Source organism: Periplaneta americana, chromosome 15, assembly GCF_040183065.1.
Source record: "Periplaneta americana isolate PAMFEO1 chromosome 15, P.americana_PAMFEO1_priV1, whole genome shotgun sequence".
Taxonomy (NCBI): domain Eukaryota; kingdom Metazoa; phylum Arthropoda; class Insecta; order Blattodea; family Blattidae; genus Periplaneta; species Periplaneta americana.
Genome location: NC_091131.1, coordinates 72,116,396 through 72,404,753, shown reverse-complemented (window position 1 = coordinate 72,404,753; position 288,358 = coordinate 72,116,396). Strand labels below are relative to the sequence as shown.

General features: G+C 35.0%; 1 protein-coding gene and 2 long non-coding RNA genes across 6 annotated transcripts; 1 reads left to right on the top strand and 2 right to left on the bottom strand.

Annotated features, from left to right (window-relative positions):
- The first annotated feature begins 68,422 nt into the window (after positions 1-68,422).
- LOC138715131 (uncharacterized) lies at positions 68,423-212,542 on the top strand. Of its 2 annotated transcripts, none has more exons than XR_011336161.1 (3): positions 68,423-68,599; positions 180,091-180,251; positions 212,316-212,542. It is a non-coding gene; the product is annotated as an uncharacterized lncRNA (long non-coding RNA). The 2 variants fall into 2 exon arrangements; XR_011336160.1 differs by lacking the exon at positions 68,423-68,599 and adding an exon at positions 170,166-170,517.
- On the bottom strand, positions 206,757-212,673 carry LOC138715130 (uncharacterized). The gene is made up of 3 exons (XR_011336159.1): positions 212,536-212,673; positions 208,880-210,531; positions 206,757-208,559 (listed from the first exon to the last, which is right to left on the bottom strand). It is a non-coding gene; the product is annotated as an uncharacterized lncRNA (long non-coding RNA).
- Positions 212,674-224,574: 11,901 nt separating this feature from the next.
- LOC138715127 (zinc finger protein ZFP2-like) lies at positions 224,575-239,332 on the bottom strand. Of its 3 annotated transcripts, XM_069847668.1 has the most exons (4): positions 238,539-239,332; positions 236,262-237,887; positions 228,671-228,723; positions 228,416-228,553 (listed from the first exon to the last, which is right to left on the bottom strand). In XM_069847668.1, the coding sequence occupies exons 1-3, from the start codon at positions 238,991-238,993 to the stop codon at positions 228,690-228,692; spliced, it is 2,115 nt and encodes a 704-aa protein (XP_069703769.1). In that variant the 5' UTR covers positions 238,994-239,332; the 3' UTR covers positions 228,416-228,553; positions 228,671-228,689. The 3 variants fall into 3 exon arrangements, with proteins under 3 accessions (XP_069703770.1, XP_069703768.1, XP_069703769.1); XM_069847669.1 differs by lacking the exon at positions 228,671-228,723 and having other exon boundaries at positions 224,575-228,553; positions 238,049-239,332; XM_069847667.1 differs by lacking the exon at positions 228,671-228,723 and having other exon boundaries at positions 224,575-228,553.
- Positions 239,333-288,358: the final 49,026 nt, after the last annotated feature.

The window sequence follows — 288,358 nt, the reverse complement described above, 5'->3', positions numbered from 1 at the left end:
TTAATTTGTTTATTTTCTCTTTAGTTGGTGAACCGTAATTCTTAATTTCTATGGCCATATATCCAACTCCGCCGGTTGCGTCCGATGTTAAGTGGTTAAGATTTATACTTATTAAACTGCCTGAACTTTCGATTACTTTATGGATAGAATTTCTAACGTTAGACACAATTTTAACACTTCGTTTTCTTAACTACGCTCCTCTGCAAATAAGATATTCCGTTTTCTTCGACGGTGTTATTTGTTGTTCTTGTCGTGATCTTCAGGTGTATCAGGAGGCCTGGCTGCGGATCATCTGCTCCAACACTCAATCATGGCCGGAATAAATTAGATAAATTGAAGCGCACAACGGTATAAAACAACACGTCGACAAAGACACTGAGAATGGGTGAAAGCCAACAGGTAGAGGCAATGACTGCTAGATTTGGCAATGCTGGGGTCTATTGTATTTCTGCCACGCGGCTAAGGGTTGAGTAGAGGATGGGGGTTTATGAGGGATTACCAATTCCAAGAAGAGAGGCCGTCATGTTTCCGAGCCAAGTATACAGTCACGAAGCTTGAGTTGTGAGGGTGCTAGGAACAATAGACTGTGCACGTACTATTTCGCATTGCCTGTAAATGAGACGATATTAGCGATTCTAGTGGTTAGCAACTATCTATGGATGCATACTGTATTTACTACGTACTGAGCTTCGTGACTGTATATACTAGACTGTGGTAATACTCTGTGCGTTGGAAAATGTAAATTGGGAGGTTTTGACGCAAATATAGAGTTTCAGTACCTATCACTGATATCGAAATATATATATATATATATATATATATATATATATATCCTTACTGGCTTTTAAGGAACCCGGAGCTTCATTGCCCCCTCACATAAGTTCAGCCATTGGTCCCTATCCTGAGCAAGATTAATCCAGTCTCTATCATCATATCCCACCTCCCTCAAATCCAATCCATTTTAATATTATCTTCCCTTCTACGTCTCGGCCTCCCCAAAGGTCTTTTTCCCTCCGCCCTCCCAACAAACACTCTGTATGCATTTCTGGATTCGCCCATACGTGCTACATGCCCTGCCCATCTCAAACGTCTGGATTTAATGTTATATATATATATATATATATATATATATATATATATATATATATATATATGGGACCCACGTCACCAGCGGATAGGAGACAACAAAACAAAGGGAAACCTCTATATGAACATGCGCCCCATTGTATCACGTTTCCGAGTTATCGTTCCAGTTCTGTTGCAGTAATGGTAGAGATGTTTACCTTCACAAGAGATGCTTAAAATGACCACCCGCGGCTTAAATGCAAGCATGCAATCGTCGTCTTGTAGAATCGCGCACTCTTCCAAACGTACCAGGTGTCTGACGGGTTCATTGGCAGCCATCTTGTATCTGCTAGCGAAATATGTTCATGGTGGGAATGGGTTCTAAATAAACAAGTTCTTTCAAATGGCCCAAAAAATATAAATCCATAGGACTTAAATCTGGGGAACGCACAGGTCATTTGTTAAGCAATGTTACATTCGACGAGTCTATATATAAATAGCATATCTGCCATTTTCTGGTATGAGTAATTCATCTTATCACGTCTGATGCTCTGTACCAACTGCTCTTGTTAAGCACAAAATCTGAAACCACTTGCCAACATGCACCAGTACAAGTACCTAACGATAGCGTAGATGTGAATTCAATTGAGAAATAAATCTAATATTTATAGATTTAAAAATATGACAAATTAAATAGAGACTTTTATTTTGTATATTGAAATACGATGAGGGTTTCAAATCAAATCATTACAATCATTTAAAAAATCTACAAAAACATGAAGGAAGCCTATAAAATCAATTGGAGAGTACAGGGGAAAAAAGATCAAGGTCTACCAAAACTGAAAAAAGAGTTACTGGTACAACCAATAGGTAACTAATATGTGAGTGTATCATCATATTAAATGTACTGAGCATAAACGAGCAACGTCCGAGAAACACACAGTTTAAGCTTAAGAACGGATTGAACTTTCAATTTTGTCTCCTGACAAATTTGCTTCATATGGCTCTGATCTTTTTTCCCCTGTACTTTTCAATAAAATTGTAAACTTTCTCAATTCCAACCGATATACTGCGGGATTAGACAGGGATGCCAACTTTCTTCATCATTATTCATTACGTGCATGAACTCCGTGGTAAACAACTGTAGAATTTAGGCAGGAAGATATTACATTCAAATCAACAGAAATACGAAAGTAGAGACCATCCTTTTTGCAGATGACCAAGTTATTTTAGTGAAAACTGATAATAATATTCATAGCAATAATATTAATAATAATAAAGACATTAATAACAATAGTAATTTCTGATTTATATTAGCCTGGACATTGTACACTAAACATAATTTTTATTTTTTTAAGTGTAAGCAAGAATCTGTAGCAGTAATTATTATTATTATTATTATTATTATTATTATTATTATTATTATTATTATTAAGCTCGTATTATTGTTGTTATTGCCTTGAGTCGAGTTGTTTAACAGAAATCCCGACTGATCCCCGTCGGCAAATCCACTGCATTATCTAAATATGATATGATAACATTCAAGGACAAGCTTGCAAGTGTTGTTCTTCCTCATCGTTTGAAGGTCATATGTATTAGGTGGATATAATGAACTTTTTATTGTTCTTCGTCACAAACAAAGCCAAGCAAACAGAATGATTTAGTACTTATTTCCGTCATTTTTAAGAAATGTCACATACAGGAACATTTTTACTTCTCCTTTTATAGAATTTGTGTTTATTCTGTCTGTAACTGGGAACTGAGATTCGTGTTACAGCAATGAATACATTTGACTCGCGGCATGATAGCAAAGTAAAGTTCTAATAAGCAAATAAAACATTACTAGCAGAGGAAAAGATACTATTTCCAATATTAGTTTTCCCTATTGATTTTTTTTTTATGATTTAGGAGAATATGTCGTATGACAACCTTTATTTTATACAAGAACATAAACATACCTTGGGAAATGGGCACGTTTGTTTTCAAAGTAGCTCTTGAGGTAGACAGCTGCATTTCAATCCACTGTAATTTTTTAATGTCCGTTTCGTTGAGGGAATTTAGAAAATGTTGAAGGAGATAGACATCCGAAAGCGGACTTAGGCTAATATCTATGAATTTCAAAGGCATGTTGGGTCCGATAAGTATAATAATAAAATTACATGCGGTTAGGTCAGCATCTCCTCAACCAAATTTGTAAGTATTAAAAACCACGATTCTAAATTCAACATTCACTTTTTAACTTTCAATTTCAAAATTTTTACACTTCCCCATTATATTTTACAGGACTTTGGTTTCATACACCGCTCAAACAGCAGCACGAGCGAGCATATACCATAGCATGTTCTACTATTTTGTGATTTACGACCACCTGCAATTGAAGATTGTCAAATTATTTTATCTCGTTGTACATTTAACCATCAGCACATTGCTTGTTTTTTCTATACTTTGATGGTTTTAAATTTTATGTTACAAGTATGTTCTTAATTGCATATGCTTACACCGCCTATCATATTAACTTTTTCAAACATTTTTAACGATTGTATTTAAACCAGAAATTATAAGTGTTCATTATGTGTCATTGCTACGATGAGACCTGAGGATGCCATATTCATGGCGAAAACGTTCGTCGGTCATTATGTACCATTTCATGTAATAATCTAATGGTTTAATGTTGATTATTGATAAGTAATCTGACGGTAATAAATCCATACATATTTGTAATTTTAATATCTATGACATAAGGCACTTTAAAGATTATAAAGAATAATTTTATACAGAGTGATTCAGTAAAAGCGTGGAAAAATTACACAGGAGATACTGTAGGTGATAGGAACTCTTATTAGTCTACTGAACATTTTGAGGTAGGGATCTTGGGGTCTGTAAAGCCAGATTGAGTAGATATGGGCTTAAAAATATCTAATTCTATCGCTTACTGTTTTCATATTATTTACAGTAGTTATATTTATACCTGTTATTTACATATTTTAAAAATTAATTTCACATCATTTGTCCCTCGCGGTGGCGTTGTGGTTTAAGACATCCTGCCTAGGATTGGCGTTACGGAACAGGCGCTGGTTCGAGTCCTCATGAGGAAAGAAATTTTCTCGTGAAATTTTGGCCAGTGTATGGATCGTTGCCCACCCGGCATCGTGATGCACTTGGGGAGCTAAAATAGGTAGCGAAATTCGTTTACGAAAGCCAGTTACAGTATGACTGGAGGGATCATCGTGCTAACCACACGATACCTCCATTCTGGTTGGATGATCGTCCACCTCTGCTTCGGCATTTGGACGTGAGACCAGTAGCCGCTGGTCGGTCTGGGCCCTTAAAGGGCTGTAGCGCCATGGATTGTTATTATTTTTCTTCATATCATTTACAAACCTGAGTTAAGCACGTACCGTTGTGTACCTCACAGCATTAACTCAAAATGACTTTCATCAACTTCGATCTAAATATGACATCATGACATCACGTGCGGCTATAATCCTGGCAACTAATTACATGTCCGTGTTTACCGAGTTCTTATAAAACAAGTAATTTTTACATCTCACCATAGGAAATGAGAGAGTAGATTGATGTCGGGCGATCTCGCAGGCTATTAGCATAGGGGCTCCCCTTCCAATCCAGCGACCAGGAAATTTATCGTCCAGATGGTTGCCATTTGGAATTCTCTTCCACTCAACCAGTTGTTTTATGATTATACTAAGATGATTTTCATCAAGAAGTGACATACGATTATTTAAACTACACAACCTCCAAACACCTAAACGTTCCACACAATTACACAGAGTCTACAGTACCGGTATTATACGAATCCACTGCCATCTCTTACTTACATATGGTTTTTATAGAACCCGGAGGTTCATTACCGCCCTCACATAAGCCCGCCATCAGTCCCTATTCTGAGCAAGATTAATCCAGTCCCTAGCATCATATCCCACCTCCCTCAAATACATTTTAATATCATCCTCCTATCTACGTCTCAGCCTCCCCAAAGGTCTTTTTCCCTTCGGCCTCCCAACTAACTTCTACATGCATTTCTGGATTCACCTATACATGATACATGCCCTGCCCATCTCAAACGTCTGGATTTAATGTTCCTAATTATGTCAGGTGAAGAATAAAATGCGTCCAGTTCTGTGTTGTGTAACTTTATCCATTCTCGTGTAACTTCATCCCTCTTAGCCCCAAATATTTTCCTAAGCACCTTATTCTCAAACACCCTTAGCCTCTGCTCCTCTCTCAAAGAGTCCAAGCTTCACAACCATACAGGACAACCGATAATATAACGGTTTTATAAATTCTATCTTTCAGCTTTTTTTAGAGTAGATTGGATTACAAAAGCTTCTGAACCGAATAATAGCGAACATTTTCCATATTTAATCTATATTTAATTTCCTCTCGAACGTCATTTATATTTGTTACTTTGTTCCAAGATATTCAATTTTTTTCACTTCTCCAAAAGATAGATTCCCAATTCCTATATTTCCATTTCTTACTATGTTCTGGTCACGAGACATAATCATATACTTTGTTTTCTCGGGATTTACTTCCAAACCTATCTCTTTACTTACTTCAAGTAAAATACTCGTGTTTTCCCTAATAGCTTGTGGATTTTCTCCAAACATGTTCACGTCATGCCATCTTTTTATTGTTATTAATTAATTTATATTGGGAACGAACGATGTTTTTTGTGCTACTGACACAGAAGAGAAGAGAAGAGAAGAGAAGAGAAGAGAAGAGAAGAGAAGAGAAGAGAAGAGAAGAGAAGAGAAGAGAAGAGAAGAGAAGAGAAGAGAAGAGAAGAGAAGAGGTCTCTATTCTAGTATGTGGTTTCTCTGGCTCAGGTGGACTCCAGCAATTAGAACAAGAACTAAATATTATCTCGGAGAGTGATGGCGTTTTTATCCACTTTATTAAAATCGTGTTAATATCAATTTTACCACAAAAAATAAGAAATTGAACTCTTTTTCTATGTCTTAACGTGATAAATATAAAATCCTATACCTTATTTTTAATTTAATGATACATGCAGAGCAACAGTACATCACTCTAAATCGTAAGTACAGTAAAGAGAGAGAACATGGATCGAAATCGGCTCCACAACTTTATTATAAGCCAGCAGTCTAGCTTAGCAATAGCAGAGCGTAATTATTCTTATTGTAGCATATAGTTGAAAACCACAAACGTACACATTCAATTACAAACCTGGACTTATTCGATCACATAAATGACCTTGAAGTGTAATTTCTCTCAAGCATAGGCATCCGAACAAATGCGCATTTCCATTGTTTGTATGTAGACAGTCCCACAGAACACGTCATAATAACGTAGGATAATAGTGAATCAGCTCTTTACATAACTGTCAGTTTGTACTTGGAATACAATGTGTAACGCTTTCGCCTTATTCGAACTTTGACTGCAAGAGTATAAATCAGCCTACTCGAAGAATGTTCACAGTCACGTAGCACGCTGTATTTCAACGTATCTTCACAACGCAGGAAGCAGGTTTATCCGCCAGTGTTGCAATATTTGTCTTCATCACCTGTCTCACAGAAGCTGCCATGAGCCATGTGAGGGATCGTGTCTTACAAAATGACAACGAAGTCGATATGCTTTGTCTGGTCAGTCTATACTAGAGCAGACAATTTTATCCAAGGAGCGTTTCACCAGCAGTGGAATGTAAAAAAAGCTTTGTACCCTCGCGGGTTTTACTACTTTCCCTCTAGGAGGGCTGTTAGGGCAGTTTGTTTAGAGTTCTATATATATATATATATGTATATATATATATATATATAGAGAGAGAGAGAGAGAGAGAGAGAGAGACTGCTCTAAGTTTGTTTTCTTCTGAACAAGAGTGACCACAAGCTCCAACGGATGTCAAATGGGGAAATGTACAAGTTATTACATGCAAAGAATGTCATGTGCTGGGAGGATACGCGACCTCGTTTCAAATTTTAGTTAATAGTAAAGATTAATTTTTGGTCCTACAGAATATATGTTATAGAAACAATGATTTTATTAGAGGAGAAAAACTCTCTCCGGCACCGGGGATCGAACCCGAGTCCTTGGTTCTACGTACCGAGTGCTCTAACCACTGAGCTACCCCGAAGTTCAATCCACAGCACCGGATCGAATCCCCCTTCTCTAGTATTTCTTCCTTTGTGGCCTGACTCCAAGTTCGACATATAAAATTATGTTGACATATATATTAAGTCAACTGCCGTTATACAAGGAGCGCACTCAATTGAGTGACTTAGTGGCCGGGATTTCACAGTAGTATGCAATGTTGGGTGAAGAATCTACGTAAAGATTAATTTTTGGTCCTACAGAATAATATATGTTACAGTAACAATGCGTTTATTAGAGGAGAAAAGAATCTCGCTAAACAATGATTTTATTAGAGGAGAGGGATTCAATCGGGTGCTTTGGGTTGAACGTCTGGGTAGCTCAGTGGTTAGAGCACTTGGTACGTAGAACCAAGGACCTGGGTTCGATCCTCGGCGCCGGAGCGAGTTTTTCTCCAGGAATCCCGGCCACCAAGCCACTCAGTTGAGTGCGCTCCTTGTATAATGGCAGTTGACTTAATATATGTCAACATATATATGTCGAACTTGGAGTCAGGCCACAAAGGAAAGAAACATAGAGGAGAGGGATTCGATCCGGTGCTGTGGATTGAACTTCGGGGTAGCTCAGTGGTTAGAGCACTTGGTACGTAAAACCAATGACCCGGGTTCGATCCCCGGCGCCGGAGCGTGTTTTTCTCTTCTAATAAAATCATTGTTTAGTTAATAGATTTATGGCCAGGTGCATCAACAGTGTTGAAATTGTAACAACCATTAATTTCACAGTTCATTGCACAAAATTTTTCTTTCTAACCTGATCAGACATAGGATACTCAACGAGCGAGTTTTACCGTAACTCGTGAGACAGTGATGTTGACAGTCTGTGTCTCAGTTCTTATCAGTGTTGAGATATCGTCTGTATAAAAAGTATGCAAGAAATTTACGTCAATTCCTATTATGCAAAATATATGATGATTATACTGTACAATTTTCCATAATTCCCACACTCTCTAGAGAATGGTAATATAACTTCGCAGATTTTAACAGTTTATTTCTTGGACAGAATGCAACAAAAAAATTGCAATACCATATTAGTCCTAAATGAATACTTTTCTCTGAAAAAAATTATTATTTTCCCCTAAATGTTAACACTGTTTCACTTGATAAGTAATATCCGTATAATTCTGATTTTTACTCTTATCATTACAGAAACTGATAAGGAATTATTTATTCATTTGCAGTTTTTAAATAAAATCAACGACTTTCTTACAAACAAAACTATTAACATATAATGTTATTTTCTGCCTTTAGAAAGTCTTGCAACCCTTATACATTCACTGTCTTACTAATAAACCGTGTATAGTTTTTATACGAGACTTATGCAGAGTTGAGACAGAAAACTTTACTAATAAACAATGCATAAGCGGTGGATGTATAAACAGCCTGTAACTATACAATGGGAATTGTTTTGCAGTAGTTATATACACGAAACCCCTTGTTTAAGCGTTGTTTAAAGAGAAAAAATGGCCGCCCCTCTAACAGCTGTTCGTATCGACTGTCATTTTTATGATGATGGTTGCCTTGTAACCACAGAACAACAAACCAAAGAACACAGAATAATTAGAATAATATTGCTGTAGCTTGTACTCTTTGACCAAAATATAGTGTGGTAATCGATCAGAGCCAGTTATACCATCGATACTTAACACGCCACACTAGAGCGCTCTACCGGATGCAATAAAGAACATCAGATATTCTATTACCTTTCGTAACGAAGTAATGACGAAACTATGACGTAGCTGTGTAACAGTTGTTCTGTTATACACGACGTATGTAGTGATTATTAGTAAGGAATTTACACACGACTTATAAACGAGCTACTCATTGTATAAGTATAAGCCAGTTAGACATCTGTATATAGAGTTTTTATTAGTAAGACCGTCAGTGTAATTTTCTAATTAACCATGCACTTTATTACAAAATACATAATACATTTTTAATGTATTTTGATGTGTTCTATTGCCCTATTCAATCCGCACAGTTATATCCCTTCCACTAAATACACATCTTTACTACATTCTCATTATGTCATTGTCATTACTAGGGCCAGGAAGTTCATGTCCAAAAACTTAATCTACGAAATAAGCATGCTAATATGCCTTTAATTCATTCATAGTGTCTGCCCAAGGGCAGGTCATTCACTGCAAACCCAGCATTCTCCAGTGTTTCCTATTTTCTGCCTTCCTTTTTGTCTCTGCATATGAACCCTTTATCTTAATGTCGTCTATCATATAGCTTTAAAACCCTTAAAATATGCTAATAAATATGCACTAATAAAATTCTATATTTCTTTATATATCACTAATCAAAATTAATAAATAATAATAATTTATTTTTATTTATTTTATTTATTTACTGTTATTTATTGTGCTATATAACAGCCAGAGGCCAATAACAGTTCATCACAAAGCATAAATACAGTATGAAAAAATTGATAATGACAAAATAATAAAGTGCACAAAAATAATTATTACACATAAATACAATTACAATTAATGACAATAATGACGATGAATGGACAAATAATGGACGACTTTAAAATACATAATTAAGAAAACTATGAGAATAACAGTGATGATACAATGATAATATTGAGTATAATGCCTGAAATAATACATAAATGATAAATCATTGCCAAGAGCAAACCAAGTCTATACATTGAAAGGATCGCAGCCATGCATGTTGGCATTTTTAATGCATCTGGAGACTGGTGAAATAAATTTCGAATTTCTATTATAGAAAAGTTTGTGGGCTCTCATATCTTTCGTTGGAATATGTAAGGTAATATTGTTTAAGAAAGAGTCACAGGATATATCACCTTTGAGGACCTTACAAAAGAACAGATAATCTAGCTCTTGGCGTCTAACATCTATGTTTTGGCAATTAAAATATTCACATTTTTTTCTCACAACTACACCTAGAATTAATGGGCAGAAATTTGAATGAACATAAAGAATAAATTTTCTTTGTATTTTCTCTAATTTAGTTGAATTTGTAGCTGTAATCGAGTTCCAAGCTATAGATGCATAGGCTATTCCAGTTTCGATCGCACCAATGTATAGTAGAGTAATAATAATAATAATAATAATAATAATAATAATAATAATAATAATAATAATAAATGTAATCATTAGACATCAGATGTTTAGGAAAATGCCTGTTTTATTTGAATACTCATATTTAAATGCTTTTAGTAAATGTGCACGAATCATGAGAAATGAAGCATTCTGATGAAGTTTGATCTTGCCTTTTTTGCCGTTAAGGGGAGAGGATGGTATTTTTTAAATCTTTTTTCCTATTCGGTGTAAAATATTAATTTTTTGTATGTAGAGAGCTCATAGCTGTAGCAACTCAACCAAAAATAAATAATTTGAAAAAATTATTTGGGGACCCAGATTTGAAAAAAATATATACCAAATGCAGGATTTTACTTAAACCGATATATCTAAACCATTTTTAAAGGTAGATTGATCCAGTTTTTTGCAATTTACTTGCAAAATCATGTTCTACAAACTGTCTGTAACAGAATTTTGATATTAGTCCCTACGTTTGTAAAATAAACAATTAAAATTTAATAACACTTTTCTGAATTCCTTTCTTGAAAACAAACGGACGTATTTTTAAAATGAAATCAATTAACAAAATTCTGTTACAGAGAAAAGTTTCCTAATAATTTAAAGAATGTGTGTTCTAAATTTCATGGATGTATCTTTAATAGTACAGAAATTATATCCAATTTTGTCTGGCAATGTAGCAAAAAAATGAAGTTACCGTAAACCGATAAATGGGAGCGAGTAATTTAAAAATGCATAGCGCAGGAAGTTTAAAAATGGCGTCTCAACATCCGATAAGGGCACAAATACCTACGAAAAGTTATGCAATGCATTCCACATATATCAAAGAATATTTTAAAGAAAAAACATTTTTTTTTAATTCAATTTGTCGGAAACAACAATAAAAGGGGGCGAGTGATTTAAAAATCCATAATGCAGGAAGTTTAAAAATGGCGTCTCAACATCTGATCAGGGCACAAATACCCACAAAATATTATGCTATGCATTCCACACATATCACAGAGTATTTTAAAGAATTTTTTTTTTATTTACTCATTTTCCACCAAAAAATACCATCCTCTCCCCTTAACGCCTAGTTTGCTTTAATATGTACTTTTTGCCCTTTTTTGCTTTTATATGTACTTTTTTGCCTTTTTCTTTATATGACTACTCACTCAACAATACTGCATTTATTTCTGCGTTCGAAACTAGGGAAATTGCAGTTCTTACAGTAGCCATAGAGATGGGACACACTGTTGCAATGCGGCATTGTTGTTTTGCTTACTCCGGAATCGACCTTGTCTTTCTGACTCCAGCACTGTGTTGAGAACACGAAGTACACAGTCAGTCTAGGATTGCCTGTTGTTTGGTGAAAAATGCCAAAATTGGAAACATCGAAAGCTTCTTTATATTGTCAGTGAGTAGTAGAATTTCCTGCTTTCAGTACTAATGGAACGATTATTATGTAGCCAGGATGGCACGTTTAAGTATGCTCCAGTCGCATCAGTATACGTTGAGAGATCTTTTTCAGCATATAAACTGATTTTGTTCAATAAACGTGACAGAAGTTTGTGTGTTAATCTTGAAAAGTTGCTTGTTGCTTATTGTAACTCAAATTATGGACGTGAAGTTGTGGATTCATAAGTACAAAAGTTACTTATGGTCTTATGGATGTTTACCTTATGAATTATGAGTGATTCAATATAATTTCAATGCCTTTTATTGTCATATTTTTGCTTTTAGAGCCTTTTTAGGAGCCTAAAATACCGTTTTCGTGCCTTAACTTCCGATGTCTAGTAATCATATTATAAGTCAAACTAGATGAGATTAAACTTATATTTGTTGTCGAGAAGTTGAAGGATGTGATTCGCTGTCCAAACCTTCCCCAACCGAGAGATAACGCAATGAACATTCCCACGCTCAACTCAGTGGTTCTCAACCGGTGTGCCGCGGCACACTACTGTGCCGTGAGATTCGGTGTGTGCCGCGAAACTTTCAATACTTTCCCGGTAAAAATAATTATAAGAATTCCATTCAGTACCTGTTTTCAAAAATAGAACATGATGCTTTGATTTTAAAAATTCAAATCTTCAATTTTGATGATTCGTGAAAATAATTAGCGGGCTAGCGGAGTGGTAGAGGGCTAGCCTTGCAGTCGGGAGATCCGGGTTTCGATCCCAGGGACCGGCAATCCTAACTGACGTTTTTCAGGCAAATGCTGGGATTGTACTTCTTAAAAGTCGAGTTTGGATGAGTCTACTTACGAATTATAGGGGAATGGGTTTGTCTTTGCCTTGAACTCGGTAGACACACGCTCGACCTTCTCTTCTATTCCTACCCCCTCTACAGAAACGTTGTCCCGTGGAGTGTCTTGACGAAATGCATGAGCAGTACGGCGATCCTTCCCTTAATCCTTTCATATGAGTGAATGCTGTGTAATGTCTTAAATGTTTATGTTGTATCGGAGATGGCCCTGGCATTGAGCTGATCCCTCATCCGGGGAAGTCCTCCATGTCCTTGTGTGGACAAAAAAGTATGTATGTGATCTAATATACTAATTTCTCTCCGGAAAGCTCGAGGCCCTGTAAGATCCGGATGATGTGGGTCGTATAAATAACCTAAAAGGGAGAGGTTAAACTAAGATAAAGAGGAAGTGAAAATAATTAATCAGCAATTAATTACGGTCAATGGAAAAATATATGCAAATACGTTAACTTCGCGGTCCTAATCATTACAGTCCACATATTAGCATTATGTTCTACAGGGACACCATTTCATTTTTACTTCAATTTTTATTTACCTGAGTTTTTTAATGTACTTCACTCCCACCCCTTCTACTAATGAAGTTCAACCGTCCTCCACACAGATTCAAAACCGCATATAGTCATAGTAGCTTTACGTTCAGAGTAAATAGTACGTTCCAAAAATATGTTCGCGTTTTCCAGTGACGAAAGAGCTTTCAATATTGAATCATTTTCGCACAGGTACAGTCGTCCGTTTGCCTAAGTCGCATCCCGGTTTCCCCCACCTGTTCTATTCGCCTTTCTGTAAAGGCTAGTGGCTGGGCTATCTTAGCTCTTTTCTGAGAACATTAATTTCTGTTAAGAATTGGATGTCTATGTAATGTTTAAAATAACTTAAATAAAAGGGCCTCGTTAAGTAATTAACTTTCACGTGATTTCCTCCCTTTCTACGACCCTGCGATATAACCACTTGGACGGACAGTAGATAGCATGTCTGAGTAATTTTATCTTTTCGGATCGGGCAGAAGTGAAGATTGAATTTACAGTACGTAAGGTAATATTTTATAGAGTAGCTGTCTTACTAATAAAAACTCTGTATACAGACGTTTAACTGTCTTATACTTATACAATGAGTAGCTCACTTATACGCCGTGTATAAATTCCTTACTAATAATCGCTACATACGTCGTGTATAACAGTATAACTGTTACACAGCTACGTCATAGTTTCGTCATTACTTCGTTACGAAAGGTAATAGAATATCTTAGGTTCTCTATTGCATCCGGTAGAGCGCTCTAGTGTGGCGTGTTAAGTATCGATAGTACAACTGGCTCTAATCGATTACCATACTATATTTTGGTCAAAGAGTACAAGCTACAGTAATATTATTCTAATTATTCTGTGTTCTTTGGTTTGTTCTTCTTTGGTTACTAGGCAACCATCATCATAAAATGACAGTCGATACGAACAGCTGTTAGAGGGGCGGCCAATTTTTCTTTATATACAACGCTTAAACAAGGGGTTTCGTGTATATAACTACTGCAAAGCAATTCCCATTGTATAGTTACAGGCTGTTTATACGTCCATCGCTTCTGCATGGTTTATTAGTAAAGTTTTCTATCTCAACTCTGCATAAGTCTAGTATAAAAACTATACACGGTTTATTAGTAAGACTGTAGGTACAGAATTATTTCAACATGAGTTACTAGTACGAAGAACGAAACTGGTAATTGGGATTAGGTACAATAGTCTGCAGTGCGATAATATGCACATAGAACTGAAGCCTGTATCGAAATGAACGGCCACCATTTTCAAAAATGTGTTTAAATATCCATATTATGATTATTTTTCAATTTAACTTCATTCTCTATAGTGTATGCTAATGCGCTGTAGACAGTATAATATACAATGCATAATGAATACGTCCGCATGGACAGCTCAGTTCGTGAGTAAAAACACTCATTGTTAATACTGTACTGTATTATGATTAAACAAAAACCTAATGAAAATTATCAAAGTCAAAAGCGTGATATTTCCTAGTTTACGTAAATGGATTAACTACTTTTCTTCCCTCCTATACCTAGTAAAGTAAAATGTTTGTATTTTACGCCATATCATAGAACTCCAGTCGTGGAAGGAGGTAGCAAACGGTGTTTGCGGTTCTCAATCTTGATCCAAAGGCATAGCCAAGTTGATATTAAAAATGTTAGTAAAAATAAAATGATGTCCCTGTAGGCCTACTACTTCTACATCCCCATTCATTCGACGTTTTTAATTTTACATATTATATTATTGCTGCCGTACGGAATGCGCGCTGGTTCGAGTCCTCATGGGAGGAGAAATATTCTCATGAAATTTCGGCCAGTGTATGGGACCGGTGCCCACCCAGCATCGTGATGCACTTGGGGAGCTACGATAGGTAGCGAAAATCCGGTTTCGCAAACCAGTTTTAACGGCTGGGGGGATCATCGTGCTAACCACACGATACCTCCATTCTGGTTGGTTGATCGTCCATCTCTGCTTCGGCATGTGGACGTGAGGCCAGCAGCCGGCTGGTTGGTCTTGGCCCTTTCTGGGCTGTAGCGCCATGGATTTACTTTACTTCTCTTATTGCTGCCGACCCATTATTTCATATCTGATTAAATTAGTTCAATAAAATGTAGGTTTGGTAGTAAAAGAGGACAACATGCCCATTTTCTGCAGGAAATTTTGTCGATTATAAAGTTAGTTGTTTTACAGTTATCGTCGGGGTCAGAGGCCTATGAACTTGGAGGAGACAGACTGGTCTCAGAATAAGGAACAGTTGCCCATCTCCTTTAGTTTTCTTTAAATCAGTTCTTATAGGTTTTTAAAGGCTTTTCGATAAGACTACCATTGTCGTCCATTAATCTTTTTTTCAAACTATTGCAAAGTACTTGTTTGTTGATGTTTGAATCTGGATAGTGTTTGTAGTTTAATTTGCTGAAATTCACTAACTCATTTTTCTCACTGAAAGTTCATATCTCGCATTTGCACTTATTATTATTTACCTTTTTTTTTTTAAGGCGCGGAACAACGGTATATGAAAGGAAGATAGTTGTTCACTTCTTTACAGATAATATCATCGAATATGCTGAATTTGCAGACCGATATGCTACCACTTGTACTGCAATAGCGTAGAGCATGATTTCACTAAATAAATTGATAAACACTTAATAAAACAGCCGGTAGATAAAATGTGGTTTCCACCCAGATCAAGTGTTGTAATCTGAGCGCTATAATCGAACTAAATTAATGAGAACAGAAGATTTTCTGAAGAGAACAATCACTCCAAACCAGGTAGACATTGTTCCATTGTACGAAGACAATGCTGGGTGGTGTGATATTTACTTTGAAATTGAAAAGATATTACAACATTGTCAGTGATAATGTTTATTTTCTGATATGTTACAATAACATCTCGATGTGTATGTGATAATGCGACGTAAGTATCTTCCCACGGATATCAAGGAGCAGCGTCTATGGCGTCTATGCAGATGGATTGGTTTCGAATCCCGAACTGGTCATGATGGAATATGCAGTGCACAAACAGTTGTTGCAGAGGGTTTTTTCTAGTTGCATGCCCGATTTCCTCCGATTCAACCAAAACTCACCACTGCCCCTTTATTTAATCTGTCATCTCCAATAGCTAAACATAGGATGGGGCGAAGTCTTGGGGTAATGAGGGTCTCCAAAACTCATGCAGGATTTAAGGCAGCCCCTATAACGATTGTTATCCGCGTTAGAAATGAATGTCTGACTCGTGTCCAAGCGACACTGAGCGTGGCGTGAAAAAATCGTGCAAATGGAGAGCTAAAAATTGAAAAGAATAGTCTGGAACGACTGCGAGAATGCAGGGCAAGAAAACAAGGCACCGATTCAGTGAATATCTCAACACCACCAACAATCAACCAGTCCAATGTCTGATCCAACTAAGGTCAGTGATTTAGATTTAAATCCTACTTCGCCATACATAAATATTTTAAATCAAATGCAACTTGCAAAGTTTCTCTTGTTCCGCGCGTAGAGTGTACATAATCATTTTGATGCAGAACAACGCATTTGTCATCACTCATCACTATGTATATGGGGATGGTATACAGGTCTATCGGAAATTGACCATCACAGAAAAATGCAACTCCCTCCTTGTCCCCTTGTTCTCCTTGTCTCCCTTTGTACTCCCTTGATTCTCATGTCTTCTCCTTGTACTCCGTATATTCCCATTGTCCGTATCTTCCTTGTTTTCCTTGTCGTCCCCATGTTCTCTCTGTACTCCTGTTCTCCTTGTACAGAGATATCATTTTATTTTTACTTGCATTTTTATTGTACCTGCATTTCTGAATGTACTTCACCCCCACCCCTTCACTAATGTCCTTGCTCCCGTCAGACACACAAACTTACGGCAGCTGTTGCATTCGAAGTCTTCAAGCAGTGAAGTAAACACTGCAGTGTATAGTATGTTTCATAAATATGGTTGCGTTTTCTATAGAAGAAAGAACCTATATTAATAATATTGTACTAAAAAATTATACTCAAGAAACGATAAATTCAATTTCAGAGAATATGCTTCAAAACGTTTTTAATAATATGCGTAAAGAATTGAAGACTGCATTGTAATGAACGGCAACCATTTTCAGCAACTTGTTTAAAAATTCAGATTAGCTTATTTTGAATTGAGGTGGCTAGAAGCAAAGGAATGCTAGTGACATTTGTAATAACATGAGTTAAGTGCATCCAGTGTAAGCTAAACTATCTAAAATTTTAGTGGCAAAGGGATATTTTAATCGCATCACACATTAAAATTTAAATAAAAATTTCACCGATTTTACGAAAGCTTATATATTTAAACCCCATTTTCTCAAAAGTAACTTAAGTGCACTTACAGCCCTTTACTTATGAGCCCCTCAATTTAAATGCACTCTCTATATTATATGTTAACATCAATAATTAATATGATAAATAAAGTAGACATTACATAACGAACATAGCCGCCTGAAAAATTGAGTTTTTGAAAAAAAAAAAAAAAAAAAAAATTACTACTCTACTGTATTTTGATAAATTCCGTAAAAGTGATCATCAAACTGAAAATCGTAATATCGTATTTCCTTACAACATAAATGGATACACTACTTTTCTCTCCTCCTATACCTAGTAAAATGATTTGTTTACATATTGCACTAGTAACATCAAACTCCTGTAATAGAAGGGGGCAACAGTGTTTCCGAGTATAGCCAGGTTAATGTTAACAATGTTGGTAAAAATAAAGTGATGTCCCCGTATTACCATCTTCTTCTTGTATTCTTCGTTCTACTTATATTCCACCGTTCTCCTTGTATTTCCCACTGCTCTCCTTCATTTCCCCACGTTCTTCTTGTTTACTCCTTTTCTCCTTGTATTCCTCCTGTTCTCCTTGTATTTCACTGTTCTCCTTGCTTTCTCGCTGTTCTCTATGTATTCCCTCAGTTCTCCTTGTATTCCCTTGACCTCCTTGTATTCCCTTGATCTCCTTGTATTCCTCCCTCCTTGCATTCCCCTGTTCTCCTTGTATTCCTCCTGTTCTCCTTGTATTCCCCTGTTCTGCTTGTATTCCTCCTGTTCTCCTTGTATTCCTCCTGTTCTCCTTGTATTTCTCCTGTTCTCCTTGTATTCCCCTGTTCTCCTTGTATTCCCTTGTTCTCCTTGTGTTCCTCCTGTCTCCTTGTATTCCCCTGTTCTCCTTGTATTCCTCCTGTTCTCCTTGCATTACTCCTGTTCTCCTTGTATTCCTCCTGTTCTCCTTGTATTTCTCCTGTTCTGCTTGTATTCCTCCTGTCCTCCATGTATTCCTCCTGTTCTCCTTGCATTCCTCCTGTTCTCCTTGTATTTCTCCTGTTCTCCTTGTATTCCTCCTGTTCTCCTTGTATTTCTCCTGTTCTGCTTGTATTGCCCTCTTCTCCTTGTATTCCTCTTGTTCTATTTGTATTTCTCCTGTTCTCCTTGTATTCCTCCTGTTCTCCTTCTATTCCTCCTGTTCTCCTTGCATTCCTCCTGTTCTCCTTGTATTTCTCCTGTTCTCCTTGTATTCCCCTGTTCTCCTTGTATTCCCTTGTTCTCCTTGTGTTCCTCCTGTCTTCTTGTATTCCTCCTGTTCTCCTTGTATTCCTCCTGTTCTCCTTGTATTTCTCCTGTTCTGCTTGTATTCCTACTGTTCTCCATGTATTCCTCCTGTTCTCCTTGCATTCCTCCTGTTCTCCTTGTATTTCTCCTGTTCTCCCTGTATTCCTCCTGTTCTCCTTGTATTTCTCCTGTTCTGCTTGTATTCCCCTCTTCTCCTTGTATTCCTCCTGTTCTATTTGTATTTCTCCTGTTCTCCTTGTATTCCTCCTGTTCTCCTTGTATTCCTCCTGTTCTACTTGTATTCCCCTGTTCTCCTTGTATTCCTCCTGTTCTCCTTGTATTCCTCCTGTTCTCCTTGCATTCTTCCTGTTCTTGTATTCCTCCTGTTCTTGTATTCCTCTTGTTCTCCTTGTATTCCCCTGTCCTCCCTCTATTCCTCCTGTTCTCTTTGTATTCCTCCTGTTCTCCTTGTATTCCCTTGTTCTCCTTGTATTCCTCGTGTCCATGTATTCCTCCTGTTCTTGTATTCCTCTTGTTCTCCTTGTATTTCCCTGCCCTCCCTCTATTCCTCCCGTTCTCATTGTATTCCCCTGTTCTCCTTGTATTCCTCCTGTTCTCCTTGTATTCCTCCTGTTCTCCTTGCATTCCTCCTGTTCTTGTATTCCTCTTGTTCTCCTTGTATTCCCCTGTCCTCCCTCTATTCCTCCTGTTCTCCTTGTATTCCCTTGTCCTCCTTGTATTCCTCCTGTCCTCCATGTATTCCTCCTGTTCTCCTTGCATTCCTCCTGTTCTCCTTGTATTTCTCCTGTTTTCCCTGTATTCCTCCTGTTCTCCTTGTATTTCTCCTGTTCTCCTTGTATTCCTCCTGTTCTATTTGTATTTCTCCTGTTCTCCTTGCATTCCTCCTGTTCTCCTTGTATTTCTCCTGTTCTATTTGTATTTGTCCTGTTCTCCTTGTATTCCTCCTGTTCTCCTTGTATTCCTCCTGTTCTCCTTGTATTCTCCTGTTCTCCTTGTATTCCCTTGTTCTCCTTGTATTCCTCCTGTTCTCCTTGTATTCCCCTGTTCTCCTTGTATTCCCCTGTTCTCCTTGTATTCCCCTGTTCTCCTTGTATTCCTCCTGTTCTCCTTGCATTCCTCCTGTTCTCCTTGTATTCCTCCTGTTCTCCTTGTATTCCCCTGTTCTCCTTGTATTCCTCCTGTTCTCCTTGTATTCCCCTGTTCTCCTTGCATTCCTCCTGTTCTGCTTGTATTCCTCCTGTTCTCCTTCTATTCCACCTGTTCTCCTTATATTCCCCTGTTCTTCCTCTATCCCTCCTGTTCTCCTTATATTTCCCTGTTCTCCTTGTATTCCTCCTGTTCTTGTATTCCTCTTGTTGTCCTTGTATTCCCCTGTCCTCCCTCTATTCCTCCTGTTCTCCTTATATTCACCTGTTATCCTTGTATTCCTATTTTCTACTGTTCTCCTTATATTCCCCTGTTCTTCCTCTATCCCTCCTGTTCTCCTTATATTTCCCTGTTCTCCTTGTATTCCTCCTGTTCTTGTATTCCTCTTGTTCTCCTTGTATTCCCCTGTCCTCCCTCTATTCCTCCTATTCTCCTTATATTCACCTGTTTTCCTTGTATTCCTATTTTCTACTGTTCTCCTGGTATTCCCTTTTCTCCCTATATTCCCCTTTTCTCCCCATGCTATCCTTATATTCCCTGTTTTCCTAACATTTCTCTGATCTCCTTTTATTTCCCACTGTTCTACAACATTTATGCTTGTTCTCCCTGTTTGCCCCTTTTCTCCTTGTATTTCTCCTGTTTTCTTCCTCTCCCCTCTTTCTCTTTTTATTTCTCCTGTTCTCCTTCTATTTCCCCTGTTCTCTTTGTTTCCTGTTCACCTTGATCGTTATCTTCTTGTTATTTGTGTGATCGCAACCACACGTAGTTCTACGTAAACATATAAAGCTATTACGTGAATTTTTTTTTTTATAGATAATGCATTTTAAGTACGCGTTTTGATTAGATTACAGCAATGTTCTATAGATGAGCACACGCGGTAAAGAAGACGAGTTAAGAAGTGCACACAAGCGACGCGACCAGCAGAAAGTAAACAGCCGCGAGGCGAGGCGCGAGTTGGAATAAGTAGGACAATCTGCAATGATTGGCGAGAATTTAGTTCGAGATCAAGGCACAAGAACCAGAGCTATTCACAGCTAATGACACTTGATCGGGTGATGATTCTGTTTCGCCAGATGACCCAGTAATCACTCGGGTCGTCAGATTCCCCATCCCTTTGCATAACTCCAGTCGAGTCGTCGCACCATCTGCCAATCACTGTCCTTTTTGATCTCTACCTCCTTTGTCGCTTCCTTTACCTTCCTATTTGCAGCGCTTTGACATTTTTAGGACATGTGACCCACAGACGCAAATTACGTTATTCAACGTAGTTTCAATTTGAAGGATGTCCGTATCAAATTGGAAAGGAATTTATTAAAAGTCTCAGAGATTGCAATATTAGTGTCACTAACGAAACTACTGCTCCAACCACGAGAAAGTCTCTGCCGGATGAGACGAAGGAGGGTATACAATGCTGTGAATGAATGTTGATGTCATAAGATGTCATGAAGTCACACACAAGAGATGCTCTTATCTCTATTGGCTATCTCTCACAGCACAAACCATAACATTGATACAGACATATTGATAATACCCTAGTTACAAAATTAGATCACAGTTAATCTCCTGGTCTTTTAATCTCTTCATACAGGAAATAATATATGCAGGAGAGCGCATGGTTTTTAAACTGGCGTTACAACGGTAATTTTATTTATCTACTTCGTTCCAATAGATGAGGCAATTGTAAGCACATTCCTTTCACGGTTGATCTCCTGGTTGGAGAACAGTACTTTCTTTTATACAATACCAAACGACAGAAATTGTTACCTGGAGTATAAACTTTACTCAGGAAATTGTTCTGATTAACGTCAGGCTATGTTATTTATTATGTGAAACATTTGTGAAGTAACTTCATTTTTCTTATACCAAACCATAACGATTTATGTAGGCCTGTATACTTTTTTTTTTTCGTAAAAATAATGTCTAGTCTAGATCGTGATAACTTCTTTAAAGAGCTTCAAACAGTTCGCTGAATTTATCAACTAGTTTCCTACTTGGAGGTCAGACCTCCAGCCTGTCAAGCAGACGGTCCGGTTCGAGTCCCGGTCAGGCCTAGGATTTTTCATTGAAAAATCCATAGTGATACTTGTGGCAGATAAAGTCGTAGTTGGTGTTGTTCTCGGGGTTCCCCCCGTTTCCCCATATTAGGCATCTGCATAATTCTATCAACATATACCCATTTCGTCATCATTCCATAGCATTCTCAGAACGCCGGCTGGTGACGCACGGAGGGGGCTGGCCAAGGAACGAGAGGAGTTGCCTGCTCGAAACCTGGGTACGCAGCGAACCTTAGTGTTGTCAGCCGGTGTGGATTTGGGAATGCGCCTAGCTTGAGGGTTAGCACAATAGATCATAAAAGCTCGCAGTGCTGGATTATAGTATATACAGTGAAACTTGAGTTATGAGGGTGCTAGGAACAATACTATTTCGCTTTGTCTGTAATAAGGCGATATTAGCGATCCTAGTGGTTAGCAACCATCTATGGATGCATATTAACTACTTTTCGATTGCTCGTAAAATTCATGTTCTGGGAATAATAAGTTAATTAAATAATGAAATATCGCTGCAATCGAAAAGTATTGGGAATAAATTTGAATAAGGGACAAAAAAACTTTCGTTCCCAGGCAGGATTCGAACAACGAAAGTCTTAGTTACCAGTCTATCGTGCTCTGGAGTGAACAAGGCTCTGAAATCAGCTACAAGGGTCGGTCCGGTTTTTTTTACCACTATTATACATTCTCGCAGAGGATCCAATAAGTGCGACCCTGAGCGTCGTTTAACATCACTCTTGCTAGCCATACTGTAACTGACTTACAAAAACTCTGTTTATACCGTTTATTGATTCCGCATATTAAGCTCCTAAAGGTCAGGCAATTTTCAAGACAATGCACAGAAATGAAAGTCCTAAATGTATGTGGTGTAAATGAAATAGAAATAATCAACTATACAGAGTGATTCAGTAAACGTGTGCAAAAATTGAACAGCAAATAGACGATACTCTACATAACATTTTGAGACAAGGAATTTGGAGTCTGCAAAGTTAAAGAGCAACATGTCAATCGCTATCGGCTTACTGTTTCTCATATTATATACATTCTTTATTTGAATTTATTTATACTTATAATTTATATTTATTTCATCACTAGCCATACACGTGCGCTTTGCTGCACTTATTAGAAATAAGTATTAATATTAATAATAATAATAATAATAATAATAATAATAATAATGATGATGATGATGATGATGATGATTTATTTTAGCTGGCAGAGTTAAGGCCGTAAGGCCTTCTCTTCCACTCAACCAGCAAAACGTATACTTACATATGTATGAACTTACAAAGAATTCAACAATTTGATTTAGATAAAAGCTACATGTATACAAGAGTTATTTACGAATTAAACAACAAAATACTATGAACTATTAATTAAACACTGAAATAGAAACTATGTAGCAGAATTAAGCTAAAATACATATAATGTTAATATATTTCAAATAATGTTAAATAATAGAAAGAGATTATTATGAGACAATTTTGAAAATACAGCACTATCAGGATGCATGTCTAAAGGAAGGAGTAACAATGTAGACAGTGATAGCCGAAGTCAGTATGATTGGAATGAAATACTAAGAAGGTTATCTTTTAAGCTGTTTTTAAAAGTGTTTATTATCTTGCAGCCCCTAATAGTTTGTGACAGGGAATTCCATTGTCGCGAGGTGGATACTGTAAAAGATGATGAATAACGAGATGATCTATGAAGAGGTATACTTAACGCGCCACAGATATTATTGACTTCAATCTAAATACAGTTTTGTAATTACTTAGTGAATAATAGCTTTTTATATGTTGTAAGACCAGTGCTCCTGAATCATTTTGAAAGTTGTATTTAAAACAATGAATTTAACTGTTATTATCATGCAATACTTTCTGGAGTTGTCAATTCTACTTTTAAGATTGATACTATATTAGATCTAATAGACAATTGGTCAGCGTCTGAAACCAAATATATTTGTATCAACTAAAGGCTCTTATTTTCAGCTGGAAGAAGATTTCGAATTAAATAATAAGCCTATGCTTGAACATGCTTGAACTTTAGCCAAAATGATGTTTATATGGGGTGAATATTGGATAGAGACAATAGTTACAGGGTTACTGAATTGCATATTCTAATTTGTCTATTCACGTATTGAATGACATAGTCGTAGGTAAATATTGATAATTTTCCTGCGTAGCGCAACCTTGAATTTTGCTATTTCTCTAGGGAACATAGCCGTCCCTGTTTTCGAAGGATTTCAAAGCCTTTGTCTCATACCCTGCCCAGATACCTGTCTGAACCCACATCTGTTCCTTTCCACTTCCGAACAAAGAGATTCATGTTTATTTGTCTGTGTAGTTAAGCTTTCAAACTCGAATGAACCGTTTGTTGTAAGGTACACTGTTCCAATGTACCTTACCCTCCGACGAAACACCACGACGCCTACGTACTGTTGTTGTGACTTGTGTCTGTTGCTATGTGGACAATGTAGGCCTACTGTACGCTCTGCTCTTACAAAAAGTGGGAATATACTTGCAGTCACCCACAAAAAAGCGCCACTGATCGCGAAGCCTACTTTACCCTTGTTGTATTGGTTTATTCTCTTCTTCTTCTTCTTCTTCTGCTTCTTCTTCTTCTTCTTCTTCTTCTTCTTCTTATTATTATTATTATTATTATTATTATTATTTTCATATATAACCAAATAGATCACATCTTAATAGATAATACCCTTAACCGAAAATAGAATAAGGTGCTTAGAAAATTATCTGGGGTTAAGAGGGATGAAGTTACAAGAGAATGGAGAAAGTTACACAATGCAGAACTGTGCGCATTGTATTCTTCAATTAACATTTAGAAACATTAAATCCTGACGTTTGTGATGAACAGGACATCTAGCACGTATGGGTGAATCCAGAAATGAGTAAAGAGTGTTAGTTGGGAGAACTAAGGGGAAAAAGACCCTTGGGAACGCCGAGACGTAGATGGGAGGATAAATTAAATTGGATTTGAGGGAAGTGGGATATGATGGTAGGGATTGGATTAATCTTGCTCAGCATAGGGACCGATGGCGGGCTTATGTGAGGGCGGCAATGAACCTCCGGGTTCCTTAAAAGCCATTTGTAAATAAGTATTACCCAGGTATTTTTATTATTATTATTATTATTATTATTATTATTATTATTATCATAATCATTTTTGTATTGTTATAAATAATATTTATCATAAAACACAGAAATTGTTATGATATTTCTTGTAACATGAAAAAGTAAAGTACGTATTTTATATTCGATGCTTTTTTAGACATTAATATATTCAAGTCGTAATAGAACGTGAAGTATTTTCCTTCTTAAAATATAATCATGCAGTTCAGTATAGAATTTATTATTGTAGATGAATAATAATAATAATAATAATAATAATAATAATAATAATAATAATAATGATAATAATAAATTATGTAAGCACGAAAGAAGGGAAAAAAAATATTATACCACTCTCAATTTTTTATCTACAGAATATGTTTAATTTTCTCAAAATCAGGTTTTTTTTTTTTTTTTTTTTTTTTTTTTTTTTTTGCATTATGGATATTTTTATATTGGGCGGAACAATTTACACTACTAAAATGTCAGAACAGTTCCACGAATGGCGTTGCTATACATCAGCCGTTTCTTCGAGTGCAGTAGAATGTTCCTTTCCATTCGCCACACTCATGAGTGAAGAAGGTGAAGTCGCTATCATGAGACATTAAATTTAACATGGATGTTTTTCAATAAGCCACACAACACGGATTGAAATGACATTGGAAAATATAGCCGTGCAAACGAACACAGACTTGCTCCTTTACCAACCAGTATAACAGAAGTGACTTCGATGTTTTTTTTTTATTATTATTTTTTTTTTACCGTTGATGTAAAAGAAATGGTGAAAACGCTGCGTAGTAAATGTATTTTCACTTTGTGGAAATACTTCATGAATGGACGAGAAGAATGAACTCGTGATGTCCGCAATGAGCTCGACTGTCGTAGTGAACCGTCGATTTACTGTGTCACTACAACTGCACAAAATGTAACATATTTCTCTTAAACATTGTTATATTCTGTTCTAGAGCCACGGTTTAGTCGAACGCATCACACCCCCTACAGCACACCGAAGGAGGACATGACCTTGACAATTGCTGTTGCATCAGTTCTGCTACAAGATAAGGTCTTATCTACGGTACTATAGTGTACAAGCAGTATAAAAAATAAGTATTCCGCAATTTATATTATATTATGGTATCCATATACTGCATTTCGCGTTAGCCTATAGGTTATATTGTCCAGAGCAGATCAAAATTAATCAACTTCAGAATATGTCAATACGTGCAACATTTTCCACAATTATATTCTTTGTTACATTGTTATCCTTATAGATACAACAGGTACCTAAAATACTTACTTTAAGCAATAATAATAATAATAATAATAATAATAATAATAATAATAATAATAATAAGCTGGGTAACTTTCGGTGCTGGATCCCGGACTCATTTCACCGGCATTATCATCATCTCATTCAGACGCTAAATAACCTGAGATGTAAAATAACCTACTAAAATAAAATAATAATAATAATAATAATAATAATAATAATAATAATAATAATAAAACCCGCGAAATAACGCAAAATTTGAAGAATTATGGGGAATATGTCAATCACAAAATATATCTCCTCTATCGCAAAAACTAACAAATATTGCACCAAAATGTTATTCAATATTATTTTTAAAAAACATGTTTGGACTTTCAAGTTAATTTGACAGTCGGTTGATAACGCCAATATTTCTGAATTTTCTCTATGGTTAATGTGTACTGTACATTTACTTTTCATATCACTACGGCTATCGAGAAAAGATCGATTTCTTTAGTCGACTGCAGCAACATTCTTCAATATTTGCTGCAGTATTAGCACAGTCTACAATTACTAAGCTCAATACGTAGGGAATATGCATCCATAGATAGCTGCTAACCACCAGGATCGCTACTATCGCCTCATCACAGACAATGCGAAATAGTACCGCCACAGTCTACTGTTCCTAGTACCCTCAACAACTCAAGCTTCGTGATTGTATATACTTAACTAGACTGTGGTATTATGTACCGAAGGCTATATATTTTTATGCGAAGAGATTTTGGGGCGACAAATAGAAGGGCCACAGTGAACCTGGTGTGAATTGTTTGCAGGCAGAGTAGTTTCCTACATATAATGTGTATAGTGAGGGGGACTTTTCTGTGTACACAAAAATACTCACTGACTGTCACACAAATTTTCGTGTGTAGTTTATATTTTCATGATCATAATAACTAATACGTTATGTGATATGTGTAAGGATAAAAGAAGAAAGTAACAAAGAGTTTTATACATATACATAGGCCTAACATAAAAATTTAATTGACAACTTACTTCACGAAATACCCACTGAATTAATAGCCTAACTTATTCACAAAATAGTCACCGAAATAGTGACACTCAAATCACCCATTTTATTTCACCAAAAAATACGGTCCTTAAGCATGATCTGTTACGATCATATAGGCTAATGAATGCATAATTCTAGAAATCTCTTGAGAGTTCGACCTTGACTTCTTCGACAGGATTAAATTTAGTATTCTGCTTCTGTTCATTCGTTGAGAGTGTTTAGTCCAACTTACAATGGTAATTTTGAATTCTGCCCAAAAGTGGATTGACTTTGATATCTAACAATTTCTTGCGTTTCTATGTAGTCTTTCCATGTATATTTTAGAGCTTTTCTTAACATTTTCATCTCTGTTGCCCCTAATCTCCTGGTTATTGCCAACATCTCACATCCATATAAAAATGTAGTAGGTATTATAAAAGTATTGTACACTTTCAATCTGGTATGTTCCTGAATTTGGAATGGTTTTAGAATTTGATTGATGATACCTGTCGTTTGGAGAAACTTTGAAATATTTCTTTTGTATCTTTTTATTATTTTTTTATATGGAACCGTAGGCTATATTCAAAGTATTTAGAACTGTTTATTTGCCAAATTATTAGATAATGTATTCTAATTTTACTTTTAATTGCGTTACATTCTTTGCAAGTTATTGACTTTGACTGAAAAGTAGAGTTTTTTAAAGCCATAGCTAGATATTTTAGTTTCTAATATGTGCGATAGTCTTTACAATATATTCGCTGAGTCTATTATTATAACCTGGTCATCTGCAAACAAAATAGTCGGAAGTTATTTGTTTCTTGAAATATTAATACTCTTCATGTTGATCCCTGTCGCACACCTTCATTAATCTTTATACAATTTGTCATTTTTTTAAATTTTGTTTAAAAAATTAATTCAATCGAAAATTAATTTTCTATTGGTAGAAAAATTAAAGTTTATTTGGACATTTATTTTTTAATTTGTAATATACTGGCACCGAGAATTTTACAGAAATGTTACTATGCATTAAAAAACTCAATATTTAATTTTATTTTTATTCGTGTATTGCATTAGAATATTAATTAATATATCATTTGAATTGCCTTCATTTCTTTCCCTTGACATGACATAATGAAACAAATTCCGTACGTAACGAATAAAAATACTAGGGCACTGCACGATACTGTCCGATTTCTCGCACCTGACATCGTCTGCACACTCGGAACGATACTACTGTAGTAAGGGCATAAAAACGAAGTTTTTTTAGATAGAGCATAGCGCTGCACATTAGTCAAGAGTAAAATGCTTACTCTTTTATAACATAAAACATATTATGTAGATGTTTGTGTTTGGGTATACAATAATGAGAAAAGTTATAAAGTTAAAACAGTATAGGCCTATTACTCAACGTATGGTGTAAGTGCATTAACTAGACTAGAGGTTAGGTGTACATCGAATATAGATTCTTATGGAGAGCTAGTTGCAAGCCAACGGGTCACGCTTCAATGAACCAGGGAGTTGTCCCTCATGCATCGCTGTATGTCTACATCTGTTTATTCCTGTACCTCTGTGTGTAAGTCGGTGAACAACAGGATATCACTTGGATTTAATAACAATAGCAAAGCATATATTTAAAGGCAGCTTATATGCAATAGAAGACAATTTGTACTAAGGATAGACAAAATAAAAAAAAAAAGAATATAAAAAAACCAGGAGCCAGCCCATTTATTTTCAGAAGCCGCCACGTTTCGTCCAGACATACAATGAAGAAACCATTCGAACTAAGATAAAGATACATTTACTGAATGTATATTAAACAATATTGAATATCTATGTAATGCAAACAAACGCTCTGAAGCAATGTAGGACAATGTCTTGAGATGCGTAAAAAAAGCAACGATATTAAAGCGCACATTCGAATTTCTTCCCATAACCGCTTTTTAGTGTAGACCTCTATACATTACTGTAGCAACGTGCGATAAATAAATTGACCTACAAAAAGATTACACACAGAAAGTTCGCAATGAATTCAAATTATACATTTTATATTGTGTTTATTGTAATAATATGCGCTATACTACACAATATTTTTATTATTACTGTATCATATTTCTATATATTGTACCTATATACTATATCTTATTCAGTTTTGTGTGTAAAATTGTAGTGTACTTTGTAAATTTGTAGTGTTTTTGTAACGCAGTTTTACTCCTGATTGAGTGTCAGAGAAGGCCGTATGGCCTTAATTTTGCCAGGTTAAATAATAATAATAATAATAATAATAATAATTATTATTATTATTATTATTATTATTATTATTATTATTATTATTATTATTATTTTTCTCAATCATTTTGACTTTCTTTCTTTCCATGTGTTTTATATGCCTCATTCTTATTTACTTATTCTTTACACTGTCTTACCGGTATCTCTTTCAGTGTTTGTGTACTGTATTTGGTATATTTTGTATTGTTGTTTGGGTCGAAGTTTTACTCCTGGTTGAGAAGGCCTTATGACCTTAACTTTACCAGGTTAAATAAAACCATTATTATTATTATTATTATTATTATTATTATTATTATTATTTTACTTGATTATTTAACGACGTTGTATCAACTATGTTATTTAGCGTCGATAGCGAGATGGTATTTGGCGAGCTGAGGCCGAGTTATCCGACATTCGGCCTTACGGTTGGGGAAAACCTCGGAAAAAAACTCAATCAGGTAATCAGCCCAAGCAGGGATCGAACCCACTTCCGATCGCAACTCCGGATTGGCAGGCAAGCAGTTTAGCCGACTGAGCTACGCCGGTGGCTATTATTATTAATATTATTGCATGCAAATTTAAAGAATTTCTTTTTCCACAAAGAGTATAACAGTGAGTAAAGAAAAAAAACGACTCATAGAAAAGTTACGTCTTTCAATGGAGCCAGAGTCGACGAATGTTACCTACACTCCTCTATCAGGGGGAAGGTTCTTTTACGTCCCTTCAATCTGCAATACGGAACCCTCAAAACTTTGGTATTTTACGTTATTTTTTTCGGAGAAACTGATATTAAGATTTTCTTGCCTTTTAAAATTAATCGCCCCGACAGGATTTGAACACGCGAATCTCGGATTCAACCGCTAACATGGGTTAATATTATAAAGTAATGACGTCATGTGTTTAAATTTGTTATTTCGTGACAGTTTTTGAATTCACTTTCGTAATATATCGCTGAACATTAGCACACAAACTGAACTTAAAACCGCCTGGATTAACGCGCATGTCTGAAGCGAAAATAAATCAACTGTCATTGCATACCAGAAATTTCATAACTTCAATAATACGTACAATTGTGAAATTGCAAGCTCTGTAACTTGATATATTTACCAGCATTTTGTACAACCTATATCTTGGCCGCGGTGAATAAAGGAGTTCACTAAACGTGAATCCGAGATTCTTGACCCTAAGCAGACGTGCTGTTTATCAGAGGCGGAAGCGAGATAGAGCTCTTGTGGGAGAGAGAGGGGGCACGCGAATCTACGCAGCGAACAGCTGAGAGCGAAGGCCGGCCATCAGGAGATAACAGTTAACTTGAAGCACAACAAAACTATATTTGAACACGTTAACAGTTCACACGGTGCTCCGAAAGCGATACAATGCAGCGTTGCAGTCCAAGGGATATGCGAAAAGTGAAGAAACAAGACAGTGCGCATACCTTTCACAGTTTTTCAAACGCTTCATGTAACAGTTTCAAATTCTATATGCGTAAATCAGTTCTACACTCTGTATTATAAAGCAAGTCCAGATTTATAGAGTGCTTTCTGAGTTTAGAAAATACCATTGAGTATACGTATAGGCGGCTTCTTAGCGGACATCCCTCCCTATTTACAAGTTATTTATGTATTTGCCACGGTATATGAAATAACATAAGAAAATCTAAATATTGTAACTAAGTATTGGTTCAAATATAATCGCTTTATATTGCTCATCGAATAAATGGAACAGATTTACTTCTCATATTTTATATATGTACGTTAGAAAATACTAAATAATTTATTTTAGTTATGTACATTAAAAAGAAGGAACTTGGTCACTAAGAAGACGCCTATGCTGTATACCAAATGGTACTGCATTTTCCAAAATTCGAACGCTCTTTAGACACATTACAATCACGATGGCATAAGCACTTAGAAATACAGTAGGTATCATCCAAGGAAATACGTATGAAGTATATAACAAAGGGTAAGTGTGCGAGGTCGGGTAAGATTGCTCTCGTTAATTTTTCATAGTTGGTATGCCTACTGAGAAACTGGCTTGCATTACTGCATTGAGTTGAATTATTGACAAGGTTGAGACATACGTTGGTCGAGTCGCAGAATAATCTGTATTTAGAAAGATGTGTAAACGTTTTGTTTGAAATCACATGTAATTTTTTCAAAAGAAAACTTGAAGTTTCTACAGAGTTATAAGTGAGTCAGAAGAAACATGTTGACATTAAAACGAAGTTCTATTTGTAGCACTGAAGTGGCTTGAACTAATGTCCTATGACCGTATTGTGTTGTTCCTTAGTAACACATTCTTAAACTGACTCTACATCGACTAAAGGTAAGCGTTCACTACATCGTATCGCACTCCTCGTACGAATCGCACGCAACGGATATTTTAAGTGCAGTGCGTTCACTGTAACGCCTCTACCTCATCGTCTCATCGGATTCTTTATCAGCTGTTTAAAACATATGACGTACGATATTGACATTGCTGAAAACAGGAATGTTGAGGTTCGGTCTGTTAATCATGAGTGTTAGCGAATAAGAACTTGTAATTGTTTCATGCTTCTTAATTGAAGAGGAATAGAGGAAAGAGATATTGGTTACATAATAATATATGTAAGAAACGACTTGATTACTGTAATGGGAATGCCTCAATTTATTAATTCTTCGCAGTTTTCTACAAGCGAAATAAGTTTTCCGTCTGCCATTTTGGCGCGACACTGAACATGGCACAACATAATAGTAACAGTTGACCAATTAAAATTGATTTATTAAATAAGGCCATGATCGCAAGCATCGGAAAAGTTGCTCATCCGAGAAACGTGGACGGATTTGCCGAGAGCGATGCCTGCGATACGATGTAGTGAACGCGGTTACATAACAATTACAGCAAAGATTGTCATTTTCCGATCCGTGCGATTCGTCCGATGAGTGCGATACGATATAATGAGCGCTTATATACCATAAGAGTGTGCACAGAATGAGTGGATAAGAGTGCGCTAGTTATGTTCAAGTTACGAAGGATTTGGAGCATTTACTGTGTATGCGACTATTTTTCTTGATCCCTTGAATTTTATTCGCAATTGTATAATACGTATTTTCATATGCACAATAATGTTAATATTTCATATTTGATATTGTTATGTATTGCCTGATGATGCACCAGGAAGGCGAAAACGTTTGCATCTATAAATAAATTTAGAATAAATATTAGGCTATAAATATAACTTTTTATATTTATTGAATGATAAGTCATAAAGACTGATATTTTGAAAATTTGATACAAGTATATATGTATAACGGCTTATCTGAAAATCAACATGAATTGTAAAAAACGTAACTGAGAAAGTTGGTCACTCTAAAAGTACACGCACTCTCTCTACTTTTTCTCAAGACCATACATATTTCTATAAACATCGTTAACAGTGTACCACATTGCAAACGTCTGTGGAACACGCATCAGATATGGCTAACTTCCGCGTCCGAGTACTTGCCATATCTTACTGGGAAATTCAAGGAAAAGAGAATTTCTTGTACCGTACTATGTTGTTTGCATGTTTAATTAGAGATTACTTACTGATATTCATATTAAGGTACTCAGTAAAAGTAGGATTATATCCAGCCAATCGCACGATTTCTTTCCTGTTATCACTGCAGGTCGATCTTGGGGTCAAGTACTTAGCAGCGTTTGTCGTCCAAGGTTCGCTATTTTCAAACCCGGTCAAGGGAAATGCTTTTTAAGAACGATAAAAATTCTTACATCTTTGAAAGGAAAATAAGGTAAGTACTGTAAGTACAGGTTCCTATTCGATAAATTTTGTACATGGAGCACTCTATATGCTCTGTAAGTTTGGGCACAACCTTTTGATTCACTCTGTAGAAACTATCAGGTTATCAAGACCACATTGTTCCATAGTTCTTTCGACGTGCCAGTTCATAGATCGCATTCTGTATCCAAATCCTCTAATCACGCACATGTTTCCAAATAGAAACAACGAAGCTGGGGCGAGAGTCTGTATAGTTTATGAGTAAGCTACTCGAAAAAGTTTCTCTTGCCACAATTTCCATTATTTGTCGCGGCACCATGGGAATAAACAGCTTCAGAGGCAGTTTCGTTTTTTGTTGTCAGTTGTAACGGTTTTTTCCCTCTTGATACGAGCGAACCGCTGTGAAATTTAGCTTCAATATCTTCCCAATTTCTCGCTACTATATTGTGATTGCAATAGAGCAATCATGTCCCGCATGGCCGCACAGGAAAATGACAATTCAGCCTACGTATTCCATCTACGAGACGTAATGTAAACTGAAGCAAATATTGTATTTACTCTGCAGAAGCAGAAATTCTCCCTGTCTTCAGTATGAAATTACTAACCCATGTGATTTCGTTTCATTTTTTGTTTGTTCCATTTTATTGAAATATGCAAAACCTTTTCTGTCCACCAATTTTCTGCTTTTGTCGGTTATAAATTATTACATGTAGGCTTGCCAACAGACCCGTATTTCCCGGGAAAGTCCCGATTTTTACTATTGCGTCCCGCGTCCCGAAATAATTTGCACACACATCAAATGTCCCGATTTCACGGCATATTAAACATTTACAGCTGATTTTGGTTCCTATTATATTGTTGGATTTACTCTGGATCACACAGTCTCATACAGTATATGTGACGAAAAGGAGAAATTACCTATTTACACTATTTTTCAACTTGTTTTGTGGTAATTTTGGTAAGTTTTTGTATTTTTACACGCGAAATGAGGTGTGTATATAATATACAGTAGAGCCCCGATTATCCGTTACCCTATTAACCGATTGTTGGATTATCCGTCTGTCATTCTCTCCTTTTTTGTTGCAGAAAAAATATTAAGTATTGCACAATATATTAGTACGTATTTTTTATAGAGTGATATTATAATACAAGCCTTTGTTCTTACACATTATGACCTACTGTTCGAGTGACCTGTTTAATTTCTCTGCAAAACGTCTTCCAGAAGAGCCAAAAGAATATAATATGTTGTGCTAAATAAGTATCGAAGATAAGTGCATATAATTGAGTGGTTTCGGAAAAGAGGAACTGTGGCTCATCTCACATCGGAATACGAGATTGGAGTTATAACTGTGTGGGATTTAATAAAAAAACAAGGATAAAGTGTATAAATTAACTAATTCTCTAACATGAGACCTATAGTTTTCCTATCTTTCCACAGAAATTCATCATAGGAAGTTCCCTTGACCCTTAGAAACCAGTCATTGACATTAATTCATTCATAGTGTTCTCTCACTGTAAACCCAGCATTCTCCAGTCTTTCATATTTCCTGCCTTCCTCTTAGTTTTCGCATATGATCCATATATCTTAATGCCATCTATTATTTGATATCTTCTTCTGCCCCGAAATCTTCTTCCGTTCATCATTCCTTCAAGTGAATCCTTTAGTAGGCAGTTTCTTCTCAGTCAGTGAACCAGCCAATTCCTTTTTCTCTTCCTTATCAGTTTCAGCATTATTCTTTCTTCACTCACTCTTTCAAACAGAGCTAGTATACTTAAAACTTCTGATCCACTACCTAATGTGTTAAAACACATGGGCACGGAGAAAACTTCGAAACTGCATTATGAAACACTTAATTCTTCTATGGTAGGGATTATCCGATTTTTTCGATTAACCGTTCAGCTCACTCCCTACATTATCACGGATAATAGAGGTTCTACTGTATACTGTTCTAAAAGTACTACTGTTGAATATGTAGATTGATAGGTGGAAATCATTAGTGCAGTAAAATTGTCAGTAATGTTTGTGTCCCTAATTTTTGCTTACGAAAGTTGGCAAGCCTAATTGTATGGTTCTGCAATTTACTAAGTTACTACTTAAGGGAAGAATTATGGTTTATTTAACGACGCTCGCAACTGCAAAGGTTATATCAGCGTCGCCGATGTGCCGGAATTTTGTCCCGCAGGAGTTCTTTTACATGCCAGTAAATCTACTGACATGAGCCTGTCGCATTTAAGCACACTTAAATGCCATCGACCTGGGCCGGGATTGAACCCGCAACCTCGAGCGCAGAATGCCAGCGCTATACTCACTGCGCTACCGAGGTCGACTAAGTTATTTAATAGATACGGTACACGGAGTTTCTATTTACAGTAAATTAGCAATAAAAGAATTTTGTTACAGTCAAAAAACAGAGTACACAGGAGTACAGAAGTGCTTATCGGACAGGACAACAAGAATTCCTAAATTCTTCAGTCCAAGTAGGCTCCTTATGCAACCGTGATTTAATGATTCGTCTATCAATTGTGCTGTCAGACTAAGCTGGCACCCCATCCGCCACACTACACGTTTCTCTCCAGCCATAAAATTCGTATAGCATACATACTTTTTGTGGTGGTCTGTTCTATCTAACAGATATACATGAATCGTCGTGCTCCCCCGTAACGGGTAAGATCATGCGGGGCTCCGATCTACGAGTCGTCTAGAATACATAACTATAGTCGCGTCGCTCTTATTTCCGGCAGCAAATCACATTGCAGGCCGACTACATTTAAACGTGCGCGTCTTGTCATTCGCTGCTGATGACGTTATGCACTTCCTAAGGTTCGATAAATACTGAATATAATCGCCCGCCATTTTGGTTCTTTCGTTGTCGTTCGCAGCAAGTACACGAGGATGCTATTTGCCGCACAGTTGAACATTATGTCATAGCTCCTATGAGAATCAATTGCGCTGTAATTTTTGGGATTCATTGATAAATGTATAAGGAAAGCGTAGAAAAAAATTCGGAATCAAAACCTTTTTTTGAAAGTGAGAAAAAAATTACTAACTTCGAAGTGACCCGTTCAAAATAGACATTGATATCCTCAAAAGTTGATAAGCAACAAACTTTTTTATTTTTCACGTCAGATGGGGGTCAAAGGGAGATGAATATTTAGAAAGAATGGAAATTACTTTTAAAAGTGGCTGCTACTCAAAATGTTTACTGGTTTACGAGTTACGGCGAGTTAAACAAATGCGGGGATTTGCCTGGCGGACTTTCGTATGCAGAGTGACAACTTTTGTTTGTTAGAACTGCGGATTCTCATAGAAATCAATCGCTCTGATTTCAAATTTGTTTTCAAAATGTTTCCATTGCTTAAGGTTTTCGAGTTAAAAATATTTCTGTCTATATTTGTATCTATCTGGTGGCATGGAAGAGAAGGCCTGATGGCCTTAACACCCCCAGAATAAATTTATTTTATTTTAGTAGATTATTTTACGACGCTTTATCAACATCTTAGGTTATTTAGCGTCTGAATGAGATGAAGGTGATAATGGCGGTGAAATGAGTCCGGGGTCCAGCACCAAAAGTTACCGAGCATTTGCTCATATTGGGTTGAGGGAAAACCCCGGAAAAAAATCTCAACCAGGTAACTTGCCCCGACCGGAAATCGAACCCGGACCACCTGGTTTTGTGACCAGACGCGCTAGCCGTTATTCCACATGTGTGTACACCAGAATAAATAAATTTATTATTATTATTATTATTATTATTATTACATAAATAACATCTATGTTGATTAAACATTAGTATGACATACTTTGAAATTGAGAAATATAAAAAGAATGTCACAGCAATGTTTAAATTTATTACTGGTATTACTATCATTATTATTATTATTATTATTATTATTATTATTATTATTATTATTATTATTTCATGGAATAAAGCTCTCTTGTTTCAGTTTCCTGCCCTAGCAGAAGAGCTAATCCACTCAAACTGATCAAGATTTGACGTTCATGCTATCTCCAAATTTCTTTTTTAACTTTACCTCGTTTGTCACCTTATTCTATGCAATAAAAGTAAGGAGTAAGAACTTTAGCTTTAATTTGAACTGTATCATTATTGCACTTGCACTTATGTCTGGTTTTAGTGCATGTTTAAACCAATCGTGTTAACTGTAAAACCTTAGAACTTATAATTATATCTGCAACGTTTGACAATTTATTCTCTACAACATATATGTCCAATTTTATTGTAACTCGTACGAGGTAACTCCTGGAGTAAGCAACCCGCAGCGCATATTCTTTAAGGTCGTTTTTCCTATTTTATATGGAGAGTTATTGAGCTTAGCAGAGCGTACTTGACGTGCAGTATCTCCTCGTTCTATAGGCGTTTGGACACCCATGCTCTACAATAAACAGTTGTAAATCAATTTTCCTTGTTACTTTAATCATCTAATTCTGTTCTGCGACTTTCATATATATGTTTAATTTTAGATTCACTTATACATGATAACTAATTATTCCAGAACTATCATCCTACCATATTCAGGTTAGTAGTTGTTGACATAAAGCCAGCAGAATTTTAGGTTCACTTATACATGAGAACTAATTATTCCAGAACTATCATTATACCGTATTCAGGTTAGTAGTTGTTGACATAAAGCCAGCAGATAACTACTATTTATTTTCACTATCTGACCTTCCAAGGTTTGCCTATAGACACAGAATAACACACAATTTACAATAATGGTTGTACATGATTGGGCACATGAAAAAAAAATATAGATAAAAATTTAAGATAAAATACAGATTCTCAATCACAAATATATAATTAAAGAATTATGTGGAGTGTTTACCATATAGGTGATTTTTTAAGATGGCAACTGAGTATTTAATTATGTTTTGGACAATTTCGTCTTGAATATCTTTGCCTAATTTATATTTCTCTTTCCACGTCACAAAAAATTTAGGGCCGTATTCATAGACATTTTTAGCGCGGGCTTCCGGTGGATGATCAGCGAAACTAACGTTTTTCATATTCATAAACCAATGTTAGCGATATGAATAATTCGTCCCTCCTCTGGCAAAGTCGGGGCTAGTTTAGCACGCTCGTAGCGGGGCTAGCGAAATGTCTATGAATAGCACCCTTAGGGACTGTTCCTCAGGACCCCAATATCAGACATATTAATCCTTAAATTGGCAAAACTTCATTTCTCACACTAGTTTATTAAACCGTAACGGACTGTAAAGAAAACAACTATCGCAATGTCCATATTTTATATGTTGTACAATATTACAGTATTGTGAAATTTTAATTTTCCTACCAATACAGAATACAGTAGGCCATGCATGGTTAGATACAGTATCTTTGTTTTTTGGTGTGTATTTCGCTGTTTTAGCTATGTTGGTGATTCGTTTTCTACCAAACAGTTAGTGCAGTGTGTTTATTAGTAGATTTCTAACATCTACAATTACTAGGCGTGTTTTTAATCCATGCATACTGATTTAATTATAATTTGTCATCCTATACAAAGAAACTGGCTCTGTTTATGTGGTTGTTAAGGACATTTTTTCTCTATTTCGTTTATTAACTTCTTGTGTATCGCTGAATATTATTCTTAACTGTTTTCATAACCCACTACAATTATATACTCTATGTTATGACATCTGTTTCCGCTACATCTACTACGGCTGACACTGTTCCTGAAATTACTTCAACCTTAACAGATAACATTTTTATAGTGGGTTTAGCGTGCGTAGAAACACAAAATTATTAATTAGTGTCGTGTGAAGTTATTTCAAGTACTGTTTTTTGCTTTGCATATATTACGGTATGCCAGGGCGCACATCTGATGTCTGTGCTATGGCTCAGTTCTTCAGTCCTGACATTTCTCTTCTTATGGAAGTCGACAGTAAAGATTCCATCCTATTCGATGAAGAAGATTCTATTAGTGTAATTGAAAATACGATTAATCAAGGAAACACGCAAAATGTACCTTGCCCACACTGTGGAAAATTTTACAAAGGACGCCATGGAGTTAAAATACAAGTCGAGCTCATCCTTCCGAGCAAAGAAACACTATCGTCGCCAGACAGACCAATGGAATTAGGGCTAGAGAAAGCAGGAATAAAGACGACTTATAATCTAACATCTCCAACCCCGTGGAAGAAAACAGCTTTCTTGACTGTTCCAATGAGGATACGGGTTTGGTTAGTTACAAACATGAGTTGTTAATGTGGAAATCCGAATTTACAAATATAAGTGACAATAATATTTTCAGTAATAAGGTCGAAGAATTCGCAGAGTTTTTGGCTAGAGCAATACATCTTCTCCCAGGACCAAAACATCCCCCAGTTAAGCATTATGAAGCAAGGAGGAAAAAGAAGTTGCAACTCAGTCAAAGAGGTCATAAGACATCTAGTAATCCCGAAAGATCATCAAAACGTAATCGACAAAAACGCAAAGAACGTTATGAATATCAAAAGACGCAATTTCTTTTCTACAACCAACGACGGAAAGCTGTGAGAAATGTATTGAATGATAAACACGAGGTATGTGAAATCAACACAAATACAATCTATGGTCATTTCTCTTCTTTGCTGTCTATGCCTAACAACTATATGCGCCACGAATATCCTTGCCCCACAGAAACCGCGCAAGTGTTAAATGAAGAACTAGAGAACACTGTAATAACCAAACAAGAAGTAACTGATGCTATCAGAGGAATAGCTGTTGATACTGCTCCCGGTCCCGATAGAGTACTTGTTCGTACACTTAAAGATGATACTTGTTACGATATTATTGCTCGCATTGCGACATTCATGCTGTCCCAAACTATAGTCCCAAAATGCCTCCGACGTGCAAGAACAGTACTAATTTTTAAAGGTGGTGATAAGTCATATCCAAATAATTGGAGACCAGTAACGATCTTCTCAGTTTTAAGAAGAGCCCTGGAACGAATATTGGATAGACGATTGCGATCTTTTGTTAATTTCTCAGAACATCAGAGAGGATTTACAAATTCTCCTGGCTGTCTTATAAATACTTCTATAATGGAATCCATTCTCTCCTCAGCAAAACGTAAAAAAAAAAGACCTTGTCTTAGTATTTCTTGATATAAGCAAGGCCTTCGATAGCATTGGCCATAGTCATCTGGAGCAGACATTGTCTTCCCTAAACATACCTCCCAAATTATCTAACCTCATCATTGGCTTGCAAAATGGAAATTCCACACAAATCGAGACCAACCATCAGAAGACGAAGCCTGTCATTATCAAAAAAGGAGTTTTACAAGGTTCGCCCCTCTCTCCTTCATTGTATAATTTATCTACAGATCATATATTGACAGATTTGTCATGTAATGAGAATTTAGAAGAGTTTGGATATTCTTTAATGCCTGATCTCCCAAATATAAATATAATGGCATTCGCTGATGACATTGTCATTTTGGGTAAAGATGTAGAATGTGCTAAAAATCTCACCTGCCAGGCTATTTCCAAGTTTGAAGAAATTGGATTACAAATTAACCTAACCAAATCCAAAGTCTTGTCCCTTAAAAATGGATCTCTTGAATATAGTGCTTTAACCTTAACTTCGGGTCACTCAATACCATCCATAACTCCAGATGAAACCATTAAATATCTTGGTGTCAATTACAGTTCTACAACGGTCTTCGATCCTAGAGCAACAATGGACAAACTGAAACAAAAGCTGGAAGGTATAGCAACATCTTCTCTTTTACAGCCATACCAGAAGTTTCTCATCATATTCACCTTTATATGTCCTTCACTTATTTACACCTTTCAAACGACTCCGATGAAGAGAATTCCTTCAAAGTTTCTCTCTGATGCTGACATTCTGATTAGAACTACAGTAAAAGAAATTTTAAATCTTCCATCCGACACTCCAGACAATATGCTTTATTCACCTAAGAAATACAAAGGACTTGGTCTTTATAAAGCAAGCTGGGAAGCTTTTCTACAGTTTATCAACGCCTGCAAATTGCTTGCAAAGACAAACAACATATATGTTTCAAATACACGTGATTTGACCAATGAAATACAAGCAAGTCTGGATAAACTTGGATTGGCAAATATTGACTCCTCTGATAAGATAAACGTATCATCTTTACGAAAATTCCTACGAGACAAAGAATTTGATTCCTGGTGTACGTTGCCTCAGAAAGGAAAGGGAGTCATTCTGTATAAAGAATACACACCTGGTAATAAATGGCTATCTAAACCGAATGGATTGACCAGCAGCGAATGGAAGGACGCTATTAAGATGACTGCCAATGTATGTCCAGTACGTGCTCTACCAAGTAGGTCTCAGAATGGAACCCACTGCCAACATTGTCGGAGTGAGAAAGAAACACTTGCTCACATTCTGGGAGCATGTCCTCGTGGAGAACTACTGAGGAATAGTTGTCACCACAAGATTCGATCCCTCCTAGTATCGGTCCTACGAGGAAAAAACTACCAAGTAGAAGAGGAGGTCCATGGTTTGTCCACAAATGGATCTACAAGGCGCATTGACATCATCGCTATCCCGACAAGATCAACAAGCGGATTCATAATTGATCCAACTGTAAGAATGGAAATGTACGAAAATCAACCTGCTGAGGTACATCAGGAAAAATGCGACATATACGACCCCACTACACCATATTATAAGGAAAAATATCACCTAACGTCGATCGAAGTTATTGGATTACTGTTTGAGGCTAGAGGAACCATCACAAAAAGATTCGCGAATTTTTGTAAGCAGTTTGGTGTAGGACAAACTCTTGTCTCTGAAGTATCTATGTCTGCAGTGAAGGGATCTATAAAAATCCTAAGAAACCATCTCTACAGTTAAATAGGTTGATCTCTTTGCTATAGCGATCTGCTCACTTAAGTTGGGTCTTGCAACCAGTGCTAAATAGACGACTGTGATCATCCAATAGCTAATAGATACTAGGAAATTTTGTGTTTCTTCTGGAATTAATGATGTTTTGTTTAGTCTTTTCCGATTATTTATAATTGTGCTATTTCTTATTCTTTTTCTTCTCCATTGTTTTATTTTTTTTCCATTATAACAATAATTTTATGGTAAGCTTTGTCTTCTAGGCAGCCTTCATTTGGAGGAAGCTGAATAAAAAATTTATTCGAAATAAAATCTATTAAAATTATAGCATATAGCCTATTAACCTGTTGTATCCTGTAGGATACTTTTCGAATTTAAGGGTTAACTACCTGAAAACCCGGTTCTATGTAATTAATAACCTAAATATTAACTGCCTTAAAATTTCAATTGAAACCAAGATGTACAGCAGTGTGGTTCTATTTTCTCATACCTATAATACTACGTGGAAAGCTCCAATAGCAAAAAACCTAAAATAAGGAGACAAAATCAAGTTTGCTTCGTATTCTTGTAGGCCCACATCAATTTCGAGTATTAGGTAAGTAAAATGTCCAAAACTATTGGAAAGATTAAGAATTAAGTTATATCGTCTTATTAGGCATAAAGGTATAATTAATATAAAATATTGTATCTTAATTCCCTCAAAGCAAAGAAAGTGTAATAAAATTGTCAAATCGCCGCCTCTTGCATTTCGATGCAGATTATTATTTAGCATTCTTGATCAATTTTGCGTTGATTCCTTCAAAAATCGAAATATTCGCCTGAAATTATCGTCGTTATACTACTAGGTTCAAAAAGTTCCCGGAATTTTACTACCATTTTTCGTATTAATATATAACAAGGGATATTATACATTTGTTTTGTTGGTAACATTCATGATGTCATTTCCTTAAAGTTTGTTGATAATGGCAATTATTGGTTTTGAGTTGTAGGCATTTGTTTATCATAGTGTTTTGTTTGTTCGTCGCATTTTGTAATTATGTCCACAGAGCAAAGTACAAACATCAAGTTCTGTGTTTTGCTGGGGACATGATCAGTATGGCTGATGAAGATGGTGATTTCTTAAACAAAATGAAACTGGTGCTACTTGTACGACCCAGTCCCTAAACGACAGTCATCTGAGTGGAAATCGAAAACATCTCCTCGGAAGCAAAAATTTCCTAGGGACACTTCCAAAGGCAAAGTTATTTTAAATGTTATGTTTTATTTAACGACGCTCGCAACTGCAGAGGTTATATCAGCATCGCCGGATGTGCCGGAATTTTGTCACGCAGGAGTTCTTTCATATGCCAGTAAATCTACTGACATGAGCCTGTCGCATTTAAGCACACTTAAAGCAAAGTTATTTTGGAAGTTTTCTTCGACTCTCAGGGTCTCATGCACCATGAGTTCATTCCAGAAGGTCGTACTGTAACGAAAGAATTGTACGTAGAAACCCTCCGTCGCCTCTGGGACGCAGTGAGAAGGAAACGTCCAGAAAAGTGGGTAGAAAACAACTGGTTCCTTATGCATGAAAATGCACCTGCTCATCGCGCAATTATTGTAAAGAATTTTCTTGCCAGGCACAACATAACTGCTTTGGATCACTCACCATACTCTCCTGATCGCTCACCACCTGATTACTTTCTGTTTCCCCGTCTGAAAAGTCATCTGAAAGGACGGAGATTCAATGCTGAAGAGGTTATCGCAAACGCGACGAGAGCACTAAGACGGGTTTCACAAAATGGCTTCCAGGCCTGCTTCCAGGAACTCTACACGCGTTGGCAAAAGTGTGTTGTTGCGGAAGGCAACTATTTTGAAGGGAATGCTGTAGAATAGTGTTTAAGGTACGTTGTTTCTATGATGCTAGCAAATTCCGGGAACTTTTTGAACCTAGTATGTATACAACTTATAAAGGATTATTCATCGGCGGAAGATACCTGGAGAAGAATAAAGAAATGTATGTAGTATGTGCGGACTTAGAAAAGTCTTTTGACAGAGTGGATTGGAATAAACTGATGGGAATCATGAAGAAAATTTGTGTGAATTGGAAAGAGAGGAGACTGTTCAGTAATATTTATATGAAACAACGAGTCAAAGTCAGGATAGGAGAAGAAATGTCAGGAAGAAGTGAAATAGGGAGAGGAGTACGTCAAGGATGTCCTTTATCACCTACCCTGTTCAACATATACTTGGAGGATTTAGTAAAGAACTGTTTTCAGAACATGGAAGGAGTGATAGTAGGAGGAAGAAGACTAAAGTACATAAGATTTTCTGATGATATGGCGTTGTTAGCAGAAGAGGAAATTATACTACAGAATATGCTACTGGAGCTAAATGACAGCTGTGAGCAATATAGAATGAAGATAAATGCAAATAAGACGGAGAGCATGGTCATAGGCAGAAAAATACAGAAAATAAACTTGCGAATTTTAAATGAGGCAGTAGAGCAAGGACAGCTTCTAATACTTGGGATGTACTATGATCAGTAACTTGATCTGCTGCCAGGAAGTCAAAAGGAGGATAGCAATGGCAAAGGAAGCTTTTAATAGTAAAAGGAACATCTTCTGCGGACCTCTGGAAAAGAACTAAGGAAGAGACTAGTGAAGTGCTTTGTATGGAGCATGACATTGCATGGGGCAGAAACATGGACATTACGACGAAGTGAAGAGGAGCGAATAGAAGCATTTGAAATGTGGATATGGAAAACAATGGAACGTGTGAAGTGGACAGACAGAATAAGAAATGAAGCTGTGTCAAACTGTCTACTAAAGGATGCATTGGAAGGAATGGTGAACGGAGAAGAGTTCGGGATAGAAGAAGATATCAGATGATAGACGACATTAAGATATATGGATCATATGAGGAGACAAAAAGGAAGGCAGAAAATTGGAAAGACTGAAGAAAGCTCGGTTTGCAGTGAAAGACCAGCTCTTGGGCAAAACATTATATGAATGAAAAATATGGAAGGATTATTCCTGTCTCTCATCACTCTAATCCCAGGATTCAATTCTCGTAGGACACACATTTTCCTTTGATAATAATCATCCAGATGATCTACTAGCTTTATCTTGTATACATGAAGCCTTGGTTTAAAATTTAATCCAGCCGTGGTCTCTGCTTCAGACTATGGTTTCGAGCCACGGCTCAAAAATGAACATGACTCGTTTTATAAATCTAAACGCGGTTTAAAGCCATGGCCGTGGTCTAGACCTCGTTTTAGAAATCGACCCTGTATGTTTGCTCTTATTTCATGCGAGAGAAGAGTTCGACTGCACTGACCTCTACAACGTAATGGGCTCGCCGGCGTAATTACCAGGAGTAATTGTAATAAGCAACTACCAGTCATTAACAGTTGAGGTTGTTATGCGAGTACTGCTATTATTATAAGTACTTATTGTTTCATTTAATGATGCTTTTAACTACAACGGTTATTCGTCTCCGGTTGTAGTGATTCCAATCACTGTAGTGTAGATTGTAACGTAGAAAGAGATCCGCATGCACGCAGCTACAGTGCAGTTACCGTTTGAAGGTACTATTGCTCCGTGGAGCTTAGGAAATGACCGGGACATCACAGCAGCTTCGTAGCAACATCGTATTTTATTTTTGGTCCAGGGAAAATATTCGTCTTTTACAGAAACACTCACCCTGCCACTTCGTAGCAACATATTATTATTATTATTATTATTATTATTATTATTATTATTATTATTATTATTATTATTACTTACTTACTGGCTTTTAAGGAACCCGGAGGTTCATTGCCGCCCTCACATAAGCCCGCCATTGGTCCCTATCCTGAGCAAGATTAATCCATTCTCTATCATCATATCCCACCTCCCTCAAATCCATTTTAATATTACCTTCCCATCTACGTCTCGGTCTCCCTAAAGGTCTTTTTCCCTCCGGCCTCCCAACTAACACTCTATATGCATTTCTGGATTCGCCCATACGTGCTACATGCCCTGCCCATCTCAAACGTCTGGATTTAATGTCCCTAATTATGTTAGGTGAAGAATACAATGTGTGCAGTTTTGTGTTGTGTAACTTTCTACATTCTCCTGTAACTTCATCCCTTTTAGCCCCAAATATTTTCCTAAGCACCTTATTCTCAAAACCCTTAACCTATGTTCCTCTCTCAAAGTGAGAGTCCAAGTTTCACAACTATGAAGAACAACCGGTAATATAACTGTTTTATAAATTCTAACTAAGATTTTTTGACAGCAGACTGGATGATAAAAGCTTTTCAACCGAATAATAACAGGCATTTCCCATATTTATTCTGTGTTTAATTTCCTCCCGAGTATCATTTATATTTGTTACTGTTGCTCCAAGATATTTGCACTTCTCCACCTCTTCAATTTTCCAATTTTTATATTTCCATTTCGTACAATATTCTCGTCACGAGACATAATCATATACTTTGTCTTTTCGGGATTTACTTCCAAACCTATCTCTTTACTTGCTTCCAATAAAATTCCCGTGTTTTCCCTAATCATTTGTGGGTTTTCTCCTAACATATTCACGTCATCTGCATAGACAAGCAGCTGATGTAACCCGTTCAATTCCAAACCCTCTCTGTTATCCTGGACTTTCCTAATGGCATACTCTAGAGCAAAGTTAAAAAGTAGGGGAGAGTCGGGTAGTATCGGACATCGGGTAATATCGGACAGTGAGTTTCTTTCATCTACCACACGATGATAGTACCTGATTGACATGGGTTACGTTTCTGTGATGTCGCATAGAGAAACGTGACCATGTCATTCAGGTACTACCATATGGTGGTAGATGAAAGAAACGCACTGTCCGATATTACCCGATGTCCGATACTACCCGACTCTCCCCCAAAGGTGATAGTGCATCTCCTTGCTTTAGCCCAGAGTGAATTGGAAACGCATCTGACAGAAACTGACCTATACGAACTCTGCTATACGTTTCACTGAGACACATTTTAATTAATCGAACTAGTTTCTTGGGAATACCAAATTCAATAAGAATGTCATATAAAACTTCTCTCTTAACCGAGTCATATGCCTTTTTGAAATCTATGAATAACTGATGCACTGTACCCTTATACTCCCATTTTTTCTCCATTATCTGTCGAATACAAAATATCTGGTCAATAGTTGATCTATTACGCCTAAAACCACACTAATGATCCCCAATAATTTCATCTACATATGGAGTTAATCTTCTCAAAAGAATATTGGACAAAATTTTGTACGACGTCAACAAAAGTGATATTCCTCGAAAGTTACTACAGTTAATCTTGTCTCCCTTCTTAAAGATAGGTACGATTATAGACTCCTTCCATTGTTCTGGTACAATTTCCTTTTCCCAAATAGCACGTACAAGCTTATAAATTTCGTTAGATAATGTCCTTATTATTATTATTATTATTATTATTATTATTATTATTATTATTATTATTATTATTATTATTTTTTTTTTTTTTTTTTTGTCTAGGGCAAAATGTTAATCTTCTCAAAAGAATATTGGACAAAATTTTGTACGACGTCAACAAAAGTGATATTCCTCGAAAGTTACTACAGTTAATCTTGTCTCCCTTCTTAAAGATAGGTACGATTATAGACTCCTTCCATTGTTCTGGTACAATTTCCTTTTCCCAAATAGCACGTACAAGCTTATAAATTTCGTTAGATAATGTCATTATTATTATTATTATTATTATTATTATTATTATTATTATTTATTTTTTTGTCTAGGGCAAAATGTTAATCTTCTCAAAAGAATATTGGACAAAATTTTGTACGACGTCAACAAAAGTGATATTCCTCGAAAGTTACTACAGTTAATCTTGTCCCCCTTCTTAAAGATAGGTACGATTATAGACTCCTTCCATTGTTCTGGTACAATTTCCTTTTCCCAAATAGCACGTACAAGCTTATAAATTTCGTTAGATAATGCCCTTATTATTATTATTATTATTATTATTATTATTATTATTATTATTTTTTTTTTTTTTTGTCTAGGGCAAAGTACTAGTCTTTTATGAAAACACTCGTATTTTTTACGAGTTATTTTGTAAAAGAAGTATATTTTCCCTGGACCAAAAATGCAATATGGCTTTGCTACAAAAGTAGCTGTGATATCCTGTATATTTAATGGTACTTACAGTCTTTTCACAACTTTTACTTGTTAGCCTATTAAATGAAGATACGGTGATACTCCCAAGACGTAGGGTCGCAAGACGCTTGGCCTTCTTTTAAGACAAAACATTGACAGCGGACACTATATGTTCCCAGAGAAATTATAGTTGATTATATTTTGGAGACTAGGTGGCGTTAGAATCGAAGAAGCTACAATTCATAGATGTCCAATTGTAACTCGTACGAGGTAACTCCTGACGTAAGCAAACCCGCAGTGCATATTCTTTAAGGTCGTTTTTCCTATTTTATATGGAAAATAATTATTATTAGCAGAGATGCTTGTCGTTCAGTATCTCCTGGTTCTATAGGCGTTTGGACATCCATGAGTTACATCCATACAGCGCTGAAGTTCCATCCTAGCCATCGGGTACCACCACAGCGACCACCGCCACCACACCATCACTGATTCCACTACCAACACAACAACTACTGCTCGTATTATTTCGTTGTTCTTATAGTTTTTGTTTCTGGATAGGACGCTGTAGTCCACACCTGCAGAGTAACGGTGAGCGGGTCTGGCAGCGAAACCAGGTGGTCCGGGTTCGAATCCCGGTTGGGGCAAGTTACCTGGTTGGGGTTTTTTCCGGGGTTTTCCCTCAACTCAATATGAGTAAATGATGAGTAACTATCGGTGCTGGACCCCGGACTCATTTCACCGGTATTATCACCTTCATCTCATTCAGACGCTAAATAACTTAAGATGTTGATACAGCGTCGTAAAATAATCTACTAAAAAAAGGACCCTGTACTACCCAGTAAGCTCTAAACCAGCCCTGGGCACAACGGGGAAAAAATGGCACTGTGCATCAGTGCTGGATTTCAGGCGACCAGCGAGAGTCTAAAGTTCGTAACAACTACAATGCCTGCCTTATAAAAACCGTCTCTGAGCAATGCTTACCTTCCTGTCTACTCCTATCGGGCCAAAACATAGTCTCACCCGGGGAAGGTGGAGTGGGTAGTCTGCAGTAACTCAATTGAGGTATTAGTGCCCAGGCCTGCAGTCTATACTAAACTGGAGACAACCGCAATGCTTTGCTCTATTTGAAATTGTAACACTATCATCGCAGCTACCCCTTACTGGAGAATGTAGTTGTCTCTCTTTCTAACTATAGTGTTTAATACTGTACTGTGAGGTTCACTGTCTATATGCTCATTAAAAGCAATAAAAACGACGAAAAGCTGCGTGACATGCTTTGGTTATTCAGGAGAAACAAGAACGGAAAGTGGTGTACAGTATAGTTTCATAAGTAGGTTTATTTCGCTTTTCTTAAGAGAAAAATTAGTTATTTACAAAATGCATGATCCTACATTCTTCTCCTGAAATCTTAAAGATATTGATTTTTCTCTATAAAAATCAATATTTCTGAAGATATTAAATTACGAAACTTTCGAAAAATCGCGTATACCACTTCCTTCAATCAAAATATCTCCGGTTATAATCATTCATATTATTTAGTCTTGGGCTTAGATGAAAGATAAAAATATATTTACGTATTGTTATATGCAATAAAAGTATAGGGATATGATATAGGGCTTTGTTCCACAAGCATGTATACTTCCTACATTCAACTATCTGCTCATATTCACAATATGTACCCGTTTATTCAAGTGAAAATAGGTAGAAAACACAAGTTGTGAATATGAATGTTGCAACCTGAATGCAAGTTCTGCACTTGACGTGAAAGAAACCTGTCCAATGGTCTACTGCGCATGCCCGTACACAGCGACGTTTTGAAAATATAGCCGAGAATCAAACACTCCGCGACGCAGCTATGATAGCGAACATCGAGTATGCAGGCAGCCTGTGTGGCTAGTACCACCACAGTCTAGTACAGGGATGTCGAACAGCGCTCTCAAACTGTGAAACGATTAATACTGTTTCCTACCGTAGCTGAGCTGAAACGACAGTCAGTCAGCTCGCTATAGCAGTGTTCTGTACGCAGTGTGTTTATCAACTCTGGCGGCTGGTATGGATATGGAACGACGATTCAATAGTGAGTGGACAGATAAATATTTATTTATCTTAAAGGACGGAAAGACACATTGCTTAATATGTATGTAGAAAAGAACTTGGATACATTAGCCATCGTAATATTAAAAGACATTTTAATTCTACACGTCATGCTGAAGCTTATGGACCAGAAAAGTTATCCGGTTTCACTCGTGAAAAGACTGTAGAAGAATTAAAATCAAGATTGAATTCAGAAAACCTTCCATCATCATCGAGTGTTACTAGAATAAGCTTGATTCGTGCTAGCTACAAAATTTGTGAAATTATTGCAACGGCTTCAAAGCTATTACTAACAGAGAATTTGTGAAAGGCTGTCTCATAGCTGTTGCAAAAGGGATACGTCCGGAATACGTTAATGATTTTAAATCTATATATTAGTCTCACAATATTTTTGCAGAGCGCGTATCATAAATGGGAGATAACTTGGAGGAGAGGAACAACTGATAGCAAGAATGAAAACTAACACTTATTACTCACTACAGCTGTTGATGAAAGTACGACCGGAAAGATACGGCGCAGCTAGCTACAGTATATTCATAAGGAGTGTCGATTCAGATTTCAATGTTCATGGGGATCTTGTAGATGTCATTTCACTAAAGGATCGAACTCGAGGAGATATTTTTGAATCTGTAACACAAACTATTAACAAATTTCAAGTCATGCTAAAAGTAATTAATTTTATACATCAAAACAGTTTACGTTTCTGAATTTGAAGTTGCATTGCTACAACACCACATAAAGTTGATATTTTAAACATGATATTAACAACATTATTATTATTATTATTATTATTATTATTATTATTATTATCATCATCATCATCATCATCATCATAATTCATCCTCAAGTAGGCCACATCCTTTGTTCATCAGTGTTTATCAAGTGCAAATCTAAACTGAGTTCCTAATCAATTAATAAGATGTATAAAAGTTATCAAAGTACCAGCCGCCGCAGTTTCGCTTTTGTTTACTATCATTCGGCCGGACTGCCTGCTACTTATGTTCAACCGTTGCACAGTAGGGGAAGAGTGAAGGCTCTGCAGTTCACAGCTCGAGAGAGCTGTTCGACATCCCTGGTCTAGTATAGGTATACAGTCACGAAGCTCAATACGTAGTAAATATGCATCCATAGATAGTTGCTAACCACTAAGATCGCTAATATCGTCTCATTACAGACAATGCGAAATAGTACCGGCACAGTCTATTGTTACTAGCACCCTCACAACTCAAGCTTCGTGACTGTATATATTAGACTGTGGTACAACTGTGAATAAAGAAAGCTATATATATTTTGCAAACGCAGCGAACATCGAGCTGTGTGGCCTCGGCGTAAGAAGACAACATAAAAATTCTCATTGACAACTGACATACAGTTATGTCCTGGTCAGAATTCACACCCATTGCTAGCTTTCATTCTCGTAAAGTTGCGCCTTATTCGTTGCATACACTATGGACATTTTTTAAAGCATTGAATTATCTCTTGTTTCAGTGATCGAGCACGGACTTGACAAATGTAGGTGCCACGCCGACTTGGCATGGGAAGATCTCAGTGATTGAAACTGGAATGTTTATTCTTTTGTGAGGTGCTTGTGGGAAGATATATTTTTCACAAGTTGATAACAAAGTCGTGAGCAAAACACTTCATGAATCATCTGGCTGCACGCTCAGCTGTGGTCGTGCTGCGGTTTTAAACGCGTAGAAAATCTCTGTAATGTCTCTTATCGCAAAGGATGTACAAACACAACAAACGAGGTCGAACAAACCCTCGGGTGGGGCGTAGAATACAATGACACACAAACGGGGAGAACTAGAAAGGGTGATTCTTTAAGAACCTACGTAAATAACTCTCTTAATTTTAATGGAGAATAGACTTTCTTGTACTCAAAACACGCAGTTTTTAACGCTGAAAGAGAGCCCCAATATTGAGTATGAATCACGTCTAGCGTCTAGGTCATTAGTACACTGCATGCTTCAAATGAAATTTTCTGTGTTGTCTCAGGTGTATAGCAGAAGAAATGCCGTCCCTATCTACTCGGCTACGTTTATAGATCTAGCGTTTTTCAGTGTTGGTTTAGCGGGTACAAATTTAATAAATTTTATTGCTTATGTAGGGATTTAGCGATTTTTGTAACACTCGTAGCGGTAAAATAATCTTATTTTTACATTGAAAATATAACAATTTAGTGGTTTCTGTACTGTAACTTAGCGAGTTTTTAAGAATCGAGTTGGCAACACTGACTGGCAGTCAGCGGTGGATCTCACTATTAAATGTCGCTCTATAAGGAAGGTGGTAGAGCTAAGAACAACAAAAAATGTTTAAGTTTCATGTAGTCCATAAGACGAAAAATGTACAATGAATTTTCATTGATTCATAATTTGAAATATGAAAAGAAAGTAAAACTGGGCACAAAATAAAGTAAATAGAAGGACAAGTCAGAATGAACATAAATATTACTATTATCCGTATTTTACTATTTTATCAGAGACTGTCGAACATTATCTAGTTTCAAAAATAAACTAAAATTGCACTTTTTCAATTCAGATTCCCTTCAACTATAAGCCCTTTTCTCTGCGACAGTTTTGTGTGTGTATATATATATATATATATATATATATATATATATATATATATATATATATATGTTTGTTCTCTTGATCACCAGATGAATTTATTATCATACCCTATTAATTGTGGATGTTATTTAAATTTCGTATATTTTTTTATTACATTCCATTTATTGTATTCTTCCTTATGTTTTCCCCGTTAACTATTTATACTGAGTTGCTTTTATTATATTCCAATCTTTAGAGCTGTATTTTACTTTTTTTTTCTATTGTGGTATTATTTTCAAACTGTTTAGTGTCTATTTTGTTATGCTATTATTTTTTGTAATATGTTAGTATTCTGTTCTTTAACTTCTTGTTAAATTTCAATGCTTGTATACTTTGTGATCTAGTAGAATGCAAGAGAAGGCTTTATGGCCTTAACTCTGCCAGTATAAATAAAAAAATAATTATTATTATTAAAATTATAAATACTTACAACAATAGCACCCAACCGAGAGCATGAAGTTTCACGTAATTACAGGGATCCTATAAATCCTCTGTCACTCTTTTACTGAGACACCCAGAATGCAGAACATAAAATGAATGACAAGTATTTGATCCCACTTTTCATTTTAGCTCAGGTTTAGACGATTATTGGGAAGGATTTTGTGCACTGTCCGTATTTGTTTTTGTTTTAACTTATGTCTGTTACTGGGTTAACTGAATCAGAATGCCACATCACGAGGCAGGGATTATTATAGCTTTATAGTGACTGCCCAACCAATATGTAAATTCACTGTTCGATTTTGTTCTCCTCGAAGTTCACTTTTGTATCAATATTATTGTTCTGATGCAGGATTTTATTTTTCATTTGCTGTTCGTCGATTCCTACGGACTTCCAATTTATTTTTTTTCTCTAGTTTTATTTAAGAATACTCCTATTATCATTTTACCTTGGCCCATTTGTCTTGTTAGCAGCTTATCTGGAATTTGTAATCCGATAAAGCTGTGTGTTCAGTATTTATGGTTACATAAACGACGAACATTGATAATCATATTTATGTGCATAACGCAGTAGATAGAATATTTTTCGCAACCAATTAATAAATATATACATGCAACTAAAAATGCGAGATTACTCAAACAAAGAAATAATGTTGAAAATTTTACAAGCGACAAATTAAGTAATCTAATTATAAATATTCTGGATATTTAAATTGCTGATACAATGCGTATAAACTGCATGGATTGGTGATAAAGTGAGATAATGTTTTGGAGAGATGAGTCCGAGGATCGCCATGAAATTACCTGATACTCATCTTCAAGTTGAGGAAAGCCCCGAAAAAAAAAATGAAAAGATATAATTGGCCTAAGAGAGATTGTAACCCAGACCAAAGCGTACTCTTAGAGCACGAGTCCCATTCACTATAACTCAAAGACACCCCGATTACTTCTGACGTTAAATATTTTAAGAGCTGATACGAAGTCTGAAAATATTTAATTTCACGAGAAAGGGCAACATATATATCTGAAGTAAAATAAATAAATAAGTAAATAAATAAATATAAATAAATGAATAAATAAATAAATAAACGCATGAACGAATAAATAAATAAATGCATGAACGAATAAACAAATAAATTAATGAACGAATAAATAAATAAATAAATAAATAAAAGAATGAACGAATAAACAAATAAATAAACGCATGAACGAATAAACAAACAAATAAATAAACGCATGAACGAATAAACAAATAAATTAACGAACGAATAAATAAATAAACGCATGAACGAATAAACAAATAAATAAACAAATAAATTAATAAACGAGTAAATAAATAAATAAACGCATGAACGAATAAACAAATAAACAAATAAATTAATAAACGAGTAAATAAATAAATAAACGCATGAACGAATAAACAAATAAATTAACGAACGAATAAATAAATAAATAAACGCATGAACGAATAAACAAATAAATAAACAAATAAATTAATAAACGAGTAAATAAATAAATAAAAGCATGAACGAATAAACAAATAAACAAATAAATTAATAAACGAGTAAATAAATAAATAAAAGCATGAACGAATAAACAAATAAATTAACGAACGAATAAATAAATAAATAAACGCATGAACGAATAAACAAATAAATAAACAAATAAATTAATAAACGAGTAAATAAATAAATAAACGCATGAACGAATAAACAAATAAATAAACAAATAAATTAATAAACGAGTCAATAAATAAATAAACGCATGAACGAATAAACAAATAAATTAACGAACGAATAAATAAATAAATAAATAAACGCATGAACGAATAAACAAATAAATAAACAAATAAATTAATAAACGAGTAAATAAATAAATAAACGCATGAACGAATAAACAAATAAATAAACAAATAAATTAATAAACGAGTAAATAAATAAATAAACGCATGAACGAATAAACAAATAAATTAACGAACGAATAAATAAATAAATAAACGCATGAACGAATAAACAAATAAATTAATGAATGAATAAATAAATAAATAAACAAATAAACGCACGAACGAATAAACAAATAAATAAATAAAGGCTTGAACGAATAAACAAATAAATTAATGAATAAATAAATAAATAAATAATCTTCATTAACACATAAATAATTTGTGCATCTTGATTACACAACTTTTAACACTATATCACTTTGGAAAACGTATTATGTGTCTTTCACATGTTAAATTTTATGTTACCTTGTTAACATGTTTCGGCCTGCTATTGGGCATCATCAGAACTGGTTGTTGTTGATCTTGGGGCCTTTTGGTTTATTTCCTGTGGAGGTGTGTTTGTGTAGTGTAATGTGGAGTCAACGAGTGTGTGTGTTCTGAAATTGAGTTGTGTTGAGAATTTAATTTCAGAACAATACGAAATATACAAACACACAAAAACACATCCAAATGAAAGTTTTATTTTCAGTTCCAGCCATTGGGTTGTTATGCGGTCTTGGGGCCTTTTGCTTTATTTTCTGTGGAGGTGTGTTTGTGTAGTGTAATGTGGAGTCAAAGAGTGTGTGTGTTCTGAAATTGAGTTGTGTGTTGAGAATTTCATTTCAGAACAATACGAAATATACAAACACACAAAAACACATCCAAATGAAAGTTTTATTTTCAGTTCCAGCCATTGGGTTGTTATGCGGTTAACTGCAGAGTACATGTATAGATATCTAATATTGCAAAACAAGTATTTTGAAATGATAATGGCCATCATTGAAAGAGTCATGTTTTATATGCAATCTGCCTTACAGATGTGTTTGAGAATAATTGCAAAATCACTAAAAATTTCCACTGACATTAAAATAAACTAGATTTCCCACTGTCCACCGTGTAATGAATTTTAGCCACTGACAGAGGACCAAAAAAACTAGATTTAGTGGGTAAACCACCATGTTGGCACACTGCTCAGTATTGCATAAGCAGCTATTATAGGTCATTCGTTATCTCCCGAAACTAAATGCTTGCATGCTCTGTAGCATAGGATAGTATGAACCTTATGGTGGGGGTAAGTGAGCTCACTTGCTACGAGTAGAAACGTAGCCAGGGAGGGAAGCTTCTCAGTCCACTTTTTTCTTCCCCTGACGTGCAGGTACGTTTCACTAGATACCGAATGACCTATACTCACTTTCATTTATGTAATCTCTATTTACATCTATTCTTATCTATTTATAATGAATTGAGGAAAAGTAACGCATTAATAAGCTGCAAATTCATCTACAAATTCGTCATGTTCACCTTCATTAACGAAATTTTGAAATCGTTAAATAAAATATTCAAGAGATGACCATGCAACTTTTTTTTGTGTATGTGAAATATCTACAACTTCTTCATGCTTAAGAATTAGAAAAATCTTTAGTCTATACATTTTTCTTCTCTTTTCGAAAAAAAAAATAGATTTATATATTTTTTTCAGTGATAATTTTGTTTTTTGTAATCATTTTCCTTTTGGTCGTAATGCCGTAATAGTGGGAAGAAATCTGTAATAATATAGGAAAATTCTTAATGGTTGGCACCTCTGCATTTGTAAAGGCTCCAATAAGCAAAACTCATTCTCCTTCTCCCACTTATCACCTTAGGATAGAGACAGTTCTAATCTTCATGTTTGTAATTTGTTCTATGTTAAACGTGTAATAGATACTGTATAGTGCATCCTAAACCCTTCTTGAAGAATAATGATGTTCAGATACTAATATATTCATCAAATTGAACAATTCTTTAGAAAATTTATATACCGTAAAAATGTCCCACATAAATCACAGGCACTAATTTATGTGAAGTTCACAGTTTACGATGTACGGTTTGCTTCACTATAAATTATGGCTTGACTTGAAGCTTAAGGCATGCGATGCATGACCTCTGTGGGAAAGAGGAGAATCTCTTTCTCTTGTTCAGAAAGGTGACCGTTCAACGGTCAGGGTTGGTGCTGAGAGGGATAAAATGATTGATAAACCTAAGTGAACATTTTGTTTTCTTTCAGATTTTGAAAATATTGTTAAAACGATAGTTTGTTAATAGTTTCAGAAACTACGTGATACTGTTAAGTTATTGAAATTATACCTATTTAACAACGACAATTAAAACACAAAAATGTAATTGGCAGCAACTTAAATACAACACAAAAATATTGCAAAGACTGCAATGAAATAATTGGCACATGAAATAAATGAGAGAGTTTTCACAGGCATTAACCGTACCAAAATTACTGTTATCGAAAGGTAAGTTATATGTTTTCACTTGATTAGATTAGAATATTATATTAATTACTGTTGACCACGTAGCTAAACAAATAAAATTTAACAATAGAAGTATCAAACAATGTGTGAAACCATTAGGAGGATATTAAAGGAATCTCGCTAGGATAAACAGAGTTTGTAAAGTAATGACTAGAGCCCGGATGTTTAGGCATATATCTTGGTTAAAATAGGCAGGCAATAAAAATAGTAAAAATAGGCAGTGAAATAGGCATTTATTATTCATGGAAACAGACAAAAAATAGACAAATACTTAATAAACTATCCCATACGGTACTCACTTTCCTTGGTTACATGTCACAACAAGATGGTTTTTTAAGTTGTCAACTGTCAGAGAAACGTTTTTCATAGTGGAAACGGATCTTTCTACTTCTACTGAAGTGATTGGAACAAACTTAAAACAGCTTATTTCAGAAGGACTGTCTCTACTTTCTTTCAGAGATCAGGAAAAACCGGCTGTGTATTGTTTCAAAAAGAGAGGTCTGAGAAGGGATTAGAGACTTCAAAGTACGCGTGACTTGTGTGTGCAAGCGACAACAGTAACGGGACCTGGAGACTTGCTTTTAATACTTCTCTCAGCCTCTTTCTTTCTCCGATAAACCCCGAAGTGACCTGAGCACTAAGGGTTATACTGTTCAAACATCTTTGTTAAGTGACATAAAAGATGGAATTGGTAGGAGAGAAAAGTTTACGACTTCTTGGAGAAACATATGTATTGCTGGAGAATAAGATTCTCAGCAAATATTTGTGTGAGGTGAATATATATTTTTAATTTGTACAACCGTTCTTTTTTTGTTTCTTTTATATAATTTATGTGCGGTTTATTTTAAATGCATGAAAAATATAGAAAATGTACAATAACGACGTAAAAAGGCTAAAAAAAAAGCATTTAACCTTAAAATAGGTAACGGGAGCTAAAATAGGTAAAAAAGACAAAATAGAAATTGGGCCTATCGTCCCCAAATGTGTGGAAACATGTTCATCTCTAATAGGTCTTTCATACATACACTCAGTTTAAAAAAGGCATTTTGCCTAATATCCGGGCTCTAGTAATGACTATGCCAAAAATTTTATATTACAGTGAAATGTAAACAACGTATAAAGAAGATATGACACAAGCTTCAGAAATGAAATTTTTTCGATCAGTAAAAGGCTACACTAAACTCGAAAAAAGATAGAATGAACATACTAAAATTAACTAAATACAGACTATTCTCTATAAATGATAAAGTTAAAAAGAAAATGAAAGTTGTTAGAAAGAACACTTACAGAGAATGGATTCTTCAGGATAGGTAAAGACCTACTGGAAAACGAGATGCAGGACGTCCGAAGAGATGATGGAATTGAGGCTGGAACAGGCCATGTAGCCTAATCCACAAAACTCAGAAGAAGAAAGCCGAATAAAGACAAAAGTCTATGACCAGACTCGCATTTAATGTGTTCTCAATTCTTAAAAACAGAAGGCACCACAATAACTATTGAACCGACCTCTGATGGAGAAGAATGGAAACAAATCATAAACTTGTTGGCCAACAGCCATCTACTGTATGTACTACGGCAGAATTCGGCAGACATATTAGTCTGTAGTGCAAATTTGAAAATTAATACCAAAGCAATGAAGACCATTTTTGAGTAAAGCCAATGATTTAATTTAATTGTCAAGAGCTCAATATTAGAAACCATTCAACGATATCAGAAAAGAAATAACACGCGAAGAGTTTGATAATCCCTGAATGGAAATAATTGGATCGCTCATTAGTCTCACAGTGAAAACAAAGCTGAAGGACCAAATGTTCCAAAGTAGTCTACCTAGCAATTAAATATACGTAGGCCTACAAACCTAAGGGAAGGTGGGAATGATACTCGAATGCCCTGTTGTAATGCATGAATTCGGAACAAGGCGACTTTGGTCTAATATCTTCTGTAAAAAGAGAATTATGACTAGGGGGCGGACGTTGATGACCTGAAAATCTACTTAAAATGATCAATAAAATTCCCTTAAAATAATGGAAAAAATGACATAAAATTAAAAGAAAATGACATTTAAATATTATCCACCGTACTCGCACCACAAATTCTTAAAAATTAGCCACCTTGTTTCAGTGACCGCCCTGCAAATGTCGGAGAAAGGAGGCAACTTCCTGTAATTTGGATGAGTATGCAACAAAATGAAAGTTTTAAGGGAAAAGTATAGATTTTAATGAGGGTTTACAATGTGTTTCAACCAGGTGTGGTCCATGTCAGTGCCTTGATTCTCTGTCTTCTCCTCCTTCCTCTCTTCACTTTTGTTACCAGACCTTCCAGATAGGGAGTGTAAATGACAAAACAAGGTGGGCGCAAGGTGCATTCTTGCAATCTTTGTGTTAAAAATACTGTACTGTCTACTGTAGTACCCCTTTCGAACCATATTGGAGGCACAACGTCCTACTGTCCAGGAAACGATGAAAGTTTCCCCCCTTCCAAACATAAATTCTAAAGACAACCTCGTACCAATAAAAGAACAGTAGCTGTAAAAGTCCTCACTTAAACTAAGCTATTGTGAAGCATTTTATATTATTTCTTCTGCGTGAGGTGAAGCCTTCAGTTAAATGAGGGATGGACTTTAGAGTTTGTTGCAAACTATAAAACTAAAATTTCATGTTATTCACTTATTCAGTAGGTAATTACTAGAAGGGCCTACTACTGATCTATTTGCTTAGAAAAAGATTTCACAGACCTATATGTAAAGAAGGAAATAAAATGCATTCAAAATGATCTAAAAGTTCTTCAAAACATTAAAAATCACCAAAAAAATGCCGAAAAAATGTAAAAATGACCTATTAGTTCAAAAAATGCAAAAAAAAAAAAGCGATATAAGAAATTAACTTTTTACGTTGATATTAACATAGAAAGAATTTCTATATTAATAGGCATCGTCCTAATGTGAAAAATAAGAAGATGACTTTCATCAATATCCGCTCCATAATTATGACTAACACCTAATTTTGAAGACTAGAGAAATATTTTATCTGTATTCCTATAATAAATTCTAAGGTTATATTTTCCTCCTTTGATAATTGATTCACCTATAGAGAGCTAAATATAAAGCCAGTTTTATTAAAATTTATGTAGAATGTCCCATAAAGAATGCAAGATTTAATTTCGTAATAAAAGTAATTAATTACTGAACAATTACAGACATTTATTTTTTAGTTTAAGCGCAATTACTGCCGTTAATAGTGAAACACTATATCAGATTAATGTCCTTCGCCACTCTGCTGGCACACTCTCACACTTTCGACATTTTCAATGACCTGCCCACATAGATGCGGCTGAATTTCGGCAGTGACACGTCGAATTTTCTACTTGAGCTCAGGAATTGTTATTGTTCACATAAACACCATATTTCACAAACCTCCAAAGAAAGTAGTCACATCACTCAATAGAAGAAAACAAGGAAGATCTATAGACTCATGGAAAATAGACATTGAAGATGCGATGACATCCAGAGGGCTAAAATATGAAGGTTGTTTGGAAAGAAGAGGCTGGAGACTAGGAAATGAAAGAAGGTGCGTGAGCTTGTAAAAAAAGTTTCGAATGAAGAAGAATTATTTTTATTACGATATTAAAGCCTGTGTTTTCTATAGGACACTCTTTATGTTCTTCTAAACACGTTTTATATTTAATTTCTTAGAATTTGGATCGGGTTTAAAGAGCCAGTCCCCTCAGAGTTGCGGGATATTTTTATTCTGTCATATGAGGAAGTGAGCAAATGGAAGGTAAGATATAATTATTGAAAGTTGTTTAAACTGGTTCTCCAACTCGCTTGCAAGGCGTTGTTAGATTGTTATCACCCGATGAGAATGATATTGTTATGTTTATGTCAATAAGTGCAGTGGAGCGAGTCACACGATATTTACAGGAGCCACTGCGGAGAAAAGATGGACTCCACACGCATAAACACTGAATCAACATTTATGAATTAGGGAAACAGGCAGCATAATAAGCAAAAGAAAAAAATATCTGAAGTGAACAGGAATCCTCCTCATGGCGAGTCCTCGGCATCAACCCCTTTGACTTGATTACCTGGTTGGATTTTTCCGAGGTTTTCCCCAACCAAAAGGCAAATGCCGGGTAATCTTTTGGAGAATCCTCGGATCACACCTCATCTCACTACATCTCGCCAAAATATTGTAAAAAATTGCACAAAATTGTAAAAATTGTAGAAAATTATTAAATTTTAAAACTGTAACAATTTGCAAAAATTGTAATTGTAATATTGTAAAATTTTGACTTGTTCCACATCTTAAAGCTTCATCGCTCATGTAAGATCTATGGAATAAAATGAATGAATGAATGAATGAATGAATGAATGAATGAATGAATGAATGAATGAATGAATGAATGAATGAATGAATGAATCACATCCCCCTTACAATGGCTGGGGTATTCACAGTCACCACCTCACCAATTACGGGTTAAATAATTTGTAAAGGTCTCAAAGCAGTTTTCTTATTATGTCCCCAAATAAATGACATATACATTAAATGAGAATGAATAAAAGCATAATATATATTCAAGAGTCAAGATATAGCCTAGTCAAAGATCTTTTAAGCCTTTTAAAAATACCAGACATTGTAGAAATTTTGTTACAGACAGCCAAAATATGCTTATCCCATGTTAAATGTTCATCAACAATCAAACCTAAAAATTTAACTGATGCAGCTTTCTGTATTACAAAATCATTAAACTTTAATTCTAATACAATAAAAAGAAGGTTTAGTGAAAATAGTATAGGCTTACACAGTTTTTTTCAAATTCAGAGAAAGACTTTTTGCGCTTAACCAGTTTTCAAGAGTAATAATATCTGCCTCAAACTTTTGAAACAGTTCTTCAATGGAGTCAGTAATATAAAATACACTAGCGTCATCTGCAAAAAGAGTGGCAGTTCCATGTAAATGAAGAAATTTTATGTCATTGACATAAATAAGATAGAGAAGAGGTCCCAAAATTGTTCCTTGCGGCACACCGCATAATAATAAGAGAGTATCACTTTCCGAGTTATTCTTAAACTCTTGTTCAAATGGGGGGAAAATAAAAGGAGAAACCACTTCAGAAAAGTGTAACAAAAGATTTCAAAACATTGCATGTATTCTCAATATTCCATACCTCAGATCTTTCAGGACGTTGTCAATCTCTGATATCTCCTTCTTCATTTTATTAAAACGTTGAAACTATTATTGTGATACACGCTCACTAACGACAACTTTACCCTCGACTTCACATATTCTTCGAGCCGAGGCAGCATCTTTATGATTTTGTTACTATTAGTGTTATAGAAGGACTCTAATCTCAGACTTTATCACCTTCACTTTATATTCTTTGTGTTAGACGACTGCCACATGTCCACAATTTGCAATAATAATAATAATAATAATAATAATAATAATAGTTTTATTTTCCCTGACAGAGTTAAGGCCTTCTCTTCCACTCAACCAGGATCAAATCACATACAGAAAAATACATACCGGTATACAAATATAAATTTAAAAATAATAATAAATATAATTAAGTAAAAAAGAGAGATAGCGTCCTGTAAATTGAATCGCCAAATTAAAGAAAAGCATTAAAATCGTACAAAATACCAAACTTAAAGAACCGACATTACTTATGAGCCGACCTAACATTTTTATTTAAGCTATACAAATATTCAAGCAAAACTTCATAATTCCTGTACTCTTGAGGGATACACCAACCACAGTTTGGGAACCACTATTTTAAACAGACGAAAACAGTAGTGGGAGTAACCGTCTGCCGATCTAACACCAGGTATTTCGAAATTTAAACAGTACATTACTCCAACAGTAGTCCGTTAGAGAAGTTGCGAAAATTGAACTTTGTTCCGTACTCTTGGTGTTTGATTTGTGACGTCGCTACATGTGGTCTCTGATGGCTCGGCAATGCCAAGAATATTCCCATTTCTCAGGTGAGAAGTCTGCTCTAAGACCGAGCAACACACTTTTTTCTTTTTTCTTTTCTTGGTTATTTAACGACTCTGTATCAACTACTGGGTTATTTAACTTCGATGGAATTGATGATAGCGAGATGAGTTTTGGCGAGAGGAGGCAGAGGATTCGCCATAGATTACCTGACATTCGTCTTGTGGTTGGGGAAAACCTCGAAACAAACCAGGTAATCAGCCCAAGCGGGAATCGAACCCACCCCTAGCACAACTCTGGATCAGTAGGCAAACGCGCTACCGCTTCAGCTACGCTGATGGTTACTGGCTTCTCGAAACAGATATCAGATTCATGATGTTGCTATATAATATGTTCTATTGTAAGGAATTACTTTATAACCGGTTGTGCATGACTCTACTTGAGAATTCCAATCAAGTGCTTTCCTGGCTGTATCATTTGGAGTTTGGCGAAGTGTATGTTCCACCCATTGCCACAGAATCACAAGTTTATACTCTTGTGATAGAAGCGTATGTTTATAACCTTGTGATAGAAACATAAATTTATCATCGTGTAATAAGAATATATATATATATATATATATATATATATATATATATATATATATAATTTGAACTGGTAATGGAAATTACGGGAAAACGGCTGGACGGATTTTAATAAATGACCCCTCATTTTGAAGCTTGGAACTCAAAGTTTTTTCAGAAAAATGGTAGTTTTCAGTGAAATGTCAATTTTTAAACATAATTTTCCTATTTTCCAAAAATCCATCTGTAGTCAGTTTTGAGAACTAGCTAATAGCATTCACGGCCGACTTGATATTACCTTCGCCATTTTGTAAAGGAGAAGCGAAGCGAGCATCAAGTCGGCCGTGTTGCATTTCAGAATAAAACAAAACACATACTACAGTAAACAATATTACACGAAAGCCATGATCTGCAAGAATGCTGACATATTTAGAGATCAAATTAAATTGGTTATTAAAAACTTAACTTACTAAAAATAATTTACAAGTTCGATTCTGTGGTGTGTAATTTTCTGGGTACAGCTGTGTATTGGATATTAAAAACTACAAAACTTGGGGTGGTTTGATGACATTATTACCATTAGAAATGAAATATTATTGTAGTTAATGCTATGATGTGACTATTTTTCATTAATTATACATATTAATGCTATATTGATGATATGAAAGTGAAACGTTTTGGAGTTTTATAAGTAGATGTAGAGAATAACTTAAATTAGATTTTAATTTCTATATTTTACTGAGTAGCGGCTATATAGTATATATAGTATATGTTACTGAAAGCTATAAAACTTACGTAAGATAATAATATTATTAAAAATCAAATATTTTTATAATTATTAATCAGGGGTTGGGTCTTTTTCACATATTTAATGGCGGTGTGGTGTAGATATTTATATGCGTGGTTCTCTTCAGTATTGGCTCGAGAGAGAGTATCTTTCATTGTTATGGAAGCAAATAACTTTCAGAATGTCTGGTATTCTTCATTGAAAATAAATCTGAAAAATGTTTATTTGAACGTCTAATGAACTTAGTTTGCAGCATTTGCTGCACAAGCCACTAGTATCTTTCTAATTTTGTAATAGGATCACACGTCTTTAAATAGAAGCATATCTTTCAATTCTTGTAACAGAAACATAATTGTATTGTATCAGAAGCATATTTTCCCAGTCTTGTATTAGAGACATGTTTCGAGTCTTGTAATAGAAACATATATTTCAAAACTGATAATGTTTCGAATTCGGTAGCGACTTATAAAGGTTCATAAGTCGCTGTGGTGATCCAGTGTTGTTTTCCATTCTCGTATTTAACACGACTATTTCGTTTATATGACGTCATTTCATTTTCGGCCAATGAAGTATAATGAAATGTTGAATTCCAACCAATCACAGTCATACATCGCGATAATTTCTGCAGCTCGATTTATCACTATCAATTTATCGCATGGTCGTTCTTTTGTTTAGTCAGTGTCGCCAACTGTTTCCACGTAAACCGATGAGCATGAATCCTTTGTGCTAAATAAATTGCGAAATTCTACTTCCACATCTACATCTTCATCTTCTAATTCCATGTCCATTGTACTTAAAGAAAATGACACTTCTTTATAACAATTGTTAATTTAATCAATGTATTAATCAGGTTATTTGTAATTATACTATAAAATGTTTAAATTAAATTATATAATGAAAACGTATTTCTGTTATAATAACAAGAGAAAAGCGCAGTACATGTAATTAAGATTTTTAAACCTGTATTTCGCTTTTCTCAATTGACATTACTGCATAACATTCAATTAATTTACTGCAGTAATCGTTTTTCATCTGTTTTGACTTCACAATGTCTGAATAGGTTAGGTATTCATAAATATAAAATTATTAACATTTTGTGAGCGAATTTTAGGGATATATTATTTACATTTTTATTTTATTCACGACATAGTCCTAATAAATGTCACTCGAGGTCTGAGATTTCCCAAATTTATCGGCAAATTTCAGATCTCCGTGACATTAATATAGGTAATCCATTCTTCCTGAGAATACCTATTTATTTTCTCCTGCGTTTCCAATAACAGCGCGATAAGAATTTAATACAATTTTGTAACAACTAAGAATTTGAAAGTGTTAATTTGAGGGCTGCAAGTTTTTTTTCTTCGTTTTTTATGAATGTGTGTTAAATACAATCTCAATCCAACAATGCTGTCTATTGGCTATACCGCACCTTTACCAAACCTTTACATTCATTTCGTATCTTATCGCTCTTACCAGCGGCGGCTCCTGCATATTTCTTAAGAGGAGGAAAGAAGTTAACAGCACGAAATGACACCTTCTTGAATGAAATATGCTACAAATTAGCCTACATGCATACATGTAAGACCAGGTAGTGTTGGGGTTGGCCTTCCCTTCTGTATAGCAATAATCTGTTCTTGTAAACTGAGTTTCCTAAATTGTCCAAAATATATTATGTTTTCACTTCCATTCATTGTTGAATAATTGCGCAAATTAACAATTACAACGAAATTCACAACCTCGTAGTATTTTTCGAGCACACTACAGCATCACACGTGTTGGAAGAGACTAGCTACTAACTCGTAACCGGAACCGTTTTACGGAAATGGAAATGGGAATGGGAAATAATCTGAGGAAAGCGAGAACACTGCACCCACCCACGTGGTCTGTGTTACCACATGTACATTTTACAAGTTCAGTATCACATGCTTTTGAAGAATGTCAGTTCTTGTAAAGTCATACTATCATTATTGTTCAAAGCTGCCGGTGGCCGATTAATTTTTTACGTTAAAAATGATGTCGTTTGGAGTACCTACTTTCAGTTTCAAATATATTTGTACAAAACTGATAACTGTCAACTTGGTTGTTGCCCTGTCTAGTAAACAATGAATAGAAGTAAATTTCAGGGGCCAACTACGTAGAACTACTTCCCCTTTGTTTTACATACACCCGACTTTAACTTTCAAATATCCACGAAAGTTTCAAACCATGAATAGTAGCCTATATAAAGTGCAATGAATAATATTTTTTATTTATATTAAAAAAAAAGTTAAATGGTGTCTTTCATAGCGTTGCGTTAAAACTGTTTTTGTTGTGTCTCCTCCTAGAAGTGTTATAGTCCGGTTGAATGCAACATCGTTAGATGGCAGCAGTAGCGAGCTTGCTGCACGACCAGTCGGTTTCTATTTCCCGCCCATGACCGATTCAGAGGAGGATTTCCTCCCTCGCCGTTTATTTACTTGCTTTAAAACTCTGCTTCTTTCTCTGGCCGCTAGTGTGCTGTTGTCTATGTGTGTTAACTGCAGTAGAGGAGGAATGGAGTGCCTTTCCTCCACACAGACAATCTCGCATCTTTCTCACAGTTTTCTACAGCACATGAGCGCGCGTCGTTTAAAACTCGATCAACCGAGTTTTTCTTATAGCTGTGAACTTAAAAAATATCGAATCTTCCTCGAATTTCAAGGCACATATTTTATTTGGTATTTACTTTCAAAAGAAGAAAATGTGAGGAGGACGTTCCTCCCTTCCCTCCCCCGAGGAACCGCCACTGGCTCTTACGAAAAATCGCCACCGCTATCCTTTGCTTATGAACTGCGGAAATATCTTAGAGTAAAAAGGACTCATGTGGATTCCTAGTGCACATCCCTACTGTACCCGACACAGTAGCGCGGTTCATGGAGGGAGGAAGAGTGTGGAATAAACACAACACAATTGACAATAGTCCAGTGACCTTGTCGAGTTGCCAGGTGCGCTCCACACCCCATTACTTACAATATGCCATTATAAAGAAGGTGTTTGCTTGAGACTATCTGCTGCATGTGCTAAACATGTGACCCACCACGCCAAGAGCACACTGCGCGTCTAGGTTTAAGCATAGATAATAATCGATTTTCTGTTATATTTCGTATGATGGTAAAGTAAATAACCTGTCTCTGAAAATAACTCATTATGAGTAACTTGAAGGTGAGTTCCACGTAGCCTGTTCCGTCTCGGGGACGAACTAAATAAAGAAATAACAAAGAAATAAATAAATTTTCTGAATGTTCTGCTTCCCATCATGTGTTCGTGGACTTGTCTGCAAGGGTGCGGAGATACAGTTTAGGATTATATTACACTCTTCAAACTGGAGAGCAAATTCCTTGCCCGGGTCTAATTTTGGACCAAGTTGAAGACGCTGATTTTGCTGGATGTACATTGGACCGTGACGCCCCAGCTGGTTTTTGCGAGTCGTCCCCAAAATGTTAACAGAATTAGAACAGCTTGTTATTTACGAGTGTGTTGCTTTTGCTACAGCCCGAGGGATAGTGAAGCGTGTAACGAGAGAATTTCTAGATCGTCGTCCGTTTGGCGGAAGATATGTCGGATGCTTCCACAATTCAGAACAAGCCTCTGCTTAGAAACACGTCGGCATATGAAACCACTGTTCAGGCTCACAGAGTCTGTTCTAGTCTGCATCAGGTAAGAGAGAACAATTTTTTCAAGCGTCACATAAATTTGTGCGATAGTGAAGTCCTGGATAATTTTAACAAAAGAAGGTAACATATTTAATTCATTTTCTTATAGAGGGAAGTTCTTCTGCACTGAGACAATATGAAATATCTATTATACGTAGGGTAACCAGACGTCCTCTTTTGTCCGGACATGTCCTCCTTGTTTTAGGCCTTTGTCCGAGACGTCCGGGCGGATTTAAAAAAAATCAAGAAATGTCCTCTTTTTCATAACTTGTATGCCTGATATTTTGAAATTATCTGAGTTGAAGCTTTTTTCAATTAATTTGCCTGCAGGTGGCAGCAGCATCGATGGAATATACTCAACGATCATAACTTTATTTTTTTTTATTATCCAATTTAATAAACCCTATTTCACCCTGAGGTATATTAGGGTTATAGTTGGCATCAAAATACATATTTTATAACCAATAAACAATAGTAAAATTATAATATAAAATTGTGGTCAAGGTTACAATTCACATGAATTATGTAGAAGAATGCACCTTAATGAAAGAATGGATCCTGTTAAAGATTAATGAGATGTTTGAGGAATAATCAATTCAAAGATATACAAGAATCTCTAACCGTTTCAGAGTAAATACACGACCTGAAAAGATAATCAATAATACATTAATATAACAAAGTTTGACTTTCACTTTCAAATTAATACTTAATTCATGAACAATGGAACAGTTAAGAGTAATAAAAGCAATGATTTACGGTTACAAGTTACATACGTGATTCAGGAACAAGTACAATAATTAAAATAATAGCACAAGTAATGACTTATAACGAAATTCTTGAAGGACAATATAGGCCTATAATACTAGGGGCAATACAAAAGATTTAAAAACAAATGTAAACAGTAAAGGAATAGTAGAAAAATTGACTTAAAATTACACATTCTTTTTAAAGCAATAGGTAACAACAAAGAAATATTAATATCAATACACTGACTGTAGTTATAGATTAAATACATTATTTTAAAAACAAACTCGCAAAGGATCAATAGCTATTTTCAGGCATTATATATATGGACCATGTATTTAATTCACATCTTTTTGACGTTACTTCGTATATTATTTTGTGTTTCAATCTATTTCAATTTCTTATTTTTCACTGTAACAACAAAAATATGTTTCATAAAGCCTCAAGGCATTTCTCTATATTTATTGTATCATGATACTCTTTGTCAATGGCAACCTGTAATGGTTATAGGAAGAAATATATATATATATATATACATATATATATATAATAGCTATTAAACATATTATTTTAGAAGCAATAAATAGCTATACTAAGAGATGACTTACAATTTACGAATTAAATACATTATTTAGTAACAACAATTGGCAATGAGGAGGTATTACAAGAAATGGCTCAAAATTAGAAATCAAATGCCTAATTAAAATAAAAATTAAAACCAATAGTAGGCCTACAATATTATAGTATGCGAAATTGAAGACTTACAGTTTCATTATAGTTGATTAGAACTAATACGATTTTTTTCCCGGAATAATTTAACATTTTACAGTTTCACAAATATTCTATTCAAAAAGGACATGAAATAATTGTATGATTTAGAGTTGGTAAATATATTGGTTAACGGTTTGGCAAATGTATAATTTAAAGTGTTCAGTAACAACTCAAGCTCGTATCTTTCACAGCAAAAGACTGGACAATCATATAATACATATTTGACATCTTGAGATTCCTCCCCACAAATGCAAGTTGCATCGTCTTTAATATGGAATCTATCATAACTTTATTTGCTTACAAAGTAATATTAAATTCACATTTTGTGCGGTCTTTTTATGTATTTTGATAATAATTATAGTTCCCTTGACTTTCATGTAGTTAACTGTAAAATCATTTTATTTTATTAAGTTTTATCATAAGTATACTGTAATAAAATAGATATTGACATAATTTTAAGTATAATATAGGCCTAAGCCTAAATCTAAATCTAATTTTCTGCCCTCTTTAATAATTATAGTTCCCTTGAATTTCATTTGTAGCTAACTGTAAAATCATTATTATCAAGTTCTGTCATAATTATTTTGTAATAAAATAGATATTAACATAATTTTAAGTATGGCATAAGCCTAAATCTGTACTGTAAATATTTTGTAATAAAATAGATATTGACGTAATTTAAAGTATAATATAGGTCTAGTCCTAAGTACATAGTCTCTGCCCTCTTTTTTTGAACAATGTCCTCCTTTTTTAAGCTTTGTGTCCTCTTTTCTATCGATGTGAATCTGGTCACCCTAATTATACGTACAATTCATTGGGTGAATATATAGGCCTACATACATATGAGAGAACACGTTCAATAAAAGTACGGCTATTAGAAGAACGATCCTCACGCGTACTAAACTACAACATGTAAACTACATGCCACAAACATAAACCACATCAAACACTTTCCGCAAGATATACAGGGTGATTCAGTGACTATGTTACAAACTCTTAGGGTGCTATTCATAGACATTTTGCAGCACGCGCTACGAGCGTACTAAGCTAGCCCCGGTTATCCACTGGTTACTAGTACAGAATTCAAATCATATCCTATCGCTAACGCTGGTTTATGAATACGAAAAACGCTGATCATCCACTGGAAACCCGTGCTAAAAATGTCTATGAATACGGCCCTTAGAGATGATAGAGGAGACAATTATGAACATCTTTCATATAGGATAACCTATGTCCGGAAACATTCCATTTGGTAGTTAGGCCTACAAGCCTAAATATGTTAGTCATGCAACCAGCTAGAATCGAACTCAAGGCCATCCTTTTGAAGTTTGGTTACAGACGACATGTTCCTGCAAACGTTGGTGATTTCTCATGAACATGGTATAAGCTATAAGTCCCGACGCTGTTATTTCCGGCGTGACTCCGCCTCTTTGCTTACGTCTTAGAAAGTGAAGGCTCTATAAAGTCTAGGTAGGTAGTATCGTTCGCCATTTTTGTTGTTACGTTGCCGAGCTACCATACGAGGAATCTATTTGCTACACCGTTAAACATTATCGTGTCATAGCTCCTACGATAATAAATCAAACGCAATGTAATTCAGCAAATAATTGAGCGTTTTCGTGTGCTTTCTGCGAATGCCAACGGAAGAGCTAAAATGGCGAGCGATTATATTAAGTATTTATCGAGCCTTAAGAAATGAATCAGCGAATCACAAGAACGCACACGTTTAAATGTAGCCGACCTGCAACGCGATTGGCTGCCGGAAATTAGAGCGACGGGACTAGTTGGCATCGTAAATGATATTTTGACTGATTAAACCTTGCAACTTTCCTTTCATTGCCTTTTTCCTCTTCCATAAATGAAATGCATGTCAACAAATTGCGAGGAATAACTTCATTTGCGATTTTATACAACACACAAAATTGACATTCGGTGTTTTATTAAAAAAACTAAGGGGAAAACTTACAAGCAAACATTCTGATGGGGACAGATAAAAAAAGTTAGGCCTAAATCTTTTTCTTTCACCATATTAATAATGCCAAAAGAAGTGCTCATACCAATTTTGGCCACTCGACCGCAATTACGAGGACTTAAAAGAAATAAGTTCGCCAGGGGCCTTTAACAGAAAGAAAACACAATTTCATTGGAAAAATTTATTGGAACGGACACAGCAATTGTTGAGCTGTTTTTCAACAAAATCTTGTCTTAAAGTAGTACTATTGTGGGTTAATATGCAGGAACTGTATACAATTTTACATAAATTAATCAACACCAGGACCATATCTGTTACGTTGTTCACAATATTTATTTTAGGTATGTATCTTAGGTTCCTTTTTTTTTTTTTTTTTTTTTAATAAACACTTTTCATAATTTACATTAAATGAGAAAGATCTCATCCATCGAAATAGAGTTAGGAAACGATCCCAGGATGGAGGCAGCATTCCCTCGCTGAACCGCTATTCCAATGCGTTGACGAAGGAAATTGATACATCTAGGATCGCCAGTACGGGACAGTAGGCGTGTACCAATTTGGATCAGTACGGGCCCTATTCATAGACATTCTTAGCGCGGGCTTTCGGTGGATGATCAGCGAACTAACGATTTCGTATTCATGAATAAGTGTCAGCGATATGATATGATATGAGTCCTGTTTAGCACGCTCGTAGCGCGGGCTAGCGAAATGTCTATGAATAGCACCCTAGATCTCTAGCGTCTCTACACCATGGACCAAAGGTCTCAACTGCAAAAGCGAGGAAGATGTAATTTGATGTTAAATGTTCATATTTATGTCGTTTAGCATGATAAGCGGATTCAGCGGCAGATCCAGCACAATTGACAGAAGATTTTAAATGGGAAAGGGCTAATGTATCTACACATATTCCTCACCGGAATTGAGTCATTTGTCATATCATGGGATCGACAGAGAGGTGCAAACGGCTGACAAACGCTGATTCCGATCCCAGGCGGCTGACTTCTACGACAAAGGACACAAAAATTGATCCCATGGTATGACAAATGTGTCAATTCCAGTGGGGAATATGTTCACAAATAGCGCAACAATTGCTGTATCTGTTTCAATAAATCTTTCCATGCAATTGTGCTTTTTTTGTGCAAACGGCCCCAGGGAAAATCACTTTCTGGACGGCCTCGTAATTGTGGTCGAGTGGCCAAAATTTGTATAAGCACCTTCTTTTGACATTATTAACATGGTGGAAGGAAAAAATTTAGCTTTTTTTATCTGCCCCCACCAGAATGTTTTCCTTGTTAGTGTAAGGCAGGCGTGTTCAACGCGCGGTCCTCGAAGCCATCACATGCGGTCCGAAGTAATATCGTATTTCTAAGTTATACTGTATTACTTTTTTTTTTTTTTTTTTTTTTTTTTTTTTTTTTTTTTTTTTTTTGGAAATAAGTAGATCTGTTTGGAATAAGATGAACTTACAAGAGAAGAATATATATATATATATATACACAATAAATTGTTACCATCATATGGAGGCCTCTGTGCGAACCTTCATCCTACCGTATAAGAAAAGAAAGAAATCCCAACTGTTTTGGGAATGCCAAGACCGTTATTTATGATACCTAATAACCGCGCATAGCTTTGAAGTCTCCGTGTATTGTTGAAAGCGCCGTAATCTTTCTACTTTTCAAAGCGGAGTGGGTGCCAGATGTTTTATGACTGTTAGGTTGGTAAAATTTCTGGAAATCGAAAATAACATATTGTATAGCTCTCCGAGGATGTGCAAATGGAGTGCGTTGATTTTCAATGTGCGTCAGACCTAAGGAGTAAGTTTTACAATATCCCTTACTAGAATTCTATTGCAACTATTTTCCCAGGGAAAAATATCCGGACATTAACGAACATTCACTTCCCTACACGTCACTTTTCAGTAGCATATTAGTACATTATGCAACGAGCCTATAATGAAGGTAATTAAGAAGTGAGTATGGATATTTATGAAACGAGCGTAAGCGAGTTTCATAATTTTCATATGAGCTTCTTAATTACCATTATAGGCGAGTTTCATACGACTTTTTATGCTCGACCATATTTCTAACTTGATATTATTAATTTTATTGTATCTGACCTGGAGCAATGTCCCGTATGTTGTGAGATGTGCGCAGACGCGAAAGTATTGATTTCTTCCGAGGAACAGATGTGCACATTGACCTTGCTAGGCCATAAGAACCTACAGAGATAACATTGAAATTAAATTAGACATTGAAAAACGAGATGACAAATTGAATTTATTTGAATATTATTTACAATTAACGCTAATTATTATAGTAACAGAACATAACCTTCTGCGACAGTATTGGATTTCCAGCCTCCGTGACTTTTCGCTAATTCTCTTTCGATTGCATATCCGAGAATAATCGATACTTGCGGTTTTATAACGGTAGAAAGCTGACCTGTCATTGGCTGAACAGTTGTAACCTGAGTCGTCATTGGCTGAAAGACCTGACCTTTAATGAGTAGGTGTACTTTAATGACATGCATTAAAGGTCTGCTACCAGGTGTATAATTACTACATTTCGGCATGGTCGAGCATAAACATAATTATGTGAACAAGACAAGTGTTCTCCGGGATGAAACATCATGTTAAGTGCACAACGAGAACACGAATCACTGAGAGCCCACTTCGAGTTGCTACAACATCAATTAAACCAGACATTGGAAGCCTCGTTCGTGAGAACCAGTGCCATCGCGCATTGACAGGCGAAATATTAATTTACTTATTATTTTAAATTTAATATAACAGTATAAATTAAACATAAATTTTATATTAATCTTAGGGATCAGTATCTTTATAATGTTCAATTTGGACAATTTGGATATACATGAAAATTATGAAATATTATTTTAAAAATTAATCACATGGCTCGCAAACCAATCCATCTTAACGACATTGGCCCTTTACCAAAACGGTATGGCATAGTTCCGCCCCGCGGTCAATTCGGGAGCCTAAGCATGGCATAGTTGCGCCCCGAAGAAATCAGGTAGCAGAATGGACATGGCATAGTTGCGCCCTGAAGAAATCAGATAACAGAATGGACATGGCATAGTTGCGTCCTGATGGGCATAGTACACATGAAAGTGATTGTCATAAAATAAATAAATTACTTTAAAATATTATAGTGGTAGCTGCATTTTTAAGAATATCTGTCTATTTTACTGCTTCTAAATTCCTCGATCACGTGGTTTAAAAAACGGAGCCTATCGATATCTGTAGGCTATCGATAATCACTGCATAAAAAGTAGAAAAAGAGTTAATAAAGTATTGTCAACTTCATAGTGTTCGTTTTAATGCTAAGCTTACTTACTTACTTACAAATGGCTTTTAAGGAACCCGAAGGTTCATTGCCGCCCTCACATAAGTCCGCCATCGGTCCCTATCCTGTGCAAGATTAATCCAGTCCTTATCATCACATACCACCTTCCTCAAATCCATTTTAATATTATCCTCCCATATACGTCTCGGCCTCCCCAAAGGTCTTTTTCCCTCCGGTCTCCCAACTAACACTCTATATGCATTCCTGGATTCGCCCATACGTGCTACATGCCCTGCCCATCGCAAACGTCTGGATTTAATGTTCCTAATTATGTCAGGTGAAGAATAATGCTAAGCTATCGATAATAACTGCATGAACAGCAGAAAAACAGTTAATATAGTACTGTCAACTTCATGGTGTTCATTTTAATGCTAAGCTATCGATAATCACTACATAAAAAATAGAAAAAGAGTTAATAAAGTACTGCCAACTTCATGGTGTTCATTTTAATGCTACGCTATCGGTAATAACTGCATAAACAGTAGAAAAACTGTCAATAAAGTACTACCAACTTCATGGTGTTTATTTTAACGGTAGGCTGTCGATAATAACTGCATAAACAGCAGAAAAACAGTCAATAAAGTACTACCAACTTCATGGTGTTCATTTTAACGGTAGGCTATCGATAATAACTGCATAAACAGCAGAAAAACAGTCAATAAAGTACTACCAACTTCATGATGTTTATTTTAACGGTAGGCTATCGATAATAACTGCATAAACAGCAGAAAAACAGTCAATAAAGTACTGCAAACTTCATGGTGTTCATTTTAATGGTATCGATAATGAATATTAAATCGAATAAGAAATCAATAAGGTTAGTTGGTTATGAGGCTCGAGTTTCCGTAATGTCTTTTTCTCTACCTGTTTCATCGAGGCACAACTATGCCATGCCCCTTTTTTCTATCTGATGGGAACGGGGCGCAAGTATGCCCACAAAACAGAAACCTTTTTTTATCTGCTGTATTTTACCTGACCGTGGGACACAACCATGCCCTGCCCTACCAAAAAAGGTTGGACACGCCTGGTGTACGATTTTCTGTACAAAAATTTAAGGGTTCCCTGCAAAAACGAGGTAGCCCCACTTTTACAAAGTTGTGGAAAACAATAAAAACATTCTAAAAGATTTAAAATTTTAACTGACGATCTTGAACAGTAAATAATGCCATTAATTTCAGGAGGTTATTCTGCAAAGGAATTTTGCAATGTTATATTTGTTCGGATCAAAGTTCTGCACATTTAAAGGACAAAACTAATTTTTTCTCAATAATTTGCTCTCTTAAAATGATTCAGCATATTGGGAACTAAATCAATGGTTTTTCCAAAATACGCTATGATATTGTTTACTGTTTATTGTAGTAAAATAACATGTACAAAAAAAAAAAGTCTTCATTCTTCCCTGAAGGAGTAAAAACTCATGTTCAGGGAGTTACCTAAACACAGACTTAACACAAATATAATTATTTGACACAAATTGGGTCAAGGGAAAAAAAATTATAGGAATAAATTAACTTTAAAAATACAGTTTCAATTTTAACAATTTAAGTCATACAAATACATATACATGTTAAATCTATACATACTGTTTAAAAATTAAATTCCTAACGCTATTTTTTTAATTTCTGATCCTAAAATTTTCCAAATTTGGGTATTTTTCAATCATTTTATGATATAACCTTGGACCAAAGTAGGTATCATGGCTAAGAGCTGTGCTTGTGAAACGCTTTGGTTCCTCTAGTCTTATAAAATCGGATCTTTTAGTTCCATATTTATGATGATACAATTTGAATTTATTGTGATTTTTATGTATGAAGTTTAATAAGGCAATATAATAAATTTGTTTAATTTTCAAAACATTGAAATCAGTGAACAAAAGCTCGGATAAATAATCAATTGGTTTATTAAGGCATACTTTAATTATTCTTTTCTGAATAAGCATTAGTGGCGTGAGATTAGAATTACAAGCATTTCCCCATCCTAAAATTCCATACTGGAGAATGGATTGAAATAAAGCTAAATAAATGAGACGTAAAATATTAACTGGTAAATATGGCCGAAGTATAACAAAGATATAAATTGTTTTACGTAATCTATTGCATAAATATGTAATATGTTTATTCCATGGTAAGTGTTGGTCGATTGTAATGCCTAAATACTTAACTTCTTAGGATTCGGTTAATATGGGACATTCACAATTTTGAGAAGAACAATCAGAATGATGAATTTTGAGCCTAAAAGAAGATTGAGGAGATTTAAGACCACTGGACCTTGATGAAAACGGAACAACAGTTGATTTGGATGTGTTTAAGGAAAGAGTGTTTGAATCAAACTACTCTTTAATTACATGTAATCCATTATTCACATTAATATAAGTGTCTTTCCAAGATTTTTCACCAAAAATATTACGGTATCATCCGCATATGAATATATATAATCCTATTATATTTGCGTAAATAAGTTAATAACAATTCATTTATATAAATCAAGAATAAAATTGGACCAAGAACAGTGTCCTGAGGGACTCCTACATTTATGTTTTGAGTAAAACTAAATTCATTATCAATTTTATTTACATGATTTCTGTTATTCAAATATGACTTAAATAAACTTAGAACATGACCATTAATGCCTAACAATTAATAAATAAATTTTTATCTCAAAAAAGAAGCAAAAACGAGCAAAATTGTATAAAACTTTCTTGTTTGAAATATCTCAAAGAATAACTCCCTGAGAATAATGACATTACTTACGGTTCGTTCTATATATAGCTCTAGGATCTGCCTCCTTTTTGCAACGAAACGACTGGGAGCTCAGCTCCAATCCTACTGTAACTTGCTACCAAATGCCCTGAATCACACCGTTCTTGCACTAAAAGATCGGGCATATTTTATCGTATGAAACAAGCAAAACATTAATTAGACCAAAAAGTGGAGCCACCCCTTTTTTGAAGGTAGCCCTTCAATTTCTCTTAAAAAAAGAGATTTGTGTATTTCTACTCAGCTTTGTATATGTTTGTCGAATGAATATTATCACGCTTATGAAAAAACACATTTCAGTGCCAACAATTTATTTTATGTGCACAAGGTGGGTGTAGAGGGGAAAGAAGGAAATCGTAAATTGAAGTTTATCCAAAAATACTAACTAATAATTTATTATTATTGCTTTCTGCTAATATTTAACATGTGTGCAGTATGAAATCAAAACTAATCATGTCAATTTTAATTACATTACATTCAAAAGAAAAAAACAGAAATATAATATATACGGCATACGACCTCAAAACCGCCATGCCAATTTAAAAATGTCTTTTTATCTACTTAAATTGAGCTTTGCGTTTTCTACAATCCTTTTAAACCAATTTTTATGGAACAACAGAAGCAGATCTCGGAGTAATAATAATAACCATAAAAACAGTTTTCATATTTTCTCGAAAAATGTCAGAAAGGTCATGGACTGTTTTGAATGTAGACTACGTAACGAAACTGTTACTCGAAAGGTGGATGTATCGGATTTCTAAGCCGGAAGCCTGGGTTCAGACCAGGCGCGTGCAGGGTGAAAACATTTTCTGCACAAAATCAGTATCGTTGCAGGTATGTCAGGACACTCCCGTCTCCCACTTCACATTATTCCACCGATTTTCATAATTCACTATATCTCATGTTAATGCTAGTCACTGTGTCGCATGATATGTCCTGAGCACTAACACGTCACTGAATAACAAAAAAAAAAACATTTTCGGTGGATATCTTGGTACCCAACAAGTGTTCTAAGACAACTGAAACATGCCGATTCCAAATATTCAAACCATTTGTCTCTATTGCCGACCGTTCTTGAGATATGCGACATCAACAATATTATGATTAACAACTCACAGACACGAGTTTCAGTAGAGCATTTATTGCTACATAGGCTACTAATGAACATGGCTCTAGTTAAGAAAATGGTGCAAATGCGCCACATGACACATAGTTATAGTAGTAATATTTCAATACCACCTTGTAAGTCTTGGAAGTGGCTGTATGCAATGATCTTCCTATTTGTTGACCTATGAACAAACCTTCTTTCACTTTCGCGTAACTCAACTCTAGAAACTTGTTACACAGGTATCGAAAAGCATCTGAGTCGGTGTCTAGTGCCTTCACGAAATTCTTTATGAGCCCCAGCTGTATATGAAGCGGTGACATGATAACTTTGTCATGCTCAACCCACGACACACGAAGGACATTTTTACTTCCTGGCTGCATTCTATTTCTGAACGGCCAATTGTTCTTTATGTAATGGTTATTTCTATTTCTGATATCCTACTCGCAGATGAAGCATCAGTACTTGGTGTACCCTTTCTGCATTTCCATGAGAATAGTGACAACGTTTAAATCACCACAGATACGCCAATTGTACTCGCGATAGAGTATTTTTTTCAAGAAGTAGTGATATGGTTTCGTACGTCTCTTTCAGGTGCGTAGAATATGCAACCGGTACTGACGCATATCAGTTTCCGTTGTGTAATAATATCATTATTTACTACCTTCAAACTTGTCTTAGATGAGTCTATTAACAGTCGCCATGCTTCAATGCTGTGTTCCACCCCGAGGCTTGACATAAGATCTTGAATGTCCATGCAGTAGCAAATAGTGTTACTCATTGCAAAGAACTTTAACAGTTCTTTATGTCTATGCCGAAACTGTGAAGTAGTTATACCCGGTGCAAGGAAATTAAATTCTTTAAGACGTGAACCGAGCAGTTCAGCTTGGCCTTTTGTTAGTGCCAGGTCCCATACAAGATCGCAAAGCTCAGCATTATTCATTAAATTAATATATTCTCCAGTAGTCAGAGTCTGAGTCGTTGGTAGGAGATGAAAGAGGGCTTTCTTCTTGCGTTTCTTCATTAACTGTGTATTCTCCAGATGCTGTTGGTATTGGACAAGTGACGGGATCATGTGGAATTGGTTTAAAGACTGAAGGAACGTCTGAATGCTTTAAAGATGGACGAGTTTTGTAGGAGAATCCTGTGACGTTTGCCTAAAAGGAGTAACAGTCTGTGGTGTAGTAGCTTGACTCACGCCATATCATAGGAACTCCAAATCCCAGATGGCTGTTCTTCGCCTTCCTTATCCAACCTCGTAAGTTGCATGCATAGGTCAAACAGATGAACTGTGGTGCCCATGACTTACCACTACTGTATCCACTTTCGAATCAAAGTATAGTTCATATTAAGTTTTTTTAAGAAACGGCGTAAAAGTCTTCTGATGGAATTTGTCTGTTACATAGCCACACACGTATCAAAACACATCTGGTGAAGTTCTACACCATCTGGAAAAAGGATAAAAAAATTCGACGAACAGTGTTCCATGTGAAAATAAAATTTCGTCGATAATTTCAAAATATGACGTGATAGCGCAAAACGGGTTTCAGATTTGAAATCAGCATGAAAAACTACATTACAAATAGTAAACATCATGTCAGATATCTACCACTCGTTTATCAGTGATTTCTGAATGATCGCAAAAGGTTCGTTGGTTTGACACACGAATTTCATTCATGTTCCGCGATTTTGCCACATATTTTACTGCAAATATCAGTTGGTAATAAACCTAATTTATATGTTCTTTTAAGTTAATTTGATAGAGCATACTGTATGTAGAAACTAACCTCGAGTAATTTACTAAAGTTTAGTTTAAAATAGCCTATAGATGATGACTTTTATACAATTGGGCCTTAGGCAGACACATACCAGCGTTTATTTATCATTTTAAGAAATCCATGACTGCGATATTCCGCCACACGAGAAGAAGCACTTCATGTGGTCGTTCTATTTCTATTACCTGTTAACACCACTTTACAACGGCAAATAAGGAAGGTCATAAAACCTTCTCCGAAACTAGGCAGAATAATATTAGCTATAATTCTTAAGTATCGTACAGTCCTTCACTTGTTTCATGTGGAAACTGGTTTGGTAAGGACAGAGAAACGATAGGATAAAAAAAAAAAATCCCTATTTGCCTGAATCTGGAAAATCTATATGAACAACGATATTTCGTGGAAATGACGAGGAAAACTGCACATGTAATGCTTGTTTATAAACATAAAAATATTAAATTTTTCGCATCTATTACATAAGCAGTAACAATTCACGTAAATAGTTGAAATTCGTGGTAAAAAGTGCAATTACGCATAACTCAGATCAATACAAACGCGTACAGTTCGGAGCGTGGTGCCTGCCACTATGCCACACATGACTTCATGGTGTGTAAACGAGATACCTCTACCTTTAACACCTTTCCTAATCCCAATGTAATTTTTTTTAACAAAATAATGATATGAATAGGCCTAATACCGAAGGTCTACTATTAATAATATTATTAATAGCTTATGAAAATATTAATGTTATTAATAGCATAATAATAATAATAATAATAATAATAATAATAATAATAATAATAATAATAATAATAATAGACCTAATACATCCACTTTTGCACTTTCTTAATCCGTATATAACTTTTCGGAATTATCGATAAAAAATACTTTTGCACCTTCTTTCCTGACCCGTATAAAACTTTTCTGGATTATCATTATTAAAAAAAAAGATACCGGTATCTCCATCTCCTGGCACCTTTAATAATAAGTATATAACTTTTGGGAATTATCGAAAGAAGAAGAAGAAGAAGAAGAAGAAGAAGAAGGTGTTTGTATCTTCACCACTTTTTACTCCGTATACCGTTAGCTTGTTTTAAAACCTCGTAACTGTATTTGAGGAAATTGCACAAAAGAGCAAAATAACTTCTTAATCCTTTTATGCCCCAGTTAACAATTGTTATGCATTTCTTATTTATAAAATAAAGAAACATTTGCATAGTTATGAGGTGTTATCAGCAGACGCATTTTGAAAATATACACAGATCTCGACATTCCGAAAAAATTTAAAAGTAAGCTGACGATATAACTTTTCGGAATTATCATTAAGAAAAGAGAGAGAGAGAGAGAGAGAAACAGACAGACAGAGAGAGATAGAGAGAGAGACATCTCCATCTTTTGCACCTTTCTCAATCCGTGTATAACTTTCCGAGATTATCGTTAGAGAGAGAGAGAGAGAGAGAGAGAGAGAGAGAGAGAGAGAGAGAGAGAGAAAGAGAGATATCTCAACCTTTTGCACCTTTTCCGATCCATATATAACTTTCCGGATTACCTATTATTTATTAACCAAAAAAAAAAAAAAAAGAAAATGTTACATCTTTCCTAATCCGTATATAATTTTCTGAGATTATCAACAGTAATCTCACTAGACGTTTTGATTTATCTAGAGAAAATCAAAACTCGAGTGGTATTTAATTGACTATTACACGATTAGAAGAAAGTATATAAAGATTAGAAGTAACGAAGTACTCCAATACAATAAAATATTAATTGACTTACGAAAATAGGCCTACAATTGTCTTCAAATGTATTATTGTACCATCTCAACATTACAAATATTACGCTAGATGCATGCTAGATGGCAGTAGTGAGCAATGCCTTCCAAGAGGCCTATATATATATAAGTCCTCTTGATGCCTTCTCGTCGAGAAAGTTCTCTATATCTATTATACACAATGGCAATGTTACTAGTCAAGAAGCTTTGTTGATTCAGTTTCATTTTTATTAAAATGCAACATTCCACTTCAATTATCCGAATCCCAGTAATCAACGTCACTTGACAGATGATTTTCAATAAATCTTAATATTAAACAATCTCTGATACGTGACTATCCATAATATCATATAGCAGAAGCTATAACATAACCTAACTAATATACACAAGTGTTAGAAAAGTTTTAACTAACGACGATGACATAAAAAATAAACATGAATAATTTTAAAAGGAATAATTATTGAATGTACAATTTTCAAATTTGAATGTGGTTGGTGGTTCAATTGATGTTATATTGGATGTGTGGGTAATAGAAGTGGATCTCGTTGATTTAGGCCTACATGGTGTATTCAACTTATTCAGAATTTCCGAATGAATAATTTTAAAAGGAATAATTATTTAAATGTACAATTTTCAAATTTGAATGTGATTGGTGGTTCATTTGATGTTATATTGGACGTGTGCGTAATAGAAGTGGAACTCGTTGATTTAGGCCTACATGGTGTATTCAACTTATTCAGGATTTCCGAATGGTGCTCTTCATTTATTTGTAAATCGGATTTCAGAAGATGCATAGGTATGATCAGTGATTTTGATTAATTCTTGTTCTTGAATGCCAATGCGAGTCATATTTGAAACTGCTGTGCATCGACTGGAGTGGTTTGTAATTTTATATATATTTTTGACGTCCAGACCAGCGCAGTTTCAAATGTTGGCAAACAAAGAAACAAATGCTAGGGACGCGATAAAATTGAACAAATGCTAGGGACGCGATAAAATTGTGCGATAAGCAGCCATGATTGGTTGAAATACGTCCTTTCGTACCGTTTTATTGGTCAAAAGTAGTATGACGTATTAAGAGTGTAATAGTCGTTAAAAAAGAAGACAGAGAGATTTAGCGCCATCTTTTGTACCTTTCATAATCCGTGTATAGCTTCCCACGATTATCATTAACAAAAAATAACGAGAGATACCTCTACTTCTTGCACCTTTCCCAATCCACATATAACTTTCCGAAATTATCGTAAAAAAAAAGAGTGATAGCTCTACCTCTTGCAGCTTTCCTAATCCGTATATAACTTTCCGGGATTAAAGTTAACAAAAATAAAAGAGAGGGAGATACCTCTATCTCTTGCACCTTTTCTAATCCGTATATAATTATAACTTTCCGGGATTATCGTTTAAAAAAAAAAGAAAAAAGAAATAAAAGGTGATATATATATATATATATATATATATATATATATATATATATATATGCCTATAACTCCACTTTCTGCAACTTTTCTAATCCGTATATAATTTTTCCGAATTATAGTTAACAAAATAATAATAATAATAATAATAATAATAATAATAATAATAATAATAATAATAATAATGAATATACCTTTTGCACGTTTTCCAATCCGTATAGCGCAAAACTTTTGGGGATAATCATTAACGAAAAAGTCATCTATACTTCTTGCACCTCTTCTAATTCATATATAATTTCTTTAGATCATTATTAAAAAAATATAATTTTTGCAACTTTTATAATCCTTATGTAACTATTCGGGATTATTGTTAACAAAAAGAGAATGATACTGGTATTAGGCCTACTCTTTCCCATTGCCCCATACCAAGAGATTTCATGTCTGAAAAGTCCGCTGAATAAATGGCATGGAGATAAACTCATGAAAAGATAATATTTTTTTTTTGCACCGGTGACTAAGATACTATTAAATTATTTTTAAATAATTAATTGTGGCAGGGAAAACAAAATGACTCGAAGAAACATAATATGACAACACAGTCCTAGGTCTGGAATTTCTAGGACTTAAAAACTCTGGAAATATGCATGCACTTATGCCCTACAATACCAAAATATGGCACAAAAGCTTGGAAATATGACGCAAAATAAATTAAACATTGTCCACAAATTAGTACTTGGAAAACTTTTATATTCACCATGCCACAATTTTTCTACATTAACTCCTTGTATTTGCCGCATCAGATTGTTCACTTTATAAAAAATAGAGTTGAACTCGGAACACATCAAAGATGCACAACATTGCTACAAGTAGATGATAACGTGCAGAAAATATTGCATTGCGAGAAGGAAAATGACTTCATTGTCACGCGGCTTGGCATTGGGCGAACAACAACATAAAAAACAGAAGGGGGAAAAGAGCGGTGAAAAATGTCTAACGTTTGTCCTCTGCGTGACTAATTATTTTATAAGTATGTTAACAGGATTACTGACTGCTTATGAAATACTACCTGTTAACGAGGGGGTTGAAACCTCTTAAGTACACGTGCTTGGGAGGGGTGAAGGGAGTGGAGATGAGACCGACCAGCAACAATCTGGCCATATTCCTAAACATTATTTTGACCTTTATGTTTTGACAACTCAGTACTGGCGAATCCAGTTATCTTAAAACTTGTGTAAACTACAAAATATTTCTAAGAAGGTAATCCAAAATAAATAACCAAACCAAAACAAATTCTCTTGGTAATATTGGCACAAAACGTGTGAATAATACTTGGAGAACTGTTAAAATAATTGTAATATGAACAAAGCAGTGCTGTAGTTGGGCCGGTACGGGCCGGTACGCCGTACCGCCTAAAATAAAAACTCGCTGTTACTGTACCGGAAAAAAAAAATAGATTCGAAAATATATTAATTATGTTGAAAACGTCCTTAATATACTTTGAAATGGAGAATGTTAGCTATTTGAAAAACATTTTGATCTTGATATCTGGCATGAAACTAGCGGCTGACATCTCACACATTAGTTGCTTAAACGCTTGTTCATTCGTTGTTTTATCGAAAACCATGATCTGGCACTTCAGGAATAGTTGTGATTTGTTAGTTTCAAGCTTGCATAAAGGCCCATTCACAATGAAAATTAAACATAGCCTAACCGTAACATAAACACAGAAGTTTGCGCCCAGATTATCAAATGGGATCATTCACAATGATTCACATAAGCAATGACATTAACATTGCCGTTAGACGTTAACATGAAACTTTGCAAACTCCAAACTTTCATGCTTATGCTTACGTAATTTGCAAACAGTACACAATCGTGGAGCGCTGAAGTATACGACAGAATATGAGAAAATGACGTCGTTGTTATGTTTCCATGGTTACCTAGTATCTTTGCGGTTATGTTTATGTTCCCATCGTGAATGTTCTTGATTTTACCGTAACGTTTACATTCTTAAGTTAACGCTTACGTTATGTTTAATTTTCATTGTGAATTAACCTTAACGCCTCAAGAAATATGCTACACTGATTCGCTAATTTCAAAACTTCCCTAGATGCCTTCGCATAAAGGTGCGTACACACTTAGCGAACGAACAACGAACGAATGATGAAGCAAAACTTCGTTGTTCGTTCGCTGTTTGAAGCGATGTACAAATCAATAGCAAATTGTCAGAAAACTTCACATTCGCTGATTGTCCGCTATAAAGGTAGACGAAAATATAATTCTACCAAGTGCAGTCCTGTTTCATAAACACAGTAATAATATTAAGTAATAGTATTACAGTCATAAAAACAATTTTATTAACCGACTAAATTCTGTTTCATAAACGTTTTGCACGAGTCATAAAATACGTACAGTAACCAGATGATTTGAGGTTAAGGCTGGCAAACATATCCAAGTTGGTCTGCACTCTAGAGCTATTTATATTATTCTCTCTGTTAACAGTTGTTGAGTGAAATACGTTTTGAAGTACTATCTTTAATAACAACAGAGTAAGTCGTAATATATGTGAAGGTTTGGGAGACAATTTATTTCAGATAAGATTGTAAATCACTGCAACTCGAAGTTATTGTTTCTGTTATTTGAGTCAGTTGATTTACGAGTAAAAGAAACAATATGATAAATCTAAAATATTGTGAACAGATTTTATCATTCCTAATTGTTCACGTCTCTGCTGTTGTAACGTTTGCAATTACAAAAACAGTGTATCAGTGACAGAAGGGTGTGTGTGCGCGCGAGTGTATAAAACTTGCACTTCTTTATCTAAAGAAGTACCATATGAAAATGTTAAGCAGTGAAAACTTTTGATGATAATATTGCACCAGCCTTAAGGACAGTGTTAACGACAGGGTTAGTGGACCCTGCAAAGCGTCTTATGTAAGATATTTTCAAGTTCCGTTATAATTCGGAATACTGCGCAAGTACTTATATAAAAAGGCTTAAAAATTATTGGTACAAGCGTAAATAAATACACATAAAAATTACTCTTTTACCAAAAATAAATAAGTAATGCAATAACGGCATAAGTACTTACGCGGTGAAGTCGTTCCTAGAAAATATCGTGTTAGAGTTTGTAGGTGTGGATGTTGTAGAAGATTAATGTTATGACGAAATTAATAAAAATACTGAAATTGTCTTAATGGGTTTTTATTGCTGATTATGTTGTAAGCAGTATGTTCAAGAAGTTACCTGACTATACAAAATTAATTAGAGATTGTGATGTGGAATTGTAGATACGGTACCTATAAATCTCTTAAGTTAATTTTAGTTTATGCCCTCTATAGGGATGGTTTAAAGTAGTCCATATATTTTGTAATAGATCTACTTGTTGATATATGTCTGCAAAAGATTTTGGCTCACCAAGATCTTCACAATATTAATTAGTGAAGAGTATATAGATTCAGGTTGTCACAAGTATACATTGAAAAAACATTTCAATAGGTACAGAAAATATTAATATTACTGTATTTTGTGATGTAAATGTCCCATAAGCATATATTTCTGAACAATTATAATTTTAAAAATGACGAGAAAGGAGGGAAAAAAACGTTAAGTTCAATCATTCAAATAAGATAAAATAATGTAACATATACAGTAATTACTTTCTAACAGTTCTATACTGTAATTGAATTTAATTTAGGTTTCACCCTTTCCAATTGTTCCTCTTTTACAATTAGATAAGATAGTTTTCATTTTCAGCCTGGTCCATCTACATTGGCGCCTATGACAGTTTGTAAGTATTTGTAAGTATGGAGAGGGACTTTGTTAGTCATTCATTTTGTCTCTAATGCTTTTTAAAATGGGGAAAAGACGTGAAAATAACTTGAAGAAACAGAGTTTTTTGCTAAAAGTTCTCGAATTGAAAGGTCAACTATTTCATTATATTCGTAACTTTCTTGCATATGGTTGTAGGATATTCGTTGTCTAAAATTTCTTGGACGTCGGACAAACACTCCCTCTTCATCACTATTTGAGTCAGAATTATCCATTTCAAATGTTTTCACGGTTTTATCTTCAAAATCTAACCCTACATTGGCATTTACTTTTTACAAATTATTAAACTATTACTTAAAATACAGTCATGGAACTAACGTTAATATTATTAATAAATTTAATTATCTTTGCTGGTTTATGAAACACTTTAGTAATATTGTTATTTATTTTAGTAATAATATGAGCGTTTACAGTAATAAATAATATTAACTATTACTTTTATGAAACAGAACAGTAATAATATTACAGTACTTAATGTTATTACCTTTTCAGTAATGGTATTAAATTATTACTTTTATGAAATAGGCCCCAGGGGAAAGTTTCAGTATACGGATACCTCACTGACAATAATTATCTTAAAATACTAAAAAAGAGAGATTTGTCTGTGTTTGTCGTATGCGCATCATGCTTACGAAACGACACTTTTCAGTGCCAATAATTTATTTTGTGTGCACAAGGTTGGAACTTTGCTTTTTCTGGGCGTGAATTTGTCCAAAAGGAACGACATATGTTTATACGAGAACCAAGTTGACTCGTACACTTCATCACTCCCCATTCCAGATCTTTTTGTGGACTTCTGTCTTTCCCTCCGGAATGATGTCAGTAGGGATTCAATTTTCAATTTTCTTTTTGACTTCTGCTCCCTACAATAAACAAAATCATGTATCCACTGAAAATAAATAAATAAAAATAATTTTCAAATTTTGCACGTGTTTGACTCGCCTATCTTGCAGCTGAATATCTTTCCAATAGGTTCCCAAACATCATGTTTTCTTACTTTATTGTGGTATGTAGGATACTTGGGATTCCATGAAGTTTCCTGCTCCCTATATGCATTAATATTTATAACAGCGTCTTTCGTCCACTCCAGTTTCGACATCCTGTTAGTGAAATTGAACTAAGCGCTGCGTTCTGCTACGAACTACAAGCTAGTGGCAAATCTCGTCCACAACGAATACCAACTTCCTTTGATGTACCGACAAGCGACGGATCACTTCCGAAGGCAAACCAAACGATCGGTTTGCCTTTGCTGCGACGTACACACGTACCGATTTCAATCAACGAATGCAATCGTTTGTCGTTCGTTCGTTGTTCGTTCGCTAAGTGTGTACGCACCTTAACACTAAGAATTCTGCTGCACATTCGCTAATTATAACTCGCTCAGGCGTAATGCTAGTAATTTGTTGCAGGAGAGAAATATTGTTACTTTTCGTGCGTTCATGAATCTTGAGTTCAGTTACATGTTATTGATTCTATTCAAATTTCAACTAAAGAATGTGAATGAACATTACTGTAATTAACGATATCTCCACTAAGAAAAGAAATACTCTTCCAGTAAAAGAGTTCCTAGGATTTGTTCCTAAAAGTGTTGGGTCACCAGTGTCAGCGTTTAGTTTCTTGCCTTATATGAAATTGTGGCTGCGATCTGGAAGGAGATCTGCAGAGGCGGATGCATACCGAAGAAGTAACTTTGGAAAAGAAGTGCAGTAAGAGTCCATACAGAATCTAGTCTGCCAAGGAGATTGCAACAGTACCCCCTAAAATTTGTTTCCAACTACAGCACTGGAACAAAAAATATGCTTTTATACCATTTTTTGGTCAAATAAGACTTAATGCAAGATACGGTAAAATAATCACTTATATGACCAATAAAAACCGTGTCATGGTGTTCAGAAAAACTATAAATGTGTTTAATTTAACTTAAAAGGAGATCATAATAAAATGTGACATGTCACATAAATCCGAATCCTATATAACAGTTCCATTTGGACATGTCGAGTTTTGAGCACTGTACTCTTGAGTGTAAAGCCGACGCTCTAGCCGTCAGCTAACGGTGGGCCAAAATCATATTTTTAAATTCTTTATTTGTCCAGCCTTCTGTGCTTCATACAGTGGACATTTGTTTATTATTGCTGTCGAGCGTCACTGTGTATTTCAGAGAGAACATCCAAAGAGCACGTGAGAATTTCTCGAACGCTGTCACTTGACCCCGTTGTTGGTGATTTTGTGGAGATGTGAAGTAATCGATCGTGAAAATCACAGCACGTGTGGCAGCAAAGCTAACCTCGGACAGAGCGGGAATAGCCCTGACAGCACAACACGACACAACTTAAACTACAGTGTAATTCAGACTCGATGGGCTTTGTTTACGTTTTTGTGCTTCTGTCAAACATTAAGGAGAAAGATCTAGATAGGACTACATACAAAAACTTGAGAAAGAAGCTTGTTTTATCTTTATCATCATACAATTAACGTAATTTAAGTAAGCTGAGTTTAAATTACGTCATGACCAAATTTTTTTGACAATGTATCAAAATTTGATGTTAAGTTTGGAATTGAACCGTATAGAAGATAATTTCTTAACCCTACTGAACTGGTCTTTCCTTAACGATTACTCCCCGTATTAAAAGTAATGTGATTTTGGACATAACTTGGTGTACGGATGACGTTGGTTTCATTTGAGTAGATAGCTGACCTTTCAAAACACAGAAGAAATTATGAATTGCGCGCAAAGAGGGTCTTTGTATTCGGAGAAACACGATGTTTTGGTTTAGAGGATGTTCTGTCTTTCTTTTAAAGGACAGAGTTCTACCTTCAAACATTCAGTGCACTTATAAATCAATTTATGCTCGACCGAAATGTAGTAATTATACACCTGGTAGCAGTTCTTTAATGCATGTCATTAAAGTACACCTATTCATTAAAGTTCAGGTTTTCGATTATTCTCGGATATGCAATCGAAAGACGAGGGAAACGTCACAGAGGCTGGAAGTCCAATACTGTCGCAGAAGGTTATGTTCTGTTACTATAATAATTGGCGTTAATTGTAAATAATGTTCAAAGAAATTCAATTTGTCATCTCGTCTTTCAATTCTAAATCAATCTCCAGGTTATACATTCTCTGCATTACATCAAGGTCAATGACATTATTGTTCCTCGGAAAAAAGCAATACTTTAGCGTCTGCGCACATCTCACAATTTCGAGCTATGAACAAGGTCACTTCCGATCTTCTGTCAGATACAGATAAAATGAATATTTCTGAATAATTTAAAGTTAGAAATATGGTCGAGCATAAAAAGTCGTATGAAACTTGCCTATATTGGTAATTGAGACGCTCGTTGAAAATTATGAAACGAGCGCAAGCGAGTTTCATAAACAAACATACTTGCGTCTTAATTACTATCATTATAGGCTCGTTGCATAATGTACTATAATGGATGATGAAAAACTCATAGTTAACCTATATGCCAAAAGATTGTGCAACGTGTCATATCTTCAATTATAGCATGATACACATTTTAAGTTTATTTCGGAAATAGAGTAGTCTCAAATATTTTTGAGTGCGTATATTCCCAGATTTATCGTTGCCAGACTTCTTCTTATGGGTCCTTCTCTAGGAAAAAGCTACACAGAAAGAAGCCTTGCAATTATTACCAAAGGAGCTATACGACAAGAGGTGCAACCATTAGTGGCGTGACTTCATAAATTGCTTATTCTTTGAATGAATGAGTGGAATATTTCCAGCTTGGTATGTGAGACAGATATTCAATGTTGTCCAGGGTTCAATATATGCACACACACATTTTAATTTTAAATTTAAAAAATAATGAATTTTCTTCGAAAAGTTTGTGACGTTTACCGAGCGAATGTTTAACTTCCATGAAAAAACACTAAATATTTCAAACACGGCAACATAGAAAACAGTTACATAATTCTTGTGTGCCAATTATTACAACTGAGTGTTTACGTTTAAACAAGAAGAAGCAAATAAAATGCATTTCATATTCTCTGCGACCGCAGGCGCGACAAATATAAGCCACGCCATTACAGGGGCAACAGCTGGAATGCAACTCTACCAGTCATCGGTAACACGCGGGGAACTTCTGCAAATGTATGTCATTTATAAAGACTTTGTGTTCAAAAGAAAGATGGAACACACTCATTTAGGCCTACCTGTAGTAGGTAAACGTAAAGAGCAAACTGTTACACATCCACTCACAACACTAGTTGTCCGAGAAGAATTATTTCATGCCCAACGCCGGGAAAGCCTCAAATCCTATTAATTAAATTATATACTGATAGCAGTTGCATACTGCAATCTTACCCGTGTGCGATTTTTTAAAGGGAATGTTTGAAAAATACATATAACGTAGTTTATTAAAATTTAAAATATTATGTACTGTGTTACATAGAATAACACAATACAGTAATAATTTAATGAGTTGCGTTTTTTATACTTCCCAAGTAGGTTGTTAACGCTACATATGTCTTAACGACCACGCAATCAGACGAGGAGAGTCGTGGTATAATGACTTTCTCACATTGGAGTTCTCAATTTCTTCTCGTTATTACGACTGAACATCTCATATTCTATGTTTAAAGTTCTTCATAATTATTTAATTAATAAGTAGATGATTTCATGTTAAAGTCCGTAGCGTTCTTTCCTCAACTACCGGAAATATCACAGTAGGCGAACCTCAAGGATCAGCTCTTGGACCAATGTTATGGAATCTGTATATATGAGATATTCCCAAATTTTCTTTGTGTTCTATTGCCTTATTTGTAGCTGGTACTGTGGTCTACAATAAAAACAGAAATCCACATCGTGCTACCTACACAATTAAAAAATATTGTGTTACTGTAATAGAAAAAATCATATTTAGACAATGTGAAATTCCTAGGCATAATTTTCGATCGCGAACTAATATGTGGACAACACATTAAATAAATCACTGACATAGCAGCTATAGTCCTACTACCAGGTGTATTTGCTATTAAAATCACTTTTTCTTAGTATGAAACAAAAAGTAACTCTCTAAAATGATTATGCTACCACAATTGCTATATGCAATCCCGGCATGGGAAATAAGGTGATCAGAAATGCTGGTCCAAAAATGACTAGAGCTCCCTATAATAGTGCGTGATCAAGTAAAACTGCACTTATACATGACAATGTTCTTCCGCCAATTATAAATATAATTCCTAGCCTGAAGAGACAGTGCGATCTAATATAACACCATGCTTCATATTGAAGACTTTCAATATTTATTCACTCTTTGGTAGGTCTAAGTTCATCTACAAATTTTTATATGATTCAATAAAAGCGTGCAAACATTGCACAGGAAATAAGAGATCCTATACTGAACATTTTAAGATAGGGGACTTATTGGCTGTGGAGACAGATTAAGGAGATATGGTCTTAAACATATCTATCGCTATTGACCAGTGTAGCTATATTATTTAAATTTAAACTTATCATTTACATTTTCAAATTATTTTCATATCAGATACAAATCTAAGTTAAGTACGTAACATTTGCACAAAAGTTGTTCAAAACCACGGTCACCAACCTCAATAAAAGCACAATACCAGCGTACAACATTTCTGCCACACCGCCTCAATTATTCTTGGCGTGTTTTTAATCACATTACAGTTAGCTACAATCTTGAAAACTAATTCCATGCCCGTGTTTACTGAGCGATTATAAACGAGTGGTTTTAGATATCACCATAGGAAATTATTGAGTGTATTCATGTCGGGTGATCTCGCAGGGTTAGAACATGTCCTCTCCTTCCAATCCGGCGATCAGGAAATATATCATCCACATGGTTTTGGACATCTATACTGAAGTGAGACGGTGCTCCGTCGTGCCGCAGCCACATGAAAACTCCTTGCACGAACCGCAAGTACATGAGTAGATGTCGTTTAGATATTGTAGTTAGATAATGCGGTTTTAAAAGAGCGCGTCAGCAACTATGGATATTTGTGTCCTTGTTTAGATTATAGTTTAGACGGGCAAGTAGGAGATATGGCCCAATAAGATGGGTCTTATAGCCTATAATGACGACCCAGATGTTTACGACGAAGCTGACCTGATAGCCTTAATCTGACTTCGCAGACCCCAAGCTCCCTACCTCAAAATGTTCAGTAGAGAACCTCTATGTCCTTTCTCTGAACCACTCGGTATACATATAAGTAACTCCTTTCTTCTGGTTTTACGAAAGTAAGGCGAATCTTATAAACCACTGTAATATTATTCAAATTCTACATAAGCGAAAAATCAAGAGATTAAAATCTCGATGGGAGGTCATACAAAGAATTGAAGAAAGAAGATTTCTTCTCTGTTCATAAAATGAAGTGAAATGGATAGATTTGACTGAAAGTTTTTCGTGTGTCAAAACTTGAGAGTCATATCTTCTCCTTGATATTTGCTTCTTTTCCTCCTTTAGCTTTTCTCCTTCTGCTGGCTTTTTTCTTTCTATTCTTATTTTCTCCTTCATGCATCGAGGATTACATCACTGCGTCTTCCGTTTTCCAAAGTTTCTATCTGCTGTCAAGTGATAGTTTGGTCGATACAATAATATAAACATTGGTATCTTTTCATCTGACATACTTTCTTTGAACAGAATTTCCAGTTATTTCTAATTATTTTCCTTCCTTTTAACTCATACACTCTTTATTTATTTATGATTTTTTAAAATTATTCTTTCTTTTGCATCACTCAACTCCCTTCAGCAGAATGTCTGCTTCCCTTGTACTTTGTTTTCATTAATAGCAGTCTAAATTTCACTTTCAAGCAGTAACAAAACAAAGATTATCATCGTAATTTATTTACAATAATTTTACGTTATATTTAGCAAGTTTTCTTAAATTGTTGTAGAGGAAACGTTACAAATGTGGAATACAATTTTGTTTTTTTCGTTTTAGAACCTACATGTTTTGGATACTGAACGTAAAGTATCGTCCTGTTTATTGCTGAATGTCCCTGTGAATTGTACACCGGACTTAGAAGTTCGTAAGATGTTATAAAATGCTTGAAAAAAATATTTCCTCAAAATCTAACATATTTCCTTCATAAAAATGAAGGTACAAATATGGAATACTTTTAACAAGTTACAAGATTAACAAAACTGCAAAGTCAAAATGCCCTCTACTCAGAAGGGCACAGAACATTCAGCATCTTCGTTAGAAGGTGAATATTGAATCCTGATGAATCGTCTCTCACGTCTTTTCTCGAACTTGTGTTATGGCTTCTTGCATTGCCTTTTCATTCCACTGTTTTCTAAGTTTGTTGGAAGGTGAGGTTTTTCCTCCTCCTACAGGCGCTAACACTAGCCTAGATCATAGGCCTATATATATTACCCAGATTGCTCTGCGTTATAGACTTTGACGGTAACAACTTTTGTCAGGTTTACTATGCTGCCATTTAGTTGTTATATAAGGAATTACGTCATAACTTCCATTTGAATTGCATTAGCGACTGTACTGCCATCTCGTGTTCGTTTACGGCGGACGGTGGCGATCCTGGCGGTTGTTCTCTTCAAAGTGATTTTAACATGGGAATGAGCAATCTATATGTGATCTGGCCCACTAGTAACAAAACAGAAAACCAGTGTATAAAGATGGAATAATAATAATAATAGTAATAATAATAATAATAATAATAATAATAATAATAATAATAATACCAGTACATCGTATTTGTGACACACTGATGTTGTAAGCCATAACCTCAAAAATATCGTAATTTAAAAACGAAATGAAATAAACTTATATGCTATGAATGTAGATTATTTCTCATTAATATTTCTAACATTGAGGAATAACAATGTATATTCAAGAAAAGAAATTACCGCCAAAATTTTCACTTTCCTCGAAAACGCAATAATGTTACCACGTTTCAACAGTTCATCTTCTATAGTCCCGTCGCTCTAATTTCCGGCAGCCAATCACGTTGCAGGTCGGCTACATTTAAAAGTGTGCGTCTTGTGATTCGCTGATGAAGATGTAAAGCATTCCCTAAGGCTGGATAAATACTTAAAATATAATCGCCCGCCATTTTGGCTCTTTCGTTGGCGTTCGCAGAAAGCACACGAGGATGTTATTTGCCGCTCAATTATTTGCTGAATTACAGTGCGTTTGATTTATTATCATAGGAGCTACGACATGATAATGTTTAACGGTGTGGCAAATAGATCCCTCGTCTGGTAGCTCGGCAACGAAAGAACAAAAATCGCGAACGATACTACCTACCTAGACTTTATAGAGCCTTGACTTCCTAAGACGTAAACACATTCCCACGAAAGAAAGTATCAGTGCGTAGTAATCTGGAAAGCTTTCGTTAGAATACAACGCGTTATTTCATTTCTGTACTCCATTTATATTTGTAACACTTCCTCTATGGTTAAGTCTGTTTAGAGAGAAGTATTGGCGACGGTCATTTCTAGTCACAGGACTAGTATAGATATTAAGAACAAGGTCTTTCACAACGTAGTAAGGAATTAACATCGCAATGGAATTATTGCTTGTGTTTATCTTTAAGCCTGAATCATTGTTATTTACACTACATTTAGTTGGCGAAATTCATGACATTTATTCCTGCGTTGGCACAATAAATTCAATTCAGCTATAGATAATGGGAACAACGCCAGAGAACACCAGCCTCGCCGTGTAAGCCTGCAAGAGCACTTTTTGTTACTTCCCACATACTGGGAAAGTATAGCAATAATATAAATTTATTCTCGGATTTAAAACTTCAGACCCACTAAATAATGTTATCGTGGCTTCAACTGAGTGACCGAAGAAACTTCCATCCTTGTTCCTCCTGTTTAATACAATACTTCCTCGCGAAGACATTTATCGACTCGTTTTAGTTGGTTTTCAGATTTTCACAACTTTCATTCACGCACTCAACAATCCTCTGTCCTAACAATTTTCTTCACACAACACTACACCAGTGGTTCCCAACCTTTTTTGACTAACGACACACTTTACTGAACGTCCACGATATCGCGACATACTTATTTGATTTTATTAATAGTAGTAGTAGTAGTAGTAGTAGTAGTAGTAGTAGTAGTAGTAGTAGTAGTAGTAGTAATAATAATAATAATAATAATAATAATAATAATAATAATAATACTCCACAGGTGTGGACCCATTTTCTTTAGGATTCCCATCAGTTTATTCCAATCTACTCTGTCAAAAGCCATATATCTTAATGTTGTCTATCATGTGATACTGTCTTTTGCACAGAACTTTTCTCCCGTTCACCATTCCTTCTAGTGCATCCTTCAATAGGCAGTCTCTTCTTCGCCAGTGACCCAGACAATTCCTTTTTCTCTTCCTGATCAGTTTTAGCAACTCTTTTTAGCACAGCTTCATTTCTTATGCTGTCTGTCCATTTCACATACACCATTCTCCTCCATATCCACAGTGGAAGTTAGTGGACTGCCAGTGTGAACATAGATAAATATCGCTACAAGAATGTGGAATGTATTCTTTTGCTCTATCTACATCATGATACATTTGGTACATGTAGTTTTGTTATAAATAACGTTATTTTTAAATTGTCTGTTTTTATTTTCCTTGTTTCCTGTTACTCCTCAATGGAACATAGGGCCCAACGAATTTCCTCCATCTCACCCGACTCACGGTCAACGCTTTCAACTTTTCCCACATTTTACTGTTTTTAATTTATGTTAAGTGAATATATATGGCCCCATGGCCCGCTCATGGAATTCGCTGCCGCTTGAAATCAGGGGTAGTCTTAGTCCTCAGTTGTTTAAAATTAGGTTGTTTAGAAATATTTTAAATGCACAGAATTAGTTTTTTTAGGTATAATTTTTATTTATTATTATTATTATTACTACTATTGTTATTATTATTATTATTATTATTATTAAGTTAATACTGATTGTGTATATGTATTCAATCTCTCTTTTTTATTTTATTTTATTATTATTATTATTATTATTATTATTATTATTATTATTATTATTATTTTAAGTTAATATTTGTATACTGGTATGTATTTTTCTGTATGTGATTTGATCCTGGTTGAGTGGAAGAGAAGGCCTGATGGCCTTAACTCTGCCAGTGAAAATAAAATTATTATTATTATTATTATTATTAAATAAAACTATTATTATTATTATTATTATTATTATTATTATTATATATTGATGCAAATTAGAACCCATCAGAATTGTCGGCAAACTGTGCAATAGCTAGAAAACTCACTCTTTACTTCCACGATACCAAAAGTCCACTAGAACTACCGATTTGAAGCAAAAAATGGTAACCTTGGCCATTGCAATATAGATAATGATATGCTTCGAGGCATAACTCAAAATATTCTGATATAGCTACCGGCAATTACAGTAGGTAAGATAAGGAAACCACTTTGTTAAATGATGTTGATTCATTAATTAACCTTCGGACAGAAACAACGCACAAAGGCACATGGAATTGAACGTGAAAACTCTAGTGCATAACAGGTTGCAAGCTTATCAGAATACTGTAAACATGATAAATAAATAAACAAACATGATAAATAAAAAACTAGATTTCCTTTATGATCACAGACATTTACAAACATTATAAAATGTAATCACAGTAACAAAAGGTGTACTTAATACATAATATTTCACCTACTATCAGTGATGCATCACGCAATAACAATTACAATTCACTGCGACGTGACTTTATGAATAGTATTTCACCTCCGATTATTTGTCACGTCGGTATAATGGTACAACGATTAAAATGTGTTAAGTCTAAGGAAGAGACTAGTGAAGTGCTTTGTTTGGCGTGTATGGGGGCAGAAACATGGACATTAAGATGAAGTGAAGAGAAGCGGCTAGAAGCACTTGAAATGTGGATATGGAGAAGAATGGAGCTCGTGAAATGGACAGACAGAATAAGAAACGAAGCTGTCTTGGAAAGAGTGGGTGAAGAAAGAATGGTGTTGAAACTGATCAGGAAGAGGAAAAGGAATTGGCTGAGTCACTGACTGAGAAGAAACTGCCTTTTGAAGGATGAACTGGAAGGAATGGTGAACGAGAGTACAGTTCGGGTCAGAAGATGATGTCAAATAATAGACGACATTAAGATATATGAATGGATATGGGGCTTATTCTTTGAGATATTTCAAACAAAAAAGTTTAATACAATTGTGCTCGTTTTTGCTTGCTTTTCGAAATAAAAATTGTTTTATATGAAACATATCATAGCGTGTTTTGTGAAAGCCATTGATTTAATTCCCGTATGCGCAGTAAATTTAAGATAGTAGTGTATTATGATAATAAATTATTGAAATAATTTTAGTTTTGTCTTTTAAATGTGCAAAAATTTGTTCCGAACAAAAGTAACTTTTTGTTCTGCAAAAGAATTTTGCAATATTACATTTGTTCGGATCACATGTCTGCATTTTATTAGGATATAAACTCACTAAACTGGCCATCCTATCCTATTATCTCCTAACTTAGTTGCTTCATGAATGTCTTATTGGTGTCACTTACGAGGTTCAAACCTGTCTTAGGACAGTTGACTGAACAACAATAACAGCAAACTCATTAAACAGCAATAGGCCTACACTAATACCTGAAAGTCTGTTATACAGAAGCCAAGTTATTAACTTTATCAAAATGCACCCCCCATAATGGGATAATACCTCTTACACAAACGTAATAAGAGTTTGTATACGGAACAAATATCCTACTTGTAACTACCGTACGAAGTTTCATGAAAATCTGTTAGAAAGGAGAAAAGGTACCGATTTTGTCTAAATTCACCTCCTATTACGGTGTAGTTTATCTTACACAAATGAGAGTTTGTATGTAAAACAAATGTTACCTTGTATGTAAAACAAATGTTACCTTGTATGTAAAACAAATGCTACCTTGTATGTAAAACAAATGTTACCTTGTATGTAAAACAAATGTTACCTTGTATGTAAAACAAATGTTACCTTGTATGTAAAACAAATGTTACCTGTAACTATTGTATAAAGTTTGATGTAAATATGTTGGATAAAACGCAATGAGGGTTTGTATACAAAACAAATAACTTATGTTATCTGTAACTATTGTACGAGTGAAAACAAATCCGAAAAAATAAAACTCAGAATATGAAATTCGCTATAAAACGACGCAATACTAATAATTCGCGAATGTTCTCATATTTCGCTATTAGAACTCTCAATTCGCGATTGTTTAATCCGCATATTATTAATCAGAATCACTTAATTCGTAAAGATTAATAAAAATCTATTGTATATCTATTATGCTGTGATTTTCGCGATCTCCATAAATACCCGGCCCTGCCTATAACACATCAACATTAATTTGTAACCGCAAACAAGACATTCAAGTCTTCAGCGAAGCAAATCAGAGAGCTTGGTGTTAACGTCAGTTCACAAGATAACGTCTGTTTGTAATGCTCTCTAATCATGAAAGGTGCAGCACTCATTGCGTGTATCATAATTAATCAATGTAGTGCACTTTATACAGACTGATTTGTATTTTAGTACTAAGAAAAAAGATAAACTGTACAAATTAAACGTGTAACTTGTCACTCAGCGAAATAGGTTGTCGACTGTTTGGGAAACTCGGGTGGAATTGTTTATTGTACTTATTATTAATAATAATAATGGTTTATTTTAACTGGCAGAGTTAAGGCCATTCGGCCTTCTCTTCCACTCACCCAGTATGATAAAAAATTACTACAGTGCTATGAATATAACATAATTAATACAATACAATACAATACAATACAATTCAAAGCAATACAATACTACAAGTACAAGACAATATAATACATAATTAATATAATACAATGACAATTCTTTTCGTCTTCACAACACCAATAAAATAATTATGTAATAATAATAATAATAATAATAATAATAATAATAATAATAATAATAATAATAATAATAATAATGATAGTCATATCTAAATTAAATTAAATTATTAAGCTCGATCACAAGTATAATTTCAATTTGACTGCGCCCGTAAGAAATCGTTTAGCCTTTTCTTGAAAGTGGTTATTGTCTGGCAGCCCCTAATCTTCTGAGGTAGAGAATTCCATTCACGGGGAACTGAGACAGTAAAAGAGGATGAATAGTGGGATGTTCTATGGGCAGGAATTGCTAGGATTTGGCTCTCCTGTGACCTGGTGTTTAGATTGTGACTGGAGGATAAGTAGTTAAACCGGGAACGAAGATAAATTGGAGCAGAAGTGTGGAGAACTCGAAACAGAAGAGAGAGCGAACGAAGTGTTCTACGGTTACTAAGTTGCAGCCAGGATAAAGATTTGAACGAGGGTGTAATGTGGTCAAATTTGTGAGCATTACTGATGAATCTGACACACATATTGTGCACACGCTGCAGCTTGTTCGAAAGGTCAGTTGTCAAGTCTGTAAATATTACGTCGCAATAGTCAAACAGTGGTAGTACGAGGGTTTGCACTAAAGTCTGTTTTAATTCTGGCGGGAGGAAGTTTCTGAATGGGTTAAGAGAATGCATGGTATAGCACACTCTCTTGGATATTTCCTTTATTTGGCATTCCCAATTTAAATTTTCGTCCAAGAAAATGCCGAGATTTCTGACGACGGAATGGTACGGAATAGTGGCATTATTTACTGTAATAATTGGGATATGTCTGTCGTTCATTGTGTTCAGTAGTCTCTCATGTCCAATTATTATAGCTTGCGACTTACTAGCATTTAACCTAAGTCTGAACTTTTTCGCCCATGAAGAAACTTGATTCAAGTCATGATTAATTTTGCCAATAGTTGCGTCAATTTCGTTTGCACTCATCTTCAAAATACACGAATTTAAATTCGCTCGATTCGCGTAGTTAAAGGTAGATGATTGCTCACAATATTACCAAGAGATGTTTGAGTAATTTTCTTACCTATATTAAAGAGCTGTGGACCGTAAGTAGGCCTAATGTCATTAATTTCAGGGGGTTATTTTTTTTAGATATTTCAAACAAAAAAATTAATACAATTTTGCTTGATATAATGTAATATAATATTGTTTATGCTCGACCATGCCGAAATGCACTAATTATACATCTGGTAGCAGTCCTTTAATGCATGTCATTAAAGTACACCTACTCATTAAAGTACAGGTCTTCAGCCAATGATAACTCAGCTTACATGTGCTCAGCCAATGACAAGTCAGCTTTGTACCGTTATAAAACCGCAAGTATCGATTATTCTCGGATATGCAATCGAAAGAGAATTAGCGAAAAGTCACGGAGGCTGGAAATCCAATACTGTCGCAGAAGGTTATGTTCTGTTACAATAATAATTAGCGTTAATTGTAAATAATATTCAAATAAATTCAATTTGTTATCTCGTTTTTCAATGTCGAATTCAATAATCAAGCTTATAATATTATAATATTATCAAGTTTAACGGGACTACGTCAAGGTCAATGACATTATTGTTCCTCGGAAAAATCAATACTTTCGCGTCTGCACACATCTCACAATTCACGACCTAGAACAAGGTCACTTCCGATCTTGTCAGTTACAAATAAAATGTATACATCTGAATATCGGTAATTTCAAGTTAGAAATATGGTCGAGCATAAAAAGTCGTATGAAACTCGCCTATAATGGTAATTAAGAAGCTCGTATGAAAATTATGAAACGAGCGCAAGCGAGTTTCATAAATATCCATACTCGATTCTTAATTACTATCATTATAGGCTCGTTGCATAATGTACTATTAATTAATTCAGTCTAATTGACATATCACAAATATAAAAAGTCAATGACACTTACCCATGTAATTGATTATTGTGTACTAATACAAAAGGCTATACTCTCAGGTTTGAGTCTCACAGAAGCCAACTTGATGAAGTGGATGCGGAAAAAAAAAATCCATTTATGAGCCGACCATTCCGTACTATAAAAATTCCTACCATCTTAGCGATATAGAAGTTATTGGTCTGTTTATTGGTGCAGGAGGAACTATCACTACTTGTCTCCTTTCTCCAAACGCTTTCAAAATATCATACAAAGTAACATCATTAAAGATGTAGCTATTGAATCATTGAAGCTATCAGCTATCAATTTACATCCTACGATATCATCTTTATTCCATGTCCTGAGCTACCTTTCTAGTACGGTACCATTTTCTTTATTCTTTTACTACATTAAATTTTATATTGATCACTATATTGCAAAATTCCTGATTTCTTATCATGTTCTATTTGATTGTAATCTTATTTCAATTATTCTTTGTCGTATTGGCAACTTCGCAATTTGGGGAAGACATCAATTTTAGAAACTATTATTATTATTATTATTATTATTATTATTATTATTATTATTATTATTATTATTGTTGCAGAATTGACATTTTCATAGCTTATTTTCGTCAATTCATTAGACATTCTTAAATGTTACACTAATGAAAATGCATTTTATTGACCCTTACGAAGATAAATGCAAACAAGACGGAGACTAATGGTTATCGGAAGAAAAAGAAGAAACGTTCGAAATCTTAATGAGGCAGTAGAGCAAGTGGACAGCTTCAAATACTTGGGATGTACTATAAGCAGTAACATGAGCTGCTGTCAGGAAGTCAAGAGGATAGCAATGGCCAAGGAAGCTTTTAATAGAAAAAGGAGCATCTTCTGCGGATCTGGAAAAAGAACTAAGGAAGAGACTATTGTAGTGCTTTGTGTGGAGAGTGGCATTGTATTTACTAGTAGAATGTAGTATTTATTTATTTAACCTGGTAGAGATAATAATTAAACCTAGAATAACAAAATTGTATAGTGATGAAATTATCGGATATTGAAATATTTTGTTATAGATTAAGAGAACTACAGTATTTACAAGAAACCATGTCTGAACGAGTCTCACTTACCGACCAAGTGCCTAGTAAGTTTGCGTTTGAATTCAATTTTATGCGTTTGAATTCAATTATTAGTCTATATTATTGTATGAGACAGAAACATGTACATTACAGCGAAGTGAAGAGAAGCTACTAGTACCATTTGAAATGTGGATATGGAGAAGAACGGAACGTGTGAAATGGACAGACAGAATAAAAAATGAAGCTGTGTTGGAATAAGTGAGTGAAGAAAGAATGATGCTGAAATTGATCAGGAAGAGGAAAAAGAATTGGTTGGGTCACTGGCTGAGAAGAAACTGCCTACTGAAGGATGCACTGGAAGGAATGGTGAAAGGGGGAAGAGTTCGGGGCAGAAGAAGCTATCAGATTATAGACGACATTAAGGTGTATGGATCATATGCGGAGACTAAACAAAATACAGAGAATAGGAAATATTGGAGAATGCTGAATTTGCAGTGAAAGACCTGCCACTGGGGAGAAAACTATGAAAACTATTAAATTCTCATATTATTTGTGCAGGAATTTGAAACTTAAAATAAAAGTGAAATTTCTATATTGACAATTTGTACAATAAAAGGAGAGGTTTAAATAAGCTAAGGCCTAAGAATAAAGAAGATCTCTCTGTGGAAGCTAACAGATCAACACAAGCAAACGTCATGCACATGTTGATTTCATCGGTCTGTCCCTTGGAGGCGGTCTGGTGAAACATCGGTATAGTTCGGGTCAGCTTACTTAATACCCTAAAGGTGAAACCTAACCATTTTTCCCCCCATTACTACATAAGCTAGTGCATTATGGTGATTTTCTAGTTTGCAGGTTGAATTTTCTTTTGTCAACTTCGTTTCGAATTTCGGTACTGAGAAATATTACAACTGGTAGTGATTTTATAACTGTTATGTTGACTGCAGTGACACAAGTTGTCAGTAGTTTAAATTCTGAAAATTCAAATTGTTCTAGATTTCTGAGCCCATTACTGGAAGCTAGTGAAATTTGAATATACTAATAATTAATTAATAGCAGTAGAGCATTAATATTAATACATAATAGTTATTGTATGTGTTGCTTTGTGTTGTGGTTACAATTTCAAGATTAGAGTCAGGTAGGTTAAGTGTAAATAAATATATAACATATTTCGTGTGATACATGCCCTTGAGTAATCGATAGAAATACCATTTCACATTTTAATTAATTTCTTTCGTGTTTAGACTTCTATTACAATAATGGAGTAAATATTCTAAAGCATACATTTCAAAGTGGCATTCGTTTTCGGAATTCGTACTAATCATTTCACGTGATCAAACAATAGTAATATACGTTACAAGAGCGGTATGTTGACGTTTTCATGGTCGAAGGAAAGATTGAAAAAGCGAAACGTAGTTGAGCTTTTTTAATTTCCGAGAACATGAAAACGAACATACCGCTCGTGTATCGTACATTATTTTGTGCGAAGATCGTTTATTACATACCTGAAAGACGAATTTCTAATTAGTTGCAATGAAATCTCCATGTTGGTTTCTATTTAATGACGGCAACTTCGGAACACCAAAATATATTTCTTCATTTCTATGTTTAGGCTACTATTCTCCAGCAGGCCGTGATATACGTCTGTCTTTTTTTTCCCCCCAGTCTATAAATGCGAACTTAAAACAAACGGTATGATTATATGATTTATTTTTCATTTTCATATTTTAACAATATTATTTATATAACATATTGCAGTAATAACATCGGCATCTGAAATCTTGTTGATTTTTTCACGGCTTTCTTAATGTTACTTGTATCAGGAATGCAATAAGTTTCGTGGAGTAGTAGACTTTACTTAATTTTTGCAAATATTTAAAAACAATAATTAACATTGCAATTTAGGTGAAATTGCAGTGGTAAGTTTCCAATTTATAATTATTACTATGTTAAACGTCTCTAAAAATAATATGTTAAAAGCCTAAAGCAGTAAAATGAATGTCGCGCTTAAGCGGTAAGAAGAGGGAAATTGTTATGTGTGTTACGTTGGGAATACTGAATGTGGTATTTCACACTTACCGCGTATTGGTTCTGTGCGGAAAACAAGCAAATACGCACGATCTCGCACAAAATACATTTTTAGGTTAGGTCTCGTGATTCGTAAACTGTTTAATCAAAGCAATAGATTTCAAGTTGTCAGACAAAATACATTTTAATATTAGATCATACACTAATCTACTAACTACTAACATAATGTGCGAGAGGTCCAGAAGAAAAGTATACTCTTTCACAAATTATTGAACCTTTTAGCAACCACCTCCCCAACATAAAGATGAGCTGTGGTAAATAAGCAAGACATCGTTAGTTAATACTATATTATTATTATTATTATTATTATTATTATTATTATTATTATTATTATTATACCATATGGCATTAGCCAATGTTTTGGTGATATCTAGTATTAGTTGGCAACACTGAAGAGACGGCCAAATTAGTCTTTTAGGAATTACTCTTACGTGATCCCTTTATACAAGCGGAGGATTCTTTCTTTGTGTCGTCGTACAGGGTAACACTGAAGCACTTGTGATGAAACAGAATCTATTTACTGGCTCACTACGGCGCCCCGCCAAGATTTGAGTGACACTGACAGATTGGTTTCCTGACAGTGCAGAGAGCGGTGTGAACACAACTCCTATGTCACGCCGAGGTTTCTGCTCTTCATGCAAATTACAGCATAAAAACGAAGCGATTTACATTCATTTGGTTCTTAAAACATATTCAGTTCAAACACATTTGATGACTTCACTATGTGACAGAACTGTTCAGTGCGCTGTTTGATACGGAATCTGCAGGTTCATATCTCAACAGCTGGCGGCGTCAGAATGTCACATGCATACTGTGGTGTCATTCAGCCGGTGAACCGATTGTTAAATTTGTTGCAGTTCGTAGAATCGGTTTTTAAATACCGTGTGACACAGAATTCACTTGACAAATGGAAATGCTTCGCTCTTATTTCCGGCAGCCAATCACGTTACAGGTCGGCTACATTAAAGGTGTCCGTCTTGTCATTCGCTGCTGATGATGTTATGCACTTCCTAAGGCTCGATAAACACTGGATATAACCGTCCGCCGTTTTGGTTCTTTCGTTGCTGTTCGCAGCAAGCAAACGAGGACGCTATTTGCCGCACCATCGTAGCTTCTATGATAGTCAATCGCACTGTAATTTTTAGGATTCATATATAAATTTCTAAGGAAAACATAGAAAAAAAATCGGCATAAAAATCTTTTTTGTAATGTGAGAAAAAAATTACTAACTTCGAAGTGACCTGTTCAAAATAGACACTGACACCCTCAAACGTTTTTAAGCGGCAAACTTTTTTATTTTTCAAGTTAGATGGGGGTCAAAGCGAGAGAAGTGTTCAGAAAGAATGGAAATTACTTCTAAAAGTGGCTGCTACTTAAAATCTTTACTGGTTTCCGAGTACCTGCGAGGTAACCAAATGCGCGTTTTTTCCTGGCGGATTTCTGTATGCAGAGTGACAAATTTTGTCTGTTACAATTCTCATAGAAATCATAGCGCTAATTTTAAAGTTGTTTTCAAAATGTTACCATTGCTTAAGGCTTTTGAGTTAATCGTGAGTTTTGAAATTTAATTGAAATATTTCTATTAGGCCTACATAAATAACACCTATGCTGATTAAACACCAGTATGACGTACTTTTGAAATTCAGAAAAATGAAAATAATTTATACTGTGATTGTTGTAATAAAGACTTAAGTACTTGTTTTTTTTGGGGGGGTGCGCTGTAGCGTCGGTGCTAAGGCATAAAGCTACAAAATCAAAAGGTCACGGGTTCGATTCCCGAAGAGGTCAAGGTCATGAGAAAATGGAAAAAAAAAACAACTTACAATTTGACTTTGCTTTGTCTCATATTTCTTCGTTTAACTACGCGTCTGCCACTTTTTGTGACGCAGAAAGATCATTTTTGTGTTCAAGAACGCGTGAGCTTAATTTATTAGAGCAACTTTGGAGAGATTAGTTGTAGTATATTGTTTCAAAAGAAAATAAAAATGTAATATGATTTAGAACTCAGTTTTAATAGTGTATAATTATTTAGGCTGTTTTTTTTTTTTGTTTCATTGTGTACGTTTTGTCATATGATAGTTCATGAATGCATGCATGTTTTAAGATTTTGATAGTGCATGGAAATCCGGGCTCTACTAATCAATCACCCTTGAACCTCACCCTAACTAAACGGTATATAAAAGTGCTCACCACAAAACACGCAGCACTCACAATTTTTCGCAACTAGGCCTATATTTCGTATCTGCCATAGGAAAGTAACACTTATCTTGAAGTTACTTGCTTGTAAAAAGGACAGAGATACTTTTCCTGACTTCAGTTCCTCATAAATTCATAATCCTATCTAATCGTTACCTCGTACTAGCGATTCATTACAACACACAATAATATACTGTATGTATTCTCGTGGGACAGTCCCAGTCCTGTCTGACATGCTGAGTCATATCGTTCTGCCTGTTGCAGCAAAGCTGAAGCACGTGGTAAAACAGAGTTGCGTATGGGCGAAGCACGTTGCCCGTCTCCTGCAGCACACAATCATGTGATGTGTCAGTAAGCTGCTACTTTATGTACCTACTCAGCTTTTTACTGGTGTTGTAATTTCAAGAAACGCTTCACAGCTCCAGGACTTTTCAACAAATAGCAGCTGTCAGGCTCTGCCAGTGACCAGCGTTGCCAACGCCAGTTTGCAGAAATACGCTAAACGCTTAAAAAAACCGTTAAATATACTGCAGCATAAAACTCACTAGATTTTTATATGTATCTTACATATTTAAAAAATAGTAATAATAGGCTACAAATATTTTTAAACACTTACTAAAACTACAAAAGAAGAGATTTTACATAATAATTATCATGGTCTACTTCTTCTTCTTCTTCTTCTTCTTCTTCTTCTTCTTCAATTTCAGTCGTAATTGTGGAAGTTGAAGCATTTGCAGTTTCTGGTTTGTATGTTTCCATTGTTCCGATTTTTTTTAACAATGTGTTCAGGCAAATCAAAATCATGGCAACATTTACCACACCAATTATAATTTTGGTTTTAATTATATTCATCTGGCTAAACAGCCTTTCTACTTCTGCATTTGACCAGGGAAGACAGAGCCTAGAAAGTGCGAACTCGGCTCGTTCTTTGAATGGGTTCATATCTGAAGCATCTTTGTATTGAAAAACTTCACACCAAAAACCACTGTTAAAACATGGTGTAGTGCCTCCACGTGTTATGTATGATTCGGGGCTTCCCCTTCACTACAGACGAGAGAAATGCTAACACAGGACAAAGTCGAGTTTAGTTGTTTGAAGAAAAAAACAAATTCCCACTGATCTGAGCACGAAAAAAACTAGATTTCCCACTGCCCTCCGTTCAATAATTTTTCCCCACCGACAGAAAGAGAAAAATCTAGATGTAGTGGGAAAACCACCGTGTTGGCAACACTGCCAGTGACTCATATAAAACCTCCTCTTGGGTAGGGTTGAAATTGAATGGAATTTATGGGAGGGGGACGCTATGGTCCAGCACTGCGACCTATTAAGATCTAGGTTATTAAAATATTTTTGTATTTGGCGTTGTATGATGTCACACGGACACGAATAAATCCGAAGCATATTCGTGGAAGTTCGGCAATGATCAACTTGCATTGAAAACAAAGTGAATGTATAGAAAGCTCGTGGATTTGTATTGCATTTAATTTAAATGAATGTAAAGGAAGATCGTGGGTATGTTATTCATTCACAGTTTTCTGTTCAAGGGCAGGTCTTTCACTGTGTATTGCACTTAATTCATAATTTTAAACATTCTAGTTTATTTCCCTAGAATTTATCGCTGAATGAACAGCACTCCTAGTATTACCTATAATAATAATAATAATAATAATAATAATAATAATAATAATAATAATAATAATAATAATAATAATAATAACAATAATAATAATTAATTAAAATGTGTCTCAGTGAAACGTAAAGCAGAGTCCGTATAGGTCAGTTTCTGTCAGATGTGTTTCCAATTCACTGTGGGCTAAAGCAAGGAGATGCACTATCACCTTTACTTTTTAATTTTGCTCTAGAGTATGCCATTAGGAAAGTTCAGGAAAACAGAGAGGGCTTGGAATTGAACGGGTTACATCAGCTGCTTGTCTATGTGGATGACGTGAATATGTTAGGAGAAAATCCACAAACGATTAGGGAAAACACGGGAATTTTACTGGAAGCAAGTAAAGAGATAGGTTTGGAAGTAAATCCCGAAAAGACAAAGTATATGATTATGACTCGTGACGGGAATATTGTACGAAATGGAAATATAAAAATTGGAAATTTATCTTTTGAAGAGGTGGAGAAGTTCAAATATCTTGGAGCAACAGTAACAAATATAAATGATACTCGGGAGGAAATCAAACACAGAATAAATATGGGAAATGCGTGTTATTATTCGGTTGAGAAGCTTTTATCATCCAGTCTGGTGTCAAAAAATCTGAAAGTTAGAATTTATAAAACAGTTACCGGTTGTTCTTTATGGTTGTGAAACTTGGACTCTCACTTTGAGAGGGGAACATAGGTTAAGGGTGTTTGAGAATAAGGTGCTTAGGAAAATATTTGGGGCTAAGAGGGATGAAGTTACAGGAGAATGGAGAAAGTTACACAACACAGAACTGCACGCATTGTATTCTTCACCTGACATAATTAGGAACATTAAATCCAGACGTTTGAGATGGGCAGGGCATGTAGTACGTATGGGAGAATCCAGAAATGCATATAGAATGTTAGTTGGGAGGTCGGAGGGTAAAAGACCTTTAGGGAGGCCGAGACATAGATGGGAAGATAATATTAAAATGGATTTGAGGGAGATGAGATATGCTGATAGAGACTGGATTAATCTTGCTCAGGATAGGGACCAATGGCGGGCTTATGTGAGGGCGGCAATGAACCTCCGGGTTCCTTAACAGCCAGTAAGTAAGTAAGTAATAATAGAGAAGATTTAGGCCTACATAGATTGAACAAGTGGTGCAAGCACCATAAAAAACTCATGCTATTCATGAAAGAAAAATCTACAGGGACAAGCCAACATAAAATATGACAAGTCATAGGGCTATGCAAGGTGTTTGGTGGGTTCGTCGCATATTGGGGAGGTGACAGCAGGCGTCAATAGGAACAAGGTTCGCTAATGAACCCATACCGGCGCTCCAGTATTTCGCTACATGTCCTTAGAAGTGCCGTTTCATGCTTGGGCATTAATCAACTCATTTGTCTGAGTGGTGAGATGCGTGGAACTGGGTTGTAATTTCTACCGAGATCACAGTCTTAGTTTTTTATTTGTATATGTTAGTGATGTATTACACGTTCCTACATAGCTATTAATTATGTCATAAATTATTTGGTTTGCAGGAGGTTCTGAAAATGATGTCAAATTCAATCCGCTGCACACTTAGCAACGCCGTCGTACTTCAAAAACAATTTTTTTTTTGCATGTAACATTTCTGATGGAGGATATAGGTCAGAATGTGAAACAAGTATGACAGATGATTTTCATGTTTTCAAACTATTGTGTTGCATACGGCATTGTATGGTTTGAAATATAACAAAATACAAACAGAATGTACTTCTATTAATGAAAGCGTTAGTGAGGATTTTAAAATAATACGTAATACCTTTGTTTATATTTATGCTACAATATCAAAACATCATAAAATCATGCATTTTATTAATATGTACTAAAAGGTTAATTTTTAGCAAATGTAAACACTTCGTTTCTAAAACTTTTAAATTTTATATCTCATTTTTCTCAAAAGCGGATTTTTACATGTCGTATTTCTGATGGAGAATATGGGTTTGAATGTGAAACTTAAGTGTGAAAGATGATTGAGTTCATATTTTCAAACGATTTTGTTTCATACTGCTTGTTTGAAATATAACAAAATACAAACAGAACTTCAATGGATTTTACTTCTATCAATAAAAGCATTAGTGAGAATTTCAAAATACGAGTAATATGTATATTTTTGTTTATATTAGTGTCACAATCTCAAAACATCATAAAATCATGAATTTTATTAATATATAGTACAAGATTAATTTTTAGCAAATGTAAAAATTTTCGTCCTAACACTTTTATTAAATTTTATAACCTCACTTTCCTCAATAGTGGTGTTTTACATGCCATATTTCTGATGGAGAATATGGGTTTGAATGTGAAACTTAAGTGTGACAGGCGACTGAGTTCATATTTTCAAATGATTTCGTTTCATACTGCCTTGTACAAACAGAACTTTGGTGGATTGTACTTGTATGCAAGAACAGCGTTAGTGAGAATTTTAAAATTCGTAATACCTTTGTTTATATCAGTATTACAATATGAAAACATCATACAATTATTAATTTTATTAATATATAGTATACGATTGTTTATTACCAAATGTAAACACTTCGTTTCTAACACTTTTTAATTTTCTATATCACTTTCCTCAAAAACGGTTTATTTTGCATTAACGCTGTTATTGCACCCAGCTGCTCAGTTTAACTGAATCCATAGAATGAGGAATGAACGTTCCCGTAGAGTTACATAAAGCTTTGCATCTTGCTATTTAGTTTTCTGTGTAGGTATCTTGTTAGGGAAACATTCTTGGAGAATAAATTCATAGGAGCTCGAGTGGCTAAAGATAGCTTCATTGACTGCACCCATGCCAACCCCTCGTCGTAATGTCAGTGGCATCTCTCAAGCAGCGAACAAAGAAAGCTGGCAGGAATACATGCGTCAGCAAGCTATGCATGCAGGCTGTAGACATCGTCGTGCTCCGCGTTCAAAGAGCGAGCAAAAATTGCTTACGCCAACGACGCCGGGCTGGCTACGTTGTGCTGCAGAGGTTAAGAATTCACGTCACACGGCGAACACCGTCAATTCTTCGTACCGGAGACCCTGCTTCGAATTTCAGAGATATTAAGTTTGTACTTATGTTCTGTAAATACCACAAACCATGCCATTGAAAGTAACCGGGGAAATATGGGCACTTAGTGAACTTACAGGCCTATTAAAAGGATTAGTTTTTATTTTCTTTAAAACTCCGATTTACGCATTTCATTCAAAATTTTACTTTGAATTTGGGCTGAATAGCGTAGTCGGTATAGCGCTGGCCTTCTGTGCTCGAGGTTGCGAGTTCAATCCCGGCCAAGTCGATGGTATTTAAGTGTGCTTAAATGCGACAGGCTCATGTCAGTAGATTTACAAGCATGTAAAAGAACTCGTACGGGACAAAATTCCGGCACACTGGTGACGCTGATATAACCTCGGCAGTTTTTTTCTTAGTTGGTTATTTAACGACGCTGTATCAACTACTAGGTTAATTGTATTGTATACTTATTAATTTCAATTCAGGAATCCGCCGCTGAGCACGAGTTCTCCTCTTTCAGGGGCGAGCTAAAGTTTTTTCTATATATAATATATGTTATGTTATAATTATTAGCAAAATAATAAATAAATAAATAAATAAATTTAGTGTTGATGAGATTGGTGTTGGCGAGATGAGGCCGAGGATTCGCCATACATTACCTGGAATTCACCTTACGATTGGGGAAAACCTCGGAAAAACCCAACCAGATAATCAGCTCAAGCTCCCGAGCGCAACTACAGACCGGCAGGCAAACGCCTTAACCAACTGAGCCACGCCGGTGGCTCCTCGGCAGTTGCGAGCGTCGTTAAATAAACCATCATTTAAAAAAATTCTATCATGGGTTCACCTGAAGGAACGAAGAATCATGTATGCACTGACACTGCTATTTAAGCTCTTGGATATCTCTACTCCTAGTTACCTAGCAGCACATTTCCAGTTTCTCACAACAGTACGGAATCAGAATCAAGCACTTTTTTCCATCCCCATCACAGAACGTCATTATATTCATCCTCCTATAAAGTATCATTACATCGTCTTTGGAATTCTCTACCCAGTGACAGCAGGGATTGCCGGAAGCTATAGAAATTTAAAATTAAGTTAGAAACGCACATTTTGTCTAACGAAATTTATTATTAATAAGTTACTAGATGTGTCCATTACAACTTTTGTACAATCAAATAAAAAATTTTGAATGTTTTTGCAGTATCTTTTTTTTTTTTTTTGTGTTACAATCACTGTAAACGATCTTGTTTCGTTTGAATGAATGTTATTAATTTGTTTTTTCACTATATGTATACATATTTCTGATGGGCTTAACACCACCAGAATAAATAAATTTATTATTATTATTATTATTATTATTATTATTATTAAGTTTTTCCGTAATTATTTTCTAATACAATAGATATTAGCATATTTTAAGTATGATATAAGCCTAAATGTGTACTGTAAATATTTTGTAATAAAATATAATATATTGACGTAATTTAAAGTGTGATATAGGCTTAAATCTAAATCTAAGTACATATTTTCTATCATATTTTTTTCGAACAATGTCCTCCTTTTTGAAGCTTTGCGTCGTCTTTTTTATCGATGTGAATCTGGTCACCCTACTAACGACTGTTATTTTAAATCTGAACCAAATTAATAATATTAATGTTAATAAACAGGGAACGGATTTATATGGACTAAAAATATATGAAATATGTAAATATATATGTAGTTATTTTTACCAAAATATGGAATTAAATATGGATTTTTACCAAAATATGGAATTAAATATGGACTTAAAATTATAAAAAAAAATGACTATGTACGTTAAATATTGGTACATTTTAATCAAACTAAACAAAAAATATAATGGACGTACCTTATCTTCCAATGTAGTTTCAACAAAACACAATTTTTATTGTCTGTTACCATAACAATAGGTTACAAACATTTCTTTCAAGTGCTGAAAAGTGAATCTTCTTCTATTGTCTCTGAGGATAGATTTATACTGACTAAAAGAGCGTTCGACGTCACAAGAAGTAACTGGTACATAATTCAATTTCACAATGTCTGCTGGGGATAAGTCCAAGTTAATCTTCACTGTTGATTCACCACTCATCACAGCAACAACCTTTTGTAGTTCTTCATATCCAGGGTTTTTTGAAAGTACAGTGTCCACCTTAGCTCTTACTGCATCTGCAACTTTACCTCTACCACGATTCAGTTGTTCCACAGTACTGTTTATAATTTCAAAACTTTCAGATAGTGAAAGGTGCCTATTTTGGAGACTTTTGAGCGTTTTTATGATGCATGAAAATGTATGCTGAATGTGAGCTAAGTCATTCTTCACACTTATGTCACAGGTAACTGTTTTCGCAGTATCAATTGAGACTGCATCTTCAGAGTCCAATGCAAGGAGAACATTGTTAATAGAGTCTATATGTTCGGCATAATATTCAACTGCTTCTAGCCATGTACCCCATCTAGTTAAAATTGGCTTTGGTGGCAATGGAATTTCAGGGTACATTTCTTTCAACACGTTAACTCTACTGGGAGCTTTGAGAAATACTTTTTTCACTGATGAAATCAACAAATCTACTTTAGGGAAATTGTCTCTGACCACTTCTGCCACACGATGAAATGCATGCGCCACACAAGTAAAATGAGTCAATTTAGGATATACAACAGATAATGCTTGTCCAGCTTTGACCATATAAGGGGCAGCATCGCTAATAAAGAATAACACATTATCGTACATAATACCCTTTGGCCACAGGATACCCATAGCTTCGTTGAACAGTTTAACTATAGTTTTGTTATTGCACTTTTCTAGAACATCACAATGTAAAAGAATTCGTTCAGAATATTGTTCACTTAACAAACCGATAACTACATTACCAACAAGTCTACCTTCTTTGTCGGGAGTCTCATCAATGGAAACCCAAATTGAACTATCTTTAATTTCATCTCTTATCTTCTGTATTGTCTCATCGTAGATGGATGGAGCATACGTCTTCCTAAGTGTTGACTCATCCGGGATTGTATGTTGAGTATATTTTTCAAGGAATTCCCTGAAGACCTTATTCTTTAGTTTGTAGAGAGGAATATCAGCAGAGATGAGAGAACGGCACAGGTCGATGTTAAACTCAGATCTTACATTCGATGTTGTTGGTTGTGTTAAAAACAATTGTCTCTGCTTGGAATTTAGTTGTTTGTTGGCCTGATGTTTACTAGTTGTAATGTGTTGTTGCACCAGGAACTTTTGTGTAGATGATACTGCACACTGACACAAATTACAAAATAATATTTTATTGTCAGTTGATAAACCATCTTCTTTAAATTCTGAAATGTAACTTGTTAGTTTTGATTTTAAATTGACTGAATGACGTACTTTTGGCATATTTACCGTCTTTATAGTATGATTTACAAAACTGAACCTATGTGTACTCTGACTGGCATTTAACTGTTGAGCTGCACAACTGAAGTCTGTTAAAAATTTTAAATTAAATTAATACAGTTTTGTAACTTACTTTCCCATTGTTGATAGGACTGCTAATTTTCAAATAACTCTGATGTTAAAGGGATTACTGAACATGTGTTTAAATCTCTATTGTTGAAATGTATTTTTAAAAGTTAATGGAATTTTGTTTTGTTTTATTGTTAAACCTAATATAATATGGACTGTTTTATATGAAATATGGAAAATATATGGAAATTAACGAAAATATGTACTAAACTCTAAAATATGGAAAAATATGGAAAATAAAAGTAGGATTTTTCAACCCTACACATTGTGAAACATAAAGATAATGCAAAATATAAATTATATTAGCTTTATAAGTAAATATGTATTTACATATAAATCCTTTCCCTGTTAATAAATAATGATAAATAAACAGCATAGCTACTGTACATGTCAAAGTGGTATTCGGTTTTCTTACAAATCATTTCATGTGGTGAAACAAAATAAATTTTTAGATTAGGTCTCATGAATAGTAAACTATTTAGTCACACCAATTAATTTCGTGTTTCAGACAAAATATATTTGAATATCAGATCAATCAAGTAATCGTAAATACAAAATAATTAATATTATTGGTTGAGTACATAGCATTATAATTTTACCCACTTGCGTAAATAAGTAAATAATAAAAAAGCAAAGAAGTAATCAAAGAAATAAACAAACAAATAAAAGAAACAAATAAATAAATATGTGACAACAGCAAACAGTAACTTGATTTTATTAAAAAACATAGCTACTAAAAAGCATTATCACATAGGCCTCACTTTACGTACAGTCACCTGGAAATATTTTTCCGTGCATTTTCCGAGAATGAGATTTCTGTCTCTGTCCGATATTGCCTCGCCTTGGAGAACAATCGCATCGCTAGCACGGACGTCGCCATAATGGTCAGGTATTTCTGTATCCTGAATATCTTTCACGCCCCCATAAAATTGCAAGTTCCGCACGTGAGATCTCACATTAACAGTTTATAGTTGGCTTCGGCAATTTAACTTTCAGTTATGGTTATCTTATGTTTCTTGGAACGGATGCCAGTATTGAACAATGGATAACAGTATTACCAACTTCGTAGATGGTTTTCACATTCCTTCTTCAAAGAATTGGAAGTAAGAAATCAATGTCTTGGAGACGACACGCATTTACTCCTACTTTTTATGCATTTTGTAACCACCACCACCACCACCACCACCACCACCACCACCATCATCATCATCATCATCATCATAATCATCATCATCATCTAGGTTATTTAGCGTCATCATCATGTTCCGCAAAAAGTTTTGTAAAATGTTACTAGTCTTTCCACAGTTTCCATGGTCTTTCCAAGTCTCTCTTGCCCATAGGTTTATACTGTAGAACTAATTTTTGGGATGCGGTGTGGGTACATTTTTGTATGTGTTTAAACCATTATTGATGACATTTAACATATCATAATATTGCCTTATTTCAGTCCATAACCCAATATGGAATAGTCCACACCTGTGGAGTAACGGTCAGCGCGTCTGGCCGCGAAACCAGGTGGCCCGGGTTCGAATCCCGGTCGGGACAAGTTATCCGGTTGAGGTTTTTTCCGGGGTTTTCCCTCAACCCAATACGAGCAAATGCTGGGTAACTTTCGGTGTTGGACCCCGGACTCATTTCACCAGCATTATCACCTTCATATCATTCAGAAGCTAAATAGCCTAGATGTTGATACAGCGTCGTAAAATAACCCAATAAATAAATATGGAATATTAGGATGGGGTAGTACTTATAAAACTAAGCTTAATCCACTAGATTTATTACAGAGAAGAATAATTAAAATATGTCTAAAAACTTGTTAATTATCTTACCGAAAAATTATTTTTAGAATTAAAGTCCTGAAAATATATCAAATTTACATTAATACATTATTAAATTTACACATAAAATTCATACTTATTTCCGATCATATACTCACAAACACAAAATCAAAGGCATGGATACAATGCGTTTTGTTTGAACCTAAGGGTGCTATTCATAGACATTTCACTAGCCTGCGCTACGAGCGTGCTAAATTAGTCCCGGCTATCGAATGGTTACTTGTACAGGATTCATATCATATCATATCGCTAACACTGGTTTATGAATACGAAAAACGTTAGTTCGCTGATCATCCACCGGAAGCCCGCGCTAAGAATGTCTATGAATACGCCCGTAATTGCTTAACGAGCACTGCTCAACCATAATAGGCCTACTAATATCGGCCCTAGAATTTATAACAAATTAAAAAAGAAATGCCCACATCTATTTACTTCCAACAGTTTGAAATATAAGAATGTATGTAAGCAACTTGTTATGACTTTATGAGTAATTATTAATTTTTAGATGTCATTATATTGTAATTTATTCATTTAAATTTATGCAATCCTCCCCTGAATACGAGAACACTCTCTTTCAGGGGAGTGCTAGAATTGTGTTAATTTACAATTTTTTTGTATTGCATTTTTCTGCCAATAAACAATATTATATCAGTTATACTGTCTACTTTTAATTTTTTGCGGATTTCTAATTTTTTGGTGATCCATTCTCGTGAGGCTTGACAATGATCTTAAAAATCGAATTTGTGTTCCTTCCAATTTCTCTGTATATCTATTATTCAGCACCCAAGTTTCACTACCATGTAATAAAGTTGGTTTTGACATAATTTTATGTAACCGTAATTTAGTCTCGTTAATATTTTTTTACAATTAAGTTCTCTTATTATGTTAAATAATGATAATGACGTGTATAGTTTATTTTCTTTCAACACTAATAAAAATAAAGGCACATTAACTCATTTATTATGCAAAATAACAAAAACGTTCCATTTTGGTTCACACAGAAAAGTCATTCTTCATAAACCGTAAATAATGTATGTTTCACTTGGTTAGTTGATAAATTGCATGGCTTACGTATGTGGAGTAATTAATTTTTCAGTATTCACGTATATTACAATCATTATTAAAATGTTTATACGTATTTACTGAAACCAGTAATTAAAGAGTAACATGAATTTATTTATTTATTTATTTATTTATTTATTTATTTATTTATTTATTTATTTATTTCATCAATCATTGTTCACGTCATGGCGGATTAGATGTATTCCAGTTCTTAATCCACCGTCACTCTCAATACAAATATAACACAAACTAATACATAATGAACCTATAAGCAACCTCTGTTTACAATAATAATAATAATAATAATAATAATAATAATAATAATAATAATAATAATAATAATACACAACTAATAATAAGCATAGCTCTTATATTTAAAACTCCTACCTTAGCTTTTTCATTTTATGCTCAATCTCTTAAGAATTATTCTGTTAACTTCATTGACTACTCTTCGTAGTTTCTTATCGTGTGACTACTCAACAATTATAATTCCATCTCCGTTAGAGCTTTGACTTTCTCTCCCCATCTAATTTTAACTCTAAAAAGAAATTTTCCTAATTTATACAAATTGCTGGCGTTTAGGTGACCATTCATTTTTTATAAGCTACTATAGCGTTTATTTGTAGAAATTTTTTATCTACCCAACTGTGTCTCAAATCATTCGTTGCCTGACACTTTAGCGCAATATGCATTGCGTCTTCAGCTAGTTCACACAAATCGGTGTAAGTAACAACGATTTAAAGTCATTACATTTCGTAAACAAGGAAAAAGAGAAACGAACGACTATCACTACGTTTCTTAACAAACTAAAATTAGCTTAAATATGCATTTTCGTTAAATTCAAGCACCATGACCTGGGACAGTTTCCTTGTTAGTATTGCCACAGTCTAGTATATACAGTCACGAAGCTCAGTACGTAGTAAATATGCATACATAGATAGAGTCTGTGTGATGTATCTTGTCTCACTGTGAAAAGAGAGAGAAAGGAGATATGTCTTACTTCGTCTGTATTGTTATGGCAATGGGGTAGTGGAGCGATGCCGTCCATCCATCCAGTGGCGGAAGGGACCAATTGATACATTCTGTAGCGCAAACTAAAATTACAAAATATCTCTCTTCGTACTGTGTAGTTCCGTCACTGAGCTTGTCTTTCAAGAAATTGAGTTCCGGTAGCCTGTACAATGACAAGGTTTTGAAAGGAATCCTGAAAATTTACAACCCTCCTATAATCTCCACCCTCATTTGAAGGGACTTGGTTCTATAGCTACTGAGACAAGATAAACCTTACCAGGTATAGTTCCTAACCACTAGGATTGCTAATATCGCCTCATTACAGACAATACGAAATAGTACCGGCACAGTCTATTGTTCCTAGCACCCTCACAACTCAAGCTTCGTGACTGTATATACTAGACTGTGGTATTACAATCTTTAGAAATAATGAGCCCCCTTTACCGATGTACGTTCCTCTAGGTACTACAAATTCTTTTTCTAATTTCTTTCAGTTAAGTTAGCTGTACGTCTCCTGTCTACAATAGAAAAAACGCAGTAAAGAACAGGCAGACGGCACTTGGTGCAAGTGACCTGTAGGATATGAGTAACTACGTATTGTGAAATATTTTTCAAAATAATTGAAACATGGTTACTATGGAATTGTTATATACTTCACGTATGTTTGCCCTAAAAAGTGCTGCAAAATCCTTGGGGAAATCAAACAGAAATTGCTCAACAAAAACAAACAGAAGTATGAATTCTTTGTTTTCTTTCCTTTCGCGTTTGATAAACGTTATACGCAAGATAAGGTTGTTTCTAGGAAAAGGGGAGGGTAAAGTATGACCTAAATAAATTCTGTACAGAATTCTTACTGACAAGTGAACTGTAGACCTATGCGGTTTCACGAACATAAAGTTGAATTTGTGATTTTTCAAATTAATTTTTTACAGTAATATTATTACTTGTAATTCTTTATAGTATATTGTTATTGTTATATGAATTATAAAGAGGAATTATTTCAGCGCTGCAGAAAAAAAAATTGAATTTTTGACTGAAATGCATAATGTCTGGAATCAGAAGAAGAACGATATTTATTTTCGCTTGTTCAAGAAATTATAGGTCTATCGGAAAAAAATATAGGAAAATTATCAAAATGTATGTATGTATGTATGTATTTATTTACACTGCAAGTGGGCAGTGGTATATACAATATTAACAATACACAATAAAATGATAAGCAATACACAATAAAATTTACAATACATAATACAATTTACAACACATATACAATTTTATACACAATACAATAAAAATACACAATACAATTTAACACAATAATAATAAAACATAAAATAAAACACCTAATTTTACAACACAACTTACATAATTATGTATAGGTCCTACATAAGTTTCAATAGTCTTTCACTTTACTATCATCTCATTCCCTGTAGTGGCATTATGACGCATTTCACTGACACTTTAGCACACATTTCATTGACACTCTGTAACACATTTCACTGACACTATAGAACACATTTCATTGACGCTATAAATTATCACTGATCGGAACTGTTCACTGCACTGTAAAACCATAACTTCACTGACTCACCTCGCTTCACTGATACAACAGTTCAAATAAGTCAAATAATTGCATCCTTATGCATACTTATAAACAGAACTACATTTAAACTAAACATTTCTAGTCTAAGGCCCTCTTACACGCTATTTTTAAATAATTTACAGTCTGCGATATTCTGTCAAAAAAAAGGACCAAAATAAGAGATGTTTAAAAAAAGGGGGAAAAAAGGGAATATGTACCGGTACTAAAAAAAAGGGGAAGTTAAAACCACATAATTTGGTCGGTGGAAGATAGTTTTGAACATCGTAATTAATTATTTCATGTTCGTGTTGAAATAAAAAAGGGATTCCCTTTAAAATCCGGTCTCTAATTATTATTATTATTATTATTATTATTATTATTATTATTACTATTATTATTATTATTATTATTATTATTATTATTATTATTATTATTAACAAAAGTTTATAATTTGTTGATCAGTGAATATTATAGAACTGCATCAGTAGGATATTCTCCCGATGTGGCAGAACACAGAGAATGTAATGATTAGACACACAGGGGATCCGAGCATGGTGTGGATGTTACAAGTATCCAATACTCCGGAACACGAACCTGCAGGTCACATTTCACCCGTACTTCCAGTCATACGAGAAAGGGAATTTCACGTGTTGGAATAAACTATCTCACTTCGTATTAAATGGTCTCCGTCAGGACTCAATTGACCCATTTCTGAGCCATTATGTGGTGGAGAAAGGGTCACAAGGTCGCGCTCCCTGACTGAGCAGGAGGGTTGAAGTGGAACACATCCCACGCATTTTCTTCATTACCGCTACCATTGCAATTTTCCTCAAAGTAAACGACTGAGTCTAGTTTCTTTCTTTCTTAGAGAAACAACGGTAATGGAGGAAAACAACGGGCACGATTGTGCAGCACAAGAGATAAAACAATTACTGGTATCGCGGAGCAAGAACACAACAGTAAATATAACAGTACGTGCGTCGTCTTCAGTAGCGTAAAGGTTAACATACATGCTTCTAGAAAACATAAATAAATAAATAAATAAGTGAAATATTGTATTAATGGTCAGTAGCACTGACTATCGACCGGAAGGTCTCGGGTTCAATTTACAATTCTATCAAGGGAATTTTTTTAATGAAGAACTAAAACTTACTCCACTCCAGGTACAGTATAGGGAATGAACTCGGGAATCGCCGTAACATAAAAGTACAGTCCCTATTCTCGGTTCTCATTCTCTTCCCCTTGTTTTCATTGTCTTCCCGTTGCTCTCTCGTCTTCCTCATGTTCTCTTTGTCTTCCCCTCGTTTTCCTCGCCTTTTCCTTGTTCTCCTCGCATTCCCTTGTCTTTTCTTTGTTCTCCATGTCTTCCCCTTGTTCCTCTCGTCTTTCCCTTGTTCCACTTGTCTCGTCCTTGTAATTGTTTTTCTCTTATTTTCTTTGCCTCTCTTTTGTTCTCCTTGCCTTCCCTTGTTCTCCTTGTCTTTCCTTTGTTCTCCATGTCTTCCCCTTGTTCCTCTCTTCTTTGCCTTGTTCCCCTTGTCTCCTCCTTGTAATTGTTTTTTTCTTGGTTTCTTTGCCTCTCTTTTGTTCTCCTTGCTTCCCCTTGTTCTCCTTGTCTTTCCTTTGTTCTCCATGTCTTCCCCTTGTTCCTCTCGTCTTCCCCTTGTTCTCCTTGTCTTTCCTTTGTTCTCCATGTCTTCCCCTTGTTCCTCTCTTCTTTGCCTTGTTCCCCTTGTCTCCTCCTTGTAATTGTTTTTTTCTTGGTTTCTTTGCCTCTCTTTTGTTCTCCTTGCTTCCCCTTGTTCTCCTTGTCTTTCCTTTGTTCTCCATGTCTTCCCCTTGTTCCTCTCGTCTTCCCCTTGTTCTCCTTGTCTTTCCTTTGTTCTCCATGTCTTCCCCTTGTTCCTCTAGTCTTCCCCTTGTTCTCCTTGTCTTTCCTTTGTTCTCCATGTCTTCCCCTTGTTCCTCTCTTCTTTGCCTTGTTCCCCTTGTCTCCTCCTTGTAATTGTTTTTTCTTGTTTCCTTTGCCTCTCTTTTGTTCTCCTTGCTTCCCCTTGTTCTCCTTGTCTTTCCTTTGTTCTCCATGTCTTCCCCTTGTTCCTCTCGTCTTCCCCTTGTTCTCCTTGTCTTTCCTTTGTTCTCCATGTCTTCCCCTTGTTCCTCTCTTCTTTCCCTTGTTCTCCTCGTCTTTTCTTTGTTCTCCATGTCTTCCCCTTGTTCCTCTCGCCTTTCGTTTGTTCTCCTTGTCTTTCATTTGTTCTCCATGTCTTCCCCTTGTTTCTCTCGTCTTTCCCTTGTTCTCCTTGTCTTTCCTTTGTTCTCCATGTTTTCCCCTTGTTCCTCTCGTCTTTCCCTTGTTCCCCTTGTCTCCTTCTTGTCACTGTTTTTCTCTTATTTTCTTTGCCTCTCCTTTGTTCTCCTTGTCTTCCCCTTGTTCCCCTAACAGCCATTCCTCTTGTCGTTCCTCTTCTAGGCGTTTCTCTTGTTCCTCTTATAGAGTATTTCCCTTGTTCTCCTTTTCTTCCCTCCGTTCTACTTGTCTTTCCTTTGTTCTCCTTGTCTTTCCCTCGTTCACCAAGTTTTTCCCTTTCCCTTTTATGAAACTTTTTAAAAAATGTACGAAATACATACCAATTGAACTGGAAATTTGCATGTGTACTATTTATATGTCAAATAATGGTGCAAAAAAATCAAAATTATAGATCCAATATTTCAACAATTTCAAATTTCACTTCAATGTAAGGGAGACTGTTGTACCTTCAGCATAGTGTACCTTTGAATTTTTTTTTTTTTTTTTTTTTTGTGCTACCTAGGGACTCAAATTGAAGTAGACTGTATAGAAAGCAGCTAGGTAGCTCTGGTCGTAGTTTCAGTTTGATTTACTGCTAAGTGTGAGTTCTGTGGACAAAAGAATTTTTTCAATACCAAAAGTAAACATTTCGTTCATTGATATATGTTTTCGAACACAAAACCGGATTGTATTTGTTAATATCTTTCAATCATCTGGTGAGTAATAACATAGTTTAATTTCCATGATTTATTCGAATCTCTAGTTTTGGGAGCCCTATTTGCTTAAAAGTGCACCCTCTTGTACCTTTGAACACAAAACATCTTGTACCATGGAATATATTCCAAGGTAGACGATACTATCGATTTTTGTTTTTCTTTTATTTTAAGATCATGTCACGAAGTAAGTCTGGAGTTAAGAGACCCACAATTGATACGAATGCTTGAAGAAAGCTGTTGAAGTAGTTATTGCTCCTCCAGGAAATAAAATCTCAATCAGAGAGGCCTGCTTTGATTTATGATTGCAAATATATTTTAAATATGATTGTCAGTTTTTACAGCTTATATTCCCACCTATATATCATGTGTTCCAACTTACAAGAGAGTATGTTCCAAGGTAAATGAACCTGTTGTACCTTTGAATACATGACATATCCCTTTCTCACGGACAGAAGAACACGAATTCGACTATGCGCAATGTACAAAACATACAGAGGTGAGCTTGCCTGGAGAGAAATAAAGAATAGGTTGCAGCCGCCAAATTACTCTTCAAGGAACGGCCATTCACATAAATTGAGGGAAAAAAGACAGAGGACGGACACTGGAAAGTTTTCTTTTCTCAATCGTACTATCAAGGACTGGAATGCTCTACCTGCAGACTTACTAAAGGCTTTACCAATAATCAAAAATGTATTTAAAAATAGGCTTAAGGAATTTACTAATAGACGGTAATATATTATGCAGACTATTTCGTGGTTTTACAAGTATAGTGAGTAAGAAGAGAAACATAGTGAATCTCCAGTGATTTATATTGGGTGTACAGTGTGTTGTAGTGAAAGCGCAGTGAGCTTAAAAGCAAATTCTGAGAGTTACAGTGGCAGAGAAATGAGATAGATTTATAGTGAATGGGTGTGAGTTATAGTGAACACCCTAAATTGCTTGTAATGGGGTCTTGGATAGCGATTTGAAGTTAATATAGTAAGTACAATTCTACGGAATAATAAGGGTGTAAATGATGTTTTGTTATTTGAAATGTTGTATCAACAGAAGTGTGTTGTGTCTGTGAAGTGTGTTGTGTCAGTGAAGTTCTATAGTTTACAGTGATAGTGCAAAGTATTTGAACATTGAAATGTTGTTGAGGTGTTAGTGAAATCAGGATAGTATCAGTGAAATGTTTCATAGTTCCAGTGCAGTGAGTGAATTGATAAGGAAATGAGTGTAGTGCTGAAAGGTAGGCCTACTTGTGCATGTATAAACATATCATATATATACTCGTGGTTTTAAGCTCGAACTTAGGGTTAAGATATAAATTAGATTTACTTTAATTAATTATGTTATACTAGCCGTACCCGTGCGCTCCGCTGCACCTGTTAGAAATAAATATAAAGTAATTACATAATTAAAATAGGACGTTTGATCCAGGGAACATTCGTGTTTGATAGAAGGATGAATCGTTTAATATGTTACTTAATTTAAATTGTATTTAAATAATTAAAATGCCGTCATTTTGGTCCTGAGAGCAATCATTTGGTGCAATGACAATTCCTTTAACATGTTTCTTAATTGTTATTACATGCAACCATAGTTTAATGAAGATTGACATATCATTTAATTTTAATGTGTATACTTTATATTACTTGCTATATGTTTCAGAAGTTACTGTAATAACATTGTAGAATTATGTCCATCTAGAGAAACTACACTTTCCAATGGTGAAATAATAATTAAACAATTAATTAGCTTCCGATATTACTTCATACAAACACAGAAACATTCTCTTAGAGACGAAGTCATTTGTTTTTATTTCAGTACAGCGCCTTAGATGGCTTTGTTATTGTAATTTTAAAACTCATTTATCTCATTAAATATCGGTCCTATCAAAATTTTGTGTAGAATAAACCTTATCGGAAATTATTTTTAAAGAAACGTTTGTTATGTAATATTTTTAATGAAAATCAATAATAAGCGAGATATTTCGATTTATTTAATTATAACCCCCCCTTTAAATAAATTATTTTGAATTACATATAGCCTAAAATCTAAGTTACAACGAACTTAATTTATATTCCAATTTTCATATAAATCGGTTCAGCCATTATCGCGTGAAAAGGTAACAAACAGACAGACAGACAGACAGACAGGCAGACAGACATACAAACAAAAATTAAAAAAAAGCGATTTTCGGTTTCAGGATGGTTAATTATACATGTTAACACCAATTATTTTTGGAAAATCGAAAATTACCAGAAAAATTTTGGCTACAGATTTATTATTAATATAGATAAGTGATTCATTTAATTTACGATGCTCCTTGTTAATATTATTATATATTGCTACTATTATTTTATTATTAATATTATGAATTGTAATTTATTATTAATTGTAATTATTGAGTGTAATTAGTTACCACTGCCACCGGGTATTTACCCATTTGCAGAGTGAATAAATACATACATATATTTTATTTTTTCCGTCCTTAATACATCTGTAAAACAGGAAAATACATACAGGAAGTTGTAAAGGAATCTTCAATAATTATTTCAAGCATTTCATTTAAAAATTTCATTTCCAAAAATTAAAAAAAAAAAATAAATAAAATGTCAAAAGTGTTTAAAGGTACAACAGTCTCCACTACCCTCAATATGTTAATGCAACATAATGAGTTTTCATGGAGAAAACTTGTTGAATTTTAAATCACTGATTGTCATGACTCATGAAAGACAAAATGTTCGCAGAATGTTGAGGCACTCATTAAACGACTCGTTTTAAATATACAGCCTTCTAAAAACGATGAGGTAGCGGTGTTGTAATAGTGAAGCAATGGTGGGAAAAGAGTGGTAGATCTAATTAAAGTACCCTAAGAAAATATGCCTCATAGTCTCTTCAGAAAATTGAATCTTCTCGGTATCGAACCGCAGGAAAAGAGCTGAATAGGCCAAGGGTGTTTTTTTTTATTATTGTTCTGAATGCACGTGATCGTAAGTGCACACTCCGCCTTAGATTGTCCTGACGCGGCCTGTGGAATGGAAACTCAGCGTCTTAGTCGCTTCGGGAGTCCAACTCGGAAGCTGAGGATCTAATTACAGCAGACTACACTTCCTAGCAACCCGCCAACTCGCTGGAAATGTTGCCAAGTCGAAAGAAATACGCCTGAGGAAGATATTTATGAAATCTATTTTCGTTACAACATTGCTCGCAATATACTGAAAAGGGGAAAAAAACTATAAAATATACAGGGTGTTTCCGAGGTGGTGTTACAAACTTTCAGGGATGATGGCGAAGGGCACATGTATCAATTTGAGATAAGGAACCCTGGTCCGGAAATGACCAAGTCGAAAGTTACAAGCAAAAATAGTTCTGTGGAAATGAAATAATTTTATTCCTCTGTACACATTATTTATGTGTGTTTATCTGTACATCTTACACATACTGTATTCATCTTACGTTGTTTACGTTGTCTACTTACAGTATTTCATTCAGTGCGCTGTCTGAGGGGTGGGGACAGGAAACTACACTAAAGCAATGCACATAGCGTAATGTGTAACGGACATGGTCGGTCCTGATATGCACGTCTGTAGACAGCAGTGTATGTGTACAAGTTGCAGTGTCCAGTCGATCAGTCCTAGTGAAATGGAGGAGTACACGAGAGCGGAATATGCAGACCTGATTTTCGAATACGGATGAGCCAATGGGAACAGTAGAAAAGCTCACAGATTGTATCGGGTCAAGTATCCACGTAGGAGACATCCATACCATCTTTCCACGATTGTTCCAAAGGTTAAGGGAAGGAGGGCACGTGGTGCCAAATTAAAATTCCATTTCCACACAACTATTTTTGCTTATAACTTTCGACTCAATCATTTCCGGGCCATGGTTCCTTATCTCAAATTGATACATGTGTCCTTCGCCATAATCCCTGAAAGTTTGTAACACCACCTCGGAAACACCCTGTATATGCCGGAAGAAGCTGATGTTGGACAGGTTTTCTTCAGGTACGTCCATTTCTTTGACATAATTTCATTGTTTCTCAATAATACATACTCATCCTTGCCGCCTAAGAAGAAAATAACAGAAAACAAACACATGGTGTCATATTCTACTTCAATTTCACACAATTCCTAGGAAGAGTATTTGATTTAGTAGCAGCAGTAGCAGCAGCAACGGAAGTAGCAATTGTAATAGCAGGTAGTAGAAACTGTACCGGTATCAATAATAGTAGCAACAGCAGTAGCAATGTTAGCAGTAGGAACAGCAATAGCAACAGCAGTAGCAATAGTAAAAGTAGCAAGAACAATAGCAGTAACTAAGGGCACCCACAGGAGGTAGCCAGTGGTAGCAATTACTACCATTGAGATTTTTATTTTTACTGTTTTTTTATTCTTCTCTAGTATCCAATACATGTTTTCTCAAAGCCTCGGTAAAGAATTCAACAAAAGCGAGTACTTTGAACTATCAGTACGTGCGCAGGGTAATTTAGATTTCAGAACTGGTTATTTTTCATCTTCAATTTTCTCTCTCTTCCATCCGTTTCCTCTAATTTTCTAACCATCTTGCTACCACTGAGATTGGATCCTACGGGCGCCCTTGGCAGTAGCAACAGCAGTAACAACGGTAGCAGCATAGCCAAAGTAGCAGTAGTAGCAGCAACAACGGTAGCAAGAGTACCCTACAATAGTAGCATTAGTAGCAACAGCAATAGTAAGTAGTAATAATAGTAGTATTAGTAGTAACAACAGGAGTAGTATTATTAGTAAAACATTATCTACTGTAAATTTCGTTTTATTGTAAACAAATTTCTTGTAAGACATTTTTAATATCACCCTTAAATGTTACTGTTTAAAATTCTTTGTCTTTGACAGCCTTATCAAGTTGAGGAAGATTAGATATTATTATAGTAGTACTAACAACAGTAATATTAGTAGTAGCAACGGCAGTAGTATTAGTAAGTAGCAACATCAGTAATATTATTAGTAGCAGTAGTAGCAACAAAAGTAGTATTAGTAATAGCAGTAGTAGCAACAGCGTTAGTAGTAGCAACAGCAGTAGCATTAGTATATCGCACAACACTTTCAACTGCAGAGTTACTCAAATCGAAATTTATTCTATGTGGGCGAGAATGGTTGATAAAGTTTCCCTAGGGACGGTTTATATGTGACAGGGCTTTTTATCTCCGTAAGTCTACGAACGACAGAGGTCTCACAGGTTTACTTTCTTCCGTGAGGAAGGAAAGCATTTTGTCGCCATTAATATGCATAGTCTTGAGTCTGGTTCGAACTTGCGAACTTCGAATCCAGCACTTGGCATGTAACCACTGGACCATCCAGGACGACAATATTATTTATTATAACAATCCTGGTATTGGCACCGACGCCAGGCAGGCACTGTAGTTGAGCAAGCCAATGACCACGCAAAATAAACAGCGGCTGACATACAGAAACAATTTATGATTGTGCAAGTGTTTCTTTAGAGTGTTCGCCAGCAAGTAAGTCTCGCTCAGAAAAGTACTGTCAGTCCTTTACTGTTATATAGATCGAAGTCAATTTCGAGGAGTAGTGCTTTCGGAGAAATGCTCTCAGTTCCCTTATACCGAGCCATGGTCGGTCTTCCAGTCAGAATGTTTTGCGCAATTTATCTGTAGTAATGTCACGAGAGGTCTGAGATCTGCCGATAAATCCACGAGCGAAGCGAGTGGATTTATCTGGGAAATCTCAGACCTCGAGTGACATTTATTAGGACTATTTCGTGAATAAAATAAAAATTTTAATAATATATCCTTAAAATTCGATCACAAAAAGTTAATAATTGTATATTAACGAATACTTAACCTATTCAGACATTGTGAAGTTGAAATACTCGTAGATGAATATCGATTATTGCAATAAAGAAATTCGATGTTATTATTCAGTAATGCCAATTGCGAAAAGCGAAATACAGGTTTAACAATGTTAATTACATGTACTGCACTTTTCTCTTATTATTATAACAAATACATTTTCATTATCTGCTGAAATCATAATTTAATTTAACAGTAACAATGGGGACAGCTATATACCAATGCTTATGTATTCACAGCGAGACATGTTGCTACACAGTGAAGCCATCTCTGTATAGATAGGCCTAGTTAAAACACGAATTTTATTACGCCATACGAAAGGCAGTTTGATCAAAGACATTATTACTATGGAAGATCTTTGAGTTTGATATGCGATGATGTTACATAAATTTGAACGTCTATTAATTGTTTAATTTCAATACAAATGTTATAGGCTACAATTTTATAGGTTACATTACCTGTGTAAGCAGAAGCAATGTCAGCTGTGCCTTATTTCGACCGTTACAATCAGTGCTACACGAAAGCATTTTTTTATAGCTCGACAAACGCATTCTTGCTGTAGTGTGTAACGGAACTAAAGCTGCATCTACACAGTTCAATATTCCAATCGCGTATGCGTGCAATCTGGGAAGAATATTGAAAGAATCAAGTTTAAAAGGTACGTTCAATTATGCATAAAGATTTTGTGTCTACATAGTGCGCCGTTTTGAACGTCGTCTTCACTGCGTAAATATATTAATTAATATTAAATATCAATCTTGCATTCATTGCTTTAAAGTTGAAAGAAAAGTTTAACCGTGTAGTTGCATCTTAATGTATTCATGATCATCAATTTACGGGGAAACAGTTGGCGACAACGACTAAACAAAAGAACGAACATGCGATAAATTGATAGCGATAAATCTAGCTGCAGAAATTATCGCAAAGTCTGATTGTGATTGGTTGGAATTCAAAATTTCATTACACTTCATTGGTCGAAAATGGAATGACGTCATATAAACGAAATAGTCATTATTATATTTCGTGTGTTTTAAGTTCATAAAATAACATTTTCTTTCTAAACTTCTTACTACAGGCAAACGAAACATTACCAATACAGTCGAACTCGTCTAATTCGAACGTTTTTAATATGAAATCGTGAATAATCCGAACTTTTTGTGCGGTTCTTTGATATTCCTATACAACGCAATGTTAAAAAATATACTTTTTTTTTTATAATTCGAAGTGAAATCCAACGAAATTAAATCCAAAATTACAAAAATCAGCCCGCAATATAGAGCTAACAGACTATCGCATTATCTTCAGATGAAGGAGGACAAGAACATCCTGAGAAACTATTCATTACATGGACCGCATCCAGGAGTTAAAGTGCTATGTTGCAGGGCAACAAAATGTGGGTGAAACAATATTTTTTATATTATTTTTTATTTTAGTAGGTTATTTTACGACGCTTTATCAACAGCTTAGGTTATTTAGCGTCTGAATGAGATGAAGGTGATAATGCCGGTGAAATGTGTTCGGGGTCCAACACCGAAAGTTACCCAGCATTTGCTCATATTGGATTGAGGGAAAACCCTGGGAAAAACCTCAACCAGGTAACTTCCCCCAACCGAGAATCGAACCCGGGCCACCTGGTTTAGGGCTAAACACGCTAACCGTTACTCCACATGTGTGGACTTGAAACAATATTCCAGTCACTTAGTAAACTCGAAGAATTTTACATTTATCGAAGATTATGTATAAAATACAAACTAAAGTAGGCATTCATTCATTCATTCATTCATTCAGTGTTCTGCTCAAGAGCAGGTTTTTCACTGCAAACCCAGCATTCTCCAATCTTCCCTATTTTCTGCCTTCCTCTTTGTCTCCTCATATGATCTATATAACTTAATATCTATCATCTGATAATCTTCTTCTGCCCCGAATCCTTCTCCTATTCACAATTCCTTCAACTGCATCCTAAAGTAGGCAGATACTGAATACGGAATTTAGTATCGATACCAAGTGTCGCTTGAATTGGAGTATCGGCACAGTCTAGTATATACAGTCACGAAGCTCAATAGGTGGGGAATATGCATCCATAGATACTGTACTTGTTGACCACTAGGATCGCTACTATCGACTCATCACAGACAATGCGAAATAGTACCGGCACAGTCTATTGTTCCTAGTACCCTCACAACTCAAGCTTCGTGACTGTATATACTATACCTCTTTTGGTTTATCTTGTATCAGGAGCAATAAGACTAAGTTCCTTCAAATGAGGGTGGAGATTATAGAAGGGTTGTAAATTTTCAGGATTCCTTTCAGAACATTATTCTACAGGCTACCGGAACTCAGTTTACTGAAAGGCAAGCTCAGTGACGGAACTACACAGTACGAAGAGATATATTTTGTTATTTTATTTTATGCTACAGAATGTATCAACTAGTCCCTTCCGCCACTGGATGGATGGATGGCATCGCTCCACTCCCCCCCTCCTCGCCATGACAACACAGACGAAGTAGACATATCTCCTTTCTCTTTTCACAGTGAGACAAGATTCATCACACAGACTTTAGACTGTGCTATTGCAACATCCCTAACCAGGGTTACCATACGTACGACTATAGTCGTACGCATACGACTATTTTGACTCAATGTACGAGGTACGACCGCACTCTATGTGTACGCAATTTTGTACGACTATTTCACTGAAGGGAAAAAAATAATTGGGAACTTATAATGTTGGTCTATAATTAAAATGAAACTTATGGTTAATTCGTCCCTTTTAGATAAGTTTTCTTCATTTAATATGTCCTGGACTAATATGAAAGAAACATGCTTTTAAGGGGGGGGGGGGAATGCTTTGAAAATCGATCTGTAACTATGCTTGCCATGCAAGTCATAATTTGTCATCTTGAGCTCCAGGTTTCATAGACGGCACAGTTAATAAAATTAAACTCGTATTATTTTGATAATACGAGTTTAATTTTATTAACTTCCTTGTTTGTTCGATAAAGGAAATCTTTTATCAATTAAATAATACCGCAGTAGCATTAAGAAATCTAAACGCTTCGACATTATAGAGGTGTCGGGTTTGAGTCGACTGTAGATGAATTAATTTGATATAATTTTCAGCCGCCGCATTTATTGGCCTATCTGCCGCCGCGCCGGCCAAAGATCAAATTCTGCTGACTTTAAATATAAGAAAGTTGTTTCTAACCAAGCGTCATCGTGCACGCCTTACTGCGATGACAGTGTTGATGATGAAGAAATGGCTGGTGATTTGTTTCAATGCTGAATGTCATTGTGGATGTGAACTATAATTAGTAGTATTTTTATTTGGAACTAAAATTTGCTGGTAGATATATTTATTTTGCGATTCTTTATCAACTGCTTAATGACATGAAGGTGATAATGTCAGTGAAATGATTCCAACGCCGAAAGTTAACCAGCATTTGCTCTTAATGGGTAGAGGGAAAACCTGAACACAACGTCAACCAGATAACTCGTCTCATCCGGGATTTCAACTCTGGCCCGCTCGTTTCACAGTCAGACGTGCTAACCATTAGGCTACTACATAGCGGTGGACTAGAAGTATATTAGGAAGTTGAGGAATGTACGACAATTTTATGCTGAAGTACGGCAATTTTTATAAGTTAGTATGACGGTTTCGATTCCTTTATCTGGCAACCCTGTCCCTAACTGTACTGTATTAGGTATGAAGTTTAATGGTCCCTATCGCAAAGTTATTCTATTTGCAGCTCTGTGCAATGTGCATGCTTCCCAGATTTTGATTGCACCTTTGGAATCAACCTATACGTAATCGATATTTTGATGTGAAGTTCATTGGCTCTGTATAAAATAATATACACAGCATATACGGACTTGTCACGCTTGCATTTACGTGCAAAAGGAAGCTCGCTCCTAACTGTACTGTTTAATACGTTGTGCGATTCTTCGACACGCGACTCGGCCGTTTCAATTTGGCGGACTTTGAACTTCGTAGGCGGATTTGACCTCCGTGCTATTCAGTGCAACTTCATGCGGATTATAAGGATGGGTTTCTCAAGTGTGTGCAGGTTGTTTCTTTTTAGTTATTTATGTGATGAAACGTTAAAGAACTAGGTTAGATTGCCGGTGAGGTGAAGGTTATTGTGCGCTAGCAATCAAACAGCGCCTGACATATCTCACAATACTCGCTAGTAAGAATTATTTTAAATTATAAAATATAAGTATAGGCCTAATGTCAGATGACGAAAAGTTTCTACAGATTCAGACAATGAACTACAGTCCACCGTCCAAGATATAAATCAAGTGTACTAATAGAAGGATTATGAACAAATTCAAGAGATTGAAGCACACCCAAAGTCCTAATCGAACCTAGTGTGGTGGTGGTGGTGGTGGTGGTGGTGGTGGTGGTGGTGACAATAATTATGATCATTCAAAGATTATAAACTCAAGAGCTCCATTAAAATACCCATTGTAAACTCTTAAATCAAGTCACGTAATTTAAATACAGTATTTCTGTTTCGATTTATTAAATAAACATTCAGAAAAAGTATTTTAAAATTATCTTAGAGCACTAGACTAGACGGCATTTCGGAAGGCGGACGGCTGCTATATGCTCCGTAGCATTTCTGGCATGTGACGTCAGTAGAACCAATCAGAATCAGTCTATAACAAGTACTTCCCGAGTTCGTTTGTTCACGTGTGAGTGTTTCAATACATTGAATAAGTAAAACTAACATTTACTATGTGTGTGTAAGATAAACAAATGGAAGGGGAGACTGTAAAAAGACAAGTATTGCACAGGAAGGCGCGGAAAATAGTGTTTAAAGTGTATAATTATTTTAAAAACGTTGATGAGCAGAACGCTGCCGGCCATCTTGATGCTGGCTGCAACGTTGCCAACACGCAAGAAATGACTGCAGAAGTATGTGATGTGGGACTGAGAACCGTGCAAAGAATATTGTTAGTGAAGGAAAGCGGATTTGTTTGGTGTCATGTTTACAGTAATCAACGGCTAAGGTCATTATTGTCTTTTGATAATTTAAATTCTCTCTTGCACTATTTGTATTGCAGTACGATGTGGCAATGTTGTACGCTGTCTTGCTCTCACTATCTGTCTCTCTCGACGCAAACGCTAGCAGAATACCTCCTTCCGAATTGCCGTAGACGCTAAGTACGGATAATAAAAAAATTTCACTCACCAGAACAAAAACCATGAAGATCACGGGAAGAGCAGTATTCACGGCAGCAAAAAAGTGGACCATAGGAAACAAAATGAACGGCAACCAACTTCAGCTGTAATTGAGTAGATACCTGAGGAGTCATACAACGAAATAGGTAAAAGTGACTGCAGAATATTAATAGGCTGCAAGTGAAAGAACTAGCATGACAATAGAGATTCTTCTGATATACAACGTGAATTGTAAGTAATGCCATTAATTTCAGAGGGTTATTCTTTGACATATTTCAAGCAAAAAAGTTCAATATAAATTTGTTCGATTTTTCTTCCTTATCGAGATAAAAATTGTTTTATATCAAATATTTCATACCGTGTTTTGAGAAAAAGTTGATTTAATTTCCATTTGAGAGAGCACTGTATTCTGAAAATAAATGAAACAAAAATAGTTTCGTCATTTAAATTTGATCCGAACAAATGTAACTTTTCGTTCTGCAAAGGAATTTTAAAATATTATATTTGGTCGAATCAAATTTCTGCACTTTTAAAGGTCAAAAATAAAATTCTTTCAATCATTTATTATCATAATACACGCCTCCCTTAACGGTCAAAAATAAAATTCTTTCAATCATTTATTATCATAATACACGCCTCCCTTAAACTAACTGAGAATATTGGGAATTAAATCAATGACTTTACCAAAACACGCACTCACATAAAACATTTTTTTTTCTCGAAAAGGAAGCAAAAACGAGAAAACTTGTATTAAACTTTTTTGTTTGAAATATTTCAAAGAATAACCCCTTGAAATTAATGACATTACTTACGATTTATCCCTGTATATATTTCTAGAGAAAAAATTCCGATCGATAAAACATCCTAAAGTTGGGGAGAGATCGCAACAGACCACTTTGCCTACACCTTGAAAGAAAGATAATACTGTAATTTAGTGATGATGATAGACGTGATGATTGTGAAGGTGGTAATAATGTAAGTGAAGGTAGTGGTTGTAGTTGTGGTTGTGGTTGTGATGGTAGTGTCTGCGGTTATGATGGTACTGGTAATGAAAATGGTTGTGATGGTGGTTGTGGTTACAATGGTCGTGGTAATGGTAATGTTTGTGATGGTGATGGCAGTGGTTGTGGTTGTGATGATGTGGTAATACTAATGGTTGTGATTATGTTGGTGGTGATTGTGTTTGTGATGGTTGTGGTAATGGTGGTGGTTGTAGTTGTGATGGTGGTGATTCAATTTAATTCAATTCAATTCAGTTTATTAAGTCATTAAACATACACATAATACAGAAGGGAAAAAACATACATTTGAAAATACACATATAATTGAAAACAATAAAGTTTAATTATAATGAAAACACAAAATATTTTGAAATTCTAAAAATTGTTGAAAACACTTCATTCTTAATGTAATATTTGTAACTAAATGTAAATAACTTTATTTATTAAAGAACAATTTCGTATGAATTTATGTTAAGAAACTCATCTACAGAGTAGAAAGGATTAATTAAAAGCCAATTATAAAATCTAGTTTTGAAACTATTGATTGGTAACATATAATATTGACTGAGAAGCTTATTATATAATTTCATCCCCATGACAGAAAAATTCGTACTAGTTTTATGTAATCTACAGTATGGAATATTAATTTGTTCACTATTTATAATTTCATGATCATGTATATTGGCTGCTAATGAGTAATTGTCTATATTTTGTGGTTGTGATGGTGGTAATGATAGTGGTTGTGGTTCTGATGGTAGTGGTAATGGATGTGGTTTTTATGGTTATGGTAATGGTAGTAATTTTGATTGTGATGGTGGTAGTAGTAGTTGTGATGGTGCTGGTAGATTTGTGATGGTAGTAATGGTAATGGTAGTGATTGTGGTAATAATAGTGGTTGTGTAGTTTTGGTGTGGATGGTAGTGGAGATGGTGTAAATACAGGAGATGGTGAAGCTGGTATAGATTGAAAAGGTAAAGATGGATGTTCTTCTATATGCATAATTAATTTAAAAATAAAATATATGGCTTATATTTCCCACTTTGGGTGCAAGACAAGAGTATCCTGAAGATCAGGTTGCAGACGTACAGACCGATTATTTAGTCCTGACAACTCAGCGACGCGAAAGAGGGGAAGTAATAGGAGGAGTGGGGAGAGTTCCGGAGTAGGGATAAGGGCAAGCGGTCGGTAAAGGAATGCAGTACAGCTTAATTGTACTGGAAACATACCGCTCTACCGCACGCATGACAACCGATCGCTCCGAAGGCAAGCGAGTGACTAACCCAAACACCCCTTGGCGTAACTTAATGGACTCGCCTGACCAAGGCGCAGATCGCCGGCGACTGTCAGGACTAAATAATCGTACTGTACAGCAAAGATTTCCCCTCCCTTTTTTGTGGCGACAATTAACTAACATTATTTTTATTAAACAGGAAAAAAAAAAAAAACGCTATCATGGCCTGAAAAAAGGCCCGTAAATATATTTCGTTCTAGTTCTAATTGGCCGAATCCGTTCCGAGCCCGAGAAGCCCTTAGGCTAAAGATTTCAGCCCGAACCCGTGCCCGCGCATACTTCTAACTGGAATGTATTAGCGCTTGGAGAACGTCCGCTGTTTGCATATCAGAAGAGGATTATCAAGTTCACATACACATTCACAGAGAAAGAGTTATTGATTGCTGTTACGGTGCCACAAAACATGCACAGCCCAAATACATTGCAAATCCAATCGAGATATTTAACAACAGTTTTAGGTGATGGTAATAGTAGTATTTTATTCAACGACGATTTCAATTGCAGAGTCATTCAGCATTGAAATTCAACGAGGGTGAGAAATGACCAACATAGTTTGCTTGGTGCCCTCTATCAGGGACAGGTTTTTTTTTTTTTACATACCGTAGATCTACGATACTGGCGTTCCAGAAGAAACTATACTAAGGGTCGGATTCACCAATATGTCAAAAATGTACTAGCATGTAGTTTGTTAACACAGGCCAATGTATGTATATTTAGTCAACACTCAGAAGGCTGGTTGGAACCTCATAATTAGGGACTATACTTTGTCCCACGAAGCTACACGACTAAGTATTACTGGAATGTTTAAGTGGACAATGCCCGTGCATCTGGCAAGCGAAGTACTTTACTGATTGCTCACGCGACTCTTGTTTCGTCAAGTGGAGCAAAACAAAACATGGACTACTTTAATTGCACTAATGTTTAAAATTTGAACTATTTACACTACATACACTATAATAAGTTATCTTTACTATTTTACACTATCATAAGAATTGCAACATTGATCAAACATTATTGAGACTATTTTGTACAGTGTTGCGTATTGTACAACAGTAACAAATATGAATGACACTCGGGAGGAAATTAAACGCAGAATAAATATGGGATATTCCTGTTATTATTCGATTGAGAAGCTTTTGTCATCTAGTCTGCTGTCAAAAAATCTGATAGTTAGATTTTATAAAACAGTTATATTACCGGTTGTTCTGTATGGTTGTGAAACTCGGACTCTTACTTTGAGAGAGGAACAGAGATTAAGGGTCTTTGAGAATAAGGTGCTTGGGAAAATATTTGGAGCTAAAAGGGATGAAGTTACAGGAGAATGAAGAAAGGTACTCAACGCAGAACTGCACGCATTGTATTCTTCACCTGACATAATTAGGAACATTAAATCCAGGCCTATGAGATGGGCAGAGCATGTAGCACGTATAGGATATTCCAGAAATGCATATAGTGTTAGTTGGAAGGCCGGAGGGAAAAAGACCTTTCGGGAGGCCGAGACGTAGATGGGAGGATAATATTAAAATGGATTTGAGGAAAATGGGATATGATGATAGAGAATGGATTTAATATTGCACAGGATAGGGATCGATGGCGGGCTTATGTGAGGGCGGCAATGAACCTCCGGGTTCCTTAAAAGCCATTTATAAGTAAGTAAGTTGCTTAATGTAATGAAAGGTATTTTATTTAATAATACTATAGCCTACTTATTTTATAAGTAGTGTATAATAGTGTAAATATGTTTGATCAATGATACATTCTTCACATTCTTTATGATAATGTATCGGCGATGGAGGGGGAAAGGAACTGGCTACCTCATTATCTCCTGGCCTAGTTGTCTCATAAGTGGTGTCTTGTTGGTATCACTTGTGAGATTCAGACCTGTCTTCGGACAATTGACTAAACAACAACAATTCATTAGTGTTTTAGTTTTTCAATTATTTTATGTGGTAACTATTATTATCTTTTTGTATGTTTGTTCAAATGTTACAGTTTCTGTCATTGTAATACTGAATTCATTAATTCTTTAGTTTTTTAATCTTAGTTCATATTTATTTTATATATAATTGGAGCATAGCTTATAAGTAGGCCTACATGCTTAAGGTCACATTTCACTCTGCAAGAAAGAATACAAATTTGAAAATAGACGTGGAAGTATGCATTCAAACTGCAAACAGATTTATCTTGATCTACGCATCTGAAACAAGAAAATACAAAACCTGGCCAAGACAATTACTCTAAACAGCAGAAGAATATCAGGAAAAATAAGATGAGACAGGATAAGAAACCAAGAAATCAAACATAAAATACACAGCCAATAAAAATATGGATACCTAGGAGAGGGAGAGAGAAAGAAATGGAGTTATCATGTTTCAAGGATGAAAGCTGAAAGATTGGGAAGACTTCCAAGAGAAGGAACACCCACGGGGAGCAAAAGAGTTGGCATATCGAGAAAGATATGGAGTGATCCCCTTTCTGGTGAAATCAGGCCGATGCCTAAACGGAGAAGTAAAAGAACAGAGAGAGGAAGCGTCATCTGACAACCATATTTCTTCTGCATTAAAATGTCTTCAGTGTTCGTCCTAAAAATATCAAGTTTGTTATTCTCGATGGTCTACTAGTTAGATATACCATTATATCCGTAGTTTCTAACGTTCCCGACGGAGATAGAAATTCTTAATACAGTATATTTGCTATCGCAAGAACGTAAAGCCTAGTACAGGCTGTCTTTAATTTACGATAACTAGAGACCGGCATAGAATGAAGAAAATTTTGCCAAATTAATTTATTATAATATGAAATAAATATTTCAATGCTGAAGTATCTTCGTTCCTAAACAATTTGGAGAAAGTTTACATCATTATTTACAAAATAAGTCTTTAAAGATAAATACTTTTGCTTACATTTAATATGCTACCAAATAAAATACAATAAATATGCATAATTAAACAGTTTACCACATCATCAAATGTTTACCTGAATGCAAGAACTAGATAATTCAAGTTTTAACACTGAAGAGAACAAGAAAAAAGGCCTTACATTGATTACAATACAACACAAGAACTGGAATTTGGAAAATTCAGGTGAGCAAAATTTTGTTTCTAGGTCTGTACGATAAAAAATCCAGGATTGTAAAAAGAGCCGACAATATGTAGACAGCAAAATTGATGGTTGAAACATTAATTTACACGTATATAAAAGTAAGCATGGCAACACTGAAAAAAATGTCAGTGAATTCGAAAGTATGAGGGAAGGTGGAATAGGAACCGCTTTCTTTGTTTTGCCTTCTCGAATTCACTGGCTTTATAATCTCTTCAGTCCCAATTCGTATTTTTTTTTAATAAAAAAAATCGGTCACAATCATTCTGGGGTTCCAAAAATCTCAAATGAAGTCTTCACAGAAAATCAAATTTTGGGACAATTTTGACTCTTGGTGCCCCCAAATTTTAAATTCTAATTTATAATTCTGGTATAGAAATGTTGCAGAAGTGATACTCTTCATTCCTATCAGAGTTTTCAAAAGTATCCAAGACACTGCAAAAAAATTAAAAGAAAGATTGAAGAGGATAAGTTCAGTGACTTTAAAAGGAAATTTAAAGATTTCACTTGCCCTTTGGCATCCTAGAATGTTGATGGAATGGGTGGCTTCAGTTTTTCAAGTGTTTCCTGGAAAATACCTTCAGTGTCTTCCTATAACGTCTGGAAAGCTCGCTTCACATGCAATTACAGTGATATTAACAGAGAGGAAAAATCGTTCAAAATAGTTTAAGAAATGAGGATTTAATTTACTAATGTGAAATAACTCAATAAAGGATCTCAACCCTGGAATTAATTTTTGCTATAAAATTATCATTGTTTCTTTAAACACATGCTGCGAATTTGATTTTTCATTATTTCGGCGCCCCTCCCCTCAAGTCGGCGTCCCGGGCCACGGCCCGCTTGGCCTTCCCCTTGCACTGGGTTCAATATAGAACCATCTCTTCGCGGTAGATCCGGGAAAGACCTTGACGACAAAGAGGTCAACGAGTTTGACAAACAATCACAAACAAACATACAGTAAATTGTTCTTCTCAGGACAAACAAGGCCTACAAATTTTACAATGGAATTTTGGGGCATTGACTCAAACAAAGAAGATAGAATTATTGCAACATTGTATTCTTATACGCTGAAGCCTATTGACTTGTCTTGCTCGACCTTGTATTTTCACTTGTCCTCTACTTTATTCGTCAGAGGTCCCTACATATCACGAGATGTTGCCCTACAGAGACAATATGTTTACTAGGGCGTATCGAAAAAAGTCGAAAAAAATTCCCGAAATTAAAAATTTAAGGGTTCGCAAAAGTTACATTATAGTGACAACGTTTCGCACAAAAAATTTGGATCTCCTAGAAGCACTTTTAACCGAGCCGCAGGAGGTCTAAAGATTATCGTATAAAGTTATTTTTTTGTCATAATTGTTGAGTGCATGGTCAATGGGGCTTAAGTCTCTTCTTTTTTACAATTCTTAGTTTCTGAAAAGCTATTAAAAAAAGCTTAAGTTTTCATTTGCTATTACGGACTTATGTCTGAGTGGAATAGAAGTTACAATACAGTAAAATCACAGTCTAGTATATACAGTCACGAAACTCAATACGTAGTAAATATGCATCCATAGATAGTTGCTAACCACTAGGATCGTTAATATCGCCTTATTACAGACAATGCGAAATAGTATCGGCACAGTCTATTGTTCCTAGCACCCTTACAACTCAAGCTTCGTGACTGTTAGACTGTGGTAAAATGATCAATTTCCCTTAAGTCTTATTTTTTAACATTTTGTCGGTATTAACGGTTTATGTTGACATATGCCCTTTGTATCATCACTATTTGATGTACTGGAGAAATGTTATGTTGAAAACTTTAGATTTTATGCCTCTGTACTTAAACGAACAGGTGCCAACACGAAATGACGAAACTTATAAGATTTATATTTCCACTGTTGTTACATTCTACAATATGAAAGATAGCATTAACGAGTTACTGAAAGTATTGTAGGAATTCAGTGTATTCACTATCCTTCATGTATGTATTGTTATTATTATTTCTGTGAGAAGTGAAATTCGAAGACAATTATTTTATTGTAGTAGACAAAAAATAACCCATATGGAACCAGCTGTATGTAGTAAATAAATATCAGTCACTAAAATCATAATTTTAATTTGATTCTAATTTATAGAGCGAGTCAATTTGCTTAACTCATATTAAAAATAGAAATACTTATGAAAATACTTCTATAAAACATTTACCTACCTTTAACAATGTGAGCTTGCTTTTATACAAGAAGAACCATTTTCTTTCTACTGTAGAACATCCTAACAACACTCTTAGTAACTCGTTAATGCTATTATTTTACATTCTAGAATGTAATAACAGTGGAAAAAAATCTTACAAGCTTTCTCATTAATACAGTGTTGTCACCACTTAGTTTAAGCACAGAGGCATAAAAATCTTAAGTGGTCGACATACAGTATTACCGTACATCATACACGTATAGCGATGCTACTAAAGATTCATGTCTATAAACACCGTTAATACTGGCAAAATGTTAGAAAATAAGACTTAAGGCAAATTGGTCATTTTACCGTATTATGACTTGTAATCCACCTAGACATAAGTCCGTAATACCAAATGAAAACTTAAATTTTTCTTTTTAATAGCTTTTCGAAAACTAGACAATTGTAAAAGAAGTGACTTAAGTCCCATTGACCATGCACCGAAGAATTATGAAAATAAAAAAAAATAAAATAAAAAATAAACTTTATACGATAATCTTTAGACCTCCTGCAGCTTGGTGAAGAATGTAATCAGAGCCCTCGTTATTTTACTGTTTACAGTTGAGACCCGAGACAATTTCTGTACACTCTTGCGTTTTGAATTTTGGATTTTTTTTTTTCGATACGCCCTAATGTTATACGCCTATACATCCGTAAAGCGAGACGTCTCGTAGAGGTGGGTACTGACCAGGTGTTCCCGTGGTCAGATTTCACAGGCAAATTCTCTCCCTGTCGAATAAAGTCCGAAGATAACAACCAAAATTTTTCCTGATCACATTTTAATTTAGGCATATAAACATGTCTCTCCCATTCTAAATCCCTGTTCCCTTCAGGCCAATTCCAATAAACATGTGAGCTCGCATTAACATTCGGAAATATTGATAGTATTGTACTGTGTGTAGCAATTTTAAAACCCACAACAATTTCAGCTGGATTAAAGTTCGTAAACAGAACGTAAGTCTAACAGTTTAATTCATAAATCTGAAAGTTTCGTAATGTTTATTTCAAATTTCAAATGCATCAGAAGATGCTATAACATGGTCAAGTACAAATGTCACCAGAGTATGTTGGTATGACTGAGGAGAGAGCTCTAAACATTTGAAAGTGTATAAGCAGAGTAAGTCAGTACGAAGGGAACTATAGTCCGGATCAGCTTACTTACAGCTCATGCATTTTGTCAAGACACTCGCGATGTGCAGTACGGGAACAACGCTTCTGTGGGTGGGGGGTAGGAGTAGAAGGGAAGGTCGTGTGTCTGCCGAGTTCAGGTCGGGCGTGTGTCTACCGAGTTCAAGGCAAAAACTAACCCATTCCCCTATAATTCGTAAGTAGACTCATCCGATCTCGTGCGCAGCTCTGCAGGAAGAGTGGGGGAGCGTCTGGACGTAATGCATGCGCTGTAATACCATAAGGATGAAACCTAACCATTTTTCCACTATTACTAAATATGCTAGTGGATTATAGTGATTTTCTAGCTCTCAGATTGAATTTTCTTTTACCAACTTCGTTTCGAATTTCGGATACTGGCAAATACTACAACTGGCAGTTATTTTCTAATTGTCATGTTGGCAGCAATGATTTCGGTATACAGTAAAGCAAACTGATGAAAATGCAAGTAAATACATTTTTAGGTTAGGTCTCATGAATCGTAAAGTCTTTAGTGAAAGCAATAAATTTCATGTTGCCTGACAAAATAAATTGTAATATTAGATCATATTAATCCTAATTGCCAACATAATATGCGAGAAGTCCAGGAGGAAAATATACTATTTCATAAATAAATGATTGAATCATTTAAGAAACACCTCGCAACATAAAGATGAGATGTGGTAAATAAGCAAGATATTGCTATTGTCCTAGATCATATATGTAACCAGATAGGTCGGCCTTATAGGCTTTGACGTTAACAACTTTTGCCAGGTTTACTACGCTGCCATTTAGTTGTTACATAAGGAGTCACGTCATAATTCCCATTTGAATTGCATTAGCGACTGTACTGCCATCTCGTGTTCGTTTACGGCGGACGGGTGGCGATCCTGGCGGCTTTTCTCTTCAAAGTGCTGCCGATTGTAACATAGCGATGGGTTATCTGTTACATATATGATCTAGGCTATCGTTAACACTATATTATTATTATTATTATTATTATTATTATTATTATTATTATTATTATTATTTCAGTATACAGTATTGTGATTTTACCCTCTTTGGTGATATCTGGTATTAGTTGACAACACTGAAGAGACGGCCAAATTAGACTTCTGGGAACTACTCTTACGTGATCCCCCACTATAACTCAGCGCTAGCTTACCCAAACTGTTTAGCTTTAGGGCCTGAGTGGTCTGTTTCAAGCCTAGGCGAAGGTTGGAGACTTCCCTCCCCACAAGCCTTTATAGAAGTCGCTAAAAGAGATTCTTTATTCTAATTTTCAAGAAGACAGAGAAATAAAGTTATTACTAATATTACATTATTGGTACTTTAAATTCAATGGGAAAAGATATGAAAAAAGTATTTCCGACATTACTACTTACCTCACTCTTTCTTTTTGTTTCTCGTTTATAAATAAAAAGAATGGATATAATACGAAAATTACTGCATATGTGCTTCACACGCTTACTTCTCCACTGTACACTCCACACAACTACTAATGAAACTTGTCTCTATCGTAAATTTTCTTTCAGTTCAATTGTCCGCGACTAATTCCTCCTAAATCCCTTTGTTTTCGTAAATTAACATCCCGCTGTACTCAACAGAAGTTGATCGATATAAGGTTCTCCTCCTACTTGCTCTATTTCCCTCTTTGACCCATCTGAGTGGAGACTGTCCGAATCGGTACCGTCTCGAGTCTCGACCGAAGTACTAGCATGTGTTTCGTTGGCGCAGTGATTTTTACTATCTCCGCATTGAATGTCAAATGGAAGGAGACCGAAACACAGTAATCATGTTACTCGTAAAGTAATCCAAATCTTGAGTAGTACATATTGATATATTTGTTTGCCGGCAATAATAGGAAACAGAATTGACCATGACGTCATTGAAACTTAGTCGCGCAGTTTCCTTACGAAGTTGTGTTGCTGCAAATTCTACATGTAGAGTATAGGCCTACATCTCATTATTTCTTTTAGTTTCGTATTTAAGCCGTACGTTTTATTTGTGTTTTAAATGGAATGAAAAAATGTGTAGATATACGGCTGCAACATAAAAAGTGACCCTGAGAGGTATAAAAATAAGAACATATATTTTCATAGGTTTCCGAATATACAGTATGTAAATGGGAAATGGATAGAATGATGTAAAAAGTGTGTAACTTCTATACAGGAATAAAGTGTAATGGAATTAGGATAAATAAATTGTCGTTGTTCCTGCAATAACTCCTATGTGCAAAATATACAATTTTTCAGTAGGAGGAAAAAAAAAACATATTTTATATTATCCTATGGCAGCCGTACATAAGGAACTGTGAATTCTTACTTTTTCAAAAGAAAGAAATATAATTATATATAGGTGATGTTATTATTTGTTGTACCACTATTTAAGGTATTCAATAGAGCAAAAATCTGAAAATCGATAAATTTGTCACATTGGAGTTATTGCAGGAACAACGACGAAATACAATTTGTTGTCAGATTTAATCGTGTCTAATGAACGGAATGAAATACGCTATGAATAATACTTAATCCTCCAATAACAAAACATTAAAACAGAATATACTATTAGGAGCACAGATAAATAACTATTTTTGAGTCACGGACAATTAAAAAATTTACTGGTTACTCTATGTGTACACTGTATAAGCCCATGAAAATATCCTATAAATATTGGTAATGTTTTTCACCCATCTGTATGCAAGAAATATCAATCTTGTATTCATTTTATAGTTACACATTTATTGTGCATGCGTTTTTTTTTTCGAGAGTATATCAAAGCACAAGTGAATAATATTTAATTTATTCAGTTATGGATTAGGTTCTGAAAAAGTAATAGATTTGTAGAGGAAGATTTGCCGGTGAAAATTTATTTATTTTTTAATTTTAGTAGGTTATTTTACAACGCTTTATCAACATCTTAGGTTATTTAGCGTCTGAATGAGTTGAAGGTGATAATGCCGGTGAAATGAGTCCGGAGTCCAGCACCGAAAGTTACCCAGCTTTTGCTCATATTGGGTTGAGGGAAAACCCAGGAAAAAACCTCAACCAGGTAACTTTCCCCGACCGGGAATCGAACCCGGGCCACCTGATTTCGCGGCCAGACGCACTAACCGTTACTCCAAAGGTGTGGACTGTGAAAATTTAATGCATCGACTAACAAAACAGAAGAAAATGTAATAGGCCCTATCATCGTCTTTCTTTTTGACAGATACAAAGGTGTACGGCATTTATTAAAAACAAAGTAGGCTACCCCAATATTGAACAATAATTTGATGTTTAGCATGTCCCTAAAGGTCCAATGAAAAGGTAAAAAGTAAGTGAAAAGAAATATTTGAAAATATTTATTTCGAAGAGCAGCTAAATAATCATTTTTGCCGAGCTGCACAAACTTACAACACTTAAATAGGAAAATTAACTTCCATTTTTCCATCACATGAAGAATGAACATAGATGGCTGAAAAAGGGAGTATGAAGTGCCATAGGCGCCGACTTTGGGGGGAGGGGAAAGGTACTTTCTGCTTCACAATTTATAAAGCCAGGAGTGCTCCTCCCCAATCAAATAAATAGAGGGGCCTTGCCCCTCCAAATAATTAGAAGAGAGGTTCCAAATGTTAAAGAAGTACAGTAAATGATTTGTTTGAAAGCGGAACTCGGTCTTAAGCAACTAGACATAAGCCAAAAAAGGTTATTTCAAATCCATATAGAGGGTCAACTTCCGCAATGACCATGTTAGTGACGCAACTCACAACGCCTCCTCCCTTTCTTTCCTCCTGTATTTGAGATTGGTGAATCCCCACACATGATGCAACGGTGACTCCACTTCTGTGTCTATGAACCACATTTTCTTTTAATTCAGTTGAAATTTGTAAACTATTGCAAAATAATAATACGGAATTAATAGTGTATTTGATTGAATTTTTACCTAATATTAGTTAACAAATTATTATTATTTATGTTCAATGTTTTAATAAACAATTCAATTTATTATAGGTCATTCGTTATCTCGTGAAACCAAAATAATGCTTGCGTGTTCCGTAGCATATACAGGGACATCATTTTATTTTTACAAACATTTCTAATATTAACCTGGCTATACCTTTAGATTAACGATTGAGAACCGGAAACACAGTTTGCTACCCCGTTCCACGACTGGAGTTCGATGATACTGGCGTTAAATACAAACAGATCACTTTACTAGGTATAGGAGGGAAGAAAAGTAGTTTATCCATTTACGTAAACTAGGAAATATCGCGATTTTGAGTTTGATAATTTTCATTAGGTTTTTGTTTAATCAAAATACAGTACTGTATTAACAGTAAATGTTTTTACTCACGATCTGAGTTATCCATTCGGACGTATTCATTATGAAGTGTACTGTATATTATACTGTCTACAGCACATTAGCGTACAACAGCGGTGGCGAAAATGTGATCGTGTGCCGAGCCACTGTGTACGAGTAACCTGCAACGTGCATAGCATCTATGGAGGGAGGCGGACACCCGAAGGGGAAGTGAAGGAACTATCTGACTTATTAATTGATTTTCATTTTCCTTACCTCAAGCACTTAAATATAATTTTATACAGTACAAGGCTACAAACTAATGTTTAGTACGTGTAACGAAGAAAGAAATGAACAATAAATGAACAATATCACAACCTAAAATTAACTGTCTTCAGAATGTCTCTGCGACAAAGTTTCAAAATCAGGAATTATGTCACTTACTGCCAGTCGTAGTTGATCACGAAGGTATTTGTCTGTCAGTCGTGATCTAAATTTGGTTTTTACTATTTTAATTGTTGAAAATAACTTTTCACGACCGTAAGTTGTAGCGAACATGGCTTCAACAGAGCAAGCGAAAGAACGAAGCTTCGGATATTTATTTTTGGCAAAGATTTGAAAGTTCAACATTTGTCAAGTCCTTACATCTAGCTTTCATTTGACATCACATAGTAAATCAGTGAGTTCAAATTGAAGAGCTAACCGCATTATTCGTACATCTGCTGAAAAAGAATCGACGTACAGCGATGATGATGATGATGATGATGATGATGATGATGATGACGATGACGATGACGATGACGATAACAACAACAATAACACTTAACCTTTTAATGTTTCATCAGTAACATGTAGTATAATGCCGTTTTATGTTATACAACCGTTTTCCTCATAATACTTGTGAACAAATCATACATTTAATATTCTCATCATATTGACAACTTGGAACTTTAGTACAGGGTTTCGAGAGAGACATATGCCACTCGCAGGTCAGAGACAAATACAAATGGAACGGAGTTTGACTCCAGTGAGTGAGAGGGTGGGGGTTGGCGGAGGTTAGAAGCAGCTATCACTGCGAGCCACAATGTCTCGCGAGTCACGTTCTCGCCACGGCTGGCGTACAATATAGAGAATGAAGTTAAATTGAAAAATAATCATAATATGAATATTTAAATACATTTTTGAAAATGCTAGCCGTTCATTTCGATACAGGCTTCAGTTATTTTGTGCATATTATTGCACTATAGACTAATGCACCTAATTCCAATTACCAGTTTCGTCCTTCGTACTAGTAACTCATGTTGAAATAATTCTGTACCAGCTCTATAAAAGAGTACCTTACGTACTGTAAATTCAATCTCCACTTCTGCCCGATCCGAAAAGATAAAATTACTCAAAAATGCTATCTACTGTCTGTCCAAGTGGTTTTGTCGCAGGGTCGTAGAAAGGGAGGAAATCTCGTGACAGTTAATTACTTAATGAGGTCCTTTTATTTAAGTTATTTTAAACACTTGTATAATATTACATAGACGTCCAATTCCTAACAGAAATTGATTTCAGAAAAGAGCTAAGACAGCCCAGCCACTAGTCTTTACAGAGGGGCGAGCGACGTGGGTGCAGGAAACCGGGATGCGACGTAGGCAAACGGACGACAGTACCTGTGCGAAGATAGGCTATGATTCAATATTGAAATCTCTTTCTTCACTGGAAAACGCGAACATATTTCTGGAACGTACTATACTCACTAACTTCGACTGCATACGCGGCCTTGGTTCTGTGTGGAGGACGGTTGGAGTTTACTAGTAGTAGGGTGGGAGTGAATGTACATTCAATAACTCAGGTACAATAAAAATTGGAGTAAAAATTAAATGATGTCCCTGTACTATATGCCATATAGTAAGAACCTTATAGTTGGTGGCGCGCTGGCTACCGGTAGAAGGATAGCGAGGGAAGGAAAGATCTCAGGCCACTTTCTTCTTTCCCTGACGCGGAGGTAGGTTTTACGAGATAGCGAATGGCCTATACGAAATGTAAAAGTTAGCATTTTCATCATTTAGCTTTAGTGATCGTTTTCTATGTTGATTGTCGTCACGGGTGTACTTGTTAAATGATCACTTGATCAGTGATTGCGATGTAACTATTGACAATGAATAAATTATTAATAAATAAACTGTCTAAAACAAATCTGTAAAAAAACGGGAACAGAATGATAAATTGGGTAGTAGTAGTAGTGGCAGTGAAACTGACTCGGTTATGCGATTTCCATGAGTTGTTGTTTAGTCAACTGCCTGAAGACAGGTCTGAACCTCACAAGTGATACCAACAAGGCACCACCTATGAGGCAACAGGGATTCTATGAAGTCGGTGACTATTACCTGATGTCACACTGGAAGAAATGTGTTACAAAAATAACCGTGACGCGTATTAAACCGTAAATTTTATTTCTTTATTCTTTTTTTTTCTATTAGGGATGACCAGGTTTCATTTCATTGCCTAAATCCCATAAATTTAATTTCAATGTCTTCTCATTTTATACCACGTTATAATATGGTACTCAATCAACGATAATATAGTCGGAATCCATACACTGAGAATGATTTAACCTTTGGACAGATCCAGCCAGGTGTGCGAAACGAGCGTTTTAAAAATATATAAAAAATATGACAGAGTTGTAACGTGTAAACAAGAATTACGAACATCGAACGCTTCTACGAACACCTCTTCGTTTCACATTGCTGCATAATTATTTATTACCATGTATATCGTACACAACAAAAGTTGCTTTTAATTAAGCTGTCTGTTATGCTCTGTAATTGAATCTCGGCATAAGGCTCGGGTCAAGGGAGAAATAACATATCACCATCACGCCATTTTGTTTTCATTTTTAGCGTCGGGGACCCTGTCACAAATAACCATGACCTTAGCAACAGTATCCTTGCCATATACGTCATTTTATTGGAATATGAGTCCGAAATAAATAAACACGGAGTGATATTTTATCTGAAGCAAGTAAATTTATCACAGTCAGATAGTCAAAGCGACCAGCCAATGAGTTTAAGTAATTGGATCATGTATGACGGAGTATTTTCTGCGTTTAATTATACAAACATGCTAAACATTTTTGCAGATGCAAGAACAAGATGATAGTGTAGTTACGTTAATAGGAAATACAGTTCGATTTCCGATTTCTTGAACTGGAGGTCGACATAAAGATAATGTGATATATGTTGAGAAGTTCACAGATTAGGGCAGTTCTATGTTGTGGTACGTCATCAAATTCGTTTATTGATATTTAGTAGTTTCTTTCATTTGCAATATTTCATACTACTAGTAAACAAAGTCCAAAGGTCTTTTGGTATCAAATATTAAAATGCTAACATCAACATAATGTGTATTGACGTCGCAAATAAAATTACTTTCTTAAAATATATATATATATTTCGTCACAGCACTTCTTTACATGTAATGGTGTACCTCACATTTCTGTATCCGGTGCCACCATTAACATATTATTACAATAACACATTATTTGCAGCACACGTGTACACAGATACTCCCAATTACACTATGCACCTTTTTTGTTACTTGGTCAATCTCCATTTCGGTATTTCTCCTACATTTCATTTGCTATCCTCTGTTTGTTCATTAATCCTAATATATCTAATATTATATACTTCTTTCACACCCACCTTTTCCTCTAACTACTATTCACTAAAATCTCAATTTCAATTTTTCTCTATAAATTATTATATTGGATTATTTGACCTATTTGTTTGTTTTTTTTTTTTTTTACCTTTTATTCATTTACTGTTCCAACGTTCAAATGTTAGTACTAATTTTATGCTGTCACTAGTTCACTTCTCTTAACCCTTACTCACTATTTTCACTCATTCTTATTTGCGCTCACTTTCACTTTCTCACTATTCTGCTTCCACCTAATCCATTGTCACTATTCTCACTTCCTATAAATACTTATATTTTATTCCATACATCTGCTTATACACTTTCTCTCTATCCTATACTTCTCGATCTTTTCCAGTTTCACTTTATGTATTTGCACTTTTTGATCACATCCACATTTTTTTTAACGTATCGAATATCTCTGCTATATCCTCAAGTGTCGCAGGTTTTGACCTTTCTTTACTGTTCTTCTCTGCCTTATTTCTGTATTTGTCTTTCTTTCTATTTATTTCTTCTTATATTCCTCTTTTATTTCCCCCCCCCCCAAACTTTCACTTTCACATAATAGATTTCCACTTACACTTGCACCCTTATTCTTTACACTACTTTCTTCCCTATCACTTCCTGACTCTTGGTTTCTCTTTTTATCACCCCTCGACTTTGTTCTAGCGCCCGTGTTGTTTGTTCCATTATTGTCAGCATTCCTTCTGGAGTGCGCTAACCTTACCGCCATCGTATGGAGATTAGGAATCCGCTTACGCTGCATGATCTCGTTACTGTTGTCTTCTCTTTGCTGTGCCATCGTCTTTACACTTCCTCGTACGATATATATATATATATATATATATATATATATATATATATATATATATATATTTTGGGTGGAAGTGAAGTAAGCTTTTAGATTGAAAGGGACGATAGGGTGCACGTAAATAAACAAAAAACTTATATTACGTTTTGTAATTAATGCACAGTTAATTTATTTATTTCATCAATCTGTGTTCACGTCATGGCGGATTAGATGAGTTCCAGTTCTTAATTCGTCATCACTCTCTATATAATTATTACAAAAAATAATACATATGGGACCTATTCACAATAATAGCACGGTTAATTATAAAATTAAGTTTGAAGTTTCAGCAGTCCGGCAACATCGCCGCTAACACACACTACTCGTGATACAGATGTAGAGGTGAACGAATTCGGTGAGTGTAAGTGAGCTGCTCTCTGCCAGGACGTTGCCACTTGCTTTGTGCAATGGCTTGAATTTATAGGCTTTTAAAATTAAATTTACACGAAAACCGTGCACGCTATTGAAATACGCCAGAGGGATAAATTATAAATTATTCTTTATTAGATTTTCTATCGATATGGACAAAAATCACGATCCTACTCGCAAGTAAGGTTCGTGGACGGTCGGTTGCTATCGCTCTCACCAAATTTAATATAGGGTGTCATTTAAAAAAATAAAGTTTACTGTCACATTCTGTATTCCTGAATAACTACCTTTTTTGGACCAATGGTATGATGTTATATGATTAATCTCAGACAGCTTTTGTATAAAACTTTTTTTGTAAAATTAAAATGTAAGAAGTTATTAGCAATATTTCATACTTACTGTTCATCTTGTATATATTTTATAAAATATCTTTGTCTAAGAACTTCGATAGTGTAATACCAGCATTAACAACTTACTGCTGGTGAATCTAGTTACCTTGAAACTTCAATTAACCACAAACTATTGTTAAGGAAAGGAAATCTAAAATAACCAAATGCAAACAAAATTTCTTCCTATTATTGACACAAAACGTGTGAATAGTATCAGGGAACCAGAGCCGGATTTAGATATGAGCCGTTCAGAGCAGAAGTGGTGTAAGTCAAAAATGGGTAATGAGGGTTAAAGTAAACTTTCTGTAAAATACAGCGCAAAATAGCAATTAATATTCAATTTATTTAAACTATTAGTAGTCAGTGGATAGCACGAAGGACATATTAATTGCTATTGAACGGCTCATATAGTGCCGCACCTAGGCAATGCTAAAATTTGCCCCCCCCCCCCAACTTCACAAACAATTCATAAGGAGGTATTATACAGGTCATGCTTAATTTAAATTAGTTTTCAATTAAATATTACAATTCAGAAAACAATAAATTACTGGAATCAAAATACATGCATAATGAATTAGCTATAAAGATTTCCTTCGCACTTTCTTCACAGAGAATGCATTGATAATGTCATCAAGTTGATCTGAAGAAGCACATCAGACTCGATGCAAAGAAACATAAATTCAACCTTATTCATTGTGGAAACAAAATTGATTTGTGAAAGCCAGACTGTGGTTTATTTTTAAGCATTGATTTTGATGGTGGTATAATTATTACAAGTATTTCTTACTTCGATAGGAAGTATAAAGTAAATTGAAAAATAAACTCCAACTCTTTGCGGAATAAGCTTTTCATGTCGAATTGGTGCACATGTTGGAAAGTGGTTAAATAGTATTGTTTACGATATATTATATTGGAAATGTAACTAAGAGTTGTGGTTTACTATTTATAGCGATAAATAATATAAATAATTGATTAAATGACGATCTTACTCGTGTTAATTATGTAAGCATGTGCGGCTTACAGCTGTTTCGGTGTTACTTGACACCATCCTCAGAGCCTACTAGATCTCGGCGCTATCTCAACTTCGCTGCCTGTTGTGTGGATGCGTTCGTGTGATGAAGAGTTGTGTCAAATAGTGTATGTGTTCTGAAATTGATCTGTGTGTTGAGAATTTGACTGGGGTGTGTTTTAGTGTGTCTGTATATTTCATATTGTTCTAGTGTGTTGAGTTTTTGGTTTTTGGGTTGTATGTGTAGGATTTCCATGTCTGTATTTATGTTATCGTATGTGTGGTTAGCATTAGTTATGTGTTCGGCATATGTAGATGTATTGTGTCCTCTGGTCATTGCTTCAACATGGATAAATAAAACACACATCCAATTTGTTTTTCAATAATACATTCGTGTTTATACAAGCAGTTAAAAATTTAAGCAGTTTCATAGTATAATAAAATAATGTGATACCGACATTACAATATAACTACACACACTTTCCTTTTACTCTCGCCACGACCACAATAATGCGGTAACAAAACAATATCCGACTTGCACAAAGTGTTTAAGAACAAACTGCAGAAAAGAATTACCAACAAGTGTTTTAAAAACAAATTTCACTGTAAAATGAAAAGAAAAGGAAAGAAAAAAAGGAAGAGAAAGAAAGAGAGAATGCCGCCCCCCCCTGGAAATTTTCGCCCTAGGCAACTTCCTAGGTTGCCTAGGCCTAAATGGACACTGCGGGAATTGTTAAAACAATATTATAATATGACCAGAAATATTCTTTTATATTGTTTTTGGGTCAAATATAACTTAGAACTAAAATATGACAAAATGCATTTATGGGCAATAAAAACCGTGTCATCATGTTCAGAAAAGCTAGAAATGTGTTTAATATAACTTAAGTTTGTAAAAAGAGACCAGGATGAAAATATGACGTCATAGAAATCAGAGCCCTATTGTATGCAAGGTGTAAGAGTCCATTTCTTCATCTTGGACATCTCTGGGTAATTCCAGCTGATGAATACATACACCTACTTGGAGCACGAGGAGAAGAGAGAGAGGTGGAGGGGGAAAAGGCCCGTTCTCCGTTCTCTTCTGTGTACTCATTCGAAGACTTCTGTTACGTCAACACAAAAGTGCAGTTCCGACTGTAACGGTATACCAGAACGGAGTTCAGAGACTTTACAAGACTGTAAGCTTAACAGGAACTTTCAACAAAAGAATTAAGCCCAAACACCAGCCTAAAATATTTACGATCACGTACTTCCGTGTATAGTGCGTACTGTACCTGACAACACACACGCACACCGACGAGCCAAGTGCGCGGTGGGGTACACTCTCTCTTTCCCTCTGCGGTTCTCTCTTTTCCTGGTTGTCGCTGTGGACAGATTAGGCTGGGCTCCGCTCTGCATTTAATTGCGTATAAATCAGTTTTCAATGTTCTCCATCGAATTAATATGACCGTTATTTGAACAGAACGAATTTTGCACCATACAGCAGGGCAATGATTCCCGAAGTTTGGTTGCGAGCCTCTGGGGGGGAGGGGGTCGCGTAAAGAGCTAAAAGAGATCACGAGATGATTTAGAAAATGGAGAAAAGCACTATTAACACACATTTATTTTGTATTTAGAAACAAACAATGTTGAACATAAAAATAAACAAAAAAACTTCAATATTATTTATAAAGTAAAAAATAATTAATGGGATAAATGCGCCTGTTTTTCAGAAAGTAGCTTCTCAAATCTGGACTCTGTATTTGATACAGACAGAGTGGTGAAATTTTCAAGTTCAAGAGGATTTCTCGCCTTTGCTTTCATGACAAGCATAGACTAGAAACTTATTTTGTATATATAGTGGCTTCAAATATTATAAAATAATTCAAGAGCTTTTACAAACACGAGGCACTCTTGCATTTTTTATTCAAATCTGGTCTACGCTCTGCGAAAGAAAAGTCTAGTATCAACTTACCATCAGTAGATACATATTTCAATGAGTCTTTTCTTCATATACAGTAAAATCTCGTTAATCCGGACCTCGATAAGCCGAACTTCGCTTAATCCGGACAGGAAGAAAAACGATGTTTTGAAAAATTAAAGAACCTTGTTTTAAGACTTTTATACATTAGAACTATGGAACAATACAATATTACACGTATAGTATTAAAAATAAAGAAAATCCATCAAGTGTGCATTAATGTAATTAAACTATACAAACAAATATTATTGTCGATTACACATTTTACTGTACCTTACTATATAGTGTATTTAGACCTATACCCTTTAAATACACGATAATAAACGTGTTTAGTTTGCTACAAACGGAGTTTTAATGCACTTTCTACTCTTAAGTTATTTCAGTTAATCCGGACTTTAGTTAAACCGGTCAACTCATCCCCCAAATTTAGTCCGGATTAACGAGATTTTACTGTATATTATATTTCAGCCAATTGAACGTTACCGTCTAAATGGATTCAGTAATCATTTGTGACTGTTGTAATTGCTTTGAGTTTATTGCTGAAAAAGCTGTTTTATTTAAATGGTGAAAACTTAATTGCATGTCCGAAAAAACAAACTCAGCATCTATCACATAGTCTAATACGTAGCCGAAGTTTCCATGAGTTCTTTAATACACTGGAAGGACTCGAATAATTTCTTTTTGTCAAGCGATGTCGATCAGAAAACAAGTTTCATTATGATATTCTTATTGAATTTGGTATTCCCAAGAAACTAGTTCAATTAAAATGTGTCTCAATGAAATGTACAGCAGAAAGCAAAGGCGAGAAATCCTCTTGAATTTGAAAATTTCACCACTCTCTCTGTATCGAATACAGAGTTCAGATTTGAGAAGCTACTTTCTGAAAAATAGGCGCAGTTTTATTACAAGAAAAGTGTGCATTAAAGTAATTAAACTATACAAATAAATGTTATTGTCAATTACACATTTTACTGTACCTTACTGTATAGCATATTTAGACCTATGCCCTCTAAATACATCATAATAAACGTGTTTAGTTGCTATAAACGGAGTTTTAATGCACTTTCTATTGTTGTTTTAAGTTATTTCAGTTAATCCGGACTAATTGGGGGATAAGTTGACCGCTTTAACGAAAGGCAAGAGTGCAGCAGAGTCCGTATAGGCCAGTTTCCGTCAGATGCTTTTCCAATTCACTGCGTGCTAAAGCAAGGAGATGCAATATCGGAATAAGAAATACTTGCTTTCATGACAAGCATAGATGAGAAACTTATTTCGTATAAATACGTGGTTTCAAATATTATAAGATAATTTAAGACTTCTTTTACAAACTCGAGGCACTCTTGCATTGTTTTGTTGGGTTAAATAATACTTAAAAATAAATCACAGCCTGCTTTTCACAAATCAATTTTGTTTCAACAATGAATAAGTTTGAATATGTTTCTTTGCATCGAGTCTGATGTGCTTCATCAGATCGATTTTGGGGGCGGAAAATTTTAGCACTGCCTAGGAGCAGCACTATACCTAAATCCGGCCCTGGCTACAGCATAGGGATCAACCCTTGTATTATAATCGCGACATAAAATATACCCATAATTTGGCATCTGAATAAGATTGGTGAATTTTTATTGAAGTAGCTTGCTTCGCTTGATTAGTATCTCAAATTGTGCCAACCTAACAGTTATAAAATGTCTAACTATTATGATATCTGTTGAATGCTTGTATTCGAGGAAGTGTTGCCAGTAGTGAAGTGAACCCAACGGCTAGAAAAATCACTATTTAAGCAATGATCAATTAATGGGGGGAAAATGTTCATGTTGCAACTTTGTATCTCATATTACATTGTGCAGACTACAAAATCGCCTACTTCTCAAGTACTTCTATAAATACAACGTTTCAGTTAGGATATACTACCACAGCCTAGTATATACAGTCACGAAGCTTGAGTTGTGAGGGTGCTAGGAACAATAGACTGTGCCGGTACTATTTTGCATAGTCTGTAATGAGGTGATATTAGCGATCCTAGTGGTTAGCAACTTTCTATGGATGCATATTTATTACGTATTGAGCTTCGTGACTGTATATACAGCTCACTATTCTTCCTCTTTCACAGTATCAGCAATTCGTTTCTGGAACTCCCTATCCAGCTCCCTCAGGAACTGTCGAACGATATTGCAATTTAAAAGTAAATTGTTTAAACACGTGACCAGTATTCATGATAATTAATTCTCCTTTGTGTGTATGTGTGTATATATATATGTAATTTTTCTCAGTGTTGTATAATTATAATTTACATTTGAATTTGTTGTTCTTGTAATTTGTAATATTGGTTCACTTACCGCTTGCATATTCATTGAATGTAACTTCTAGCCTTATATTATTTTGTAATTATTATTTATTATGTTTGCATTAATTTGCTCAACTTGTGCTTGTGTGACTGTATACATTTTTATTAGCGTTCTTTAAATATTAGTAAAATTGTATCAGCTTCTTTTGTTTCTGGCTAAGTGGAAGAGAAGGCCTGATGACCTTAACTTCGCCAGAATAAATAATAATAATAATAATAATAATAATAATAATAATAATAATAATAATTATTATTATTATTATTATTATTATTATTATTATTATTATTATATACTAGACTGTGATACTACTGTACAACAATTAATTCGGCTATACTACAGTGACTTTGTTATATCTGCATTTAAATTTTTCCTTAAATATATTTTTTACTATTTTCATTACAGCGACCAGCTTCATGTTCTAATGGTCAAAGCTTCTGGATACAGTTCACGAGGTTCCGGGTTCGATTCCCGGTTAGAGTACAGGAATTATTCCTTAAAGGAGATTATTCCCGTGTTCGTTTATGGTCTGGAATTTAAGTTAAGTTTAGATTTAAGACCGCTCCTGGCGCCACATAATCATGATCATCCTTTATATCGGGGTAATTTAGAACTCCGACTCCGTCTTTCAGGCGCCTCATCCTCAGAAGTGGGTTACACCTAAGCCACTGTCAGAAGAGGAATGTCGGAAAATAATCTGCTGGCATTAGAAAAAGAAATTCACTAAAGTATGCCTGCATTTATTTTTAAAATTAAATTTGTTTAATGATTGTAAGACTAATTATTAAACATTTATAAAATGAGGGTTCTTTATTTCTCTTTCCCAAGTAATATTTCAATTTCAGTAACAAACAAGGTTGCCAGACATCGTAATAAAATTTCCTTAGCTTGTTGTCTTAGTACTGCATTTAAATTATTATAGAATTTCAACATTCGACGAGAGCGAAGAGTCCTGAAAAATGTTTTTTTTTTTTTTGGGTGGGGGGAGGGTCACAATTCCTATGATTCCTATGGGTGACCCTGATGTCAAATCTTTCTGACTAGTGACCTCACTCATTTACCATGGGGACTCTTGCTAGCTATGAAATGATGGACTTGCAAAAATTTGCCATGAGAAAGGCAATTCTAACTTACAGCGTAACCTAATAGCACACTTCTGGTTATAAGAGTGCATACGACGAGAAGTTAGGCAGGCAGGCAGGCAGGCAGGCAGGCAGGTCTAACGCCGCCGGCAATCAAGTCGCTGGGCTGTCTGGTTGCCGCCTTCCTGGGAGAGAGAGAGCAAGGCCAAGGCACTATAGACATAGACAAGTAGCCCCACGAGTTGGAAATGCCTCAGTCAACTACAGCGCAGAGTAGACGGTAAGGTTCGTGTCGGCACATGCAACTGCGTAGCTGCCTTCGTCTATACGTGGAGAACCCAACACGAAGTGAAAGCAACTCATTAATTAAAATCAATAAATTTTTCTCCTAAGATTCGAGGAATATAGAGGACGAGATTGTATAAAATTGAAGATGTAAGAGATTAATTAAAATTTATGTCCTAAATGATACAGCCCAAGAATAATAATTCGATTCAGATTAGTCAAGAGTACAAGAGATAAGAATACTAATGTCGTCATTGAATACTGCATCAGCCATAAACCATCAAGACGGCAAGTCCACGAATAGATAGAAACAGCAATACTGTAAGGACGAAAAAAGCAAAGCATTTTCTCTAAAATAGAGAATCAGAAGAAGAAGATGAAGAAGAAGAAGAAGAGGAGGAGGAGGAGGAGGAAGAAGAAGGTCAATGACAGAACATCACATCATTACGTGAGAGCAGCCATAAGAGTTTAGGAATACAGTTTGCTAAGAAAGGACAAAAAAAAAAAATCAGTGTCGCTGAGGTGACACAGTTTCTCGTACGCGTAAGTTCTCTAATCATTTTCTGAATGGTAGATGTTCCCACTTGCAGTAAATTTTCTTGACTTATAATAAAATTCCAAAGACATATACTTACCTACAGTGAGTCTAACTCTAATTGAGGGGTTGGGTGCAAGAAAGGCACTTCTTTCAAATGTAAGTTTTGAGAAAATTGATGTTGAAAATTCATCATCATAATAATATTCCAGGCACGAAATTAGGCCATTGTTGGCCTGTTTTGGTTCCAGTTATACAGGATCCAATAGACGTTTCTGTGGATGTCCAGGTCGTCGTCGTCCTTGAGGGTGGTATTTTAGCATTTCTTGGGTTGTCCGGCCAGCTTCATTACGAGAAATGTGTTCAAGCCATCTATTTCTGTATTCTGTAATTTTTTCTTCTAATGGTTGCATGTTGAGTTCCTGCAGTATATCCTCGTTCCTCTTGTGGTCCAGAAGTGTGTATCCTGCAGTTCGTTGCAGATATTTCATTTCAGATGCTCTTAATCTGCTGATATCTCTTTGTTTCAGAACCAAAATTTCGCTTCCATAGAGGAGAGTTGGTAGCGCAAGGGTTTTATATAGCTTTATTCTGGAATGTTTCTGTACTAAACTTGGTTTTAGGGTATGGTTTAGCAGTCCTATAAAAATATTAATATTTGTAAAAATTTGTTAATTTTTCTGCTTACATCATTCTCTCCTTCGTATGATATATTACATCTTAAGTATGAAAAGGAATTTATCTGTTCTAAAATCACATTTTCAACAACAATTTTGCTTCGGATTGAGTTTGTACCTTCAAATGCCACTATTTTGGTTTTTTCTGATGAAATCTTCATGCCATGTTCTTCTATGATTTTATTTAGTTTAAATATACCCATCTGTAAATTGTCTTCGGAGTTTGCAACTAATACTTGGTCGTCCGCGAAAAGAACTATGTTTAGTCTTATGGAACTTGAAATTTGAATTCCTAATGTGTACTCCTCACACCAAAGGCGTTGAAAATTCAAACCGTAATAATGTTACATTTTGGATATTCCTGATCTCTACGATCACAGTATTGAACTACAACTTGGTGATCATATGCATAACAGATTTTTATTGGGTTATTTTACGACGCTGTATCAACTTCTATGTTATTTAGCGTCTGAATGAAATGAAGGTGATAATGCCGGTGAAATGAGTCCGAGGTCCAGCACCGAAAGTTACCAGCATTTGCTCGTATTGGATTGAGGGAAAACCTCGGAAAAAACCTCAACCAGGTAACTTGCCCCGAGCGGGATTCGAACCCGGGCCACCTGGTTTCGCGGCCAGACTCGCTGATGCATAACAGATCAGAGAACACAATAAAGTGTTTTACTCAAAAAGGGCACATCCTCTAAAATGCCCTTCTTGCACCCAGCCCCTCAATTGAGGTTCTAGTACAGCATTTGCTGAAATGGGTATCGGGTAAGAAGTGTATCGGAAAATGCACCGTCGTACAGAAGAGAGAGGGAAAAAGCAGCTGTAATTGTGCGGGCGATCAGCAGCTGACGAGGACGCTGTTTGCCGCACCGTTAAACATTATCATGTCGTAGCTTCTATGATAGTCAATCGCGCTGTAATTTTTAGGATTCATAGATAAATGTCTAAGGAAAGCAAAGAATACATTTCGAAATCAAAATCTTTTTTGGAAAGTGAGAAAAAAATACAAACTTCGAAGTAACCTGTTCAAAATAAACATTGATACCCTCAAAATTTGGTAAGCGGCAAACTTGTTCATTTTTCACTTTAGATGGGGGTCAAAGCGAGAGAAATGTTTAGAAAGAATGAAAATTATTTAAAAAAATGGTTGCTAGTTAAACAATTACAGCGCAGAGCAGACGGTAAGGTTCATGCCGGCACATGCAACTGCTTTGCTGCTAGAGACCGGCAAATCAGACAAGACTCACGCCCATACCTGCTTGCCGTCAGGCTTGGGTTCCGGTGACGCTACAAAGCAAGTTAACTTCTAAGACTGAATCCATTGAGCCCGGGTTTCATAGGTTCAGTCCAGGCGGGACCCAAGAAAGCCTGCCTGTTTGCTCGTATTATAACGTAGAATGACTTGCATTCACGGAAGCCAGTCTGCGCTGGTTAAGATGAAACAGTACTAGTTTGAAATCTAAGTTCGTTGGCTATTTAATCACTTCAAAAAATCTTTATCTTATGGTCCAACACGGCAGATAATTCTTGATTAAAGAAACACAGTTTTACGATTTATTACGCTACAGAATTCATAAAATAATAAGACAATATTATACATTTCATATTCCTGCAAAGTGTCTCTGACTCAACAAAATAGTAACATTTCGTAACTTGTGACTAGTTGAGAATATAGAAAAATATTTCATTTTAACTTTTTCCTTATCAACAATTAAAAGCCTCATGAATACCTGTAAAATGTATAAAAGTTTTTCGTTCTTCAGAATATTGATTTGTTATTTAACTTCTGAGGGACAGATTTCTTTTTATTTATGAAGCTGAAAATTTGAATAGTTTGCATTAAATTTATATTACTACGATGAAAAGGAAAGTGCAAGTAATTTATAATAACTGTTGGCATTTAATGGATATTATGTTGACGAGAAAGAGAAGAGAAGAGAAGAGAAGAGAAGAGAAGAGAAGAGAAGAGAAGAGAAGAGAAGAGAAGAGAAGAGAAGAGAAGAGAAGAGAAGAGAAGAGATATTGGTAACAATTATTATGAATATCAACAACTATTATAGAAAAATATTTCATTTTAACTTTTTCCTTATCAACAATTAAAAGCCTCATGAATACCTGTAAAATGTATAAAAGTTTTTGGCCAGAATATTGATTTGCTATTTAACTTCTGAGGGACGGACTTCTTTTTATTTATGAAGCTGAAAGTTTTAATGGTTAGCATTAAATTTATATTACTACGATGAAAAGGAAAGTGCAAGTAATTTATAATAATTGTTGGCATTTAATAGATATTATGTTGACGAGAAATAGTTTTCTTTGTCTTTATTAACGGTACGTTTCAGAAGACAACAAATTAAGTTTTCAGTAGTTTGTCTATATCTGTAGGCTTCATGTCAGGTTTGAATGACTTGGTTCATATTTATCATGCATCTGAAAGCAGCACAGTCTGGCGCAGGTCGGCGGAACCAAACAGTCCTTTCGGGCCACTCTTAGGATTGTTTGGGAGTCACGTGCAACCACACTGCTTGCCTGCTTGTGAGGGAAGGTTGGAGGCGGGCGAACGAGACGAAGCGTAAACCCGCTCACGGACGTAAACAATCATTGGCAAGCCTGATACTGTCCGTTACTCAGGAGAAGACGAGCGGAAAAAATGTGAAAAATGTTATGTTTTATTTAACGACGCTCGCAACTGCAGAGGTTATATCAGCGTCGCCGGGTGTGCCGGAATTTTGTCCCGCAGGAGTTCTTATACATGCCAGTAAATCTACTGACATGAGCCTGTCGCATTTAAGCACACTTAAATGCCATCGACCTGGCCCGGGATCGAACCCGCAACCTTGGGAATAGAAGACCAGCGCTATACCAACTTGCCAACCAGGTCGACAAAAAAAAATGTGACGTTCTTGACTATCGCTGTTGATTATTATAAACATCGCTCAGATAAGACATTTTGCCTGTCTCTGGTTGCTGCCTTCGTCTACACGTGGAGAACCCAAAACGAGGTGAAAGCAACTCATTAATTAAAATCAATAAATTTTTCTCATAAGATTCAAAGAATATAGAAGACACAACTGCAGGAAGTTCACTCATAACAGAAATGAAATCTCATTTCGCTATTTATTTATTTATTTATTTATTTATTTATACATACCGGGTGGTTGTTCAACACGATCGACATATTCCTTCCTCGCCTCCTATAATAACTTTTGTACTTAGATTTTCTTCATAAAATTAGAAATAGGAAAGCGAAAAGCAGTGATGCATATTTTTTTACTCATATGATATAGGCTACGTAAACCATATATATCCAATATTTTCAAGACTATTGCCTGCACAGTTACATTTAAACTTTATTTATAAATCATTGTTGATTTTATACTTGTTTAATGCCTGTAAGAATTGGTCGTGATATCTGAAGTAGCTAACATAGTTCACACAAGTAAAATAATCAACAACTCTAGCAAATAAGCTCTCATATCAATATGGGAATAAATTACTCCTTGTAATGCTAATTTTACTGTAATATAATAGGCCATGGATTATGTAAGAAAGTGACAACCTTCTGTTTTCATTGCATAACGAGTGACGTCATAGTTTACAGAAAACAAACCTTTCATGTCAAAGCGTTACAACTTTTCCTTCGTTGTAGGTCGAGTTTAGAGTTTTCAAGTCGAAATGATAGCGGCATGATGACATAATATACAACACGCAGAACGACTTCTGAGTATGTGAAACAAATATTACAAATTTAATGTATTGATTGTTCCTACTTCTTCACTGTGTTATTACTGTAAGTACCTAGACTATACTGTACATTAATTAGTCTTAATTGAATTCAATTTGGTTTTGTACGAAACACGCTTAACACTAAAGAATTATATTTTAATTACTGAAATATGTATTACCATTATTCACTTTATTCATAAATGTCCGTCAAATGATTACTACGCTGTGTGCACAAGCAGACATCACACTTTGTGCAAATACACCTCGCTTTTGTACCTTTTGTTTCAGGGCAGCATGAACAGCACTTCAACATCCTGGTTTAATTTACCGATATGTGATGCATGTGTATTAGATCGGGGGCGTATCTTTCCAAACAACATGTCAATTACCCTGAAAGAGATTTATGCGTTGTTGCCCCTGCTGAATGTGGCATTTCAGCAGATCTAATTGAAAAGTATTTCAAGAGCTTTCAATGAACAGTGGAAAACATTCCAGAGGTGTTCTTGCTTCTGTGGAAATTTCTATTACTTCCAGTACGCGTATAAAAATGTTGTGACTACTGCGTGTCTTTACATTAATATGAGAAGACCTCTCTTTTTTCTTGTGATGTCTAAATAACATTTCTATATATTATCAAAATAATTATAAAAATAATAATTATACCATAGGCCTACGCTGTAAGTACATTTTATTTCCTTTGACATCTTCAACTTTAGGTTCCGTGTTTGGTCACTTATAGCATTGGTAGTCAACAGTGGACTCGAATATGTAGACCTAGAGGTACATGTATGTACGAGATGCGTTTGAAAAGTTCGTGGCCTGACACATAAATGGCATTGAAAACGTGTCAACAATGCCGCCATTGTTAGCGGCCATTTTATATTAGTTCAAGCGCAAAAAAAAAAAAGGAAATTTTTGTTGACTACATTGCGTAGTTTAATTTTGAAGTTAGTGCGCCAAACAGATTGGCAAAATGGAAAATATCGAACATTGTGCTGGTATGTAATATTTCGTAAAAAAAAAAAAAAAAAAAAAAAAAAAAAAAAAAAAAAAAAAAAAAAGGGTTGAGTTTAACAGAAATTAAAGTAGACACGGATGCTATACGGGAAGATTTCGCTCCAGCGTTGTTTTTTTTTTTTGTCAAAAAATCCTAGTTTAAAAATAATCTGATCGTCTGTGTAAAACAAAGTGCTTAAAACTGTATCTGCATTTAATCTAATTCCATCATTAAAATCCTTTCTTCTTATCCTTACCAAGTCATCTGTATACAAATTAAAGAGAGTAGTGGACAAACTGCAACCTTGTCGGACACCTTGGTTTATATTAATTTCACTTTAAATAATTAATTATTCCATTTCGAGGGTATCAGAACTTTATCTGCTTCTAAGTTCCATGACACATTGCGGGCCTCGTTGGTTGTGTGGTCACCACAGTGCAGGTTTACCGCAACAGGACAACATATGACAAGTTAAATTAATATCTTCCAATGTCCACTCCGGGAATCGAACTACGGGCCGCTTGGATGGAAAGCGCAAACATCATCCACAGAGCAAGGCGGCGAATAATAATAATAATAATAATCCGTGGCGCTACAGCCTATGAAGGGCCCAGACCGACCAGCCGGTCGCTGGCCCCACATGATGAAGCAGAGGTGGACGATCATTCAACCAGAATGGAGGTATCGTGTGGATTAGCACGATGATCCTCCCCTGGCCGTTATAGCTGGCTTTCGTAACCGGATTGTGCTACCTATCGTAGCTCTCCAAGTGCATCGTTATGCTGGGTGGGCACCGGTCCCATACACTGACCGAAATTTCATGAGAAAATTTCTTCCCCCATGGGACTCGAACCAGCGCGCATTCCGTAACGCGAGTTCTAGGCAGGATGCCTTAGACCACGACGCCACGGCGCGGGACGACAGCGCTCCATTACAGTATTATAATTAGCATTTTTTCGTACAATGCATTCTGAGAACACAATGCCCGTCTGGGTCAGTGCATTACGCGGAATAGCGCCTGGGTAGCATAGTGTGAGGAATTGGTTACGGACGGATTGCACCGACTGTAGAGGAAACTGTGGTTACCCTCGGCGAGCAATCCTTTATACGAGTTCAGGATGTGGTTCTTCGAATAATGACTCATGGCAGATGAACCAAGATGTGCTGCGTACAACGACACCGACACACGCACTTCTCGTTCGGATCCCGAGATCCATTATATCCACTGAAGGCCTTTCATTTATTGTGCACAAAAATAGCGGTGGAGGAGGAAGGAGAAAGAAAACTGCCATGTGTTACTTAAGGGGAAACGTTATGCATCACCAGCTACGGATTATATTTGGATGTAAAGAGTGCAGTATAATATATTGTACAACGTACATTATCTCCTATTCATCTATAGCCGTATACGATTTGTAACATCATCAGCATCGAAGATTACAGTACGATTATTTAGTCCTGATAGTCGCCGGAGATCTGCGCATGGGACAGGCGAGTCCATTTAGTTACGCCAAGGGGTGTTTGGGTTTTTCACTCGCTTGCCTTTACCGACCGTTCGCCCTATCTCTACTCCGGAACTTTCCCCACTCCTCCTATTACTTCCCCTCTTTTGCGTCCCTGAGCTGTCAGGACTAAATAATCGGTCAGTACATACTGCTCCGCTTCCAATTATTGAATTTGTCACTGAAAATCTTTTAGGACCTCCAAATTATTTATATTTTCTTATTATATCAAGTATAAAAGAAAGTGTTGTGACGACACAAAAAAAAAAAAATCGATCACGAAAATTTCGCGGTAATACAAGTTTTTAGAGCCGAATTTTTGGTGTCTGGCATTTCGCCTGTGTACAGCAATTTCTACTAATATACCGAACGGATTTTGTTCATATTCATTACTTACAAATCCATGTATCCGGGAATTATGGACGTGAAAAGATAATTTTAGTGAATTAAAAAAATATCAGGTCTTTATTTGAAATGAAATACTGTTCACATAATATCGATTTAACGTCGACTCTTACGACTGATTATCTTTTTCATTTTGCTTCTCACAGGAGATGAACTGGTAAATTAAATTATTTAGGCGGTATATCCCCAAAAATTGTTCATGTCAAAGGAATTATTATTATGTAAGAAATAATTATTTCAAATTTAAATACTCTTCATGTAAACCTAAAATGTTTGTACTTAAAAATATCCATAGGAATTGTTTTGTAAAGTTAACTTAGCTCTATTCAATTCGAAAAAAGAGCAAAATATAGACCTACTTACATTTTCAGTGAAAGTAATTAGCACCTATAGACACAATTATACTCCCCCCAGAAAAAAAAGCCTTTAGGCCTATATTAATATACATTTACTAAGACTTATTGACGATAAGTTATATAGCCTTAGACCTCCTTTATAAACCAAAAGCATAAGCGATTACCATGGGAAAAAAATATGCTGTCTGAGAAATAACAATTACTCCACGTTTGGTCATAAAATAAATTAGGTCCGAAAAAAAAAAATATATATAGTATTAGTCGGTGAGAAAGTACCTATTTTTTATTGAAAAGACTGTCCGGCAGACAGACAGACAGACAGACAGACAGACAGACAGACAGACAGACTAGTTCTTTCGTTCCTTCTGATTGGATATTGGTCGCGAGGCTCTCTAGGACAAACTGCTTGTCATTTGAAAAGCGCACTAGATAGACTACAAGAACAAGATGAACTAGATAGACTAGACAAACAGACAAGATAGGCTAGAATTCAGCGGTACACAACCCGCGGCCCGATAGTAAAGTTGTAAACTTAAAATTAAAAAAAAAAAAGTTGAACTAATTTCTATTATTAATTACTATAAATTACAGTAATCACGAATTAGTAAGACATTTATGAAAATTATTTATTATTGGAGTATGCCTGCGGCCCTCCAAAACAACATTTTTTTTTAAATATTGGCCCGCAGTATTCATAGGGTTGAGTACCCCTGCGCTAGATACACTAGACTGGACGGGACGGGACGGGACAGACAGACAGGGCTATTATATGGTGCACAAATAATTAAATTATGGAGAATTAAGAGAATGCTGACTGATCAACTGGAAAGACCCAGGGAAATCCAGATTGCAGCAGTGATTCTGTGTTTTCCAAGGTCACGAACTCTAAAGACTTTTTTTTCTGAACCAACGAGTGCGAGGCCCTACTTGCACAAATCCGGACTACACAAAAGATAGTGAGTGCTTTCTATAGTTGCGAGGTGTGCTATATAAACCACTCACTATCTCTGGTGTAGTCCGGATTGTGCGAGACGGGCCACGCACCTCGCATGCGTCGGTTCAGAAAAACCAAGGCTTTAACTCGGCCACGCGAACAGAAAAGCCTACTCGATAACCCTGCGCTATGGTCATTCAGGGATAAATTTATACTTTGGAAGGTTTTACAAGTTCTTTCAGCAACAAAGCTTTAATATCTAGCTGCCTGCGACCTGGTATTACAAAGAAATAACTCATGGAGCATATATTTCTTGAAGCTCTACATCCCGGAAATTCCACACCTCGACAGTATTCACTGAATACCACTACTGAGAAAGTGGAAAAGCCGTGTTTGCAGAGCAGGGAAATAGTTCGACATCTTTCTTAAAATTATGGAACTTAGAAGCAGGTAAAGTTTCAATGGCCTCGAAATAAAATACCACTAATTATTTAAAATTAAAATTAGACAAGGTTGCAGCACAGTCTAGTATATACAGTCACGAAGCTCAATACGTAGTAAATATGCATCCATAGATAGTTGCTAACCACTAGGATCGCTACTATCGTCTCATCACAGTCAATGGTCAATGCGAAATAATACCTACACAGTCTATTGTTCGTAATACCCTCATAAACTCAAGCTTCGTGACTGTATATACGAGACTGTGGTTGCAGTTTGTGCGCTACTCTCTTTAATTTGTATGCAGATGACTTGGCAAGGATATGAAGAAAAGATCTTAATGATGAAATTAGATTAAACGCAGATACAGTTTAAGCACTTTGTTTCACACAGATGCCCAGATTATTAAACCAGGATTTTTTTTGACAAAGTAGCTCACGGCTTCATTAGAGCTTCTTTTACTGTTTCCCCAGAGACATTATTATCGAGCTGAAAGCAAGAAATGGTAAGTTTGTTTCAATATACTGTACACTGTAAATAATATTAAATTCTCTTCGTAGAAGTTTTTATGAACCCGACAATGCGACTGCATTTTTTATTTCTTTCAAGTACTTGTTTTATCGTCCATCCGGTAGCAACAGCATCAACCAAGGATCATAATTGGTAAAAATGGTTGTAGTAGAAAGGCAATCCAGTGGCGAATTATTTGAAAACAGTGTACTGTATTTTCTTCACTGTAGTAAATATTTCGCTTAACTTGGAAAAATAGACCGAAAATTTTCGGAAACACGAAGGTTATCTTGTACCGAACAAGTTAAATGATTTTTTTTTTCTGTACAATTGCTACATAACTACTTGCAAACTTTAATTTAGGTGCAACTGTTGTGTTAATGAAATAATCTTCATCGTATTGAGCACACTAGTCCACCAACAGTAGATTATACGCTATTACGCTACGTGTGAGGAAAGTGTATTACAATAGAATCGAGAAACATTGGGGGGGGGGGGGTAAACGAGACGCAGTCCAGTTTTTTTCTATTTCCGAGATTCTGTTGTGCACTAACATACAAGTAGCGCATGCTATATTTAGCACAATGATTGTAGTTTAAATTTAAATACATATATATATTGTACATAGTGTTCTGCCTAATGGCAGGTCTTTCACTGCAAACCAGCATTCTCCAATCTTTATTTTCTGCCTTTCTCTTAAATTTAAATAAATTAATTTTATAATACTACACGAAAATATAAAATGTATCATTTCAATGCATTAAAAACTGACTGTGTGTAATATTCTGTAGGCCAATCTATGTATCCTACGTTGATATAGTAATGTGTAAATTAAATGAAATTTAAATAAGGCATTTAGATGTAAAACATTCGTTAACAATGTTATTAATAAATAATCACGGCAATACAAATGGTGCTATAGGACCTTTGGTTTGTACTGACTCATCTGAACGTTGATTTCGTTCTATCAGCTACTAACAGCTGACCTTGAGACCTAAGTTACGTATAACTGACATACCTTACAGAGAGACAAATCAATAGGTACTTTATTTCCTTGCGTAACTCTAATACGTTCAAATAATAAACTTAATATAAAGAAGCAATTGAAACAAAACTGCAGGGAGGTAATGAATAAATATAAAACAAAATCATTAATTTTTGTTAAAAGATTTAATAATTGTTTAAACAAATTCCATCATGGTCAATACACAAGTGTTAATGAATATTCTTCAATACCCGAAAATAAAAAAGTAAATGTGGCGTTGAAGTTTGGTTGCGATTCATTAGTGCCTCAAAAATCGAAAATAAGATATGACAAGGTATACAGTACTTTCACACAGCTAATTCAGAAAAAGGATAATTAATCAGAAACTATTAGTACCGGTAGCTTATTTTGTGCAAAGGGAAAGGAACAGTACCTACCATACGTTTCAATCTTCTGGAAGTGTGTAGGCCGTGTATTCAGAACTTCGGAACCATGTCTGAACAACGATATTAATACTGCCCAATTTCATAAATAAATTTAAAGAATAAAAGTGTTGGACATAAATAATTGAAGTTCCTTACGATTATGGTTAAAGCAACTGTGATTGTAGGAATTGCTAGGTCTTGTAGGCGGAATTAACTTACAAATATGAACATAGATGAAATTGAAGACAAGGGTTCAATTTTTGGTTGTTAATGTAGCAATATGAAAGCAAACATTCATAGAAATTTTACAATTACTGGTAAGCTTAATGAGGAAGTACAGTACATTTTCTTGAAATTTTAGAAATTTTTAGAAATTCAAGCTGAGACTTAAAGATAGAAAAATCCGTCAATCATTTCACAGAGTTCGTAATGACAAGTGTGTAGATCAAAATGCTGATATAAATATTATGAGACGATTGCTTGAAATCATTGGCAAATTTTTTAACCTAGAAGTCCCTACTTCATACACGGGACATGTCTTTCAAATAACGTCGGTATCAGATACTGGAGTTGAAATTCTACAGTTAGAACAATTATTGGGACATAAGCAGCTTACTGTACGAATTGTGAGTTGGACCGAGAGAGCTTCACATCTTGCATAATACCTTGAGACTTAAGTTACGTATAACTGACCTACCTTACAGAGAGACAAATCAATAGGTACTTTATTTCGTTGCGTAACTCTAATACGTTCAAATAATAAACTTAATATAAATAAGCAATTGAAACAAAACTGCAGGGAGGTAATGAATAAATATGAAACTAAATTAATAATTTTTGTTAAAAGATTTAATAATTGTTTAAACTAATTCCACCATGGTCAATACACAAGTGTTAATGAATATTCTTCAATACCCGAAAATAAAAAAGTAAATGTGGCGTTGAAGTTTGGTTGCGATTCATTAGTGCCTCAAAAATCGAAAATAAGATATGACAAAGTATACAGTACTTTGATACAATGGCTAATTCAGAAAAAAGGATAATTAATCAGAAACTATTAGTACCGGTAGCTTATTTTGAGCAAAGGGAAAGGAATAGTACCTACCATACGTTTCAATCTTCTGGAAGTATGTAGGCCGAGTATTCAGAACTTCGGAACAATGTCTGAACAACGATATTAATACTGCCTAATTTCATAAATAAATTTAAAGAATAAAAGTGTTTGACATAAATCTTTAAGCCCTAAGTTTTCACGAAAGAAGATATGAAGTAATGTTTAATTGAAGTTCCTTACGATTATGATTAAAGCAACTATGATTGTAGGAATTGCTAGGTCTTGTAGGCGGGATTAACTTACGAACATGAACATAGATGAAATTGAAGACAGGGGTTCAATTTTTGACTGTTAATGTAGCAAATTCGAAAGCAAACATTCATAGGAATTTTACAATTACTGATAAGCTAAATGAGGAAGTACAGTACATTTTCTTGAAATTTTAGAAATTTTAGCTGAGATCTAAAGATAGAAAAATCCGTCAATCATTTCACAGAGTTCGTAATGACAAATGTGTAGATCAAAATGTTGATATAAATATTATGAGACGATTGCCTGAAATCAATGGAAAATTTTTTTTAACCTACAAATTTTTATTTTATTTTTTTTTTTAATTTTTCAACCTTCACACACGGGACACGCCTTTCAAATATCGTCGGTGCCAGATACTGGAGTTGAAATTCTACAGGTAAAACAATTATTGGGACATTTAGCAGCTTACTGTATGAATTGTGAGTTTGAGCGAGAGAGTTTCACATCTTGTATAATCATGCATTGAAAACATTGAACGGGCTTATTTAGATATTAACATTTAGCATGTTTTAAAGAATCAATATTTTGTCACTTGTGAAGGCAAGTTTGCACTTTCATTCGTATCACAAACAGTGCAAAATAACACAGTTACATCACTTTAACACACATCTCTATTCCCGCTCACGTCAGATTCAAGTTAAACTAGAGAATCTACCTAACGCATCTTTCCATTTATAATCGGTTATTGAACGACCTGTATGAATTGCGGGGTTCTCTAGCGTCGGTGGAATTGCTAGTAGCAAAATAATTTATTAGCGAGATGGGGGCGAGAATTCGTCATGGATTACCTGATATTCGCATTACAGTTGGGAAAACACTGACAAATACAGGGCTATATCTTCGGATTAAAGGTCTAGAACCGGACACACCGCTTGCTCCCCCTTCCAAGACTGGAGTTCGATGGTACTGGCGTAAAAGACAAATCACTTTACTAGGTATAGGAGGGAAGAAAAGTAGTTCATCCATTTATGTAAACTAGGAAATATCGCAATTTTGAGTTTGATAATTTTCATTAGGTTTTTGTTTAATCAAAATACAGTACTGTATTAACACTTAGTGATTTTACTCACGAATTGAACTATCCATTCAGACCTATTAATTATGCAGTGTATATTGTACTGTTACAGCACATTAGCGTACAATATAGAGAATGAAGTTAAATTGAAAAATAATCATAATAGCCTATGGATATTTAAACCAGGGGCGTATTTTGCGGGCTACCGGGGCTACCGGCGGTAGCCCAAGGAAATTACAAAAGAAAAAGTTTATAATATAACATAATGTAATAATTTTGTATTATTAGTTTTACCATAGTAATTAAAATTAAAGTAATTGTTAGATATATTTTGTGTAATAATAGGGTCAGCGGTAGCCCAAATTCTTTAACCAGTATACGCCTCTGATTTAAACACATTTTTGAAAATGGTGGCCATTCATTTCGATATAGGCTTCAGTTCTTTTGTGCATATTATCGCACTATAGACTACTGTACCTAATCCCAATTACCAGTTTCGTCCTTCGTACGAATAACTCATGTTGAAATAATTCTATACCTGCTCTATAAAAGAGTACCTTACGTACTGTAAATTTAATCTTCACTTCTGCCCGATCCGAAAAGATAAAATTACTCAGAAATGCTACCTACTGTCTGTTCAAGTGGTTTTGTCGCAGGGTCGTAGAAAGGGGAGGGGGAAGTCACGTGACAGTTAATTACTTAACGAGGCCCTTTTATTTATTTTAAACAGTTGTATAATATTACGTAGACGTCCAATTCCTAACAGAAATTAATGTTTCCAGAAAAGAGGTAAGACAGCCCAGCTACTAGACTTTACAGAGGGGCGAACAGAAGCAGGTGGGGGAAACCGGGATGCGACGTAGGCAAACGGACGACAGTATCTGTGCGAAAATATGATTCAATGTTGAAAGCGCATTCGTCACTGGAAAATGCGAACATATTTCTGGAACGTACTATACTCACTAACTCAGTACTGCATACGCGGCCTCGGTTCTGTGTGGAGGACGGTTGGAGTTTACTAGTAGAGGGGGTGGGAGTGAAGTACATTCATAAACTCAGGTACAATAAAAATTGAAGTAAAAATAAAATGATGTCCCTGTATAATCAGATAACAATCTCCAAGCAAGATTCAAATCCACGACCAGGCGTAGCTTTAGATCAGGAGACCAGCTCCTTAACGGTGGCCTGACACACCAAACTTATCATTAATATTTACTGCAGAAGACTGAAAAGTGAGAATAAAAAATTCTGTTTACAGAAAGTTTCATCATTAAAAACTGAGGGAGAAAATAAAAATCGCATTCTCATATATGCAAATTGTTAATAACATATTATAAGAAATGAATTTATTTATCAGAAAATAGGTAAAACATATATTTAAGTATAAATAACAGGTGCAAGGAAAATTATACATTGGCTCTACTTCCTTATTACGGCGAACAGAGGTAAGTATAAATTTGGGACAAGTGTAACCCAATGCCATCAAACGCAAAAAATACGAGTTTGTAAACTGGCGCCAATTGTCGAATGTTCATGCCACTAGAAGCTACTTCACATATTATATTCGTCAGTGGAAATATTTTCGTGCCCAAAATACAAACTTCTGATTCTATATGTCCTTCGATTCTTTCAATTTGTCTTAAGCAATAGTTATTAGGAACATAAAGAATGCTTTTTATTTAGTATGTGATCATTTGTCATTTAAATATCTGCAATGTACTAAATGCCCAAAATATAAAATTCTCGTTCTAATTATAGGCTTATGTCTTTTGATTCTTTCAATTTGATTTTGAGAACATGTTGAACCGACTAGTCACGTATGTAACTAATGTATTAAACTATGTAAAATCCTTCATTGACTGTCACAAACTTTGTTAAATCACTTTTTGTATGTGAATAACAAAATAAATTAAATATTAACAAGGAATACTTTCGCTCTTTCAGTCATCATCAGATTGTATTAGAAAAAATAACTCTTCATAAATGTTAATAAGTATATGATATTGAACAATTACCTTGAAAGTCTAGTAAAAGAGCGTAGTTGAGACAATTGAACATCTAAAATTATAATGTAATAAAAAACTGATGATTTATAATAATTGTGGAAGGCAATATACGTACGATGTGACTGAAATGTGGTTATGAATACAACACCAATATGTAGTGGGTTCCAATGTGGCCAGTAAAATGGTACAGTCACTGATGTGCGGTTTGGAAACGTGTTCTGTGAACGTAAGTAAGTAAAGTTATTGGAATATTAAAATGAAAAGGACTCCAGGCAAACTTTATCGGCTACTTCTAGCTCGCATTGAATTTCGACGCTGAATAAAGTCTGCTGTTGAAAGCGTCGCTAAATAAAATGCCACCACCACCACCAGTACTATTACTATATATCAGTAACATAACAGTCCATTTCTTATACTTTTACACCATATTTAGAGCTTAGCTTCTGTCTTCCTTTCTTACGTTACTTAATAGCTTTTTTCTTTATTATAAATTACAATTTTTCAGTAAAACAGTAAACTTCGGATTGAGACAAGTGGCCAACAAGCTTGGAGCTCACGTAACTATTTACTGTCTCGAGAATTCTTACAAAGACGCGATGTTCTATACTTTTTAATATTTATCTTCCAAACATCCCCTTGATTAAACATCGCTATCAGCGGCTGGTTGTTAGTTGAATGGCTTACATTATGAAAATTATTAGATTATGTTACTGTTATGACTAGAGACGAGAATTTCATGCACTACAAAATCCCAAAATATGCATGCATTCATGCACTATCAAACATGCACGATCAAGCGAAAAATACATTAAAAAATGCACTTTCATTTTTGTTCAAAATTTTTTATTTCTATTTCTATTTTTTTTTTTGCACAGTTAACAATTAACAACATTTCTAAATTAGTTTCTGTGAGGTTCCTGAGCTTGTCAGTCAATATGTTTTTGTAAGCAGACAATAACTTCTCTACATCGTAAGAAGGTATGCGTGCAAACTTGAATGAGCATTTTTCTGTCATTGAGTTTTTTTTTTCTTTTCCTTCTTCTATCCTGATTCCTGAAGCTAAAATAAGGGACGTAAAAATTGAGGAACTGAGGTGTCCACTCAAAACCATTAAAACATGCATTTAAACTGAATATAATGTATTATTATATGCATGACTGAGCTAAAAATTGCTTAAATATGCATTATGTATGTTTTTATCCCCAAAAAGGCCAAAACATGCAAATATGCACGGAAAAAGTACACATATTTGGAACCGGAAAGTAATGAAATGGATAAATATTAAGTTTGAGCTATGTCCTATGTTCCTATAAAAACATGCATTTGCATGAAATTCTTTTTCTTGTTAATATATTAATGTGACCTAACCCGATCGCCCCAGGACTATAGCATAGCTCTTTCACCGCTCATAAAAAGACAATCCTGTTGCATTGTTCTACACACTTCTGCAAGCTCCAAAGTGGCTGAAGATAGGACTTATATCAGAAAAGGAGGATTTTCCACAAAACAAGAAGACATGACAACGTGAGATGACGCTTATTTTTAATACCTTTATGGAAAAAGGAGAATTCTTAGTAGTAGTATACAATGAAACTTGTGTAGAACTGCTAATGATCATTAATTAAGTTAACCACTTAATCGTACAGATTATAAATAAATGTATACCTTTTTAATTTCCTGACTGTTGGTAGACTACTTCTCTAATGATCCAATTTGTTTGAGGAAGGAAAATAATGTTGTTTCTCATTCAGTAGTAAATACTGGTGAAATTCACACAAGATAGATGTCGAAATTTCTTTCCGTTGCTTCTAAAGAAGAATTTAGTGCAGTCGCTCTTGATGCCTCATTTTGATTACTGTGACACTCTACACTGACCTTAACATGAGACTGACAGACAGACTACGGCGTGTTCATAATGCATGCGTTCGATTTATTTGCAACGTCCGTAAATCTGACCGTATCACACCTTCACTAAATATGCTGTCCTGGGTCCGTCTCAAAGAGCGAAGAACTATTCACTCTCTCACTTTACTTTTCAATATTCTTCAAACCTCTAACCCTAGCTATCTAGCTTCTCGTTTTCAACATTTGTCCTCATATCACGAAATAGATACTCGATCACAACACCATATCACACTCTCCATTCCTAAACACAGAACATTCTTCTACTCTTCATCTTTCACCGTCTCTGCAGCTCATCTCTGGATCTCTATACCACAACATGTCAGAGACTATCGGACATTGTCTAGTTTCAAAAATAAATTAAAATTGCACTTTTTGAATTAGATTCCTTTCAGTTATAAGGACTTTTCTCTGTCATAGTTTTGTAAAAATATGGGCTATATATTTCTTTTTCCTTCCTTTCCCCTATTTGTTCTCTTTATCAGCCGATGAATTTATTATCATAGCCTTTTTATCGTGAATTTTATTTAATTTTCGTATTTCTTTCCTTTTCTATTATTATTTTATTACATTCCATTTTGATATATTCTTCCTTACGTTTTTCCATATTAACCATTTGTACTAAATGAGTTGCTTTCACTATATTTCCAATGTATTTTACTTTCTTTTTTTTCTATTATGGTATTACCTCGTCTCTGGAATTCGCTACCTAATGATGTCAGGGACTGCCGGACTTTATCACAATTCAAAATTAAATTGGAAAATTTTGTCTTGTTTAATGCTTTTTAGATATTGCTAGAAGTGTCGATTTGTGTTTTTTTTTACTCCAGATTAAAATCGCAAGTTTCTTGTTTATGTTAGTTAATTAGGATACAATTAATTATACTTAATCACTCATTTAAAGTTTGTGTGACTGCAACCTGTGTATATTTTTGTGTGACTTTACTTCGTTTATAGTGTTTTTTTTTTCCTTTTTATTTCTGTTATTGTATTTGTATTCCTGGTGTTGTGGAAGAGAAGGCCTGATGGCCTTAACTACACCAGAATAAATAAATAAATAAATAAATAAATAAATAAATAAATAAATAAATAAATATTTTCATGTAGTTTAGTGTCCATTTTATTATGCTATTATTATTATTATTATTATTATTATTATTATTATTATTATTTTATTGTGATATGTTAGTATTCTGTTCTTTAACTTTTTGTTAAATTTTAACTGCTTGTATACTTTGTGACCTGGTAGAGTGTAAGAGAAGTCCCTATGGCCTTAACTCTGCCAGTATAAATAAAGGAATTACTATTATTATTATTATTATTATTATTATTATTATTATTATTAAATTTTAAACATATAATTCCTCTCATAGGATCCAGTCATGACGCTTTCTCTCTTTGGTCCACGAGAGTTGACGACAGAGAAAATCTGGACAATTTATGATTTTCTACAATGCGTGGCCGGACACCTAAGAGGCAGGGCACGTCCGGCGAAAACCGGACGTCTGGAAATCCTAGTTGAAGATTATAGAAGGTAAGAAACTACGTGTTACGTTAATTGTTTCCGTGTTCAGGTTACGTACGAAAAGACAAGAAGCTGACAGACGTAAGACTTACTCCTTCGTTCCAAATACAACTTAAATCTAAATCCAGAATAAATGCATTGCTACCTACGAAAATTAAAACAAGCCCCACGAGACCTGCAAGAAATCGAATCTTGGTTTGAATCTGTCGTCTAACAGAGGCCGGGCTCCGAATGCTTCCTGCCGCTCACGGCCTTGGCAATATAAATAGATTACGTATATCCAGGATATATTTATTCGCTACGATGTGTACACATTCATTCATAGGCTTAGAAATGAAAATACAACTAAACGAGACGGTTGGCTCCAGCATCCTGATAAAAAACATTCGTTTTATCTTCTGCTACGAGTTCTGAGAAAACAAGTACGATTTATTTTTCTTCGTAAACACGAATGCAGGAAAACTGCGTTCACAATAAATGTTTACAGGAAATTGGTGTTGGGCAATTTCGCTTCTGCAGTGTGTGTCGCAACTTCGGTTAAAGGCCTCGCGACAAAATTTTGGTTCAAATCGTTCCAGAGTCGTCACAAAGAGCAGATTAACGTATTGCTGTAAGGCCGCTTTCAACTCCATACGAATTTTCTGCATCGGTTGGTTTGCGCGGTAATTAATAAGAGAGGGTTTTTTTAGAAGTAAGAAAACCGCACTGTTTACTTCTGTACATAATCCTCAACATTTCTGAAGGGATTTCCAGTTGGTTTTACCAACCGTAATCAAGAGAATTTGAATTTCTCATTTCCAACGAATGTCAAAGAGTTTAATTTACTTTTTTTTTTAACTTTAGTAAAAGCTGACATTCACCAAATCGATATGATTATATTGGCTGAAAGAGAAAAAAAATTGATAGGAAAATAATCTAGATTCTAGAAGATCCATGCGTTCTCGTATTCTTGCAAGAGATCTCGGAAATCATGTCACATTTAAGTGCGCTCTAAGCCTATTGACCACTTGTCCCCATTTCAGAATACCCAGCCTTTTTCAAAGGTATTAGGCTATATTTTGAAGCGGAAAGACATAACGTAAAAAACTTAACTTTGATACGTACGCAGAACGCTCAAATCGATGGTCTTAAATGAAGATATAGACCTATCAAATGAATTGACTAACGTCAAATAGGTGACGATGCGTAGTTTGTATTTGATCATCGTTAATATATTTAACTAAAAGAAAGAGTGTTGTTTTAGTTCATATTTGTAGTAAAATGGGAGACAACAAAATTACGAACCCGTGGTATTATATCTGGAATGTGTATAAATAACGCTCAAAGGAAATACCGTATTTGCTCGCGTAATTTGCGCACTTTTTAATCTATTTTGGCTGTTTGAAAAATTGGGGTGCGTAAAATATGCGAATTTTTAAAATTAGACTTCTTAATCTGGGTTTTATTCAAGTATACAGTAATTAAGAATACAGTACTTTTGTCACCTACGACTACTGGTAATCTTGAATTATAAATAATAATTAAATTGGGTATATGACGATCATAATGAATGCAAAGTACATAGCAGACGTAGTATTCTCAATAGGTAGTCTTGGGAACGATGCATTCTTCATGTTGCGGTGACAACTGAACGGACACCTGTTAAACAGTAAAACTAACATTACAAGGATTATCGGTATTGGAACCTCAAATGATATTTACTGTTCTCGGACTTGCCACAATCACTGCCCTTAGGCGTAATTTACGAGGACAAGCATCTGTGTTGAATTAACGTTATTTAGGGTTTCTTTGTGAAGCAGGCAGTTGAGTTGGGTACTGGTCAATGAACAATGCGTGGAATACAAGTATTGCAATGGAATTTAGGGAGGGAAAATTCATACTACACTGAAAAAAAAAAATTGTACATAAAATGAGTGCGGAAAATACACGGAGCAAAATTAAAGTTCAAAAACAAAACTATTATTTCCTAAATGTAAAATATAGGTCACATATCTTTACACAATAGTTGTTTTTTAATTCTTGGGTGTTAAGGTGATTTTAAGGTGACTAAGGTATTATTATTAATAAGGTAAGCACCTGGTTTACAATTCTTCGGAATTCAAAGTGTGCTTGATGTTTCAAATGTGTAAACCGCGGGCCACAGACTTCGTTACCTACGAATAGTGAATTAAACTCTTTGTTTTACATTCATTGCAAAGCATTGACTAACAAGTTTCAATGTTTATCAGACAGTAAGAAAGTACCAGTGACAATGAGAATACTACCTGAGCTAGAGGAAATGTTTAATGATCTTGAACCATACTATGTTGCAATACTAACATTTAGGGCATAAAAATACGAATTTTGGCGGTAGCTGTTAAGTTACGTCCATTTTCGTCTTTCCCCTTTCAAAATTCTCTAATGATCAAAATAATGATCCTTCAAATATGTGTCTGTGTGTGTGTGTATATGTAAGTCTCTCAAATAAAATATATTACAGTACAATGTTATAGAAAGGATACAGTATTATATTTTCTTACTTCAATTGGAATATAGACATTTCACGCAATCACTGGAATTTCCTTTTAAGAACCCGTCACTTCTCATGTGCCTTTGGACAATGTTAATCACGTGCCCAGAGAATATCGCTGCTTGTGAATATCAGATCTTAATCCTAACAAGAGTGAGGACTAACGCCGGCAAATTACACGAAGATTGAAGCAAATGCTTATGGCGATGCTATTCATTAATACCTTACTGTTAATCAGACTACGCTTACAGGAAAATTAGTATCCTTCACATTCATCTGCTAAATGTTGCTAGTCTAAACCGCTAAATTTAACCGTCTTAGCCGTAGCAAGCTCTGGAAGGCAGGTTGTGAAGTGCACGTACACTTGGGATTTTATGAAGTGCCCAAAACTACATAACTAGTCTACTGGGCTATTTAGGATCAGTGAAATTGGTGATAGCAGATTGTAATTGGCGAGATGAGGCCGAGGGCTCGTCATAGATTACCTGACGTTCGCCGTACGGTTCAGGAATACCTTGGAAAAACCCAACCAGGTAATCAATCCAAGCGAGAATCGAACCCACGCCTAAGTGAAACTCCGGTTCAGCAGGCAAACGCACTACCGTCTGAGCTACGCCGGTGGCTAATTGTTTTAGTAGACCATTGGAATGCAGTATTGTCCAGAATTTTTTCCTATCAATGTAAATTCGTCCGAAACTGACAAACACATCGCATTTCGAAGGGGTGACATTTTAATCGAACATGTAAACTCGTCCCCCCTAGCGTTAATTTTTTCACATTGATAACATGTAAACTCTCCGCCAAGCGTTTATTGTTAACATTGGCAACATAGGAGCCATTTCAGAAATTACAGTCATTTAGGTGAAAATGAATCAATAGTTCTTATTTAATTTTCTAACGCATGTGAATTTTTTCATGCAAATTTCAACAAGAATTTTAATACAGCTCATCCAAACATTTACGATTTTATCAGTGTTTTAAAAGAATTTCAGAGAGAAACGTACATTAAGCTACAGAGTATATACACAGAGAATAATTAATAAGCAACTGCGTATATGTACAGCCCTAGAAAATTGTAAAGCAGGGAATTTGTCCGTGGTAAATTTTATTAAAATTACTTCTTATCATTTTAATCCAAGATAAGTTTGTCCAGTCGGCCTGGGTGACGCAGATGGTTAAGGCATCTGGCCTTTGTGCCAGAGTTTTTTTTTTTATATTTTTGTCAATGGTAGATTATATTAAAAGTAATTCTTTTCATGAGAAATATTTTTAGCCATGCCACTTGCCAGTCCTAAGCTTGTATAAAATGGGAAGGAAAATGTTCTCTTTAGCATTCGGATGAGTTTACATTTCCATGATACTGACATTAAGTAGGTATGCGGGCTAGTTTACACTTCCATGATACCGATATTTAGTAGGAATGCGGACGAGTCTACATGTTAGATTATAAATAGGCCCTAATTATTTCCATCGGACAAATTTACAGTTTCCCATATCAAATACTTCTTCGTAGTCTATGAAAGCAATGTATGTTATATTCGCGATGTTTTTCAATTAATTGGGTAATAATAATAATAATAATAATAATAATAATAATTTCTAATAAAACACTAATAACAGTTTTAATCTAAGTAGTCGTAATAGCAATAGCAGCAGCATTAGAAGCAATTGTAGTAGCAACAGTCTTACAAAATTGCATTGTTTAGATTTGACAGAGACTGTTCTATTAATTGGAAACGTCTTGCATTGTCACCTACTAACCTTGATTACACCTGTCTGAGTTGCAACTTTCGAAACTGAAGTGCAATCAGACGAGGGATTCAGGAATTATTCTTAAGCGACTTCAGAAGTGTGCGTGCGTATATACATGTGTGTGTGTGTGTGTGTGTGTGTCACGAGGAATTATGTACAAACACTTCACGCTACCATCACCTGACGCTCAGGATTTACTGTATGTGGCGTTATTTCTCCCACGACAGCAAGAAGTCAGCTTTAGTAACGAAATCCAGTTTCAGAGTGGAAAAGAGAAAGAGAGATGATGTGTTTGTGAGAGAGAACTGCCATATTCCATGAGTCCGGGTATTACGAAACGGTACAAGAATCAATGTACTTTAGATTTACTACATTGCAGAGTTACGTCGGATTCTTGTGAACAGCGCTTTTTTAGTCCAGGGTAGAGGGAATGGATATTTTTACTTGTAGTTTATGAATGGTTCGCACCATCCGTAGTTTCATGACTCTATGCCACAGCAGCCACGAGACCATTTTATATTGGAAAAATAAATGTGATACTGTATATGCCCTACGACTGATCATGTTACAGAATGAACCGTAAGTAGTATCATTAATTTCAGGGTGTTATTCTTTGATATATTTCGAATAAAAAAGTTTAATACAATTCTGTTCGTTTTTTGCTTCCTTTTCGAGATAAAAATTGTTTTATATGAAACATTTAATAGCGTGCTTTGACAAAGAGCTTTGCAACTCTACCGAATTAATTCCCAATATGCTCAGAAAATTTAAGAGATCAGTGTATTATGATAATAAATGATTGAAAGAATTTTAGTTTTGTCCTTTAAATATACAGAAATTTGATCCGAACAAATCTAACATTTTAAAATTCCTTTGCAGAACGAAAAGGTGCATTTGTTCGGATCAAATTTCTGCATATTTAAACGACGAAACTAAAATTATTTCAATCATTTATTATCATAATACACTGCTCTCTTAAGTTGACTGAGTATATTGGGAATTAAATGAATAGCTTTCCCAGAACACGCTATAAAATGTTTCACGTAAAACAATTTTTGTCTCGAAAACGAAGCAAAAACAAGCAACACTGTATTATATATTTTTGTTTGAAATATCTAAAAGAAAAAAAAAACAGCTTCCTGAAATTAATGACATTACTTACGGTTGACCCTGTATAGGGTGGGAGGAGACTCATAAGTCTAATATCTTTGTGATTGTGTGCGTTTTGAGAAAAGTAACATTTTAGGTGAATTTTCGAATGCGTATTCCAGGAAAACGGGAGGGATGTTGTTGGGCGATTTTGTAGAGCAAATGCTAACAAATGTGTCCTTATTGGTTTGTTACGTAACATTGAGGTTTGGCCGTAATTTCATTGATCAGTAATAAAGTGTGTAACAGGAAGACGTGATTCAATGACGGCAGAAGAAAGTCGTAAGCAAGACTAGAGCGGGATGGAGGAAATGCACCGCCACCAATGTCCCTCTGTGACGCGTTGTTACTGAACCTTTCGTGCAGTTACATAATTATGATGTGTGTATTTTTTTTTTTTTTTTTTTTGTAATTCAACTGCTACTGTTACGTTGCAATGTATCTGTATGAATATTTAAAAAATCGTTCACAAACGATCACAATGACATTAAGAATTTTATGTTTAACTCCCATCCCTGATTCATCTCTCAAAAGGATCCTATTAAGTTCCCTTACACACGGTTATAGCTGTGATTATTTAAAACAAATTAATACGTTGTACAATACAGTAACACGGATATTTAATTTACATATCACCAATTAGTACCACTGAGAATTAACAAGCAGTCATCTGCATCTGAAAATGTGTAGTAAAGAGATTAATATAAAGTTCGTCGAGAATTTCTCGTTACGACAATAACGTTGTGACATTCTTTTACATGAACGAATCTTTGTAGTTTCACATTAAATTCTTTCCCCATGTAATACGTTCTTCAAATTTTTTCGTCTGAAAAAAGAAAATAGTTTTCTGTTCGAAGATTAATTTATTCCTACATGTGCCCGGTTACTAATAAGTAATAACATTTGGTATTAATGAAGTATAGCACACTGATTATTTTGTTCAATAAGGCAACGTTTTTTTCACTGAAACTGCGCGACTTTACTCCCTTTATTAGTTGCTGAAAATAATATTTACTGTTGTGACTACTACAGACGCAGCCTTTACCGATGCATGGTAAAATGAATTGGCGCCAGTGAAGCGGTCACGATAAACCTATTGTGTGCCTACGTGAGGTGTGAGTGGCAACAGCATTGTCGGCCAACATTGTACAGGCTACTAAAATATTAGCACAATATTAGTTTAGCCATTCAAGTTGTAAGACTTTATTTGCGTTTGGGTCGTAATTGTTCCGTACAAACATGAATTCCATGGACTTTTACTGAAAAAGTCTTCCGCTTCTAGGGGTTTAGGAAAAAACCTGGAAATGAAATCGCTTAGACAAACATACTGCAGTCATAAGCTAACACAAAAGACAAAATGGAGATATAAACTTCCTATTGCAACAACATTTATATAAACATGTGTAATAATAGGTAGGTAAATTTGGGAATGATGTCTTTTTCTACGCGTTTTCTTGTAATTTTGTGATTCACGAGATACTATAATGAAAGTCACATATCTTAAACATCTTAAGGTGCATCTACACGGTTCAACTTTCTGCGCGTGCAATACTGAAAGTCGCAAATTGAACACGCACGTTCAGTCAAGACGAATGTAGATTTTGTGTCTACATGGTGCACCATGTTGAACATCATCTTCACTATATATATATATCAGTCCACGATAATCTTCAATAAAGCTAATCGTACTTGCCGCCATTTTCAGCTTACGAAGTCCAACATCATCAAACAAAACAATTTTCAGTTTACTCACGGCCATCTAATGTAGATAATCTAGAACAATCAGCTACTCACTACATGCTACTGTTTAACGAAATAACGCACAATATACCCACCGGCGATGGGTAGCTTTCAATTGCTGCATGAGTTATCATTTTTAATGGAAAAAGGCATGTACAATTCAATTCGTTTCGTGCACTATTGCATGCATTGCTTGAATGTGCAAAATTGAATGAAACATTGAACCGTGTAGATGCACCTTTAATAATATGTTAAATAAAATGGAAAAGTTAAAACATTATTAATAAGAAAACGTTGGTCCTACTTTGTATAGTAACATTTTGAATTCTGTTGCTGATATTCGACGGAAATTATGAAACTGTTGTAATTCATTTCGACGTACATAAATCTTTGAGCAAGTCATTACCTCTATACCGACCGCGACTTTCGAACAATGACGTCTGCCATCGTCGTCTTTAATTTCTCAACTTCCTTTTTCTTAAATTGCCTCAAATAACAACGGCGTCATTTGCAATAATTACAACCTCGTTCAACATTACTGCGGATATAATCAGAGAACGCGAATGTTCTCTGTTCATTGAATCGTTCCAGAGAACGATATCGAATAGGAAATCTTGGCACACGTTTATTCGCTGGTGTGTACCGGCCTTACCATGGCGAGATGCAAGTGTGTCGAATACATGTGCGAATATACTGCAGTAATACTAGTGACAGACTACAGTCGCTAATCGCGATTACCATTATCGCGATTATCTTTGATTGCGATTACCGAAAATGCGTGGACACATTAGATCACGTTTGGTCTCGTCTGGTCAACAGATAAATTACCATAAAGGAAAAAACTTCCTCCATGTTCATTATTTCGATGCTGGTTTCCCTCCTGGACAACATTTGAAGCATGGGTGAATATAATAATAATCCGTGGCGCTACAGCCCGTGAAGGGCCTAGACCGACCAGCTGGCTGCTGGCCTCTCGCCCACATGCCGAAGCAGAGGTAGACGATCATCCAACCAGAATGGAGGTATCGTGTGGTTAGCAAGATGATCCCCCCAGCCGTTATAGCTGGCATTCGCAACCGGATTTCGCTACCTATCGTAGCTCCCCAAGTGCATCACGATGCTGGGTGGGCACCGGTCCCACACACTGGCCGAAATTTCATGAGAAAATTTCTTTCCCCATGAGGACCCGAACCAGCGCGCATTCCGTAACGCGAGTCCTAGGCAGGATGCCTTAGACCGCGACGCCACGGCGCGGGACATGGGTGAATATACTCGTAATTATAATTATATTCATCCATGATCGGAAGTTCATACTTTCTTTCGATGTTTGTTCATTGTTTTTCTTTTTTATCGTTGTTTCTTGCAGCTTGGTATAGCAATTTCTTTAATTACATTTTTAGGTATTTTATAACGTGAACTGATTTGATTTACATAATTACTATTTATATTGTTTAGTACAGAAATTTTCGTAACCTATATAATTAATACCATTACGCCTACTATTTATATTATTTTGTAATAAGTCATATTTTTAAATGAACCCTAACCTCAACGATATCGTCGTAATAGAGGCGGAAATTAAAAATCTACAAATAAAATCAGTTAATCGAAGTTTTATTTAAATAAAATATCTTTCAGCGACCATTTGTTCATAGATTTCTTTTTGCTTTTCTTATATCTGCATTAAATTTTTCCCACACTTATAAAACTAACCAAATGTTTTTATAGTCATTCACTTCGTTTTCTTTCCTCTTCCACAATATAATTAATAATACAATGGAAGGGGTAACAATATTTCACAGCAGCAGCCTTCACGACCTCCTAAATAATAGAAAACTTCAAAATATCGAGGTGATTCGAAACCACGGATTACTAAAATCATATTTTCGTCCACTGGGCTGTGCCTCAGCGCGATTAACTACGTAGTTCTGGAAACAGGATTAAGGTCCTGATCGGAATCGGGACGTGGACATACTACAACCATGATCGATTAGGTCGATAATCGCGATTGCCGATTAGTGACTGTAGGGTCTAATATGTATTAGACTGTGGTATAACAGTATATAATACAATTCAAAACATACATACTGTATAAAAATACACTTATATGTATAACATTATTCAACAGTAACTTCGGAACCGAGATTCTCCTCTATAATCTTTACGCGTTACTTCGTATTGGCAGGTAGAAAGTTTCGACTTGTTATTTTGTGAACGTCCTTTGTAAAGCTGTTTACCTGCAAAGACCGGCCAATACCAAAATGCTCTTTCACATCACAAATTTAACATCTGTGGGACAAAGAAGTAATTTCTCTTCCAGAGAAAACCGTCCGTGCTTTTGTGTTTTCTGACCGAAAAATTCATACCTGGCCTTCATTCTATGGAAGGTTGTAAAGAGAAGTTGGGAATAATTGGCCACCTGATGTTAGGACTGGACACAGGGTTTACAGGTACCGTGCCACCCAAAGAACACAAAGGACAGCAAGCTACTCCAGACAAAACAGTATACTTCAGACTGGAATAGCTGAACACCATCGCCAGGTCCAGTAGCAGACCATCTCCCTCCCTCCTTCTCCTCTTTCTCGCTTTCGTCTCTCCCTCGACCCCCCCCCTCTCTCTATCAATAGCACGTGGCATTGTACACACTGCAAGTGTTTATGTAGAAACTAGATCCTCGACTACACTTTTAACTCGCACCCACAGCAATTTCGAAGTCCGTTCTTTAGCCCAAGGGAATCAGGGTTGTTGCCCTACCAAGTTAAAGCTTGCTCCTGCATGTACATCGTTATGATCTATAGCTTTACATCTTTTGTGATATTCCAGCAACAGTAAGGACGACTTGGACAATAACGATGACGACGCAGTAAACACATCGTGCTGGTAATACAGTAAAACCAATCGTCCAGTCTCCATTGTTCCAACCTTTTTCAAAAGCATTAAAACAACTATGAAATTCCAGTTAACTGATTATTTGGAAAATGATTCTGTATTTAAGATGCCGAATATACTGTAGGTTTAAGAACTTGTCTACTGTCGACGCAGTTGAGGCAATAGCTTCTCATGAAATTTCCGGATATGAGGTTCATAGTAACGCTTCAACAACACGGTTTTTCCTGTCTAAACACTTTGATATTATTTCTCATGAGTCTTTAGTGTGTAAACACAATTACTATGGCGTCACAGACAAAGAAACTTATCTATCTGGTGGTTCCCAGTGTGCTTATTTAAATGGTAAATATTCTAATACAGTGGCATTCAACCTTTTCTCTCCCCGCACCCCTAGACATACTTTTCCACTCTTGAAAGTTTGTACGCCCAAAGTTGTTAATTCAAATTACATGTATCTGTATCTAAATTTCATTAAACTCATATCAATATAATTAATTTGATTTATGGTTTTCATTCATATGGCTTATCTAACTAATTAAAAAACAATTTTTTACAACATATAATAATTTGTTTTTGATTTTATTTCTATTGCGGACGTTTTCGCCTCAATGGTATCTTCAGGCATTTTCATACAATATCTAAACATCTGTGCATGTCAATTGAAATAATTATTTAAATTACATATATAAATAACAATAAAAAGGAACATGTTAAATATTGATAAAATACAGTAGGCTAATAAACAGTATATTGCGATACAAGCGTGATAAGTGCATTATAACAATATTTGGAATTCGCAGGGGAAACCCGAAATGTGGAAAACTGGAAATAATACATATTCATTCACGCGTAATTGTAACCAGTGGGATAATTTCGCGAACTGCAATCCGCAACTTTGTGTTCCTGTGAATTTGACTAGATCTCCGTATCGGTCATTGCAAGAGCCGTATTTTTTAAGCGATAAACGAGAAAAATGATTTTTAGTTGTGGTCAGAGATATGTACAGTACACGTTTAGTGTTAAATATGGTTGATATATGACAATATTTTTCACGCGAATTTCACATTTTCTTACGAAAGCCTCCATTTGCACTCTAAACACGAAACGTGTGTTTTTTGTTAGGCCTAATTTTCTTTAGCGTATTTTATAAAACAATGATTTGTGGAAATACTTGGTACATACTTCAACCTTTAGTGGGGGTCGGGGTAATTTGGGTATAGTGAGGTAATACAATTTATTGAATAAAATAAGTTTCGTCCGAACAAATGTAACATTTTAAAAGTTCTTTTCAGAACGAAAAGTTACATTTGTTCAGAGCAAATCTCTGCACATTTAAAAGACAAAACTAAAATAATTTCAATAATTTACTATAATAATTTACTTGGTCTCTTAAATTGACTGAACATATTGAGAATTCAGTAGATTTCCCAAAATACGTTATGAAAATGTTTCGTATAGGCTATATATTCGAAAAGGAAGCAAAAACGAGCAAAATTCTATTAAAGACTTTGTTTGAAATACCTAAAAAAATAACCCCTTGAAATTAATGACATTACTTACGGTTCATTCTGTATAATATAAGTAATAGTAAGTTTTATTCTTATGTAGTTTGTTTAAATTCATTTTCTCTCCAAGTAAATTTATTAGAGGAGAAGTGGTGCATTATTACATAACAGACATTTACTGCGACATTATCGCGAAAATTTTATAATTGATTCATCGCCAAAAACCGAAATTTTAAAAATGACACGCGAAATTTTAAGAAAATTATCAACAGTAATCTCACTAGAGGTTTTGATTTATCTAGAGAAAATCAAAACTCGAGTGGGATTTAATTGACTATTACACGATTAGAATAAAGTATATAAAGATCAGAAGAAATAAAGTACTCTAATACAATAAAATATTGACTTACTGAAATTCTATTTCACTAATGTTAGCTTCACCAAAACGTTTGAACAGGGTCGCCATTTTCAGTCGACTATCTATGCGGGAAAAAAATTACGATCACAAAGCATGTTTTATAGTACTATAAATTTGCAGTTTGAAATGTTGGCAAACAAAGAAACAAATGCTAGGGTAGTGATAAAAACAAACAAATGCTAGGGAAGCGATAAAATTAAATAAATGCTAGGAAAGCGATAAAATTGTGCGATAAGCAGCTATGGTTTGTTGAAAGACGTCCTTTCGAAGCGTTTTATTAGTCAAAAGTAGTATGACGTAGTAAAAGTGTAACAGTCACCATAAAAACACGGCTATGATCATTGCACGGCGCTTTCAACTGCAGTGACTATTCTATGTCGAAATTCAACGTGGAACAGAAATGCCCAACAAATTTTGTCTGAAGCCCTCTATTTTTATTTTTACGTGCCGTAAATCTGAGGTAACAGTGAAACCTCGAAGACGATGATAAACATATTAGCGATAGGCATAATCTCTCATACCTTCACAACACCTATAAAAAGCTGGATTTCTCGGTAACAATAAACGTGCACACTGTGCGGTATTCCTACCACGGAATAATGAAGGCCTATACGTCTCACAAAAAAACATTCTGGTAAGGATAGATAAAAAAAAAGTTAATTACGAGGGCCGTAAAAAAATAAGTTCGCCAAGACCGTTACCAGAAAGAAAACACAATTTCATTAGAAAAATTTATTTCAACAAAGCAATTGTTGAGCTATTTTTAAACATATTCCCCACATGAATTGAGACTTTTTCATATCATGGGATCGACAGCGAGATACAGACGGCTGTCAAACGCTGGTTCCGATCCCAGGCGGAAGATTTCTAGACACAAGGATACAAAAATTGATCCCAAGGTATGAAAAATATCTCAATTCAATGACAAATAGCTCAACATTTGCTATATCTGTTTCAACAAATATTTCCATGGAATTGTGTTTTTTTTTCTAAACGGCCCCAGGAAAATCACTTTCTGGAGACCTCGTAATTGCGGTCGAGGGCTAAAAATTGTGAAAGCACTTCTTTTGACATTAACATGGTGGAAGAAAAAAATTTAACTTTTTTATCTGCCCCCATCAGAATGTTTGCTTGTCAGCAGTGATTCTTCTGTGCATATACGTAGTTACAGTTGGATGATGATGATAATAATAATAATAATAATAATAATAATAATAATAATAATAATAGCGTTAAATTATGTAAATAACCAAACCGTTTAGCGCTCTATCTCCAGCACTCAAAGCAAGTGAAAATATTATAGCCCTAAGCTACTCCAGTAGCAGTCGTAAAAGCGAGCATCTGGAAATAGATTAACATTACGTGAAACAATAAAACAGCGATCGATCTGATGATCATTTCAGATACTAACAAGCCACCTGTACTTTCACTGAGGACACACCTAACGTTAACATAGACTGGCCATTGTTTCCCAATATGCAGCTGCGTAAGACATTTCGTAACATAATGTGGATAAAGTGAACAAGACTTGAAGTAGAATAGACCTTTCCCTTTCACAACATTTCATACCATTATCGGAGTTTACCTTACGATCATTATTTTATCTTTCATTCGGCCTAGCAACAGATAGGCACATACATTCTCCATGAGGGGAGTCGGAACAATGTCAGTTACCCGGAATTACGAAGACCAATAAAACATCGCATACAATAATTATCTACTGTCGTAGTCACTTATTTCCGTGCCCAGAGGCGGTGAGAGATGTACTCCGAAATCTATAGAGAATGAGACCAAAATGACTTACATATCTAGTAGCTAGGGCGCACTAATTGTGCGTACTTGTAAACTCTGGAGAATGAGACTGACATGACACATATAGGAACTAGAGCGCACTAATTGTAATCTCTACTTGAAAACTCTAGAGAATGAGAATTAGGGCGCACTAATTATCTATTGTACTTGTAAACTCTAGAGAATAAGACCAACGTGACATATACTGGAATTAGGGCGCACTAATTACCTATTGTACTTATAAACTCTAGAGAATGAGACCAACGTGACTTATATACTGGAATTAGGGGGCACTAATTACCTATTGTACAAGTAAACTCTAGAGAATGAGACCAACGTGACTTATATACTGGAATTAGGGCGCACTAACTACCTATTGTACAAGTAAACTCTAGAGAATGAGACCAACGTGACTTATATACAGGAATTAGGGCGCACTAATTACCTATTCTACTTGTAAACTCTAGGGAATGAGACCAACGTGACATATACTGGAATTAGGACGCACTAATTACCTATTGTACTTATAAACTCTAGAGAATGAGACCAACGTGACTTATATACTGGAATTAGGGGGCACTAATTACCTATTGTACAAGTAAACTCTAGAGAATGAGACCAACGTGACTTATATACTGGAATTAGGGCGCACTAACTACCTATTGCACAAGTAAACTCTAGAGAATGAGACCAACGTGACTTATATACTGGAATTAGGGCGCACTAACTACCTATTGCACAAGTAAACTCTAGAGAATGAGACCAACGTGACTTATATACAGGAATTAGGGCGCACTAATTACCTATTCTACTTGTAAACTCTAGGGAATGAGACCAACGTGACATATACAGGAATTAGGGCGCACTAATTATCTATTGTACTTGTAAACTCTAGAGAATAAGACCAACGTGACATATACTGGAATTAGGGCGCACTAATTACCTATTCTACTTATAAACTCTAGAGAATGAGACCAACGTGACTTATATACTGGAATTAGGACGCACTAATTACCTATTGTACAAGTAAACTCTAGAGAATGAGACCAACGTGACTTATATACAGGAATTAGGGCGCACTAATTACCTATTCTACTTGTAAACTCTAGGGAATGAGACCAACGTGACATATACAGGAATTAGGGCGCACTAATTATCTATTGTACTTGTAAACTCTAGAGAATGAGACGAACGTGACTTACATATCTAGTACCTAGGGCGCACTAATTACTTATTGAACTTGTAAACTCTAGAGAATGAGACCAACGTGACTTATATACTGGAATTAGGGCGCACTAATTACCTATTGTACAAGTAAACTCTAGAGAATGAGACCAACGTGACTTATATACTGGAATTAGGGCGCACTAACTACCTATTGTACAAGTAAACTCTAGAGAATGAGACCAACGTGACTTATATACAGGAATTAGGGCGCACTAATTACCTATTCTACTTGTAAACTCTAGGGAATGAGACCAACGTGACATATACAGGAATTAGGGCGCACTAATTATCTATTGTACTTGTAAACTCTAGAGAATAAGACCAACGTGACATATACTGGAATTAGGGCGCACTAATTACCTATTGTACTTATAAACTCTAGAGAATGAGACCAACGTGACTTATATACTGGAATTAGGGCGCACTAATTACCTATTGTACAAGTAAACTCTAGAGAATGAGACCAACGTGACTTATATACTGGAATTAGGGCGCACTAATTACCTATTGTACTTGTAAACTCCAGAGAATGAGACCAACGTGACTTATATACAGGAATTAGGGCGCACTAATTACCTATTGTACTTGTAAACTCCAGAGAATGAGACCAACGTGACTTATATACAGGAATTAGGGCGCACTAATTACCTATTGTACTTGTAAACTCCAGAGAATGAGACCAACGTGACTTACATATCTAGGAACTAGAATACACTAATGTACGGCACGCGTATAATCCAGAGAGAATGAGACCAACGCGACTAGCAAGTAGGGTACAATGTACACAATATGTAAAAATGATAATTGGGCATACGTATCGTACAGTTCCTTCCTAATGAATTTTAACGCGAAACATTTAAGTGGGCATCTATTCGGAAAACATGTCCATTATTTTCTGTAATACTTTACACGAATCTTGCTCCTTAGCGGGAGCAAGATGCAACCCGCAACATATCACTATTGAAAAAATAAATGGAATTTGAATACTTATCATTAAATTCATAATATAATGTGTTATATACTACATTCAAGATATTACCAGTGGAAAAATATCCACACCAACTATAGGCCTACACTTTTAATTTAAAAAAAATGTCAGTTTATACCAAAGACTTGGCAAAAGTTTCATAAAACTAATAACTCGCTCCATAATGGCTCCAGCGATCCTTTTAATTTTAATTGGACTACATGATAAATAATATGGAAAAAACTACCATAAACAACGCATTTCGATTAATAGTAATAATTTTATTATATGACTCATATTGAAAATATCTTCGGGTATATATCTATTGGGATCTGATGAACGTGCATAGCATAAGGGGAACAACTTGATGTAAAATTAGTTGTTTAAAAGATGGAGCAGAAAGTGGCATGCGTACCATAGGTACCACGTACTTATTCGTAGGTGAGGTATTTATATTTGTGATTGTAGATCACAGACCACTTCTGTTATTGTCCTTTACAATTTTACACAATTCTTTTTATGCCAGTAACGGATTTCGGTAGGATATGATCGTTGTTATTTGAATATATTACGAGGTTGAAAACGCCGCAGTGAACTCTCAGGATAGCTTGCTTCGGCGAACAAATTTAAATAATTCCGAATATTCCTACTAATCTGACACGCTATTGTACGTCTGTTTTCTTTTTAGTCTGCGTGAGAGAACGCATTCGTATCAGGTAGTATGAAAGTATCAGAATATCAAATGACGTACCAACAAGCATAATAATCATATTAATGTATTCATTTTGTACTAGGATTCACACTTGGACAATATTCTACTGTATAATCGTGGTTGCGGAACATTAGGCTACTGTAAACTTTTCCATCTTGAAAAGTGAAGTTTTATTTATGAGTTTTCAGTCTTGCGAGGCTGTTAGACTGTAGTGAAGGTCTTGTTTTTAAGGATATTTGGTAGTTCAAGAAATAATAAGAGCGCTTGTAGATTTAAATAAAAAATTTTGTAAGTTATTTTTAATACTACAAGATAATCAAATGAAACTTAACCACAATATAAAGCATTATGATAAACAATTTTTTCCCAGGTTTATTTACAAAATTTCTTTTCGGCTTTTATTTGCGCACATTGAAGTGTAAGTCTCTCAGATACTATTTTATCTATGGCCGTAAAAGGTTATATTTTATGGTAAACAATATTTCTAACAATTTAAACCTAAAGTTTTATCAAATTGAAGGTCAGTTGAAGGAAAAAATAATTATAATATCTTGTTCAGAAATTAACTTTTTGTAATACAAATAATAATTTTTAAATGAAAACTAAATCATACTGATTTATAATTTTAGCTACAAATTGTAGAATTTATCCTTAAAAATGTAGAACAGAAGTTTCGTTGAAAGATATCCAGTTCATCAGAAAAGTACACATAATTATGTGCAAAAAAAAAAAAAAATAAATAAATAAAAAAAAAATAAATAAAAAAAAATAATAATAATTCACCCTCTGAAAAAAATCATAAAAAAAGTAGCCTATATTGCTTAATATGCGCCTTAAATCAGGCCTGCACAAGGTTTGCACTCTCCGAGTCAGGTTAGAGCTCGCGAGCGGAATACGGGTATTGGTTGCGCTCCATTTGAGAATGGACTGGCGTACAAAATGTATAGTCTTAGACAAAAGAAATGGACGGTTGCCATACGTTAAGTCCCCTTCGGAAGACTTCAGTTGATTCCTTGACAGCTTATCTTTACACGTGAAGGAATTTCTTATGCACAACCCCGCTCTGTTTTTGTTTGTTTGTTGCTCTTTCTGTATGCTTATATGCCAAGTGTTACGATTCGGTTAGGATCGTTTATGAATAATCTATAATAATGGAATATTTTGTTAATATAATTATTTATCTTGCTTATTTATTCAAACTTTTTGATTGGAAGTCAAATATACTAATTATATTAGATAAATTATGTTATCTTCCTCATCAGCAAATAGAAATATATAAGAATAATCATACAACATCTACGAAATGTCAATATCAAGCTGCTACTTCAAAACGAAGATATATTCAAGGAGTAAATTAGCTGCAAAATAAACATTCTTTGCCTAGTCATTTAAACAAGTCGCTGCCCGAAGTGGACTTAGATAAATTCACGCTACAGGACAGCAGTCATTTTTTGTGTCTAAGGTTGTACTTAAGGAATATGAATTCAGGTTCAATGTTTACAAAGCAATTTACAAATTAATTAATATAGAAAATAGTATATTACGATACAAGGTTATGAAGTACTTTTTACAAAATTACGAAAAAGTTTGAAAAACGAGAAGAGAGGAGTGTGCATCAAGGGGTGGTAAAAATGCACACAAAAGGAAGTACGAGTATTCACGAAATAAATTACCGTTCAGTGTTCACAAAACAATCTTGGACTAATTAACATAGAGATAATAGAATATCTATAGCTACTTAAATATACAATAGCATTATGTTTTACTTTTATTTATCATTCCGACGCACCTTCCTCCTCCTTCCCCCGCGAGCTTCACAGCTCTCCCACTCAGCTCCAAGGAGTGGTCGCGCTCGCTGAACGCTGTTTATGCAGGGCTGACTTAAATGATTCTTAAATTGCTTTATGGTGTGGTAAAGTTTCATTTAATTAACTTTGGTAATATTAAAAATGCAAAGGTTTAAAGCACTCAAATTTACGAGAGCTTGAATTAGCCCTCTAACTGTCCAGTGTTTTTAATACACAGAAGCCTTTTGTATAAGCTTAATTCATCCTCACAGAGATAAGACGACTCAAAGAGTGCAATCGCCGCTTCAGGAAGAGTAACCACCTCAGGTGGGCCCGGTGCCAAGGTTACCTTGACATAACGGACCTAACCGACTATATAGGTTAACTATAGCCAGGTGACTGAAATGACGATTGCAACGTGATTCAAGAAGGTCTCAAAGAAAAGTGAGCGAAAGAAATTAAGGAAAAGGAAGCAAGGATATAAAGAAACAAATACAACGAAGAAAATAAAGAGAAGAATAACGTGCAAATAAGAGAAAGCAAAAAAAGGAGGTTACGTATTATGTAATGACGGATCTAGATGAGATATTATATTTCGTTTGGCACCAAAATCATAGCGCTAGTACATCGGAGTCGCGCTATATGTAGGCCCATTGCCCGGAAATTTTCGCGCACGCCCAAATTTGCCGCCAGTCGCCGAGGGCCCCCAGTAAGTTCATGCTCGTGTTGTATTCATATACTCGATCGAACGACACCACATTTATTTCAGTCGTGTTATTAGTCACGAAGTTATGGTGTCGGAATGGATAACTCTGCAAATGTGGCATCGTTAATCGAAGTTTCCATCGTGGCATCCCACATATCGGCCTGATTTAAAAGATGTAGTCTATACAAATCTAATCTTTCAGGTGAAGCTCCCTGTAAAGCAGATTTGAATAATTTCAAGGGAAAAATTGAATACCCGGCCCCGGAACAATTTTTCCCTTGAAAAAAGTAGTCTATACACGTCAAAAGAAAGAAAAGGGAAAACGAAAGAAAAGAAAAATGGTAGTAGCAGTAGCACCAGTAACGCGCTTTCAACTGAATTAATTATTTTCAGGGTCGAAATTTAACGCGGGATCGAAATTACTAACAAATGATGAAATTGATGAGTCATATGGACTACACCGTGTTTGTGAAAGTATCAGGAAGATTTACAGCAAGGTAAATGACTTCATTGCTGCTCTGAAGAAAATTATTGCAAAAGCCCCCATTCATCAAGTAGTTTCTTTCACTGATATAATTTGAGTCTTCAGTTAAGTAGCACCAGTTCTTTGTACTTAAATTCCATCCAAAATGGAATATTTACTAAAATTAAAATTATTAATTGTTAATTTTCTATAAACTTCTAAATTGGATTTTAGAAAGTCCTAAATCTTTCTTTTTAGCACCTAGAAATCCGTTCCCTACTCATAACTCAGCACTCAACGGACTATGCATTGGCAGCTGTGCTGTGCACTGTTGCTTCCACTCTACTTCCGCTAGTGTGGAAATAGTAATATGCGTTACAAGAGCGGTATGTTGAAGTTTTCATGTTCGAGGAAAAGTTTGAAAAAGCGAAACGTAGTTGAGCTTTTTTAATTTCCGAGAACACGAAAACAAACATACCGCTCGTGTATCGTACATTATTTTGTGCGAAGATCGTTTATTACATACCTGAAAGAGGAATTTCTAATTAGTTGCAATGAAATCTCCATCTTGGTTTCTGTTCAATGACGGCAACTTTGGAAAACAAATATATCTATCTTCAACATTGTTCCTATAAAATGTTTTCTGTGTTTACTATACTGCAGCAGGCCGTGATATACGTCTGTCTTTTTTTCTCCCAGTCTATGATGAGTCTGGAATCTTGTTGATTTTTTCACGGCTTCCTTAATGTTACTTGCATTACAAATGCAGTAACTTTTGTGGTGTTGTAGAATTTACTTAATTTTTGCAAATATTTAAAAACAATAATTAACAGTGCAATTTAGGTGAAATTGCAGTGGTAAGTTTCCAATTTATAATTATTACTATATTGAACGTCTCTAAAAATAATATGTTAAAAGCCTAAAGCAGTAAAATGAATATGTCACTTAAGCAGTAAGAAGAGGGAAATTGTTATGTGTGTTCGGTTGGGAATACTGAATGTGGAATTTTAGACTACCGCGGGTTGGTTTTGTGCGGAAACCAAGTAAATACGCACGATCTCGAACAAAATAAAATGTATGCACTGTAGAATTCCTAATAGATATAAATTTAAGATAACTTTCAATAAAACAGTACAAATGGTACTGACTGAAAAGATGAAATAACTTCTTTTCGTATCTAATGGTAATGACTTCTTTGCTTTCTAATATATTCGATATTACATATTCCAACACAGAGATTAAGGGTGTTTGAGAATAAGGTTCTTAGGAAAATATTTGGGGCTAAGAGGGATGAAGTTACAGGAGAATGGAGAAAGTTACACAATGCAGAGCTGCACGCATTGTATTCTTCACCTGACATAATTAGGAATATAAAATCCAGACGTTTGAGATGGGCAGGACATGTAGCAGAAATGCATATAGAGTGTTAGTTGGGAGGCCGGAGGGAAAAAGACCTTTGGGGAGGCCGAAACGTAGGTGGGAAGATAATATTAAAATGGATTTCAGGGAGGTGGGATATAATGGTAGAGACTGGATTAATCTTGCTCAGGATAGGGACCAATGGCGGGCTTATGTGAGGGCGGCAATGAACCTCCGGGTTCCTTAAAAGCCAGTAAGTAAGTAAGTAAGTAAGTAAGTAAGTAATGTAAAATTTAATAATTCAAGAGTTTTCACTTTCAGACACTATTCTATTAAAATAAGTGCATATACAATTTAATTTCTAATAATGCTTCAGAGGGAAGTAACTCTGCAAAATGTGAAAATGAAATTTCTGAAAACAGTAAAGGGACGTGAAAAACTGATATAATAAAGGACAATGATATTAGAGCAGAATTATGTATAACAGCTGGTGTAAGAATAAAAAAAATTAATGATTCAACACAGACGTTTTTGACGTGAACTTGGAGAGAAAATGCATAAAGAATAGTTGCTATTCAAAGGTCGACAATGCAAATTATCACATTAAGAGACTTATATGGAAGTCGAGAAAAATGCAGGTAAAACAGGTATCGTTATGAGTGATTATTAACAGACTGGGAAATTCAATACATTATTATACCAAATGAAATAGCATCACAGTAAAATGAACAACTCAGGTCACTCTAATAAAATGAATGACAGGAAAAAACATAAAAAAGCAATAACTGAACAAATCACATACAAAACGATGATGTAATGTGAATATTTTCAAATCAAGGCTCCATAAATGGTCAGTTTTAATCCCTTTTATTTTTTAGATGAATGTTTAATGCTAAAAGAGATAAATTTTGCTTTCTGTTTGTACAAGTTAATCTAATCTTATATACTACTGTTATGTCTACTCTAAATGTATAACTTGTGTTGGGCAAGCCTGTGATCCAGGTAACACAGGAGTTCTCTCCAGGAGCTCCGGTTTCTCTGTGGCATCTCACCAAATCTTCATAATCATCTCATCTCATCATGGGTGTAACGTAGACCAGCCTCCTATGGCACACCCTGGACAATGACTCTGTTGATAAGTTGGTCTACATAACTGGCTTCATATATACTGTATATATGACCACCGTTAAATATATAATATTTTAGGGTGGTCTCATTTTATAAACCTATGGATCAACAATTGGCTCTCTTCTGACAAAGGAAAAATTTTACAGTCTGTACAAAAGAAACTAAATAACATGGAAATGTACAAAAACTTGCCCAGACATGTTCAAACATTTTTAACAAGAGCCGGAACAGGTCACATTGTCACACAATTTTATTGTACCTACACCGATTTCACCTTTCTGATAATCCTACTTGTCTGTGGTGTAATAATCATGATGAAGATCTGGAACACATTCTTCTATACTGTCCATCCATAAACCACAAAAGAAGTAAATTAAAATCATCAGTACCAGTTGCAGAAGACACAGCCCTGCAGTATATATTGACTACACCCCACCTCTGGCTACTAGCAACAGGCATCTATAATGAACACCGATCAAAATACCCCTCATTTCTCGTGAAAAACAACAACTGAATAGACTACAGTGGACTTTATGTTGTCAGCAAACAGCTGGATACATTAAGAAGATTGATTGATTATATGACCTGAAAAAAAAATTCGTAAAGTCCCACCTCTCACCCTCTTATCTAGTAGTACACCATTAAAAACAACATGTGCCAAAAATTGGAGCGATCAGAGCATATTTAGGGTATGCTCAATGATGTTTAATTTCATGCAGCATGTGCTCTACTGACATATGAATAACTGGATAATATATTCAAGTCATACAACCATACTCAACTATCAGAAGTTCTATATCTGGCGTGCAGACATCACATCCATGAGCTCCTTTTGGAGGAAGCATTAAGTGTTTGCATCACAAAGGGACTATCTACTGGTCTGGAGATCCTATTGTTTAAGGAGTTTAAGAATGTCTGGCCCAACATCATGCACAGTTTGTTCACCAATTACAAGCCTGGGGTAGAAGTACCATATATTGCAGCTGAGCTAAAGGATGTTTCCACACATATGAAAGATTTTGTGGTTAGTAAACTTGAAATAACCCATCCACGTAATGATTACCAAGAAGTATTGGAATTGATCCTCTTTTTCTTGGAAGAAGTCCCTCCGCAAGGTGTAGGCCTATCATAAGCCAGGTACAATCTATTGAGCACAGTTCATGGCAAGATTGATCTATGTACTGAAAATATTCTTGTTTAGAGATACAGGTTTCAAGCTATCAAACCCAGAGAAACGAGGTCTTGGGAACTTCTGTGTCTTTGACATTGAACTGTACGTCAAAACCTGGTTGCTCTCCCAGCTGTCAACTACAGTTCCCACCAGTGCTTTGGGACTGTTGCAACTTCTTGTGGCACAAATATTACCAGAAGCCAAGGATGTCCTGAAGAAACTGTGTGGACATCTGTGGTATCTAAGTGACGAGCTCGTAGCACTCGTATTCTTTGACATTGACTCATTAGAGAAGAGGGCGATGGTGAAAAGACTGTCAATGACACTGTGGAATGAGGGGTCACCCTCATGCGGGAATACAATGCTTTGCTGACGAAAGACAAGGAATAGACTCAGGTCATGTTGCAAGTCGTCCAACACACGCAAGTGCTATCCCGATTCAAAGAAGTCTACACTCCTCCAGGGTCTTTCTTCATCCTCTGTCATCAAATAGACGTCAGATGTATTGTGCTGGAATGTGGACTGAGTAGTTTCATTTATAAAACATAACATTACAGTTTCTTCTGTTATTAATAAACTGGCTGGACAGCTCGTACTGTTCTTGTATACTTTCAATATCAACCTTCAGCTTTTTATGTGAAAATGTTGCTGTTTGTTCCATATTGTTACCTACAATAATAAAAGAATGATGCATCAATTGACTGATTGGTTTTAACAGATCCCTGTAATATGCAGAATAACTGCTTAGTAAGGGGACATTTCACTTGGATTAAGCATACCTTAAATATTAACCTATTGGACCAGAATTTCACCCACATTAGGATGGGAGGGAGGTATTTTAAAACTCGAAAAATAAGGACCACCCTTATATATATATATCTATATATATATTATCGTTATACAGTCTAAATAGTTTTCATTAATTTACTTGTTAGTCGACTTTATTTTCATACCGAATATATTATCTTATATTCAAAATGTACCTTCATCTCAAACAGCAGAAATAACTAAAATGTTCTCTCAATTAATAACACTCAATAAAAGAATTTATTGTATTCCAATGAAAACCATCCCATTGTGGAATCCTGGGAAACGAGAATGCGGATGCTTGAGCAAAGAAGGGCAGCACTGCTACTTACAGACCTGTAACTAAATCTACGTATTACCACAGTCTAGTATATACAGTCACGAAGTTCAATACGTAGTAAATATGCATCCATAGATAGTTGCTAACCAGTAGGATCGCTACTATCGCCTCATTACAGACAATGCGAAATAGTACCTGCACAGTCTATTGTTCCTAGCACCCTCACAACTCATGCTTCGTGACTGTATATACTAGACTATGGTATTACTTTGTGAAAAGATTTACTAAATCTACATACTTAGGCTTCAACAAACAAAATTTGATAACACAATCTCAAGGGAAAAAATGGAACTCTCTGCATCATAATCCAGAGTTAATTTCCGATTTACTACGCAAATCGTCTGTAGCTGCATTTAGATTGGTAACAGCCATGACTGTTTGGCCAAACATCTGCACAGAATTGGAATATATCAGTCCCCTAACTGCCCATTGTGCAACTCAAACTAAGAAATGGATTCGGAACACCTCAAAATTTGTGCTTCAATGGCTGACCATGACAATATCTTTGAAAAATATTGGAGTGCAAGAGGTCAAATGACTTTATTGTCAAACGCCTGGCATTAGAAAACAACAACATATTCAAAATGCAAAAAGCCAGCCTATGTATTTTAAATGAGGAACCTCAAGACTCTTATTTATAGGGTTTAACCACTTTAGACGAGAAGACTTTTACATATTTCGAAAGAGTTTGGCTTCTAGATGCTGGAAAACCCCAAAAATGTAAAAATCATTCACATTTAATGCAATTATTTAAAATTATAAATAGCTTCTCATGAACAACACCATCTGGTAACACTGATCAACTGAATATCCGTTTGTATTCTTAATACATATTATGTCAGTGGCAATAATGTAATGGTCAGGGAAATCAATTATTTAGTATTTATTTTGTGCAAATATAAATATGTTATAAGTTATTAGTGAATATAATGGCCAACATAGCAGTGTGTCAGTTGGTAATGGTAACTGTCTTTTAGGTGTTTTGTCTTATTATATACATAATAATGACAACAAGCATAATGATATAAAGCTCAAAGTTGTTGAAAAAATAACTAACCATTAGAATGAATACTCTGATTTCATTTATGGTGTTAGTTTCTAAGCAGTGTTATTAATGTGACTGATTTAAAAAATTTATGTCAGTCTTCAGAATTTACACTTAACATGTTGAAATTATAGCTAATCACCAATTTAAGGGGCACTCAATTTTTTTTTTTTATCCAATGCCACCAGGTTGTCTTTTCGACATTTCTGGTCTTCTCTCCTTGCCGTGGCTTAATTGTAACCCACTTCTGAGGTTGAGGCGCCTGGAAGGTGGAGTTACATTACCCCGATGATGTGATAGGATGATTATGATAATGTGGTGCCAGGAGAGGTCGTAAATCTAAACTTAACCTAAATTCCAGACCATGGACACATTTTCACCTATGGATTTAGCCAACAAATCTGTAATTTACGATTTTTTCGTGAAAGGTATAAAAGACATTATCCGTCACAGGGAAAGGGAACGTACATGCAGAAAGTTAGTATATATATCTAGATTACAGGAAACAGACTCAACTGAACAAATTACTTATAAATGTGCAATAGACTGCAGGAAAGGTGTTTTGCCATATCACATTGGAGATATGAACTTCAAATTATACCCACTCCCCTGCGTGTCAGTAAAGTGAAAGAGTAGGCTACATACTATTACTTATGTTCAGCAGTGTTACTACATGTTGCATTTCATTTTTTAGAAAACTTAAAATTCTCAGTAGATTATTACTAGTCACGTTAATAACACTATTTGACAAAACTGGCTCATAACAATCTCGTCTTTAACTTGTATGAATTAACATATGAAGACTTCGCGGGAAAAACGATGAATGTCACAGTTTTCTTAAGGTTGATGTCATTATCTAATTCAATGGATCTCTGCGAAATTTAATGTTGTTCTTATGAAAAATGGTAAAAAGGAGAATTATCACCACGAATACAGTAATCCTTTCCTTTATTTTCTATAGAAACAGCAATACATCTTGCAGTTATAGACTCAATTAGATCATTAACTAATCCTTAACAGAAATGTGACATTCATCGTTTTTCCCGCGAACTCTTCATATGTTTCCTTCCATTCTGTGCAAGTCAACTATAATGTTTATGTATTATTATAATCAGTGCTGTCATGGAGGCCATATGGGACCATACAGTGTATGGGAACCTACAATTTTTTAATGAATCATATGGGGAAGAGAAAATTCTGCCTATACGGGGGGGGGGGGGGGGCATACGACATATGAGTGCCTAAGTTTTGTAGGCCTACATGGAGATTTATATTTTTACACAGAGATTTGTACTGATCTTAGATTCTCACTTGCTGTTCCTAGTATAATTATCTTATTTGATATTTATGATTAGGGGGAGGATGTTGATGAAAATACATCTTCTTATTTTTCACATTAGGATGATGCCTATTAATATAGAAATCCTTTCTATGTTAATATCAAGGTAAAAAAATTAATTTCTTATATTGCATTTTTCGACATTTTTGAACTAATAGGTCATTTTATATATATTTTTTTGGGAATTTTTTGGTCAGTTTCAATACTTTGAAGAACTTTTAGACTATTTGGAATGCATTTTACTTTCTTCTTTACCGATTGGTCTGTTAAATTTTTTTCTAACCAAGTAGGTCAGTAGTAATTACCTACTGAATAAGTGAATAACAGTGAAGTTTGAGTTTTATAGTTTGAAACAAACTGAAGGCTTCACCTCACACAACGGAAATAATATAAAATGCTTGACAACAGCTTAGTTTAAGTGAGGGCTTTGACCGCTACTGCAGAAGGAGAAAGAGACGGAGAATAAAGGCACCGACATGGATCACCCTTGATTGAAACATATTGTAAACCCTCATTAAAATCTATAGTTTTTCCTTAAAACCTTAATTTTTTTCCATGCCCTTTTCTTTTATCTTCGCCAAATTCCAGGAAGTTGCCGCCTCTCTCCAAGATTTGCAGGACAGTCATTGAAACAAGGTGACTAATATTTAAGAAGTTGTGGTGCGAGTATTTGAATAATATTTAAATGTCATTTTCTTTTAATTTTATGTCAGTTTTCCATTAGTTTAAGGGCATTTTAATGATCATTTTAAGTAGAGTTTTAGATCATCAACATCTGCCTCCTATTTATGATCATAAATGATCCATTGCTACAGAACCATAATTGTATAATTTAAAAATACCAAAGTGCTGCAGCTACACGCTCCAAGATTCATCAAGACACGTGTACATCTACTGTGAGGACTTCATAGGATATTCCTTAAATCAAGCTTATTTCGTAATTATGAAAATGTACATCAAAACACTAATTCTTTACTTCTTTTTATATTAAAAGATTCTATGCAATGATTAGCAAGTCTGACTGTGAAACAAGCGGGACCGGGTTCAATTCCTAGTTGGGATAAGTTACCTGGTTGAGGTTTCTTCTGGGGTTTTTCCACAAACCCATTAACAACAAATGCAATCATCGCAGCTGATGAAACGTCGTAAGATATATATTAAAAGAACCATTAAATGACAGAGAGGTAGAGAGAGAGGAAAGTAAAATATATTTCAAGAGAGGAAAATAAAGAGTGTCGTGTATGATCAAGAAAAAAATTACCATGACAGCACTGATTATAATACTAGTCTATGTACCGTTTTATGCTCGGTGCGAGACAGAAATATTTTTAAACTTTTTTTTTTGTCTTCATAATTTTTGTCAAAATTTGATTTGTTAGTTCAGAAGCTGAAGTGTAGGGATTATTAAGTAAGAGGGAACTTCAATTGTTCACATTTTCTTCATTTTCAATACAATCTTAAAAATTCTGGCACTGACATATTACACAAGAAATGGGATTTTTTGCATCACTACCTACTGTCATGGCGGCAGGGTAGCTCAGTTGGTAGAGCAGCTGGCTACGGACTGGAAGGTCCGGGGTTCGATCCCAGGTGGTGACAGGATTTTTTTCTCGTTGCCAAACTTTCAGAACGGCCCCGAGGGTTACTCAGCCTCGTATAAAATTGAGTACCGGGTCTTTCCCGGGGGTAAAAGGCGGTCAGAGCGTGGTGCCGACCACACCACCTCATTCTAGTGCCGAGGTCATGGAAAGCATGGGGCTCTACCTCCATGCCCCCCAAATGCCTTCATGGCATGTTACGGGGATACCTTTACCTTTTACCTTTTTTACCTACCTATTGTCATAACTAGGGACCGGATTTTTATGTAATTACATATTACATTCCTTTGAACCTAACTGTATATAAATAACAAATCTTTGCGAATCTTGTAATTACCATTAATATATTAAAATTTGATACTACATATTTTTACATATTTACCCCACATTACATATTATGGCTTGGTATTACATAAATCATTTTTACTTCTTTAAAAGGAAAAATAAAACTGCTGCTGGAGAAGTTTACAATTTGAAATAAGCCTTTTTACCTACTCGAGAAAGGATATATTTTGGGACGAAACATAACATCTAAGTTCCAAGAAGTAAAAGAGGCACTCACCCCTTACCGCCCACTGTAAATATGAGTGAACAAAAGGCAACCTTTCTCATACATCTACTCTGTATTGTAAAAATCAAGGAGGGAATAAGTTAATCTCATAGAAATAAGCGGACGACATAGTAGTAGGGTCTAAAGACCTCACAAAGTTACAAGAAACAATAAGCATCATGGTAAAATAGTGCAATAAAAACAAATTTGATATAAATGTGGACAAGACAGAAATGATGATACTCAGAAATGGCGGAAGAGCACCAGAAACAATAGCATTATGAAGAAAAGAAAATTAAAAATTGTACCGGACTACAAATATCTAGGCTTAACAATACAAACCAGCGCAGATATTGATATTAAATATTTTGATGATTTTACATATTTTGGTACATATTCAGCTTATTTTTCTTACATAAATATGTACATATTTCACACCTTGATATTACATAAAAATCCGGTCCCTAGTCATAACTTCATTGTATAATATCGTTGTTAAAGGTGCAAATACTTGTAAGCCTCAAAATTTTCGAAATTGAGTTCTTGGTACTTTTAAATTAATCTAAGCGACGCGCATGTACCTGCAAAATCTCGTAAATCACATTTTAATATTAATAGAGGAAAAGTAAAAATTTCAGAACCACATAACCCCGCAATTAATGGCGAGAAAAAAACAGTTTTTTCATTCTCACGTAAAATTTTTTTAAGACTGCCCCCGGGGTTTGTTTGTCAGAATGCTGGTTTCCAGATCTGGAGGTTCCGGGTTCGATTCCCCGGCTCGGCTCTCGGTGAATTTTTCTTGAAAAAGAAAAATTCCCTAGGTGTCTAGAGTCTAGAAATTTGTTTGAATGTGAGTGTGATTGTGAGTGTGCCGGGTTAATATTAATTAGCCAATTATCAAAAACATAAAATACATCAGGACTGTCACTGGGCAGCAACCTGAACACACGTTTCAGCTTCACATTGTTGACAAGTAACTCCACCTGCCAGCACCACCATGAAGCATTAATAGATGCTATAGAGTTATCAACAAAGGAAAAAAAAAATGTAAAATTTTGATTTTGTGGGATACAAGCATTTGAAACTTAAGTGATGACATGTTATATGTGCCCATCAGTTTGTTCTTGTACAAGTAAGAGCCCCTCTTCAGTGCTCTGTATACAACAGCTCTGAATTCGTATTCTGGAATATCTGCCACAGTGTGTGCAATGGAGTCCTTCAACTCATCAATTGTCGTAGGTTTGCTCAAGAACACTCCTTCCTTCAGGCAGCCCCACAACCAGTAATCTGCTGGGTTAATAGCTGGCGACCTTGCAGGCCAAGCTACAGGAAAGCACCTATTGATAACACAATCACCAGAACAATCAGAAACAAACAAACTCATTATCATGGTGGTGCAAAAAATCCCATTTCTTGTGTAATTAGCCAGTGAAACAAAATTTTTAAGATTGTGCAGAAAATGAAAAAAATATGAGCAATTAAAGTTTCTATTACTTTTCAAAAACCATAGGAGTGACAGTATGAGGAAGAAGAATAAAGTGCATAAGATTTGCTGATGATATGCCATTATTAGCAGAAGAAGAGATGATACTAAGAGATATGCTACAGAAGCTAAATTACACCTGTGAGCAGTATGGAGTGAAGTTAAATGCCAACAAGACGAAGACCATGGTCATAGGAAGAAAAGTAAAGATAAACTTGAAAATTCTAAATGAGGCAGTAGAACAAGTGAAGAGCTTCAAATACTTGGGATGTACTACAAGCAGTAACATGAGCTGCTGCCAAGAAATCAAAAGGAGAATAGCAATGACAAAGGATGCTTCTAATAGAACAAGGAACATCTTCTGCAGACTTTGGAGAAAGAACTAAGAAAGAGACTAGTGAAGTGCTTTGTGTGTGGAGTGTAGCATTGTACGGGGCAGAAATATGGACATTACGAAGAAGTAAAGAGAAGTGAGTAGAAGCATTTGAAATGTAGCTATGAAAAAGGATAGACAGAATAAGAAACGAAGTTGTGTTGGAAAGAGTGGATGAAGAAAGAATAATGCTGAAACTAATCAGGAAGAAGAAAAGGCATTGGCTGGATCAATGGTTGAGATGAAACTGCCTTCCGAAGGATACACTGGAAGGAATGGTGAACGGAAGAAGAGTTCGGGGTAGGAGACGATATCAGATGATAGACGACATTAAGCTATATATGGATCATATGCGGAAACTGAGAGGAAGGCAGAAAATAGGAAAGACTGGAGAATGCTGGGTTTGTAGTGAAAGACCTGCCCTTGAGCAGAACACTATGAATGAATGAATACCTAATATGGAGCTACATAATAAGTATTCAGTTATAATTAAACTGATCAGATTTTTCACTGGTCAATGGTGGAGACACTTAATTGCATACTTATTGCGGCATTAAAAGTGCAATGATTATTGTACCAATGCAAATAAGATTTTATTAATGATTGATTACAGATATATGCCTGCACTTATCAGAGAACAGAATGGTGTTATTTTTTTATCCTTCATTTTTATATTTATATTCATCAGATGACAAAATTTTCTTCAATAATTTTGGGAAACACTAAAAAAAATTTAAAATGCATTGCAAGAGAGTTGGAAATTGTCCTTTGTAGTCATAATGACTTTTATTGTTTTTACTTGTAATTAACATTTTCCGAATGTTTTAAGTTTGTATATTTTGGAATATACGATCTACTGTTTTTACAGATGCATTTTTATCTAGAAGGGAAATGAATTAAATGATGGACGAAGATGATAATGCCTGACATAGTGGTTCCTGAAATGAACAAATATTTCTCTCCAACATTTGTCTACAGAATCTTCTCACCTATTCCACAAATCTACTTATTCTGAAATTATATTTGTCAGGCAGGAAAACTAGTCAAACAAATTCTGTATCACTTTCAATCTTTTAAAAAGTCCTTGCTTAGCTATTAACTCGGCACTCTTTTCCACACCAGACCACAGAGGAACATGCTTCAGTGAAGCCCAGTAGAAAATATCTAAGCCCTTGAAGTGTTCCTAGCATAGCATGTCCAAATATTTTACACAGTTTTCATAAAAAGTTAATACAGTTTCTTCCACATTTTCTTTCTTAACTAAGCCTTCATTTTGCGGAGCAGCGGGACATTCTACACATTCTACAAAGGACATTCAAGCATTCTGCCAAACTCATGGAAGATGGAAGGATAAACATCTCCAAAGCAGGACTCCAAAGGAGGACGTCTGGTCAGTTTAGTTATAATGTATATTGTTGTTTTCAATTTAGAAGAATAGAAAAATTCAATTGTTTACAATATAATGTTAAATTGCAATTTAATTACCTTGGACGTTTACACACTGTTTTCTTGTGACGGCAATCACGAAGCTCAAGTAGCATAACTTACAGAAGACTGGATAAGGTGAAAGGTCTGAAGGGTGTCTAATTATTGTAACAGAATCTGCAAGAAATAAAGATTAAAATGTTGTTAATACTTGGATGTAAATACATTTTCTTTCACTTACATTGAACATAATTTAACAATAATAATCAATATTGATTTCTGACGAGGCCTATGGTCAATCCTTTGTTATAACTGCCATGTGTAAAAAAAATATCACAACAAGTTCTAAAAAATATCATACTGGTTTAAAACAATATACAAAACAGTTAGAAGACTTATTGCAGTAATAATGACTTTTTGTAGCAATGATACTCAATTCATGATCATTATCAGCCTTTGATAAATTGTATTTATGATTAAAACAGTAGTACCAAACAACAAACTTCGTACATATTTTACTAACAAGGAATATTTTATTACATACATGAGATTTCCTTATGGCGATAGCTCTATTAGCACTGTCCCTTTCTTTACTTTCTATTTTTGGAGTTATATTATGATAAAGTCTGGTACTTTACTACAATAATTTGTGAAAACTTAAAGTGAACTGTAAAATATGTCCCACTTTAGTCCTGTGATTCAACTTCTTGAAATGTAAAATCTCTGCTGCAAACACTTCGTACCTTGACATGTAACTACAAAATAACTAAATTTCACATTCACTTGAATTTTAAGTATACACATCACACACTAATGACACTGTTGCTATTATAAATGTTTTTTTTTCTGACATATCACACCTACCAAACTATAGCAACTATGCCAAAGAGATCTTCAATAAGCACCTAATCTCTCAATTCTGTTACAAGCCACACTCAATCTTAGTTTCTACTATCATATTTGAAACAAATGCATCATAATGACCAAAAATTTTGCTATTGTTTAAGAAATCAAACCAAAAGCATGTCAAAATGGCTAAGTAGCAGAAATAATGCCCACAGAACAACATAATATTCCACAAAAAAGTGCAATAAATCGTTATAGTGAGAGTTCAATGGTCCAAAACATGAAAACATATCAGATATTTACCTCGAAATATTTCTATTACCAAAATATTTCTATTATCTAGTTCTGCAAGATTTGAGCAGAACTGAATGTCAAAAGAATGGGTAACAGGCGATTATTGTCACTGAATTCAAGGAAACAATTGAAATTTTAATTTTTTATATATGTTATTTATTTGTTTAATCAGACATTTTTACTTATCTGCGGGGGTATTTGGCACTGTTTTACGAAATGAACTGGGATGTGATATGAATATCTATGATCTTGTCACTGGTTCCGACTGTGATGACATTTCGAAAATCACAGCTTCAACAAATCGCCATCTCCACCCAATACATGATTCATAGTGATGGCCATATGCAGTGGCGAAGCGTCAGGGTAGGCAGGGTAAGCTGAGCTTTCCCAAACATTTTCGAAGAAGGGACAAGATCAATTTAGAATTTAGTTAATTAAAAACAGGAACGTTTCCGCATTTCGTTTACCTTTTAGTGACATAAAGCACGGTCTAGATCACCATCCCTTCAGCCCAGCTTACCCAAAAATTTTCACACTTCGCTACTGGCCATATGTATATGTGACCATATTACATGACAACTCCAACAACTGCAAATCAGAAGATTCATACTAAATTGAAGGACAAGATAATGAGATCTATTATCATCCCACTCAAAAAGTTAATGTCAGCAACTCTTTAATCTCAAGCTATGCCCATACATTGTCAAATGCAGTCACTATATTCGCCCATGAATGATTAATTCAATAATTCATAAACATTATTGGGCGAATATATGCGCCCACATACAGCAATAACACCGCTCATTGCGTGTTTACTTGCCACACTAATCAATAGATTTGTTCCCACAAGCAATTCAGAATGTATTACGAACTAAAACCAACACATCTTTCGACACATGCTCCACTTGAGTATGTTCTCAGAACTAGCTCGGGATTTCACGTTGTTGGAACATTTCTTGGACTATTTTTAAAGGTCTTCTGAGTTTTTTTCTCACATTAAAATTATATTCATCTTCCGAACTTAATTCGTCAATAAAATATACCACTATCACCTTGCAAATCACTCACGATCGACAATTTTTTTTAATTTTAATTTTCCCAGTCTCAAAGCGATTTAATGTCAACCTCAGATTGAACTGCATGCGCAGTTCAGAATTCCCACTTCCTGCTCTTAATCGAGAATCAATTTATTCCAAATGAGTTCCAAAGTATGATGGAACAGGAAGCTAATACTTGTTTCAGTGCATACTTCAGTAGACAGAGGAAGAGTAGTATCAGATAAAATCATAGATGGCAGAACAGCGAGTAAAATAGGACTTGAGGCTTTCCCAGCATTGAATATGGAATAACTCTTCTCGGGTTCTCAGCCAGGTGAGTTGAATAGTTGCTTTCAAGCTTTTGATGACTAGCTTTGCCATCTTCTTCAGGGATTGAAGTGCCGTGGGACAATATCTAGCCAGATGTAAGCAGTCAGTGGGGCTTTCTGTTGCGGGCCAATCAGGAACTAGTTCCTAGTCCCAAACACCTGCCATGTTCTGGTTAGTCCAAGCTTGTTGATTGCAGGTTTCTACACTGTACTCATCTTTAGGCTCCCGTCTCTGTTGAAATTATTTCCATCTAGTTGTATTTCGATGGTTTCCTTGATGACCAGGTTCCAATATCCTGATGCCTTCTCCAAGATGGTGGTGGCATCGAAATCTATCTTGTGGTCTGTTTCCAGGCTGTGTTATGCTACTGCCGACTTATCGAGGTAATATATGTAGTCTTATGCTGTACTGATGCTCCTTGTAGCATTCCATAATGGTGCGTCCTGTCTGGTCAACGTAGGATTTCCACACTCACAAGGTATTTTATAGGCACCAGGTATCCTAAGACCAAGGTCGTCCTTAACTGGTCTCGGTAAGTTCTGGACAGTCTTAATCCCGTGTTTTTTTTAGTAGCCTATCAATCTTGCCTGAAATGGGGCCATAAAACGGGATGTCAGCCATGCGAATAATAGTTCTTTTCATACGGACTTTTTTTTATATCTGCTAACATGAGATACCCAAAGAAAACATGGGGATAGAGGGTGGGAAACCTGTTGAGGAGGAATGCACGAGAGTGGGGAAAAAACTATAGTGAGAGACTGGCCAACAATAAATCCTGATGGAAATGTTTCACAGATGCCTATGCTCCACTAGGAGTAACAGGAAATAAGTAACACGAGGCAGTTCAATGCCACATCAATATGATGGCTTGTAGAAAGCACTATTTGCTTACTTCTCAGAATATTAATAATGATGAAAATGAGAATTCAAATGAAGATTTCGATTTCAGTGAATCATGTTATATTCCAAATGATATTTCATAACTGGAAAGTGATTCTGCAAATTGAATGATTTGTGTTACTTTGGCATAGGACTATAACATTCTTTCAGATTTAATAATTATTCGAGAGATTTCTAGACAAATGAGGCTTAGGTCTATATAATTCTACAATTCCTTTGTAATTGTGTTCTTTATCTTGACTTTGTCTAAAGATTTATTGTTCTTAGACATTATAAACTATTAATCTAATATACACACTGTCTATATTACCTTCATACGATGTTGCTCTAATTCAGAGATCATCCAAAAAATCGCCAAACAAAATTTATAACCGAAGGAAAAAAGTGAAGTAATATTAATGAATGGAAAAGGATGAAATGTAAATAATACAGAAATTCTGGAAGCAAGTACAAATCTGACAGGACCGGAAAATAGTTTCAGCTAAAGAGTTCAGCAGAAGATATATTCCAGTCAATTTGGAATCTGTCCGATTTTAACAGTCGAAAGAGCTACCTAATGAGTAACATTAAAATGGAAGTAGAAGAAAGAAGGATAAATTAATTAAATAGAGCATTATAGGAATCAAGCAACAGTTTTAAATTTGTATAAATTATGCGAAGAAAACATTTTATGATGTCAGTATCTTTCAGTCTTGGTGAAATGAATTTTTTATTTTTATTATTTTCAAAGAACTGTTTCGAATTAATAGTAATTAATTTTCAAACTGCTGCATGAAACTTGTGCAATCAACATCATTTCCTGATATTTCCTATAAAATCTAGGAATATTTAAACGATTCTTACTTCAAAATATTTGTAATAACTACATGAACAAAATAAACTAAAATCCTTTACTTATCTCCTAAAAACAGCTTCTTCTTAAATTTTTATACAATGCATTATATTTTGACATTTTCATGATCTGTATTATTACAGCACTGCCCATTTTACACATACACGACACTGTTTACACAGTTAAATGACGAAGATTATGAGAGCTTTCACATGCACTGGGTGCCATCTATACAGTAAGTGGTCGCCGAGTATTTCCACTACAAATCTGGCAACTGTCACAGTGCAACACATTGTAGTGGAGTGAACAGATCCTTCACACTTGCCGTGTCTGTTGTCCAGTTCCTTAATTTATGTACAAATATTATGCATTAATATTCAGTGAATGTTAATAATATTATGCATACAATCAGCATTGCTATAACGCGACTATGATCTATGTTGGCAACAATACACTAGAATAACCTGCTCCGGATTTGATCGGTTGTGTGTGAAGTGTCACTGTTCCATGTAAATGGACAGTCATTGTGTATGTGTGACATGGGCCCAAAGATTTTAGTCTACGTTGATAAGGTGTCAAAAATTTCAACTTTCTGAAAACGAGCAACAAAGAATAAATTTACAGGGACGGTGAAATGACATTTTTATTTTAGTAGGTTATTTTACGACGCTTTATCAACAGCTTAGGTTATTTAGCATCTGAATGAGATGAAGGTGATAATGCCGGTGAAATGAGTCCGGGGTCCAGCCCGAAAGTTACCCAGCATTGTGAAATGACATGAGTACATACCATAAATGATACCTAAAAATTATTTTCTTCATAAGAAAGAGAGAAATGTATTCTATAAAGCAAAGTGTTAACTGAAAAATGTCATTTTTTTCATTCCTAAAGGTATTCTTCCCCCTCATAAGTCAGGTCTTGGTTCTCAAATAAGGAATTTAATCTGTCTCATAGCTGGTGTAGATCTCTAGGTTCTCAGTAAATTCCTCATCAGGTTGTCCTTTAGAGCTTGTATGATTATATACTTAGGGATTCTGATACAAGGTCATGAGCGATAGCATCGGATGACAGTTTCATGCTTGGCCAGTAAATTGGCTTGCTTATCACTGTGTTCAGAAACCCAAATTAGCTGTACTTTATTATTTCTGAATGGAGTTTCCAGAGTAATTCTGCATTCTTTGACCAGCCTGCAGTCTACTGTGCGCTTAGTGTATCCCGCGCAAACGAGCTATCAGGACAAATGTAGATATTCATGTCTCTGCACAATCTATTTAGGTTTTCCTGAGTGCAAGCTGATACAGCAAACACTTGAGCTTGGAAAACAGCAGTATAATGACCAAGAGAGATAGAAATTCTAGCCCATCTTTTACACAACAGTTTCCTCTGCAGCAGGAACTAGAGAAACATGTTCTCTTTTTTCATTTTACCATTCTGTGGCAGAATATACAACACATTTTAAAGTAGAAATTATTGCTATTTATATATCTTTGCAAAACCTCTTATATAGATTAAATAAGTTCCAAAATTCTGTCATATCAAATTTAATGGAAGCCATACAAGCTATAAATTCACAACAGTCCACAAAAGGGACTAAAATTCAGGATTGTAAGAAAATGATCTATTACCTAACTAAACAACAGAAAAAATTAGTTTACAGTGAATTCCTTCCCATTGTGATGTAAAGGGAAATGAAACAGCCTCAGACTTTAGGCTAAAAAGGGCACTGAAATTTTACAACCATCTAATAAATGGTCTTCCATATTATTCTGCAAAAAAATATCAAAGGTAAATTCAGATCTGTCCAAAAAAATAGAATTCGGATGGAGTACGAGATAAAACCTGAGACATTTTATTGACAACCAGGAGATAATCTTTCAAGCACCACACAAATCTGCTGTTGTGATGTTCAGGTTGACAATATGTCATGATTGTTTGGCAAGCTACCTGGGTGGGACAGGAATTTCCCATACATCCACCTGTGTGTTGTGTGATGCAAATGAAGAGATGATCATGGAACATATCAAAAGGTGCACAGCATTGCTACAAGAAGATGACGTCATAAAAATACTGGAATAACTTCATTGTCATGTGCCTAGCCATTGGACCAACAACAACAATACAATAAGTAGAATCATACTGTTTTGTCTCATTTCAACAACAGGACTGATAAATAATTGATTAAATGGCGATCTTACTCGTGTTAATTGTGTAAGCATGTGCGGCTTACAGGTGTTTCGGTGCTTCTTCACACCATCCTCAGAGCCTACTAGATCTCGGCGTCATCTCGAACTTCGCTGCCTGTTATGTGGGTGCGTTCGATTGTTGAAAAGTGTTGAAATGTGGTGTCAAATAGTGTGTGTGTTCTGAAATTGATCTGTGTGTTGAGAATTTGATCCGGACAGAAGTTCGAGATGACGCCGAGATCTAGTAGGCTCTGAGAATGGTGTGAAGAAGCACCGAAACAGCTGTAAGCCGCACATGCTTACACAATTAACACGAGTAAGATCGCCATTTAATCAATTATTTATATTCAAGTGTTAAAAGTAGTGTACGAAAGATTCAACATGAACAGGACTGATGTCTGTTGGTCATTTTCCAAATACGTGTATAACTAAGTGCCCACTCCCTCCCTAACCAAGTCAGCTAACATGGCTGTGTTTTGGATTGTAAGATACAGAGGATGCAAACACATTAGACTTTCGAGGGCCTTGGTCATTGTTATTCTCAAGGCTACATATAAGAGGCAATCTTATAATTATCAGCAGTTGTCATTATCTCGCTACTATTCATTTTGTATTGGTAAGCTGTTCAGCTGTATGTATAATGAGTTTAGTTCTTGAACTTTCATTATTATTTCTGAGTTGACTCAGTTGCATATCAATAAATCTGTCAGTATGGCAACATACACTGTAGCAATGACATTTCATTGATTAATTTTGAGACGAGTATTTTCTGAATGCATAGTGGCCTTACCAGAGGCGTATACTGGTTAAAGGGTTTGGGCTACCGCTGACCCTATTATTACACAAAATATATCTAACAATTACTTTAATTTTAATTACTATGGTAAAACTAATAATACAAAATTATTACATTATGTTATATTATAAACTTTTTCTTTTGTAATTTCCTTGGGCTACCGCCGGTAGCCCGCAAAATACGCCCCTGGGCCTTACTATTATTTATAAAGTGGTCACGTGCTTTATTCTGCTTAACTGCATTCTCCAGGACATAGACAAATAACATAGAAAGATCTCCAATTCAATGTACAGTATACTTAGGAATATAATTTATGGAGATCACTTTCACGCGTCAATTGTGAACTAAATTTATAAATACCTAGTTGACTAGTTTCAGTTTAGTAGGAGCCATCTTCAGAACTAGTGAGATCTTTGCATCTCCGGTTTCTTCAGTTGTTTTGCTGGGGGAGGGGGGGGCGTTTGTGTTATGTAGTGTGGAATCAAATAGTATGTGTGTTCTGAAATTCAATTGTGTACTGAGAACTTGTTTTGGGTGTGTTTTTGTGTTCTGTATATTTCGTACTGTTCTAGTGTGTTCAGTTTCTGGTTTTTTCGATTGGATATGTAGAGTTTCCATGTCTGTGTCTATGTTGATGTAGTAGTGGTTGACATTTGTGATGTGTTCTGCATATGTGGAAGTGTTGTGTTCTTTGTAACATGTCTTAAATGATCTCCCTGTCTGTCCGATGTAGAAGTATTTGCAGCTATTGCATGTGAGTTTGTACAGACCTGTTAGGTTGTATTTGTTTGTTTATGTTGTTTGTATGTTGAGATGCTGTCGTAGAATGTTTTGTGTTCTGTATGCGATACTGTAGTTTAATTTCCTGAATGAAGATGCGATCTTGTGTGTGTTTTTGTTGTTGTATGTTGGTGTGATGTATTGTTTGTGTTCTTGTATTTGTGTTGTGTTTCTATGTTTCTTGTATTCATGTTTTGTCTTTTTTATTATGTTGTCTATTATGTTGCGGTTTTACCCATTTTCTTGTGATATGTATTTCATGGTATGTATTTCTTCTTTGTAATCTTGCTGACTCATTGGTATGTTGAGTAGTCTGTGTACCATGGCTCGAAATGCAGCATGTTTGTGTTGGGTGATTGGATATGTTGTTATGCGTGTGGTTGTTGTTGTGGGTTTCTTTTGTAGATTTTGAAAGTGTGTTTGTTATCTACTTTTGTTACTGTGATGTCTAGGAAGTTTATAGCTTTGCTGTTTTCGATTTCTAATGTGTAGTGTAGCTTTGGGGTACTTTGTTTATGTGTTGGTGTAGGTTTTGAATATGTCCTTTATTTTCTTCATATAGTGTTAGTATGTCGTCTATGTATCTGTGGCAATATATGATGTTGCCTGTGTATTTATTGTTGTCTTCGTTTAGTATGTATCAATGTATACATTAGACAATTCAAATTTATAAGCGAATATTAAGGCCAATGGTGACAAAATCGGAACTACATCGTGTTACACAGCCCAATTGGTATTATATAGGTATGCACTATGCCAACAATATTATTATTAAAGAAGAATCACAAGATTTCTACCAACATCTACAGAAGATTTTTGAAGGTGTAAATAAGAATGATTACATCCTACTTACTGGAGATTTTAATGCTCGTGTAGGAAGTGTACCAATAGATGGAATAATGGGTCCACATGGAGAGCTGACCATTAACTTCAATGGAAGAATATTAAGAGATTTTGCAAATTTCAATAAACTTCGGATCGAGAACACCTTCTTTAAACATAAAGACATCCACCGCTATACCTGGACAGCCAGAGGTCAGAAGTCCATCATTGACTACTTCATGGCAAACGAGAAACTAGGTAAACTATTTCAAAACGTGAGAGTTTATAGAGGTAGTGACATAGGATCAGATCACTATTTGCTGAGAGGAGATGTGGCACTTAAAACTAAGTGGTATAAAGTTAAATCATCAACTACCAAAGGAAATAGTGAGAAAAGATAGAAAACGAATCTTTTGTCAGATTATTCAATAAGGAACCTCTACGTCAATAGGATGAAACACCATTTACAAGATGACGAAGTAACTACTGATATTGAAGTAGAATGGTCCAAGATCAAAAGAATAATAGAAAATACAGCTTTAGAGGTATTGGGACTTCGAAATATCAGGAAGAAGAAAAAAGGTCTCTATATATGGAATGAAGAACTAGGAAGAGAGATAGAGGAGAAACGACACCTTTATCTAAAATGGATGTCCCGACAAAGACCAGAGGATAAAGAACAATATCAAACACAAGCAAGAGTTGTAAAAAAATTAGTTAGACAAGCTCACAGAGAGTCGTGGGATAAATATGTATCAAATATAGAACACGATATACATGGAAGACAAACATCAGCATACAAGATAATGAAACATCTTAATAAGGAAGAAAAAGATGCTGCAAGTCTTGCGTGTTTTGACCAAAGAGCTTGGCTTCAATTCTGCAAAATGCATTGGTACACTGATAACGAAACAATCTCTCCAGACGAAATCTTAATAACTGAGTCAAACAATATAGATAGTATTGAATATAAAGAACTGCAGACTGCACTTAATGCACTCCATAACCGAAAAGCCCCAGGAACTGATAACCTTAATATAGAGCTATTTCGATATGCATCAGAAGAAACCAAGCTCAGAATATTAGAATTTCTCAACCATTGCTGGAGACAACAGGAGATTCCAAACCAATGGAAAGAAGCTATTGTTGTTCCCATATTTAAGAAAGGAGATAGATCTAACCTCAACAACTATAGAGGAATCAGCATTTTGAATTCTGGGTACAAGCTCTATACCAGGATACTTGCTTCCTGTCTCCGACCAATTGTTGAAAGTATTTTACTGGAAGAACAGGCTGGGTTTCGTAAGAGTAGATCTTGCGCTGACAACATATTCATCATAAAACAAATTATTGAGAAGAGGAGAGAATGGAATCAGAACACCTACATTGTATTCATAGATTATGTCAAGGCTTTTGACCGAGTGCTGAGGAGTAAGCTTTGGGAAATTATGAATAGAAGGGGAATACCTAAGCACCTCATAAAAATATAACAGAACCTCTATAAAGGGACCCAAATAAGCATTAAGATAAACTCTGGAGACATTAAATCCGAATATATCAACATGGGTGTCCGACAGGGCTGTTGTATGTCACCTATATTGTTTAGTTTGTATATTGATGACGCCATTAGAGCATGGAAGAGAAAATTATTACAGTTGGGTTTTGACAATGACATAAACAGTGATAACTTTGTCTTCACACTTATGTTTGCTGATGATCAAGTAATTGTTTCAAATTCTGAAAATGCACTCCGAGCTCTGTTTGAATTGCAGAAAATAATAGAGGTGTATAACTTCGAAATTTCAACTGATAAAACAGAATCTATGGCATTCCAGGGTCCAATGCAAATTCGTTGCAAGTTTGTTATTAATAATAAATTGATTAAACAAGTCAACCAGTTCAAATTCCTTGGTTACACACTATCGCCTTTTGAAGAAGCGGACGTCAAACAAAAAACGGAAATATTCAACCAAATGTGTGGTACAATAACTAGAACTTTAAAAAACAAGGCAAGGAAGGAAACAATGTTGAAGTTTTATAAGACGATGGCAGTACCAGTGGGTTTATATGGAGCAGAATCGTGGATCCTCACTAGTAGAGATAAAAGTAGAATTCAAGCTTCAGAAATGCGGTTCCTTCGCTCAGTGATGGGTGTAACAAGGAGGGACAGAATACGAAACGAAGAAATTAGGCAATCACTGAATATCTACAACTTAAACAACAAAATTGTGGAATATAGACAGAACTGGAGATCCCATGTGGAAAGAATGAGTGATGAAAGACTGCCTAAATTAATCTTCGGGTATCAACCTAAGGGCTTCCGTAGTATTGGTAGACCAAGAAAACGATGGCAAGACCAAGAATAAGGAATATGTATGAAGTTCGCAACAGGTTGAGAGGCCTAAAGCGTGATGGTGATGATGATGAAGATTTGATAAATTTGCTATATAAAAACTTCCCAATTGAAACTTACTTACTTACTTACTTACAAATGGCTTTTAAGGAACCCGAAGGTTCATTGCCGCCCTCACATAAGCCCGCCAGCGGTCCCTATCCTGTGCAAGATTAATCCAGTCTCTATCATCATACCCCACCTCCCTCAAATCCATTTTAATATTATCCTCCCATCTACGTCTCGGCCTCCCTAAAGGTCTTTTTCCCTCCGGTCTCCCAACTAACACTCTATATGCATTTCTGGATTCGCCCATACGTGCTACATGCCCTGCCCATCTCAAACGTCTGGATTTCAAGTTCCTAATTATGTCAGGTGAAGAATACAATGCGTGCAGTTCTGTGTTGTGTAACTTTCTCCATTCTCCTGTAACTTCATCCCGCTTAGCCCCAAATATTTTCCTAAGCACCTTATTCTCAAATACCCTTAACCTATGTTCCTCTCTCAGAGTGAGAGTCCAAGTTTCACAGCCATATAGAACAACCGGTAATATAACTGTTTTATAAATTCTAACTTTCAGATTTTTGGACAGCAGACTGGATGATAAGAGCTTCTCAACCGAATAATAACAGGCATTTCCCATATTTATTCTGCGTTTAATTTCCTCCCGAGTGTCATTTACATTTGTTACTGTTGCTCCAAGATATTTGAATTTTTCCACCTCTTCGAAGGATAAATCTCCAATATTTATATTTCCATTTCGTACAATATTCCCGTCACGAGACATAATCATATACTTTGTCTTTTCGGGATTTACTTCCAAACCGATCGCTTTACTTGCTTCAAGTAAAATTTCCGTGTTTTCCCTAACCGTTTGTGTATCCCAATTGAAACTATTACGCTAATTTACATTAGTTAATAACTAGTTTCGGCTTCATGTCGGCCATCTTCAGATTTCTAGTAAGGTCTTGCTTGTTTCTAATTTCTTCTTTTGGTGCCTTGGTGGTGGGTCAAATAGGGCATATGTTCTGAAATTTAATTGTGTATTGAGGATACTGTATGATGTGGATGTGCCACCAAGGCACCAAAAGAAGAAACCAGAAACAAGCAAGGACCTCTCTAGAAATCTGAAGATGGCCGACATAAAGCCGAAATTAGTCACAGTCAATTAATACAGGAAGGTTGTTTATATATCTAATTTACCAAATCTCTAGTGATAAAAGTGTGTAATCAAGCTGAATATCATCATCATCATCATCATCATCATCTTTTAATTTTATTTCAGGAGGTTATTTTACGACGCTTTATCAACATCTTAGGTTATTTAGCATTTGAATGAGATGAAGATGATAATTCCAGTGAAATGAGTCCAGGGTCCAGCACAGAAAGTTACCCAGCATTTGCTCATATTGGGTTGAGGGAAAACCCCGGAAAAATCCTCAACCAGGTAACTTGCCCCAACCAGGAATCGAACACAGGCCACTTGGTTTCGCGGCCAGACGTGCTAACCGTTACTCCACAGGTGTGGACTTCATCATCATCATCATCATCATCATAATCATTTTTCATATTATTCTCTAAAGAACCAAGTAATGATATATCAGTTTAAATGAAAACTTTAATCACAATATGAATAACACATAGGGTTTTTGGTTTAATCCCAGATCACATATAGATTGCTCATTCCTATGTAAAACTGGTTGCACTTTGAAGAGAACAACCTCCAGAATCGTCACCAGTCCGCCGTAAACAAACACGAGATGGAAGTACAGTTTTTAATGCAATTCAAATGGGAGTTATGACGTGACTCCTTTTGTAACAAGTAGATGGCAGCATAGTAAACCTGACAAAAGTTGTTACTGTCAAAGCCTATAACACCGAGCAATCGGGGTATATATGATCTAGGGTTTAACTTATGCATATGAATACGTATAATGGTTGAACATTAAACTGAAAACCATTGACAACAGTCCCTCTGCTACCCGATCTGTTCACAACAGTAACTTGTGTTTACTAGATTCAAACATAACAGGTTCACCAACATCTAATCACTGGCCAACTGAACAAAAGTGGCTAATATTATAACTTTGTATCCCATTGAAATTCTAAATCAGCTATACAAAAGGACGATTTTGTACTTCAATAATAATATCAATGTCATAAAACTGACAAATCCTGTAAATAATGGGTATTCTTAATATGTTTAAAGTTGTCAGATCAGCAACACTTATAACCAGTTTTTTCCTCATCATTCCCATTGGAACACAGCCAACAACTCTTCAACCCCAAAGCAGCAAATTAAGGAACTTCTATGAGGATGTACCTTGTGTTATAAGAGTTAAACCCCCCTCCTCCAGAATTGTAATCTCCTGAGCTTAACAGTAGATACTGAATATGAAGAGGGGGCATTCAATAGTTACTGGCAAAGAAAGAAAACTGCACAAGAACAAACTACTTGTAGAAGAAAAAAGCATGTTAAGAACCAGTTTTCTGTATTAGAAAGATATGTTTTTACGTAAAGTTATAAGATTCTATAAGAAACGTAAAAAATATATATTACAGTTATATGAACACTAATAAATATAATATAATTATTAAAAAATTAGTAAAAGTCAGACATGTTTCGGAGATGCTTCTCCATCCTCAGTGACTTTACCATGACGGTTCAGGTGATCGAACCGCGTTGTTGCTTGGCTTAAAGGAGACTGACCTTAACATATTTGGGTTTCAAAGCCTCCTTTAAGCAGGATTTATTAAACCAAATTCTTTTATTTAAAAGTTCTATTTTAAGACGCACGTCGTAGTAAAAGTTGACCAATTTTTCTTCACTAGCTTTTTTCATATTCAAAGATAAACCACACATGTTGGGCCAATTATAGTGTTCATAGATTTGATAAGAAACGTAAAAGATATATATTACAGTTATATGAACACTAATAAATATAATATAATTATTAAAAAATTAGTAAAAGTCAGACATGTTTCGGAGATGCTTCTCCATCCTCAGTGACTTTACCACGACGGCTGGTTCAGGTGATCGAACCGCGTTGTTGCTTGGCTTACTACGACGTGCATCTTAAAATAGAACTTTTAAATAAAAAAATTTGGTTTAATAAATCCTGCTTAAAGGAGGCCTTGAAACCCAAATACGTTAAAGGTCAGTCTCCATTAAGCCAAGCAATAACGCGGTTCGATCACCTGAACCAGCCGTCGTGGTAAAGTCACTGAGGATGGAGGAGCATCTCCGAAACATGTCTGGCTTCTACTAATTATATTATATTTATTAGTGTTCATATAACTGTAATATATATTTTTTACGTTTCTTATCAAATCTATGAACACTGTATAATTGGCCCAACATGTGTGGTTTATCTTTGAATATTATAAGATTCTATTTGCAATCACAATAATTTCTTTATGCTCGACCATGCCGAAATGTAGTAATTATACACCTGGTAGCAGTCCTTTAATGCATGTCATTAAAGTACACCTACTCATTAAAGTACAGGTGTTCAGCCAGTGACAAGTCAGCTTACAGGTGTTCAGCCAATGACAAGTCAGCTTTGTACCGTTATAAAACCGCAAGTATCGATTATTCTCGGATATGCAATCGAAAGAGAATTAGCGAAAAGTCACGGAGGCTGGAAATCCAATACTGTCGCAGAAGGTTATGTTCTATTACTATAATAATTAGTGTTAATTGTAAATAATATTCAAATAAATTCAATTTGTCATCTCGTTTTTCAATGTCTAATTTAATTTCAATGTTATATCAAAGTTAATTTTTAGTTTACTCTGTAGTTCTTACAGGCTATTAAGGTCAATGTGGACATCTGTTCCTCGGAAAAAATCAATACTTTCGCGTCTGCGTACATCTCACAATTTACGAGGTATTGCTCAAGGTCAGTTAGATACAAATAAAATGAATAATTTCAAGTTAGAAATATGGTCGAGCATAAAAAGTCGTATGAAACTCGCCTATAATGGTAATTAAGAAGCTCGTATGAAAATTATGAAACTCGCGCTCATTTCATAAACATCCATACTCGCTTCTTAATTACTATCATTATAGGCTCGTTGCATAATGTACTATTATAATTTATGCAAGAAAAGAAGAGAAAAATAAATAATCTATTAATGTTTCTACTTTTTTAATAGACTGTAGGCCTACATAAAATTATCATTGTCTTGGACCAGCCTACTGAACTTAGTTGTGAAATATTTTGTATATCTTTGTACAGAACTAAAAATTTGTACCTTGCTATTGCCGCTTGTTTCATAAACTAGCTATAAGTTAAATTAAAATAGACGGTTGCGATTAAATCAGTTAAAAACGATCTGGCATTCAAGAGCATAGAATTTATTTTAATCCTCTATTATTCTCCTGACACTGGAATGTTGACTTCAAATGTCTTAGTGTCCGTGGGTGAAACTGGAGTTGGCTGCTCCAAGTGCTGCCTTTGATGCAAAGCCAAATGATTCTTTTGAAAGAAAGCTTTACCACACTTGTCACAAGCATGCTGCCTAACATCACAGCTACCACCACTGTGCCGCCTATTGTGCTGTGTCAGACCGTGCTTCTGAGTAAAACATTTGCCGCAATCAGGACAAATGTGAGGCTTCGGCTTTGGTTGTGGTGGGGCTGGCATTGCTACACTGCTGGAAGACGTGGATGTTCCAGCAGTGCTCTGGTTCAGCTTGCCCATGGCAGTGGGGTGGAGTGGAGTTGGACACAGGAAGTGAGCTGCGGGCTGCTGGAATGCTGCTGCAAGACCGCACAAGTCAGCAACGAAGTTACGATCGCCAGCGTGGAGACGGTAGTGGAGAGCTAGAGCCTCTCGATTCGGAAAACAATCTCCACATTCCCTACAAACAGTAGAAAAACAATGCGATCCTTTAGACTACCATGTATATGTCTGAAACCTTACAGAGGCTAGTGTTGTCAATAGCATGGAAGTTTAATCTGAATAATGAAATATTTACTTGATTTCTTGCAGTGTTTTCATTCTGAAGTGGGGCCAGCAAGAAGTTGATCCCTGATGGTAGAAATCAACATTACCAAATCTTATAGTAGAATAGTGGGGATTGTTTATAATGAACATTAAAATTATCTTCTTTAACAGTAATTTAAAGTTTCGTTTCAACTTCAACAGTTTTGTGTAAATATTTGATCATCATACATCATTTTAATCCACAGAGACCATCCAGCAAGAATTTTTATAATTTATTGAAAGTAATATTGATTAAGATTTTTCATTAATATTATACTAATTATTTGATCACCATACATCCTCATTTGAACTTACAGAGAAACCATCCAGCAAGAATTTTGATAATTTACACATTTATTTGGAAATTTATCCTAAGTATTATTAAGGCTTTTTCATTAATATAATACTAATATAAATTACCACAGATCCTAATTTTAACCTACAGAGAAACAATCCAAAAAGAATTTTGATAATTTACTAAATTTGTTTGGAAATTATCATACGTAATATTGTTTAAGGCTTTTACAAAAGAGAGAAGTAATATTGTATAGATAGAATTTGCACAAAATACAATAAACTCAGACAACATCTAACATCTGGATGTTCCATTTTAACTCAGGATGATTATATACAATAACATGTTAATCTTAGTATGTTCACAGATTCAGTAACATATTTGTCAAGCTGTTGGAATAAAAGAGGAAACAGATAAATAGTAACTCCAGTATCAATAAGTCAAGGTGGACAGGCAACAGAAATTTGGAATCAACCTATAAATACAGATACAGATTGATAAAGAAATAAACAGAGGTGAGGTGTACTTAATTAAGGATGTAAGTCTATTCAATATCAATGTTGTAAGAAAGGAAATTGAAAAAAAAAACAATGAAACATAAAAATCTAATAATTTAAGTGTAATAACACTACAGAAAATCTTACTGCTAATTATTGTAATCACACTGGTCTACAAGATGAAATATTTTTAATCACCAAAATTAAAAATATACTTTTACATATTAATTTTTCATGCTGATTATGAAAATGTTTTTAGATACTTTCTGTCACAAGCAGAGTTTACTGTAATGCTTGTAATAGTTATAATCAATTCTTATAGGCCTACAGTCATATGTAGGCCTATTAATTATTGTAAAACACAATATGATGTGATTTGATAAAAGTAAACATACCTTCTTTTTAGTAAGTATTACAAATATGATGACTTTCCCCTATCATATACCTTCTCTTGAACATTCTGATACAACATCCAACAAAAATCTGCCATCACAGCCATTCCAGAAATCCTGATAATGCTATTCTACTGCCTTTATTTCGGTGAAAATGTTCACCTTGCTCATCACTGACTTCACCAAGGTTTTTGGAAAGAGATTTAAATAGGAATGCATAGAGTGAACTTCAAGAGACTGTAATATTGCATTTCCTTGTAAATGTTAAATGTTATGTTTTATTTAACGATGCTCGCAACTGCAGAGGTTATATCAGCGTCGCATTTCCTTGCATGATTATAGAAGTTTCCAGATACGTTCTCCAATCTCAGAAGCTTTCTTTCTACTTAAGAAGTTTATAAACTTGAAGTTTTGCCATGTTTTTTGTCTTATATTGGTTGAGATTCAACAAAATCTTTATCTGTCAAAATTTCTCGAGTTTGAGATCCAACAAAGATGCATTCTTTAAATGTTGCATCATTTATATGAAGAAAATTTGGTCTCAGATACTCAAATCCCTTTGAATTTGTTTTTTCCATGGTCTTTCTCAATTCCACTTTTATTAATTGCAGACGAAGAAGGAATATTTTGTTGAAACCAGAAGTATTCTCGTATTCTCCTTGCTCGAAAGTTTTCTCTAATTCCCAATCATGTCTCAAGTAATGCTCCTCTGAACAGCGATTATCTCAAATGCACAAGAAAGAGCAAAACTTTGTAATGCCGCTTGCATATCCATCAATAATCAATACCTTAAAAAGCTATACATATGTATATTCCACTTATGATTATTACAATTAATTGCTTCTAGTAGCTTTTCCATTTTATCATTCATTTCTTTTACATGTACAGAATAAATAATTTGAGTAGAAGCCTTGGAAACTTCATTATGGAAAAGCAGTTTTTAGACCCTGTTGCAAAAAATCAATCTGATGGTTTTTGTTTTTGATGCAGTTCTTGGAAGAGCCTATGCATATTACAGCAATAAATCCTTGGATCATCTATAAAAAAGGACAATATTCTATAGTCAGAAATAGAAAACTCGGACATCATTCTCTATAAGACTTCTTTCCTTCAATCCAGAGGTGAGAACTTCTGCTTTGTTTTGTGGAAGGAAAAAAAAAGTGTCTAATCAGATCATTTAATTCCTGATGAATAAAAAGTTTCGGTTCTGAAAAACTTTCTTCTCGGAGATAATCATCATTCTAATGATCGTGACTTGAGGACCCATCCTCACATTATACTTATTCCGGACTCCTACATTTTTTCAGGGAGTTTCAGAGCTCGTGAATTGTCATCATGAGATAATGACCATAATGTAATTTTATGTTTATTCTTTGTCGAAAGCAACCTTCAACATTGACAAAACAGAAATAACAATCATCAATAATTATGATTCTGTGGTTCCAATCATACAAGAAGAATAACAAAAGCATTGCACTTTTCGTGTTGTTCATTCAATCATGCAATACTCGTACATTAACTGACGATATTGCACACATAGCATGAGGGACCCAATCTTTATCTTGGTCCTAGTAAGACTTTAAAGTATTTTTTCACCAATGGCAAATGTTAACTTCAATTTCACCCAAGTGTACTCCTCTAGGAGGAATATAATGGACTTGCCGCAGTGTGTTGCCCTTTTACACCATGGGAGGTGACCTACAGCAGGGAAAACTGAAGTACCCCATTAAAACCTACCACCTACCACTGTGTTTGTTTACTTCAAATTCCACATGGAGCCACCAGAGTTCGAACCTGGCTTACCAGTGTTGAAAGCTCATGCTCTAGCCATTCGACTAACAATGTGTTGGATTTCACAGAATAACTGATACAACTGCTTAAGAGCTGATGTAATTGTATATGCTGTCAAGAAAAGAAACACATTTGAAATCAGCAGCTCAGAATTTAATTTGAATTTTGTTTGTAGACCAGCGTTGTTGGCTGAACTGAGAAAATACAATATTCTCTACAAAATTGTTGGAAAAATGTCTCCAGAAACAAAACATCATAGATAAGTAAATCAGAGCTCTACTGGGAACTGCGTAGGTTACATATTACGAAAATGTTCCATATGCAAACCTTAATTTATTTATGTCAGATAATTAATTGTGTTTTTACATATACAGAGTAGTCTACCACATTCTGTGCTGGTGTCCAGTGGCATGATACTAACAATGCACTCGCAACATCTGGTTGACGTATTTATTTTTAAATGTTATATAGAACAATATGTAATTTTTATTATACAGAGCACTTCCTCACATTCTGTGCATGTGTCCAGAGGCAACCAATACTGCAACAGCAGGTTCATGTGTTGCAATAAACAGTCTAACTGAGATGATTTAAAGTGCATGCTCCTGGTCTCCAAGGAGAACCATCTTGTAGGTGACTTCACTGTATAGATAGTGTATATGCAGTAAATGTCCTGCGCCATGGCATTGTGGTCTAAGGCAGCCTGCCTAGGACTCACGTTACGGATTGCGCGCTGATTCGAGTCCTCATGGGGGAAGAAATTTTCTCATGAAATTTCGGCCAGTGTAGGCTATAGGACCGGTGCCCATCCAGCATTGTGAGGCACTTGGGAAGCTGGGATAGGTAGTGAAATGCAGTTGCGAAAGCCAGCTATAACGGCTGGGGGGATCATCATGCTAACCACACAATACCTCCATTCTGGTTAGATGATCGTCCACTTCTGCTTCAGCATGTGAACGTGAGGTCAGCAGCTGGCTGTTCGGGCTGAGCTCTTCAAGGGCCATGGATTATTATTATTATTATTATTATTATTATTATTATTATTATATTATATGCAGTAAATGAGTTTTCTGTGAGGTCGAAGCAGCAGTCGTGTTTTTAATTCACATTTGTACAGCTGTGTTACTTTAGTTTAAGAGCGATGGTAGAGCATGAATTGCTACCAAAAGATAATCTTGAATCGAGTGAATTTTTGTAGGCTAACTGGGCTTTCAAAGTGTTACTGATGGTTTGGTGGATCCAGAATTAGTATCTTTCATTGAGGAAGCATGGTTCCATTATATAACCTAAAGCAATAGGTACTGGAGTACAGAAAATCCCATATCATGCATGAAACCCTTCTACATGATGAGAAAGCTAGCATGTTTATATTTTTGATGACACAGTCAATGCACACAAATACAGACGAAAAATACTCTAATAGACGTGAAGGACTCATGACAGCAAAAGGGCATAATTTTCAACATCTCTTATGATCAAGGTACTGGTAAGTTCAATTATTGGATACTTTAATAGTTACTAGGGCTATTGCTATTTTGTGGAATTAAGTAACTTCAACTCCTGAGTACATTGGGGTAAAATCTGTTCAGTTCCCTTGTGTGCAGTTCACTAACTTCTTTTAATGTCCACTTAACAGATTTACAACTTCGTACACTAACAGCTCTGGCCACCCCCATTCACTTGCTGCACAGTTGCTACATTCCTAGCGACCCTCGACTGCTACTTCAGTTTTATTCATAGATTTGGCAACTCTTTCTTGTGTAGAGATGATGAGAAGCCTCAGTTTTCTAAACAAGAGTTGTGGGTAGTTATTAACAGGAAAAGACAAGATTCTGCCGCAGTAATGGAGATTTTTGTTTATGACAACCAATTAGAGGGGGCAGTAGAGGGTCAGTCAGCAAAGTCTTTTCTGTGAAACTACACTCGAGGAACTTGAACAAACTATACACTAGCTGCGTGATGGCGAATGTTTGAGTCGCTTGCCACTTAAACCCACACAGAATGATGTAGACTGCTCTGTATTAGGTCTATACACAATCTATGAGAGCTTGCTCACACTGAAAAGGAGGAAAGTAAAAATATTGGAAAAATTTAGCAATGGGATAGAGTTGAAATAGAAATGCTAACAAAAACAATAGTGAAGAGAGGTTCTGCATAACTTGCATGTATTACAATCACGATATAAAAAACACCAGAGATCAACTCTAGCTGGCTCTACTTTAACTGTCTTGACAATCTTATAAAAGTTACAAAAGGCAATAAAAATCCTTTTTAATTACTCAGGCACTCATGGAACATCTTTAGAATTGATTGGGAGGTCATGATGTACTTCTTGCATGGAAATATTTCTGCGCACTTTTGTGCATACAGTGAGTGTAAAGAATTTCGTTAAAAATTGAGCGAAATGGGTTGTGTAGTGAATACAAGTATCAAGAACAAACTGAGGGAAAACTCGATTAAATAGGCAAAAGATTAGAATACATTCCACAGAAATTTCTCCATACGCTTGCACAAGGAACAGGTGTTCTTAAACCATATTAGCATTCAGAGCCATTAAATTTTTTAAGTACAGTAGAACCCTGATTATCAGTCACTCTATTAACCGATTGGCGGATTATCCGACTGTCTATTTCTCGTTCTTTTTTTTTTTTCTTCATAAATAAATAACTTATATGAAGTACTGTTTTATACATCATATTAGTAGGTTCTACATATGTTTTGCTAGAGAATGTTATTACAAGCCTTTAGCATTGTCTACTGTTCGAATTGCTGTTCTATAATATAACTTGTATATAAAATGTCTTCCACGGGTGTTAACAGAAAACGTGTTGTGCTAAGAATCGAAAAAGGAATGGAAATAACTGAATGGTTTGAAAAAGAGTAACTGTGGCTCATCTCACATCAGAGTACGAGATTGGAGTTACAACTACGCGATTTAATAAAAAAAAAAACAAGGATAAAGTGTAAAAAAAGTATGTAAATCTACAACATGAGACCTCCTTTATTCTTATCTTTCCAATGACAGTCATTAAAACGGGCTTCCTTATCCCTTAAAAACACACAGTTGACAATCAGACTTAAATTAGTGAACTTCTGATCCACTACCTAGCGAGTTAAATACAAGACCATGGATAAAATTACAAAATATTTCATGGTACAGATTATCCAATTTTTTCGGTCAACCATTCAGTCCATCCCCTTCATTACCACAGATAATAGAGGTTCTACTGTAGTAAGCTATATGAACCACTACCAAGAGATTATGCGAGTTCAGTGAATTTTTGTAATTGAATTCTGCAAAATGTTGCCAATGGTTTAGTGCAGTGGTTCCCAAACTTTCTGAAGGCAAGATGGGCGACACATTTGTTTGCGACCCCCACTACCATACCAGTACTTGATCACATTCGAAAAATACAAATCCCTGTAAAATCGAAAACAAATTATTTTTTACTCAAAACTAGTGAGTAGCACCCAACTTCTAATGTATCGGTACCTGCAAGATGAGAAATGGGATTATGCAAATCTATTTTACAATTCTCAGTGGCTTCTTAGACTGGCCTACCTATCTTGTTGATGAATTCTTTGTACACTTATACGCTTTGAACAGTAGTTTGCAGGGCCAAGTTGTTAACGTAATAACAGCCAGAGATAAAATCAACGGATTTATAAAGAAACTTGATTCCTGATCGACATCACTTGACAAAATGAAATCTGATTCATTTCAGTGCATTAAAAATTTACAGAAAATTTAGCTATTTACTGTATGATATGATAATGTGAAGCAAAATGTAAAACTTCGATATCTCCTTACAATACACACGGAAGAGAAAATGTAATTAAATATTTGAAACCTTTTCATATTCCTCAGTCTCATCTCACTTAAATATCCCCTCAATTATCCCATCTAACCCACAATGAAACGTCAGTCCCGTGTATGATGTGGGGAGATATAGAAGATTGGACGAAGAAAATTAATTGTGCCTTCTTCAATTAGCTTTCCTGGAGAATTACCCAAATTGTCACCATACTTTTTTATTACTGGTTATTTGACGACGCTTTATCAACTGCTGTGGTTACCTAGCATCTGAATGAAATGAAGGTAATAACACCACCGAAATGAATCTAGGGTCCAGCACCGAAAGTTACCCGGCATTTGCTCTTAATGGGTTGAGGGAAAATCCCAGAAAAAACCTCAACCAGGATTTTAACCCGAACCCGCTTGTTTCACGATCAGGCAACATAACTGTTAAGGCCGGTTCACAATAAACTAGGAACGGAAACGACAACGAGAACAAGAACGGAAATACTGTTAAAATAAATGTATTTAAATGTGAGCATTCACAATATTGTGAATGTCCACATTTAAATACATTTATTTTAACAATATTTCCGTTCTCGGTCTCGTTTCCATTCCCGGTTTATTGTGAACCAGCCTTTATTCCACAGCAGTGGACTTTCATATAATGGATGATGTGAGCAAGGAAGGTCTAAAATTGTTTGATTTTGTAGTAGGCCTATAGATGGCACGCTTTGTTTGTGACAGTGTGGATTATTAATGGAAGAATGGCATAAGATACACTCCCGACCAATTCTAATGACTAACCCTACCTGCACACGAAGGACTTGTCATCTGCATGGACGTGGGAGTGCTCAACAAGCTCATTTTTGCGTTGAAAAGTTTCTCCACAATGCTGACAGACAAACGGACGTTCTCCTTCCACGTGTAGTCGAGCATGAGCCAGAAGTGTTCTCTTTTGTAGGAACTCCTTGCCACACACATCACAGGAATGCGGAATGCGGCCATGGAGACGCCCATGGTTCACCAGTTCGAACTTGCGAGCGAAAGTGCTACCACAATCTGGACACACATACGGATGTAGACCACCGTGGAAGCGTGAATGGATCACCAGATGATCTTCGCGTGAAAACGATTCACCACACTCCTCGCACACGTGAGGACGTTCACCCGAATGGAATTTTGCGTGAGTTGCCAAATGTCTTTTCTGAGGAAAGGTTCGCCCACATTCGCGACAAACAAAAGGTCGATCTCGGCTGTGAACTCTAGCATGTGTGACGAGGTGATGTTTTAAAGTGAAAGATTTCTTGCATTCGGGACACTGATATGGGCGCTGACTACTGTGGAGGAGGAGATGTGTACTAAGACAATGCTTGTGTGCAAAACTCTTACCACATTCCGGGCAAACATGCGGTCGTTCGCCAGTGTGCACCCGAGCATGTGTCACTAGATGATGTTTTAGCAAAAACGATTTTCCGCACTCCTGACAAGAGAAAGGTCGCTCCTTCGCCACACGATACTTCTGTCCGGTATTAGTTCCTGTATTTGACAACTTTTCACTTGTACTACTATTTGTCTGTTGTGTATTATCCAAATTTGTCCCTGCCTGCCTATTCTTTTGTTGCGTATTGTTTGTATTAATATTGTTGTGTGCGCCTACATGAGAACCATCAGATCCAATTAGACTGTTTGAAACTGCAACTTTTTTCAATAAAAACTCACTATTATTTTGTGTTCCTACATGAGAGCCATCAGATCCAATTAGGCTATTTGAAACTGCAACCTTTTTCAACAAAAATTCACTACATTCTTGCGCAGTTAACTGTAACGGTCCACAGGGAGCCATGAAGTGTTTTCCAGCGGCAGGATGTTTATCTGTACCAAACATTTGTCCACTTCCCGTACGAAATAAAGGATTTGTAGCTTCACAATTGCAACCTTTTTCACAAGCGATGTTAAATATGTCATGATGTTTCTTAGAATTATTATGAGATGTGTGCGCACTATTTTGTTGTAAACTGTCATTCATTAAGAACATGGTTGTACACATAAAATTATTATTCATGTTTCTATTAAAATTATTTGTAGCTTGTATAAATGATGTATTCTGTTCCTTACTTCCTACCGTAAAAGTTTTGGATTTATCTGGGCTATCATTGTTAGCTCCCTGGAAAACAGTTGTATTATTAACATAGGAACTATAATTGTTCAAATTACACTGTGGGGTAATTCCCCATGGATTGCTGTAAGATGATGTAGTGGGTGTTGAAGCGGCACACATTGGGAAACTGGCACCACTCTGAAATACATCTCTAAAAACGGAGTCTTCCAGCTTGATTCTCTCTACAAGGTGTTCTGACACAACTTTCAGAGAATCAAAGTGCATGGATGATGGATGGTTTCCCCATCCTACAGACGACAACCCTGGATTCCGGCACCTGGAACGTCATAAGGAACTTACTTAACTAAATTAATCACGCTTCGTTACGTTACAGACTTCGCATTTTTTAATGAATCAATAACTTCGTATATTTAGGCTTAAGATTTAATAAAATATATTCTTATTAGACCAATTATAATATTCTCAAAGAACACTAGCCATTGTAATGAATATTATGTCACTTATGAAAATCAGTTCTTGCTATATTTCACTGTAATCAGGAAACACAAATAAAGGTAATTCTACTTATTTTAAAGATATCAACAAATCTTTGACAGTCAGCCATTTTATTTTACAACACCTGTACGTAGTCAACATTTGAATAATAAAATAACGCTAGATTGTGACGAAACTTAATTAGCCTCATATTTGCCCTATTATTCTTGTTTACTACTAAAAATTACATTATATTTTACATATGTAGAATTTTATGTCGAAAAGGATTAATCTCTTTCAGTAGTCTAAAATAATCTAAAAAAACTGGCGGATATATGTTTTGTGGGAACCAATGCTAGATTGGTGCCAGTGGAATATTCAGAATAGCCAATATTGACACTTAAAATTTCCCTAGCATGAATTTAATTTCTCATTGTCACAAGAAAATTAATTTTATTTATAACAATCACTATAATAACATAAACTTCCTTACTGTAGGTCATCCACAATAGTAACAGGCTCCTCTTTTATAACACATTCCGCAAGACTAGTTGTAAACGACACTTCTTGTGAACGCTGAATTTCATTTTCACTTGACTTTTCGTTAGAAATTTCGGCTGATTCTTGAGCTTTTTGAGATGGTAATGTGATATTGTCCACAGGTGGGGTCACCGCTACTTCTGCTTCGAAACCTGTTTTTTCTTTAGATGGAGGAGCGACATCACAATGAAGAGGATCTGGGGTTATCTTGTCATTGAAAGACTGTTTGGAACCAATATCGTCAGATTTCATCGGATACATACTGTCGAAATAAGATTCTAGCATCGTGTACTCCATTCCCACACTTTCTTTACCGTCATAAACTTTTATTTGACTCCAAGGAGGGACCCATTGCTCTGCCGGTGTTTGCCCCATGTTGTTCATTGTTTTATGAACATAATGACACATTCAAACAAAATCACACGGTTAAGCGCACAGCACCATATTCAGTCACAGATTCATAGAAGTGATGGTGATGATCAACATTTTTTGCAAATCATATTAAATAAATTAGAGCTGCCTCTTTTACATTTCTTCATAACTGGGAAATTCATTTCACTCTTAATGTTTGAAACTACCACACTGAAACCATTGACAAAATTCATATTTTCGATACAATTTTGCAAGAATTAATATTAGAACTACATTTTAATATCTTAGATTCCATTCATGTATGAGAAATGCCAATTGACGGTCAATTTCTTCTATTCATCGAACAACTCATTTGATATTTGGTTATTAAGGATAGCCAACGTCACATTTGAAATACCCTAGATTATGTGAGCAATTTGGTGACAAATATGATTATTATTTTTAATGAAAAATTGCATCGTTATGCATGTTAGTACAATCAGTAACTTGAAGTATGGTTTTGCGTGAAACATTATACAAATGGACAGCTAGAATGGAAAGTAGCAATGTCATTCGTGTTAGGCATAATCGTTATTGAAATATATGGGCAATGTGCCTAAATTGAAAGTTCAAACTGCACTCCCATCTTGTATAGGTTACGAGAACTCGTCTCTAGTGTGTACCAACTTGAAAACTACCGGACAGATGGCAGCACATATTTTAAGAGTATATTCTGAGTCGTGATTACGGCGCTTTTGATACATGCATGCAAAAGATGAATTTCATATATTATACAGCAATTACGTTTAATATAAATTAATTTCGTTAAATGATAGTTATTTTAACTGTTAACTGTAAAATGCATTAATCAGTATCGGATTCATATCTGAATACTAATCGTTTTCGGTGTATGAAAACAACCAAGAGCTCAGGCATACGATGACTCTATATGCACTGCATGGTTTTCACATTTATTTGTATATGGTTTTCATCACAAGCTGTGTTTAATTATCGTAAGCGGCTGTAAATGGTTGTGTGAACTGTGCGAGAAACAGTATAACAGACATTAAGCCAAAGAGTTGTGAAAAGAGACAGTGGTCACTCACAAAATTCTGTGGGGCAGGATAATTTAAGTTGTACATTGTGATCATTTCTTTATTATTACTTTTTAAAGAACAAATTTCATCTGTCATATCTCGGCCGGCATCGATGCTTCAGCCGGCAACGGCAGTATCACTGTCAGTTTATTTCGAACCATAAAACTTCTGATAGATATGTGTTAAAACATAATGAACATTTCTGAAGATATTATTATTATTATTATTATTATTATTATTATTATTATTATTATTATTATTATTATTACAGTGGTCAATAGATTTGATAAGAGCGCATTTATAGAGCAATGTAAAATCGTTGTTGTAAGCTTATGAAAAGTACGAGCTTTTCATTTTTCTATTTGCAAAGAAAGTAATGTCAAACTGCTCAGAACTACGAAACGTTTGACTCATACATGTATGAAACTCCTGATGATGACTTCTTCTATAGTCGCTAGAGGGCAACATAGTGAAACTGATAAAAATAAAATTGTTGCCATCAAAGCTCTAATTGCCATTGTTGCCATAAAAGCTCTAATCTGATTAATCTGCTACTTGTGATCTGGGGTAAAACATGAATTAAAAATTTTGTGAAGACATTACGGTACATGTAATGTTTAATGCCTATTTTCACAAATATGAGTAATTTTAGTTATTTGAAAATTACATTTGTTAGTGTAAAATTTTATCTAAAAGAAAATTGTTTTAAGATTTGCAATATTCACACTTGAATATAATTCGTAGTATTCGCAGTTAATTTTTAATTTGTAGTATTCACATTCGGGTGTAATCCTTAATATTCGCAGTTAATTTTTAATTTGTAGTATTCACATTGAAGTATAATTCTTAATATTCGCAGTTAAATTTTAATTTGCAATATTCACACTTTAGTATAATTCGTAGTATTCGTAGTTAATTTTTAATTTGTAGTATTCACATTTGAGTGTAATTCTTAGTATTCGCAGTTAAATTTAATTTGTAGTATTCACATTTGAGTGTAATTCGTAGTATTCGCAGTTAATTTTTAATTTGTAGTATTCACATTGAAGTATAATTCTTAATATTCGCAGTTAAATTTTAATTAGCAATATTCACACTTTAGTATAATTCGCAGTATTCGCAGTTAAATTTTTATTCGCAGTAGTCGTAGTTAATTTTTGATCGTATTGTTCGCAGTTAAATTTTCATTCGTGGTAGTCACATTTAATTTTTTATTTGTAGTATTCGCAGTTAAATTTTCATTCGTAGTAGTCAGAATTAATTTTTAATTCGTAATATTCGCAGTTAAATTTTCATTCGTAGTAGTCGCAGTTAATTTTAAATTCATAGTATTCGCAGTTAAATTTTCTTTCGTATTTGTCGCAACTAATTTTTGATTCGTATGTTCGCAGTTAAATTTTCATTCGTGGTAGTCACATTTAATTTTTGATTTGTAGTATTCGCAGTTAAATTTTCATTCGTAGTAGTCGCAGTTAATTTTTAATTCATAGTATTCGCAGTTAAATTTTTATTCGTAGTAGTCGTAATTAATTTTCAATTTACAGTATTTGCAGTTAAATTTTCATTCGTAGTAGTCGCAGTTAATTTTTAAATTCATATATTGGCAATTAAATTTTCATTCGTAGTCGTCGCAATTAATTTTTAATTCTTAGTATTCGCAGTTAAATTTTCATTCGTAGTAGTCGCAATTAATTTTCAATTTATAGTATTTGCAGTTAAATTTTCATTCGTAGTAGTCGCAATTAATTTTTAAATTCATAGTATTCGCAGATAAATTTTCATTCGTAGTAGTCGCAATTAATTTTCAATTTATAGTATTTGCAGTTAAATTTTCATTCGTAGTAGTCGCAGTTAATTTTTAATTCATAGTATTCGCAGTTAAATTTTCATTCGTAGTAGTCGGAATTAATTTTCAATTTATAATATTTGCAGTTAAATTTTCATTCGTAGCAGTCGCAATTAATTTTCAATTTATAGTATTCGCAGTTAAATTTTCATTCGTAGTAGTCGCAATTAATTTTTAATTCATAGTATTCACAGTTAAATTTTCATTCGTAGTAGTCGCAATAAATTTTTAAATTCATAGTATTCGGAGTTAAATTTTCATTCGTAGTAGTCGCAATTAATTTTTAATTCACAGTATTCGCAGTTAAATTTTCATTCGTAGTAGTCGCAATTGATTTTCGATTTATAGTATTTGCAGTTAAATTTTCATTCGTAGTAGTCGCAATTAATTTTTAATTCATAGTATTCGCAGTTAATAGTATTCACAGTTAAATTTTCATTCGTAGTAGTCACAGTTAATTTTTAAATTCATAGTATTGGCAGTTAAATTTTCATTCGTAGTAGTCGCAATTAATTTTTAATTCATAGTATTCGCAGTTAAATTTTCATTCGTAGTAGTTAATGTAGTTAATTTTTAATTTGCAGTATTCGCAATTAAATTAGCATTCGTAGTTGTCGCAACTAATTTTTAATTCGTAGTAGTCACACTTAATTTTCAATTAGTAGTAGTCAAAATTAACTTTTAATTTTAATAGTGATATGTGCAGTCGTTGAGTAGTATTCGGAGTTTTCCCACTAGTATTATTTCATGTAATAGTAATTATGGTATTCAGTTTAGTAACAATTGTGTTATTCAGTGTAATGGTACCTAAAGTATTCGATGTATTCCCAATTATATTACTCAATAATTGAAGTTATATTGTTCGGTGTAGTCGTATTCATAGTAAATACTTATAGCCTATGATAGGTTTAGTAACATCGCATTTAAAGCAATGTAGAGTGCTTTAAGCTTCTGAAGAGAAGAATATTGTAATTTCCATATTTTACAGGTACGTACAAAGTAATGCCAGAATACTAAGAATTACGAAACGTATGGAAAATACGTGTATAAAACATAAATACTTGTATAATACTGTGAAATAATTACGTTAATATGTTGATTTCGATAAATAAAAGTAAGTTTAGTTATTTTTAAATATATTAATTAGTATTGGACTCATATTACAAAGAGCATTATTTGAAAACGATTGTTATATTCCGGCCTGTATCGACGCCTCAGCCGCTAAGGGCAGTACCACCCTCAGTTCAATTATCCGAACATGAAACTTTGGATAGATAAGAATATAAAGACAATTTCTGGAGAGATAATAAGTCAAATTTAATAACAGTGCAATTACAGATGGACGCAAAACCCTTTCTTAAGCTTCTAAAAAGGGCGAGCTTGTCAGTTCCCTATTTACGAACAAAGTAATATCAAAGTAACATGAATTAAAATGTTAAGATATTACATGTGAATTGTATTCTTCACCTGTCATAATTAGGAACATTAAATCCAGACGTTTGAGATGGGCAGGGCATGTAGCACGTATGGGCGAATCCAGAAATGCATATAGAGTGTTAGTTAGGAGGCCGGAGGGAAAAAGACCTTTAGGGAGGCCAAGTCGTAGATGGGGAGATAATATTAAAATGGATTTGAGGGAGGTGGGATATGATGATAGAGAATGGATTAATCTTGCTCAGGATAGGGACCAATGGCGGGCTTATGTGAGAGCGGCAATGAACCTCTGGGTTTCTTAAAAGCCAGTAAGTAAGTAAGTAAGTAAGATATTACATGTGATAATTACTGTATATTTTTATTTTTAGAAATGTGAGTAATGTTAGTTCTTAGTTGTACAATCCATTTTTTGGTATAGGATTCATATCTGAATGCAAATATTGTGCAATTCGCTTTGCTGCGGAGACTTCTTTACTAACAATCTCATATTGTCTTTGCAGGTTGTACATCAGTAGTTGGATTTGCAGATGGCTTAGATTACAAGATTATATTGATCACCTCTGTACACCAACCGCCCTCGCCGGATGGACGTGTATTTGCGTACTGTATATGCAATTTGAATTTGGCCTGTCAATGCGGCAACTTCTTCGACTCAGCTATTGTGCCGGTTGCAGTCTCATCAGGCATTGCAGATTCATCGCAATGTAATAGCCTATTGTTGTTTTTTTTTCTATTGTAATTTCGTACTCAGCAACGGAGCATATTTTGAAACATTATGAAGTTATTGCATGTCACAATTATTAAAATGGATGCGAGAGCTGAACCTTCCCTTCACATCAACAAAGACGAATTGAATAATCACAAATGTGATTTTTCCGTTTTATAGGACGATTTATAGGACAATTTTTATACCAAAAAATTTGCACTTTCGACAATTCGTCTCAAAATAAAATTTTTCCGTAATGGTCAGTCACTCTAAATTAGTCTCCCCTGGGACAATATTATTTTTGTGAAATATAAAAGTAATGTATTTCTTTTCGTAAGAGACGGTTGCTTATTATTGTAAAATATTAAAGTAATGCACTTCTGTTACTAAAAGACGGTTGCTCATTATTATAAAATATTAAAGTAGCGCACTTTCGATGCTAAGAAACGGTTGCTTATTATTGTAGAATATTGAAGTAATGCACTTCTGATGCTAGAAAACGGTTCTCATTACTGTAAAATACTAAAATAATGCACTTCTTTTGCTAAAAGACGGTTACTCAGTATTGTAAAATATTGAAGTAATGCACTTTTGATACTAAGAAACGGTTGCTTACTATTGTAAAATATTAAAGTAATGCACTTCTGTTGCTAAGAAACGGTTGCTTACTATTGTAAAATATTAAAGTAATGCACTTCTGTTGCTAAGAAACAGTTGCTTACTGTTGTAAAATATTAAAGTAATGCACTTCTTTTGCTAAAAGACGGTTGCTCATTATTGTAAAATAATAAAGCAATGCACTTCAGTTGCTAAGAAACGGTTGCTTACTATTGTAAAATATTAAAGTAATGCACTTCTGTTGCTAAGAAATGGTTGCTAACTATTGTAAAATATTGAAGTAATGCACTTCTGATGCTAAGAAACGATTGCTCATTATTGTAAAATAATAAAGTAATGCACTTCTGTTGCTAAGAAACAGTTGCTTACTATTGTAAAATATTAAAGTAATGCACTTCTATTGCTAAGAAACGGTTGCTTACTATTGTAAAATATTAAAGTAATGCACTTCTGTTGCTAAGAAACGGTTGCTTACTATTGTAAAATATTAAAGTAATGCACTTCTTTTGCTAAAAGACGGTTGCTCATTATTGTAAAATATTAAAGTAATGCACTTCTTTTGCTAAAAGACGGTTGCTCATTATTGTAAAATAATAAAGCAATGCACTTCAGTTGCTAAGAAACGATGGCTTACTATTGTAAAATATTAAAGTAATGCACTTCTGTTGCTAAGAAACAGTTGCTTACTATTGTAAAATATTAAAGTAATGCACTTCTTTTGCTAAAAGACGGTTGCTCATTATTGTAAAATAATAAAGCAATGCACTTCAGTTGCTAAGAAACGGTTGCTTACTATTGTAAAATATTAAAGTAATGCACTTCTGTTGCTAAGAAATGGTTGCTAACTATTGTAAAATATTGAAGTAATGCACTTCTGATGCTAAGAAACGATTGCTCATTATTGTAAAATAATAAAGTAATGCACTTCTGTTGCTAAGAAACAGTTGCTTACTATTGTAAAATATTAAAGTAATGCACTTCTATTGCTAAGAAACGGTTGCTTACTATTGTAAAATATTAAAGTAATGCACTTCTGTTGCTAAGAAACGGTTGCTTACTATTGTAAAATATTAAAGTAATGCACTTCTGTTGCTAAGAAACAGTTGCTTACTGTTGTAAAATATTAAAGTAATGCACTTCTTTTGCTAAAAGACGGTTGCTCATTATTGTAAAATATTAAAGTAATGCACTTCTTTTGCTAAAAGACGGTTGCTCATTATTGTAAAATAATAAAGCAATGCACTTCAGTTGCTAAGAAACGATGGCTTACTATTGTAAAATATTAAAGTAATGCACTTCTGTTGCTAAGAAACAGTTGCTTACTATTGTAAAATATTAAAATAATGCACTTCTTTTGCTAAAAGACGGTTGCTCATTATTGTAAAATAATAAAGCAATGCACTTCAGTTGCTAAGAAACGGTTGCTTACTATTGTAAAATATTAAAGTAATGCACTTCTGTTGCTAAGAAATGGTTGCTAACTATTGTAAAATATTGAAGTAATGCACTTCTGATGCTAAGAAACGATTGCTCATTATTGTAAAATAATAAAGTAATGCACTTCTGTTGCTAAGAAACAGTTGCTTACTATTGTAAAATATTAAAGTAATGCACTTCTATTGCTAAGAAACGGTTGCTTACTATTGTAAAATATTAAAGTAATGCACTTCTGTTGCTAAGAAACGGTTGCTTACTATTGTAAAATATTAAAGTAATGCACTTCTTTTGCTAAAAGACGGTTGCTCATTATTGTAAAATATTAAAGTAATGCACTTCTTTTGCTAAAAGACGGTTGCTCATTATTGCAAAATAATAAAGCAATGCACTTCAGTTGCTAAGAAACGGTGGCTTACTATTGTAAAATATTAAAGTAATGCACTTCTGTTGCTAAGAAACAGTTGCTTACTATTGTAAAATATTAAAGTAATGCACTTCTTTTGCTAAAAGACGGTTGCTCATTATTGTAAAATAATAAAGCAATGCACTTCAGTTGCTAAGAAACGGTTGCTTACTATTGTAAAATATTAAAGTAATGCACTTCTGTTGCTAAGAAATGGTTGCTAACTATTGTAAAATATTGAAGTAATGCACTTCTGATGCTAAGAAACGATTGCTCATTATTGTAAAATAATAAAGTAATGCACTTCTGTTGCTAAGAAACAGTTGCTTACTATTGTAAAATATTAAAGTAATGCACTTCTATTGCTAAGAAACGGTTGCTTACTATTGTAAAATATTAAAGTAATGCACTTCTGTTGCTAAGAAACGGTTGCTTACTATTGTAAAATATTAAAGTAATGCACTTCTGATGCTAAGAAACGGTTGCTCATTATTGTAAAATAATAAAGTAATGCACTTCAGTTGCTAAGAAACGGTTGCTTACTATTGTAAAATATTAAAGTAATGCACTTCTGTTGCTAAGAAACGGTTGCTTCCTATTGTAAAATATTAAAGTAATGCACTTCTGATGCTAAAAAACGGTTGCTTACTATTGTAAAATATTAAAGTAATACATTTCTGTTGCTAAGAGACGGTTGCTTATTATTATTATAAAACTAGCCGTACCCGTGCGCTCCGCTGCACCCGTTAGAAATAAATATAAAATAATTACATAATTAAAATAGGACGTTTGAACCAGGGAACATTCGTGTTTGATAGAAGGATAAATCGTTTAATATGTTACTTAATTTAAATTGTATTTAAAATATTAAAATGCGATCATTTTGATCCAGAGACCACTCATTTGGTGCAATGACAATTCCTTTAACATGTTATTAATTGTTATTACCAATTATTTTTGGAAAAGCGAAAATTAACAGAAAAAATTTGGCTACAGATTTATTATTATGTTTATATTATATTATATTATATTATATTATATTATATTATATTATATTATATTATGTAAAAAGTGTGTTGATAATGGATGTACTCGAATTAGAAAGTTTTTAATTTGTTGTGGGAGGTCTTGAATCTCAGGAGGAACAGCTTCTACAACAGCGCATCATAATCTGCTTGGCTCATTACCCAATTTTTTTGCATTGCATTTATTGCATATATATTTTATGTATTTTAACACGATTCAATTGAGCATAGTTAAAATTTGAATTATAAAATAATGGAATCTAAGCTAACATACTATTACTGCATACTAAATCAATACACTCTCGTTGTTCGTTAATTCTCTGAGATAAAAATTCATAAACATTATTTTAAGATATACAGGAAATGAATATACAGAATAACCTATCAAGTTTTCTGTGCATAAGAAGCTATTTTAATCTTACCTGTCCTCAATTCACTCACAAGTTACTGTAATAACATTATAGCATTATGTCCATCTAGAGAAACTACACTTTCCAATGATGAAATAATAATTAATTATACAAATCGGTTAATTTAGCTTCCTATATCACTTCATACAAACACAGAAACATTGTCTGTAGGCTATGTTTCATAGCTTTCGATTGTTGTGTCTAAGGCCCCTTATAGACGAAGTCATTTGTTTATTTGAATACACCGCCTTAGATGGCAGTTATTTTAATTTTAAAACTCATTTATCTCATTAAATATCAGTCCTATCAAAATTTTTCAAAGAATAAAACTTATCAGAAATCATTTTTAAAGAAACTTTTGATATGTAACATTTTTCACAAAAATCAATAATAAGCGAGATACTTCGATTTATTTAATTCAGGCCCCCTTATAACCCCCCTTTTAAATAATGTATTTTGAATGCCATATAGCCTAAAATCTAAGTTACAACGAACTTAATTTAATTTATATTCCAATTTTCATCGAAATCCGTTCAGCCATTATCGTGTGAAAAGGTAACAAACATACAGACAGACAGACAGACAGACAGACAGACAGACATACAAACAAAAATTTAAAAAAAGCGATTTTCGGTTTCAGGATGGTTAATTATACATGTTAACACCAATTATTTTTAGAAAATCGAAAATTACCAGAAAAATTTTGGCTACAGATTTATTATTAGTATAGATATTAAAGTAATACCGCTTCTGATGCTAAAAAAAAACGGTTGCTATAGCTGACGCCAGGGTTTTTGGCGCGTGTCCTTGAGTACAATGCACAGTCTGCGAGCATCTATTGATGTGTAACTGAAAATGGTACCACCACCTATACACCTCACTTCAGCAATCTGCCAATCACAGCTGTCAGTTTTGCTGCCCAGACTGCGGCAAAAAAGATACTCGCACTTAACTTTCCTGCGGTGTGTCCTTGAGTCCAGTGTCCAGTCAGTGAGTTTCTGTTGCCACTGCAGCTGAGAACGGCACCTCCTCCTAAATACACGTCACACCAACAATCTACCAATCACAAGTGCCAGCTTTATCGCCTATAAATTGCTATAAAAGTTAGACACTCGCACTTAAGTTTCCCATTACTTATTTCACATGCCAAAATCGGTGGTGCGCCGTATAATTATTGTAAAATATTAAAGTAATACACTTTTGTTGTTAAACTAATAAAGTAATGTCCCTCTGTTGCTAAGAGACGGTTACTCATTTCTGATTTAATAAAAAAAATTAATAATTCGTTTTGTTCAAAGACAGGTCTGGACCCCACATGTGACACCAGGAAGGCATAACTCATGAAGCAACTGGACCAGGATATAATGAGGTAGAGTGGCCATAGCAATTCGTCTAACTCTAATATTTCCAAAAAAAAAAAAAAAAAAAAACTGCCAAATAATGGATCGTCTAGCATTATTTCACAAGAAAAATGTTGACGGTGAAAAAATTTTACCAGATAATTAATTATAAAAAGCTGTTGGACATCCTGAGGATAAAGAAAAATAAATAAAGTATAAGGAAATTCTAAAATTAAGTCCAGGAAGCAATCACAAGCTAAGACAGGCTGTTGTTAAGTAGAATTATGAAAGTTTCAAGAAATAAAACTAAAGTAATGGCATTCAAAGGACTAAATCCATGAGAGATAAAATTATAATGAACGAAGAAATAATCGAACAAATATCTGGGGTACCGTTTCGGATATAGAAAATCAGAAGATATTGAAATAAAACAATGCATTTAGACAGTTTTATGGGTAAATTCAGCGAACACTGAAGTATAATTTACGGAAATACACATTGCTAAATTTATATAAAATCATTGAATTGCCACCATTATTATTGGTGCATAAGTTCGTAGCGTTTTTCCGTACTTACATTCACTTAATAGTACTACAGTGACACAGTTACCATAGCAACGAAAAACGCTACGAAATTGCACCAATCCTCTTAAGAGGAATAATCATCACAACGAGGTTTCTCAGTTTTGCATACTTAGGATAAAGGAGTATGTTATTAGTCCAGAAGACAAGAAACGATGAATGTACAATCAATTGCATCTATAATCGAAATATATAAAAAAAATTGGAGATGATATCCAGCATGTGTCAGACACGTAGATTACCTGTTAATATTGTTCTAATGGGGGGGGGGGCAAATTTCGACTCTTGAAAAAATAGTGTGAACAGTTTTGAGATGGAACTGGCCTGAAAGCATAATCTTTTAACTGGTTTATTTTACGACGATTTATCAACTGCGATGGTTAACTACCTCCTAAGTGAAATGAAGGTGATAATGCAAAAGAAATGAGTCCAGAGTCCAGCGCCGAAAGTTACCCAGCATTTGTTCTTAATGCGTTGAGAGAAAAACCCTAAAAAATCTCAACTAGGTACCTTGTCTCAAACAGAATTTGAACCCGGGCCCGTTCGTTTTACAGTCAGACATGCTAACTGTTATTTCACAGCGGTGGACCTGAACGTATAATCCTTGATGTCGATTTGATGATAATGATGACAATGACGATAATGATGGATTAACTTAAATGTGACTGTAAGAGAGTAGCAAATATCATTGATTAATATTAAGAAAACTACCAATATTTTTATTTTTTTTATTTATTTTTTATTTATTTTAGTATTTATTTATTTAACCTGATAGAGATAAGGCCGTCAGGCCTTCTCTGCCCCTCTACCAGGGGATTACAACTATAATATGAAAAATAAAATTACAATTAATATTAAATTTACAATTTTAATTACAATAAAAATTAAAGTACGACAAGATTACCTGATTAATGAAAGCTAGACATTTTAACATAGAAGTTAAGAACAAAGAATATTTTTGTATTTACTGAATTACAAATTAAACCTAGAATAAAAAAATTCTATACTGATAAATTACCGGATATTGAAATATTTTTTGATAGATTAAGAGAACTATTTACAAGAAACCATGTCTGAACGAGTCTCAATTACTGATCAAGTGCCTAGTAAGTTTGCGTTTGAATTCAATTTTATTTTTAGAGCCAGAAAATTATTTGATAGCTATGGGAAGGAGAAATTACATTATTATAAGCCATTCGTTATCTTGTGAAACCTACCTGCGCGTGAGAAACTTCCCTCCCTCACTACGCTTCGACTTTCTAGCAAGCTAGCTCGCTTACCCCCACCATAAAGTTCTCACTGTGAGCTAGAGCGTACGAATAATTTTTTTTTTCACGAGATAATGAATGACCTATAATGATCCATAAACTACAGTGACCCTGAATATGAGCCATTATGAGGGCTAAGAAAGTATACGGACTACAGGGGAAAGAAAACTACTGAGGTTATAAAAATGAGAAATCATATCAATTTAGGCCATGAACATTGTGGGAGTGAAAGGGCTACCGTTAGTATCATCAAGAAGCTATGTTAATCCTTGTTCTTTGAATCTATTTTCTTCGTTTCTTCGTATTCAATAACGTTGTCCACAAAAACATAAAGAAAAAAAAAGTGAACAATAATTCTGACCATAAATTAAAATCATTTTACAATTTAACGGCTCAAAAACAAGGTTCTGTGGCAAGTGTAACCATAAAAACGTCAATAAATAATGAAACAAATAAACAAGAAAGGAGGAGTCTCTACATATTGAAGGCAGCACACACACAAATAATGAGGTGAACTCGTTTAATTGATAGGTGTTAAGGGAGGGGTTCGAGCCATTGTCCGTTGTAACAATGGGGAAGAATGGAAAGCCACAGACATGCAGTAGGCGTTATCTGTTCTTAAGTTCCGGGTAAATATACAAAATAAGAGGTGCAAAACATCGCACTAGCCATCCTCAAGACACACACAGTCCTCATTGGTCGGTAAGTAGCTCTCAAGTTTCTTAGTAGGCCCGAAGTTCGAATTCTGCCAAGCTTAATGAAAATCCTTAGCATAACTTTATTTGGAAGAGAAATGAAATCAAGACTTATAGAAAACATAAAAACTCTCAGAGAGTTACATATAAACTTTGCAGACTATTTCATTTCAAAATTTCATCTGTGTCAGACACTGTCTTTTCCTACCTTCTTATGACTGAAGATTCCTAATTAACCGACCTGGTGTTCTATATGGTCAATGTTCTGAAAGTTGTGGAGCAAATGCAATTTAGGTGTCACTATCTCTTAAATCTCTATCTCTACACTGCCAAACTAATAGAATTCATGAAGTTATAATCAGGGTTGACCGAGTAAGTTACATGATACATATTTTGCTTAAATTACGCGTAATTTATGTCGCGTAAAAATAATTTTTACACGTTTTCCTACTCAACGTAATAAATTTATGATTTTCATGGAAGTAAATTAATAAGTTTCATACTGTACTGTGTGCTTGAAGACGCCATGTATATAATTAGGCCTATTGAGCCAAAAAATGTAAATTTTACGCAGTTTTTATGTTAAAGTTTCATGGGAATAAAATCAAGTTCGTCATACTTGCTATGCGAAGATCTTCCTGCGTATCTGTCGTTTTCAAATTTTATTTTTAATACAGAATCTTACTAACTTCAAAATTATTGATCATAAACTCTAATTGAACGTTTCGAAACTTTTCTGTGAACTGGATTTGATTATGTCATTCCATTCTATTAAAATTTCTAGATTATCACATCATAATATGACTATGAACAATCTATAGATATGTGTGCAGTAAAAATCAAAGGTGCCCCCTCTGGGAAAGTGTCCACAGAGAGTTCTCAAAAGGACAACAAATTTTGTGTTTTCCCTTTCAATATTGACGTTCTTTTTTTTGGTCATCAGATAAATTAAAATAAACGAAGTCGGCATCACAAACAAAGACACTATCCATTTCTACGATGATATGAGGCGTTCGGAAAAAAGAAATATAAAGACGAATGATGCCAGTAGGAACCATGGAAAATACAACTCTTCGATAGCATGATAAAACCCTTTGGCAGCCTTTGATGACTAGTAAATACTGGAATCTGTATGGGCGTGGCGAGTAGCTAACCAACACGCGGAAACACTGTGTGGTGTCGGCGTATTGTTTCAAAGGAGAGAAGAAATGAAGACAATATGAAGAACTAGAATAAATTACCGCAAGCAAAGCATGCTGATAGCTTGGGAAACACTTTGTTTACTTAATATAGCCTATTGCAGCAAGTTTTGAATTTATTACATTCCTTCACATTTATGACATAAATTTTGCATTTTACGCGTTATTTAGGGATTTATTTTTTACGCATAACTTCCCAACCCTCATTATTATAATTCACCACATCTAAGAGGTGGCACCCACTGATCGGCCAATCAATGCATGAACGCAAACATCAGTCTACAATAGTACGAGTATGCGTGGAGTGAACAAAGAACTCGTTTGTTTGTAGCTATGTTTCTAACGTAGGTGAGTTAATCGAGAGAGAACTGCTATGCAGTGGTATAGCGAAGTTTTGTTCATCCTGTGGTTTAATATTTGAGCGGTATATACATTTGCGTCAATTTCTGTCTACTGGTTTTAGAATATTTCTTCCACTTGCTTTCAGGTTTGAGTTTGATTCCCGGGTCCGATGTCGTTCTGCTTAACCGAAACGAAATGAGGCAGATATTGTTTATTTCTGTTTTTATGTTGATAGTCATTTAGTAGTATTGGTGATAGCAGAGTAAGGCCAATAGAAGTAGAGAAAATGTAACAGAAGTAGCAGAAGAAGTATGTAGTGTAATTGCTTGACTGTTAATAAAAAAATAACTAAAAAATTCTTATCAAGTAACAATTTACCACCACATCCAGATTTTATTAAGAACTCAATATTTATTACACACGAATATCGCACTTTGTTGTATTGAAGCCACTTTTATAGGCTTTCGTCCTTGAGTCTTATACGAGAAAGACTATGGAAACGTTCATAGCTAGTGGCTTGTGTGACAAGCCGCAAACTGGCATATATCTTCATTGGAAGCTATTATTAAATTGGCACAACTGAGTTCTTGTCATTGTCTGAAAGGATGTGAGGGAACCTTCATAAACGGGGTTATCATCTAAATTCTTAATGGAAAGCGTCACTGCAGTTCGTTAGCACAATAACAAGTTTTCAGACTCAAATATTACCCGGAGTGTAGAAGGCATTTCCTATATAATGGGAATCTATATCTAAATGTTTTATAGATCTGTTATTTACGAGTAGTTTATTGGGTTTTAATGCTTCTAGAATTCGTTGACTAAGACCTTTCTGAGCTATACTGACAATGATGGATTCCATTTCTAAAGTGGGAGCTTCAGAAGTCATGCCTGATGACAAGATCACAGAAGAATAATCATTAGGATTTTTACATGGGTGAGAAATGTTCGAAAAATTTTACCTTTAATCCTCTCACTTAGGGCCAGAGTTCTTCATGTGTCAAACCGTATCTATTCGAATATAATGCGCACTTTTTCAGATGAATTTAGTCTCCAAAATTGGGACGCGCATTAAATTTGATAGCGCACAAGATTCGTATGCAAACTCGAAAATTCTGCTTATAGTTTTGCTTCATAAAGCGATCCACCCATCCACAAACTCTTGTCCTGATATACCACCTCATTAGTTTTACTTCTAATTGTATCATTAGTCACAGGGAGCCCATTTTTTCTTCTTTACTGCATGAATTTCAAAACAATATACACGGTAGCATTATTTTTTTGAGCCAGAAGGACACTGAGAGTTTCTTGAACTGAAAGAAAGCCCAACAGTAAAATCCTTCTAAGAATGAATAAAGAAATGCAAGTTCTTAATATAGTTAAATGTAGGAAACTTCAGTACTCGTATATCGGGCACATAATGGGAAATGGCAAAGATACCAGCTAATACAAAATGTTCTTCAGGGTAAAGTTGAAGGAATAAGAGGCAGAAGACGAATATCGTGGTTGGAGAATCTTACACCATGGTTCACGAAATCCTCTATAGAACTCTTCAGAGCAGTAGTTAATAAAATCATGATCGCAACATCTGGAACGGATCTAGTCATCTCAAAAAGAAGAAGAAATATTGCAATACTGGTAATAAAATAAATTTCATAACTTTAGCCCATTGTTATATACGGTAGAATTAAATTTTGCACTGCTTTATAGCTGCGATTTACATTCGCCATTGCCAGTAAACTTTTTTTTTTTATTTAAAGACTTTAACAATTATTGAGGTGCGCATTGTATTCGAGAAAATACGGTATATCTACTACCCTGGTCTCCCAACTTTACTTCTCTTTATCTGTGTATTCAGAAAATGTCAGTTTTCGTGTATGATGAAGTGCGCCTTGTGTTCTTTCTATCGTGCAAAACATTAGGAGTCACCGTCTCAAGATCGAACATTCGGTCGGATGCTCGACCTTGACGGATGTTCTTTGACCGGTCGAATATAAACCGGTTCCAAGCTCTGTTCTGCAGCTCTCCAACTCTCCAATTGACATTTCTTTATTTAAGGCTATGGCTCGGTGAAAAAAAAAAAAAAAAACAAAACAAAAAAACAAAAACAAAAAAACAAAAAAAAAAAAACAAAAAAAAAAAAAAAGGATTTTGCTTTTAACTCTAAAGAATAAAATTATGTTTCAGTTTTGTAAATTTGTAATTATTTTCTTATTTTGACCCTATGAAAATTTAAAGCCTCTCAGGACGAATTTAAGGGGTTAGGTAAAGCTTACAACAGTAAAATTTTGGACATATTGAACATTTTTTTCGCCATTTTCTGTATCTTGTACAGTAATGAAAATTAGTATGTGTAAAACACTGTCCTGCTATATGACGAAAATATTTTTACAATTTAAAAAAGTTATTTGCATTTTTTTTTTTCAATATTCAGTTCACTGTGCAGTGATGAAATGTTTCCCACATAACTCAAAAACTATACAACATTCTGTGGTCAAATTTTTTGTGTGTATTTATGCATGTCATATCTAGAATATGATGCAAGATCACTTCTCTACCTTTGATAGATTGTCTGATAAAAAATAAATTCATTTCAAAAATGGTCAAATATCAGTATTTTCTTCTAACACAAAATAAAAAATATATTATTTATTAAGGAATGTAGTTGAAAAGCATGATATTGTAAACACGAGTTTCAGCAATAAAATGAAGGAGAGAGAACATGAAAAAGTTAACAAATTTATGAGTTATGAGGGAAAAGCTTCATCGTTGCACAGTAAACGGGCATCATTTTGAATTTTGAAAAAAATAAATAGTTTTTTAAATCGTATAAAAATTTTTTTCATATAGCAGAAGGACAGTATTTTACACATACCAATTTTCATTATTGTACAAGATACAGTAATGGAAAAAAACATGTTGAATATTTCCAAAAAAATTACTGCTGTAAGCTGTACCTAACCCCTTAAAGGGACATGGAGCTGTAGATCTTTAAACTGACACTCAGCTGTCATTTTGACAGACATTGCTCTTAATTCTAACTAATTTTACTTTTCTTTGGGTTCATATTTCGCGCTGTTATGTAGGAGAAAAATGTGTGTGATAGACCTGTATAGGAAGGAAGGATATCGATAGTATATATATATATATATATATATATATATATATATATATATATATATATATATAGGGCTTTCATTTCAAAACTTCCCAACTAAAAGGGTAAATATTTTTTCTCAAAAAGTAATTGGGAAAATATGAAAAGCATTATCGGGAATAAATTAAATATAAATTTAAAGAAAAATTATGTAAACTTTGAAAATTGGGACAATTATAATTCTGTATTAAAAAAAAAAACAAAATTAAATTGTAAGTAAACAAATTTGGGATATCAGAGTGAAAATTTCTGTATTCTATGTCCACATTGTAAGAAATATATGGTAAAAGTTTCGGATTAATTGGTGTAAAAATGTAGAAGTTAGAAATTTCAGGGATCCACAGCCTTAACGTCTTTTTTTTTTTCAAATTTATTCTACTCAGAGACGATGGCACAACCATATTATCGCGATACTGCAGCAATGTTATGATGTAGACCAGTGGTCGTCAGCAGTCGCTGAAATGGGTAACGGATAAGCAGTGTATCGCAATATGCACCGTCGTACGGGAGGAAGCATACCCTCCAGCAGCCACGGATGCATGCTGGTGCTGTAAGAAATCTGCGGGTAAGAGACGATAGCCCGAGAGTGCACTGTTCTGATAACCGCTGATGTAGACAGACTAGTAGACGACACAGGAAAGTGTACAAAACCTGCATTAAAACAGTTTTGTCACCCATAAATCTTGCCATAGATTGAACACCGAACCTTTGGTGAGAAGGCTTCAACTAACCGAGCAGCTACATTGAGGCTGATTATATATTGAATGCAGTTTCACGACGATTTATGTCATCACTAATGCTGAATGCTCGATGCTCGCATGAATGGAGTGCAGGTATTGCTGAAGCTAGACACACACGCTGGACCTTGGGGAGTTGTAGACGAGTTAAGTCCAGACACGTGTACGGTACCGGCGCGATGTGACTCGTGATTTTCTGGTTTGGCGCAGTTTCAAGGTTGATTAAACTCTGATTTGTTGTGTGTGATATTAGCAACTTAAGTTATTAAAATGGCAGGTATGCGAACTAGCTTACGGTGGTGAAAGGAACACTTAATACACGGCTGCAATTTTGCGTAAAGTCTGTCGTGGTTTAAATTCCTCCTCATGCACGGAGGTGATTCGTTGCCAATGTCACTATGTCCTGCATCATGTTTGTTGGAAGCCAGATGTGGTGATGACCTCATGCTACGAGGGAACCACTGCGTAATTTTATAGTGCGAAAAGAATAGTAAATATTGGAGAAAATGAAACAATAGAAGTAAAGAAAGTAAGATGAAGGAGAAATGTACAGAATAAAGAAGGAAATAAAAATAAAGAAAACTGAACAAGAAAGAATGAAGAAAAGTACATGAAAGAAAAATGGTAGAAAAGAAGAAACAAAACGGGATAAGATGAGAAAGGTAGAAGGATAATTAAAGAAAGAAAATGGTAAAAAGTATAAACACAAATGTATAAAAAATTAATGAAAGTGCGGAAAAAAGGGAAAATATAAAAGGATAATTAAAGAAGAAATGGGGAAAGGAGAAAAATAAAATTACAATTGAAGAAAGAAACGGAGAAAAACGAGAAAGATAAAATGATAAACAAATGTAGTAATTGGCATAAAGGACACAGATAAACGGATAATTAAAGAATGAAAATGGAAAAAGGAAGAATATGAACAAAGAAAATGAGAAGGAAGTAGAAAGATGTAAAGAAAATGGAAAAAGGAGAAACATGAAAGCTGAAATAAAGACAAAATGGAAAAAAAGAGATAAGATAAAATGATAATAAAAGAAAGGAAATGGAAAAAAGGGAAAGATAAAATGAAAAATAAAGAAAAATTAAAAAAGAACACGGAAGAAAGGAATGAGTTAAAAGGATAATCTGTACTAATAATAAATCTGTAGCCGAAATTTTTCTGGTAATTTTCGATTTTCCAAAAATAATTCGTCCTAACATATATAATTAACCACCCTGAAACCGAAAATCGCTTTTTTGAAATTTTTGTTTGTATGTATGTCTGTCTGTCTGTCTATCTGTATGTTTGTTACCTTTTCACGCGATAATGGCTGAACGGATTTCGATGAAAATTGGAATATAAATTAAGTTCGTTGTAACTTAGATTTTAGGCTATATGGCATTCAAAATACATTATTTAAAAGGGGGTTATAAGGGGACCTGAATTAAATAAATCGAAATATCTCGCGTATTATTGATTTTTGCGAAAAATGTTACATAACAAAAGTTTCTTTAAAAATCATTTGCGATAAGTTTTATTCTTTGAAAAAGTTTGATAGGACTGATATTTAATGAGATAAATGAGTTTTAAAATTAAAATAACTGCCATCTAAGACCGTGTAACGAAATAAAAAATAAATTACTTGGTATATAAGGGGCCTTGGACAACAAAAATCGAAAGCTATGAAAGATAGCCTACAGGAATGTTTCTGTGTTTGTATGAAGTAATATCGGAAGCTAAATTAACCGATTTGTATAATTAATTATTATTTCACCATTCCAAGCGCCATTTATTGAATACGTAGAAAACAACAAGGGTTAAAATTAAGTTATTACCATAATTCAATGGAAACATATAGCAAGTAAAATAAAGTATACACATTAAATCTAAATGATATCATTGTTCATTAAACTATGGTTGCATGTAATAACAATTAAGAAACATGTTGAAGGAATTGTTATTGCACCAAATGAGTGCTTTCTGGACCAAAATGATCGCATTTTAATTATTTAAATACAATTTAAATTAAGTAACATATTAAACGATTTATCCTTCTGTCAAACACGAATGTTCCCTGGATCAAACGTCCTATTTTAATTATGTAGGGGAGACCTGTCTATAGTGGTCCCCCGGGGTAAAGTGGTACCCTCTACTTATCTCTCCAGTTAGTGCTGTCATCTCCGTTTAGAGTTTCGTAGTACTTCCTTCTCTATCCAGCCATTACGTACATGTCTGCTGAAGTGTTTGGACGTGTTAAATGATAAGATACAGAGAAAATTCCATTTTTTGAAGATCTGATGTAAGGTAAGCTTCCTGTTTCATACCACTGTACGTTCTGTCATTAGGAGAGTTACTATATAAAGTTATTGCTCAAGTAAGACCCAGTTCTATACTACATATTTCAATGTTTATCGAAACTATACAAGATGGTATCCGTCCGTAGCCATGACTTTGTTTAAAATAGAGCGGTCGGGGTAACGTGGTCCCCATTTTTTTCTAGGGGACCATTTTGCCCCAGAAATTGTTAAATTCGTGACTATTTCTTTGTTGTTGCAGAATACAGATAAAATGTCTAGAAATCGAACCCCCAAAACTTCCCAATAGAGCTGGAGTCCAACAAAAATGCACGAGGCTATCAGGTGTGTTAGGAAGGGTGAAATGGGCTGCAAAAAAAGCCAGCAAATTATTCGGAATTCCAAGAATGACTCTTAAGAGAAGAGTAATGAACTCAAACCAAGACACAGTTTTAGGTCAGTAAACTTTTGGAGAGGCTTATCTACGAGCAGCAACACCTACAAATGCCATAAATGGCTTAAAAAATGTGGATTATATCCTCTTGATCAAGATGTTTTTGATGATACGGATTTCGCTCCATCGTTGCCTACTGACTGGCCTCTCAATAATGTAGAATCTTCTAACGATTCAGAAACTTTGCCTGTTGACCCAGTTCCATCCACATCCTCAGATACGCCTAATGATGGTTCCATTATCATTCTTCCTGCAGCAATTTCTCCCCAGCCTAGATCATCCTTCACAGTAAATCTGGAAGATATCAGTTCTCCACCCAAATGCACTATTGCCCGTTCCCAAAAGAGAAAAACAGGTTCAGCTGAAATCCTGACCAGTAGTCCGTATAAAAATCAATTGGCTCAAGAGAGGGAGGACAAAGGAGCCAAAGATAAAACTAGGAACAACAAACAATCCACAATAAAAGGAGTGCGGAGAAATATTATGAAAAATAATCACATAGAAACTAAGAAACAGCAACAGAAAACGACGAAGGTCGCTCTTCGTGAAGAAACAAGCAGCGAGGAAGGAAGTGATAATGATGATGCGAAGTGCATTTTCTGTAAGTACACATAGGCTATCTCAGGTCAACCGGAGGTGGAGGATGGATACGTTGTTCATAATGCTTAGAATGGGCTCACGAGGAATGTGCTGTGTTTGAAGATGATGGCAGCGACGATTTCAAATGTGATTTCTGTGTAAATAAACTTAAAAAATAAAAAATAAAAATATCTCGCACAAAGACTAACTTGTGTTTAGAAATGTTTACAATAACTTCTTTATTATCCTAATTCTACTTTCAATGCTATGTTATTTTTTTTTAACTAACACAGGTTTTGTGTATGAATGTTGACAGCGTTTCTTTTCCATTGTGCTATGTTCTACTGTCACTACTGTATTTTGTTTTTGTCTTTTTGCAATGTGAATTAATGGTGCACTATTCGATAAAAACGCTCAATATACATTTTTTGTCGAAAAAATTCATAATATAACTGTAATCATTAATTTAGAGGTATCTTTATTTTTGGGGGACCACATTACCCAGGGCCTGGGATAAAGTGGTCAATCTGCAGACAAACAAAAAATTCTTGATTGTATAAAAAATTGAATTAGTAAACAATTCGTAATGATTGCATTAAAAAGGGGAAGGAAACGTCTTTTTAGTAGCAAAGATTGTGAGAGGAAAACAAAGCTAATTTACGTTCTGTAGCTTATTTTCTCTTAAGGTGACCACTTTGCCCCAGTCTCCCCTAATTACTTTATATTTATTTCTAACAGGTGCAGCGGAGCGCACGGGTACGGCTAGTTAAAGAAATAAAATAGTAAAAAGTGGGAACTAAAAGTATCAATAAAGAAAATGTAAAAGAGAAAAATGGGAGAAAGGCAGGAAAAATGGAAGAACGAAAATAGAAGAAAGAAGTGGAAATAAATGAAATGGAAGGAAACATAAAATAAAGCTAAATAAAAGAACGAAGAAAATGAAAGGAAAGAACAAAGAAAATGGAAGAAAATAAACTAAATGGGGAAAAAGAAGAAAGGAAATGAAAGAAATAAAATAGAAGAAAATAACAAAGTAAATGGAAAGAATTAACAAAGTAAATGGAAGAAAAGAACAAAGGACATGAAAAAGAACAAAGGAGATGAAAAAATTAATGAAGTTGATGTATGAAAAGAACAAAGGAAATGTAAGAAAACAATAAGGAAACGGAAGGAAAGAAAGAAGAAAATGAAAAAGCAAATGGAGGAAAATAAAGTGGAAGAAAAGGAATTAGAAAATGGAAGGAAAGTTACAAAACATGGAATAAAAGAACGAAGGAAATGAAATAAAATGACAATGTAAATGGTAGAAAAGGCTAAAGGAAATGAATGAAAAGATAAAAGAAAATGGAAAATAGAGAAAGAAAATAGAAGAAAAGAAGAAAGGAAATTGAAGAAAATTTCTAGGTAAATTGAAAAATAGAAGAAAGAAAATGGAAGAATAGGATGATGAAGACAATTGAAAAAAATAGCAAAAGAAATGGGAGAAAATAACAAAGTAAATAGATAAATAGAAACAAGAATGTCAAAACAGAAGAACAAATTGGAGAAAAAACAAAGAAAATAGACGGAATTAAGAAAATAAATGTAAAAATACAACAAAGAAAATAGAAAAATGGAAGAAAATGTAAAAATACTTACAACAAAAAAATGGAACGAAATAAATTAAAAGGAAAAACAGAAGAAACAAAATAGAAAAATATAACGGAGAAAATAGGAAGATGGAACAAAGAAAATAATAAAGGAGTTGGAGAAAACAAATAAAGAAAATGAAATAAAAGAACAAAGAAAATGGCACAAAACAACAAAGAAAATTAAAGAAGAGGACAAATAAAATTGTTTTGTACATACATTCTTGAAGTTTCTCATAACAACTTACAAACGTTTGATATTTACGGATACGAAATTAAAATTTGGAGCGCTTCTTGATGGGAGTCCACGTGTATATACGCAACAATTTCGCACGACTGTCCACAAGTAGCATATATACAGGGGCAGTTGTTTATTACACATGTGCAGTTTGTTGTAAGCGAAAATTACACAATGAGGGAGGCTCCAAATTTTATTTCCGTATCTGTATACCCTGCGACACAATGCATATGTAAACACGGTTGTCGAATTCTTCCCAATTGCGTTGTAATATATTATAATATCTTCATCCACATTAAATATGAAATTCTTAGATCCACTGCCTACTCGGCGATAATATTATTCTGAAACGTGTTCTAAAATGGCGCTGTACAGCAGTAACAGAATCCGTTTTGGTTAATTAAAGCACATAAAATACCTTTTCAATGGCAGCGGTGGCCATCTTACTGAAACTGTGATGTCACATAATCGATAAATATCATCATCATCATCATCATCATATTCCAGGCACGAAATTAGGCCATTGTTGGCCTGTTTCGGTTCCAGCTATACAGGATTCAATAGACGTTTCTGTGGACGTCCAGGTCGTCGTCGTCCTTGAGGGTGGTATTTTAGCATTTCTTGGGGTGTCCGGCCAGCTTCCATACGAGAAATGTGTTCAAGTCATCTATTTCTGTATTCTGTAATTTTTGCTTGTAATGGTTGCATGTTGAGTTCCTGCAGTATATCCTCGTTCCTCTTGTGGTCCAGAAGTGTGTATCCTGCACTTCGTCGCAGATATTTCATTTCAGCTGCTCTTAATCTGCTGATACCTCTTTGTTTCAGAACTAAAATTTCGCTTCCATAGAGGAGAGTTGGTAGTGCAAGGCTTTTATATAGCTTTATTCTGGAATGTTTCTGTACTAAACTTGGTTTCAGGGTATGGTTTAGCACTCCTAATACTTGTAAAAATCTGTTAATATTTCTGCTTACATCATTCTCTCCTTCGTATGATATATATCGATAAATATACGAATACAAACTTCCAGAATTTCTAAATCCTTAATAGTAACGATTTTGTAACATGTTGAAGTAGGCTAGTCACGGTGTATTTTACTAAAATTATGTTACACGTACATCATTCCGAGGTAAATTTACCCGTAAATACTGGAATATAAACTAAATTCGACCAACTGGTTAGAATAAATCGCTGTACACAGACTTACTATGAGACAGATGTCATGGTTGAAAAAAAAAAACTTTTTTTCTGTATCAATAATATTGTGAAAGTGCGAATTTACGTAAAAAATGTGGACATGATTTTTTTACGAACCATAGGTAATAATTTTTCTTTATACTACGTATAATAAAAAAGTGAAAGGAGATACCTTCAGTTCCTTTGCAAGCGAGGCAAATTTTCATTCGTTGTCGAGAATCGAACGCGAATAGTTTTGATTTATAATAGAGTTCAGTTACTTCAACCACAGCGGAATATAAGGTTTTGTAAAATAAAATCTTATTTCCTGGTAAACAAGACGTGTAGATTTTGGTTACTGTTTTTATCAAGTCAGTTATCGCAGTGTTCATCTCCAAAGGTTGGTGGAGTCAAGAGGCAAATGTGCCCATATGGGCTCCAGACAGATGGTTGTCACTTTTCTACGAACTCTGTTCTACAAGGAAAAGCAGACAATTTTATTCTCCACGCCCTTTGCTTTGTGGAAGCAGGAATGTGCCCAACACCTCATTTTTCGGCCCACACTTAATTTATGCCCGTGTGTGTACTAAAATATCACGAAAGATAAATCCTCAATATGCATTTCCATGCTTCAAGAATGTTACACATAATTCACGCTGGAAACAATTTACGCATTAAGCGAACGCACCATGTCCCAACATATTAGAATAAATATACCTTGTGAAAGAACCAAGTATCTAGTTGACGTAATAGTATACAGGGCGATTAAAAAGAGGTTTCCATCCTTCCGAAGTATTAATTTCAACAGGTTATATTGGAATTTCTACATGCTGATGAATATTTAAGAAATTAGACTCAGGAGAATCATTAGATGACAAGGATGAAACTTCTATCAAATTTTCAATGCTTATATACGATCAAAATTGACCTATGGATGTGAAATATGGGGAGGAGCATCAGCAACTCATCTACAAAAACTTTCTGTTTTTCAAAACTCAGCCTTAAGATTATGCCTAGGAGTACCAAAATCCACGTCAACTGTTGCCCTAGAAATTGAATGTAATATTCAACCACTCAGACACTATATATTACAAAAGGATCTAAAAATACATTTAAAATTGCAAGCCTCATCTAGATCTCAGATGTTCTTCAAACTGTCAGATGATATCTTGTGTAATTTCTATAAAATAAAAAAAGAAGAAATACCAATCTATATCACAGACACACTCATTGCTAAAACTCCAGTTGTGAACGAAATTCCTCCATAGAAATTGGTGATTCCAAAACATAGCATACAAATTCCAAGAAATCATTCCAAAAATAATCCTCCATACATTATTAAGTTAGATTCCATGGAACTACTCTGCAGTACATATAAGGTTCACCTTCAAATTTATACAGATGGATCTCTAAATCCTAATAATGGGACATCAGGAGCAGGGTATTATATTCCAAAATATCAAGAAAGTTATTTCATACCATGTTCATCCTCCTCCAGTCTTGACACTGAATTGCTAGCTATTGATGCTGCTCTTCAGTGTGTTACTAAAATTTATGTGAACTGTAGACTAAAACAGATGCGCAAAACATTAGAGAGCCAATTTCCTTATTGAAATATTCCGAATGAGAGTTATTATCGCGTCACTATCATCAGCGACAGGTGGCGAGCTTTGTGTTTAGCTCAAAGAAGGCCAACAGACGTTACGTTTTCCAGCGCCAATCACATTGCTTTCCAATGGTCAAAGCATAAATGTTGTATTGTCAAAGTTTAAGTACTGTATGTTAGTGCAAAGAAACCACTCATTGTTTTCCAATGTGCAGCCAGCGCAATGGGTATTTGGAGAAGATAAACAAGCCGCAACCTGTTCCCAACCCCTACGGGCCAACCAGACGCGGAGGTAAAGAGCATGTGACCTTGCATGGCTGTTCACATTCTCCAACTATCTATTGCGCTGACTGTAGGCCTACATATGTTGCCGGCAGATTATTTTCATCTCAACTGTCGCCCATGATATCGATCCAGTAATACATGGATTTTTTACAAAACCTGAAAAATCGAGGAATTTGGAATCTGACAAATATGATAATGGAGAATAATAAATGAAGGGTACAGAATCATAGTGGGCCAAGCGCCAATTACTAAAACCGTAGAAAACAAGGGTTAAAATGAAGTTATTACCATAATTCAATGGAAACATATAGCAAGTAATCTAAAGTATAGACATTAAAACTAAATGATGTGTCAATCTTCATTATACTATGGTATTCACTTAACTTTAACCCTTGCTTTCTCCATTTTTTAATAAATGGCACTTAACCCACTATGGCTCTGAACCCTTCAAATTGTTTTGTCTTTACACAGGGAGCTTACAGTATGTGTAATTGTGAAAAGAAATGGCTGAAGGAAATCATCTTTAGTATTTACACGAAGAAAATCAGATACAACGAAACATTATTTCTTTATTAGTTATTTAACGGTGCTGTATCAACTACTAAGTTACCTAGAGTCAATGGAATTGGTCATAGCGAGATGATGTTGGGCGAGATGAGATCGACGGTTCGCCACGGGTTTATAGTACCGACGGTTTCATCGTAGTACCCGACCTGCATGGCTTTGAAATATATATCTCGTTGCATATACAACGTGCTGGAAAGAGAGGAGGTTGTTCGGTAATCTTTATATGAAACAACGAATCAAAGTCAGGATAGGAGAAGAAATGTCAGAGAGAAGTGGAATAGGACGAGGGATACGAAAAGGATGCCTTTTATCACCTACCTGTTCATCATCTATTTGAAGGATTTAGTGAAGAACTGTTTTCAGAACATGGGAGGGGTGTTAGTAGGAGGAAGAAGACTAAAAATGTGCATAATATTTGCTGATGAAGAGCTGAAGAAGAGATGATACTAAGAGATATGCTACTGGAGCTAAATGACAGCTGTGAGCAGTATGGAATAAGATAAATGCAAAGAAGACGAAGAGCATGGTTGTCGGAAGAAAAATAAAGAAGGTAAACGTGCGAATACTAAATGAGGCAGTAGAGCAAGTGGACAGCTTCAAATACTTGGGGTGTACTATAAGCAGTAACATGAGCTGCTGCCATTAGTCAAAAGGAGGATAGCAATGGCCAAGGAAGCTCTTAATAGGAAAAAAGAGATCTTCTGTGGACTTCTGGAAAAAGAACTAAGGAAGAGAATAGCGAAGTGCTTCGTGTGGAGTGTAGCATTAGTCTATATGGAGCAGGAACATGAACATTACGACGAAGTGAAGAGAAGCGACTAGAACCAGTTGAAATGTGAATATGGAGAAAAATGGAATGTGTGAAATGGACAGACAGAATAGGAAATGAAGCTGTGTTGGAAAGAGTGGGTGAATAAAGAATGATGCTGAAACAGATCGGGAAGAGGACAAGAAATTGGTTTCTAACATAGCGGTAGTATTGTATAAAAATATTTAGACTGATTAAGTGAAATTTGTACGAGGAGAATAATATGGAAATTTGCCCCTTTTAAAAATGAAATAACTTAGAAAAAGCAAGCGTATAATGAAAGTCAAATTTTGGCAACTCTATTAGTTTGCTAAGATACATATCTCTATCCAAATCAAAGCTGTATCTAAAAAAAAAGATAGAAAACTTCATTTTCTGTATATTCTTCCCTTAATCTCTGTACCCTATCAATATCCACCACTCCTACTAAAACCTGAATCAGAATGACCTGCGTCAAGGTTCGAAATCCTTACCCACCAGTATGAACCTGGCAACGTCTGAGACCGGATGTTACACCTCCACATATTGTGAGTCGCTTCGAACATTGAAAAATGTGGGAAGAGAGTTGAATCGTCTACGTCTAATCTGCACGTCAATTCCGGCGAGCCTCACGTGTGGATAAACGGAAGGCGTCCCCGGCCGGCGCCAACTCTCATTGCCTCGCTGTCTCTGTGGGCAGGCGCATCTCGGCAACTGCGTATATGGACCATGTAACTCTGTAATTAGCTGCAGTGTCGTGCGATTGTGTTATTACTGCGTTTTATCCTTGGATTCCTCCTCTTCCAAATACATTCGCACTTGCAACACACCTGCAATGTAATGGCTTCATAACTTGCATCATACGATGTAATTAACGAGATCAGGAAGTCTGTTCTGAAGTCCGACGCCTTCTGTACATCATCCCGTAAAATGGATAAATGGATATTTTCAACCAAATTACAAGGACTATTACACTTTTACTACGTCATACTACTTTTGACCAATAAAACGGTACGAAAGGACGTCTTTCAACCAATCGTGGCTGCTTATCACACAATTTTATCACTTCCCTAGCATTTGTTTGTTTTCATCACTTCCCTAGCATTTGTTTCTTTGTTTGCCAACATTCCAAACTGCAAATTCTTTACGGTATTATGAAACGTGCTTTGCGATTGTCATTTATTTCCCTCATAGATAGTAGACTGAAAATAGCGGCTCCGTTCAAAAATTTTGGTGAAGTTTACATTAGTGAAATAGAATTTTAATGTCAATTAATATATATTTTATTGTATTAGAGTACTTCATTTCTTCTAATCATTATATAGCCTACTTTCTTTTGTTTTTATCACCTCACTACCATTTGTTTCTTTGTTTGCCAACATTTCAAACTGCAAATTCTTTACGGTACTATAAAACATGCTTTGCAATCGTCATTTGGTTACAGCATAGACAGTCAATTGAAAATAGTGGTTCCATTCAAACGTTTTGATGAAGCTAACATTAGTGACATATTAGTACATCAATATTTTATTATATTGAGTACTTTATTTCTTCTAATAGTAAAGGTATCCCCGTAACATGCCATGAAGACACTGGGGGGCATGGAGGTAGAGCCCCATGCTTTCCATGACCTCGGCACTAGAATGAGGTGGTGTGGTCGGCACCACGCTCTGACCGCCTTTTACCCCCGGGAAGGACCCGGTACTCAATTTTATAGAAGGCTGAGTGAACCTTGGGGCCGTTCTGAAAGTTTGGCAACGAGAAAAAATCCTGTCACCACCTGGGATCGAACCCCGGACCTTTCAGTCCGTAGCCAGCTGCTCTACCAACTGAGCTACCCGGATTCTAATAGTATAATGGTCAATTATATCCCACTCAAGTTTTGGTAAATAAAAAACTCTAGTGAGATTACTTACTTACTTACAAATGGCTTTTACGAAGGTTCATTGCCGCCCTCACATAAGCCCGCCATCGGTCCCTATCCTGTGCAAGATTAATCCAGTCTCTATCATCATATATCACCTTCCTCAAATACATTTTAATATTATCCTCCCATCTACGTCTCGGCCTCCCCAAAGGTCTTCTTCCCTCCGGCCTCCCAACTAACACTCTATATGCATTTCTGGATTCGCCCATACGTGTAACATGTTCTGCACATCTCAAAAGTCTCGATTTAATGTTCCTAATTATGTCAGGTGAAGAATACAATGCGTGCAGTTCTGCGTTGTGTAACTTTCTCCTTTCTCCTGTAACTTCATCCCTGTTAGCCCCAAATATTTTCCTAAGCACCTTATTCTCAAACACCCTTAATCTCTGTTCCTCTCTCAAAGTGAGAGTCCAACCGGTAATATAACTGTTTTATAAATTCTAAATTTCAGATTTTTTAACAGCAGACTTGATGACAAAAGCTTCTCAACCGAATAATAACAGACATTTCCCATATTTATTCTGCGTTTAATTTCCTCCGGAGTGTCATTTATATTTGTTACTGTTGCTCAAGATATTTGAATTTTTCTACCTCTTCAAAGGATCAATCTCCAATTTTTATATTTCCATTTCTTACAATATTCTGGCCACGAGACATAATCATATACTTTGTCTTTTCGTAATTTACTTCCAAACCTGAGATTACTGTTGAAAAAAATATGGGTAGATGGAATTATATTATATATTGTAGATTATTATTATTATTATTATTATTATTATTATTATTATTATTATTATTATTATTATTAAAGTTAACTATGAAACTTCTATCAGAGAGAAAGGACTGAACAAGTTTGTAATATGAATCTGAAAGTGCCTTTTCCATCTTGAAAAGCAATACTTGGTGCCATGCCTTATCAAAGGCCTTTTCAATGTCTCTATGGGTGGCATTCATAGACATTTCGCAGCACGCGCTACGAGCGTACTAAGCTAGCCCCGGCTTCTAGTAGAGAATTCAAATCATATCCTATCGCTAACACTGGTTTATGAATACGAAAAACGCTGATAATCCACCGAAAGCCCGCGCTAAAAATGTCTATGAATACGGCCCTAAGTGTTTATCGTAGTATTAATTATACGATGAAGTTGTTGTGGACAAGAATATAGTTGCTACTTTCGGTATAATTTCATCATTTGTCTTGTAATGATTGAAATTATAACTACCGACAAACCTACCATATTATACATAGATCGAGGAAGGTCGAGAAAGAATAAAATTATTTCTACTTGAGTCAGATTTTCAAGTAGAATGTTTCTCTTCATTGTTGTATTTCCCATGCAAAGAATTATACACTTTATCCCCTGGTTTGCCGCTGTATTTCTATTTCACAGCTAATTCTGTCCCTGAGCTAATATTCGTTTTGTACATTATATTTTCACATTACATAATTTCCAATAAAATTCTTCTTCATTTGTTGATATATGATTACCAGAAAATCTTGACTGTATTGAACTTCGTGTGATTTGAAGATTTAAATTCTGCCATGTTAAAAGCCACTTACTAAACTACACACCTCCACTGCATACGTTAACACATATTAAAACTGCTTCCCTATTGTTCATATTGCTGTAATGTAGTTACGAAAGTCATCTATCCACATTTGCGGATATACTGTGAGTTGTTTATGTGAAAAGAGTATAGTATACACAAAAGACAGTTAGTGCAATTGAGCCGGTGTGATTTGTATGCATAGCTGCACTCAACCTGAAAAACTTTGTTTTGGTACGAATTTCTAGTCCTACTTATAACTTAAGCCCGTACCCACAGTGCTTGTTTCTGTGATGGATTGTATGTTGGGAACTCTGATGATTGCTCTGCGTGCTTGCCTGTAGAGCTCTATATTATGTAGAGCTCTACTTGCTTGTTGGAAATCCTGCCCCCTGGTGGCTGTTTTGTTAGCTATCATGCTGGATGTCCAGTTTATACTTGTTTTTTTGAAAGATGGGACATGACAGTTAAGCGGCCGAGCTTGGAACTACAGTGCTATGTTGCCAATATGGACTACCATCCTGTCAGCTGGTGGAAGCTAGCAATTGACGTTAAGATGGCTGACGTTGAAACATTCATTGACAATTGACGCGAAGGTAAGAAAACAATACAAAAATCGACAGAGAATCAAAGACTAAACATATCAATGATAATATTGTGTGCACAATAAATGTCGCCAAGAGAGCTATTAAGCATTCGCCACGTGGGAATGGTAAGTTTGGCAACTCAACCGTTGTTACCATAGCAACAGGCCTACCACGCTATGTGACATTCAGTTGTTTTTCCGATCGCAACGCTCCTGTCATGTCCCATCTTAAAAAAAAAAAGCAAGTTTAGGTTGCTTGCTATTTTTCGTATTGGCTTGCAGACTGAAACCAAATATGATGATATGGTATCACCGATGAAAGCATATTGCCATGTTCGTTGTTTTCCAACTAAACCTGTTTTTTCTGTATTCCTTAGTTTTTAAGAGATAGCAATTAAATATCGGACTACACTTCTAGTTTAATTATTTTTAATAACATTTACTATTTTCAATGTAGGTAGTCATTTTCCACTCACGGTTTAGTTTCTTTTTAATCATGAGTGTTGGCAACAGATGGAGCAGCAGATGATTTTCAAATTTGAACTGTGAAAAGAGCTAGCTGCGTATGAACAGTAACCAACGTAGTACCAAACAGGGAGCCAGCAGCGTATCCCTCAGGGCACCAAACTTGCTGGCCAGCAAGGAAACAAGTACCATGGGAACTGGGTTTTACAGATAACACATATCAGGCACCACTCCATCTCATATTACCAGTTTACATTCGTCACCGCTAGGGGAGCTGAATGTTAACAGTGTTGCCAATAATTATCGAATGATCTATGGTATTTTGAAGCTCAGGAAATACAGTTTCTTATGTACACGAATGAGATGAAAAAACCAGCAAGAAGTGGGAAAGTTTAGGTGAAGACTTCAGTTCTGCAACGAAGCTTTGTTTCGCACGTCTAATATTTGTATGCAACAAATAGTGGCCAGAGTCGACAGATTGTTTGACCTTGTGCATTATGCATACTTGTTCAATCATGAATATATATTGCTCACGTATCATTTCTCATCACTTTACTGAAGTCACTTCCTGTCAACGTTCCTTGAATATGTCTTATGTTTATATGTTTTTTATGTTATATTTATAATACATATCACTATGATTTTATCTCTATGCGGATGACGTGAATATTTATTTATTTATTTAAATTTAAATATACAGAATAAAGAATATAATTACAAACAAACAAGAGAAATAGAAATACAATAATACAATCAATATAAAAAAGGAGATACAGTAGTATTAACAAAATTTGAGACCGAATGAGCAGCGCTCGTGTTCGGTCGCAATTCAGATATAATATTAATAGGCCTATAAGAGAATATAAAATAAAATAAAATAGGAAATGAAATTAAAATTACAGTTACAGAAATTATATAATACAATATTAATATAAGAGAAATGTAGAAAAAAATAATAAAAATAAATAAGTAAAATAAAATAGGAACTAAAATTTAAATTACAGCGGCAATGGAATTATATAATATAATATTAACACTAGAGAAGAATAATATCGCACGTGAAAAGTAGGACTATATATATATATATATATATATATATATATATATATATATATATATATACATATTTCAAAATTATAGAATACAAATATAATATAGGTTGATTAACTCATACACATAGGCTATAAATTTATTTAATCAAATTGAAGATATTAACACGTTTCTAATTTTCTTGTTATATGTTAGTGGGTTACATGTTAGAAGTTATGGGTGTAATTTAGTTAAAGCATTGTACAACCGAGGGCCAAAATTTATGCTATGCTTTAGACCAGCAGATGTGAGACATTTAGGTTCTACTAATGTTGAATTAATGTTTCGTCTTGTGTCATAATTATGTGTCTGTAATACAAACTTATTACGATTTTTATGATAAAATTTTAACAGCGTATACTTATAAATTTGTTCAATATTAAATACATTAAATTCAGAATAAATTAATTTTGTTGGATAATCGAAACGTTTCTTCAAACAAATTTTAATTATTCGTTTTTGTAGTAAATTTAACGGACTAAGATTAATTTTTGTACTTCCACCCCAAACAATTATACCATATTGAATGATAGACTGAATAATGGCCAAATAAACATTTCGTAGAACTCTAATGGGTAAGTAGCATCGAAGATTAACGAATTTATAAATTGTTTTACGAAGCCTCTTACAAAGATAAGTAATGTGATGAGGCCATTTTAAATTCTGATCAATAATGATATCCAGATATTTGACATACGTGGCTTCTTTCAATGGTGGACATTTGCAACTTTTGGGATCTAAACAATTTTCACTGTGTATTATTAGTCTATATTCGTCGCTAAATTTTAAATTTTGAACACTGGCAGCTGTTAACGAAAAAGGAACTAAAGTTGATTTAGATATATTTGAAGAAAGGAAGTTGGAATTAGGGCATTTTTTAACAATATTAGCACCTATATTAGCATTTCTATATGCTTCGTGCCAAGAAAAACCACTGGAAATAACTACTGTATCAGCAGCATATGAATATATAGATCCATTAAATTTTTCTAAATTTATATTTAGTAGATCATTAACATATATTAGAAATAAAATAGGTCCCAAAATTGTCCCTTGCGGTACACCTATATCAATATATTTGTATTCACTAAATTGATCTTCAATTTTGGTCATTTGCCTTCTGTTACCAAAATATGATTGGAATAATTATGTTAGGAGAAATCCAGAAACGATAAGGGAAAACACGGAAATTTTACTTGAAGCAAGTAAAGCGATAGGATTGGAAGTAAATCCCGAAAAGACGAAGTATAAGATTACGTCTCGTGATCAGAATATTCTACGAAATGGAAATATAAAAATTGGAGATTTATCTTTCGAAGAGGTGGAAAAATTCAAATATTTTGGGGCAACAGTAACAAATATAAATGACACTCGGGAGGAAATTAAACGCAGAATAAATATGGGAAATGCGTTAGAAAGTTAGAATTGAAAAAAACAGTTATATTACCGGTTGTTCTGTATGGTTGTGGAACTTGGACTCTCATTTTGAGAGAGGAACAGAGATTAAGGGTATTTGAGAATAAGGTTCTTAAGAAAATATTTGGGGCTAAAAGGGATGAAGTTACAGGAGAATGGAGAAAGTTACACAACGCAGAACTGCATGCATTGTATTCTTCACCTGACATAATTAGGAACATTAAATCCAGACGTTTGAGATGGGCAGGGCATGTAGCACGTATGGGCGAATCCAGAAATGCATTTAGTGTGTTAGTTGGGAGGCCGGAAGGAAAAATACCTTTGGAGAAGCCGAGACGTAGATGGGAGGATAATATTAAAATGGATTTGAGGGGGGTGGGATATGATTATAGAGACTAGATTAATCTTGCACAGGATTGGGACCGATGGCGGACTTATGTGAGGGCGGTAATGAACCTACGGGTTCCTTAAAAGCCATTTGTAAGTAAGTAAGTTGTAAATATGATTTTATCATTTCGTAAAATAAAACTAAGTAATAATAATAATAATTATTATTATTATTATTTTATTTATTCTGGCGATGTTAAGGCCATCAGGCCTTCTCTTTCACGCCACCAGAAATATGTATACATACAGCGAAAAAACAAATTAATAACGATCACTCAAACAAAACAAGAACGTTTACTCTGACAGTAACACAAAACAAAAAAAAAATAATGCAAAAACATAAACAAATTTTAAATTTATATAGACCTACTATTAAACAAAGTTTAAGTTCTATATTAATATTATTAATCTAAATAACTAAACGAGAAATGACAATTAATAATGTAAACAAGAAATACAATAATAAATGATTACACAAAGGCTGTAATCGGCACATCTAGTAACTTATTAAAAATGCATTTCGTTAGACTAAAACTGCGTTTCTAACTTAATTTTGAATTTCGGTAGCGTCCGGCAATACCTGCTGTCACTGTTTCAAAGACGAGGTAATGATACTGTAGAGGAGGATGAATATAATGACGTTCTGTGATGACTGATGGGGGATAGAAAGAAATGCTTGATTCTGATTCCGTACTGTTGTGAGAAACTGAAAACGTGCTCCTAGGTAATAGCCTTCTCTCAGAAAATGCAAATAAGATAGAAAATATTAATCAATTAACAACCTTTGGAACAAGTCTCAAATGTTAACTATTTAGGCTGTGAAATAAATATCTATTTCGGAAATTCAAAATACGTCGAGGTTTCAGATGATTTGTGACACTGTCCATAAGACATTAAGAAATAAAACAAGAAAAGAAATGAGAATGAAGTTTTATAAAACAATACGACATTATGATGAAAGTGAGAGTTGGATAACATAAAATAAAACAAAAAGGAAAATTCAAAGTATAGACATTCGAACGCGATTTATAAAGAAAACTAGGGGTTGAACACTTATTGACAAAATTAGAAATGAAAAAATAAGAACACAGTTGCAGATATTTTCCATTAATAAAAAAGGAATATAGAAAATCATTATGATAAATGGTTGAATCATTCACATAGATCGGGTGGACAAAACAAGACTTCCAAAAGCTCTATATAACTAACGACCACATGAAAGAAAGACACGCAGGGCGACCAGAAAATGCTGTGTGACGGACGGAACAAGTGACTTGCCTATAACGTGAAGTATGGAGGAAGAAGAAGAAGAAGAAGAAGAAGAAGAAGAATTTTTCAATATAGAACTGTAGAAGTCTTTCGGTCAAGTCAATGAAATTAAAATTTAAAAACCTCTTAATCCTTTTATTTATTCTTTGCTCTTCTTCCAATATAGCCTACATAATGCCACAAATCAGTAGCGTCCAGTATTTTTTTAAACGCTAAATTATATGGGGAAAAGGAGTTAAGAGATTAAATTTAAGATGGCTCTAAAATGTTCGGTTAGATATACACGAACTGTCATGCGAAGGCAGACCCGAAAAGTTGCGAAAAAAAAATATAAATTTGAAATTCTATGAACAATAAACATCGACATTTACAAACTACCAGATAAAATAATTTTGAAATTCTATAAGGAATGAAAGTTTTCACTTACAAGAGGCCAGACAAGAAAATAATTTTGATATTTTCTGAATAACGATTATTGTCATTTATGAAAAAAGGTACTAAACAAATAATTTTGAAATTCTATTAAAAATGAAAATTGCAATTTTTAAGAAGCTACGAAAGGAAATAAATGTAAAATTATCTAAAAAATGAATATTGCGAATTGACAGACATAACACAGTCCGCTCAATAATTGCTAACAGATTAAGGGAAAATGGTCAATACGAAGTATATGAGGAAGTTCAATGTCTTTCTACGGAAGGAAGGATCTACACAGTGGCGGCTCGTGCCGGATAAATTAGGTGAAGGTCAATAGAATTCTAGGTAATTTCCTGGAATCGTTATATAGCCGTGACGTCGCGAATGCTTTTGTAACCTATACGATGGTCATATTGAATTAATGAAATATATTCACCATTTTCTTAAGTTTTATGAAAAGCACAGCATATAAAATAAACAAATTTTCAACATTTTCGGAAGCTACGTCCCCTTAATCCCGAAGAATTCACTGTCCCAGCAAAACTTCCGCACAATACATACCACAACATAATAAAACAACCACAAGTCCCCATGACATAAAAAAGACAAAATCTAACACATTTTATACAACACATCAAATTAAAAGAGTACACAAGAAATAGGACCCATAACAAAATTCAAAATCACAATCATAATCGTAAACTGTATTCATATTTTAAATCAACTTCGGAACATGCAACTTCCGATATAAGCTTACCTATCCAGTAAAATCAGTAGCTACAATTAAATCAAAGCAGTATTCTGTTGAACAGAAAACTTACACTTGAACGGAAAAGAAAGGGGCACTAGTAATTTCATCTCTTACAAGTTCATTGATGCATTCAGAAATACAATCAATTATTTCATTTTGAATCGTTTTAGATTTCCCAGAAAGAACAGGTCTATTTTTTTCATAGTGATTTCTAATTTTCATAGGGCTAATGAAATGAGAGCCAATAATTCTTTGAAATTCCCCCTGTTCTGTGACGAAATACTCTCATCATGACCGCGAAAAGCCAAACTCCTGCTTGCTTAGAAACAATACCGTATCGATTGCGGTGTGCATTACCAGTCTATTTAAACATACGTTTTCATTAAATTGACTTACGTATAACCTATAACTTTCCTTTAGTGCATCCGCAATGGTGTTCATGTTCTTCTGCAGGGCCTTTAATTGCAAAATACATTTAATGTGTTCAGCTGAATCTGCATGGCTGTAAAGACCGCGATTGACATTTCTGAAATCGCAAAATCCAGTTGAATTCCAAGCGGGTTTCTTGTTCCCCAGAAGAAGACAAGGCCAACAATATAACTTCTCGTTTTAGTGACTCCCACATAACCAGTTGCAATCGGCATACCACGAATCTTGAAACTGAATATTGTATGACCGACCACCACTTTTCAATTTTTTCATAGTTATATTAATGTGACTTGTTCTGCGGTATTTTAAAATATCTTGCTTATCTTCTGCACACCAACGAGAGAACGGTGTCTCCAAAAGATTACACACTTAATCGTTTAACGAATTCATGTTTTCATCGCATTAATACACGTAGTAACACCTTCACACTTCGCTGCACTTATCACAACAAAGAATACGTAAAGCGAAATCGTTGGTCAGCGCGGATCTAATGTACAACGTAGTTTCAAATGTTATGCCAACTTTCTTTATTACAGGGTACTCAAATTATTTCAAAATCCATACAAAACATAATATTCAAGAGATGCTAACGTTAAAAAATACCAAAATATATACGTTATATGCTAAATTTAAACAACATTTAACTTCTTTGTAGAATATTTTATGTTTTCTTATTTAGTTGCAAAATATTACAGTTTGCCACCCTGATCCAATGTTTGGACGAGAGAGAGATTCTGTCTTTCAAGAATAGAGAAAGGAGATGAATGCCTGCTCCACAGACCCTCATAATAGCCTCGCGAAAGGGACCGGTAATTCATAGTAAGCAACTCGTTGTCATGACAACCGGGTGTGTTTACTGAAGGCCAAAAGGAAAGTCTCATTCGGACCTTCAGCTGGTCTGCTAGCCACATGGCCTGGCTGGTGAGGGGTTCATGTGAAATGCTGCAGTGAACGTTAACTGAGCGGATTAAGCCGAACAAGATATTAAAAAAATAGAGCAAAATATGGTTTAGTGAAGGATTCATTTTATTTTAATTTATTGATAAAATATATTTTATTAAAGCACGAAAAAAGGGGTGAAGGTGGCCTTCATGTACTTTACTTGAATAACCGCCACTGGATCTACACGGCGTGCTGACATCATAATAATTGACCGAGATAAAAAAAACTGGTCTCATCCTTGACCCCACTGTAATGTTCGAAATTAATGAAGATCAACCAAAGCAGGTACTTGAAGATAAACGCGCTATTGACCTTCCATGCTGTGATGATCTCAGTCATAAATATAATATTCAAGATTGGAATGTCATTGGATTTATGTTTGGTGCGCGAGGAACAATTCCCAAATTTACATTGGAGATCCTCAGAAAATTAAAGGTTCCTGATAAGACTCTTCAGACAATTGCATCAACCATTTTAAAATCTTAATTGAACATCATCAATCATCATCTCTATTCATCTTTATAATATTCAATGTATATAATTTATTTTCAATAAATTTTTATCGTTTTGATAGCCACCACATCTTGTCGCAGAATATTCTTTTTTAAAATTTCATTATGTATTTTTTAACATTAATTTACATTTCATTTTTTGTTCATTTGAATTGATTACGATGCCGATATTTTAAATCCAAGATTTGGACGGCTATCATTTCGATTTGATTGATTAACGATCATTGTTCTATATACACTTTTAACACTTTATAATCGCTGATTAACTTTATAACTTCTTTACTGTGTTAACTTTTTAGAAATTATCTGACTAGTTTCGAAGTATTATCCTCCATTGTCCAAAGCCTAATGAAGGTCCCGCGCTATCTTCTGGTTTCCTGTTGTGGTGTTCATAATTGTGTCGAAAAGGACGTGTGTTTTGAAATTGGGCGGTTGAGCCTAATTAGATTCTCTATCCATTTTTCAAAGGTTTCCCATATATTAGCTAACATTCTGTATAAATATTAACGTCAGCACTCGTTAAATGTTTGATTGAGGAGGTGACGTAATTTAAAGTTTGAATAATGATAGTCATAGTGATGCTGACTTGCGGAAAAATTCTGAAATTTTGACAAAAATGAATGTAAATCATTCACCAAAATATCACGTTTGACGAACTGTAATTCTACAGTGAAACAATAGTAATTTATGTGACAAGAGACTTAAGTAAGATTTTACTCATGAGCGGAAAGTTTATCTCCGGAGACGAAACCGAAGGAGATAATTTCCACGAGTCAATAAAATCTATTGTCTGTGTTGCATACAATATTTTTTCCACTACTAATATGTAAAGTAATATTTCTGTGAAAATGATGCTCTATGTGACCGCCATTCTCCCGCACAACCATTTGTAGGCGTCTTCACCATTGTCAATAGCACTGGATATTTGTCTTTGATCAAGCCGGTCCCAATATTCAAGAAGACGTTGTCTTAAATGTTCAGTAGTACGAATTCTTGTTTTGTAGTAAACTGCTTTTTGTAGTTGACTCCATACAAAATTGTCCATAGGATTAAGATCTCGTTTGAAACTCCAGCGGAAACCATAAGAGAATCTGAGAAATGAGATCTTTCACGCAATAATCTCTCAAGAGGGATATCATGTCCGTATCTTGCTAATCAATCGTTGTACACTTGATATAGACCATTCTCGCTGAGCGCAGTTCCTTACAATTTGACGGGCAGATAAATTATCATACTGGTGCAAATGTTTAATGAAAATCTTATCTTCGTTCGTTAAGCGACCCATTCCATTATTCACAAAATGAGAACTCAAAATGGAAGAAAACAAATGATGATAGCACAACAAACGGCTTGGCCTGCTGAACTCGTAAGACCATAATTCTTAGTTCGGCATAAACGATCAATTTTGCACTGCCTTACAAAAAATAAGAAATAATGTTTAATAAATGGTAAAAAATTAATTTAATTAATTACTTTCCCGGTTTACAAGGACTTTGAAATTTGCCTGTGAAATAAACTTTCAAGTGAAATCATTAGCTACCGGAATATAACCATTTAAATTTTGTGCCTTTTTTTTGGCCCATTGTGTACAGTTGGCTATGATTTAAAGAATAGTAGTGAAGACGACAATGTCAGTCACGTTGGATAGTGAAAACAATAAATTTAAAATTTTTGTTCTTCGGAAGCAAAATGTCGTGTAAAGAAGAAGTTTTCTTACCGGATAAAGTCCTGAATGATGCCAAAGCGACTATGTCCATGTTAGTTCCGCAGAAATCTGCATCTATTTATCAGAAAGAGTATAAGCTATTTTATGAGTGGCGAGGAAGTAGGAACGTGAAAGACGTTAACGAAGAAATCATATTTATAGGAGTGAATAAAATATTAGCAATGACTAAAACAGATTTTATTCACTCTCGCATTAGGATCCTTTCAGACGAGGCCACTTTTAGTGGCACGTTGGTGGCGCTGCTAAATTTTTGTAGAGAATTTTTCAGTCTTCCAGTGAACTTGGACGTAGAAGAAGATATATTTTTGGCAAATTTGCTCATACGGAGAAAGAATAAACGTAAAAATAGAAGAGTCTAGGTTCATTCATTAGTTTGGAAAGACTCAATCGAGGCCTATTCCGTACCTTGTTTGATGATTTACATCAGAGCGATAAAAATATTAATTTAAATTTACGCAAATGAGGAACGATATGGCATAAAACATATTTTTGTTTACTTTTTAAGAACTCGAAATTAAATATAATAGGCACCAAACATTAAACCAATCATAGCACGTACGAGTAATTCAACCAATACACTAGAAATAGGTATCTGTAGGGTAATGGCAAAGTCAAAGGCCGTGGTGTAATTGAACCCAGGTTCGAACCTGAGGTCAGCTAATTTTTCATCTTTTTGTTAATATTTTATTTAGTACATTATTTTAGATGCGTTATTTTATTTTAATGTGAAATAAAGGGGATTTTACCACATAAATAATATATCCGTAATTCGCACTAGTCCAGCAATTTAGTAGTCTATGGTTATATTATTATTATTATTATTATTATTATTATTATTATTATTATTATTATTATTATTATCGTCATTCTATATTATTCTGTTGTGACATGTTTATAATTAAGCCTGTACACTGTCGTGACGGTGTAGGGAATTGGTGGCCCAACAGTCGTCCGTTTCATTCCTGTCAGAACTTCTCTGTTTCTTGGAAAAGCGTCTAAACATGTAGCTCTTACTTAGCGTTTAGTTGAGTTGTTAATAGTGATTATAACGCTAACGAACTTCATTTGTTCTTTGGCTGCTTATCCTGCTGACGACTTTTAGGATTTCTCACACAGACGTTGAAAGAGTACAGCCACGCCTAAGTATTCTCGCTTAAGTACTGGGCATATAGCAGAGGGACAGTGTTTTACACATATACTAATTTTCATTATTGCACAAGATACAGTAATGGCGTAAAAAATGTTGAATATTTCCAAAATTTTACTGCTGTAAGCTGTACCTAACCCCTTAAGGGTAGAAATTTCTATCTCCTACATTTTTAAGCTAGAGTCTTAATTTTTATATACAGCAACCTCTTGTTATTAGTATTAATGCCCTAAAGTTCCATTAGTATCGGTTCAATGGTTTATTTTAGTTAATTTGAATTGTGATTGTATGGGTGGCCTGATAAAATTTAATCCAGTCACTATTAAAATTTTAATTTTTTATTGTCCTTTTAGTAGGCTATATTTTATTTCCTAATTTTGAAAATAATTATTTCATGCAAAAAAAAAAAAAGACTATGTAGTTTTGTTAACCATACTTTTCAGAACATGCAGTAAAAATTTCAACTTCTTAGCATGAAGTTTGTTGAATCCTATAGTATTTGAATGTGAGTAAATGTAGCAAAAATGAAAGTGTGGAAAAGGGACTATGAACTGTCGATTTACCGTCACGAGACCCTGTATTGTGAAATATAACTGAAGCATAAATTACGAGGGCATGGAGAAAAATTTGACCAACATATAAATGAAAGGTCACTGGTTATTTCTTAAAAAGATGAAACATTTTTTCTCGGAAATGACCAAAATTTCACTCATCTCCTCTAAACCTGGAATTTTTAATAACATTTGCGATAGCTAGATGACATTTTAACACGATAAGCCCGATAACACAGTATGAAATGATCACTAATTCTCCTTATAGTTGGGGGAAAAACTCGGAAAAAACCCAACTGAATGATCAGCCCAAATGGGATTTGAGCCAACACCCTAACGAAACCTAAGAGCACGTAGGCCAAGCAGGGTTGACCGTAGTATCATATTTATGTCCTTTTGGTAACAAATTAGGTTCTAAAATATAAGTTCAGTAAAATGAGATGATGCATTTTTTTCAAACGAAATTACAAAAAATGGGCGTAACACATGCGAGCACTAAGATCGGTTTTTCTGAAGGAGGGACAGCAATCGAGCTTCCCCAGCATTGAAACTGAGGTAAGGATCCGCCCTGGATTGCCTTAATCTTCCGAACTCTTGATTATTCCGGCCTTAGGAAGGTAATTACAACGTAGCCTTGTTTGCGGTGACATATAAAACACATTATTCATTTCCGAGGTCAGATTTCATAAATGTATTACCAGTTGTAACGCTATCCCTCTAGGCCCAGAAGGCATGTTTTCTTGTGATCGTCGTAGAATAGTGTAGGAAATAAGAGATCATTTAAAGATGCAAAATAGAAACAACACGAGGAAGGCGGAAGCAAGTCAGCATCATTGGTATAGATGTCCTCGAAGTAGTATAAGGTGATGGGATTAAACTACGTTAAAAACATGTGGGTCTGAGAGAAATTAAACGAACAATACAGTCATTTCAATTTTAGGCGTATTTACGTTCACAGAATGTCTGGTAATTGCACCTCAACCTTCAGTCAATTCTTCCTTTCTGTCCGAATGAAGGAGCTCGGCTCTCGCTGATCAGATTATTATGAAACTATGAAACACGATAGATAATACTTCCACAACAGTTCATTTTTTAGCAGGTATTAATTATTCTATAAGGTACATATATTTGTTACATACTTACATATTCTACGTACTGTTCATTATACGCTCACCGGTATTTAATTTCTATTTTATGCATATTTTAATGTTATTTTCTCATTTTCCCAGTACTAAGTCAGCCTGTATTATCCGGTGTGCCTCAGAGCGCTATCTTGGGAACTTACTTTTTGCTCTAAATTCCAGCTTTATTAATTCGTATTTATATGCGGATGATTTAGCAGTAAGTATGACCGGGTACAACTAGAAGCAATGATAGTGGAGCTACAGAACCTCAGCAAGGAAGAGGAATTACAACTAAACCCACAGAAAACAAAGGTCCTGACTAACAACTCCAAAATACCAATCACAATAAGAAGTAGACAACTAGAATACGTGACTGAATACATCTACCTCGGCCAACTAATGTCCTTTCACAACAGACGACAGAACGAGATTCAAAGAAGAATCGGAAACGCATGGAAGAGATTTTGGAGCCTCAGTTTCATTCTAACAGACAAGACTTACAATTTAAAATTAAGAAGCGGAGTCATGAACAGCTGCATCCTTCCAGTTCTCCTGTACGGAGCACAGACTTGGTCTCTAACGGAAAGAGAGCGGGACATGCTGAGAAAGTGCCAACGGAAAATGAAGAGGAAGATGCTGAACATCACACTCAGACACAGACTACGTAACGAAGACATAAGAAGACAAACATGCCTCAAAGACGCAGCAGAGACGGCCGACAAGCTGAAGAAAAAATGGGCAGGACACGTGATGCGACTCAACGCGAACCGGTGGACATACATCCTTACGACATGGGACCCAAGGATTGGCAAACGCAACGCTAGAAGACAGAAGACAAGATGGGCAGACGAACTTAGATCAAGATTCGGCCATCTATGGTCAAGAAGAGCGAAAGATCGACAACAATGGAAACTAATCACAAAGTGACTTGCAATCCAAACAGTGACTAGTGAACAGTGGGCCCTTCAGTGTTAACCCAGACAGCATCCCAAACTATTACATTACAAAAGTGACCATCATTCCCGGGGTGGCTAACCGGGAATTGCTTGACAAGCCACCTTGCATAGTTAGGAGGTCCTTGCCCTTCACGGGATTTCGTGGCTAATTCTTAATTCTTAAATGACCGGTTATTGTTTGCAGTCAATTGATAATGAATTGAGTCCACACATGTGGAGTAACGGTTAGCGCGTCTGGCCGCGAAACCAGGTGGCCCGGGTTCGATTCCCGGTCGGGGCAAGTTATCTGGTTGAGGTTTTTCCCGGGGTTTTCCCTCAACTTTCGGTGCTGGACGCCGGACTCATTTCACCGGCATTATCACCTTCATCTCATTCAGATTCTAAATAACCTAAGATGTTGATAAAGCGTCGTAAAATAACCTACTAAATAATGGATTGAATTACATTAATGTTGTAATTAATGACTGGTGTGTAGTTGCACTGAGAAAAGCAATTTTTACATGCAAACCTATTCATATTTACCTGAGAACAATACAATGTAATAATGTTACGCTGCAATTACGCTGTTTCATTGTAGAATGTAATTCAGATTTGTTCCAACACAAATAACTTGTTATACCGACTGTAGTCATTTCAAAACAATATTATTTTCTCCATTTGACAAGTGACTTTTGTGTCACATCGTATATTACCATATTATAATCGGTAAGACGATAAGAAATGTTGGAGATATTAAATCCAAACATAAGGTGTGAATCTCAAAACTTTCGTTATAAAGTAACATATGTTTGTTTTATGTACAGTAAGTTGGATACAATCTCGTACGGTTTATCTTCGTTCCTCCCGTGCTGATGGAAACTAAAGCTGTCGATGAAGGTGAGAATGTTTCTAATGTGGATCATTGCAGTCATCTGAGCTCTGATTTCAACGGTCACGGTGTTATTTATAGTGTGATCAAAGCTGCAGACATAAACAGAGCCTCGTGTTGTATGGTTTACAAATGATACAAGTTCAATGGAACGTCTGGTTCCTCGTAGAAGGCTGCCAACAAAAGAGATTTTTATCTGGAACTTGTAAAGCAGGAGATGTAGGCCTAGTGGAAAAGAAACGTACCTATAAAATACAGACGTTGAAAGTTAATATTCTAGCAGTCATTTGATTAACTTTGCGCTCTTTAAATGAATAGAATTTTGAAGAGCATAAAGCATCATTAAAAGATTATCGATTTACGTAATACAACAGAGTATGAATGAACGGTTGAAGCGAAACTGCATGCAAAGAACAGCACCTGAATTATATGTATGAAATAAGATCATTAATGGTTGATTCTTTTATAAATAAGAAATTACTAAAACATTTTCATATAACACTTTTATGATTAAAAAAATTCAAAAGCGTTCTAAAAATGAAAGAAATGACATAAAATAATACTCGGTCTTAAGTATTGGCATATTAGAAAAACGTTATGAGATATTATGTGTCTAAAAATAAATGTACATTAATTTTTTAACTGAAATATACTGACTTTATTTTATGTTTTTTACAAATATATAAACGTGAAAAATTCTAGGAGTAAGATAAATACGTGCATTTAAACTTAAATCTACTACTTTTATTATTTACTTTCAAGAATAGATTAAGAACACAAATTCTAGGATCGAGATAAATATTTTAAAACTCAAATAAACTACTTTCGCTTCTTATTTCCACAAATAGATTAAGACCAAGAATTCTAGGGCTGAGATAAATATTTTAAAACTCAAATATGTTACTTTTACTTTTTATTTTTACAAATAGATTAAGTATAAGAATTCTAGGACTGTGATAAATATTTTTAAACTGAAATATGTTACTTTAGACAAAGATGGAAGCAGAAAATAAGAAAGACTGGATAATGCTGGGTTTGCAATGAAAGATCTGCCCTTGGACAGAACACTATGCATGAATGAATGTTACTTTAATTTCTTATTTTCACGAATAGATTGAGAACAAAAATTTTGGGCTGAGATAAATATTTATAAACTGAAATATGCTATTTTAATTTCTTATTTTCACGAACAGATTAATAACAAAAATTCTAGGGCCGAGATAAATATTTTTAAACTGAAATATGCCACTTTTATTTCTTTTTTTTTCACAAATAGATTAAAAATAAAAGCCACCGGCGTGGCTCAGTCGGTTAAGGCGCTTACCTGCCGGTGTGAAGTTGCGTTCGGGCGCGGGTTCGATTCCCTCTTGGGCTGATTACTTGGTTGGGTTTTTTCCGAGGTTTTCCCCAACCGTAATGTGAATACAAGGTAATCTATGGCGAATCCTCGGCCTCATCTCGCCAAATATCATCTCGTTATCACCAATCTCATCGACGCTAAATAACCTAGTAGTTGATACAGCGTCGTTAAATAACCAACTAAAATAAAAAAAAAATAAAAATAAATATTTTTGAGCCGAGATAAATATTTTTAAACCAAAATATTCTACTTTCCTATTCTCACGAATGGACTAAGAACAAAAATTCTGGGGCTGAGATAAATATTTATAAACCGAAATATGCTATTTTAATTTCTTATTTTCACGAACAGATTAATAACAAAAATTCTAGGGCCGAGATAAATATTTGAAAACTGAAATATGCCACTTGTATTTCTTTTTTTCACAAATAGATTAAAAATAAATATTTTCGAGCCGAGATAAATATTTTTAAACTGAAATATGCTACTTTCATTTCTTACTTTCACAAACTGATTAAGAACAAAAATTCTTGGGCTGAAATAAATATTTTTAAATTGAAATGTACCATTTAATTTTTATTTTGAAAAATAGATTAAGAAGAACATTTCTGGATTGAGATAAATATTTCAAAACTGAAATCTGCTAATCATATATTTTTATTTTCACGGATAAATTAAGAAACAATTCTAGAGCTGAAATGAATAAGATAGCAATGCAATTTATTTCGGCAATTGCAGCGACATCAGTTAGGATAGAGACGATGTTCAGACTTCCTCGGCATAATTCCGGTTTCTCCGTAGCTCTCAATTTCTTAAAAATTACTACGGATCTAGACTCATATTGATCAGTTTCTTGAAAACTTAGAAAAAATATCGAAGTTAGATCCCGGCCAGAACTTGTCAAAGTTTAGGTGAACAGAAGAGCAATTTTTTGCAGAAAAAAAAGGAACAGCTCCATATTTGTCTATTTTTGGAAAATATGAAAAAATATAAAAATTATCTTTTATCTGAGGATAAAGAATTTCCCAAACCTAAAGATGATAATTGGTTTGAATGTAAATGCGAATAGTTTTTCAGATATACATTCTTACGTGAATTTATTTAGGCTATACAAAAAATTGGAACTGCCCTCTTGCATCAGACAATGAAAGGGATAAGTAAAAAGTCTATTATAAATTATCTACTTATTTTCGGACCTTCTTCATTATTGTATCTTTGTATTAAGCGTTTTTTAAAGTTTAGTAAGCATATTAAATGGAATTTAACCGAAAATGGAGTTGCCCAGTTTTGCCGCAAGGTATCCAATAATTATGATTTCCTCCAAATAATTCAATTTAAATTTTGCAGAATCATCATTTATATCTGAATAGTTGTTGCAGTTGAAAATTTATTTTATTTACAGACAGGACAAGAAATTCTTCTATTCTGCGACAAAGAGATCTATTGCAAGTACAAGTCTTTAAGGGATCATAAGTGAAATCAGCGAAATTCGACGGATGAATTTTCACTCCGGAGACTCTATATGGACCTCTAAGACACCAGACTTAACTCAACATCAGCGGGTCTCGACAAGAAGACGTCCTCGACAGCTTTTGAGAAATGCTTGTGTTCTTTATCGGTACCAGTCGAAAGTAGTAAGCGTTGCACAAGGAGTTTATAGGAGTTAACGACTGCCGGAATGGCGCGAAATGTGGTAATTTTTACCTCGCATTCGGCCGTATTCCTCACTTATCTCACGCGAATGACCATGACGTCATTACCACAGCACGCGTACGTCCTCGCCATACCGCGTAATAGCACTATGTTCCCGTCTAATAAACGCCGAGCTACAAGCGTTTTAAAACTCATTCTTTTTCATAAAATCCGATTCTTCGGCACGGTGCCCCATACTAGGTGTCAAAAAGAACCCTCATCGTTATTCGGGTTTTAATCAGCGAACCTCGCGTTCAGCAGTAGGCATGGCAAATCACCGAAGACGACAAAATCTGGTAAATAAGTCTAAATTTAATTAAATGTATATGAATTTAAAACAAACGCCACTGTATAGCACTTAGTATTCAACGGA

Coding starts and splice junctions, on each gene's coding strand:
- LOC138715127 (XM_069847667.1), bottom strand. CDS start 238,993: ATGTGTCATTATGTTCATAAAACAATGAACAACATGGGGCAAACACCG. Junction 237,888..238,538: donor ACTATTGTGGATGACCTACA/GTAAGGAAGTTT, acceptor ATGACGTTCCAG/GTGCCGGAATCCAGGGTTGT. Junction 228,554..236,261: donor GACAAGTCCTTCGTGTGCAG/GTAGGGTTAGTC, acceptor TACTGTTTGTAG/GGAATGTGGAGATTGTTTTC.